At 44.0% G+C, this 279,265-nt stretch overlaps 6 protein-coding genes, 4 long non-coding RNA genes and 3 pseudogenes across 39 annotated transcripts; 5 read left to right on the forward strand and 8 right to left on the reverse strand.

Annotated features, from left to right (window-relative positions):
* The first annotated feature begins 7,204 nt into the window (after positions 1-7,204).
* On the forward strand, positions 7,205-49,689 carry C14H2orf42 (chromosome 14 C2orf42 homolog). Of its 6 annotated transcripts, none has more exons than XM_067704798.1 (11): positions 7,215-7,277; positions 19,904-20,199; positions 24,937-25,214; positions 26,007-26,841; positions 27,554-27,664; positions 29,625-29,729; positions 32,350-32,454; positions 35,398-35,505; positions 39,086-39,186; positions 40,520-40,682; positions 48,543-49,689. In XM_067704798.1, exons 4-11 carry the CDS (start codon positions 26,019-26,021, stop codon positions 48,749-48,751), a joined length of 1,725 nt encoding a protein of 574 aa, XP_067560899.1. In that variant the 5' UTR covers positions 7,215-7,277; positions 19,904-20,199; positions 24,937-25,214; positions 26,007-26,018; the 3' UTR covers positions 48,752-49,689. The 6 variants fall into 6 exon arrangements, with proteins under 6 accessions (XP_067560898.1, XP_067560903.1, XP_067560899.1 ...); XM_067704799.1 differs by having other exon boundaries at positions 7,232-7,277; positions 19,970-20,199; XM_067704797.1 differs by lacking the exon at positions 19,904-20,199 and having other exon boundaries at positions 7,205-7,277.
* LOC137206131 (small ubiquitin-related modifier 1-like) lies at positions 21,332-22,456 on the reverse strand (annotated as a pseudogene).
* A 25,770-nt stretch (positions 49,690-75,459) lies between the features above and the next one.
* Positions 75,460-191,847, forward strand: LOC137206133 (uncharacterized). 25 transcript variants are annotated; one of them, XR_010934470.1, is made up of 12 exons: positions 75,460-75,628; positions 82,175-82,342; positions 105,872-105,961; positions 111,225-111,356; positions 125,885-125,945; positions 129,305-129,486; positions 140,246-140,352; positions 144,153-144,231; positions 145,358-145,491; positions 161,825-161,946; positions 180,071-180,124; positions 181,420-183,366. It is a non-coding gene; the product is annotated as an uncharacterized lncRNA (long non-coding RNA). The 25 variants fall into 25 exon arrangements; XR_010934454.1 differs by having other exon boundaries at positions 111,243-111,356; XR_010934458.1 differs by having other exon boundaries at positions 75,466-75,588; positions 111,243-111,356.
* PCBP1 (poly(rC) binding protein 1) lies at positions 102,326-103,960 on the reverse strand. The gene has a single exon (XM_067704803.1). The coding sequence runs from the start codon at positions 103,737-103,739 to the stop codon at positions 102,669-102,671; it is 1,071 nt and encodes a 356-aa protein (XP_067560904.1). The 5' UTR covers positions 103,740-103,960; the 3' UTR covers positions 102,326-102,668.
* LOC137205748 (histone H3.3-like) lies at positions 122,907-124,034 on the reverse strand (annotated as a pseudogene).
* Positions 139,001-144,195, reverse strand: LOC137206134 (uncharacterized). Its single transcript, XR_010934477.1, has 3 exons — positions 143,826-144,195; positions 141,208-141,341; positions 139,001-139,273 (listed from the first exon to the last, which is right to left on the reverse strand). It is a non-coding gene; the product is annotated as an uncharacterized lncRNA (long non-coding RNA).
* On the forward strand, positions 162,004-169,520 carry LOC137206135 (uncharacterized). Its single transcript, XR_010934478.1, has 2 exons — positions 162,004-162,922; positions 167,385-169,520. It is a non-coding gene; the product is annotated as an uncharacterized lncRNA (long non-coding RNA).
* Positions 178,052-178,725, reverse strand: LOC137205749 (histone deacetylase complex subunit SAP25-like). The gene is given in 2 exon segments (XM_067703937.1): positions 178,052-178,485; positions 178,488-178,725. Coding segments are annotated over 2 exon segments (600 nt in total). The 5' UTR covers positions 178,654-178,725.
* Positions 191,848-213,372: 21,525 nt separating the features above from the next.
* On the forward strand, positions 213,373-214,807 carry ASPRV1 (aspartic peptidase retroviral like 1). The gene has a single exon (XM_067703902.1). It carries the CDS (start codon positions 213,478-213,480, stop codon positions 214,255-214,257), a length of 780 nt encoding a protein of 259 aa, XP_067560003.1. The 5' UTR covers positions 213,373-213,477; the 3' UTR covers positions 214,258-214,807.
* Positions 214,808-223,183: 8,376 nt separating this feature from the next.
* LOC137205633 (STARD3 N-terminal-like protein pseudogene) lies at positions 223,184-224,443 on the reverse strand (annotated as a pseudogene).
* Positions 224,444-230,411: 5,968 nt separating this feature from the next.
* On the reverse strand, positions 230,412-257,632 carry MXD1 (MAX dimerization protein 1). Its single transcript, XM_067704804.1, has 6 exons — positions 257,308-257,632; positions 256,461-256,560; positions 251,580-251,609; positions 237,726-237,840; positions 235,591-235,750; positions 230,412-235,352 (listed from the first exon to the last, which is right to left on the reverse strand). Exons 1-6 carry the CDS (start codon positions 257,378-257,380, stop codon positions 235,165-235,167), a joined length of 666 nt encoding a protein of 221 aa, XP_067560905.1. The 5' UTR covers positions 257,381-257,632; the 3' UTR covers positions 230,412-235,164.
* A 188-nt stretch (positions 257,633-257,820) lies between these two features.
* On the forward strand, positions 257,821-261,816 carry LOC137206138 (uncharacterized). Its single transcript, XR_010934479.1, has 2 exons — positions 257,821-259,268; positions 259,946-261,816. It is a non-coding gene; the product is annotated as an uncharacterized lncRNA (long non-coding RNA).
* Positions 261,817-267,440: 5,624 nt separating this feature from the next.
* Positions 267,441-275,719, reverse strand: SNRNP27 (small nuclear ribonucleoprotein U4/U6.U5 subunit 27). The gene is made up of 6 exons (XM_067704805.1): positions 275,569-275,719; positions 274,446-274,566; positions 273,161-273,273; positions 272,272-272,351; positions 268,811-268,875; positions 267,441-267,848 (listed from the first exon to the last, which is right to left on the reverse strand). Exons 1-6 carry the CDS (start codon positions 275,600-275,602, stop codon positions 267,794-267,796), a joined length of 468 nt encoding a protein of 155 aa, XP_067560906.1. The 5' UTR covers positions 275,603-275,719; the 3' UTR covers positions 267,441-267,793.
* Positions 275,720-279,265: the final 3,546 nt, after the last annotated feature.

The following is a 279,265-nucleotide window of genomic DNA, read 5'->3' on the forward strand; positions in this document are numbered from 1 at the left end:
GTCTGCCACTACCAGCCCCCTCCTCACTCCCTGTCCTTCCCCCATGGCACTCAGTTGGCCTCCCATCCAGTACCACACTTCCACTCAATGTGGAATGTATAAGTTTTCTTTGCATCCCTAGTTTCACTTAAGATAACTGTTTGTGGGAGTCAGTTGGTCATGTTTTCCTTGTCGCTCCCTGTGGTTTCCAGAAGTGGAAAGATCCAGAACCAGGCTGCTAACATTTCTACCAGAATCAGAAGACCAAAGGAATCTTTTAACAGATGTAAATCTGATCATGACACTCCCCTGCTTGAAAGTCTTTGTTTCAAATTGTATTTAGCAGTAATCTAACATCTTTAAGGTGGCCCGCAGAGCCTTCTACAAATGCAATCTGTGCTTACCCAACTTCACAGCAAGCCATTCTCCAGTCTCCCATAAGCCCTTCCACTCCACACTCATCTTTCAGTTTCCTGAATAAGTAAACACTTTGTATCAGTTAAGGTCCAGTCAAGGCGACAGAAGCCAACACTAAATTTTGAAAAGGGAAATTTTAATGTGAATAGTTGTTAAATAATAAAAAGTGGTTAACTACTAAAAGGGATCCAGAAATTGCAGGCGCAAAAAAAGCAGCTACTATTTATGGACAGAGGGGACAATGCAGAAACTAAGGGTTTAGGAGAGCACTGAGTTTCTCACCTCTTCAAAGTGGGCTTGATTATCATAGGAACGTGCCACCTGCTGAACAAACATGCCAGAGGGCGTGGGCCAGAGCTGGTCCTTAGAAGCTGCCTGCCATTGGCCAGAGGTGGGTGGGCTGGAGATAATCTTTAGAAATGGTCCACCATGTGGGGGAGCTATAGGGTTGCCAGAATTAGCAAGTGAAAGCACAATCGCAAGTATTGCAAGAAACATACTAAAAGTCATTTGTTGTTTAACTGGGTGTCCTGTATTTTATCTGTCAGTCCTCGAGAGTGGTGCAGCCAAAGCTGCCATGGAAGCAGCTGCAGGTAAGTAAAGTGTGGCCTGAGGGTGCAGCCGGGGCAGGTCCAGAGAACCACTGATGCGAGCGCCACTGGGTCTTCTGTACACTGATCCATTGGCTTGCACGCTGAAAAGAAAGAGAACCAGAACCCATAAGGAATGTGCCTTCCTGTCACCATCACCTTGCCATGTTCCCCCAGTGCCCTCTATTGACAAAGCCTAACATTGAGCCAACTGGCAAAGAAGAAATGTTTCACAAAGCAAGGCCAAGAAGAGTGGACTGGGGACCGAGACTCCCATTGCAGAGCCCTGCCATGTGAATGCCTTTTGTCTGCTCTTTGTCTTCAACTCTCCACTTAAATGTCCCTTCCTCTAAAATGCCTTCCTTTCTTTACCCACAATCTAAATCAGTAGCTCTCAAGCCATCTTATGTTTACTTTTCCTTTATAGCATTTGTCATCATTTTAAATTATGTATTTGTGCGATTATATCATTAAAACCTGTGTTGCCCACTAAAAGCTGGTGACTTTTCTTCAGTGCTGTATATACCCAGTAGGTAGTAAATCAATCAATTTATCTCAATCTTGTTTTAACCAAATGGATTTCTACCATGTGCTGATAGTACTACCAGCTAGAGTACTGGGTATGAGGTGATGAGAGCTAAAACTAAAGGACCAAACCAGGGCCAATTCTTTATGCCATGCCAAGTAATTTGAACTTTTTTTTAACTTAAAGGTCCTAGGGAGCCATTGATCTAATTTGTTTTTAGTCAAGATGTCTTCCAGGTTCCTGGCATGAGCAATTAGATGGATGGTTGGGACTAGTTACTGGGGTAGGAAAAGGAAGAAGCGCAGTTTGCGGGGGTGAGTAAGGATAGATGCTAGTTACAGGGCAGAAGATGAAAGCTAATGAGGTCTGCCTTTCAAAATGTGGTGCTTGGACATGTGTGACATTCAGGTAGAAATAGCCAGTAGGTAATGATATGGAATTTGGAAGGGAGGTCCAGGCTGAAATAGAGATGGGAGTCATCAGCATTTAGGTGGTAGTTCAACCCATGGAGTGGCAATCACCCAGAGAGACACTAGAGTGAGAAGAGGACTGAGGACAGAACTCTTAGGTCTATCAGTATTGAAGGGGACAAAGACAGAGAAGCTTGCAGAGGAGAATGATGAAGAGCTGCCAGACAGGTGGGAGAAATACTGCGGGTCCATGATGTTGCAGAAATCAAGGAGGAAAACATTCAAGTAGTGAAGAGTCAAATTTGGCAGAGGGGAAAAATACAAGTTGTGAAAAAAAGTCCACTAGATTTAGCAATGAGGAAGTAATTGGTGACTTTAAAAATGAGCATTTTGGGCTTCCCTGGTGGCGCAGTGGTTGAGAGTCCGCCTGCCAATGCAGCGGACACGGGTTCGTGTCCCGGTTTGGGAAGATCCCACATGCCGCGGAGCGGCTGGGCCCGTGAGCCATGGCCGCTGAGCCTGCGCGTCCGGAGCCTGTGCTCCGCAGCGGGAGAGGCCACAACAGTGAGACGCCTGCGTACCGCAAAAAAAAAAAAAAAAAATCATTTTCAGTGAAGAAGTAGGAGCAAAATGTGGACTGTAAAGGAGTGGGAGGTGGGGATAGTTAACTAGTGCAGCCTCTGCCTTCCCGATTAAGTGGGCTATAGACGGAAGGAGAGAGGAAAGAGGAGATGGGTTTTAAAAAGCAATAATTTTTTAAAATCTCAATACAATAAACTATGAATAAATCACAAAGATAAGTAAATGACCACCAAAAAAACAACCCCACTCTTCATTCGGAAATACACAACAAAAAACATTCACCTCCGTTTTACATAGAAAATCGGAACAACAGTTAAAGAATGCGTTTGTGTGCATGTGTGTACTGTTTTTCTAGGATACTCAATTGAATGATGGATTAAAGAATGTAAATTGCAAAAACTGTATGATATATATTGTCAAATTATATTGGTACTTTATAACGTTCAGCTCTTTATAATGGTACAGTTATAATGGTACAGCTCTTAAAAGCTGTACCATTTTACACTCCAACCAATAATGTCCGAAAGCACTCGTTTGCCCCCCTACTTTTACCAGTGCTGGTTGTTATTAAGCCTTTATTTTTGCCAATCTGATGCATGTAAAATGATCTCTTTTATTTCCCTAATTGTAAGTAAAGTTAGTGATTTGTTCCCATGATAGTTGGCTGTTTGTGTTTCTTTTCTGTGACCTGTCTGTATCCTTTGTCCATTTGACCTCCAAGGACTTTAAGACATTATAATAATCACATGTTGAATATGTGATAACTATATATCATATGTCTTTAGAAGTAAAAGATGCAGTAAAAATATGAGCAAGAAGTAACTATTGAATGATTAGGCAGAATTTTTAAAGAAACTAATAGATCCTGTAGAAATTAAAAACACAAAAGCTAAAATTAAAAATTCAATGGACTGGCAAAACCAAATTAGATACAGCTGAAGACATCTGTGAATTGGAACAGTACAACAGTGCAGAGACAAAGAGGTAGAAAATATGAAGAGAGCATGGAGAATAGAATGGGAAATCTAAAATATATTTAAACTGGAGTTCCATAAAGAGAGAAAACAATTTGGGATGGGAAGTATTCGAAGAGATAGGGCTGAGAATTTTCCCGAATTATTGAAGGGTAGGAATTCTCAGACAAGATCCACAATGAATCCCAAGGAAGATAAATAAAATGAAGTCCATGCTTACATATATAGTCAAATTGCAGATTATCAAAGACAGATTTTAAAAGCAGCAGAGAGGGGGAGAAAAAAGACTACTACAATGATATGACAATTAGATTGACATCAAATGTTTCAACAGCAAGACGATGGGCCAGAATTCAGAGGGGTATCTTCAATGTGCTGAAAGAAACAACCAACTTAAAGCAATCATACAAGAATGAGGATGAAATAGAAAAAGAAAAGCCAAGAGAATTTGCCAACAATAAATCCAATACTAAATGAACTTCTAAAGCGTATATTTCAGGGAGAAAAAAATCCCCAAACAAACGTCTGAGCTGCAAAAAGAAATGGTAAGCAAAGAAATTTATACATATGTAGTTTAATCTAAAGCAACAATAATAGTGCCTTCTTCTAAGGAAGAACTAAAATAAAATACTGGATAATAATAATATATATGACAGGAGGTGGTTAAAGTGTTCTAAGATCACTGTATTTTTTTTCAGGAGAATAGCAGAAAAATGTATTAGCTTTGGCCTTGAGTTAAAATGTAAAGGATCGTCACTAAAATAATAAAAATAGAGCATATAACTTCCCAAAAGAGGAGGTAACAAAAAAATCCAAAAGAAGGCAGAAGAAGAAAAGAAACAGAGAAAGCCAGACAAACCAATCTTAGATGGTAGAAATAATTCCAAATGGATTAACAAGCATAATACATGTACGAAGCTAATAAAAGAGATTGTCTAATTGGATTTTTAAAATCTAGATGCACTGCTTAGAAGCAACATCTAAAACAAAAGTATGCAGAAAGATATATACCAGGAAACCCTAAATGAAGCTGATGTAGCCAAATTAATAGCAAAGAAAATATATACACATCTGTTCTCAAGCACACATGGAATACTTAAGAAAATATTGGTTTTTAAAGGTCACAGGAGTTAGAAGGGTAAGGGAAGTTGAAGAATAATTATTGCCAATTGGCAAAAATCAAAGAACTGTGAATAATTGTTCTAATGTGCCAATACCACACAAATTCTTTTTATTGGAAATGCCTTTAAATACCAGAAGCTATTATTCATCTATTAACAAATAAATAAATAAAGCAGAGTTTCTATGAGATCAAAAAAAGTAGCCTATCATGTTTTCTGACCATAAAGAAGTTAGGTTAGAAATCAGTTATGAAAACGCATGTATAAATAACTTATGAGTCAAAGAAGACTCCATAGTGAAAATTTTAAATTATTTAAAATTTAAAGAAAATAAAAATATTGTCTATCAAAATTTGTGGAATGCAAATAAAATGGCCCTTTGAAAGTAATGTATACCCTTAAATGCTTATATTAGAAAAGAAAGGTTAGAAATTAATGGGCAGGGACTTCCCTGGTGGTCCAGTGGTTAAGAATCCGCCTTCCAATGCAGGGGATGTGGGTTTGATCCCTGGTTGGGGAACTAAGATCCCACATGCCACGGGGCAACTGAGCCCACGCACCACAAACTACAGAGCCTGCACACTCTGGAGCCTGTGTGCCACTAGAAAGCCTGCGTGCTGCAACTGAGACCCGACGCGGACAAAAGTAAACTTTAAAAAAATAGTCTATATATATTAAAAACAAAAAAAACAATGAGAGAATTAAGTAAAGTGACTGGGTAAAAAATATTAACATACTGAAAATTAACATACCATAATGAACCATAACTTGAGAATATTGTGCAATTCTGAGAATCCTATTTATGAGAAGAGGGCTCAGAAAGGACTTCGATGATGGCAATGTTTCTTCAAAGACCCTTCTTTGAAGGAGGAATGGAAGAACCCTGAGTGTCTGGCTTGGAAGAAAGAAACCTCTTTTAGAATGGGGTTGCTTGATAGCTTCCTTTCTGGCTGGAACAGATAATGTGTCTCAGCAGAAAACCCACAGATCTCTTAGGACACATTTGGGCAATTCCACTGAAAAAAATTTAAACACTCTTTACAACAGGGTCTCTCAATTGTGGCACTACTGACATTTTGGTCCAGATAATTCTTTGTTGTAAGGGCTGTCCTGTGCATTGCAGGATCTTCCATGGCATCTACTAGATGTGTAGCAGTGCTACCAGTTGAGAACAACTGCTTTAGATAATCACTTGGTACTTATACAATCATAAACACAACCAGGCATTGAAACCCCACAGTATTACTAGGTGATCATCTAGATGATACAGGATATACTGATGATCATTTAAAATCTTATAATTGAAATGGAAAGACAAAATTGGAAAAATTTTCTGGAAAAAAATGTGCCCGTCTCCCCCTACCTCCAGTTTAAGAAACAACATAGCAAACCTTAATCATGAAAGGGACCACTTCTCTTATTAACAGTTGAGAAGACTACGGTTCTACCAGCTAAAGAATGTCACTCACCTTCTGGCTCAACAAGGATTAAGTCATTAGCCACTGCAGTCACTGACCTTCAACACACCCTGAAAGGAGTTCAGGGTGGAGATCAGAAATGGGGCACTCCATGCTCTGGGAAAACTGGCAGAATAGGACTTCATATAGATATTTTCGGGGGATTTTATGAACCCAGTTTCTTGCATCTTCCCATACTTAGAAAAACACTGAAATCATTATCTGTGCCTTGTGACCAGCAGCAATCTTCTACCAAGCTGTGTGCTTGATTACACATACCCCTTCTCCAAAATCACAGATGTACTAACCTCTCCCCATACCTCTTCAGATCACTTCTTCAAAGCTATCTGAGAGGTTGTCTCCCTGACTATAGTCCTAAGTAAGTCCCTGAATAAAACTGAAACTCACAGCTCTCACATTTTTTTTATTTTAAATATTTTTATTATTTCCGTTGACAGTTCTCAGGCAACCGGCCCACAGTGCCACCACTAATAAGAATCAGGATGAAAGCTAAAGGTGCAGGAAATCTCATTCCAGAGTTTTCCAACACACACACACAGGCCTCACCCTTAACATATTTGTACTCAGGAGCACGAATTTATTTATTTGATTAGACTTATTTATTAGACTTATTCTGTGCGATTCCAAGGACCAAAACTAGGTCATACCAGAACCCAATTCCAACGCCTAATACGGGAAAACGTTCAAGTAATATGTCAGAGTATAATTAAGGGAGAAAAAGATAACTTGATGCAAACACACAAGTGATAGAAGCAGCAAATACTTTGGTGGACAAGATCCCCTTGACAAAACACTAAATCGCAGCCGGCATCTGCTAATAATGTAGAAAATCTAAGTTGATTTTTGCATCAATGACCAATGGAATTCTACTCAGAAATAGGACTCACTCAGGCCTGAAACAGTCATGACCAGCCCTAGAGTTGTCTGTGCCTTCCAGTACCAGCAGGGTTGGCCAGAAGCACTCTTTCCACAGCAAAGAACCTAAGTAGTACTACCGCCAGGTAGGGGCAGATTCCACCACGGGATTCCCCAATTGTCAGCCGCCTCCAGGAGGAGGAAACTACAACTCCCGTCAGACAACGCTAGCTGAGGTGGGCGGGCTCTCGCCGCGCGTGGGCGGCTCTGACCAATAACGACTGTCGTTACAGCGAACAGTTTGGCCGCGTTTGTAAAAGGCCGTGGCAGGCGAAGAGAGAGGAGGTGAGGGCGGTCATCAGCTGGGGGCCTGGGACGGCGGGGTGGGGGGCGCAGGGCAGGTAAGGGGGCTGTGTTGACAGAAGGCGGGGGCGGCAATGGGACAAGGGCGTAGAGCTGGGAATCCCGGCGGATAGCGTTTCCCAAGAGCAGGGTGCCAGGCAGGTGATGCTTCTGCTTGGGCCTACTTAGGACCGGAAGTGAGCGGTCGCGCGGGGAGGATGCCGGGAAGCAGGTCCCCGGGTGGGTGCGTCCGGGGGCTGGCCGCATCCCGGAAGCCAGGTGGGAGGTGCGGGTCCCGCAGGCCGGATGACAGGGGTCTTGTCTGCGTGGCCCTGGAGGCCTTTCTCCACTCTTCCGAGGCAGTGCGGGGCAATGGAAGCACCCTGGACCTGGAGTTGAGAGTCCTGGCTTCTAGTCCTGCCCCTTCCTCTCACTTGTGGTTTGACGGAATCCAGCAGATTCCAAACTCACGTTAGATTATCTAGAGGCCGGCTGAGGGACATTAATCAAATCACTACTTTCTCTGAGCCAGTTTCTTCATCTCTAAGATAAAATAATACCTACTTCACAGGATCGTGGTGAGCATACATGAGTAAATGCATGGGAAAAGCTTACTTGTACTCAGTAAACGTTAGCAAGTTTATGTTTTATTTATGGTGATCGTTCTCTTCACTTACTGTGCTTCACAAGCCTTAAACAGCATTCACCAAACTGTATATAGCTCTACAGCCGAATAGTACGGGGCTGAAAACCCAGCAGTACAGGGAGTGTTCGTGGGGTAGCTCTTCCAGCACCAGTCCGTTTACACCATCTGAGGAGGCTGTTGAGTAAACTTGCCAGGGAGAGGAGACGCTTTCCTAGGCAGGATTCAAAAATACAGGTTCTTTATGAAACTGCACTCCTTCTTGGGTGGGACCCAACCAAAACTCAGACCAGGACTCCAACCCCCCTGCACCTCACATTGGGAATTGAACCCACAATCCCTGACTTAGGAGGGGACTCGAACCCACTGTCTTTTAGTTGAAACTGCTCACCTGGTGTCAGGACTTACTGAAGCTCAGAGAATTCAGCGTGAGGCAAAGTGGCAGGTGAAGAGTGAGTTTATTAGCATAGGAGGCTTGTGAGAGATACGAGCTGGACAGCAGGGGAGCACAGCCCTGAGAACAAAGAGGGCTATATTTTTATAATCAAAGAAAAAGTGGGGAGAGGAGAACACCACCTTCTTCCTCAGTCTTGGGCAGACGTCAAGGCTTACATCATCGGTTCCTCCTTTGACCCTATCTGGTCTAACCCGGACTGCCTTGGCGCTATTTAAATCATATGTATATTAGCAAAAGGGTGGTAAATAATACTAAGATATGGTAATCCATCTCAAGTTTTTGTATAATGTCCCCTCTCACCTAGTTTCTTTCCCCTTTCATCTATATTCCTGTCTTGGCTACATGCAGAAATGCTACTCTTCAAGGATCATTAACTCCCTGACTTCATGTAACAAGATTCAGACCCCATATCTATTGTCTTGTGTTGTAACTACCAGGATTTGTGGCTTGAGTGTGTCTGGTGTTTGGATGCACCTGGTCTTCCTTCAAGATAGTGTGGACTGTTGCTAGGTTACTGGATTCTTTTCTTGAGTGGTCATTAGCTTACATCAGTCTCCCAAACTCCCTTAAAATTCCCTTTCTCTCTTTAATCCCCTAGTGGGATTTCTAAACTAACTAATCCTACTCTATCCCTGTCATTTACAAATTGTGTTACTTGTTTATGTATGCTTTCAATATAGAATCTGTAATAAGTGATACTAGTACAAGTTTAAAATTCAAATCGTATGGAACAGTGAAATGTATATCTCCTTCCCACTTTCTGTTTCTCAAGTCCCCAGTCCCTTCTTCTGAGGCAACATATTCTGTATGTGTGTATCTCCCCTGTCTTTTTTCTTTTTTAAACCAAGAGTATCACATTGTACACGAAGTATTATACCTTTTTTTACTCCACAGTATATCTTGATATTGGTTCCTTATCAATACATATAAATCTGATTCGTTTTAGGGGCTCTATAGTAGCATATTGTATGGTTACACCATGATTTATTTAGTTAGCTCTTAGGCTGCTTCTGTTCTTGTGCAGTTATGGACAGCCTTGCATGGAGTACCCCTGTACATATTTTGTGTTCATGTGAGACTAGAACTCATGAAATCTTAAAAGTGGAATTGCTAAGTCAAAGTGTGTTTTAAGTTTATTTACATCCTTTTAAAGACGATATTGCAGTTTACACGCCCACAATAGTGTACACTGCCTATTTCTCCACATCCTCATGTGATAACATTTATCTTTTGTGTCACTTTGCTGAAGTCTTGTTTTCATTTGCCTCTTGCTTATTGTAAGGTTGAATTTGGGACGTTTAAAATCATTTTTCGGGAATTCCCTGGGAGTCCAGTGGTTAGGACTCCGTTCTTCCATTGCTGGGGGGCCTGGGTTTGATCCCTGGTTGGGGAAATATCTCACAAGCCACATCGCCAAAAAAATCATTTTTTTTCTTTTTCATAAGCTGTCTTTTTATGCACTTTGCTCATTTTTTCTAGTGGGTTTGCTTTTTTCTTATTGTAAAAATTCTTATTTTAGGAAATTAACCCTTTGTTATTTGTGTTCCAAATATTTTCCCTTTATTTTTAATGACAGATTTATTGAAACATAAATCACATAACATAAAATTCACCCTTTTAAAATGTTACAATTCAGCGATTTTTAGTATATTCACAGAGTAGTGCAACCTTTCATTACCCCAGAAAGAAACATCACACTCAATGGCAGTCACTCCCAGTCCCGCCTTTCAACCCTAGCAACCACTCCTCTTTCTGTCTCTGTGCATTTGCTTATCCTAGATGTTTCATTTAAATGGAAGGTAAGGCTTTTTATGTCTGGCTTCTTTCACTTAGCCTAATATATCAAGGCTCATTCATCCATGCTGTAGCATGTGTCAGAACTTCATTCCCTTTTACGGCCAAATAATATTTCATTGTATGGATATATCATATTTTGTTTACCCATTCATCAGTTGTTGGACATTTGGATTGATTCTACTTTCTGACTTTTATGAATACTACTACAGTGAACACCAGTACAAATTTTTGTATGTTTTCAATTCCATTGGGCATATATAGATATAAATATAGATATAGATAGATATAGATAAAGATTCTCTTGGGAGTCATATGGTAACTCTGACATTTTGAAGAACGATCAGTTTTCCAAAGTGGCTGCACCATTTTGTAATACCATCAACAATGTATGAAGGTTCCAGTTTTTCTATACCCTTGTTATTGTCTATCTTTTCTTAGTCATCTTAGTGGCTGTGAAGTGGCATCTCACTGACATTTTGATTTGCATTTCCTTAGTGACGTGATATTGAATATCTTTTCGTGTGTTTATTGGCTATCTGTATATCTTCTTTGGAGACGTATCCATTCAGATCATTGGCCCATTTTTATTTTTTTGAATTTTATTTTATTTTTTTATACAGCAGGTTCTTGTTAGTTATCCATTTTATACATATTACTGTATACATGTAAATCCCAGTCGCCCAATTCATCACACCACCACCACCACCCCCGCCACTTTCCCCCCTTGGTGTCCATACGTTTGTTCTCTGCATCTGTGTCTCTATTTCTGTCCTGCAAACCGGTTCATCTGTACCATTTTTGTAGGTTCCACATATATGCATTAATATACGATATTTGCTTTTCTCTTTCTGACTTACTTCACTCTGTATGACAGTCTCTAGATCCATCCACGTCTCTACAAATGACCCAATTTCATTCCTTTCTATGGGTGAGTAATATTCCATTGTATATATGTACCACATCTTCTTTATCCATTCATCTGTCGTTGGGCATTTAGGTTGCTTCCATGACCTGGCTATTGTAAATAGTGCTGCAATGAACACTGGAGTGCATGTGTCTTTTTGAATTATGGTTTTCTCTGGGTATATGCCCAGTAGTGAGACTGCTGGGTCATATGGTAATTCTATTTTTAGTTTTTTAAGGAACCTCCATACTGTTCTCCATAGTGGCTGTATCAATTTACATTCCCACCAACAGTGCAAGAGGGTTCCCTTTTCTCCACACCCTCTCCAACATTTGTTGTTTGTAGATTTTCTGATGATGACCATTCTAACTGGTGTGAGGTGATACCTCATTGCAGTTTTGATTTACATTTCTCTAATAATTAGTGATGTTGAGCAACTTTTCATGTGCTTCTTGGCCATCTGTATGTCTTCTTTGGAGAAATGTCTATTTAGGTCTTCTGCCCATTTTTTGATTGGGTTGTTTGTTTTTTTAATATTGAGCTGCATGAGCTGTTTATATATTTTGGAGATTAATCCTTTGTTGATTCACTTGCAAATATTTTCTCCCATTCTGAGGGTTGTCTTTTCATCTTGTTTGTAGTCTCCTTTGCTTTGCAAAAGCTTTTAATTTTCATTAGGCCTCATTTGTTTATTTTTGTTTTTATTTCCATTACTCTAGGAGGTGGATGAAAAAAGATCTTGCTGTGATTTATGTCAAAGAGTGTTCTTCCTATGTTTTCCTCTTTTTTTTTTTTATAGTGTCCAGTTTTACATTTAGGTCTCTAATCTATTTTGAGTTTACTTTTGTGTATGGTGTTAGGGAGTGTTCTAATTTCATTCTTTAACATGTAGCTGTCCAGTTTTCCCAGCACCACTTATTGAAGAGGCTGTCTTTTCTCCATTGTATATCCTTGCCTCTTTTGTTATAGATTAGTTGACCGTAGGTGCGTGGTTTTATCTCTGGGCTTTTTATCCTGTTCCATTGATCGATATTTCTTTTTTTTGTGCCAGTACCATGTTGTCTTGTTTTAAAAAATTTATTCATTTGTTTATTTATTTTTGACTGTGTTGGATCTTCATTGCTGCGCACCAGCTTTCTCTAGTAGTGGCGAGCGGGGGCTACTCTTTCTCATTGCGGTGGCTTCTCGTTGTGGAGCACGGGCTCTAGAGCACAGGCTCAGTAGTTGTGGCTCACGGGCTTAGTTGCTCCGAGGCATCTGGGATCTTCCCGGACCAGGGCTCAAACCCGTGTCCCCTGCATTGGCAGGGGGATTCTTAACCACTGTGCCACCAGGGAAGTCCATATTGTCTTGATTAGTGTAGCTTTGTAGTATAGTCTAAAGTCAGGAAGTCTGATTCCTCCAGCTCCATTTTTTTCCCTCAAGACTGCTTTGACTATTCGGGGTCTTTTGTGTCTCCATATAAATTTTAAGATTTTTTTAAGACACAGACCTACTAGAGAATGGACTTGAGGATATGGGGGGAGGAACGGTAAGCTGGGACAAAGTGAGAGAATAGCATGGACATATATATATTACCAAACCTAAAATAAATAGCTAGTGGGAAGCAACCGCATAGCACAGGCAGATCAGCTCAGTGCTTTGTGATGACCTAGAGGGGTGGGATAGGGAGGGTGGGAGGGAGGGAGACGCAAGATGGAAGAGATATGAGGACATATATATATGTATAGCTGATTCACTTTGTTATAAAGCAGAAACTAACACACCACTGTAAAGCAATTATACTCCAATAAAGATGTTTAAAAAAAAGATATTTTGTTCTAGTTCTGTAAATAAAACACCATTGGTAATTTGATAGGGATTGCATTGAATCTGTTGATTGATTTGGGTAGTATAGTCATTTTCACAATATTGATTCTTCCAATCCAAGAACATGGTATATCTCTCCACCTGTTTGTATCATCTTTAATTTCTTTCATCAGTGTCTTATACTTTTCTGCATACAGGTCTTTTGTCTCCCTAGGTAGGTTTATTCCTAGGTATTTTATTCTTTTTGTTGCAATGGTAAATGGGAGTGTTTCCTTAATTTCTCTTTCAGATTTTTCATCATTAGTGTATAGGAATGCAAGAGATTTCTGTGCATTAATTTTGTATCCTGCAACTTCACCAAATTCATTGATTAGCTCTAGTAGTTTTCTGGTGGCATCTTTAGGATTCTCTATGTATAGTATCATGTCATCTGCAAACAGTGACAGTTTTACTTCTTCTTTTCCAATTTCTATTCCTTTTATTTCTTTTTCTTCTCTGATTGCTGTGGCTAGGACTTCCAAAACTGTGTTGAATAACAGTGGTAAGAGTGGACATCCTTGTCTTTTTCCTCATCTTAGAGGAAATGGTTTCAGTTTTTCACCATTGAGAATGATGTTTTCTGTGGTTTGTCATATCTGGCCTTTATAATGTTGAGGTAGGTTCCCTCTATGCCCACTTTCTGGAGAGATTTTATCAGAAATGGGTGTTGAATTTTGTCAAAAGCTTTTTCTGCATCTATTGAGATCATCATATGGTTTTTATTCTTCAATTTGTTAATATGGTGTATCACATTGATTGATTTGTGTATATTGAAGAATCCTTGAATCCCTGGGGTAAATCCCACTTGATCATGGTGTATGATCTTTTTAATGTGCTGTTGGATTCTCTTTGCTAGTATTTTGTTGAGGATTTTTACATCTATGTTCATCAGTGATATTGGTCTGTAATTTTCTTTTTTTGTAGTATCTTTGTCTGGTTTTGGTATCAGGGTGATGGTGGCCTCATAGAATGAGTCTGGGAGTGTGCCTTCCTCTGCAGTTTTTTGGAAGAGTTTGAGAAGGATGGGTGTTAGCTCTTCTCTAAATGTTTGTTAAAATTCACCTGCGAAGGCATCTTGTCCTGGACTTTTGTTTGTTGGAATATTTTTAATCACAGTTTTAATTTCATTACTTGTGATTGGTCTGTTCATATTTTCTATTTCTTCCTGGTTCAGTCTTGGAAGATTTTGCCTTTCTAAGAATTTGTCCATTTCTTCCAGGTTGTCCATTTTATTGGCATAGAGTTGCTTGTAGTAGTCTCTTAGGATGCTTTGTATTTCTGCAGTGTCTGTTGTAACTTTTCTTTTTTTCATTTCTAATTTTATTGATTTGAGCCCTCTCCCTCTTTTTCTTGATGAGTCTGGTTAATGGTTTATTAATTTTGTTTATCTTCTCAAAAAACCAACTTTTAGTTTTATTGATCCTTGCTATTGTTTTCTTTGTTTCTGTTTCATTTATTTCTGCTCTGATCATTATGATTTCTTTCCTTCCACTAACTTTGGGTTTTGTTTGTTCTTCTTTCTCTAGTTCCTTTAGCTGTAAGGTTAGATTGTTTATTTGAGATTTTTCTTGTTTCTTGAGGTAGGCTTGTATTGCTATAAACTTCACTCTTAGAACTGCTTTTGCTGCATCCCATAGGTTTTGGATCTTTGTGTTTTCGTTGTAATTTGTCTCTAGGTATTTTTTTATTTCCTCTTTGTTTTCTTCAGTGATCTCTTGGTTATTTAGAATGTACTGTTTAGACTACATGTATTTATGTTTTTTATGTTTTTCTCCCTGTAATTGATTTCTAATCTCATAGCGTTATGGTGAGAAAAGATGCTTGATATGATTTCAATTTTCTTAAATTTACTGAGGCTTGATTTGTGGCCCAAGATGTGATCTATCCTGGAGAATGTTCCGTGCACGCTTGAGAAGAAATTGTAATCTGCTGTTTTTGGATGGAATGTCCTATAGATATCAAATAAATCTATCTGGTCTATTGTGTCATTTAAAGATTGTGTTTCCTTATTAATTTTCTGTTTGGATGATCTGTCCATTTGTGTAAGTGAGCTGTTAAAGTTACCCACTATTATTATGTTACTGTCGATTTCCTCTTTTATAGCTGTTAGCTGTTGCCTTATGTATTGAGGTGCTCCTATGTTGGGTGCATATATATTTATAATTGTTATATCTTCTTCTTGGATTGATCCCTTGATCATTCATTATGTAGTGTCCTTCCTTGTCTTTTGTAACATTCTTTTTTGTTTTTTAAAGAAGATGTTGGGGGTAGGAGTTTATTAATTAATTAATTAATTTTTGCTGTGGGGTCTTCGTTTCTGTGCGAGGGCTTTCTCTAGTTGTGGCAAGCGGGGGTCACTCTTCATCGTGGTGCACAGGCCTCTCACTATTGCGGCCTCTCTTGTTGCGGAGCACAGGCTCCAGATGCACAGGCTGAGTAGTTGTGGCTCACGGGCCTAGTTGCTCCACGGCATGTGGGATCCTCCCAGACCAGGGCTCGAACCCATGTCCCCTGCATTAGCAGGCAGACTCTCAACCACTGTGCCACCAGGGAAGCCCATCTTGTAACATTCTTTATTTTAAAGTCTATTTTATCTGATATGAGTATTGCTACTCCAGCTTTTTTTTGATTTCCATTTGCATGGAATATCTTTTTCCATCTCCTCACTTTCAGTCTATATGTGTCCCTAGGTCTGAGGTGGGTCTCTTGTAGACAGCATATATATGGGTCTTGATTTTGTATCCATTCAGCGAGCCTGTGTCTTTTGGTTGGAGCATTTAATCCATTCACATTTAAGGTAATTATCGATATGTATGTTCCTATTACCATTTTCTTAATTGTTATGGGTTTGTTTTTGTAGGTCCTTTTCTTCTCTTGTGTTTCCCACTTAGAGAAGTTCCTTTAGCATTTGTTGTAGAGCTAGTTTGGTGGTGCTGAATTCTCTTAGCTTTTCCATCAAATCTGAATGAGATCTTTGCCAGGTAGAGTAATCTTGGTTGTAGGTTCTTCCCTTTCATCACTTTAAATGTATCATGCCACTCCCTTCTGGCTTGTAGAGTTTCTGCTGAGAGATAAGCTGTTAACATATGGGAGTTCCCTTGTATGTTATTTGTTGTTTTTCCCTTGTTGCTTTCAATCATTTTTCTTTGTCTTTAATTTTTGTCAATTTGATTACTCTGTGTCTCGGTGTGTTTCTCCTTGGATTTATCCTGCCTGGTACTCTCTGCACTTCCTGGACTTGGGTGGCTATTTCCTTTCCCATGTTAGGGAAGTTTTCGACTATAATCTCTTCAAATATTTTCTCGGGTCCTTTCTCTCTCTCTTCTCCTTCTGGGACCCCTATAATGCGAATGTTGTTGTGTTTAATGTTGTCCCAGAGATCTCTTAGGCTGTCTTCATTTCTTCTCGTTCTTTTTTCTTTATTCTGTTCCATGGCAGTGAATTCCACCATTCTGTCTTCCAGGTCACTTATCTGTTCTTCTGCCTCAGTTATTCTGCTATTGATTCCTTCTAGTGTATTTTTCATTTCAGTTATTGTATTTTTCATCTCTGTTCTTTAATTCTTCTGGTATCTGTTCTTTAATTCTTCTAGGTCTTTGTTAAACATTTCTTGCATCTTCTCGATCTTTGCGTCCATTCTTTTTCCGAGGTCCTGGATCATCTTCACTATCATTCTGAATTCTTTTTCTGGAAGATTGCCTATCTCCACTTCAATTAGTTGTTTTTCTGGGGTTTTATCTTGTTCCTTTATCTGGTACATAGCCCTCTGCCTTTTCATCTTGTCTATCTTTCTGTGAATGTGGGTTTTGTTCCACAGGCGGCAGGATTGTAGCTCTTCTTGCTTCTACTGTCTGCCCTATGTTGGATGGAGCTAAGAGGCTTGTGCAAGTTTCCTGATGGGAGGGACTGGTGGTGGTAGATCTGGGTGTTGCTCTGGTGGACAGAGCTCAGTAAAACTTTAATCTGCTTGTCTGCTAATAGGTGGGTCTGGGTTCCCTCCCAGTTGGTTGGTTTGGCCTGAGGTGACCCAACACTGGAGCCTACCCGGGCTCTTTGGTGGGGCTAATGGCGGACTCTGGGAGGGCTCATGCCAAGGAGTACTTCCCAGAACTTCTGCTGCCAGTGTCCTTGTCCTCACGGTGAGCCACAGCCACCTCCCGCCTCAGCAGGAGACCCTCCAACACTAGCAGGTAGGTCTGGTTCAGTCTCTTATGGGGTCACTGTTCCTTCCCCTGGGTCCTGAAGCTCACACTACTTTGTGTGTGCCCTCCAAGAGTGGAGTCTCTGTTTCCCCCAGTCCTGTCAAAGTCCTGCAATTGAATCCCATTAGCCTTCAAAGTCTGATCCTCTAGGAATTCTTCCTCCCATTGCCAGACCCCCTAGTTGGGACCCCTGACGTGGGGCTGAGAACCTTCACTCCAGTTGGTGGACTTCTGTGGTATAAGTGTTCTCTAGTTTGTAAGTCACCCCCCCAGCAGTTACAGGATTTGATTTTATTGTGATTGCGCCCCTCCTACCGTCTCACTGTGGCTTCTCCTTTGTCTTTGGATGTGGGGTATCTTTTATGGTGAGTTCCAGCGTCTTCCTTTCGATGATTGTTCAGCAGTTAGTTGTGAATCTGGTGCTCTCGTGAGGGGGAGTCTCATTGGCCCATTTTTAAATTGGGTTGTTTGTCTTTTTATTGTTAACTTATAAGTCCCTTATCATATATATGACTTGCAAATATTTTCTCCCATTCTGTAGGTTATCTTTTCAGTTTCTTTTCTTTTTTTTTAATTTTATTTATTTTTTGGTTGCATTAGGTCTTCATTACTGTGTGCGGGCTTTCTCTAGTTGTGGCGAGCGGGGGCTACTCTTCGTTGCAATGCACAGGATTCTCATTGCGGAGGCTTCTCTTGTTTCGGAGCATAGGCTCTAGGCACACAGGCTCCAGTAGTTGCAGCACGCGGGCTCAGTAGTTGTGGCATGTGGGCCCTAGAGTGTGCGGGCTTCAGTAGTTGTGGTGCTTGTGCTCAGTAGTTGCGGCTTACGGGATTAGTTGCTCCACGGCATGTGGGATCTTCCCAGACCAGGGATCAAACCCATGTCCCCTGCATTGGCAGGCAGATTCTTAACCACGGTGCCACCAGGGAAGTCCCTATCTTTTCACTTTCTTGATGTGTACTTTGAAACACAAATGTTTTTAATTTTGACGAAGACCAATTTTTCTATTTTTTTTCTTTTGCGACTTATGCTTTTGGTGTTATATCTAAGAAACCATTGCCTAATCCAAGGTCTCGAGGTTTATTTGTTTATTTATTTATTTAAAAAAATTTTTTTTTAATTTGTTTATACATTTTGGCTGCGCTGGGTGTCAGGTGCGGCATGCGGGATCCTTTAGTTGCGGCACTGTTTTTAGTTGTGGCATGTGAACTCCCAGTTGTGGCATGCGTGCAGGATCTAGTTCCCCAACCAGGGATTGAACTCGGGCCCCCCACATGGGGAGCGTGGAGTCCTCCCCACTGGATTACCAAGGAAGTCCCAGTCACGAAGATTTATGCCTGTGTTTCTCCCTAAGAGTTTTAGCTCTTACATTGATGTCTATGATCCACTTTGTTAATTTTTATATACAGTGTGAGGCAGGGGTCCAACTTCATTTTTTTGCAGGTGGCTATTCAGTTGTTCCAGCACCATTTGTTGACAGGACTGTTATTTTCCCATTAAATGATCTTGGTGTCCTTGTTGAACATCAATTGACCATAAATGTGAGGGTTCACTTTTGAACTCTCAGTTCTCTTTCACTGATTTGTATATCTGTATGTCTAAGTCACATTGTCTTTTTTTCCTCCAGCTTTTTTGAGATGTAATTGACATATAACATTGTGTAAAGTTTAAAGTGTGATATGCTTATATTGCAAAATGATTACCACCATAGCATTAACTAACGCTTCCATCACATCACATAATTACCATTTCTTGTTTGTGGTAAGAACATGTAAGATCTACTCTTAGCAACTTTCAAGTATAAATGCAGTATTGCTAACTATAATAACTATGCTGTATATTAGATCCCCAGAACTTATTCATCTTATAACTAGAAGAGTTTGTACCCTTTCACTAACATCTCCCCATTTCTCCAATCCCCTAGTCCCCTGGCAACTACCATTCTATTCTGCTTCTATGAGTTTGGCTTTTTTAGGTCCTACATATAAGTGATGTAATACAGTATTTGTCCTTCTCTGTCCACATTGTCTTAATTTGCTTTGTAGTAAATTTTGAAATCAGGAAGTGTAACTCCTTCTACTTTGTTCTTTCTCAAGATTGTTCTGGCTCTTCCAGGTCCCTTGCATTTCCCTATGAATTTTAGAATCATCTTGTCAATTTCTGCAAAAAAAGGTATCTGGGCTTTTGATAGGGATACATTACATTGTATCTGTAGATCAATTTGAGGAATAGTGCCTCTTAACAATATCAAGTCTTCTGGTTCATGAACATGAAAAGATGTTTTTCCATTTTTTAGGTCTTTAATTTCTTTCAATTATGGTTTGTAGTTTTCATCATACAAGTGTTGCACTGCTTTTGTTGCTTAGTTTCTTTTCATCTTCGGACTTAGTTTAAGGTACCTTTTTCCATGCAGAAAAATTTCATTTTTATGTAATCAAATATAATGAGTCATAATTTTTAAATGGGCCAAATATTTGAATAGTTATTTCCCCAAAGAGATAGACATATGGCTAAGTAAGCACGTGAAATTTTGCCAACATCATTATTCATTAGGGAAATGCAATAAAAACCAAGTGAGATACCACTTCACACCCACTATAGGCAAATGGCTATAACCAAGGAGACAGTAACACGTGTTGGCCAGGAAATGGAGAAAGGAACCCTCATGTGTTGGTGGTGTAAATGTATAATGGCACAATCACTTTGGAAAACAGTTTGGCGGTTTCTTAAAATCTTGTACGTAAACTTACCCTACCACCCAGTAATTCTAATTCTAGGTATCTACCCAAGAGAAATGAAGACATTTGTCTACACAAAGACTTGCATGTTAGTGTTCTCAACAGTGTTCGTGATAGCCCTGAAGTGGAAACAATCCAAGTATCTATAAGGTGGTAAATGGATAAACAAAGTGATATAACCATACAGTGGAATACTGTTCAGCAATATAAAGGAATGCAGTACTGATATATGCTACAATGTGGTCGCACCTTGAAAACATCATGTTGAATGAAAGAAGGCAGACATAAAAGGCCACATATCGTATGATTCCATCTATATGAAGTGTCCAGAAAAGGTAAATCTATAGCAACAGAAAGTAGATTAGTGATTGCCTAAGGGTGGGCATGGTGATTGACTCCAGAAGGCAAGAGGGATCTTTCTGGGGTGATGGAAGTGTTCTAAAACTTAATTGTGGGGATGGATACCTAACTCTATAAATTTTATAAATATTATTGAATTATACACTTAAAATGGGTGAATTTTATTGTATGTAAAATATACCTCAAAAAAGAAGTTTAAAATAAAACCACTGAAATAAATAGGAAAAAATTAATCATTTCTGGATTTAATATTTTCTGGATTCTGGGTTTTGTGTCATTTAGGCCATCCTCAATCTGATATCCTTAAAAAATATTTTAAGAAAAAAATTCTCTCCTTTTTTTTGTTCTACTGCTTTAGCAGTTCCATCTTTTGTAGTTGAATGTTTTATCTGCCTGGAATGTATTTGAGTATAGAAAGTGAGATAGGATGAAGAAGATATATTTAATGATGATACTATTTTTAGAAGTAGAACTTTTTTCTCCCAATAAAATCTTATTCTGTACCCAATAAATTAAGAAAACTAAAAACAATGTTCAGAATCTTTTCTACTGAAATATTTGCATCTATGTACTGAGGTCAATGTTTAGGATGTTCATTGCAGCATTGTCTAGAACTAAAAACCCACTGGTAGAGCTGGTTCAACTACGGTCTATTTACACTACAGATTACTGTTCAGCAGCTAAAGATGGTGTTAAAGCCATTTGTGCTGACATGGGAAGAAATCTATGGAAAAATGTTAAGAAGGCAAACTTCAGAACAATGAGTATAATATAATTCAATTTTTATAAAAACAAAAACCCACATCCATACATATATGTATTTATTTATTTATAAAGAAAATAATCTGATGGATATATGGCAGCCTGTATTACTGCCAAATAACTGTATTTACTCTTGAAAAGTGAGGATTTTGGGGGGCATGTAGGGATAGTGGTAGTGATAATAGTGGGGCATAAAAGGGTCTTTAGCTTTTTAGTTTGCTTTTGCACCGTTATTTTGTAAGATGACTTATCTTTTAACATTTTTTTCAATTTGCATTTTTGAAAAGATCATAGATTTACATGATTTTTTTTGTTGTTGTTTTTTTTACAAATACTTTATTTATTTTAATGAAGCTGGTACAATGTCCATTTAAAACCCATATCCCAGGCCAAAAAGTATAAATAAAGTCAAAAAGAGCAGCACTCTGCTGTATACACTTCTGCATGAATAACTTTAACTCCTAATGAAAATTAGAACTTTTCTGGGATCTTCTGACAAGATTTTTCTTTCATCTTAAAATGCTTTCTCTTCAGTGAAGCCATCTTTGGAGTTAGTCATTATTTTCACCACCTTGACTCCAACCTGCTATTCCTCTTCTTTTGGTCCAGACCCTCAGATTTTAAAAGTAGCTTCAAGTTAAGGAAAGGTCATTTTTCCACAGTTGAGTTCTCTGAAAAACTTCCATCTCCCACGGAAAGTCACAGTCCAGGAGTGAAGCGATCACATGCTAGAACTTCAGGGCCAATTGGAAAGTCATTATGAGCACTCGCATTAGTCAATCTTATTTATCACAAGCCTGTAAATGCACAGTTCTGGAAAAGGCGGGCTCTCTGTGCACACATGTAATTTTTAAAAAGGAGAGGGCGTTATGAACTGGGCTGAGGTTTGATCACCAAAAATCAGCACAATGAAAACAAACAATAACGAATAATGGGCACTAGAATTCAAATTATCAGATGTTCTAAAGAGATGGGGTGCCAGTTTTCAATTCTGTTTTGAACACCACATTACAAACGAACTATTTTTAAAAATAAAAAGGATTAAGGGAAAAGAAAAAAATAAAAATATCTAAATCGTTGAACGACCCCCTGCTTGTTCCTGATAAACTTCAATCACATCTTCTTCCTCCATTCCCAGTTCTTTTGGAGTGTTATTATCAGCAATTCAAAGAGAAACCTGAGTGAATTCATGGGAACTCCCTGTCTTTGACAGTATGATTCTTTGAGTTTCTTGAGATGTGTTGTCATTTTCACTTTGAAGTGAATCTCACAGCTATCCTGTCTGATGACTTTGAGTTTAATATATTCTCCTTCCTTCTTATCCCCCAAGTCCTCAGTTGAAGGTTTTGCCTCCTGGTCAGACATGGTGACTGTGGTTTCCCCTGGGGTCTCCGCACAGCAGCGGCCTCGGGTAGGCAGAACCTCGCTCTGTGGTCTACAAATCCGTCTCCCTTCCCCACAGCACAACACAGCGGCTCTACATGATTTATTTACAAAATAAACTATAACTGGCAAATAATTCCTCCCTTAATGAGCAAAGTTGTTCTGTTTTTACACTTTAATGATAATATGACATCATCATCATCAGTGTAATTTTAAAATCGAATTATATGGACTTCCCTCGTAGTCCAGTGGTAAAGAATCTGCCTTACAATGCAGGGGACGTGGCTTCAATCCCTGGTCGGTGAACTAAGATCCCACATGCCACAGGGCAACTAAGCCCACGCGCCACAACTACTGAACTCGTGTGCCTCAACTAGAGAGCCTGCTGTGCCGCAAACTACAGAGCCCGTGCACTCTGGAGCCCGCGCCACAACTTGAAAAGAGAAAACGCCATAACGAGAGAGAAGCCCGTGTGCCGCAACGAAAGATCCCACATGCCACAACGAAGATCCCATGTGCCACGACAAAGACCCGACTCGGCCAAAATAAAATAAATATTAAAAATAAAAAGGGTTTTAAAAAATTGATTTATATATAAAACAATATGAAGCTCAGAAGTTAAAAGACTTGGTCACAGAGATAATTGACTTTGGAACAGCATTTTCTTCTAAGAACTCATGTTTGGCTGAGTGACAGTACCTATCAAAGAAGTTTATTGACCTAAGAAGGAAATGCTGTGTAAACAGGCTAATGTCTCTAGGTCAGTGGTTTTTAACAGGTGATTTTGCCCCCAGGAGGACATTTAGCAATATTTGGAGACATTTTTGTTTTTTTACAACTTGGGGAAAGTGTGTTGACTGCTACTGGCATCTGGTGGTGGAGACCCGGGATGCTACTAAACATCCTGTGATGCATAGGATAGCCCCCTGCAACAAAGAGTTACCCAGCCCTACATGTCTGTAGTGCCACGGTGCAGAACCCTGCTGTAAATCGTATTTCACAAAGCTTTATTCACTCAGCAGATATTACAGTTGGGGGATTAGTTCATAGCCAATGAGAAGGTGGGCCTTCTTAGGCTTTTTTTATTTGTGCTTTCCAGTTTGTTAATCAGTGGACTATAGAAGACGTGAAGGGAGAGTCTTTTATCAAGACCATTCTTGGGACTTCCCTGGTGGCGCAGTGGTTAAGAATCTGCCTGCCAATGCAGGGGACAAGGGTTTTGTTGTGGTTTTTTTTGCGGTACGCGGCCTCAGTGTTTTGGCCTCTCCCGTTGCGGAGCACAGGCTCCGGACGCGCAGGCTCAGCGGCCATGGCTCACGGGCCCAGCCGCTCCGCGGCACGTGGGATCCTCACGGACCGGGGCACGAACCCATGTCCCCAGCAAGAGAAGCCACCACGATGAGAAACCTGCACGCCGCAACGGAGAGTAGCGCCCGCTCACCGCAACCAGAGAAAGCCCGTGCGCAGCAACGAAGACCCAACGCAGCCATAGGTAAATGAATAAATGAATGAATGAATGAATGAATGGAATCCGCCTGCCAATGCAAGTTCGAGCCCGGGTCCGGGAAGATCCCACATGCCGCGGAGCAACTAAGCCCGTGCACCACCGCTGCTGAGCCCGCGTGCTGCAACTACTGAAGCCCACACGCCTAGAGCCCATGCTCCGCAACGAGAGAAGCCACCGCCATGCGAAGCCCGCGCATCACAACGATGAGTAGCCCCCACTCTCCGCAACTAGAGAAAGCTCGCGTGCAGCAACGAAGACCCAACGCAGCGGAAAAAAAAAAAAAAGACCATTCTTTGGGGTCAGGGAGGAAAAGCAAAGCTTTTCCCTACTTCAAAATCACAAAGCAGATTTACCTTTCTAAAAAGCATTAAAACTATTAAACTTTAGTTAATAATATGCATGTCGATCTGATACCTGTAACTTACTTTGAAAGGCATTAAAATATGAAAGGGATTGATAGATGGAGAAAGGGTTGGATAGGTATGTAATAAAGCAAATATAGTAAAATGTTAATTGTAGAATCTAGTGGGTGGGTATATGAAGGTTGTATAATTCAATTTTTTTATATGTTTGAAAATTTTCGTAATATTGGGGGAAATCAAAAACAGATTCGCACTCTTTTTAGCAGACACTGGGTTAGTAGGAACCACATTGCTGATTTTGCTGGGTGGCCTCAGGCAAGTTACTTAACTTTTTGATTTTCATCTGAAGAGCAATTGTTTGGCTCAAATAAGATACTAATATGGCGAGATTCAAATGAAATAATGAATGTGAAATCACTTTGAAAAGCATAAAGTACTCTAAAAATGCAGTGCATTACTATTAGGAAGGATGAGTGTTCAACCAATTATATACCATGGCTCTAGGTGTTCTTGACAACTCCCTGTGTAATGACATTAACACTGTTTTACCTTCTTGCGATTCAAAGTATAAAGCAACTATAACAATTTCTATCAAATATTTCTCAAGTATTCTTGAAAGACTTAGATTCCTTTTCTGGGAGGAAAGAATCATCCTGTCTTTGTATAACTTTAATATTTTTTTCCTGTTTTACTTATAGACTGCCAAGGTCTCCACTTAGGGCAGTGAGAATCTTTGACTGTGGAACATTGGACATGAGCTTTGCCATTGGCTGGTTGAGAAGGAGAAGGCAGAATGTCTGCACTGTTACAACACAGAGCTCAAACTTCAGAAGACTTTGAGTTAAGCAGTGTCATTTACCATGCACATGATTATGTCTTCGTCTGTCCTATATGATCATCACAAACTAATGAAACACCTTTTAGGTCTTATGAATTCAGCTCACACTTTTTCCGGATGCTCGGGCAACTGATAGAGGTAGGATTGGGCCGGGTTTTGTGGGGAATGGTGGAAGGGAAAGAACTCATCTTTCCCATTCTCCAGTCTTTGCTCAAGTCAAACATCTGTGCATGTAAAGATTAGGTTAACTAGGGAATTCCCTGGTGGTCCAGTGGTTAGGACTCTGCGCTTTCACCGCTGAGGATCCCCGCAAGACACGTGGCGTGGCCAAAAAAAAAAAAAAAAAGATGTAGGTTAACTAATCTAGGTTGTTGTATAGAACAGGACTGAATCTAGAAAAATGCTTCAGTTATTACATTAGGACTTAAGAAATAGAGAGAGAGGGCTTCCCTGGTGGTCCAGTGGTTAAGACTCCGTGCTTCCACTGCAGGGGCAGCGCAAGTTCGATCCCTGGTCAGGAAAGTTCCACATGCCATGAGATGTGGCCCCCCCCCAAAAAATTATACATATATATATATATATATATATATGTAGAGAGAGAGAGAGAGTGATGTGAAATGTGAAAGGCAAAGTTTCCTCCACTTTTTTTTTTTTAAACAACTTTATTGGAGTATAATTGCTTTACAATGGTGTGTTAGTTTCTGCTTTTATAACAGAGTGTATCAGCTATACATATACATATATCCCCGTATCTCCTCCCATTTTTATTTTGCTTGAGGGTTTAAGTGGATGTTCTCTTTGAGGGTACAATTTGAGAATAGTGGATAGCTTCTTACATTTTACTTTGTATACTAAATATCATAAGTGATTTTAACTTCATGTGTGTGTGTGCATGTATACTCATGCTGATGGGCTTATTGCCTTTTCTAGGACCTGTGAAAAATGGAACCAAACTCTCTAAGGACAAAGGTCCCAGCTTTCTTATCTGACTTGGGGAAGGCCACATTGAGGGGAATCAGGAAGTGTCCCCGCTGTGGCACATACAATGGAACCCGGGGACTGAGCTGTAAGAACAAGACATGTGGAACCATATTCCGGTATGGCGCACGGAAGCAGCCTAGTGTTGAAGCTGTCAAAATCATAACAGGCTCTGATCTGCAAGTCTACTCGGTGCGGCAAAGAGACCGGGGCCCTGATTACCGATGCTTTGTGGAGCTAGGTGTTTCAGAGACGACCATCCAGACAGTGGATGGGACGCTGATCACTCAGCTGAGCTCTGGACGGTGTTACGTCCCCGCATGCTTGAAAGCTGCCACCCAGGGTGTTGTGGAAAACCAGTGCCAGCACATCAAGCTGGCTGTGAACTGCCAGGCAGAGGCCACCCCTCTGACGCTGAAGAGCTCGGTCCTGAATGCAGTGCAGGCCTCCCCAGAAACCAAGCAAACCATCTGGCAGTTGGCCACGGAACCCACAGGTCCCCTTGTACAGAGGATTACTAAAAACATTTTGGTGGTGAAATGCAAGGCAAGCCAGAAGCATAGTTTGGGGTATTTGCATACATCGTTTGTGCAGAAAATCAGTGCCAAAAGCTTGCCTGAGCGCCGTTTCTTCTGCTCCTGCCAGACTCTGAAATCACAGAAGTCGAATGCCTCCAAGGATGAGGCGGTCCAGAGATGCATTCATTTCTTTGCTTGCATCTGTGCCTTTGCCAGTGACGAGACATTGGCTCAGGAATTCTCAGACTTCCTAAATTTTGATTCCAGCGGTAGGTGGTGTCGTTGACACAGTTACTCTGTTTTTCTAAAATGGCAATGAAAGTGTCCCACTGGTGGCATTTGGAGATTGTCCTAGCAACCTTCAGAAGCAGTTGCTAGATAAATCAAATGAAAAGCATTCCTTCTTTTAATCCCAGTGAGCATACTTGCATAAAGTTTGGTTGGTTGGTTAGTTGAAATTAATGATCAAGAGACTACTTGTGCATTTTCATTGAAACAATGAATCTAGCAAAGTTAGCTTTGCTTTGATTTTTTTACTCCACAGATGCCCCATGTTAGTAAAAACAAAGAAAAAACAAACAAAATCCCTTTTATTTTGTCTTGCTTGCTTGTTTCTTATCTTTGAAGATGGGGAAAACTAGTACCTTGCTCAAAAGATCTTTAAATGTTTCTACATCATCTTATGTTTTTAACATTTTTATCTTGTAGATGCTTTTCGTTTTCATTTCTGAACGATCTTTAGTTGGCAGCAGCTCCCAACTTTTTAGTTTTACATTTCTCTGTAGAGCCTTTTATCGTATTAATGGTCTATGAACAAAAACATATGTTTGGGAGAGTTCTTTAAAGGAACTGATTTTAAAGCAGACAGTCACTCTAATTTGTTTTGGGGATTTGGATTTTTAGAAATTAATTTTCTCTAGATAGGGACCCATACTTACTCTTGGGTAGTATTAATAATTCAGATATTTTCTTATATTTTAGGTCTAAAGGAGGTTATTGTGCCCCAGCTAGGTTGCCACTCAGAACCAACAGTATCAGCTTGTGAGTCTTCTGCCTCTAAGCCAAAGAAGAGGAAGAAGGAGGAAGTATCTGGTGAGAAGCTGTTTGGTTTGTTTGTTTGGTGGTGTTACCTTTAGAGGTGGTTTTGCTGTGTTTTATGTGTTTCACTGAATCTCAGCAAGTATAAGAAATAATGTTGTTGTTTCCTGAAAAAAGTTTTACTCTCCCTTGATGATTCTTTCTCAAGTGAAGCTAAGAGTCGGTTCTACTGGCCAAGTATAAGATCTGACCAAACTCCACTTTTAGTTTGCTCATCCCTTAATCAATCAGACTAGTCTTACACCTTACTCTGCCTTAGGACAGTGTTATGAAATTTTCATCAATAGATATATTTTTTTAAATTTGTGACAATGGTTAATTATATTTTCCACGATAGTTTAGCAATATAGTTTGTTATCTGCATCTTCAGCAGGTCGCTCCATATATGTATCTTTTTTCTTTTTAAATTCAAATATATCAGTGTCAGTTAAAGACTCATATAAATCAGTATGAAAATGCTGACGTGTCCTAGTCGGTAAGTGTTAAAAGACCTAGGCTCTAGGGACTTCTCTGGTGGTCCAGTGGCTAAGCCTCCACGCTCTCAATGCAGGGGCCCTGAGTTCGATCCCTGGTCAGGGAACTAGATCCCACATGCCTCAACTAAGAATTAGCATGCCACAGCTAAAGATCCCACACGTGGCAACGAAGATCCCACATGCCACAACTAAGACCCAGCGCAACCAAATAAATAAATCTTTTAAAAAATAATTTTAAAAAACGACCTAGGCTGTAAACAAAAGGAAAACATTACCAGTCCGCACCTGAGGACCAAACTCCAAATATACTAGTGAAGAGAGAAATGCAAGCATTTTATAAATGCAGAGTTAAAACAAGATACTTTGGGATACCAAATCAGCAAAGATATTTAAGCGATGAGACCACAGGCAAAGGTAAAATCGGTGTTCTTCAGCATGGCTAGTGTAGTGTAAGTTGCTTTAATCATTTGTAGTATCTGTTAAGAACCTTACAAAATGTTCCTACCCATAGAGGGAGTATTGCTGCAGGTGGGTCAGATGGTCAGGCACAGGCGTTCAGGTGCTGGGAAGCTGGAGAAAGATGGAGAAACGAAGCGACGTGGTTATTTCTGTGTTTTTGAGGGGTAATTCTGGCAGCAATAAAGAGCAGAGATCATGGTTAAATGTTTGATTATGGGTCTTTCCCAGGAAAATTTGAAATTAAAAAAAAATTTTTTTTACCCTCTAACTCAGTAATCCCACTTCTAAATAATCTTTTTTTAAGGAAATAATCCTTTGTACAGGAAAAGCATTTTGTCCAGAGGTGCCTATTGTGTAGTTATTTATAATATTGAAAAATTAGAAACAACTAAGGGCCAGCCACTGGGGATAGTTAAATGACCCGTGATAAACCACTTGATAGAATACCAGGCAGCCATGAAAAAGGACTCTGAAGAGTTTGGAGAAATGTTAGCTCACTCGGGTAGCCAGATAGAGTACATAATGCCCAGTTCAATTTGAATTTCAGATAAACAGTGAATAATTTTTTGGTATCAGTACTTCCCATGCAATCTTTGCAACATATTTATACTAAAAAATTATTTGTTTGTTTCAAGTTCAAAAAAATTTTTTTTTGCTAAATCTGACAATCCCAGTATATTTAGAGCTACTTAAAGCACAAAACCAGCAAAATAAACTATTTACAAACAAGAAAATGGACAGTAGTTCACCAGAAAATTAATAGTGATTGTCTGAAAGGTGGGAACAAAGGGTGAAGTTTTTTCTTCCTTTCACTTCTAGTCCCCCCACCAACTTCCTGTAAAGAGTGTGAGACATTTAAAATGTTATGTATAAAGGCTAATGCTAATTCTTTCTAGAAACTGAAGCTAACTTAGAAATTAGCAAAGACTTTTTATATGTTTTAGACTTCAGAAATTAATATTGAATCGATTTATATTCTGCAGACATTTTATTAAACACTATAATGATTTGTGGTTTAGGTGCACAGACGAACAGTTCACTGCTGCCTCAAGATGCAGTGAGCAGTAATCTAAGGAAAAGTGGCCTGAAAAAGCCTGTGGTTGCTTCTTCATTAAAAAGGCAGGGTAAGTTTCTCTTCCCCAGGATAGGCTAAAGAGTTGGAAAATCATCCTGAAGAAGCCCAAAGAGGGGACTTCCCTGGTGGTCCAGTGGTTAAGACTCTGCGCTACCAATGCAAGGGACATGGGTTGGATCCCTGGTCAGATCCCACAGGCTGAGCAGAGTGGCAAAAAAAAAAAAAAAAAAATGATGCCCAAAGCAATATAATCAAAAGAAATGCTGCATATTGTCCCCCTAGATAAATACTAGCAGGCACTGAGGCCAAGATCTGTGCTGTCAGTCCCACTGGTCTCAAATCAGTCTCAAAACCAAATTGTCTTTTTTTTTTAAAGATTTACTTATTTTATTTATTTTTGGCTGCATCGGGCCTTAGCTGCGGCACCTGGGATCTTCGTTGAGGTGTGCGGATCTTTCGTGGCAGCGCGCGGGCTCTTCGTTGTGGTGTGCAGGCTTCTCTCTATCTGTGGCGCACAGGCTCCAGGGCGCGTGGGCTCTGTAGTTGTGGCATGTAGGTTCCAGAATGCATGGGCTCTGTAGTTTGCGGCGCACGGGCTCCCTAGTTGACGCTCGCGAAGTCAGTAGTTGTGGCACCTGGTCTTAGTTGCCCCGTGGCATGGGGTATCTTAGTTCCCCAACCAGGGACCAAACCTGCGTCTGCTCCATTGTAAGGTGATTTCTTTACCACTGGACCACCAGGGAAGTCCCCCAATTTTTTAATTTTTTAAAAAAATTTTTTTGGCTGTATTAGGTCTTCGTTGCTGCACACAGGCTTTCCCTAGTTGCGGCGAGCGGGGCTACTCTTCATTTTGGTGCGTGAGCTTCTCATTGCGGTGGCTTCTCTTGTTGCAGAGCACAGGCTCTAGGCGCACGGGCTTCAGGAGTTGTGGTGCACGGGCTTAGCTGCTCCGCGGCATGTGGGATCTTCCCGGACCCGGGCTGGAACCTGTGTCCCCTGCATTGGCAGGCGGGTTCTTAACCACTGCGCCACAAGGGAAGCCCCCCCCGCCCCAAATTGTCTTTAAATAACAAATGCAACAAAAATTACTGACATATTTTGGCAGCACGTATTTTGTAAAATATTTTCCTTTTGTTGCTGATTACGCATATGCAATTTGGTATAGGGGTTCCAAATTGAAGAAGAAACATATCTTACAATTATACTGATAAATATTTGTTGAGAAAGACAAATATAGTCTGTTCTCCAAAGTTAGTGAACTTTGAAAACACCTAAAAGCAGTAACATTTAAGAGACAGAATGACTTAATTTGAATATAACTTATAAATTTATATATGTCAATTTTCTACTCAGAATAGTTAAGCTTGTATGTTTGGGGGTCGACATTTTCTTAACTTTCATATAATATGGCTGGGTGATTAAAAATTAGACATTATCCCTGCCCTCATACTCTGGTTTTGAAGACAAGACCGATACATAAATAGCAAACAATACAAGACCAAATCTTAATTAATTAATTAAGAACTTACACAGTTCAAGAATAAATGTTTTTGGAAGGTCAGGAAGTAAACAAATCAAAAGTATCTGGTAGGGCTTCCGTGGTGGCGCAGTGGTTGAGAGTCTGCCTGCCGATGCAGAGGACGCGGGTTCGTGCCCCGGTTCGGGAGGATCCCACATGCCGCAGAGCAGCTGGGCCCGTGAGCCATGGCCGCTGAGCCCGTGCGTCCGGAGCCTGTGCTCCGCAGCGGGAGAGGCCACAACAGTGAGAGGCCCGCATACCGCAAAAAAAAAAAAAATATCTGGTAGAAGATTTTAAACAAATTTTTATCACTTTGGTGCAAAGAAAAAAGAAAATAGCTTTTAATCCAAATTAGCACTATATGCATTTATTTACAGACAGTTAGAATTGTAACTTAAATGAATAGTAGTTTTGGCATAATTAGCTCTTCGTAAAAAGGGATAGGGCTTCCCTGGTGGCACAGTAGTTAAGAATCCACCTGCCAATGCAGGGGACACGGGTTTGAGCCCTGGTCTGGGAAGATCCCACATGCCGCGGAGCAACTAAGCTTATATGCCACAACTACTGAGGCTGCGCTCTAGAGCCTGCGAGCCACAACTACTAAAGCCTGTGCGCCTAGCGCCTGTGCTCCGCAACAAGAGAGGCCCCTGCAATGAGAAGCCCACACACCACAACAAAGACCCAACGCAGCCAAAAATAAAATAAATAAATTTATTTTTAAAAAAATAATAATAAAAGCGGATATATACTTCAGTCATATGAAAACATTTCAGGAGAAGAAATAGAATAGAATGGTAGGTCATTGGGTATATAGACATATTCATCAGGAATAGGGCCAATTAATGGCTCTAAAACAGCCATTATACAAGGCCATTCTTCAATTTGCAGTTTGATGTGAAAGGCTGCAAATTTTTTGTGGTTAATAATCTTAAACCCATTAGTCTCTCAGAGCTTTCTATTCCTTTTTTTTTCTAGTTGGATTCTTTAAAAGAATCCTGCGATATTCCATTTCACTTATTGTATCTACTTTCTTTGAATTTCAGCTTGTTCCTCTTTTATGTATAAACTCCTTAGCTTTTTCAAACTTCAATTAACTGTTAAGTTCTGTAAGAAAAACGTTAATGAAGAGTTTTGTTTTGTTTTTCCCTAGGCTGTAGTCAGCTGTTAGATGAGGCACAAGTGACCTTATCCTTCCAAGACTGGCTGGCCAGTGTCACAGAACGCATCCATCAAACCATGCACTATCAGTTTGATGGTAAGTATTGGTCATCCAACTGGGCTATTGCTGAAAGTCGGAGAAATTAAAGTAATTGCGTTATAGTTCTACTCTGTTTTGATAGAAAAAGTAATTGGGCTTTAGTCTAGAGTGCACTGGGCCGCAAGAGAGTAGAAATCGAAATGAAATAAAGGAATAATCACATAATCAAAATGCAGGAACAGCAAAATGAATTTAGAGATGGAAGAGAAAAACCACAGCAAATAATAAGTAAAGGTAGAGAGCCTTGGTCTTGGGGTATGCATGGGTGTGTATTTGGTAAGGGAGATACCAAAGCCTTAGAAGATCATTCTAATCCTCAAACTTAAAGCAAGGGAGGAAATAGTTTAGAAAAAATCTAAGCCTGTGAGACTAAGACAGTCATATAAAATTACACAGACATGCTACGGAAGATTGGAGAACACAAGCTGGATTTGGGTTGATCGTGATAGCCTCATAGAACCTCAGCAGTTTCAGAGGTGGACCATCCACCCAAGCCTTGCCCATTGCCTTAAAAGCATCCCTGATGGGTGGTTTTCCAGGCTTTGTGCAGTGATGAGCAGCTCACTGCTTTTGGAGGCAGCTCATGACATTGTTAGACAGTGAGAACTGTGAGGAAGGTCTTCCTCATACTAAGTGGAAATGTTTGCTGATAATACTTCCTGTTGGTTCTAGTTCTGTGCTCCAGTCACACGGAATAAGTCTGTTCCTGTTTTCAAATAACAGTCCCTGCCCCTGCACACACCCTTTGCTCTGCCTGACAGGCCTTCTGTTTTCCAAGTGATACATCTCAGGTCTTCAAACACTCCTCGTGGCATATTTACTAACCTCACATCATTTTGATGTTCTTTGCTGAATATGTTGAAGTTTATGAATATCATTTTAAAAATAAAGCACCCCAAACTGAATAGTAGCCCAACAGCAGACACTCAGTAGGAGGACATGAGTTTTGAAGGATTAGATCAGTTGTGGCTTCATGGTGAAGAAAGGGACAAGCATGGAGGTGTTGAAATACATGCTTAGTTTTATTTATATTAATTCAGAATAAATAAAACTTCAGAAGTTACTTTTTAGAAAAACAAAATAAGCTAGGGAAGGTTAAAGAGAAAGTCTATGTTTTTCTTTTCTTTTCAAAATTTATTTATATATTGTTTTAAATAATATAATAAATACCTACTAACCCACCTCCCAGAACTTAAAATAGAACATTGACAATAATGTAAGCTATAAACTGTGGTCCTTTTTCATCCCATTCCTTGTAACACCCCCTCTCACCATCTCCATTACCACCACCTTTGTCAAAGTCACCATCAGCTCTCTCCTGGATTGTGATCCTGTGTCTTTTACAAGGGCTTTTCAAGATTAATTTACCTAAACCCTAGCATCCCATCAGCTGAGTTGTGGTAAGTTAGCAGTTTTAGAGTTGTAATGATCTCTGTAGATAGCCCATAATATAATTTCAAGATGAAAGATTTTAAAAACCTTTCTGTAGTGACTTCTCTAAACTGCCCCGATATTAATATTTTAGTGGCTTGGGACTTCCCTGGTAGTCCAGTGGTAAAGAATCTGCCTTCCAATGCAGGGGATGCTGGTTCGATCCCTGGTCGGGGAACTAAGAACCCACATGCCGTGAGGCAACTAAGGCCCGAGCCCCTCAACTAGAGAGCCCACACGCTCTGGATCCCAGGCGCCACAACTACAGATCCCACGCTCTCTGGAACCCATGAGCCACAACTAGAGAGAGAAAACCCACACGTCACCACTAGAGAGAAGCCTGCACACCACAATGAAGAGCCCGCGCGCCGCAACTAAGACCCGATGCAGTCAAAATTAAATAAATAAAAATTAAAAAAAAAAAATTTAGTGGCTCAAAAGCAGTGACAGTTTTGTCATTGGCATTCTGCATTCAATTAAGTAGGTAAAATCAATTGATAGAATGTAAAACCTTAATATGGAATTCTAGAAAGCCTTTCATTTTCATTTTTCTTGGCTTGATCTTTATTTCAGAAAGGCAGGTGAACTGTCTTTAAGAACTACACCTTCTACACGCACGTGGAAGTTACATGTTAAGCCATGTGGTTCTGGATGTTTTCCCTCTGTTGGAGCTTGCTTCTTGGGCAGAGTTTTTAAGGAAAACTGAACTCTTTCACCCTCTCCCCTGAACACTCTTTCTGTTGACCTAGTGTCTTGCAACTTTTTAAAAGAGATTTGTTACGTATTTTCAAACAGTTTGCCTGTCTTCACATCAGAGAGGAGACTGATGCTTATTGGATAAAGTGTCCTAACTTTGCAGTCTCTGGCATTGGCAGTCCTGACCATCTGAGAAAATGAATGCAAACAGCAGGTGCCTGGGATAGTGAGCAGCAGTGAATCAAGTTTACCTTCTCATCTCAGCCTCAATGTTCTCATCTCATTTCATGTCCTCTTTAAAGGGAGAAGTCTGTGCTGTGGCAGTGTTTACAAAATTAGGGATTTGAAAAGTTATCTTTGGTAGATGACAAGAGTGTGCTGTATTTGTTATAATTGCAAGGGATCAAGAGTAGGGCAGGCGACAGTGCTTGACTCATAAAGGTCAATCAAAGCCTTCTTTTTGCCTCTGTATAAAGAAATCTCAGGGCTTCCCTGGTGGCGCAGTGGTTGAGAGTCCGCCTGCCGATGCAGGGGATGCGGGTTCGTGCCCTGGTCCGGGAGGATCCCACATGCCGCAGAGCGGCTGGGCCCGTGAGCCATGGCCGCTGAGCCTGCGCGTCTGGAGCCTGTGCTGCGCAACGGGAGAGGCCACAACAGTGAGAGGCCCGCGTACCGCAAAAAAAAAAAAAAAAAAAGAAATCTCAGTGGTATCTTTAGTTATTACTACCCATCAATTCCATTTCTTCCACCTTCCCCTACACACCAGAAAGCCCACTGAGTTTCTTTAAATGAGCTTCTTCTTATTTCCTATAGGCAAACCAGAGCCACTGGTGTTCCACATTCCTCAGTCCTTTTTTGATGCCCTGCAACAGAGAATATCCATAGGAAGTGCAAAAAAACGGCTTCCCAACTCTACCACAGGTATGGGATTTTTCCTCCGGAATAGCAACAGATGTCTTGACCTTAGAGAATAATGTTTGGAAAAATTGTGTGGAATTTTCATGATTAGGACTTCTAGTTACAGGCTCAGAGCATGAAGCCTTAGCCCATCAGCTCTTAGAATAATGATCACACTCTTCAAAGGCCCCATGCTTATGCGAGTAAGAGTTGATGGAAAGATTCCGAAAGCACAATGTTGGTAAAAGAATCACTGATGAAGCACAATGAAGGTGCCCACCAAGAAGTTGGATATTTTCTAGATATGAACCAATTTCAACAAAAGCATTGCAGTCTCCAGTTGTTGTTTGGGCTGGCTTCTTGGAAGCATATTACAGTATGTGTCAAAAACTAAAACTTGTTTTTCATGATTCCCCATTTATGATGAAGGGAGATTTTATTTTTAGAGTGATTCTCAGGCTTGGAACATTTTATAATTACAGTATTCTGATACTTATTTCTTGGTTTTATATAATATCTTTCTACTAGAGATCTCAAGATACTTATTTGGTAGTATAAAGAAATAAGGGAGAGAAAAGGAGAAGGAAAAGATTGCTCAGGGACAAATAGCCCAAGAGTAACTACAGCTAGAAATCAGAGCTATTTCTTCAGTAAATTGTTATTTGATGATGTAATAGGGACTGAAGTGTTTCTGTTTGTTTGTTTTTTGGCTGAGCCATTCAGCATGCGGGATCTTAGTGTTTGACCAGGGATCGAAGCTGTGCCCCTGCAGTGGAAGCTCAGAGACCTAACCATGGAACCTCCAGGGAATTCCCAGGACTGATGTTTAATTGTGTCTTTTAATAGTATAAGCTGTGACTCTCTCTGTTTAGGGCCATAAAAATCTCTGTCTTTACACCTTATCTTATCTATCTGACTTTTGAGACAGAATTTTTTTTTAAATAAATTTATTTATTTATTTATTTTTTTTTTGGACTATGTTGGGTCTTCGTTGCTGCACACGGGCTTTCTCTAGTTGTGGCGAGCAGGGCCTGGTGGCTTCTCTTGTTGCCGAGCATGGGCCCTAGGCGCGTGGGCTTCATTAGTTGTGACACGTGGGCTCAATAGTTGTGGCTCACAGGGTCTAGAGCACAGGTTCAGTAGTTGTGGTGCACGGGCTTGGTTGCTCCGCAGCATGTGAGATCTTCCCGGACTAGGGTTCGAACCTGTATCCCCTGCGTTGGCAGGTGGATTCTTAACCACTGTGCCACCAGGGAAGTCCCTTGAGACAGTGTTGATGCTTCCAGGTTAAACTTTAGGCCTGGAGTTTCCTAGCAGTCCAGTGGTTAGGACTCCACACTTCCACTGAAGGGGCATGGGTTCGATCCCTGGTCGGGGAACTAAGATCCTGCATGCTGAGTAGTGCAGCCAAAACAAAAACAAAAACAAACCATTTTAGGCCTAATACATTAATTTTAACCTATCGCTTAGATCTTTTTGGGTCCTTCAGTGGAACCCCTTTATAATCTGGGAGGCAGGGCAATAGATTGGCAACCATGTGAGCAGGCTTAAACTCTATGTAGTTATTTTAAGGACTATGATTTGACCTCTGACTTATCTAAAGTTGGAAGAGGCTGTTTTATAATAGAGTCCTCTGTGTGTAGACTTACCAAACAAACAAGTTGCCAAGATGTCAAAAATCAGTAGTATCTCAAAAGAAGCATCAGAGACTTTTTATAGCAGAAATCCTTATCATTTGATTCATCACATTTCTGCCAAAACTCTATCATAGATTTGCTTTTAGAATTCCTTTTTTAGGGAATTCCCTGGCGGTCCATTGGTTAGGACTCAGCACTTTCACTGCCGGGGCTAGGTTCGATCCCTGGTGGGGTAACTAAGATCCCTCAGGCTGCGCGGCACGGCCAAAAAATATATATATTGGGTTGGCCAAAAAGTTCCTTCGTTTTTAAAATAAAAATAAAAGACACATTTTTCATTTTCACCAAGAACTTTATTGAACAACATATTCACCCTTTTGTTCCACTACCTTCTGCCATTTTTCAGGCAACGTCATAATCCCACATCTTCCCAAAACTTTTTATCTTTTTGAGCAAAGAACTGTTCTAGGTGTCTTTTACAGTCTTCCAGGGAATTGAAATTTTTTCCATTAAGAGAATTCTGTAAAGACCGAAATAAATGGAAATCCGAAGGTGCAATGTCTGGTGAATACGGCAGATGAGTCAGAACTTCCCAGCCAAGCTCTAACAGTTTTTGCCTGGTCATCAAAGAAACATGCGGTCTTGCGTTATCCTGATGGAAGATGAAGCGTTTTCTGTTGACTAATTCCAGACACTTTTCACTGAGTGCTGCTTTCAGTTGGTCTAATTGGGAGCAGTACTTGTTGGAATTAATTGTCTGGTTTTCCAGAAGGAGTTCATAATAGAGGACTCCCTTCCAATTCCATCACATACACAACGTCACCTTCTTTGGATGAAGACCGGCCTTTGGTGTCGTTGGTGGTGGTTCATTTCACTTGCCCCATGATCTCTTCCATTCCACATTATTGTACACTACCCACTTCTCATCACCCATCACAATTTGTTTTAAAAACAGAACATTTTCATTACGTTTCAGTAGAGAATTGCATGAGGAAATACAGTCAAGAAGGTTGTTTTCACTTAACTTATGTGGAACCCAAACATCAAAGCAATTAACATAACCAAGCTGCTGCAAATGATTTTCAACGCTTCATTTAGATATTTTGAGTATGTCGACTATCTCCCGCGTGGTATAATGTTGATTGTTCTCAATTAATGTCTCGATTTGATCGCTATCAACTTCAACTGGTCTACCCAACTGTGGAGCATCGTCCAGCAAGAGATCTCCAGCACAGAACTCCACAAATCACTCCTGACACATTCAATCAGTCACAGCACCTTCTCCATACACTGCACAAATCTTTTTTTGTGTTTCAGTTGCATGTTTACCTTTCTTGAAATAATAAAGCATAATATAAGGAAAATGTTGCTTTTTTTCTTCCATCTTCAATATTAAAATGGATACACAGAAATTCACCAATTTTGATAAGTTTTTTTTAAATGCAACTGATAGGACAGTTGTCACAATACAATCTAACAAGATTGTTTCAAATGAAGTTAAAGACCACTAAGCAGGGCTTCCCTGGTGGCGCAGTGGTTGAGAGTCCGCCTGCTAATGCAGGGGACGCGGGTTCATGCCCCAGTCCGGGAGGATCCCACGTGCCGCAAAGCGGCTGGGCCCGTGGGCCAGGGCTGCTGAGCCTGCGCGTCCGGAGCCTGTGCTCCGCAAAGGGAGAGGCTGCAGCAGTGAGAGGCCCGTGTACCGCAAAAAAAAGACCACTAAGCAATACTAGAGCCATCTTATGGAAAAAAACGAACAAACCTTTTGGCCAACCCAAAACCTGTGTGTGTGTGTGTGTGTGTGTGTGTGTGTGTGTGTGTGTGTATAAAATACCTTTTTTAGAGGACTGAGATTCTATAAGGCAGGAATATCACTTCACTGAACTCTCCAGAAACTGGATAACAAATTCAGTGAAAGAGCATGTTATTTTTCGATAGTCTAATTTTACCCCCTTTTTACCTTGAAGCTTTTGTTCGCAAAGATGCTTTGCCACTGGGAACCTTTTCCAAGTATACCTGGCATATCACGAATATCCTGCAAGTTAAACAAATCTTAGATACCCCAGAGGTAAGAGTTTATTTCTACAGTAGTGGGAGGGCAGAGAGGGGAAGAGAGGGAAGCAAGTGCAGGAAGTATGTTTGCACCATCTCCTTGAGTCATGGACACCAAAGAGAATTCCTTTTTTTCATACTAAGAGATTATTCAGAAATATTCATGGCTTTATTGTTCCAACTCTGATTTTAATAGGTATTCCCTGTAGCTTGAGGATGTATCTTAAATTGGAGTATCCTTTTTTCTTTGCCTTTGGGATCAGAAAACAGGGATGCTCTTTCTTGTAAATTAAATAATGATGCCCTACTAGCCATGGTGAGCCCTAGGTTAACTGGCAAGCAGCTAGAAAGTATATATATAATTTGAGATGATATACTGTTTGTGAAGTCCATGGGTCCAGCACAATTCAGTGTTCCTCTCCAAACTGCAATTTAGCTCTCACTAGAGAAATGATTCTTAAGTAGTTTGTGTCCTTTCTCACAGGGGCAATATTAGACATTTTTTTCAAGCAGATCCTAAAAATGTGAGGATTTTCCCTTCCTATGATAATGGAATAGTGTGGAAAACTCAGCATCATGTGATTTAATACATTAAGATTAGCTGAATTGCAAGGCACTGTTATGTTCAGAAAAATAAATTGTTTGGTAACTATAGAACTTACATGGGAACTTTAGGAAAGGCCTATGTTCGCACTAAAGACACCTGAGGAACTTCTTTAAATGGAGGATGTCGCAGAAACAGCTTCTAGCCTGAAAACGGCGGGGTTCAGGGAGGCACTGCAGCAGCCCCAGAGCAAAGTCAAGTCGTGGAGCTTCTGTGTTGCACGTTACTTACCTGTATCACCCCATTCAATCTCACAACCATGCACTGGTATTAACAGTATTTTGCAGACGAGAAACAGGCTATGAGAAGCTCAGCCTGCTGTTTAGTGGCAAAGGCAAAATTCAGTTCAAGCTCTGGCTTAGTCTCAAGGATGGTGGAAGCACACAGGATGTGAGGTCAGCTATAGGTGCTGTTGGTAGGGTTTTTAGGAGAAGATTGCTGCTAGCAGAGCAGTAGGGGAGGGAATAAAACTGATTTTAGAGCAGGTCTGTGCCAGTAGCAGTCAGGTAGCCATGAAGGTATTAGGCATTCAGTTCAGTATGGTTTGGTAAGGGTTCAAATGAAAGTTACAGAGAGAAAAGGAAAGGCAGAACTGTTGAAAAAATTTACTTGAAAATACAAGGGGAAATTTTAGTTAATTTGAGTGTACTTAGAAAAGAATGAATAAAATCTGTTGTCATCCAATGTTCGTCTACTTTGAAAGTTTTTCCTTTCTCACCTTTCTTGGTATTGTCTCCACATGCAGATGCCTTTGGAAATCACCCGGAGTTTTATCCAGAACCGGGATGGGACTTATGAGCTGTTTAAATGCCCTAAAGTAGAAGTAGAGAGCATAGCAGAAACCTATGGCCGTATAGAAAAGCAGCCAGTGCTGCGACCCTTGGAACTAAAAACTTTTCTCAAAGTTGGTAAGTAAATTGGTGGTTTCAACAGCACACCTTCCTTTGAGGGTCACCTGTGTGTATTACGCTGTCCTCAACTTTGGGGCTTGACCTTGAACAAAGAAGACACATTCACACATTTTGTAAAGGCAGTCATGGGATAAGTTGTTTTGTTTCATCTGAGCCAGTACTTTAAAAATAAAATTAGAGGGCTTCCCTGGTGGCACAGTGGTTAAGAATCTGCCTGCCAATGCAAGGGACATGGGTTCAAGCCCTGGCCTGGAAGATGCCACATGCCACAGAGCAGCTAAGCCCATGCGCCACAACTACTGAGCCTGAGCTCTAGAACCCGCAAACCACAACTATTGAGGCCATGTGCCACAACTACTGAAGCCTGCACACCTAGAGCCCGTGCTCCGCAACAAGAGAAGCCACCGCTATGAGAAGCCCATGCACCGCAACGAAGAGTAGCCCCAGCTCGCCGCAACTAGAGGAAGCCCACGCGCAGCAATGAAGAGTAGCCCCCACTCGCCACAACTAGAGGAAGCCCGTGCACAGCAACGAAGACCCAACACAGCCAAAAATAAATAAATTTATTTTTAAAAAAATAAAATTAGAGAAGTAATACCTGTTCATTATACAGAAATCATAGATTTCATTATAGAGCATAAAGGAGGAGAAAAATAAAAACCACCTGTAATCCCACCCACTATAGATGACATCATCATTAAGATTTTGGTGTATACCCTTTCAGACTTTTTTTTCTGTGCATGAAAAGGGTTTCTAGGGGCTTTCCTGGTGGCGCAGTGGTTAAGAATCTGCCTGCCAATGCAAGGGACACGGGATTGAGCCCTGGCCCGGGAAGATCCCACATGCCGCAGAGCAACTGAGCCCGTGCACCACAACTACTGAGCCTGCACTCTAGAGCCCGCAAGCCACAACTGCTGAGCCCACGTGCCACAACTGCTGAAGCCTGCGTGCCTAGAGCCCATGCTCTGCAACAAGAGAAGCTACTGCAATGAGAAGCCTGCGCACCGCAGCGAAGAGTAGCCCCCACTCACCGCAACTAGAGAAAGCCTATGCACAGCAACAAAGACCCAACACAGCCAAAACTGAAAACAAACAAATAAATAAATTTAAAAAAGAAAAGAAAAGAAAAAGAGTTTCTAAAACATGGGATCATATCTTAGCAGCTTTTTTCACTTAAAAATATATCATGAACAGCTTTCCATGTCTGTCTTCAACATTATTTTTTAAACTTTTTTTATTATTATAAAACATGTAGTATAAAACTTAACATTTTAACCATTTTTAAGCATAAGGTTTTCTGGCATTAAGTACTTTTGCATTGTTGTGCAACCATCACCACCATCCATCTCCAGAACGTTTTCATCTTTCTCAACTGAAACTACCCATCAAATACTAGCTCTGCATTCCTGCCTCCCCCCAGACCTTGGTGCCATTCTACTTTCTGTCTGTATGAATTTGACGACTCAAATTAGAATCATACAATCTTTGTCCTTTTGTGACTGGCTTATTTCACTTAGCATAATCTCTTCAAGGTTCATCCACGTTGTAGCATGTGACAAATTTTCTTTCCTTTCTAAGGCTGAACAATATTTCATTATATGTATCTACTACATTTTGTGTATCCATTCATCTGTTTGGATACTTGGATTGCTTCAACCTTTTGGCTATTGTGAATACAACATTTTTAAACAGCTTCATAAAATTCATTCATTAAGTTATCTCACTCTAGTCAATCCTGAATTTAAGTTGTTTCAAACTTTTTGCTATTATGAACAATGCTTCCTTTTATAATTAACTTCCTTTTAGACAAACCTTTTATAGGCTTAATTATTTCCTAATTTATTTAGGATATTCTTTCGGGTAAATTCTTAAAAGTTAAACTGGAGGGTCAAAGATTATGTACATTTTTAGGACTTTTGATTGTTTTTGTCACACTGCCCTCCAGAAAGATTGTATATTTCTGCAGTTTACTCCTGCTAGCCATGCATGAAAGAGTTTCTCTTTTTTATTTTTTACTTTTGTCTGTGTTGGGTCTTCATTGCTGCCCATGTGCTTTCTCTAGTTGTGGCAAGCAGGGGGCTATTCTTCATTGTAGGGGGCTACCCTTCATTGCGGTGCATGGGCTTATCATTGCGGTGACTTCTCTTGTTGTGGAGCATGGGCTCTAGGTGCGCGGGCTTCAGTAGTTGTGGCATGTGGGCTCAGTAGTTGTGGTGCACGGGCTTAGTTGCTCCGTGGCATGTGGGATCTTCCCGGACCAGGGATCGAACCCATGTCCCTTGCATTGGCAGGCGGATTCTTAACCACTGCATCACCAGGGAAATCCCCAAGAGTTTCTTTTTTTAATCTTTTTTGACTTGATAGCCAAAAAATGTTCTATCATTCTTTTAATTTGCATTACCCTCAAATGTTAATGAGAGTAAATTTTCATATTAGTCATTTGTATTTGATGAATTGCTTTTTCTTTGTCTATTTTTAACTTGGGTATAATAATTTAATAATAATAATGACAACTATAACAAGTAGCACTTAATGAGCACCTACTCTGTGCCAGCTGTTATTTTAAGTTCTTTACCTAGATTAATCCATTTAATGCTCATCAGCCCACTCAGAGGTAGATTCTGTGATCCCCATTTACAGATGAATAAACTGAGGTGAAGATAGGTGCAGTAACCTGTCCAGAGTTACACAGCTAGTAAAGTGGTGGAGCTGGGCCTCAATTCCAGGCAGTTTTGGACTCCAGAGCCTTCACTCCTAGCCATCCAACATTCACCTGTCTTTCCACTGACTAGGCTATAAGCACTGTCAGGGCAGTGAACTGTGTCACCAAGAAATTTAGAATTTATAATTATTTTGTCAAATTCTTGTGAAATATATTTTTGGCTGCTCTTGGGAATAAGGTATTTATCATGTGTTTAACTTGTTACTTGCCAGTGTATGGAAAGCTCTTGATTTTGATATAATTACTATCAAATTGCCCTCCTTAATGAGTTCCTAGTAGCGATGATAGTTGTTTACCTGTTGTTTCTGGGAAATCAATTATATCACTTGAAAAATAATGATAATTTTGTTTCCTATCAAATGTTTATATCTCATTGTTTTTTTCTTGTTAAATTAGCTACAACTTCAAGAGCAACAATGAATAATAGTAAAGCTAGCAGCTGAGATTTTCATTTTACTATAGTAAAACTATCATTTTTACTATAGTAAAAACTCCTCCAGCATAGCATTTTCCAACTCTGTCTTGAAGAAGAGATAGTGATAAGTATGCTGTGAAAAAAGTGTTCCATGATCTGATAAGTTTGAGAAATGCTACATACTGTATTTCTTTGATTCTAAGACCCTTGATTCTAAGACTCCCTGAACCTTGTTCAGTCAATTTTGTAATAACTTTTTTTCTGGGAAAAGAAACTTTGCCACATGAGAACTTCCCTGGTTGTATGATATACTCAGATTGCAGATAATGTTACAACTGGAGTAGGGAGGCAGTAGGGAGAAGTGTCTTAGAATATAATGTATCCCTCTTAGTAACTCATCCTATAAATTTGCATATTAAAAAGATCCTGAAATTAAAATACCGTTGAACTTCATTTAACTTAAGTTTTCCCCGGTTTATTTGACCGGTCAACACTTTTCAGGGGAATACCATTAGCATTTCATAGAATTTTTCTGGGAAAAGCTGCTCTGTGTTTCACTATTAAATAATGAACTATTGGTTATTGATTTCAGATAAAATTTTTTATTATAACAGCATATCATATTCTTGGTTTATTAAGTATTTTTATTAGGAAATAGAATTGATTTTTTTTAATGTAGTTGTTTTTTAAATTATTTTTATTTATTTATGTATTATTTTTTGGCCTCACCACATGGCTTACGGGAGTTCCCCAACCAGAGATCAGACCTGGGCCACAGCAGTGAAAGCACCGAATCCTAACCACTAGACCACCAGGGAACTCCCTAGAATTTAATTTTTTGAAATACCTTTTTTTTTTTTAATTTTTGGCCACACCCCGCAGCACGTGGGAACTTAGTTCCCCGACCAGGGATCAAACCTGTATCCCTGCATTGGAAGGGGGAGTCTTAACCACTGGACCACTGGGGAAGTCCCTTGAAATACCTTTTTACCATCTTTTGAGAAACCTCAAAAGATGAACTGTTTTGACCCAAGTGCAATGAAATTTATTTATTTTATTTAAGTATAATTGATTTACAATGTGAGTTTTATGAATAAATGTCTAATATTGAAGTAATCTTGCCTTTCTGGAATAAATCCTGTGTGGTCTTTTTTATTTTGATATGTATTATGTAGAGTCTATTTGCTAATACTTTATTTAGGATTTTTTATTATTGATTCATAAGTATTAACTGCCTACAGTTTCTTTTTTGGAGGCTATCTTTTTTGGGGTTTTGTAATAGTTATATAGAAAATGATTTTAGAAAGCTTTGGACCAAATTAAATATCTTGGGGGGAAGGGTAAATTGGGATTTGGGGATTGACATATACACACTACTATATATAAAATAGATAACGAATAAGAACCTACTGTATAGCACAGGGAACTCTACTCAATTCTCTGTAATGACCTATATGGGAAAAGAACCTAAAAAAGAGTGGATATGTGTATATGTATAACTGATTCACTTTGCTGTACAGCAGAAACTAACACAACATTGTAAATCAACTATACTCCAATAAAAATTAATTTAAAAAAATAGCTTAGGAAATATCTGTTCCTTGAATGTTTGAAAGAATTTATTCTCTTGGACCTAAACTTTACTTGCAGGCAGTTCTCTAAAAACTTGTTTAATTTCTTCTGATTTATATTTGTACTCACAGTCTCTACCTCTTCTTTAGTCAATTTTAATTGTTTTTTTCCCAAAAAATTCTCCTGTTTTCATCCAAAATTTAAATTGTGTACATTTTTATAATTTTTGGTATAGAGGATAATCACATAACTTTTAAAACCTAGGTCTATAGTTATATACTCCAAGAATTTTTTGTCTTTTTCAAGGAACTGGCTCTTGTATTTATCTGAATGTCTGTTTTGAACTATTTTATGCTTTTGTCTGTAAAAATTTCTCCCAACTCTTTAAAATTTTTTTCTAACACTTTTTTGGAATTTTTAAATTTTTATACCTTTTGAAATTATCAGTTAATTTTTAAAATTCATATTTGATAATAAGAACATTTAAGGTTCTTCTTATTATTAATATCTAAATAGTCTCTAATCGTAGTTTAGTTTCTCTGTGTCCCCAACACTTTGTATTTAAAATTTCCAGTTGGTTGAATTGGTTTGATTTTTATATTCTTAGCTATAAATTTCTACTTTTATTATTTTGAGAAGATGTGCCTTTCAATTTCTATTTATTTTAGGGATTTAAAAATATTTTCTCACTAACCTAATGTATGATATTAATTTGTGCTAGCAAAGATGTTATTATTTATCCAATGTAAAGTCTTATATAGCTTTAAGACTTATACAACTTAGCAGAGTTGTGAGACAGTTTCCTACTACAGTTATGTTTCTCTAAATGTCTTCTGATATTGCAAAAAGACTTTGAGTATTGTAATGCAGTGTTTTTGGTACATCAGAGTTATTGACAGATGTCAATGTAAATATATTGTCTAGTCCATTTGGGCTTCTATAACAGAATACCATAAACTGGGTGGCTTACAAACAACAGAAATTTATTTCTCACAGTTCTGCGGGGTGGGAAATCCAAGATAAAGGCACCAACAGATTCGATGTCTGGTGAGGGCCTGCTTCCCGGCTCAAAGACGGCCATCAGCAGTCTTCACTTTGTGTCCTCACATTACAGAAAGGGCAAGGATGTCTCTGGGGTCTAAAATAAGGGCACTCATCTCATTCATCTGCCCTCATGACCTAATCACCTCTCAAAGCCCCCACCTCCAAGTACTATCACATCAGGGATTAGGTTTTCAATTTATGAATCTTGGGAGGATACAAAATTTGGGAGAAATTTTGGGAGAATGTAGATTCAGTATATAGCAATACTTTATCAATGTAAAAATAACATTTGCCCTAAATTCATCTTTGTTCAATATTACAACAGTGACACCAGCTTTCTTTTGTTTTACATTTTTCTGATGTTTGCCATCCTTTTAACTTTTTTGTGACACTTTGTTCTTATTGACTCTCTTATCAATATTATATTGTTGGTTTTGATTTTTCTCCAATTTCAATAGTTTTTCCCCTTTATTATAATTGATAGAGTTGGTCTTCTGTCTCCTTGTTTTGCTCTTCTGTTTTTTGCTAAATGGACTATGTTTTCTATGCTTAATTGTCTCCATAGTTTTGAAGGTGATACCATATGCTTATTTTTAATTCTGCTAGTATTTTACATTTTTTCAAAAGCATTCTTTAACCTGAGTTTTTCACGTTTAAATCTTTGATCTTCTGGACTTTATCTTGATGTAAGTTATGAGGTAAGATTCTGCCTTTTATTTTCTTCCAGATAATTATGTAGTTGATGCACACCATTTGTTATAAGAAACACTCGTGGGTTTCCCTGGTGGCGCAGTGGTTGAGGGTCCGCCTGCCGATGCAGGGGACGCAGGTTCATGCCCCGGTCCGGGAGGATCCCACATGCCGCGGAGCGGCTGGGCCCGTTGAGCCATGGCTGCTGAGCTTGCGGGTCCGGAGCCTGTGCTCCGCGGCGAGAGAGGCCACGGCAGTGAGAGTCCCGCGTACCGCAAAACAAACAAACAAAAACACTTGTATTTCTTGTACTAATTGAAAATGCCATTTTTACCTTATTTTAAATTCCTGTTCTTTTTGTATCCATTTTGGATCTTTCTGTTTTGTTCTGTTAATCTGTGTAGACATATGCCAGTACCATACTTTTTTTTTTTTTTTTTTAGCGGTACGCGGGCCTCTCACTGTTGTGGCCTCTCCCGCTGCGGAGCACAGGCTCCGGACGCGCAGACTCAGCGGCCATGGCTCACGGGCCTAGCCGCTCCGCAGCATGTGGGATCTTCCCGGATCGGGGCACGAACCCGCATCCCCTGCATCGGCAGGCGGACTCTCAACCACTGCGCCACCAGGGAAGCCCCACACTCTTTTGTTACTATGGATTTGTAATATGTTTTAGAACCATGTAGATTTTAAGTCTGTTTCTTTCTAGTTTCCTTGAAACCTTGACCTTTTCTTGATAGTCTCCCTTTTTAACCTCATCCAGCTGTCTTTTCCTCTTAGTCTGGCTGGGCTCTCCTTGTGATTCTTTTGGCCCTATTTTCATAAAAGCTGGGTCTTATTTTATTTGAGGATGCCAGACAGTTCCCTGAAACTTTGTTTTGGATAGGTACAGCAGTGGTCACTTTTCCCTTCCCTTGATTCTTCTTGTTGGCCTCCCGCGCCTTTTTTTTCCTCATATAGTTTTTTTTTTTAACTTCTTTTTCATTTCCTTTTAAAATTTGTGAACAGGGCAAGATCTGTCCAGACTCAATTTTTTAAAAATTTTATTTATTTATTTTTGGCTGCATTGGGTCTTTGTTGCTACGCGCGGGCTTTCTGTAGTTGTGGCGAGCGGGGGCTACTCTTCATTGCAGTGCGCGGGCTTCTCGTTGTGGTAGCTTCTCTTGTGGCGGAACACGGGCTCTAGGCACACGGGCTTCAGTATTTGTGGCACGAGGGCTTAAGTAGTTGTGGCACACGGGCTTAGTTGCTCCACGGCATGTGGGACCTTCCCGGACCAGGGCTCGAACCCATGTCCCCTGCATTGGCAGGCAGATTCTTAACCATTGTGCCACCAGGGAAGTCCTGTCCAGACTCAAATTTATTTTGGAATTGTACTAATCAGTCTTTTTTCTTTTCTTTTCTTTTTTTTCTTCAGGCAACACTTCCCCAGATCAAAAGGAGCCAACACCTTTCATCATTGAGTGGATTCCAGATATTCTTCCCCAATCCAAGATTGGCGAGCTGCGGATCAAGTTTGAGTATGGTCACCACCGCAATGGGCATGTGGCGGAGTACCAAGAACAGCGGCCCCCCCTGGACCAGCCCTTGGAACTGGCCCCTCTGACCACCATCACTTTCCCTTGAGGCAAAACAAAAGAGTCTTTCGCTGCTAAATTTGCACATCCCCACCCTTTGACAACTTTAAATACTAGTTAGGCACTTAGATGGCTCTGTTCCTTAGTGAACTACTCTTAGCTAAGATACGGTTTCTCAACACATTCAAGTGGATTCTGTTGAAGAAAAACTCTTCTTGTACATATAGCCCTTTTGGTGCTGCTGTGTATAGTCTTCATTATAAATTGGGTGGTATTCCTGGCTAGTTTTTGAAGGAACAAAAAGAAAACCAGCCCACATACCTTCTCGAAGGACTCACCTTTAGAGTTTGTTTCAACCTTTTCCTAATTCTCTAAGAAGTTAGCAGCACTTGCCTTAACACCAACAGTGTTGGAAAGTTAATAGTACCCTGGTTAGGGCAGAATGTTGATGATCATCCTGGCAGAATTCCAGTCATGCCCTTTTATTCTCTTCTCAAAGCACAGTGTCACTAGTTTTTCCAAATTATATCTCATGTTGGCCTAATTATAAAATTATAAACCTTTTGGGAGATTCAGGTGATAGTAAAACAGGAAAAAGAGATCCAGGTGTCAAGGCAGTATTTGACATTTCAAACTAATGCTTGTAATTGCTTGCTTTCTTGATATTTCTTTCCTTCTTTACTCTCCAAAAAGTTTAACAGGTGGTAAAATTCAATTCCTATTTTTTTAATTCATTGATCACAGAATGGAGATACACTGAAAGACACAGAATGAAAGCCTAACTTTAAGGAGAAAAGAAGGGAATGAACATTTCCTGTTTGCCTACTACATCCCAGGCATTTTCATTTAGATTCTCATTTGATCATTTTTCTCATTTAGTCCTCATCATTCTTTGAGTTTAGCCATCACCCCTTCTTTTATGAATTTAAACAGTCTCTTTGAGATTAAGTATCTTGCTGGAAACAGCATTAAAAATGTTTCATTTTATTCCAAAGTGCATGTTCTTTCCACTGTGTCATGTTGCCTTATAATATAAATTCCTTATAATTCACTGTCCTTGGGAAGACAAGAAAAGTCCTTAGGTAGGCTTTTTGTTTGCACATAACAAAAACCCAACTCTAACCAGCTCAGGCAAAATGCGAACGAATGACTGGTTCATGGACATTAAAATAGGGCTGGACAACCATCCTGGGGTGGAGCTGGGGTGTGGCTAGGCCTCAGAACCCCTGCAGCCAGGGTCTATCTGACCCATCTCCACCTCTCCTGAGGCTTCACTCTCAGCACAGAGCATCTCCTTCTGGTAGGAATTCTGGCTCCTAATGCACCTGAAAGTATGGCTTTCACTTCCACACTATAGAGCAGGACTGACTGCTCTACTCTCCCTGATCCAACGTCCAAAATCCCCAAAAGAAAGGCTCTGCTGGGCCTAACTGGGGTGGGGGTGGGGGAGTCTGTGATCATTTTTGGTGAAAGGGGGAGCTGTGCCCCTACAAGAGGGGGATGGGTAGGCAAATTAAGGGTTGTCTATCTATGATTGAAGAGCTAGCTTGTGTGGAGAGCTCCCAAGTGCTTCTGACAATGGGGAAAATCCTTGAGGAGAGTCCGGAGGTCCATGGAGAATTAGACCTGTGCTGGGCTTTAAAGGAGAGGAAGGTGGGGATTCCCTGGCAGTCCAGTGGTTAGGACTCCACGCTTCCATTGCAGGGGGCATGGGTTTGATCCCTGGTCGGGGAACTAAGATCCCACAAACTGTGCCACACGGACAAAATAAAATAAAATAAAGGAGAGGAAGGGCTTGGATAGGTATAGAGAAGAGGAGAAATTAAAACTAGGTGCGGCAGAGTGTTTGCTTTAAAAGCAAAACACCCGAGGAAACACAGTGGTTGGCCTATTCTGAGAAGTCTTTCAACCTCAGTACTTTGAGGACATCAGTCACTTGATCAAGCCAAACCTGTGAGTGACAGGCAAATCCTGGCTGGGTCTAGCAGTACTTGACTCCAACCACAGGGGCCAGAAGAACCACAGGAGCCATAAGACACATGCCTGGGGCAAATAATTCACCAAAAGAGGCCCCCGCTCAAGCGCCAAGATCTTCCACCCAGGACCACCCCAGCCCACCAACACAGTTCATCAAAATCTGAAATGGGGTTCAGAGTTACATTGACCTTTTCTACATTGATACCCTCTCTACCAGGTCAAGCATGGTCCTAGGAGTACCAGTAGGGTCGCTACACCCACTCCCAGCATCCAGACACCTTTGGGACACCATCAGTATTGACCTCATTTCAGACTTGCCCCATGCCAGAAGAGTAGAGTGGTCCTAGCTACTCCCAACAGTCCAGTGTTCTTCAAACCCTGCACCCACCCATACATGCTCCCATCTGTACCATCCACTGCACACCTCCATTAGGCGTTGGAATCTCCCAGCTCTGAGGGCTGCCCACCTGCTGCTTTCCCACGCTGCAGCCACTATTTGTGTTCTGGAGTGAGCAGCGCAAGACCCTCCAGGTCCACACAGCCTCCTGTCTACTGCACAGACAGACGGACCGTCCTCAGACTGAGTGTATTGATGGGTCTGAGATGGATGGCATCTTAACTCCCCCTCCAGGCAATATGGCGGGGGGCCCTAACATGATGGGCATCATGAGAACAGCTTGCTATTCCTACACCCAGAACACTTTGGTTCACACCTGCCTCTACCAGAACTGCTATCATCTCAACAGCTTGCTACTTACTATTTAGAGGAGCGATAGGCCACTCAGAGGCCTCCAGAAAATCTGACTCCAAGAAGCACCCAAGTGGAGTTCTGTAGGCCTGCCACCTGGCTCTCTCAAGGTACCAGATGTCATCAGCTCTGTGACTCTCTGGGCCTAGCAATTTCCAGTCGCATATGTCCACCCCATCTTTCACTGATTCTTGTCATGTCTGATCTGCCAATCACTTCCCTTCCCTCCAGCCCACATGTGCATACACATGCACCCACACCAGCCCCCAGGCCTGGCCGCTTACAGAGTACAACCTGTATATGTCATCCAAGAAGCACTCTGCTGTCACTGCCTGGTGTCCCATGTCAGAAACAGGCCAAAATTTGCCCTCCACTAGAATTCAGAGAAATCCCACTCTATGTGCTGAAGGTGAGGGAATGGGCAGGGACTGCCCTCCTCCAGCCCTTCGAGTGAATGGACCCTCTCAGGCAAAAGTCACAGACAACATAGAAAAGTCAGTCACAGAGAACAGCCCTTGTGTCTATTTTTTTGGTGCATTTTCCCAAGATGGACCTGCTTCCCCCCTCAACATACTCTTTTTTGTTTTTTAATCTCCCAGATTCTGATTTCCTAGTTTTCTTCCTTCACATCTTGTGAGATTTGCTGATACTCCGTATTTGATCCTCTTTTTAGACCTCCTTACAGGGAGTTCCCTGGTGGCCTAGTGGTTAGGATTCCAGGTTTTCACTGCCGTGCCTTGGGTTCAATCCCTGGTCGGGGAACTGAGATCCCACAGGGCACGTGGCACAGCCAAAACAGAAAACCAAAACCTCCTCCCTATCCCAGCCCTCCCACCATCCAGCGCCACAAGCTCCCTTCACATCTTTCTACCATCCCACCTGTATCACCAAGGGAGCAGGGTGACATGATAACAACAGTTCTTTAGTGTGCATAGGAATCACCCAGGGATCTAGTTAGAAAGCATATTCTCATTCAGAAGTTCCAGGGTAGGGTCCAAGACTCCGCATTTGTAACATCAAGCTGAATAAAGTTGATGGACTGAAGAAACACTGCTGGACTGCAAGCCTCACTTTGAGTTGCAGGACCTAATACCTGAGCAGGTGCTGACCCCCACCTTTCATTGGCAGTGCTGGAGGTCGGTGACACTCTGCAACTAGTGGCCCTTGCATATAGCCAGGTGTTTCAAGGCAGCATATTAGTCTGGGCTGCTTTATGGCACGCTCCTGCAAACCTGATCCAACTGATGGAGGCAGTAGCCATGTTCCTAGGAACTAGTTCCCATCGACAGTTACAGAAGTACAAAGCCAGTCTGCTACCATATATGTTCCCTGCCGTTTTTCGCCCTTCTCCCTAGACCACCATCTTAAGGTTCAGATTTTAACCCCTGGGTTCAAACTCCCACTCTGCTACCCGCTTATTAACAGTGCAACCTTGGGCAAATTATTTAACTCTCTGAGCCCCAGTTTCCTCGTCTGGATGATGTACAGAGTAAATAAGATAGTCTGTTAAACGCTTATTGAATACTATTACCCTTTCGTCTCGCCTATTCTGCACTTCTCTCTTCTACCGTGTTTTCTTATTTATTTACTTTTGGCTGCGTTGGGTCTCCATTGCTGTGCGCAGGTTTTTTCTAGTTGTGGTGAGCGGGCGCTACTCTGTAGCCACGCGCGGGCTTCTCACTGCAGTAGCTTCTCTTGTTGCGGAGCACAGACTGTAGGTAAGGCAGGCTCAGTAGTTGTGGCTGGCAGGCTTAGTCGTGGCGCACAGGCTTAGTTGCTCCGCAGCATGTGGGATCTTCCCGGATCAGGGCTCGAACCCGTGTCCCCTGCATTGGCAGGTGGATTCTTAACCACTGCCCCAACCAGAGAAGTCTCTACCGTGTTTTTCTAACTTGGCTTTGCTGCTTTTTGTCCCTCCTTAAGAGCTTTTGTACTTACACTGACATACAGCAAGATTAAAGTAAAAGAAAGTCTGGGAGTAAATATGAAAAGGGGTACTGCTATTCCTTATCTTCATATCTTTTCCTTTATTTTTCCCCCACAACTTTTCTATAGCAATATAACTTACGTTGATAAGTTTGAGAAAAGGCGAGGTTTTAACCTTAAAAGAAGGGGCATAATAATCAAGCTTCCACACTGTACTAAAAAAAAAGAGGAAGAGAAAGGCTCCCGGCGCCGAGGGCGGGGGCTGGTCACGCGGCAGCCGCCCCCTCGGCTCCGCGAGCTGATGTCAGTCACGTTCTCCTCTCGCCCGCTCCGCCTTTTCCGGCGGGTTTGGTGCTTTTCTTCCACCAGGCGGCGCCGCAGGACGTTCTGTTGCGGACGTCTCTTGCGCAGCCGCATTAAACCCCAGGACACGTCACCACCTTCGCGTCTTTTCTGGAGAGCGCGGGAAGGCGAGAGCTGGAGGACGGTGACGTCACCGGGGTTCCCCGCGTGGCTCGCGGGGGCGGGGCCGGGGACGTGGCGCGCGCCGGGCGGCGGCGGGGGCGGGGGTTGGCGCCGAGCGCTGGCCCGGCCGGGACTGACCGGGCCGCACCCGGCGACGAAGCTCAGGCGCTGCCTCGTGACCCACTGTGGGGCTGGGGTGGGCCGGGCTGCGGGAAAGGTGCTGACGAGGCGAGCTGGGAGGGGAGGGGTGCCGGCGGTCCGGCGCGAGGCCTTCCCGAGGTCGTTAGGCGGCCGGGCCCCCAGGCGTGCCCCAGGTGCCTTCAGATCAGCTCTGAGGTCGGGCACCGACTTCCTGGCACCCTCGCGCGGGCGGGGCCGATCCTGGACTCCTGCCCACGGGTCCGCCAGGGCGGCGGGGCACGTGGGGCCGGGCCGCACCCTGAGCTGCAGACCGCGCGGCTCTGCGGGGAACGAGCAGCTGCGCCCGGGGACCCGGGCCCCTCCCGTTTTCCCGGTATTGGCCGAGCCTCACCCTGGCTGTCTTGCCAGGTGGGGAACGAGAGGGAGCGTGGGCCCTAGCCAGCCTGTTTGCCCTGAGCGAGTCGTTCATATCTCTGTCGGTTTTCTCCTTTGCAAAATATCCACTTCACAGACTCACTAGTCTGGTCTAGCACGTGGTAGTCGGTCAGTCAAAATATAAAAATTGCTTTTCCACTTTTTCTCACCGGATCCTTAGAGCCACTTTTCAGGGGCATTAATCCCAGGGTCGTCCTTAAAACAAAAGGCTTTGTGTGGTTCCCGGTACTGATTTTTAATGGACAGAAGCTTCCCTTTTCCTAGCATGAGCTCCACAGCCTGCCCAGTGCGTTTGGAGGAAAAGGCAGAGGGTTCATCCATGATCTGATGAGTTGAACCTGGGGTCTGGTCAGAATTTAGGGAAGGGTGGTTGGAGGGATCTTCTCTGGGCCCAAGTATCTGTGATACTGCTGAAGTGAGAAGCCGCAGGATTTCCTGCTGGGAGCCCTGTCTAGGGCACACTCTGCCTTGTGGCACCCTTCAGTTGTCTTTCTCCTCTAGCTGCCCCTTCCTGGAATTTTTCATCTCGTGTTACACTGCTATGGTCAAGACATCTTTCCTGGAATGGCCCGAGCCCTGGGGACAAGCTAGCCTCCAGTAGTTTATAGGAAGTTGGTCTGAGTAAACAGAATGCAAGACTATCTCCTGGAAAGAAGAAAACTAATGTATCCTGGAGTGCTTATTTAGCATGTATCGGAGACTGTATTTGCCTTTTCACACAAGTTATCTCATTAGATTCCCACAGCTGGTCGTGTGAGCTAGGTGGAATTATCCCTTTATATAGAGGAGGTTCAGCAGGGTAAATGGCATCACATCTTACAGCAAGAATGCATCACATCTTACAGCAAGAATATGGTAGACGAAGTGCTCTCAGAGGCCATACTAAAGTTCCACTGCAGGACTCCGGCAGGAAAGCGGCAGTACCTAGTCAGCCCTTTTCTGGGGTATGAGAAGCTCAGGACCATCTAGAAGGTATGAGTGAAGGCATATTACACTAAAGGCTTCCCCTCTATATCCCCTGTCTCTTGCCCACCCCTGCCATTTGTATCAAGGCAAAACCAGGTTAAGCGATGGAACACTTAAGGTACCCTTTGAGACTCTAGAAGCCCCAAAAGTCAGAGAAAGACCAACCCCACCCACACACTTTGCCTTGGTCATGGATGGGTTAATGGAAGGACTCTTGTGTATCAGACTTGGGCCTTTTTTTAGCACCATCTGGCAGGAGCCACCTCTCCTGCACCTGCTCTATCTACAAACCATTGCTCATTTGCCAGTCAATGGTGCGAAAGGCAGAAATGTGGTGCCTGTGTAAGTTAGATTCACTGTTACCTCCAGGGGGGTCTGTGTTCTCTGTGTTATGTCCTGAGAATGGCAGCCCATACTCACTGCTAAGTTGTATGTGGAACTGCAAGAGACAAAAGAAAGACAACAAACACGGAAGTCCCCTTTCCATTTTCTTTTCTTTTCTTTCTTTTTGTAAATTCTTGAACTTGGCTAGAGCAAAAGATAGAGAAATTCCCAAGATAAGGTAAACTAATAAGGGCCCAGGTATTTTGGAGTCATTCCTCAAAACCCAGCGCTTTGTAGGTAAATACTCTTTGGTTTTGAGCAAGGCAGATAGCTTTTGTGTTTTAGATCAAGAGAGCAGATGGGGGCTTCCCTGGTGGCGCAGTGGCTGAGAATCTGCCTGCCAATGCAGTGGACACGGGTTCGAGCCCTGGTCTGGGAAGATCCCACATGCTGCGGAGCAACTGGGCCCGTGAGCCACAATGACTGAGCCTGCGCGGCTGGAGCCTGTGCTCCGCAACAAGAGAGGCCGCGATAGTGAGAGGCCCGTGCACAGTGATGAAGGGTGGTCCCCGCTTGCCACAACTAGAGAAAGCCCTTGTACAGAAACGAAGACCCAACATAGCCATAAATTAATTAATTAATTAATTAATTTAAAAAAAAAAAGCAGATGCGCCTTGTTAGTTCACCCTGGGCCACTTTAAATGGAGGGTGTTTTTTTTCTTCCTTTTTGCTGCCAAAGCAGTCCTTTCTGTGCTGTCACAGGAACTTACTGAAATCTACAAGGCATGGGCCCTCAGGTGCTTATTTGGAGAAATGTCTTCTATTTTGTCAAGGTAGCTTGTATACCTAAGTGAAAGGAAATAAGTTTGCTTTCAGACCAGTAAAACCCACATGTAATGGATGATTAGCTCTCCATGAAAGTAAACCTAGAACGTGTCTAAATTTGTTGCCCAAATGTTGGAGGACACTCTGAACACTAATCAGGTGTCTGGGAGCAATCTCAGGAAAGAAGGGCTGGAAAGTGGTTGTAATTTAGGTTAAGTTATGAAGCAGTTTGGAGAACTGAGCAGAAGGGACTTGGCCATCCTCTGAAGTAAAGAAGTGGACCTGGTACTGCCTGAGGAAGGGCAGGTCTTGACTAAGGGGACTTGAGCGCTGTGATTGCCTTGGTCAGACTGCTCCTGTAGCAGGGAAGGGGGGCCCTGCCGTAAAGGAGAGAGGTGACTTTAGGTCGGTTACTTTTGTTCTGAGTCCCTGTTAACCAAGCATTCTTTAGCCCATGAGGAAAAGATCAGCTAGTCAGGCTAATTCAAGCATTCTAGTCCATAGAATGTCCACTGTTCCTTGGTATGCATCAGTACACTGGCATTTGGTTTATATGCCCTGCGACCTCTGTGTGAACTTGGTTAATAGGTGTTTGAGAGGTGGGTCCCTTCACATGGGCCAGCCTGAAAGTGTAAGGCCCAGATCTGGGTCCTTGTTCAATTCAGCAAGATAAGCACTGCTAAGTGGGGATCTGTGGGAAAGAGGGTAGAAGGAAGGGGAGCAGGGGCAGGAAGCCAGCTTTGCCAAGGAAATACTACCCTTGTCTTATTGTTGACCTTCCTGTTGCAGTCACATTCAGGAAAATTATATTATCAGCATAAGGCAGAAGGTGCTAAATTCTAGATGAGTGATGCAGGCATTGAGTGCTGTGGTTTCAGAGGTAGGGGAGATTACTGTAGGAGGTTAAAGGATGGTGCTACAGAAGAGTTCGGTAGGACTTGACAAATGGATACGATTTCAATAGGTGGAGATGTTGGAGGTGGAGAAGAAATACCCACTGCCGTTTCAGTGAAGTTCCCCTCTAGAGCTGATATAAAATACATGGTCATCTGATCTCTTAGCTGTTAGATAAAAAACACTGTTGTGGCAGAAGAGGGAGTGGTAGGCTCCAGAGAAAAGGAAGGAAAATCAACTGTTCATTCAACAGTTTGTTCGTTCAACATTCATCGAGTTTCTACTATGTGCCAGGCGCTGAGCTGTGTCCTAGGGATATAGAAATGAACAAAACAGACAAAAGCCCTACCTTCAAAAAGTTTACATTCTAGTGAGGAGAAAGAAAGACTATGAAGGAAGGAAGGAAAGAAGAGAAGGAAGGAGGGAGGGAAAGAAGGAGGGTTAGATGAAGGGCTATACAGTATGTCAGATGTGCTGTGGAGAAAATTAAAGCAAGGGGTGGGGAGGTTGGAGGATGTGCTGAGGTGTTTTTCTTCTAAATTTTTAATGAATTATGTGCAAGCTAATATAAAAGTAAAAGTACACATAGTCTTTGATCATTTTCTGTGAGTTGGGGGAGCTGACCAAGTTGTGACCGAGGAGATAAAATTTGTCTGTGAATATGACCCACCGCCTGCGGAAAAATAAGCCATGATCTGTGAATGGGACACTTCTTCTGAAAGCCAGAAAAACCAGGTGCAATGATAGAGGAAAACAGAATTGTACCCTAAACCCCTAAATATGGTTCTAAGAACATAGGTGTTGACCTCGTGAGATGTGATAGAGCTAAGCGGGGAAGAGGAAAGAGCTAAAGAAGCACCTTCTCTGCTCCTTTTCCTGCTCGGGGGTTGGGGGAAGGGAGGGGGGGAAGTCAGGTCTTGAGACAGGGTGGCTGTGGAATCTGCAGAGACCACATGTGTTTCCTCAGGAGGTTCCTTGTTCACAGATGGGGCTGTGAGGCTGGAGATACGAAGTCGAGGAGGGATCTCAGCCTGCCCACCTTGTGTGTCACAGCACTGTTTTCTGACCGAGGCTTTCAGAGCTATAAAGTTTATCATACTCCTTCTCGGTGCCACATGTGAAATTGGGACGAAAATATTGGCATTCTGAGAATGTTTTGATGAGCATGATAAGACAGAATAGTCAAGGAAGTAGAAGCTTGTGGTTGAGGAGGGAGAGCTCAAAGGTGGATAGTGTGACTACAAGTGTTAACAGACAGTACCCACTGGAACAAGGCTGAGGGATGCACGACAGGGCCTCAAAAGTCTGCACCGACCTGCAAGTGTCAAAGTCCGTAGTCATCTCTGTTCTCTTTGAAGCTGGGGAAGTGGGTGTGGCCCGTAACTGAACTTGGCTCAGCTTACGTTCCTGGCTTCACCTCTCCCCTCCTCTTCCCCCCTCTGTTAATGATAAGGTTGGGGGAAAGTTAAAGGACTTCCTCTGTTGGGGCGGGGGGGGGGGGGGGGGAATGGGGATGACACTTGTGTTCTTGGCTATCTCTGTTCCTCTCTAGCTCTGGCCTTGGGCAAGTCTCTCTCCCTCTTGGAGTTCTGGCTTCCTCTTCTGTGCGAGGACTTGAATTGATCCCTGTTGTTCCCTTAGACATTCTGTAAAGAGATGGAGGCCTCTTCATTTATAACCCAACCTCTTCATGTGGACAGAGGTTGGTCACTTAAAGATAATTAGGTGTCCTTCTTTTCTGAACAGTGTTTTCCCTTTTTGCTTCCTCTGCACAGAAGAGGCAGTGGGTATAAGCACAAGAGAAGTTCTGTGGGGACCTGAGAAGTGGCATCTCACCCAGACACAGTAATGGGCAGTGGACACCACCAGCTTTATAGTCTCAGTCTCTGGTTTTGAAGAATCTTCAGGTTGACCAATGATTTCTGCATGTGGTCTGGCAGTGCCCATGAGACATGATAAATATATCCATACTCTTTGATCTAAAACGGGCAGCCCCCTCTCTCCTGTATGATGTACCCATCCTGTGTCCACCCATTTCTTTCCACTCCCACTGGTATTACCTTAGTTCAGCCCATTTTCGTCTCTTACCTCAGTCACTGCAGGTGCGTCCATGGTCTTCCTGCCTCCACTCTAAGCCTCTTCAGGTCTTCCCCGGAGATGCCTGTCTCCTATGCAGACCTGGTCATGTTACTCCCCTGCTTAAAACCCATCAGCGGCCCCTCATTGTCTTCAGATATTTATTGGCAACTAATATGTATCTACCAGTGTCTCTGAGCCCCATGGGGGACAAAACAAACGTGAGACCCAGCCTCTGCCTAAGCATGACAGCAAGAGCCTTGGTCACCTGGTTCTAATTTCCTCATCCACCCTCGTCTCTTCCACCCCACCCTCTCTTCTCCTTGCACACAGCCATGCCTACTCTCTCTCTTCTACCTTTGCACATGTTGGTCTCACTGCCTGAACATTCTTTCCTTCCCTTGCTTCCCACGGCTGGCTCGTATTTACTCTTCAGGTTTTCAGCTCAAGCATCGCAGTCTCTGATCACTCTTTCCTAACTCTCTTTGTGCCACCACGTTTGGAACAGGGCAGGCACACTCTGTGCAAACATCCACATACTGCCTTACTGTTAAGTGTTGGTGTTCTTGGCTCTCCACCATTTAACCGTAAACTTCTCAAAGACAGGGATCTGGGTCTTATGCACCTTTGCATTCCCAGTACCTAGCATAGTGCTTGCAACCTCAGAGGAGTTCTATAAATGTTTGTTGAATGAGTAACTGAATAAATTAATTAATGTATGAGTGCCCTGTGTAATCCGGAGCTTGACAAACCTGGAGTACAGGGCCCTGGCCTACGCTCTCCTTTTAATGGATCCTTTTTTATCTTGCAGTTCTCCCAGGGAGATGGCTTATAGTGTTCAATATATAGCCTTATACTGTTATGCTGAACTGAACTGTTCAATGCGGGTAGCAAAGTCCATGGGGCAATGGGGAATTCACAGGTGATCTTCAGAATCACAAGCAAAATGGGGCCTACCACCTTGTGCTGTAATGCTTGTACCCTGAGTTTGTCAAATCTTTTTTATTTTTTAACAATTTCTTTTCTTTTTTTCTTTTTACCTTTTTGACTGCGTCCGGTCTTAGTTGCAGCACACAGGATCTTTGTTGAGGCGTGTGGGATCTTTTGTTGTGGTACATAGGCTTCTCTCTAGTTGTGGCATGTGGGCTTCAGGACGTGTGGGCTCAGTAGTTGTGGCGCTTGGGCTTGGTTTCCCCGCAGCATGTGGGATCTTAGTTCCCCAACCAAGGATCAAACCCACGTCCCCTGCATTGGAAGGCAGATTCTTTACCACTGGACCACCAGGGAAGTCCCTGAGTTTGTCAAATATTATTGTAAATTTGGTCCAAGGCTGTTTAAGTCAGGGCCCTGGGAATTCCCTGGTGGTTCAGTAGTTGGGACTCTCTGCTTCCACTGCAGGGGGCGCAGGTTCGATCCCTGGTCGGGGGAACTAAGATCCCAGAAGCCTTGAGGCACAGCCAAAAAAAAAAAAAACCGACAGGGCCCTGCTGCTCAGGATCCATACATGGAACCTTCCCCAAGCCATATTCCTTGAATCAATTCATACCCCCCATGTTCCCATGTTCTTCTTTACCTGGAAGAAAATCTACCTGTTATTAATGGAAATGGGTGATTTTCATACGTGCTTTTGAGCTGTCTTTTGCAAGCTGACAGATTTCTGAGATTCTCAAGGACACAATCTGGCAGTTTCCCATCTGTCGATTAGCTTATATTTTTCAGTGACAAACTGTGTTTCAAGCCAGGATGTCCTGACAGGAAACCTGAGAAACACAACACTCCTTCCTGCCAGTGTGTTTTGTATGTATCTGTGGAAGCCACAGTGGTGCAGTAGCTTCTGGCTGCTGCTTTCAGTCTGTGGCGTTCCTTATTCTCAATCTGGTTGGGGTTTTCCTCTGAGAATAAGCTAGCACAGAATGAATCTCATGGTAGCATTCGTGGTGATGCTGTACACCGTGTAATAGGGAGCGGTCCTGCAGTCTCCGTAGGGCCTTCTGCCCCGTGTTCCCAGCAAATTTAGCATCACTCGCTCGATGGCAGCGTTCTGGCCCAGCACCCTCAGGGGAGGTATATGGTATGGTTCTAGACACCTGACTCCCTGCCAAGCTCAGTGTCACTGAGAATGACTTGCTTTTAGACTCACATTTGATTTGAGCAGAACCTTTCATTGAATGCACCTGACATATGTCTCAAATTTCCTGCATATGAGCCAAGGAATTATAGCTAATGAAAGCTGAACGCTCTGACACTGTTACAACTAATTAACACCCTAAAAGGTTAGAGAATCTTGTGTGGAGTACATTACCGAGAGTTTGAACTCTGACTCTGATCTTTGTAATGTAAAAGCTATTTCCCCAAAATCTTAAAAAAGGGAGAGGCTGGAGAAAGCCATTCTTGTACATCATATTTCTGACACACAGCTAACCATGAAAATGTCCACAACTTAGTGGTATACTCGTTACCTTGCAAATGGATTTAAAGAACAAAACGAATGAGTCCAGACACATTAATGAACTGAAGGTGCCCTAACAGGGTTATTAGAGATTGAGGGCTGGAGCTGAGTGTCATGTTTGTTTTTGTCCCCAGCCCAGGGCCTCGGACAGCCATGGATACATATTAGGTGTCGATTGACAGTCACTGAATTACTAAATGGAAATTTACTGGGGCCCTCTGCTCTGCTAAACTCCACATACAAATAGACCTGCCCCGTGGGATTCTTAGCAAGAGCAGATATTTTATGAGAGCTGTCGCTCCGAGTTGATTGGATAGACAAAGTGGAACCAAGGGATTGTGTTTTTAAAACCAAATACATTTACTCTGCTAAATTTTACAACTGGGATGTTCTACTTTGGATGAAGTTGAACATAATGACCTCTAACTTGAGGTTTGTAGGTTCAGGAAAATATAGTTGGGTTTTTTTTTGGTTTTGTTTTTTTTTTTAAGACACTGAAATGAACCCAGCAGGCGAACTGGCAGGAAGTCAGACTGCAGCCCTTGCCTGAGAGGATGACACAGGCCAAAGGAGAGAAGGAAAACAACAAGGCAGCCAGAGCTAGTAAGTCCTTTTACAAAGTTTTGCAGAGCTTTCCAGGTTTTTCTGGAAAAAGGAAGAAAAGAAAGAGTAAAGGGCAGGAAGAGGATTGGTTAACAGCTGGCTACAGAAATGCTGATGAGAGGATTTGTGTATTGGTTTTGTTTTTCTAAGTCAGGGATAAGGAAAGAGGTTGTGCTTGGCTTGGCGCAGTTTGCTGGCCAGGCGGTCTTCCTGGTCTGTGTGCTGACGCTGTTGTTCTAGCCACCGGAGGAGTGCAGAGGCCTGCTGCCCTGCGTGTCTCATTGAAAAGCGGATGCAGACTGCCTTCCAAAGATGTCTAAGGCATGTGGAAGAGCAGAAAGGACAGGAGTTTTTTTAAATTTTATTCTGCTTTTAAAATGTTTATATGTATTTACTTTTTTGGATTGGTAATTCATATACATGGCTCAAAACTAAAATAGTATAAAAAGGTAAATAGTGAAAAGTCTCTCTCCTGTTCCTGTGCCCCATCTGTCCATTTCCCCCATCCCAAATAGATAACTCTGTTACTAGGTTTTTGTTGATCCCTCTAATGATGTTTTTATGCATATACAATCTAAAACAGGCATATACTCTTCTTTACTCCATTCTAACATAAATGGTGCCATGCTGTGCACACCTCCTGCACCTTGCTGGGTTTTCCCCTGACTTAACACTTATGTCTTGGAAACATTTCCTTATAAGTGTATAGAGAGCATTCGCATTTTTATTTTTATGGCTGCAGAGTTTTACATTGTATGAATGTACTGTAATTTAACTGGTTCACCTGATGGACAGTTAGGTTATTTCCAGTCTTTTGGTATTACAAATGACGGCATGGACCTTAAAAACAGACGTACCGGGCTTCCCTGGTGGCACAGTGGTTAAGAATCAGCCTGCCAATTCAGGGGAAACGGGTTTGAGCCCTAGTCCAGGAAGATCCCACATGCTGCGGAGCAACTAAGCCCGTGCACCACAACTACTGAGCCTGCGCTCTAGAGCCCACGAGACACAACTACTGAGCTCGCGTGCCACAACTACTGAAGCCTGCACACCTAGAGCCTGTGCTCCGCTACAAGAGAAGCCACCACAATAAGAAGCTGCGCACCGCAACGAAGAGTAGCCCCTGCTCTCCGCAACTAGAGAAAGCCCGTGAGCAGCAACGAAGACCCAACGCAGGCAAAAATTAATTAATTAATTTTTTAAAAGCAAAAAAACCAGATGTGCCTTCAAATCCTAGTCTGATGCTTGATTTTAGGCCTTCAATGCCTCATCCATAAAATGGGGATTATTTTATATTTTTATTACCTGTCCCATAACATTATTGTGAAAGATTAAATAATATACAAAGAACTTGAGAGATAGTAGGTGCTCAGTGAAAAAATATACCTTACAACTGGGCATATTAGAATTTAATCTTGAAAAAGAAGATACTTTGATTGTTCCTAATTAAATAATCACATAAATTTAAATACTGTTTTTCAGAACCAATGCACGTTTATTGTTTAAAAAAAATCCAGATGAGTAAAAAGAAGAAAATATAGATAGCCTATAATTGTACCACTGAAAAAAATTACTGCTAACTTTTGATCTGTCTTTCAAGTTATTTCTCTAACCAAATGTGCATATAATATACAATTCTGAATGGAATGGTACCGTACATGCTTTTTTGTTGCAATCATCTCTCCGTGTCATAAAATATTTTTCTCATTGTTTTAAATGACTGCCTAGTATGTCATCCTTTGGATTTACAATAATTTATTAAAAATTCTCTCTGGGTAGATATTTTTACACATAAATATTTAGTCTTTCTGGAATTAATGGTGATACATGGTATGAGGTAAGTAATCTAAATTATTATTTTTTTTTTACAAATGGGTAGTTAGCAAATTGCCCAGCGTCACATCCTTTACTGAACAAGCCACACTTACCCCACCAGTTTGAAATGCTGTCTTAATCATATTCTGAATCCTTATATATATATAGATGGATTTGACTTTAGACTTTATTCTGTTCTGCGGATTGGCTTCTCTATTCTCATGTAGTAATCACAATTTCATTAACGTACGCTTAAATATCTACTGGTATAAGTCCTTCTTCATTACAGTTCTTTTTTCAAGAATGTATTGGCCATTTTGATTTTCTTATTCTCTCAGAATGTTAGAATAATTTTTCCAGATTCCAGAAAAATGGAATTGGATGAAAAATTGAATTATATTTAATTTATACATCCATTTGAGGATGTATTTGTTTCCTATGGCTGCTATAACAAATTACCACAGACTTTATGGCTTAACAACAACGATGAGAAATTAATTCTCATCGTTCTGGAGGCCAGAAGTCTGAAATCAGTGTCACTGGGTAGAACTGAAGGTGTCAACAATACCACACTCCATCTGGAGGCTGTAGAGGAGAATCAGTCCATTCATTGCCTCTTGTTTCTGGTGGCTACTGGCCTTCCTTGACTTTGAAGATACTTTGATTGCTCCTAATTAAATAGAATAGTCACATAAATTTAAATACTTTTTTTTAGAACCAATGCATGTTTATTGTTTTTAAAAAAAATCCAGGTAAGTAAAAAGAAGAAAATATAGATAGCCCATACTCGTCCCACTGCAAAAAATTACTGCTAACTTTTGATCTGTCTTTCAAGTTATTTCTCTAACCAGATGTACATATAACATAAAATTCTGCATCACCCTGATCTCCGTGGTCACATCATCCCCTCCTCAGTGTGTGTCAAATCTCCCTCTGCCTCTATGTCATAAGGGCACCTGCGATGGCATTTGGGGCTCACTTGGATAATCCAGGACAGTCCCCTCATCTCAAAATCCTTAATTTAATCACATCTGCAAGGACTGTTTTTCCAAATAAGGTAACATTTACAAGTTCCAGAGATTAGGACGTGTATATCCTTTGAGGGCACCATTTCTCAGTTTACCACAGAGAAAAATTGACATCTTTGTAATTGGGTTATTGTGATTTATAATAAAAAAATATATTTGTCTTCATCCCATTTCTAAAATGCTTGGAATTTTTTTCTAAATGATAAGAGCAAAAAAGTGTCTTGTTATTCATAACAATCCCCTTTGAACCACACTGGAGTTTATGTGTATTTGTTTTTTTTTTTTAAGATTTTTTTGATGTAGACCATTTTTAAAGTCTTTATTGAGTTTGTTACAATATTGCTTCTGTTTTATGTTTCGGTTGGTTTGTTTGTTTTTTTTGGCTGTGAGGCATGCGGGATCTTAGCTCCCCGACAGGGGATCGAACCCACACCCCCTGCATTGGAAGGAGAAGTCTTAACCACTGGACTACTAGGGAAGTCCCCTGGAGTTTATGTTAATGAGGTGACTTTTGGAAAGCATCTAAGGATGAGGGCTGGTTGCCAGGGGAACCAACCAAGTTATTAGAAGGTTGGAACTTTCAGTCCCACCCACCGGGAAGGGGAGAGGGGCTGGAGGTTAAGTCAATCACCAATGGCCAATGATTTAATCAGTCATACCTATGTAATGAAACCTCCATAAAAAGTCCAAAAGGATGAGATTTAGAGAGCTTCCAATTTGCTTAATCAGAATGTATCTATTTGCCAGGAGGGTGGCATATGCCAAACTCCACGGGCACAGAAGTTTCTGTGTTCTGGACCCTTCCAAACCTTGCCCCATGCATCTCTTCATCTGACTGTTCATTCCTATCCTTTAATATCCTTTGTAATAAACTAGTAATCTAGTAAGTGAATTGTTTTCCTGCATTCTGTGACCCACTGTAGCAAACTAATTGAACCCAAGGAGGGGGTCATGAGAGCCTCCCAATTTATAGCTGGTCACTCAGAAGCACAGGTAGCAACCTGGACTTGCAATTGGTGTCTGAAGTGGGAGCAGTCTTGTGGGACTGAGCCCTTAACCTGAGGGATCTGATACCACCTCCAGGAAGATAGTGTCAGAATTGAGTTAAATTGTAGTCAGTGTCCACTAAGAATTAGAGAAGTATTTGGTGGTATTGGAAACACACACATTGGAATAATATTTAGTTTTTCCATGCAAATCAGAATGTTTCTCTAGTTATTCTTTTAAGTCTTTAGGTAATGTTTGATAGTTTTCTTCACATAGGCTCTGCATGTTTCTGAGGGTTTTGGGGTTTTTTTTACCATTATATTTTCTAACTATATTATTGGCATATAGAAAATCTATCACTTGTGTATGTTTATTTTGTAGATATTTTGTAATTGGGATATACATAATCAAGAATTTGCCTATTAATGCTAGTGGTTTTTCAGAAATTTTTCTAATATTTTCAGGTAAAGTAGCATATCATCTGAAAATATTGACACTTCTGTCTTCTTTCAAATATCTTATTTCTTTTTCTTACTGTAGTGGCTAGAATTTCTAGAACAGTGTTTTAAAATAGTGAGCATTCTTTCCTTGTTCTAGCCTTTAAAGGAATAACTCTAGAATTACTCCATTGAGTATCATCAAACTATTGGTTTGCAAACTTTTACAAGACAATTCTATGATCTTTCAGGCATAAAAAAAGAGGTCTTCTGTCAATACCTTTGCTTCTAGATTTGAAATTAATTAGACCAGTGCTAAACAAACAAAACCCAACTAATTCACTCTTTCCTGCTTTGTTACTGAATTGTAACAAATTGTTACTTTTAGAGCGTAGACTAAAGCAAGAAGTGCCTACTCTGTAACCTATACTTTAGAGGGCCCCGTGTATCACAAACACATAAAATAATAAATTATTTAAAGAACTCACAGGAATCTCTGTCACTCAGGATCCTGTATTCAGCTCCAGTCCAGTCCCTCTCATAACCCTAAACACCTACTCTTATGACTAACTGTATTCAGGCCTTTGGAAACACTCTTCTCCACCTGTTAACCTGTGTCCTCAACACAAAAGGGGATTGCGTCCAGATGCTCTGAAGGTTGTGGGCTGTGTGCCTCTGTGTTGGAAGATTGCTTTGGGGTTCAGGGAAGATATGAGGAACAGACCACTTTATTATGAGAAAAAACAAATTAATTGTTGGATCCTTCTCAGCTAGCAGGAGTATTAGTTTCCTATTGCGGCTGTAACAAATTACTGCAAATTTAATGGCTTAAAACAACACAAGTTTATTATCCTACAGTTCTGGAGATCAGAAGTCCTAAAACTGAGGTGTCAGCTGGTCTCGGTTCCTTCTGGAAGCTCTAGAGGAGAATCTGGTTCCTTGCCTTTTCTAGCTTCTAAAGGCCACTTGTATTTCTTGGCTTATGGCCCCATCCTCCATATTCAAAGCCAGTGTTGTAGAATCTTCCAATCTATCTTTCTCTCTCTGACCTTCCTGCCTTCTCCTCATAAGGACCCTTGTGATTACATTGGGCCCACAAAGATGATCCCCCCACTCAGGATCCTTACCTTAGCCACACTTGTAAAGTTTCTCTTGCCATAAAAGACAACATATTCACAAATTCTGGGGATTAGGATAAGGCCTTCTCTACCATCAACATACCATAGCAGAGATACAACAGATTCTTGCAAAATAAAGTACGGTTTCCCAGTAGTGCAGATTATCAATTTTCTTTCTTTGTGTTCTAGTTCATGGTTACAGACATAGTCATGACTTACCAAATATTCACAGCATTGCATATGACACCTTAGGAAATGAACTTTTGCAATATTAAAAGACTCATATTACTCTTAAATTTACATAAATGTATTTGTAACATGCATAATTCTTTGTAAGTCAATATATATATATTCCTAGAATTATAAATAGTTCTGGTTTTATAGAAATATGTCATTATGTTTAAACTTTTAAAAAATTAAATAAAATTTTGAATTCATTTAAATAATTTTGACTTCAGTGTTTGATATTCATTAATTATAATTTATATTTTTCCTTTTAATTTTAATATTTTTCAATATCTTAGAAGAAATATTTGTAAAAACATGAAAAATAATTTTTAATATTTTACATTAGTTTAAAATTTTATGAATTATTCAAATTTTATACACTTCAAATACATTTTAATTTCTAATCCTTAGGTCAGCACTATGCAACAGAAATATAACACAAGCTAAAAACATAACTTTAAATTTTCTGTAGCACATCTTAAAAAGTAAAAGATATAGGTGAAATTAATTTTAATAATATATTTTATTTAACCCAGTGTATCCAAAATATTATCATTTCGATATGTAAACAATACAAAAATTATCAATGCGATATTTTGCTTTTTTTTTTTGTAAATGAGTCTTCAAAATCCATGTGTATATTTTACACTTATAACACATCTTTAGAGGTTTTGCCAAAATGAGTACAAGAAAAATAATTTTATGGAACGTATGATAATTTAAGAATTAAGTTTCTGTTTATTACTTTATATTACCAGTCTATCAAAGTATACTCCAATATATGTAAAAGTAATTAAATTCAGTCGACTTTGGTGAGACTTTCAATTGTATAAAACCATAGTTTCACTCATATTTTGCAACTTTGTTGTCATGAAGGTATGTGGCATATGCTATATGGGCCTCCATTTACATGCTTGTCCCAAGCCCCACACATGCTAGGAGTGGGCCTGATGACTTTGTCTCCACCGTGTGACCAGGTGCAATCGGAGGGGAGAATCTTTAGGCAACTTAGTAGAAGCCCTCTATGATAATGCTTACCACTGTGCTTTCTTATTCCTGAATTATCTTCCCATGTTCCCTTAACCTTTTCCCTTTCAATGAAATAAATATTGATATTATTGACTAAATAAATTCATGTAGGTTATTTTTGCTATCTAGAAAGCCTTTCACATATATATCTACTTGATGTACAGTAAACCCCATGAGGTAGGAAATAGCAGATAAGGAAACAGGCTGAGAAAGATTAGGTGACGTGACCTAAGTTTAACAGTTAGTAACCAGGCCTTCTCATTCTAAGCTCTTGCTCTTTCGACTTCATTTTTTTTGCTACTCTATATAAGGCTCTGTGCTAGGCCCTGGAAGATGCAGCCATGGGAAATCAACTCTTCTTGCCTCAAGATTCTGCTTCATTAGGAGAGGTAAGACAAAACAAGATGAGTGGCTCAGGTACACATTTAGGGCTGTGATTCTTTAGAGAAGAAAAAACAATTCAACTATTTGGGAGAAAAGAAAGTCTTCATGGAATAGGAAGGATCTGAGTTGGGCTTTGATTTAGACTGGGAGAAATAGGAGTTAGGAAAGCATGTTAAGTGGAACAAACAGTATGAGCCAAAAAAGAGAAAATAGTGGTTCATTTTGGCTGAAGCTCAGGGCCTGTGTTGAGGAAAAGTAGGATATGTGGGAAAGGACAGGGCTGTTTTGATGAGGCCTTGGATGTCAGGTTTGGGATTCTGCATTTTATTCTGGTGATAGTGGTGAACCCCTGAAGACTTTGCAGATAAGAAAAAGGCATGCTGGGAGCTCTGCATTAAAAAGAGGAAACGCCAGAAGCATGGAAACCAGATAGAAGGCCTTTTAGCAGTCCAGGAGAGACTCAGCCAGGGTGGAGGTGGGAATGAAAATAAAGAGACATCTGTGGGACACAGCCTGGCTGTAGAATCTATAGAAACTGACCACTGATTGGCTATGGAAAGGCAGGGCCATGAGTCAAACAAACCATACTTTTTATCCTGGGAAAGAGTGTTTATGCTCACATAAGCATTCAAGTCAGGAGGATAACGTGGTCAGGAGGCATGAGGCAGGATGGGGTGGGAGTGATGGAAAGTTAGAGAATTGTTTTCTTGGACCATATTAATTGAGTTACTGTAGGACATCCAGGATAACTGGTCAGTTGTTGGAAAATCAATTATGTAAGCCAGGAGAGAGTTTTAAACTGGGGGTAGTATTTCAGAGACTTTTGCACTGTGGTGGCATTGGACTTATGGGAGTGAAGGAAGGCACGCAGGAGAAAAGAAGAGGACCAAAGGAAAAAGCCTCAGGAGATGTCATCTTTAAGCACTGAGAGGAGGAAGAGGAGGAAGTGGGGAGGTGGAAAAGTAGCCAGGGAAAGGGGAGATCCTTTGTGAGTGATGAACCTGAAGACAGACACCAGGAGTCTTACCTTTTGTCCCCATATCCATTACTATGCCTGGCATACAACAGGCACGATTGAGTGAATAAACAAATGAATGAACCAGAATACAGATAATATATCCTCACCCCCTGAAAAAGAGGAAAAAGGCTTTTCAGAAGATGGTTAATAATATAAATGCTGCCAACAGGAAAAGAGTGATGTTGACTAATAAGCAGCCCTCAACTTTCTCACTCTTTTTCTCAAAGCTCAAGTGGTCACAGGAACATGGTCCAGGTGGGGCAGAGGGTCACCATAACGACCAGACAGGAGGGAGCTCTTCCAGGGAAGAGTTGAACCCTAAGGACACTGCAGGGGTCGGGGGAGTTGTCAGAAAGGACACCAAATGAGGTCAGCTTCGTGCTTTCCCGCCCCCCCCCCCCCCCCCGCCAGCTTCCTCTTTGGTTCATGTAGTTGCCAGTGTTGGGGTGTTAGGCCCATCCCTCTGAGTCAGGAAAGAATCATTTCTTATCCTTTGGCTGACTAACGTGAGAGACCTGCATTGGTTTCTTTTAATGCCGGACTTCCAGGGAGTGGGGGAGGCAGGGAACACGCATGTGTATAAACTGGCTTTACAGGAAGTGGGACCAACGTGTCCCACTGAACTGTAACTGAAGGCATCCTCCGCCCTGGCTTCCTACATAACTATCTTTTACTGAATGTACAGAAGGCTTTTCCCTCCAAAGTACGGGCCTGGAAGTGCCTGAAGAGAGGTCTCTTGTGATGCAATAAAACAGGATTTTAGCTAACCGTCCTCTCTCCTATTTGAGCCCCTGAACAGTCTAGGAACTTCCTAGAAGTGTGTGAAGGGAGGCAGAATGGGGTCACCACTGTAAAGACTGGCCGGCCATCCACAGAGATTCCCCGTGGTGTCAACTCACCTCAGAGCTTAGTCTGACTGGCCCTCAGCCTTGCCTGGCTCAAGACCTGATTTATTAACACGCGAAGAGTAGATCAGCTCTCCGGGGGCTGACTCATTAACCCAACTCTCAGACACTGATGGACGCGCAGGGATAATATTTTGACCTCCTAACCGACATATTTTTTTCTCTGTTTCCTGTTACCCTGTAACCCTCCCTCCCTTTGAGATGACTGCACCATGAGGCACCTTTCACCTCAATGTACGGCTGTAGAGCAGAATGCAGAGAGCAGAAGACCGACTTAGATCAGTCTGAGTTCGTTTCTTCCCCTACCAGAAGATCAAGTTTTCCCAGACTGAGAATGCAGGGCCCCAGGCACCTGTGAGGGTCTGCATTTGCCCCCTGAGTATTCCCATGCCTGAGAGTGCCACAAAAAAAGAGCAAATAAAAAACACAAAATAGCAAAATAAAAACCTGTTATGACAGGTTGAGAGAGAGACTGCAGAAGAAAGGGAAAAGCATTTTTTCCTTCTTTTATGAAGAAGGGGTCCCACGTTTTCATTTCACACGGGGCCCCGCAAATATGTAGCTGAACCTGCTGGCAGATAAAGCATTCCTGAAGGAGTTAGCCGAAGCCTAAGAATATTCTGGGGGTTTTGTGGCTTAAGTAGGAATGTCAGTTAGCCCTGCCCAAATGTGGAATAATGTTGGGGCTATTTCAAGCCACGTGAAATGTCAACAACAGTGGTAAAGGACTATTAGCGAAGCAAATATGAAGTGTGCACATGTGATAAAGAAACATAAATCAAGCTTGCTTGTGTTTGCGGCTGTTCAGTTTCACCTGGAAGAGGGAAAATGTGGGTAGAAAAGGGTGTCTGGCTAGCGCCCCCTTGAAGCCAGAACTCAGCTTGTTTACCCTGGCAATCTAGGATCAGATCTGAGGATGGAAACTTCAGAAAATCTTGATTTGAATAGAGAGTTGATCTCCTCACACCGTCTTCAATGTTAGGTGCCACCAGATTCTGGTTGTTGCCATTTGTTACTGAACAATGGTATTATGTGTTTATTTTCATCCAGTCCCTAGGATAGTTGAACTTAACTTCAAATGTGTCTTCCTTTAAAAAACAAAAACAAAAAAACTTCAGATGTTTGTGTCCTTTTTTGTTTTTGTGTGTGTGTATGTTTTGTTTTGTTTGCGGTACACGGGCGTCTCACTGTTGGGGCCTCTCCCGCTGCGGAGCACAGGCTCCGGACGCGCAAGCTCAGCGGCCATGGCTCACGGGCCCAAGCCGCTCTGCGGCATTTGGGATCTTCCCGGACCGGGACACGCACCCGTGTCCCCTGCATCAGCAGGCGGACTCTCAACCACTGCACCACCAGGGAAGCCCTGTGTCCTTTTTTTGAATTCCCCGGTCATATTCCTCATTTTATTTGCAAGCACTTCCTACATATCGAAAATAACATATTGCTTATCATATATGTTGCAAATAAGTTTTCCCAGTTTGTCCATTTCTTTTAACTTTGTCCCTCTGGACTGTCTCCAAAGCACAGCATCTGATGGGAATGAATGAGGTCACGCTAACAGTAATACCAAAATCTCATTAATTCAAATTAATAATCACCTAATTTCCCACTAATAATAATCAACATTTACTGAGCACATACTAAGTGCTTCATGTGCCATTAATCCTCATAATTACCCTATAGGGTGGGTACTGTTGTTAGTTCCATTTTATAGATGAAGAAACAGCTAAGAGAAAACAAGTAATTTGTGATTACACAACCTTAGTAAGGGGTGGAATATGGGTCTTGATATCTGTCTGACACCCATCCCAGGTTCCAGCCGTGCCCGGTCCAGTACAGTAGCCATATGTGGCTACTGAACACCTGAAATGTGGCCAGCCTAATTTTGAAGCTCAAGTATGAAAGAATGGGAGAGATCTCATGATTAATTTTTAAATCGATTATATGCTGAAATAATAATTTTTAATACATTGGGCTAAGTAAAATGTTTTACTGCTTAAAAAAATTTTTTGATGTGGCTACTAGAAAATTTTATTTTATTTTATATTTATTTTTTTTGGCCACGCCACATGGCTTGCAGGATCTTAGTTCCCTGACCAGGGATCGAACCCGTGCCCTCGGCAGCGATAGCACAGAGTCCTAACCACTGGACTTCCAGGGAATTCCCTATTTTATTTTATTGTTTTCCTCTTTTTTTTATTTTTAGAAAATTTTAAATATGAATCACTTTATATTTTTATTGACAGGACAGTTCTAACCATTTTCCTCCACTGCCATCCTTCACTTGGGTGAAGAGTCTTTGTGGTCCCTTGAGTTTTTTCCAGTCACATCACATTGTTGGCTTTTTTTTTTTTTGATGATGTAAACAACAAACTTTTATTTCTCAGTTTTGGAGACTGAGAAATCCAAGATTAAGGTGCTAGCAGATTTACTGTCTAGTGACAACCCTCTTCCTGGCTTGCAGATGGCGAACCATCTTCTTGCTATGTCCTCAGGTGAAGGAAAGGGAGCCTGTTGTTGGCTTTTAAAAAATTTGTTGTTAACGTAAAACCTCCAGGGTTTTGAGGGTTTTTTTAAATGTCTGCCGTCCTTTTATTTATTTATTTTTAAAACATGAATTAAAATCATCCTAGGACCTCACTTTCTTGAATATTCTTAGTTTTCTCTACTCTTTCTTATATATGCTTTCTCCTATGACCAGGTTTTTCATCCTCGTTATCCACATCTGGATATTCTCCAGTGTATGGCTTTGTCCCCCTCAAACCCCCAAAGAGGGAACACGGGCAATTGCAGATACCCCACAAAGGTGATGGATGCCCTAAATTCACAGAGACTAATTAGAATGGTGGTTGCCAGGGGTTGGAGGACTTACTGTTTAATGGGTACATAGTTTCAGTTTGGGATGATGGAAGAGTACTGGAGATGGACAGTGGCGACAGTTGCGCATCCATGTGAATGTACTTAGTGTCACTGAACCGTACACTTAAATTTGGTTAAAATGGTAAATTTCAGGTCCTGTACATTCTACTGCAAAAAATAAAATAAAATAAAAGGAATGAGGGGCTTCCCTGGTGGCGCAGTGGTTAAGACCGCCTGCCAATGCAGGGGATACGGGTTCGAGCCCTGGTCTGGGAAGATCCCACATGCCACGGAGCAACTAAGCCCGCGTGCCACAACTACTGAGCCTGCACGCCGCAACTATTTAAGACTGTGCGCCTAGAGTGCGTGCTCCACGAGAGAAGCCACCGCAATGAAAAACCCGCGCACCATATGGAAGAGTAGTCCCTGCTCGCTGCAACTAGAGAAAGCCCTGGCACAGCAACGAAGACCCAACACAGCCAAAAATAAATAAATTAAATAAATAAATTTTAAAAAATAAAAATAAAAAATAAAAGGAATGAAATCCTCATATACGTTACAATATGAGTGAATCTTGAAAACATTATGCTAAGCAAAATAAATCTGACGCAAAAGGCGAAATATTGTGCGATTCCTTACAGGAGATACCTAGAACGGGCAAATTTGTAAAGATGGAGAGAGTAGATAAGAGGTTACCGGGAGCTGAGGGGCGGAAGGGAGAGATTAAAAAAAGAAAAGGGGGGGAGAGATTTAAAAAAAAGGGGTGCGGAGCAAAGGGCCGGTCGGAGGGAAGCGGGGCGGCGGGCGGCGGGCGGCGGCAGGAAGAGGGGGACAGAGGGCCGGCGGGGGTGCATGCGGGGCCCCGGGGCTCCGCGCCCGGCGCAGGCATCTTTGTCTGAGCAGGAGGCGGCAGCTGCCCGGCGGCGGCGGGGCGCGGGGCGGCCCAGGCAGGGAAGCGCCGCCCGCGGGGAAACGCTAAACCGGGCACAGGGCCCGGCCGACGGACAGCGGGGCGAGGCCCGGCAGGGTCCCGGACTCCGCCCGCGCACCCTCCCCTGCCCTTCCCCGGGCGCAGGCGGCGCGGCACGCCCTCCCCTCTTCACGTCCTCCTTAACAAAGAGCAGGGAGGAAGCCGGCACAGCCGCCCACGAATTGGAAACGACGCTGCCGGGCGCTTCCACTGCTCTGGTGCTCCTCTGACTGCGCCCCGACCCTTGGCCTCAGGGTCTTTATCGCCGATCTCGGGTCCTCGGTAGTTTCTGCTTTTGTTTTGCACTTGCTTCTTTTACTGTGTAAGTTGGAAGGATTTTCCCCCTCTCCCTTCCTCATCTTCCACTATCCCAATTTTAACCTATATACTTACGTGATTTTTCCCCATGACCACGTAAAATCAGACGCGCGCGCGCGCGCACACACACACACACACACACACACTCTACTTCCTTTTGTTTTCCAAAATGGCTTCATATAATCTACACTACTCTGCGTCTTGCTTTTCTAGTACCTCATGGAAACCCCAAATCCCAGTTGGGATTCACTCTAATAATGGCTGAATATTAATCCACGGTATGAAAGCACCTCGGTTTGCTTAATAATTCTGTTGTTTATGCTCTTCCCTTTGTTTCCTGTGTTTTACCACCATAAACGGTGCTGTCTTGAATATCCAGCCCCCAGAGCCGGAGCAATTCCCGTTTTCACCAGTGAGGTCTGAGAGGTCGTTCTCCCCAGGCCCATGAACGTTTTGCCGGCCCGCCGGGTGTCAGTGTCACCTCATCACGCCTGCTTTCTGAGATGGAATCCGCCGGCAACGTTCCTTCCATTTCCCTCCGTTCCACCCTGCTCCTCCTGAAGGTCTTTTCTCCTCCCTGGCAAGACTGACTTCCTCCTGGGCCTCGGAGCTCTCTCCCCCCACTCCACTCCCGGGCCCTTGTTCACCTCCCCCTCCCCCTCCCATTTTCAATTTCATCTTCCAAAGGTGCTCGAGTCTCCCTTTCCTTCGGAAAAAAGAAGCTGTTACTCCTTTGTGTTATCGTCCTACTTCTTTCCTTCCATTTTCTACACAACTTGAAAACCTTTTTCTAATTTATTTTGCTGTTAGATATTACATGCCCATGGCTCATTGTCCAACGGTATAATCTAAAAGGGACAGACTACAGACCCCTGTCTGTTAACCACCCATTTTTGTCCCAAGGCCCCGAGTGATCCCACTTCCTTGCGTATTTTTCCAGAAGAATTATAGCAACATATCTATCTTTCACAAACAGTAGCCAGAGGCACAGACTGCTCGACAATGCTGCAGGATTTCTTGGCAGTCTACCTCTTCTCTCTGGCTTCTCACCTGACTTCTCACCCCCTCTCCGCTTCTGGTCTCCTCACACCACCGAAGCTTCCTTCTCTGAGGGGCTGGAAACTCAGGTCTAGTCCCTTGCTCTGGATTGCCTCCCTTATCAGATTAGGTGCTGGGTCCTGGCAGCGTGACCTTTGCAATATTTATTTCTCTGATCCCTCCTCTTTGTTCCTCTAACTCCTCCTTCTTCAGGCCTCATCTGTCACCCTGCCAGGCCACTGCAGTAGCCTCCTGGCCGTCTCCTCCCGAGCTCTGGTGCTGTGTTCCCTCATCCTGCTGCGGGCCGTTGATCCATTGTAAAGCCTATGCCATGGAAACGACCCCTTAGTTTCTGGAGATTGATAAACGTCTCTTGCATGGAAGGAGCACTGGCCTGGGTGACCAGAGACCAGGGTAGAAGCGAGACCCTGCCCTTTCCTTGCCTGTTACTGCCTTCAGCAAATTCCTCCCCATCTCACCAGATTTGCTCACCAGATGAGCTCCAAGGCCTTTCTGGCTCTAGCCTCTGTGAGGCTACAATTACCATTCCATTCCTCCATCCCCACCCCATCTTCCACTCCCTGTGCTGGTCCTTTCCGCAATCAGCCACACTTTCCTTTCCCTCTCACTGTGCCCCTAGAAAGCCCCCTTCTTATTCTAAATATCCAGATCCTAATCATCCTTGAAGACCTGACTTTTAGTCGTTTTTCTCTAAAAGCCTCTATAATGTCCCCCAGTGAGAGGAACGGCTTTGTCCTTGCAAGGCCGCAGTTGGTAGCACTTTATCTGTATCTCATCAATGGCACTGACCACTCTGCTTTGTACAGTTGTGCCATACCTGTCCTTCTTCTACTGCTGTCTACCTCTCCCCCACGACCCCCAGCATAATACTTTGTATATCGTAGAGGCTATGGTTTTAGGAGTCCCAAGACCTGGACCCAAGTCTCAGCTCTGACACTCAATAATTGTTATCTTCAACAGGTCACATAGCGTTTCCGAGCGTCAGTTTCTCCAAATGTAAAGTGGGAATAACAACCTGTTTCATAGTGTTGGTGCGTCAATTAGATGACGTGTGAAAAAGTGCTTTGTGAACCGTAAAGCTATATACAGATCTAAATAATAATAGTAAAGATGATATTACTCGGATGCTGGCAAGAGTGATTGCCTTTCTAAAGCAGAAAAAAAAAAGTGGGGAAATCTTTGGAAAATGAAAGAGCTTCGTTGCAGTCTGCTCTTGGTTGCAGTCTCAAAATTTGGGGACGGCATTCTAATTCTTCCTTTTAGATCAAATATATGGTATTAAATATTGTAGTAAAAGCTAGAAATAATCTAAATTTTATTTCTTTTTATTTATTTCTTTTTCATTTCTTTTTTATTTCCCCCCCTCCCAGAATAATCTAAATTTTAAACAATAGGGGAATGACTAAAGGATGGTTAGGTAGTGGGAATAATATGTAGTCATCAAAATTATATTTCTGAAGAATGTTTAATGACATGGGAAACTAGTCATAATTTGACATGAAAGTTTAAAAAGCAGGATACTAAATAGTGCATGTGGAGAAGAGGTGTAAGAGGGTAAGAGGCTTTCCCTACCTCTTTTCTAGGCCTCCAAATTGGGCGCCTGGTGCCGGAGAACTTGGGATACATTCCAGGGCCAGAGTCTTACACAAATAGCTCACTCCCTGCCTCCCCAGAGTTAGGGATTCAGGACAGATGAACCTGGAGCCAAGTGCCTCAGGGGAGGCCACAGCCTGTCCCAGATCCAGGGCCGGCCTTCAGCCTGCCTGTGTCCCCCTGCTGATATTCCAGGTCATCTCTCCACCACTTCTTCCAGTTGGATGGTGGCCTTCAGACAAATAGAACCCCTCAGGGCCTGCTTTCACAGCTTCCAGACTGGGTTTACAAGACCACTCCCTCTAGCCAAAACGCAGACTCCCGCGCACAAACACTAGTGAACTAAGCTCCAAGAGGAAGGGCCACGGGCCACAGGAATGGGCAAAATTAGCCGTCACAGGGGATTGGGGAAGCTCAAGGGACTCCAGAGAGAAGGTAGCATTTATGTTGGTCGTGGAAGGGTGGTAGCAATTTGGCAAATGGAGATATCATTAAAATAAAGCCCTATGGTTGTTATTTTACCCACATTTTATATCCCAGAGTGGGGGAAGAGAGATGTTTTGTTTAAAATCTCTTACCCCCTTATTACAACTTTTATTGTAGAAAATAAAGATTAAAAAAGAACAAAAGTCTCCTATTACCTATACCAACTTAGAGCAGTGGTTTTCAACCCTGGTTAGAATCTCCTGGGGAACTTTCAGGAAATATCATGAACTATCTGCATGCAGACGATCTGATTCACTTGAGATGAGGGGCGGTCCCAATGTAGACACACACACGCACACACAGACACACATAAGCCCACATGTCTCACCTCATCCATTAGCAAATCCTGCCAGTCTACCTTCAAAATATATCTAGGATATGAATACTTCTTACCACCTCCTCTGCCGTCACCCTGGTCCAAGCCACTGCCTTCTGCCTGGGTTATTGCTGTAGCCTCCTAACTAGTTTTCAGCTTCTATCTTTAGCCCTCACACCTGACCCCTAAGTCTATTATCTACATTGCATTCTCTAGAGCGATCCTTTAAAAGCGTAAGTCAGGTCATGACCCTTCTCTACCCAAAATCCCACCGTAGCTCCCCAACTCACTCAGAGTAAAAGGCAAATCCTTAGAATAGCTACAATGTCCTACTCTCTCACTCTCCCCTTGGCTCACTGCACTCCAGCCATACTGCCTCTTTGCTGGTCCTCAAATACAGCAAGTGTGTTGCTGCCTCAGGGACTTTGCACTTGCTGTTCCCTCTGCCTAGACTCCTTTGGTAGTTCTCACCTTTCCTTCAGGTCTCTGACAAATGTCAATCCATTAGAGGGGTCTTCCCTGACCACCCTAAATAAACCTGCAAAGTCCCGCATCGCCCATACTCCCTATGCTCTCTTATCTGCTTTACTTTTTTCCAGAAGAGTTTTCACCACCACACCTATGATATCTTTTTCGTTCATCCCAGGCAACAGTTTAAAGTCTCACAAAGTCCCTCATGAAAACAGCTTTTCTGCTTCTGTCTCAAATCTCTCTTTCCATTGATATTCAACAGTCCCATTGTCTGCCTTTCCTGGCCCCCAATCCTGTGTTCCCCAAACTCCTCCTTCCTCCTGCCTTCACCTGTCAGCTCAGGAAAATGAACTCCCAGAGGAGTTACCAGCCTTCCAGCCCCACAAATGGCCCAAACTCTAAGCCCAGGCTGGGCTTAGCTAGGAGTCTCTGCTATGTGTGTATTTATTTATTTATTTATTCAAGTTTTACACAAGGGAGATCATAACATTCCTATTATTGGATAGTTAGGGTGTTTTCCCAGTTTTTACTATTGTCGGTAACCTTGAACACACCCATGATTGTTTCCTTGAGATAAATTATTTGAAGAGGAATTATTGAGTCAAAGGGTACACGATTTTGAAGGCTTCTGGTGTGGATTGCCAATTTTTCCTCCAGTTTATCTAATTATAGTCCCACCAGCTGTATGTGATGCCTTTTATATTCTTACATCTTTGACAAAACTGGCTATTTAAAAAACACTGGGAGGTGAAAAAATGATATTTTGTTTTAATTAACATTATTGGTGAAGTTGTACATATTTTCATTTATTTCCCTTTTTTAAATGGTTTGCCTCTGCCCTTTTTCCTTCTATTGGGTATTTAGAATTTTTTTTTATTTATAATCATTTTTAAACATTTATTTTATTGAAGTATAGTTGATTTGCAATGTTGTGTTAGTATAGTCATTTTTATATTAAGAACGTTTACTCTGAAATTTGTGTGCAAGTATTTTTTTTTCAGTTTGTTTTTTACCTTTCAATTCTGTTTTACACCTTTTAACGTAGAAAATTTAGAAATATTTTCAAAACCAAGTTTCTAAATCTTTTCTTTGCAGCTTTTGGTTTTGGTTTCATGCTTCTAGGTGGCAGATTTGAAATAGCCCCCATGATGTTCCCTGACAGCTGAGACCTAGTATTAAGTGGAGAGGATTATAAACCTAGGCATTCCAGCTCAGTCCGCCTAGCCAGTGGCTTTCAAACTTTTTTTTTTAACCGTGACTCGTAAAAAATAAATTCTACATTGCAAGCCACTACCCACAAAAATGTTTATTTTAAAAAATTATTTTAGTGAATTCCCTGACAGTCCAGTGGTTAGGACTTGGTGCTTTCATTGCTGGGGCCCAGGTTGGATCCCTGGTCGGGGAACTAAGATCCCACAAGCCGCAAGCCACAGCCAAAAAAAAAAAAATTTAATTAATCTAAAAAAAAATTGGTTTTTAAAAAAAGTATATATTTTAAAATGTTTCATGAAACATTACTTACCCTGACTACATGTGATATAGTCTATTTCCTGTTTGACTAATTCTATTCTATTTCATTTAAAAAAGGTGTCAGTCTTGACTCAGTAAATTGACTTAACCCATCAGTGGAGCCTGACCTAGAGTTTGCAAAACACAGATCAGAACCATGAAGAGGCTGATTTTCACTCTCCCCAAATCTTACCGACTTCCATGCCACTTTCACTCATCTCCCACACCCAGGGGTGATGGAGAGGCCAGACAATCATCAATCCATAGAGAACACTGAAGACCTTGTGTTTAAGCACTGAAGCTGAACTAAGCTTTGATTGACATCTAACAGGCGAAAGCAAAAACTGGTTTTGGATTTCAATCCTGAGGTTTAGAATAAAGTTCTTTCTAGTTCCATGGTCCTGAAATCCTCACCCTAACGATACTCACTTTAGTCCTAGAAAACTCCTCTTGTCTGCAGTGTAATCCGGGATTTGGTAACAAATGGTCAACAGGATCTGCTCCAGCTCAGCTGTTCTTGCAATTAGAGCCCAGGAAAAGGGTGACACTATTTTCTTGGGCAGAGAAGCTAATCCAATGCATTCTTTAAAGGTACCCTGGCATGGAGAAGCCAGTCCCTCTGTGTAAAGGTGAAGTATCATTAGGTAACATACTCTGGTGTTAGAAGACCTGAATTCAAGTCCTCAGTCTATCTGGGCTTCCGCAATATGCTGTTCTAGGGCCAAGTCAAAACTCCTCTGTGCCTCCTCATTTTTCTCATCCATAAATAGTTGTAATAATAGCTTTCTCAGGATCGCAGAGGCATGAAATTGAACTAGCAGTAAGGTGCTGTGCAATGGTAGTTGCTGCTGCTGTGTATTCACATACAGGCCTTCCTGACTTTGAGAGGCTGGCTGAACTACTGGCCATTTAATGTGGTTGCTGGTTTGTGCCTATAAGCTGAACTTGAGTTAGAGCTAATGGTTTTAATAGCCTTAAATGAGTTTTAGAATTTAGGCCAGGCTTGGTTATTGCTTGATGAGACTGTCTGTGTGGGGCAGGTTTCTATGCAATGAGCCCAAACACACAGTTAAATGGAGTCAAAAGCATGACATACATATTAATTGTCTTTTTTAGAGAGCCCTCAGGGGGTCCTGGAGAGTGAGCACAGCCTGCCACCCAGACAGCTCTGAGCTTTCTGGATTGTAGGCCTTCATTTCTTCCTGCCGTGAACAGCTCTCTGACCCACTAAACCCCCTACGGTTACTTTGGAAGGCAAGCTGCAGAACAGCCACCTTGGCACAGGTAAGATGAATGTTAACACTTTAAATCCGCTGAGGTCAAAATTGCAGATATGCTGCCAAAGTCTGTAACTCCGGATAATGATGAAACTGTGAATGGAATGATATGCAAAGCTTAGGCTAAATTTATAGCTCAGAGCATTTCCACAGGGGCCTCTCGGGGTGCCAGGGTACTCCTGTTGCCTTCTTACCTCCCCCAGGAAATTTCCTTCTGAAGACACACCTCGGGGTCTGCCTGGCCCACAGGGACTCCCCCCGTTCTCTGAGAAGAGCCAACACCCAGGATGAGCCCCAGTGGCCAAGACCGGTGTCCAGTCCTCCACTTCCCTGGGCAGAGCTGATTAATAGGGCTGTAGACACCTAACCCAGGCAGGCAAACCGATTCTCCCTCCTGGGAATTTGAAACCTGAACAGAGAGTCTCTGAGCCCGGCAAGCTCAGGTGTGTGTCACATGAACTGCCACATTCTAGAGAGAAGGTCCCCCAGCTGCCCGGTTCCTGCCAGTCTGGCCCCGTTTGCTAAGTGTTCCTTCAGTTCTCTGAGCCCACAGTCTCCTTCCAATAAAGTCCCATTTGGAGTGGGTAGTCAAAGTTATTTTGGGAGGACTCAAAACAAAAACAAAAATAAAAACCACACAAACTCCTATGTATAAAATAAATAAGCTACAAGGATATATTGTACAGGGAATGTAGCCAATATTTTATAATAACTTTATTTATTTATTTTATTTTTGGCTGCGTTGGGTCTTCGTTGCTGCACGCGGGCTTTCTCTAGTTACCGCGAACGGGGGTAACTCTTTGTTGCGGTGCGTGGCCTTCTCATTTCCGTGGCTTCTCTTCTTCCCGGACCAGGGATCGAACCCATGAATTGGCAAGTGGATGCTTAACCACTGTGCCACCAGGGAAGTCCTTATGATAAGTTTAAATGGAATGTAATCTGTAAACATTTTGAATCACTATGTTGTACACGTGAAACTAATATAATATTGTAAATCAACTATATCTCAATAAAAATGACACAAAACAAAACAAAAACCAAACCAAGTGAAACAAGAAAGACATTATAAATATTATAGCATCCAAGAAGTAGAAGCATGGTGAAGTAGAAAGAGCATGAACTTGGGGTTTTTTTCTTTTTAAAATCTTTCCACGTCCAGAGTAGTCTTGAATCTTGGTTCTTCAACTGGCCAGCTGTATAAATGTAGGCAAGTTATCCTTTCTAAGCCCCAATTTCCTTGATCATGGAGTGGAGATGATCACCTACCTCATAAAATCGGTTCTTTAATTAGTCTAGTGACGTTTACTGTGGCCACTCAGAGGCTATTTTTGCTTATTTCTTAGTCCTGGCCTCCGTGATAGATAGTTGAAGCTTCTGGAAATGTGTGATATTAGGGTACTTTGAGTATCACTGTATTTGAACATTTTATTAAACCAGGAATCCTCTCTTTCTCCATTTTCTTTAAGAATAAAGGTTTTAATACCTTTCCTACTCAAAGGGGTTTTTGTTTGATCACCTTGAAATCTCACTAGACAGAAGGGCTAGGGGCATTGTGGTAGAAACTGAACATTCAGAGAGGTCCTTTTTCAAAGTGGTGGTGAAAAACACATAACATAAAGTTTACTGTCTTAACCATTTTTAAGTGTACAGTTCAGTGGCATTAAGTACTTTCACGTTGTTAGGCAACCATAGGACTTACTAAAAATTTTTATGATTTACTAAAAATAAACAAAAACTTTTAAACCCTTTGTCAGACCACTTGTCTCTATTTTTCTGGATTGGAAACTGCAGTGACCGTTATTGAGCTCGGCCCTGAGGAACAGTTCTCAGAAGCTAGTGCCAGAAGAGAATTTAGGAATTGTCCAGTACAAGGGCCTTCATTTACATGGTTGCTCATTTAGTTGGTCATTCAGGCATCAAACCTTAACTGAGCCCGTGTCCCAGGAACTGGGATGGGTGCTGGAGGATGGACATGGCCAGAGGGGCCCAGCCACTGCCCTTCCTGGTGGAGCTCATGGCTGTACAGAGGCGGATATGACACACAGGATGGTAGGGCAACAGGTTCAGTGGTCTGGAGAGCAGGAGAAAGGGCGCAGATCTGCAGATGAGATAAAAAATGCATCCTGGGACCAGATTTTGAAGGGCTTCAAAGGACATAGAGAAGAGTTTAGATTTTTTTTTCCTGCTGGTCATGGAGGCCGCAGGGTAGGAGTCGAGCTGGAGACTGATCCTAAACTAGGGAGGAACATGGTCAGATGTGCATTTCAGAGCAAGCACTGGCAGCCGTGCAGACAGATGGTGGGCTGGAGGGACTCAGGGGCTCAGTGAGAGGCCTGTTGCAGTTAGTAGCTTGGAAACTTGAAATGTCTTTTTTTAATGATACAGTGAGAGAGCCAAGTCCATAGCCCAGTCCCAGGTTCTTTCTGAGTGACTGATGTAAAGGATTTTTCAAATCTTTGCATATCAGAACTCACTGATGTTTCCTTTCAAAGAAGACTCCCTCCTACCCTGTCCTTGTTCTTCCGTACATTCCATCACCAGTTTCCCCAGGGCCTTGCTCAAGCAGGAAGGTCCCTTCTCTGAGAATACAGTAGCAGTGAAACTTGCTAGAAGAATGTGAAGCATTCCGAACCATGCCACCTCCACACTAGCATCAGGCTTTGCAATGCTATCTTTGTGCCTTCAGATAAAGAGATCAAAGTTTCTCCAAGATCTGATTCCCCAGGCTGATTTACATGAGGAGGGTGGGAGTGGGGAGGGTGGGGATAAGCAAGATAAGATGCAGAAGAAAATTTCTTTTTCAAAAGTGAAATCTCGGGGCTTCCCTGGTGGCGCAGTGGTTGAGAGTCCGCCTGCCGACGCAGGGGACGCGGGTTCGTGCCCCGGTCCGGGAAGATCCCACATGCCACGGAGCAGCTGGGCCCGTGAGCCATGGCCGCTGAGCCTGCACATCCGGAGCCTGTGCTCCGCAACGGGAGAGGCCACAACAGTGAGAGGCCTACCAGAAAATAATAATAATAATAATAATAAAAAACAAAATAAAATATGCTCAGCCTTTAAGAAGCTCTATGATCTTGCCCCCTTCCTTGTACTGAGCTCTGTTCACCCCAGCAGCCCCTCGTAATGAGTTCGGGACATGAGCACACCTTCAGCTGGTCAGGTGGGCAGAATGAATCAGAAGAGAGCAAATGAGGGAGTCTGGGGTTGGGGGATCCAATCTCCATATGGACCAGTTAACGTTTTACTCCAATGATTCTCATCCATGACTGCACATTAGAACCACCCCCTCCCTGGTTTAAAAATCCCCAAACCCAGGCCCCAAACCAGACTAATTACATCAGAATCTCTAAGGATGGGGCCCAGACATCAGCATTTCCCCAAGCTCCCCAGCTGATTACACTGGGTAGCCGAGGTGGAGAACCACTGTTCTCTCCCCAGGTCACATCCTGAACCTCAGAGAAACTGAGCAGCATGTCAAAAAAGTTTGGCAATCTTTGTAAAAAAAATTGGGAAAGAGAATGCAGATAGATGGCTGTGTGTTTCAATCATGTTAAAAAAACATTTAAAGTGTATGTGTTCCTGAGGGTTGGTTTTTAACTTGGGTGTTCTCGGCTTCACACAGCCCTTCTATTATGTTGGGGCAGGCATCTGTGATGCACCCCAACTATACCCCAAGGTCTTTGCCACCAGGAAGGCAGTTTGGCCAATTGGTTAATAATGGGGATTTGGGAAGCCAGTGTACTTTCTTAACTAGGGCAAGTTACTAAATCAGTGCAAAGTGCCTGGCAAGTAGTCAGCCTGATAAAAGCTGGAGCCATTATTAATATTATATGGCTTCCTTGGGCAAAGTGGGTGTCCAATAAAAGTTCACTGGGTGAAGGGCATATGCCAACACTGTCCAACAGAAACATCATGGAAGCCACAGATGTGATTTCAACTTTTCCAATAGCAACAATTTAAAAAGTAAAATGAAACAGATGAAATTAATTTTAATAAAAGAGGTTATTTCATACGTTCAAGTATTATAATTTCAATGTGTAGTCAGTATAAAAAAAAGTATCAATAAGTTATTAATGAGCTATTTTACACTTTTTTCTCCCCCTGTATTATATCTTTGAAATCTGTTGTGCTTTGTACACCTAATTCAGACCAGTCACATTTCACGTGCTCAACAGCCACACGTGGCAAGGGGCTCTGTGTTGAGCAGTTTCCTTCATGTCCCAAAACCTGCACATTGAAAATGTCCATTAAATGTGCTCCTCTAGGGACTTCCCTGGTGGCGCAGTGGTTAAGAATCCGCCTGTCAATGCAGGGGACACGGGTTTGATCCATGGACTGGGAAGATCCCACATGCCGCGGAGCAACTAAGCCCGTGTGCCACAACTACTGAGCCTGAGCTCTAGAGCCCATGAGCCATAGCTACGGAGCCCACGTGCCACAACTACTGAAGCCTGCGCACCTCGAGCCTGTGCTCCGCAACAAGAGAAGCCACTGCAATGAGAAGCCCGCGCACGGCAATGAAGAGTAGCCTCTACTCACCGCAACTAGAGAAAGCCCGCGCACAGCAATGAAGACCCAACGCAGCCAAAAATAAATAAATAAACAAAGTAATTTTTTTTAAAAAAAGGACTCCTCTGGGCCAGTTCTACCTCCTGACCCCTCCTCACAGGGGCATCCATGCCCTGCAGCCCTTCTCTTGTTCCAACCTGAGCCTGTTTTGAAAAGGTCACAGTTTTCGGCCTAATATTGTAAACCCGACCCTTGTGCGAACATCCCAGGGCTTTGCAAGATCACTGGCCTCATCCTTGCTTCAGCTTGTCTGCTTGCACCAGAAATTTGTGGCCATAAGCAGAAAGTTACATTTTCTGTCTTAGTTTTTACAAAAATATTTGCTTGACCCAAAAGGCAGCCTGCCCAGGGGCAGGGTGGAAAGTTCACAGGAACTGCTGTACCTGCTGCTCTTCCCACCCAGGCCCCACCCCCTGGGAGTGGCAGCCTCCTGGTCTTTGCAGCCAAGCAGCATGACTCATCCTGGTCACTTGTTCAACCTCCCCTCCAGTCTCAGAGCCGCTTTTGTATTTCAGTTGAATAGGACGCCTGAAACACACACACACATACAGGCACACACACTAGCAGTGAGCCTGGCCGAGGGCTTGGTTCTTAAGTGGGAAAGCGTATTGTTCGCCATAATTACCGTCATATTCCTCAACCTGGCCCTCCACTGCCATTCCAGGGCTCCCTGGGTCTCTCTGTCAGGGAAACTTTCTGTGGTTTAACTTCAGGCAAGAGGTTGGAGAGGAATTCAGATCCTGACCAAAGGGCAGAACAAGTCAGGAATCTGTCCTCTTGTGACTGGGGGGATGCCCGCAGCCCCACAGGACATTGAGGCTTCAGCCAGGGTAGCTGAGCCTCTCCTTGTCCTCCCCGCTAGGTTTGGAGTCTCTATATGCACAAAGGTACATTTTTGGGTTTTTTTGCCATGCTGCGTGGCTTGCAGGATCTTAGTTCCCAGACTAGGCATTGAACCCTTGCCCCCTGCAATGGAAGTGCAGACTCCTAACCACTGGACTGACAGGGAATTCCCACAAATGGACTTTTTGACCCCAGCATTTCTCAACCATGGTTGCATGTTAAAATCACTGGAGCAGCTTTTCATTTTTAAGTTATTATTTTTCTTTTATTTATAAATTTTTAATTTTTATTCTATTGAAGTATAGTTGATTTACAATGTGCTAATTTCTGCTGTTCGGCAAAGTGACTCAATTATATATATATATATAATTTAAATTTTTTTTTAAATTTATTTTTGGCTGCATTGGGTCTTCGTTGCTGCGCACGGGCTTTCTCTAGTTGCAGCAAGCAGGGACTACTCTTTGCTGTGGTGTGCAGGCTTCTCATTGCGGTGGCTTCTCTTGTTGCAGAGTACAGGCTCTAGGCACGCAGGCTTCAGTAGTTGTGGTGCTCGGGCTCAGTAGTTATGGCTCGCGGGCTCTAGAGCACAGGCTTAGTAGCTGTGGTGCACGGGCTTAGTTGTCCCGTGGCATGTGGGATCTTTCTGGGCCAGGGATCGAACCCATGTCCCCTGAATTGGCAGGCAGATTCTTAACCACTGCGCCACCAGGGAAGTCTCTATACTTTCTTTTTTATATTGTTTTCCATTATGGTTTATCTCAGGATATTGAATATAGCTCCCTGTGCTGTACAGTAGGACCTTGTTGTTTAACCGGGGCAGCTTTTAAAATTCCGATGCCCAGGCCCAAAACCAGACCAATTAAACTGGAATTTCTTGAAGCTTTTACTCTGTGACCAGGTGGGTTTATGATTTCCAGTTTGAGCTGGAACCCTAAGTTCTGCCCAGCAGCCCCTCAGGCCTCCCTAGTCAGCAGGCCCAGGCTATGATTCCACACCTCCACTGCCCTCTGGACTCCCATTCTCCTTCCTCTGCCAGTCTAAGTGGGAAAGGACAGAGGTGGGAAGTTACTTTCTCGGGAGGCACCAATCCTCACCCATCTTATGTACTTCCCACTTCAGAGAAAGCAGAGACCGGGGCTAACAGGGTCCCCACCACGGGAGTCCATCCCTTCCACACCCTCTGTGTTTTGCTCACCTTTATTTTTCCTCTGTCTCTTTCTCAGACTTTTAGTCTGCTTCACTGTCTTTTCATTTTCAGCTTATAAACATCCTCGTGTCACTACCACCTGAAAAATTGGAATCCCTTCCTCAATTCTGTCTCTCTTTCAATTTAGTACTCTATCTCTTTGTTCCTCTTCCTCGCTAAGCTTCTTGAAGGAGTCCTCTTCCTCATGGTGGTCTGCACTTTCTCACTTCTCCCCAACCCCCCACAGGTGAGCTCAGCTCCATCACAATGCTGACACTCGCTAAGGTCACAGGTGACCTCCTAGACACTAAATCCTTGGCCTATTTTCCATCTTCCCCTTCTCACTCTTTGGCTGTGTTGATCACCTCCTCTCCCTTGAAATTCACCTTTGGTCTCCTGTGACTGCTTTACTGATTTCCTCTCATCTCTTTGATGGTTTCTTGTTCCTCTACCCAGCCTTGAGATTGGTGTTCCCCAGTTCTATCCTTGACCTTCTCTCTATGTGACTTTATCTATCCCAAGGCTTCAGCTCCTACCTATATGATGTTAACTCCCAAATCTTTGTCTCTAGCCCAGATTTCTTTCTTTTTCTAAAAAACAAAAACCTCTTCATTTATTTTTTGGCCGTGCCGCACAGCATGTGGGATCTTAGTTCCCTGACCAGGGATCGAACCCGTGCCCCCTGCATTGGAAGGGCAGAGTCTTAACCACTGGATAGCCAGGGAAGTCCTTCTAACCCAGATTTCTTTCTTTTTTTTTTTTTTAAATATTTTTGGCTGCGTTGGATCTTTGTTGCTGCATGCGGGCTTTCTCTAGTTGCGGTGAGCTGGGGCTACTCTTCGTTGTGGTACATGGGCTTCTCATTGCGGTGGCTTCTCTCGTTGCAGAGCATGGGCCCTAGAACGTGCGGACTTCCACAGTTGTGGCACGTGGGCTCAGTATTTGTGGTGCGCGGGCTGTAAGGCATGTGGGCTTCAGTAGTTGTGGCACACGGGTTTAGCTGCTCGGCAGCATGTGGGATATTCCCAGATCAGGGACCGAACCTGTGTCCCCTGCATTGGCAGACAGATTCTTAACCACTGCACCACTAGGGAAGTCCCTAGCCCAGATTTCTTTTCTTTCTTTTTTTTTTTTTTCTTTTGCGGTGCACGGGCCTCTCACTGTTGTGGCCTCTCCCGTTGCGGAGCACAGGCTCCGGAGGCGCAGGCTCAGCAGCCGTGGCTCACGGGCCCAGCAGCTCCACGGCATGTGGGATCTTCCCGGACCGGGGCACGAACCTGCATCCCCTGCATTGGCAGGAGGACTCTCAACCACTGCGCCACCAGGGAAGCCCCCAGATTTCTTATATGTCCAGCTGTCTACTGGGCATCTCCACACTAATACACCTCTGAACACGTCCAGAATGGGACTCATTATATTCTTTCCATCAAATTTGCTTTTACTCTAGTAGTCATACTTAACAGTGAAATACTAGAAGTATTACCATAAAAGTTAGGAACACGAAAAAGGTGCCCACCGCCATCACTATTATTTAGGATTGTTCTGAAAGAACAATAGAAACCTGAATAGAAAGATCTGTTCAGTTCAATAAGTCTTAGAAGAAAAGTCAATAAGAACTATACAGATTGGAAAGAAAACAATTATCAATATTTGCAAATGTGGAAAATTCCAGAGAATCACTTGGAAAACAAAGCTAATCAATAATTCAGCAAAGTTCCTGTTACAAATTAATGACACACTAAGACAATAGCATTGCTTTATGTTCACTTACTTAGAAACGTACAGAGCCTACAATGTGGAGCCACTGTTTCTTACGCTGTAGCGCTACAGTTATGAATGAAAGATATGTAGTCTCTGCTCCCATGAAGTTTTCATTCAGGTAATGAGAAGTTAGATATTGTATTAGAAAAAAGGTCTCACCACAAATATAAAATATCTAGGAATAAACTTAATCAGTAATGTGTAGGACTTAGAATAAAACTATTCAGAAACATAAAGGGAGTCTTTAAAAATGGAAAGAAATACTATGTATCTAGATTGGAAAATCTAACATGAATTTAAGTTTAATTTATTTTGGAGGTACTTTGATTCAATAAACTTACAAGTTTAAAGGAGAGAAAATATTCAAGAATGTGTTGCAAAGGGTGTAAGCCTTGTGCTACCAGTTATTACCGTTTAGTGCATAGAAGTAATAAGCAAAGAGGGTGGAGAAGGCACAGGAAAAGACAGGCATATAGATAAGGCAGAAAGGAAAGTCTAGAATAAAAAAGAATGTATTTTCTAATAAAGGCCTCTCACGTCAATGGGGAAGAGGAAGGATTAGTCTAGAGAATGATAGAGTTTCATCTTGATACCAAATGTCACAGGTAGGAGTAGGAGGTGGCTGCCTGAAGTTCTAGGAGGGCTGTGAGGCCTAGTCTAGGCTTAGCCAGGAGTTCTGCGTTTGATTAGAAATGTCTTCCAGGGGCCCAGGAACAGAAGACTACACTCAGGCCACATATTTGTCATTCCTGGATTATTCAAGAAATATCATTGGGACAACTAGCCAGCAATTTTGGGGAAAAAAATCATTAGCTTTTCCTACCATATATACCAAAATAAATTTCAGATGGATTAGATTTAAATGTCAAAAATGAAAACATAAAACACTAGAAGAAAAAAGAGGACTTTTTTTTTTTATAATTGTGGTGCGGAAAGGACTTCTGAAGCGTGACGCTAAAGACAGAAACCATAAAGTTAAAGATTGATAGATTTAGCTTCTTAGTCATTAGAAACTTCTGCAGAGCAGAAGCTGAAAGGAAACTGACAAACTGAGGGGGAAAATGCAGTATATATGATGAAGTGTTAATATTTTACCATATAATGAGCTCCTCAGTCAATAAGAAAAATACAAACACCCCAACAGAAAAAGGTGAAAAATGTGTTTAATAGGTAATTCACCAAAGGAGAAATGCAAACAGCTGAGAAATGTATAATTTTTTTTTTTTTTTTACTCACCAGTAATCTAAGGAATGAAAATTAACACAATGGCATGACATTTGTTTTCACCTGCCAGATTGGCAAAGAAAAATCTCTAGTGTGCTTAAGAACATGGGAAACAATCCTGGGAAAATCCCTGCTCACTGGGCTTAGTCATCTTGGATGCAAAAATCCACTTTGTAATGGTTTCTGATTACTTTTTTCAGAGAGCAGTCAAGCTCTAGAAGGTAGCATTTACTGGAGAGATTTGCAAAAAGTTGCGAAAGGAGATCTCTGTAGCTAAGCTATAATTCTGTAAATTTGTGGTTAGCTAGAATATCCTGTCAGACTGTTAAGTTCTAGTTTCCTTTTCTTATTTTCAAATGGCTCTTCCTAAGAAATGGGTCATGAGTCCTTTGGCTATTGTCCCCTAATAAAGCTTTAACTTCTGGAGACCCGAATCCCTTGCTAAATTTTTGGGTATAAATTGACCCCATCTCGGGTACGTTGAGACAGCCCCCTGCTGGGCACCACAGCGTTGGCATGAGGCCAGGAGCCCACCCGGATGGGCCACCTCCTCCCCTGGGAGAAACAGGAGACTCACAAGTCTCCAGACTTCTGAGCAGGTGAGACCCACCTTATCAGACACGCAAGCAATAAAACTTATTTCTGTCACCTTGTTCTGGGTGAGCAGGAATTTTCTCCCCAAGGACACTTTGTTGGGAGATGTCCTGGCATGATGACATCAAAGCTCATCTTCGTTCTGGCTCAAATGTGATTTCACGTTCATTGTGTAATACCCACATAATCAATAGAATAAAAATAAGAAGATGCTATTAATACTATAAAAGTGCTAATCTGGTACTTCCTGATGCCTTCCTAGGCCAAACAGGCACATTCACACTGCTGGTGGGAAATTAAATTAGAGGATAATTTATTTGATTTTAGGTAGGGCAAAAGGAGAGGACAAAACCATGAAAAATACTGGTAAGTTTGCCTATATAAAACAAAACAAAACAAAACTCAGGCACATCAAAAACACTTCCAACTTTCATGACAAGGGGCTAATATCCTAAATATAGAGAATGCTCTTACAATCATTAAGACAGAAGATGTTCATCTCAGGAAGAAAACGTGCAAAGGATATGAAAAGGCAATCTATAAAAGAAAAATATAAATTATAAAAATCATGAAAAGAGTTTCAACATTATGAGAAATTACAGAGTGCAAATGCAAATCATAAAGACAGCCTGCTTTTTGCTTAACAAATTAGCAAATGTTAAAAAAAATGTGTAAAACAATTATACTCCAATAAAGATATTTTAAAAAATGATGTAAAATAGATAACTAACAAGGACCTACTGTATAGCACAAGGAACTCTACTCAATATTCTGTAATACCCTAAATGGGAAAAGGATTTGAAAAAGAATAGATACATGTGTGTGCATAACTGCATCACTCTGCTGTACACCTGAAACTAACACAAAAAATAAAAATTAAAAAAAAATAAATAAAAATTTTGAAAAAAAGTGATGATGCCCACTGTTGGTGGAGGTGCAGGGAAAAAGGTACAGTCATAAGAATATACTTGGTAAAACCTTTCCACAGAGCAGCATTTCTCAAAGAGTGGTCAGGGACACCTAGCACTCCTTGAGACTCTTTAGGGATCTAAGAGGTCAAAACTATTTTTATGATATTACTGAGATATTATTTGCCCTTTTCATTATCATTCTCTCATTAGTGTGGAGTGCAGTTTTCCAGAGGCTAGATGATGTGTGATATCTCAGCCAGCCTGATATAGAAACAGATAATGAGACTCCAGCATATTCTATTAAAACAGATACTAAAAGTGTCTGCACAAATGTCAAACAGCCGCTTTTGTCACTAAATGTTTTTTGTTGTGGAAAATGCTATTTTTAATAAAAAAAGTATCATGTATGTTAGCACTTAATGGGTTCATGTAGTTATTTTGCAATGAATATATAAATGTTTAAATCTGTTTAATGTTTTAATTTCTAAGACAGTTAATATGAATAGAATAACCCACACAAACAAAAGCCTGTTGGGAAACGCAATAATTTTTGAGTGTAAAGGGATCCCCAGACCAAAAAGTTTGAGAACTGCTGCTCTAAAGTAAGGTGATGGTATGCATCTAAAGCCTTGAAAATAAAGCTGCCCTTTAATCCTTTCCTCTTTTGAATAGTTTATCCTAAGAAAATAATCAGAGATGTATCTCAAGATACTTTTCTAAGTATATTCACCACTTTATTTAAGACAGTAAAATGTAAAAACAATTTAAATGTTTGTAAATAGGAGATTAGTTAAATAAATTACATGAGTGTAATGGAGCACATATGGCTAATAAAAAATGCTACTACAAAATAGTATTTATTGATTTATCACAGTGGAAAATATTCACAGTTTATTAAGTTAAAAAATAGGATATAATGAGAAAGTTTTTCAACCAGTGGTGCTGGGACAACTGGATATCCACACACAAAAGAATGAATCTGGATCCCTACTCAGACCATAAATAAGAATTAGTTCAAAATGGATCAAAGGCTTAAATCTAAGGTCATAAAGATTTATACTTATGTTTTAAGAGTTTTATAGTGTAAGACGTAGAACTATAAAACTCTTAGAAGAAAACATTAGTATAATTCTTTATGACCTTAGATTAAGCAATGGTTTCTTAGATATGACACCCAAAAGCACAACAAAGAAAAAAATAAACTGGACTTCATCAAAATTAAAAACATTTTGGGAATTCCCTGGAGGTCCAGTGGTTAGGACTCGGAGCTTTCACTGCCAGGGCCTGGGTTCGAGCCCTGGAACTAAGATCCCACAAGCCATGTGAGGTGCGGCCTAAAAAAAAAAAATTAAACAAAATTAAAAACTTTTATGCTTCAAAGGACACTATCAAGAAAGTTAAGAGACAACCCACAGAATGGGAGAAAATATTTGTGGTCATCTATGAGATAAGAACCTAGTATATAAAATATATAAAGAACTCTTACCGGACTTCCCTGGTGGCGCAGTGGTTAAGAATCTGCCTGCCAATGCAGGGGGCACGGGTTTGTGCCCCGGTCCGGGAAGATCCCACATGCTGTGGAGCAACTAAGCCCGAACACTGCAACTACTGAGCCTGTGCTTTAGAGCCCGCGAGCCACAACTACGGAAGCCCGTGTGCCACAACTACTGAAGCCTGCACGCCTAGAGCCCGTGCTCAGCAACAAGAGAAGCCACCGTAGTGAGAAGCCCGTGCACCACAATGAAGAGTAGCCCCCGCTCACCGCAACTAGCGAAAAAGCCCGCACACAGCAACAAAGACCCAACACAGCCCAAAAAAAAAAGAAATCTTACAACTCAACAAGAAGATAACCTAACTTTTTAAATGCACAAAGTATTTGAATAAACATTTCTCCAAAGAAGATATTCAAATGACTGATAAGCACAAGAAAAAATTCTCAGTGAAGGAAATGCAAATCATTAAGGAAATACAAACCAAAATCACAATGAGGTATCACTTCATGTCCACTAGGATGACTCAAAAAAAAAAAAAAAAGAAACTAACAAGCATTAGCAAGAAGGTAGAAAAACTGGAACCCTCATACACTGCTGGCAGGAACGTAAAATGGTGCAGCCCCCATGGAAAACTATTTGGCAGTGCCTCAAAAAGTTAAACAGATTTACCACATAACCCACCAGTTCTACTCCTAGGTATATACTCAAGAGGAATGAAAACCTATGTCCACACAAAAACTTATACAGGAATGTTCATGACAGCATTATTAATAATAGCCAAAAAGTGGAAACAACTCAAATGCCTATCAACTGATGAATGGATAAACAACTTGTGCTATAGCCATACAGTGGAATATATTCAGTCATAAAAAGGAACAAAGTTTTTTTTTTTTTTTTTTCCGGTACGCGGGCCTCTCACTGCTGTGGCCTCTCCTGCTGCGGAGCACAGGCTCCGGACGCGCAGGCTCAGCGGCCACGGCTCATGGGCCCAGCCGCTCCGCAGCACATGGGATCCTCCCGGAACCGGGGCACGAACACGTGTCCTCTGCATAGGCAGGCGGACTCTCCACCACTGCGCCACCAGGGAAGCCCAGGAACAAAGTATTGATATGTGTGACAACATGGACGAAGCTTGAAATCATCATGCTAAGTGAAAGAAGCTAGACACAAAAGGTCACATATTATATAATTCTATGTATATGAAATGTCCAGAATAAGCAAATCCATAGAGTCAGAAAGTAGATTACTGGTTGCCAGGGAATGGGGTAGATGGGGTGTGTGAGGAATGAGGAGTGTCTGGTAACAGGTATGGGTTTCTTTTTGAGGTGGTGAGACGTCTGGCATGAGATAGTGGTGATGAATGCACAGCCTTGTGAACATACTAAAACCCACGAAACCGTACACTTTAAAATGGTGAATTTTATGGTATACGAATGATATCTCAATTTAATAAAAAGGAAAATAGCATACAAGTTAGTGTGTAGAGTATATCCATTTTTAAAAGGGTAGTATATATATGCTACTTTATTTTTTTTATTTTTTAAATAAATTTATTTTATTTATTTTTTGGCTGCGTTGGGTCGTCACTGCTGTGCACGGGCTTTCTCTGATTGCGGTGTGCGGGCTTATTGCGGTGGCTTCTCTTGTTGCGGAGCACGGGCTCTAGGCGCACGGGCTTCAGTAGCTGTGGTGCACAGGCTCTAGAGCACAGGCTCAGTAGTTGTGGCGCACGGGCTTAGTTGCTCTACGGCATGTGGGATCTTCCTGGACTGGGGCTTGAACCCGTGTCCCCTGCATTGGCAGGCGGATTCTTAACCACTGAGCCACCAGGGAAACCCTATATTTGCTACTTTAAAAGAGTAGTATGTAAAACAAAAGACTAGAGGATGTTAACTTCTAGTTAGCAATATGTAACAATATGGATTTTCATATGTAGTATCTATTTATGTATGTTCTACAAAAATATGTATTGCTGTGTTAACTGAAAGATTGGGCAATAAAAGTTATTAAAGACAAAATGAAACAATTAGGTTCTCCCAGGGCAGTTTTTCTGGCCTCGTGGGACAGTCCAGAATGGTGGTTAGAAAGCAGCTTGGGAGCTACATTACTCATGCTCAAATACTGTCTCTGCCTCCCACTGGCTCTGTAAGCTCGGACAAGTCACCTCACTGCAGTGTGCCTCAGTTTTCTCACCTGTAAAGTGGCATCAGAATAACCGTACCTCATAGGGCCCTGTGGATTCAAGGAGTTAATTCATTTAAAGTGCTTAGAACAGTGCTTTGCACATAGCAAGCTCTTGATAAATGTTAGCCAGTCCTGGAGATGTTGCTCGAGTGGCTCAGGTTGCAGGCTGTGGAATGACCACATCTGACCTCACTGACGTCCTGTCAGGAGCCAGTGGGAGAAGGTTCTCTTAAGGGCTCACTGAGCAAGCCCTGAAAATGTTTTCTGAAATAGAGGTAAACTAACAAATGAAGGCACGGGTTTTCATCTACATGGAGGCAGGTTTAAGAAAGTTCATCTGTCTCCTTGCTATGGTCGAATGGCTCAGGGAGTAAGCAATTTGGGGTCTTCCACCACCTGAGTGACTAATTGGGGAATGTGTTTGCTGTCACTGAAGCAGAGTTAGTTGCCTCAACTCCCCACCAGGGTGGACTCAGCGTCATGGCAGATGTCTGGAGTCTTAATTGGCTGCTGGGAGGAGAAGGGGGCAGCTATAGTTACCCTCTCCCTACTTTAGTGGACATGGGTCCAGGGGGCACTCAGGGGAGCCAGAGCCATCTCACAGAGCCCTCACTGTTAGGGCCTAAGAGCAGGGGAAGGAGGGGGACGGGGCCTGGGTCTGCTTGGAGGCCTAGCTCCGCCTGCCCGCATGTAACCTTCTCTGGCATGCCCCCTTCGCCTTTTCCTCTACTGCCCTCTCCTCTTCCCCAGAAAGTCTAAAGCGGACAGCGCCTTCAGGGATATTCATAGCAAATCTCTCTGGTAGTTCCTTTCTGCTTCCTCCTCAATCAAGCCCTGGTTGAATAGTTACCCAAAATGCCAAGTGGGGCTTGCTGCGCCAGTTTTTTGTTAACTTCCGTTTTTCTCTCTTAGAGTGTTTACAGAGGGCCTGTGTGTCAAAAGTCAGCCCTGTCGCAGAAGGCAGAAGCAGGGTTGGGTGCCCACGAAGGCAGTATTTCCCAAGCAGCCATGGATATTATCTTACCCAGTTAGCTCCGAGGGAGGACTGTGACCCGGGAAGGGGGAGCAATTTGTCCCCGGTCACTTAGAGCCAGGACTAGAACTCAGGTCTCTGAACAAAGAACCCAGCAGAGTATAATTTTCCTTGCAGAATTTTGATGCTCAAGAGGAGGAACCCCAGAACCCCAGGCAGGTAATGAAGAAGAGGACAGCCAGGGTCAGAATTACGAAGAAACAATGATTTCCCAAATGCAAGGATGCCCAAACAGAATGACTTTGGGGAACTGCAAGAGACTAGCAGTCTTTGCACTGGTGAGGCTGGTGGGAACAGATCCTGAAGGGTCTGGAAACTCTGCTGAGAAGTTTGGATTTTCTTTTGTAGACCACGGGTAGAGGTGAGACTTGATGGCCTTTACGCAGGGGAGTGACGTGGTCAGATTGGAATCCTCAGGTGGCCAGGCCAAGCAAGGTGGCCAGAGGACTCGGCAGTGGACAGCTTCTCCGGTGGTGACTACCTATGTATATGTTTGGCTGGGTGCTGCCTTTTCGCAGATGACAGGCCCAGCGATGCTGGACCGTATGTGGCTCACTACTTGGGGTAGCCAAGAGAAAGGGGAGGAGTCTTGAAGTGCAAGTCCCCATAAGAGAGGGGACAAAGTGAATTTAACTCTAGTAGTCAAACTGGCCTGGCAACTGATAGTCACTGCTCCAATGCCCTCTTCTATTTACAGTCTTCTTAAACCTGTAGCTTTTATTTTTAGCTTTCTATTGCTTCCTTATTACTCTGCCTTTAGTGAGATTCCTTTCAAAAACAACAAAACAACAAAAAACCTTTCCCCCAGTTCTCCCCCAAGTCACTGTCCTGTCTTTCTCTCCTTTGTACCACGTATTTGAGCCATCTATACTCCTGTCTCCATTCCTCAGCCCCCAGGCCCTCCCCTCCTGCTGCAGTCCGGCTTCTCCCCATATTTCTGAAATTCTGCTCCCTAAGGATACTCAGGACGTTGAAATTGTCTTCTCCGGTATCCCCTTTAATCTCTAAAATGAATGGGGGGAAAGGGAGTAAAAAAAAAACTATTAGAAATTAGATTTCAGTTTGTTTTTATCTTAACTGTTAACATTTAAGTTTTTTATGTTTTCTAATATACATAATATTTAGAATTATGCTTTATATTATGTATATAGTTTATAAAAAGCATGACTATAGACATATGCGTAATTTATAAATAAATGAGCATGTAATAAGGGTATATGCTAAAGACTTTTTACAGAAGGGGTACACTTTAAGAAAATGTTTGGAGATGACTGGTTTTCAAGATAAAGCTTAAACCCTTATTTTGGCATTCAAAGCTGTTTATAATTTAGCCTCAAATGATTCTGCGGCTTCCTCCCCCTCCCCTTCCCTCCCTTTACCAAGTAACATGCTCTAACTACAATGGACTATTACACATCTCCCAACTGTACCAAAACTTCAAGTTTTAGTTCAAATCTATGTTTGCACATAGATGTTCAATCAAACCTGTTAAATCTCACAATTGCTGCATTATTGTCATTCCACTGGCCTTGAAACTTTCCTCCTTGACTACTCTCAAGGGTGCTATCCTGGTTTTTCTTCTGCTGCTTTGACTATTCCTTCTTCATTGGCTGCTTCCTCTATATTTATTCCACAAATACTTATTGAGCCCCTGCTGTATGCCAGGTATGGTGACAGGCACTACAGATACAGTGAACAATTTGACTAGGTCCCTTTACCCCCAGCTTATACCCCAAAGCTCAATCTCTAGCCCTCTCCTCTTGTTACCTGTCTCCCTGTAGCTCTGATTTCTCTTCAGAGTTTGTCTCCTATTTCAAGCTACTTGTTGAATATTTCTGCCTGCAAATACTCCAGTCACCATGTCTGAATTCACTGCTCCCCTTCCTTACAGCTCTTTCTCTGGCCTCCTCATGCAGTTTCAATCTCTCTTGCATTGGTCCCTTTCTATATGCATTTCTATTGATACCGCTTCCCAACCAATATTAGAACCTACTTACCTGAGGTAGTTTTCTAACTGCTGTTCCTGCCTTTATTCTCTCCAAGTTGCCATTCTTCCCATCCTATCCTATCCATCCTTGCTGCCTAAATCATTATTTTACATACTATTGCCGGCTTTGCCTTTTAAGGGGTGGGGATGGGGTTTGAGGAAAATTTGAGGCCTACTTTTTTTTTTGCGGTACGCAGGCCTCTCACTGTTGTGGCCTCTCCTGTTGCAGAGCACAGGATCCGGACGCGCAGGCCCAGCCGCTCCACGGCATGTGGGATCTTCCCAGACCAGGGCACGAACCCGTGTCCCCTGCATCGGCAGGCAGACTCTCAACCACTGCTCCACCAGGGAAGCCCTGAGGCCTACTTTTTATAGGGTATTGGAACCACTTCCCCCAGCAAGTTTCAAGGATATCTCACAAACCATTCAACGTGGTGTTTCAGGGTCCAACCTAATTATCCCCTTCTGCTCTACTCTACACAAACTTATTTGTGCTCATTATTTCCAGAAGACATCAAACCCATTGCTGGGTCTTCACTAGTGTCTCCCTTACCTATCCTGGCTCCTCAAGACAACTGTCTTCTCTCAGCTTATCATTTAGTACACATTGCTTTCTTTCAATATTTCTCTGCCCGAAGACATTGGGGGCAGAAATGGGCCTTTGGCTTTTTGCAATCTAAAGTATATTGAAGTTTACTGTGTTATAAGCACTGTTCTGTTTTACACATGCTTTTTTTTTTCTTTCACAAGCCCAGATGCCTACTTCAACACCTCCATTTTATACAGAACTTAATTTGCCCAAGGCCAAGTGGCAGGATTCAAATTTAAATTCAGGTTTAACTTCAGGACTTGGGCTCCCTTCAGGGACTAACTGCCTGACTCTGCAGTGGGTATAAAGCACATGGTAAGCACCAATCTTACCTCCAGGGACCCTCGGAACTAGGTCTGTACCTCCAAAAAAAGAGCAGATGCCCTGTGGAGAAGAAACCTCAACAAATATTTATGGTGGCTAATACTCCCCTCCCACAGGAATTTCTGCTGTTGGTGATCTCCCACAGTGCCTGGTTTGAACAACACACTCTGGCACCTAATCGTCTATTGTCCTAATCTGCTGTTTCTAGTGTTTTTGCCTAATGGTGGAAAAATTTTCTTCTCTCATCAGTTTCAGCCTAGACCCACTGGCTGACATGAGGCTGCTAGGCCTTTACAGCAAGATCTTCCTACTCCACTGGTGAAGAGAATCAGTGGCACTCACATCTAAGGACCTTTTGGAGTTTTGCTGAAAATGCAGTCTTCTGATTAGATTTGGGGTGAGACCCAGGAATCTGCATTTTTTAACACTGAGGTCATTCTTAGGCGGTTGTCAATGATCAGCCTACATTCCTGCCTGTGTGGACTGCCCCGTTTAGGCAGAATTATTTCCTGGCACAATGATTTCTCTAAACATTGCACACAGCAGGAGAATTAGAAGCTGGCCTCCTTTGTTTCTGGGTAGCCACTTGGCAGGTGTAATAACATCCTCTTGACAGGCCGCTTGCCACAGGTGCATGCGCGACACATGCGCCCCGCTGCTACCATCCCCCATTCAGTCTTGCTGCCCAACCAAGCCCCCTATCCCTACCACCACCCTGTAGCAGCTACCCTCTCCCAAGCCCTTAGACCCACCCAGCCCCTTTCCCTTCCCCTTCCCCCACCTCAGCCCCTCCCTTCCCCCCCAGCCCAGCCCTTCCCTCCCCCACCTCTTCTCTGGGTCCCCCAGGCTCCTCCCACCTCAGAACGTTTTTTGTTCCTGGCTAAGAGTTTTGCACGTGAGATTGAGGGCGGGGCGGGTGGGACTAGAGGACACACTGCCATTCATCAGAGGTCCTACCGAGTGGGCATACTTTTCCCATCTGAGAAACCCCTTATGTTTTCTACCAGAGAAATGGGCAGAGGCCTCTCTCTGGAACCTGGCTGGAGGGATGTCACTCTCCAAGAGACCCCCACTGTCTCTGCAAACGTCCCAAAGCAGGCCCAGCCTGCCGTGTTCCTTTGTTGGGATGGAAAGGGAATGGAATCTTACCAGTAAGGTGAAAAGGGCTGGAGAAAATACCAGGGACGGGCCCACCCTTCTCCCTACAAAAGCCTAACACTAGAAGGGAAGAAAAGAAATGCACCAACAAAGAGTTTAAGATAGTAGTTCCCAGCTTTTTCAAATATGAAGCATTTTTTAACCAATCCACTTTTTAATTTTTAAATTCTTGACATTACAGAACTAAACTGAAATTTATTAACATTCCACTCTTACATTTCTTATCGACAAACAGAAATAAAATTCATGACCCAAAAACCCAAAACTAAAAACAGGGAAAAGCTTATAAAACTAAATATGGATCCCAGCATTAACAGCTGAACAGAGAATGTGATTTTTAAATTCTTAGCGGATGATAAAGTTGTGTAGAAACCGAACACTTACAAATTATTTAAAACCTGGAATCACTGACCAGAAATTACACAGTTGGATCATGGGAAAACAGCAGAAAGGGGTTATGAGGGAACCTACACTGTTCTAGCTGCACCCCATGCCCTTCTCAGAGGAAAGCCTGGCATTGATTAGATATTGGGCCAGACTAATACTGGCAGCAGAACCAGTGATAGTAACCTGCCTACCAGAAGAGCCTTCCACTGGGTTAGCAATTTTGATCTGGGCCCCGGACATCTGGCGGATCTCATTAATGTTGGCGCCTTGGCGCCCGATTATGCAGCCAATTAAGTTATTTGGAATGGTGAGTTCATGGGTAGTTTGAGTAGATGCATCCAAACTTGCCCAATAGCCTTTCACCTCTGGAGAGCTGGAGTCAATTCCGGCGAATCCGGTCCCGCCGTGCATCATGGCAAAGTGAGACTGTTGTCTTGCCACCTGGTTCAGCTTGGCCAGATCGAGCGGAGAAATGGTGTGTTGTCCTTGAATCGAGTAGGCATCTAGAGGTGGTCCCTCCAGGTCATGGGTGGCGTGAGGGTAGCCAGCAGCGTCGCTGCACCGATCTTGACCGCCCGCGCAGATCACTGGAGAGCTGGCCGGCATGGGCTGGTACGGAATGGTCATGACTCTCCCTTGCGGAGACTGGGAGAGCGTCTCCAGCATGACCAGGCAGATCTGCTTGACACACTCGGTGACAGACTGCGGCACGCCAGCAATGGTGATGGCCCGCTCGGTGGAGTTGGGCAGCATATCCCCCGCCACCTGGACCTGGGCCCCGGTACTCTCGCGGATCTCTTTGATCTTACACCCGCCTTTCCCAATCAGGGAGCCGCACTGGGTGGCCGGCACCACCAGCCTCAGGGTGACCGGGGGCCTGCTGGCCGCCGTGCTGTTGGTCATGGAGCTGTTGATATCTTCTTCCAGCTTGTCGATAATCATAGCGAAGGCCTTAAAGATGGCATTGGTGGGGCCGGTCAGAGTGATGATTCTCTCCGGGCAATTCCCCTCCGAGATGTTGATCCGCGCGCCACTCTCCTCGCGGATCCTCTTAACCGACTCCCCTTTCTTCCCAATGATGCTTCCTACTTCCTTTCCGTGCATAAGCAGCCGAATGGTGAGAGTCACATTTAGTCCACTTTCAGTCACACCGGCATCCATGGCGAGCGGCGGGCGGCGTTCGGGGGAGTTGGGCTCGTTACGTGGTCAAGTCTTTGGTGGCTGGCTGGGGGAGGGGAGGTGTAGGCCCAAAACTGCCGGCGCGAGGCGAGCGAGGGCCGCGGGAGCGAGCGGGCGAGGGCGGGAGGCCGCGGCGTCGTCGCAGGGGCGGGCGGCGGCGGCGGAGGGGGCGAGCGGGGCCGGGAGCGGCGGGCGGGCGGGTGGGCGAGGGCGCGGCGGTGGCGACTCCGGCGGCAGCCTCGGCGGTCTGGGCGGGGCGGGAAGCCCGCTTTCAACCCCGCGTACCCTCTGACCCCGGAAGTGCTTGCTGCGCAGGACCCCTTGAAAAAAAATGAGGACCCATCCTTTTTAGGTCACAAGATTGCGCCAACCCCCATAGAGTAGTTTTTAAAATACACTTTTAACAGCCTAGCATTGAAAAGAAAGCCCCGGTAGGCAGAAGCTGTGAGTCCGGCAAAGTTTTAAAACGAACATGTATTTTATTAACCCCAGAGGCGCCGGCAGATGTTTGGAAACGGTAGTGTTCTGCGCGGAGGCGACACATTATTTTCCCGCCCTACAAAAGCGGTTTAAGCGCGGAGCGACACGGGCAGCCCCGGCGATAACTGCAGGCGGATGCTAGGACGCCGCGGATTTAAAACATGCGCTCGAGGCGGCCAGAGCGCGTGCGTGAGGGTGTGGGGAGGACGGGAGGGGCTGCCGCGGTCTTCCGGGGGGGAGGGGCGGCGAGGCGAGGCTTGCGGGGCGGGCGCCCGCCCGGGCGGGCACGTGGGGCCCCTTCATGTTCGGCGTCGGGGCGCCCCACGCCAGCCCCCACCCCCGCCTCGGCCCCGTGGCGGTGGTCGGTTGGGAGAAAGACCAAAACCCACCACGCGCCGCTGTCAAAGTCACGGCTCTGCTCATGGTTTCTGGGAAGTGCTAGAAACATGGCTATAAAGAGAATGGCGTCCATTTACATAATGCTTTGTCTGCATTTTGCAACTCTTTCGTTAAACCTGCAGAACCCCCACCTCCTGCGCGGTGTCGTTTTAGTCGCTGCCGCCTCGTCAGACATCTAACACAATGGCGTGCATTTTGGGGGACCGCATTTACCCCTGCTCTGGGGAGCTCCTGCGGTTTTCCCTGCGCGAGTTACTCTCCCGCTGCTGCTTTTCGGCCCTTTCCCCGCTCGGTGCAGCCACGGCGCCCACGCTCTCCGGGGGCGGCCCCCAACAGGGCCCGCCATCTTGGAGGGCCTTTCTTGCCGTGTGTGGAGCCGCGCGTTCCTCCCGGTAAAGAAAGGTCTCTGGGGCTCTTGGGGCGCCAGTTGTGATTTCTGCCCCTTTTCCTTTTCTTCGGCTGAGCCAGACAGAAAAGGCCGAGTGCACGGGGTGCTTTAGGATCCTTCAGGGAAAGCGGCTAACGTGGCGGTCCTTCCCTCCCCCCCCTTTCTTCCCCGTGGGGGTGGCCGCCATGTTTCCTGAACACAAAATGGCGACATGTGGCCTATATTCGTCGCCAACGAGTCGGGCCGAAAGCTCTAGAACGCGGCCGCCCCCCCATTCCCCCCTCCCGTCCGTGAGCCGGGGCCTTCCCCGCGCAGCGAGTGCGCTGACCAGATTGGGATGAAACCCCGCAGGCTGGTCGCAGCCTCAGCGGGGGAATTTTAATACATTTCTCTCGTTAATTTGAAACGGGAACGCAAATAACTGTAAAATGTAGTCATCATACCGAGTCTCTCGCTCATTTCGTTTAATAATGGATGGAGGGGGGCAGTACCAATGCATAATTTGGGCACTCAGTACCAAAACATTTAGGAATCACTACTTGTAAAGAATGAGATGGGAAATTATTTCTTTCCTAGACTTCTAGAATAGGCTATTGTGCTAAAGAGGTAAAGAAATGGTATTATAAAGCTTCTTTTAAAAGAAGGCAATTTCCATGAAGCGACTGGGATGCCTATGAGCTGGCCAGTGAACCTCAGTTTGCCGTAGTTGTTGACTTGGAGGCTAGAAGGGGCAGACATTTACTGTGCATTTACCAGTGCCAGATCCTGTGTTAGCCATTTTACTGCATAATGTCTTTAATTTTTACAATGACCCTGTGAGGTACGTCTTATCTCTCTTTTTTTTTAGCAGATGAAATCACTTAGGCCAGAGAGATGCAGTGACTAATTCAAGGTCACACAGTGTTGAGGATGGAATCCAGACCTGATACAGTTATTGGTGAGCACATTTCCGAATTTTTCTCTAAGTCAGGGTTTTGAATTTAAATGCTATTTGGACGTTTAGGTGGGCTTGTTATTTCAAGGAATCCCTCAGGTAACTTTTTGTTGCATAGTCACCCCCTGTTTGTATCTTTTTGGGGATTCCCAGTTTTTCCTGGTGTGAGCTATGCCTGTGAGGAGCTCAGAGGCTATTTTTTTTTTTTTTATGAGTTGCCTGGGTGAGGATAGAGAGAAGTGATTCAGCCCTGCATAAAGGCACAGGTATCTGTCAGTCCAGCCTGGTCTGTGGCGCATTTGAGTCTACCTGGCTCTGTGGGAGTAGGCAATTTCTCTGACTCACTTGCGTCCTTCAGCTACCCATGGGCATGACTTTTGCCTTCCCCATCCCAGCCTCCACCCAGGTAAAAATAAATAAATTTACTCTGGCACCATGCCTCTATTTCTCTGCAGATATTGACAGAGCATGACAGAGTGGTAGATAAGTCATGGTCTGTGGACTTTTCAGTTCAATGTAACAAATAACTTGTGGACCAAGCAACAAATATGTGCCGAAACAGGGCTATGCTTGTATGGGTATTAAGAGGTGGAGAGAAGGGCTTTTTGCTTCCTTTAACTTACACTAATATTGTATATTAGACTTTCCAAAGTGCTTTCATATTACCTTAGGTAATCCTACAAACAACTTTAACAGGTAGGTACTTAACAGCAACAACGACAGTCATAGCACTAAGTGCTTACTGTGAGCCAGGCACTGTTTGAACTTTTATTTTGTGTGTTAATTCAGTGGTTCTCACATTTTTAAAAGCAAACCACCATGAGAAGTATATTTTATGTAATTGAAACATATATGCACACATATAGATAAAGGAAACAAAATTTTTGCAAAACAGTACTTATTCATACTACATGCAATGTACTCTGGTAAATTCTGTTGTCTTCTTTACATTAAAAAAAAAAGAGGCACACATCACACTAAAGGATGAAAAACCCATTATTAGGTTGTGACCAGTATGATTAATCTACACATTTAAACCTCACAAATCCTCCTGAGTTGGGGGTGATGTTATTTCCATTTAAACAGAGGTACAAAGAGAAGGATTTATCTAAGGTCACACAGCTGTTACGTGGTAAAACGAAGATTTGGATCGAGGCAATTTGAGCCCAGAGCCTATATACTTAACCACTAAGGTAGACCGTCTGTGGTCTCTTGAGAGGGCCTTATCTTGTAGAGAGACAGTTGATCTTAGTAAATGTTAAAAACTTAGGAGACAACAAAAGGACTAAATTGCATATAATCAAGAATTATCCTGATTCAAAGCATTCTGGTCCTCTAAATCTGTCACCTGTTTCTTTTCCCTAAAGAAAATTTTACCCACTGGGTCTGTCTTCCCAAGACTGCAATTTTAAGCCTTTTTGGCAGGCATATTTTTTTTTTTAACATCTTTATTGGAGTATAATTGCTTTGCAATGGTGTGTTAGTTTCTGCTTTATAACAAAGCGTATCAGCCATACATATATCCCCATATCTCCTCCCTCTTGCGTCTCCCTCCCACCCTCCCTATCCCACCAACTCTAGGTGGTCACAAAGCACGGAGCTGATCTCCCTGTGCTATGCGGCTTCTTCCCACTAGCTATTGGTATTACATTTGGTAGTGTATATATGTCCATGTCACTCTCTCTCACTTTGTCCCAGCTTACCCTTCCCCCTCCCCGTGTCCTCAAGTCCCTTCTCTAGTAGGTCTGTGTCTTTATTCCCATCCTGCCTCTAGGTTCTTCATGACCTTTTTTTTTTTTTTTTTTAGATTCCATATATATGTTAGCATACGGTATTTGTTTTTCTCTTTCTGACTTACTTCACTCTGTATGACAGTCTTTAGGTCCATGCACCTCACTACAAATAACTTAGTTTCGTTTCTTTTTATGGGTGAGTAATATTCCATTGTATATATGTGTCACATCGTCTTTATCCATTCATCTGTTGATGGACACATAGGTTGCTTCCATGTCCTGGCTGTTGTAAATAGAGCTGCAGTGAACATTGTGGTACATGACTGTTTTTGAATTATGGTTTTCTCAGGGTATATGCCCAGTAGTGGGATTGCTGGGTAATATGGTAGTTCTATTTTTAGTTCTTTGAGGAACCTCCATACTGTTCTCCATAGTGACTGTATCAATTTGCATTCCCACCAACAGTGCAAGAGGGTTCCCTTTTCTCCACACCCTCTCCAGCATTTATTGTTTGTAGATTGTTTTTTAATTTTTATTTATTTATTTATTTTATTTTTGGCTGTGTTGGGTCTTCGTTGCTGTGCGCTGGCCTTCTCTAGTTGCAGCGAGTGAGGGCTACTCTTGGTTGCGATGCACGGGCTTCTCATTGCGGTGGCTTCTCTTGTTGCGGAGCACGGGCTCTAGGCTTATGGGCTTCAGTAGTTGAGGCACACGGGATCAGTAGTTGTGGATCACAGGCTCTAGAGCGCAGGCCCAGTAGTTGTGGCACACGGGCATAATTGCTCCGCGGCATGTGGGATCTTCCTGGACCAAGGCCCAAACCTGTGTCCCCTGCATTGGCAGATGGATTCTTAACCACTGCGCCACCAGGGAAGTCTCTAGATTTTTTTGATGATGGCCATTCTGACTGGTGTGAGGTGGTACCTCACTGTAGTTTTGATTTGCATTTCTCTAATGATTAGTGATGTTGAGCATCCTTTCATGTGTTTGTTGGCAATCTGCGTATCTTCTTTGGAGAAATGTCTTTTTAGGTCTTCTGCCCATTTTTGGATTGGGTTGCTTGCTTCTTTAATATTGAGCTGCATGAGCTGCTTGTATATTTTGGAGATTAATCCTTTGTCAGTTGCTTCGTTTGCAAATATTTTCTCCCATTCGGAGGATTGTCTTTTCGTGTTGTTTATGGTTTCCTTTGCTGTGCAAAAGCTTTGAAGTTTCATTAGGTCCCATTTGTTTATTTTTGTTTTTATTTCCATTTCTCTAGGAGGTGGGTCAAAAAGGATCTTGCTGTGATTTATGTCACAGAGTGTTCTGCCTATGTTTTCCTCTAAGAGTTTTATAGTGTCTGGCCTTACATTTAGGTCTTTAATCCATTTTGAGTTTATTTTTGTATGGTGTTAGGGAGTGTTCTAATTTCATTCTTTTACGTGGAGCTGTTCAGTTTTCCCAGCACCACTTATTGAAGAGGCTGTCTTTTCTCGTTTGTACATTCTTGCCTCCTTTATCAAAGATGAGGTGACCATATGTGCGTGGGTTTATCTCTGGGCTTTCTATCCTGTTCCATTGATCTATATTTATATTTTTTTGCCAATACCATTCTGTCTTCTTTACTGTACCTTTGTAGTATAGTCTGAAGTCCGGGAGCCTGATTCCTCCAGCTCCGTTTTTCTTTCTCAAGATTGCTTTGGTTATTTGGGGTCGTTTTGTGTTTACATACAAATTGTGAAATTTTTTTGTTCTAGTTCTGTGAAAAATGCCATTGGTAGTTTGATCGGGATTGCATTGAATCTGTAGATTGCTTTGGGTAGTATAGTCATTTTCACAATCTTGATTCTTCCAATCCAAGAACATGGTATATCTCTCTGTCTGTTTGTATCATCTTTATAATTTCTTTCATCAGTGCCTTATAGTTTTCTGCATACAGGTCTTTTGTCTCCTTAGGTAGGTTTATTCCTAGGTATTTTATTCTTTTTGTTGCAATGGTAAATGGGAGTTTTTCCTTAATTTCTATTTCATATTTTTCATCATTAGTGTATAGGAAGGCAAGAGATTTCTGTGCATTACTTTTGTATCCTGCTACTTTACCGCATTCATTGATTACCTCTAGTAGTTTTCTGGTAGCATCTTTAGGATTCTCTATGTATAGTATCATGTCATCTGCAAACAGTGACAGTTTTACCTCTTCTTTTCCAACTTGTATTCCTTTTATTTCTTTTTTGTCTCTGATTGCTGTGGCTAAAACTTCCAAAACTATGGTGAATAATAGTGATGAGAGTGGACAACCTTTTCTTGTTCCTGATCTTGGTGGAAATGGTTTCAGTTTTTCACCATTGAGAATGATGTTTGCTGTGGGTTTGTCATATATGGCCTTTATTATGTTGAGGTAGGTTCCCTCTATGCCCACTTTCTGGAGAGTTTTTATCAGAAATGGGTGTTGAATTTTGTTGAAAGCTTTCTCTGCATCTATTGAGATGATCATATGGTTTTTCTCCTTCAGTCTGTTAATATGGTGTATCACATTGATTGATTTGTGTATATTGAAGAATTCTTGATTCCCTGGGAAACCCCCCTTGATCATGGTATGATCCGTTTAATGTGCTGTTGGATTCTGTTTGCTAGTATTTTGTTGATGATTTTTGCATTTATGTTCATCAGTGATATTGGCCTCTAGTTTTCTTTCTTTGTGGCATCTTTATCTGGTTTTGGTGTCAGGGTGATGGTGGCCTTGTAGAATGAGTTTGGGAGTGTTCCTCCCTCTGCTATATTTTGGAAGAGTTTGAGAAGGATAGGCGTTAGCTCTTCTCTAAATGTTTGATAGAATTCGCCTGTGAAGCCATCTGGTCCTTGGCTTTTGTTTGTTGGAAGATTTTTAGTCACAGTTTCAATTTCAGTGCTTGTGATTGGTCTGTTTATATTTTCTATTTCTTCCTGGTTCAGTCTCGGAAGGGTGTGCTTTTCTAAGAATTTGTCCATTTCTTCCAGGTTGTCCATTTTATTGGCATATAGTTGCTTGTAGCAATCTCTCATGATCCTTTGTAATTCTTCAGCGGACATATTTCTTTAATCTCTCTGTGTCTGAGTATCTCCAGGACTCTTCTCACTTTCCCAATGAAGTCTTCTCTTTCCCAGCTCTCAGCACTGCCTGCATCAGTCTTACAGCCCCTCCCTTGGGTAGCCCACATTTAGGCTGTTGATGAAATTGTAATGTGTCTTGGTGTTGATAATGTGTTGTAAGGGCCTCAGGTGCTTTGGGTGACCCTGAGATCTGGCAAAGAGGGTACTGGACTTGAGAATTGGTGGCTCTGGCCCCTAGCTCCAGCTCTGCCACTAACTAGCTTTGAGAGTTCTACAATTCAGTTCATTTATCTGGGCCTCAGTTTTCCCATCTGTAAAACAAGATTAAATGCTCTCTAAGGCCGTTTCTAATTCTGTCCAGGGAGTGATGATATTTGATGATCTTGGTTATTTATCCCTGGTAGGGAGGGTTGGGTAAATGTTTTGCTCACTTATGGTAAATTCTCCACTCCCTTCCTCAGACCTGCCTTATCTTGCAGATATGTGAGTGAATTCCACACCACCCATTTTACAGATGAAGCCACTGAGATACAGAGCAACTGACTAAATAGTCACCACCCCACTCCTGGATCCTCACATGACACTTCTCCCAGGTTGGTTAAAGGGTTTAACAAGGTTGGGAAGGTGAGTCAGGCTTACACTTTAGAAGTTGAACCACAGTATTTTTGCTTCCTCTTACCACATTGGCATGTTATATAAAACTTTTCAAAGTGTTATTTAATCATCACAGTCAACTTTGCCAGGGAGATATTATTATGCCCATTTTATGAAAGAACCGTCTTTGGATCAGAGTAGTAGAATGACTTGCCCAAGGTTACACAGCTTGTTAGGACCTGAGCTAGGCCTCTTGACTCCTAGTTGTGGATTGTTCCTTTCCTTGGCTTCTGATGTTTGTGGCACTGACTTTAACACATGGAATAACTTTATCTTAAATTCAAAGCGCTTTCTATCCAGTATTTATTTTTCTGTCCCTGAACATCCAATTCACTTATGTTAGGTTACTGACTCTTTTGGTTCAAGAGACTCTCCTCTCTCTGGTTCTTTAATGTTTACATTTATGGGTTTGGGAAGTGGTAGGAATGAGACTAGGTTCCCTGGGGGCAGGAACCACCTTTTTTCCCCCTCCTCAACCCTACCTGGCCCAGCAATTATCCTGTAGCTTTTGAAATTTGTCCCATCAGCATGCAGCATTTTTCCCCCAAACATGGTTTCTTTTCCTCTTTGCCCTTCATATTTAGCTTCCCATTTCTCTTTTATTTAAAATTATTGTAAATTAAGAGGACCTTTACCCTATTTCCAGGATACTAGAGAGTGAAGTTTAGAAACATGTCTTACCCACTGTGGATAGTAACAATTTGACCTCATATGCTGATAACCCTGTGCTGCTGTTAGGGGGTCGCTACTTGGTTTCCTCAGAAACAGCAGAAATATGTTGGTGTGCTTTACAGAAGTGACCAGGATATACAGCAACATCCTTGGCCTAAGTTCTCCCAGTTGGGCAAAGCATTGCTCATGTATTCCTCAGGGTCATTTTAACTAAAATAAGGCCTGGAGAACAGAGTGCAAAGAAAAGTTAAAAGGAAAATGAGAACAGAATGCAAATGCAAAGTATAAAATGAGAAGAAGTGGGAAAAGGTAAGTAAAGCAAAGAGAGAAAAGGATAGGGCAGAGGGGACTTCCCTGGTGGTCCATTGGTTAAGAATCCATCTTCCAATGCAGGGGACCAGAGCTCGATCCCTGGTCAGGGAACTAAGAGCCTATATACCGCAGGCCAAATAAGCCCATGTACCATAACTGGAGAGCCTGTGTGCTGCAACTACAGAACCCACACGTTCTGGAACCTGCGTGCCACAATTAGAAGCCTGTGGGCCACAACGAAGTATCCCATGTGCCACAACAAAGACCCGAAGCAGCCAAAAGTAAATAAATAGATATTAAAACAAAACAAACAAAAGAAGAATAGGGCAAAGATGAGAATACAGAATCAGTGGAAGGGAGGTGAAGAGAGCAATCCAGAGGTCCATTAGCTTCTCGTATGGTGTAGGACAAATCAAGGAAGAGCAGCTAGTGTGATAACTCCTCCTGATCTGATTTTGACCAGCACATATCTTTTCTTATCCTCTATTTCCAGTGTCAGGTAGGGGAAATTTCTGTTTCTGCTATCAATTGGGGATGTGAAGAGATGCCAGTAATTTTATTTTATTTTCTTTCTTTTTTTTTTTTTGTATTTTGGCCATGCTGAATGGCATTGCGGGATGGTTCCCTGGCCAGGGATCAAACCCAGGCCTCTGCAGTGAAAGCACTGAATCCTAACCCCTAGGCCGCCAGGGCACTCCCTGTTTTATTTTTATTGACGTATAGTTGATTTACAATGTTGTGTTAGTAAGAAACTGGTATAAATATGTATACATTCTTTTTTATATTCTTTTTCGTTATGGTTTATCACAGGTTATTGAATATAGTTCCCTGTGCTATACAGTAGGACCTTGTAGTTTACCCATTCTATATGTAATAGTTGGCATCTGCTAACCCCAAACTCCCAATCCATCCCTCCCCCACCCCCACCCCCGCTTGGCAACCACAAGCCTGTTTTCTGTGTCTGTGAGTCTGTTCCTGTTTTGTAAATAGGTTCATTTGTGTCATATTTTAGATTCCACATATAAGTGATATCATATGGTATTTTTCTTTCTCTTTCTGGCTTACTTCACTTAGTATGATAATCTCTGAGTCCATCCATGTTGCTGCAAATGGCATTATTTCATTCTTTTTTATTGCTGTGTAGTATTCCATTGTGTATATGTACCACGTCTTCTTTATCCATTCAACTGTCGATGGATAGTGACGTTGTTTCCACGTCTTGGCTATTGTGAGTAGTGCTGTTGTGAACATAGGGGTGCATGTATCGTTTCGAATTACAGTTTTGTGTGTGGATATATGCTCAGGAGTGTGATTGCTGGATCATATAGACGCCAGTAATTTTAATATTAGCTTCAGTTCACCTGATTTATCAAGGAAAATATGCTACAAAAATCACGTAAGGTATTCTGGGTCAAGTTTCATGTTATTCTTTCATTCAGCAGACACTTGATTGTTTGATATGTTTCAGACACTGAGGCTATAAAAATTAATGAGATATTGTCCTTGCCCTCAAGATGTCTATGGTCTGGAGAGGTAGACAGAGAAGTAAACAGATTCACAGTATAATGTGTTAAAGTATTGGGATATGAGTAAGCTGTGGTGCTTACCAACCTGTGGTGTTACGGGTTCAGAGGAGGGCCCTTGATTCAGCCTTGGAAGGGATCTGGGAAGGCCGCCTAGAGAAGTTGTCATTCAGGCTGAGTCCCAAGTTGGCAAATTGCACGGTGGAGGGCAGGGAAGGGTATTCCTCCCAAAGGCAGAGAGCTCAGACCTTTCAGAAGTTGTAGCCATTTCATGAAGACATGAAGGATGTTTGCATGATCCAGTTTTTGGTGATTATTGTTCTGCTTCAGAAGTGTAGATTATTGAGACATGACTCTGTTCGCTAGAGCACTGGTCCCCAACCTTTTTGGCACCAGGGACTGGTCTCGTGGAAGACAGTTTTTCTACGGATGGGGTGGGGGGGAATGGTTTCGGGATGATTCAAAAGCATTACATTTATCATGCACTTTATCTCTATTATTATTATATTGAAATATGTAATGAAATAATTATACAACTCACAATAATGCTGACAGGAGGCAGAGCTCAGGCGGTAATGCGAGCGATAGGGAACAGCTGTAGATACATGTGAAGCTTCGCTCTCTTGCCCGCCACTCACCTCCTGCTGTGCTGCCTGGTTCCTAACCAGTACTGGTCTGTGGCCCGGGGGTTGGGGACCCCTGCGCTAGAGCACGGAAGGTTAAAGTACTTATTTTGTAGCAATAATTCTCTTTTAAGGTGAAGACACTAGAAATCGCACTTCCTATCTAGAGATTTTAAGGACAAAATGTAAACAAAGTACAGCCTATGAATTAGCAAATAATTACTAACCCTTTGTACGGTAAAAGCAGCTACGATAGGCAGCATATCCCTTTCTCATCCAACTTTTGGATTTTATTGTGTTCTGCTTTGTTTATAAGGGGGTGTGTGTGGAAATTTAGGGTCTTTGTTTAGCTGCTTAGGATGTTTGAGTTAGGAAGGAGGAAAATGAGTTGAAGAATAATTGCTACTTTATGGCAGAACAAAAGAAATACATTTAAATAGCTCATTTCTCTGATCCCACCTACTGAACACAAGTAAGACTTGGTCGGGGACATTGTTTCAGAGAGACAGTTACTTCAACCAGATAAAGCATTTACTCAACATTATTCACTGTGTAAAGTCTGCTGTGTCCATATTAAGAGCATTGATTTTGTTTTTTGAGATGCAGATATAGCTGCATTAAACAGAAACCTTATGTGTATTCGTTGGACAATACTGGGATTTTACCTAGATTAAAAGAAAAAGTGTTATGTGTGGATTAGGGAGGAATGCTTAGAAAATAGTACATAGATTCAGTGGTCATTTCTTAGTCATCTTCTTGATCTCTCAGTAGTATTTGACACTTCCTCCTCACACACTAGTTTCACTTGGCTTCCGGGATGCCACTCCCTTGGTTCTCCTTCTACCTCCGGAGCCCCTTCTTCTCAAACTCCCACGTACCGCCCTGCCCTGTTGGCTGTTTTCTTATCTCCTCAGCCTCCAATGATGGAGTACTCAAATCAGTCCTTGGATCACTTCTCTGTCTACACTCATTTACTAAGTGCTCTCTTTTAAGAATTTAAATATCATTTATATCCTGAGAATTCTCAAGTATATATTACCAGCTTGAATGTCTTCCTGTGAACTCAGGACTCTTCTATTCAGCTGCCTACGGGATATCTCCACTTGTGTCTGTAATAGCTTCTTTTTTTAAATTAATTAATTTATTTTTGGCTGTGTTGGGTCTTCGTTGCTACATGCGGGCTTTCTCTAGTTGTGGTGAACAGGGGCTCCTCTTCGTTGCAGTGCACGGGCTTCTTATTGCGGTGGCTTCTCTTGTTGAAGAGCATGGGCTCTAGGCACACGGGCTTCAGTAGTTGTGGCTCGCGAGCTCTAGAGCGCAGGCTTGGTAGTTGTGGCACAAGGGCTTAGTTGCTCTGCGGCCTGGGGGATCTTCCTGGACCAGGGCTCAAACTCGTGTCCCCTGCATTGGCAGGTGGATTCTTAACCACTGCGCCATCAGGGAAGTCCTGTAATAGCTTCTTGAACTTAAAATATTCAAAACATTAATCCTGGAACTTCTCCTCTCAAACCTGTACCTCTGGCAGTTTCTCCCCGTCTCAGTTTCAGTTATATGGAGGACTCTCCCTTGACTCTGTTTTTTCTCTTTCTCTCATCATCCAATCCACCAGCCAGTCCTGTGAGCTCTACCTTAAAATGTACCCAGGGTTTGAACACTTCTTACCCCCTTCCCTGCTACTATTGGAATAGCCTTCTAAATGTTCTTCCTCCTTTTGCTCTTGGTCTCCCCCAGTCTAATCTTTTTTTTTTTTAACATCTTTATTGGACTATAATTGCTTTACAATGGTGTGTTAATTTCTGCTTTATAACAAAGTGTATCAGCTATACATATACATATATCCCCATATCTCTTCCTTCTTGCGTCTCCCTCCCTCCTACCCTCCCTATCCCACCCCTCTAGGTGGTCACAAAGCACGGAGCTGATCTCCCTGTGCTATGCGGCTTCTTCCCACTAGCTATTGGTATTACATTTGGTAGTGTATATATGTCCATGTCACTCTCTCTCACTTTGTCCCAGCTTACCCTTCCCCCTCCCCGTGTCCTCAAGTCCCTTCTCTAGTAGGTCTGTGTCTTTATTCCCATCCTGCCTCTAGGTTCTTCATGACCTTTTTTTTTTTTTTTTTTTTTAGATTCCATATATATGTGTTAGCATACGGTATTTGTTTTTCTCTTTCTGACTTACTTCACTCTGTATGACAGTCTTTAGGTCCATGCACCTCACTACAAATAACTTAGTTTCGTTTCTTTTTATGGGTGAGTAATATTCCATTGTATATATGTGCCACATCTTCTTTATCCATTCATCTGTCGTTGGACACTTAAGTTGCTTCCATGTCCTGGCTATTGTAAATAGAGCTGCAGTGAACATTGTGGTACATGACTCTTTTTGAATTATGGTTTTCTTAGGGCCCCCAGTCTAATCTTAACAGTGACCAGTATAATCTTGTTACGTGTATATCACATCATACCACTCTGCTGAAAACTATCCACAGGGTCCCAACCAGATTAAAAACTAAAGTCCTTCAAGTGATCTACAAGGCTGCATGGGATCTTCAACATCACCCTCACCCAGCTGCTCTGACCTCATCATCTATCACCTTCCCTTTGTGCTCTGGCCACACTGGTCTCCTTGCAATTGCTCCAACATGCCAAGCCTTGGGACTTTTGTAGTTGTTTTTTCTGGAACACTTATTCCAGATGTCAATGTGGCCTCTTCTGTTACCTCCTTCAGGTTTCTGCCCAACTGTCACCTAATCTAAGCATTCCTTAGCCATACTATTTAAAGTAAAAGCCATCTCCTGCTCTCTGCCTTCCTTGTTTCCCTTCCCTGCTTTATTTTTCTCCACAGAACTTATTACTATTTGACATACTATTCATTCATTCATTCATTCATTCATTATTTAGATATTTTGAGTGCTGCCTACTGTGTGCCAGGCACTGTTCTAGGAACTCTCTACTATAGTTTATTATTTGTCACCCATGACTAGAATGTAAATTTCATCCACTTTGTTTTGCTCATTGCTATATCCCCACCTCCTAGAACAATACCTAGCACATAGGAGTTGAATGAATAAATTTATTCTTTTTTTTTAATTTATTTATTTTTTGGCTGTGTTGGGTCTTAGTGGCAGCATGTGGGATCTTTCTTTGTGGCGAGTGGACTCTTCATTGTGGCGCACAGGCTTTTCCCTAGTTGTGGCACATGGGCTCCAGAGCGCGTGGGCTCAGTAGTTGCAGCATGCGGGCTTAGTTGCCCTGTGGCTGTGGGATCTTAGTTCCCCTACCAGAGATTGAACCCACGTCCCCTGCATTGGAAGGCGGATTCTTAACCAGTGGACCACCAGGGAAGTCCCAAATTTATTCATTTTTAAACAAAAATGTATTGAATAAATAGAAGGTTGTGTACCAGTTAATGAGGGAAAGATCTGTATGAACAAGACATTGTTCCTGCCCTCAAGTTGCTCACTCTAAAAAACACTTACTTTGAACTGTGCTTTCTAGCAGGATAAAGTGATACATCATTTTGGAATTGGGGAGGTAAGAACTGGTGTGCAGGGGTATGGTATGGATATCTTCAGAGATGAAGTCCTGCTTTGTTAGGCTTATCAATAATTTGCACTGTTTCTGGGAGGGCAGGATTGATGATAGCTCACTGCATTACTGGCTTTTTGGGTTACAACATCTCTTCTTACCTTGTTAGAGCAAGAGTTTCTTAAAAATCCCATTATCAGTCTTGGTTCTTTTTAACCTTCAAGGAACCATCTGTCATAACCACTTCCTCTCAGGCTTAGAGAAGGAGTTTACTATCTTTACCTTCCTCCATATCTGAAAGTTCTTTTCCAGAGACCCTGGACATCCACTTACCAGCTGTACGGTCGTGAACCTCTCTGAACCTCAGTTTCTGTGCTTGTCAAATGGAGATAATGATGAATGATACCAATCTTACTTCTTGTGAGGATTAAGTGACTAAATAATCTACTGGTTTTGAGAACAGCAGAGTGGAAAGGGGAAGGAGGTAGAGAACAATTTTTTAAAAATAGTATATATCTGTGCTTTATTTATTTTTAAAAATATTTATTTTTCTTTTTGGCTACGTCAGGTCTTAGTTGCAGCATGCGGGATCTTTGTTGCAGCGTGTGAGCTCTTTAGCTGTGGGGTGTGGGCTCTGTAGTTGTGGCACGTGGGTTCCAGAGCATGTGGGCTCTGTAGTTGGGGCACGTGGGCTCTCTAGTTGTGGCGCGTGGGCTTAGTTGCCCTGCGCCATGTGGGATCTTAGTTCCCCAACCAGGGATCTAACCTGTGTCTCCTGCATTGGAAGGCGGATTCTTTTTTTTTTTTTTTTTGGAAGGCAGGACCACCAGGGAAGTCCGATCTGTGCTTTATTTTGAAAAATACAATAAGCGTGTGTTTCTTTTCTAATGAGAGTAGTGAAGATTCTATTTTTTAAAAACAGACTTTAATATATATTTTTTTATAGAATAGCAGGTTTATAGAAAATATTTCCTTGCCTCTCCACCCAGATACTTACTGCTGTATTACATGAGGGAAATGAAATACTAGAACCTCACTGCAGGCTGCCCAGTGAGCTGGTTGGTATCTAGGTAGGAAAGCAACCATTTCCCTTTAGGTGAAATTAGAACTCAGGAGGTAGTAGTATTTGAGAGTCTCAAAGGGATTGATGATGATGATAATGACAACAACAGTAATAATGGTAATGGGGAACCTTGATGAACAAGGCCCTGCGCTAAGCACCGTATATGGATTGGCTTATTTTTAACAACGTAACCATGTGAAGCTGGTACTATGGAGAAGTAGAGCAGCGTGGGAGGAGGGAGCATAGACTCTGAGGTCAGACCTCCTGTATTGACATCTCAGCTTTGCCAGTAACTAGCCATGTGGCCTTGAATAAGAAGACTGTGCCTCATTTTCCTCATCTGTAAAATGGGGGTACTAAGGTACCAGCCTCATAAGGTGTTTGTGATGATTAAGTAACGTAAGCCATGTAAAGTGCTTAATGTTGCGCTTGGCACATAGAAAGTGCTCACCAGATGTCAGCTGTTATCATAATCAAAATACCTGTTATTCTCATTTAACAGATGGAGAAATAAAGGCTTAGAGAGAGGTAAGGTAATTTGCTTAAGTGATACAGCAAATAAATGATGGAACAGGAATTTGCATTTCAGGCCGTCAAACTCCAGAGCTCTTGTTCTTAACCTTTACACTATACAACCCGTCATGGGTTAAGAGGAGGAGACTGGACCCACAAGAATTGCATTTTGGGTTTGGACCTCCCTAGCCTTTATTTGTGATCTTAAATATCTTATCACTATAGCATGTACTTGGTTATTCTCTGAGTTGACTCTTTCCTAGATCCAAAGAAATGAGTGAGTGATGGGTTAGTTGTAGTCTTCCCCTGCTAGGGATTGGGTGTTCCTGGCCAGGACAAGGAAATGGAGCTAAACAAATACGCTTGTTCTTCCCAGCGCTCTTTGGACCAGAAGTAGGGGCTTGTCTGGTCTCATTTGTTATTATGATTGTTTCTTCTCAATGCAGCTGGTAATGATGAGAAACAGAGGAAGCAGTATACACATCGAGCACTTTCTGTGTGCCATGCATTTTACATGGATTATCTCATCATATCCTTAAAATAACTATAAAGTAGCAACTCTTATCCCTATTTTATAGAAACAGAGAGGTTAGGAAACTTGCTTAAAGTCACGGTAAGTGGTAGAGCTGGGATTTGAATAAGCAGTCTGGCTCCAGAGTCCATGCTCTTAACCTCTGCACTCTACTGCTTCTATTTCTCTTTCACCTGTGTAAAGTACGTAGTGTGGGTCAGTAGCATGGGACTTAGGAGGGCCAGTCCTACTGAAAAATCGGAAAACTTTACTGGGCTAGGAATGAGGAGGCCTGCGATCTTGTCTTGACCCTGCCACCAACTTGCCACATCTAGGACTTCACTTTTCTCAGCCTGTTGTCCTCATTTATTAAACAAAGGGGTCGCTCTACATGGTCTCTGAGATGGTCCTTCTGACCCTGATATTCTGTAATTGATCATATGAAGTGACGAGGATAATACCTGCTCAGCTCCTTGATCTGGAGCATTGGTATTTGTGAGGTTTTAGGGAGCCTGCTTTGTGCAAAGGAAGATGATAGATTTCAGGGCAGAGAATGAGCTGCCTTCCTGAAGAAGGTAGAACTGGGCTTTTTTTTGAGGCTGGTTGCCAAGGGAACCTAGCCTCTGGCCAGCAGCAGCCAGGAATGCTTTGGTTGAGGGTTGGGAACAGATAACTAAAACAAGCAGCACATTTAGGTTTCACTTTCCACCCCCACTCCCACTCACCACAGCTACCTGCTAGTTGTGTACACTTTCTTTGTTAGGCACTGTTTTAAGTACTTTATAAAGTATCATATTATTTAATCTTCATAGTAATCTTATGAGATGGGTACTATTATTGTTCTAAATTTACAGACAATAAGAGTGAGGCAAATAGAGTTAACTAATTTGTCCACATTTACTTAAGTGGAAAGTGGTATCAAACCCACTAAGTTGTACTAGCTTCTTGGTCGGAGCTTGAAAAAAAATGCAGAGGGAAAACTCTTTAGTTATTTATTAGTGGTTTTTGTTTTGTTTATTTGTTTGCGTTTTATTTAATAGAATGACAGACACTTGGAATTGGAAAGGGCCTTTGAGGTAATACAATCAATCTCCTTGTCTCCAGACTTCCGTTCAGTTACAGAATTGCTTTATATAGTCCCCTGACAGATGATCATTTAAATCAGGGGTCCCCAACCCCCAGGCTGCGGACTGGTACCAGTCCTCGACCTGTTAGGAACCGGGCTGCACAGCAGGAGGTGAGCAGCGGGCAAGCAAGCGAGCGAACCTTCATCTGCTGCTCACCATCGCTTGCATTACTGCCTGAACTATCCCTCTGCCACCTTCCTTTCGTGGAAAAATTGTCTTCCATGAAACTGGTCCCTGGTGCCAAAAAGGTTGGGGACAGCTGATTTAAGTTATTTTTGAATACTTCCATTGCTGGGAAGCTCATCATTTCTTGAGGAATCCCATTATAGTTGTTTTTCTTTTTCTTTTCCATATGGTTTATTACAGGATACTGAGTATAGTTCCGTGTGCTATACAGTAGGACCGTGTTGTTTATCTGTTTGTTTTTTTGTTTTGTTTTGTTTTGTTTTTTGCAGTACGTGGGCCTCTCACTGTTGTGGCCTCTCCCGTTGCGGAGCACAGGCTCCGGACGCGCAGGCTCAGTGGCCATGACTCATGGGCCCAGCCATTCCGTGGCATGTGGGATCTTCCCGGACCAGGGCACGAACTCGTGTCCCCTGCATCGGCAGGCGGACTCTCAACCACTGCGCCACCAGGGAAGCCCTGTTTGTTTGTTTTTAAATTTGGCTGCGTCAGGTTTAAGTTGTGGCACGCAGGAGCTTTCGTTGCGGTGAGTGGGCTTTTCATTGTGGCATGCGAGCTTCTCTCTAGTTGTGGCGCGTGGGCTCCAGAGTGCGCGGGCTCAGTAGTTGCACCACACGGCACAGTAGTTTAACCCGCGGCCTCTGGGATATTATTAGTTCCCCAACCAGGGATCGAACCCGTGTCCCCTGCGTTGGAAGGTAGATTCTCAACCACTGGACCACCAGGGAAGTACCCTGTGTATCTGTTTTATATATAGTAGTTTGTATCTGCTAATCCCAAACTCCTTATTTATCCCCCTCCACCACCTTTCCCTTTTGGTAACCATGAATTTGTTTTCTATATCTGTGAGTCTTTTTCTGTTTTGTAAATAAGTTCATTGGTATCATATTTTAGATTCCATGTGTAAGTGATATCATGTGGTATTTGTCTTTCTCTTTTTGACTTCACTTAGTATGATAATCTCTAGGTCCATCCATGTTGCCAAAAATGGCATTATTTCTTTTCTTTTTTTTTACAGCTGAGTAATATTCCATTGTGTGTATATGGACCACATCTTCTTTATCTATTCATCTGTGGATGGACATTTAGGTTGCTCCCATGTCTTCGCTACTGTAAATAATGCTGCTGTGAACTTTGGGGTGCCTGTATTTTTTTTTCATTGTCCAGAAAAATTTAACAGGTTTATATATAATTGTTATAAAATTGAACTGCTGAAACTTGTTTACTGAAACAGTTTGACTTGCATTAATGCTTTATGTCCCCGCATTTATATTAAAAATTCACACACAAATGAAAATGGAAAAATTGCCAATACCTGATTTCTGCCCCCTATTTTTCCACTTGCAATCATATACTTAGGTACCTTTTGACCCCATGGGGAAAAAAAATCTAATGTTCAGAACTACCAATAACAGGAAGAAGAGAAATTCTTTTTTTAAAGAAAGAAGTATTTCCCATCAGAGTGAATTCTTAAGGGTGTTTTCCACGTATGCGGCGTGCTAGCTGGATGTCGCTTGGCATAATTGTTACACGTTTGGCATGGATAGCACACAGGTTGATGTCTTCAAAAAGCCCAGCCAGATAGATCTCACTTTCCTCCTGCAAAGCACCAGTAGCTGCACTCTGGAAGCTCAGATCTGTTTTGAAGTCTTGAGCAATTTTCCGTGCCAGATGCTGGAAGGGAAGTTTGTGAATCAGAAGTTCAGTAGACTTCTGACAACGTCTGATTTCGCTGAGTGCCACGGTACCAGGCCTGTAACGCTGAGGTTTCTTCAGCCTTCCAGTAGAGGGCACACTCTTGCAAGCGGCTTTTGTAGCCAGTTTCTTTCTTCCTTGGTGCTTTACCACGGGTCGATTTGTAGGCAGCCCGCTTTGTACAGACCTCCTTACTTACCCCACTTCTCCTTCAGCTGGAGCTTGGCTGCCTGTATCTTTTCAAATTAGAGTTTTCTCCGGATATATGCCCAGGAGTGAGATTGCTGAATCATACGGCAACTCTATTTTTAGTTTTTTAAGGAACCTCCATACTGACTTCCATAGTGGCTGCACCAATTTACATTCCCACCAACAATGTAGGAGGGTTCCCATTTCTTCATACCCTCTCCAGCATTTGTTATTTGTAGACCTTATTAGTGATGGCCATTCTGGCTGGTGTGAGGTGATACTTCATCGCAGCTTTGATTTGCGTTTCTCTAAATAATTAGCGACGTTGAGCATCTTTTCATGTGCCTGTTGGCCATCTGTATGTCATCTTTGGAGAAATGTATGTTTAGGTCTTCTGCCCATTTTTTGATTGGGTTGTTTGTTTTTCTGTTATCGAATTGTATGAGCTGTTTGTGTATTTTGGCAATTAAGCCCTTGTTGATTGTATTGTTTGCAAATATTTTCTCCCATTCTGTAGATTGTCTTTTCATTTTGTTTATGGTTTCTCCCATTATACTGTTGAGTAGCTCTCACTAATAGAAAATTATTTCTTGTTTTGAATTGAAATCTAATTGAGGTATCTTCTCATCAGTTATAGGCCTGTCTCCTGGAACCATACAGGGTAAATGTAATCCATGTTCCACATCCAATCTTGTGAATGTTTGGAGATGTTCTTCCTGTTTATAAGGAGTATTTGCAGTTTTCTCATAGCATCTAAACTTGGCTTTCAGTTCAGATTGGTCTGCACAAAAGCATTCTCTGTCTCTCACTATTTGTAAGTGCAGCCTTGCAACAAATTATGCTTCACTTCTTGTGATTAGTTAGCACAAAGTGTGGACCCTTCCCACATCCTTGGAGAATGGATGGTTAGTGAGCTGAATCTATACAGTTCTATATGAGCCTGGTGGGTTTGCAGTTCCCTACTCAGAATCTCTAAGACATCAGGCTGCTGCCCCGTACACACTGTCAGAGATCACAAAATGGCTGGAAGTTTATCCGGGCACTTGATGAAACTGCATTTACTTCATCAGGCCACTAGGTGATGTACAACTCGCAAACCCAGACTGCCAGGGACGGTTGTGTATAGGACAGTTTCTGTTTGTACGTGGAAATGCCATCAGAAGTCACTTGGTACAATTTCACGAAAAGGTTTTCTTAGGGGGAGGGGAAACATGTCTTGCGTATACTTTGTCTTTCTCAGCTTTGTTCCAGTTTTAAATATTAATTTGACTAGGATACTTTGAGTGATTTTCTTAGACAAAGGGACATGGATGGTCCATTTATTTATTTACTTATTTATTTGTGTGTGTGTGTGTTTGTGTATATCTTCATGTATGAATGATATCTTGGCTGGGTTTAGGATTTTTTCTTTTTTTTCCTTTTTGGCTGTGCCACACGGCTTGTGGGATCTTAGTTCCCCAGCCAGGGCTGGAAGCTGGGCCCTCGGCAGTGAAAGCACAGAGTCCTAACCACTGCACCGCCAGGGAATTCCCAAGGATTCTTGAATAGTAGTCCTAGTCTCTACAAAGTATGCAGCCTTGTACTGTCCAGTTTCTAGTAATACAGATGAAAAATCCACTGCCAATAGGTTTCTCTTTCCTCTGTAAGTAATAACCATTTCTCTTTGAAAGTTTGTAAATTTTTTCTTCATGCTTAGTGTTTCATCATGATAGGCTTAGGTTTGATTTTAAAAAAAACAAAACTCTGCTTGTCACTTGATAAACCTTTTAGACTTAAAAACTTAAGTCTTTTCTCAGTTCAGGGAAGTTTTATTGCTTTCCTTCTGTTTCCAACCTCCTTACTTTATAGATGAGGAAACTGAGCCCAGAAAGATTAAGTGACTTACCTAAGGGTCACTCAGGTAGTTAAAATGAACCTCAAGCAAATAACCTGACTCCTTTAATGAGGTACACTTTCATTGTATTGAATATTGCTCTAGTGAGAGAGCCATTATGAACTAATTAGAAATTTTTTAGTGAGACAGGAATTTTTCCAAGGGGTCATGAAGAAATGAAGAAGGAAGAGGAGATGATAGAATTCGTTAGGATTAAAATATGGCCCATATGAAGGACTGCAAAATTCAGAAGTTCACCCCCACCCCCAGTATCCCAGTTATTGGAGATACCCCAAAGCTCTAAAACTTAATAAAGCCAGGAAGTTGATTGAACATTTGGAGAATTAGATATTTAGTTGTCAGAAGTTGGATAAGTGTGGTCATGCCCTGTTGTAAATATTGGAAAATATGTGAATGGCATCTGAAGGCTTGGAGACAGATACCATAAACTGTCTTATCAGTGGTCTGGTTTCTGTTCTGAGTTCCAGCTTGGGACCCTTTTCTGCTGGGAACCACCTGTTCCTGGCTCTGTTGATCTTTGGATTTCCCTAGCCCTTCAGTCCCTTTCAGTTTTGAAATGAAACCTACCCCAGAGGGTGAGGTCAGGTACCGAGAGGACTTTGACAGCTCACACCAGATTGTTTTCTTTCCAGAGCCGCCCAGTATGTGACTGTGTGAGGCATGAGGCGCAGCAGGCTGTGATACAGACTGATGGTGAGTCAGCTGTTGGGTAAGACCTCAGCTAGGCAGTGTCATCTCTTTGGGTAACCAGGAAAACACGTAGACCAAATATGTTGTCTTTCAGGCTCAGAAAGTTGAAAGTTAAGAGCACGGTCACCAGAGATCTACCATGATCTCTCTGCCTTTGGTTTACTGAAGAAGGAAAGGCTTTATTTCAGTGTCTTTTCTCCTCTTTTATAGAACCTTCTTTTCAGGAAGAAGCCAGTTTCTAAACTTTTATACTGTGCCTCCTGGAATTGCTGCTTTGATGTGGAGTGATTCCTCTAGATAATCCCTAGACAACCCCCCACCATGCCCCCAACCCCTTCACAGAATGCAGCTTCCCCTCTTCCTTTTGTTGTAAATGTGGTTTCCACCATATTATGGCACTTCACTTGGAATCTTTATAAGTGGAACTGGCTGTTTCTTCAACTTGCCCGTACCACTTCGCCCAGTTTTGCCTGACTGCCCCCCAGCCTTATCCTCCAGCACTGCAGAGCTGCTTCCAGATCTTTAAATACTTTTTCCCCTTTGAGACTGCTGCTGGCCTGTAAGGCCACCTGATCCCTGTCCTTGAAGCTGGCATCTGTACTTATTCTCCCATATTTGTTTAGGACTTTGGTATTTGACCCCCCTTCCTGGGGTTCTGGCCCAGTCTAGGGGATCTGTGGCCAAACTTGGCCTGGGGCCAAGGATTCAGGATGGAGCTTGGAATTAGGGGGCTTGGTGTTAACTTCTCAGACATGGGCAGATGGCAAGCCAGAAGATCTAAACATCAGGCCAGTCGGGGATGGAAGGAACAGAGAAAATTTACTATCTGAAGTAAAGGATGTCCTTTGTAGCCTCCCTCTTTTCCCACTTTTCAAAATTGAGTTATTTTTTAGAACAGTTTTAGGTTCACAGCAAAACTGAGTAGAAGGTACAGAAATTCCCATTATTTTTTGAAAAATTCATCTTTAATTTTACAGAGAATATAGTAATCTAAAAAAATCAAAACACTGTAGTTTTTTTTTTAAAGTTCTTGAATGTATTTTACTTCAGATTGAAAAATGAACAGCTTCCACACTGTTCGTTGCAAGATACACAGTATCTTTTACAATGCTGGCCATTTGAGGAAATGTACACACCTCAGTTTCTCCTTCATGCTTCTCTTTTAGAAAGTACTGTTTACCAAAAAGAAACTTCAGCAGTACAGGAAAAACTATTTTCCCAATGTATGAGAAAACCTAAGATTCCCAACGGAATCAAGATTATCTTCCTGCTACCACTACCTTAATATAATCACATGTTTTTTGGAACACTAATATCTGCACCCTAAGAGTCCATTTACTTTCAGCAGTGAGGGTGATTCTTTTTTTTAAAATAAACTTATTTATTTATTTATTTTTGGCTGCATTGGATTTTCGTTGCTGCGTGCGGGCTTTCTCTAGTTGTGGCAAGCGGGGGTTACTCTTCGTTGCAGGTGCGGGCTTCCCATTGCGATGGCTTCTTTTGTTGTGCAGCACAGGCTCTAGGCACGCGGGCTTCAGTAATTGTGGCGCAGGGGCTCAGTAGTTGTGGCTCATAGGCTCTAGAGTCAGTAGCTGTGGCTCACGGGCTTAGTTGCTCCACGGCATGTGGGATCTTCCCGGACCAGGGCTCGACCCGTGTCCCCTGCATTGGCAGGTGGAGCCTTTTTTTTTTTTTTTTTTTGCAGTACGCGGGCCTCTCACTGTTGTGGCCTCTCCCGTTGCGGAGCACAGGCTCTGGACGCGCAGGCTCAGCGGCCATGGCTCACGGGCCCAGCCGCTCTGCGGCATGTGGAATCTTCCCGGACCGGGGCACGAACCCATTTCCCCTGCATCTGCAGGCAGACTCTCAACCACTGCGCCACCAGGGAAGCCCAGCAGGTGGAGTCTTAACCACTGCGCCACCAGGGAAGTCCTGAAGTTTTTTTTTTTTTAAAAGACTCACCCTTGGGACTTCCCTGGTGGTACAGTGGTTAAGAATCCACCTGCCAATACAGGGGACACAGGTTTGATCCCTGGTCCGGGAAGATCCCACACGCCGTGGAGTAACTAAGCCCGTGTGCCACAGCTACGGAACTTTTGCTCTAGAGCCCGCGAGTCACAACTACTGAGCCCGTGTGCCACAACTACTGAAGCCTGTGCACCTAGAGCCCGTGCTCCGCAGCAAGAGAAGCCACCGCAATGAGAAGCCCACGCACCACAACGAAGAGTAGCCCCCACTTGCCACAACTAGAGAAAGCCCGTGCGCAGCAATCAAGACCCAACACAGCCAAATAAATTTAAAAAAAAAGCAAACAACCAAAAACTTCAGTATAGTAAGTGTAACATGGGTCTCTGCAAGTATTAAGTGTCTGAAATAGGCAGCTAATACTGGATTTAATATTATTTTATAAATAATTGTTCCCATAGCAATAAACATAAGTCTACACATTCACAATAGTCCCAGAAAATAAATACTATGATTATGCACAGTATGTATGACAAACTAGTTTCAAACAAACCAGTTTTAGCATCTTCATAAAAATTCAGATCAGAATAAAATGTGACTCTAAAATTGAAAACATTGTCAAAATAACATCACATTTAATCTTCCACGGTTTACACAAGTATTATGAATTTTCAGTTTTGGAACACATTTTTCTGTTGTGAATTAAAATACGAACATACTGACAACTGTTAATTTCAGAACATTGTAGATACTTTGAATACTCCTGCTCCCCGCTCCCCTGTTTCAATTATTTCTGTATTTCCAGAGGCAACCTGTTAGTGGTTTAGAGTGTACCTCCCACACTCTGTGTGTGTTTGCATACATACGTATGAACCCAGAAATTTTTTTTTTTTTTATTTTGGCCACACCATACGGCATGTGGAACTTCCCCGACCAGGGGTTGAACCTGTGTCCCCTGCAGTGAAAGCGTGGAGTCTTACCACTGGACCACCAGGGAAGTCCCAGAAAATATTTAAAATGCTATTGCCGTGTTTTATTTATTTACACAAATGGGGTCACATTTTATGTATCATTTTTATATTTCTTTCTTTGATTCAGTAATGTGCCTTGACAGTATTCCATGTTGGTACATAAAGATACTTCTCATTCTTTTTGGCTACTGTATAATATTTCATAGACTAGATATACTGTATTTTATTTATCTGTTTTCCTATTGAGGGACATTAAGGTATTTCCAGTTTTTTGTTGTTGTTAATGATTCTTTTTGTGTTAAAAATTTTTTTAAATTTTCCTTATGTATTTAAAAAATTTATTTGTTTATTCAACTTCTTGTGTTTTAAATATCAGCAGTCTGTTCCTAGGCTTTTTTTTCTTTCTTTTCTTCCTGCTCCCTGTAGGTGATCTCAACTTCTGTGACAGCTTCAGTTACCATCTATACGTGGATGATGACCAAATCTCTCTCCAGACCAGAATATCCAACTGTTCACATGGACAGCTCCACTGGGATGTTTTGAAGACTCAGCAAAATGCAGCCTTCTGCTCTTCCCCTCTTGCTCTTCCTCCAGTGTCCTGTCACGTGGTAAATAGCACCACCACCCATGCAGTTGCTGGGCCCAAGGCCTAGTAGTCATTCTAAGTCCTACCCCTTCCCTTCCCAGAGCCGACAACCAGCCTATCGTAGGATTTGTCCTCCCCAATATTTTTTGGATCCAGTTGCTTTTTTCTTCTTCTTCTTCTTTTTATTAATTTATTAATTTATTTTTGGCTGTGTTGGGTCTTCCTCTAGTTGTGACAACTGGGGGCTACTCTTTCTTGCAGTGTGCGGGCTTCTCTTGTTGCGGAGCGCAGGCTTCAGTAGTTGTGGCACGTGGGCTCAGTAGTTATGGCTCTCGGGTTCTAGAGCACAGGCTCAGTAGTTGTGGTGCATGGGCTTAGTTGCCCCGCAGCATGTGGGATCTTCCCGGACTAGGGCTCGAACCATGTCCCCTGCATTGGCAGGTGGATTCCGTGCCACCAGGGAAGTCCCCAGTTGCTTTCTTCTTCATTGCCACTATCCTCTACCTTAGTTTCCTAATTTATAAGATACAGTATTTGTGAGGTTTAAATGAATTAATATATAAAAAATGCTTAGAACAATGGCTCGGCAGCTAGTATGTGCTATGTGAGTATTATCTATTATCATCATCCTTGTTACTGTCCCCTTCTTCCTCTTCTTCACGTTAGTCTACATAATCCACTCTCATCTCTGTCTCCAGTCTTAATCTTATTCTCCCCTACCTCCATTCTGTTCTCTACATTGTAGCCAGAGTGATCTTTATAAAATGCAAGAACGATCATGATCTAACTCCTCTGCTTAAAAAAGCTTCAGTGATCTTACCATTGGGCTTTTGTATGTGTGTATTGTTAACCCTGCTTAGAATGCTTTTTCCCTTGGTCTTTGAATGGCTGGTTCCTTTTTATTTAGATACCTACTTTTAAATGTCATCTCCTCAGAGAGGCTTTCCCCTGACCACCTAATGATTATAAAGTAACCACCCATATACATATTTTCTAGCATATCACCTATTTTAGTTCTTTGCATAGCACTTATCAATAAGTGATATTTTTCTAGTTTAGTCACATACTTGTTTATAGTCTCCTCCAATTAGAACGGGAATTCTCTGAGAACAGGGATATTGTCTATTTCATTTACTGTTATAAAAACATAGGACAATGCCTGGCATATTGTAGGCACTCAGTGAATACTTGTTAAGTGAATGATAAAACAGCTTCATATCTTATGAGACCCTTCTTGGTCTCTCCAGCATCATCTGTGCTGGTATTCTCTCTACCTTGACCTCCCCAGCTCATCTCATCTCTTCAGATATGCTTTCTTGCTGCAGGGCCTTTACATACGCTGTTTCTTCTGCCTAGAACATGCTTCCTTAAATGCTCTGCCACTGCTTGGGTATCTCCTGTTGATCGTTCAAGTTTCATCTTAGGTGTAACTTCGCCTGACTGGCCTTCTTAATCTTACAGCTCCGCATGCATTGCCTTTAACTATCATACATGTTGGGATTATTTAATTGTCTTTCTCCTTCATTAAACTGTAAGTTCTATCAGACAAAGGCCTATGTGTTGCTCACCGTGTATTCTTAGTCCTAGCTGCTGTGGGATAGAAGGATCCCTTGAGGTGGAGGTGGTGGGCAGGAGGGATGGAATACTAGGGATATCACCTGAGGGCTGAGAAGGTGTGCCTTAGAATGTCAGGGGGAGGTCTAGACATTTGACCTGGCTCATTGTCATTCTCCTTATTCCACCTTTGGTGATTCCAGTGTTTGCCTGGATGAACCAACTAACATACTTGGGATGAACCATCTAACATGGCTTGTCTCTCTCTGGGACATCTTCATAAAGTAAGGGTAAGCCTGGCAGGGGACTTGGCTATGAAGGGGGCATGAGTGCCTAGGATCAAGGTTGAGGATCTGGATAGGCAGATTATTTGTTCCGAGTGGCTGATGGCAGAATAACTGAGTGGAGTGCAGTCCTAAGCAAGGAAGGAAGCAAAAGACCTTAGGGATAAGGTGAGGGAAAGATGAAACAGGAAGCTAAATCATTAGGTCAAAAACCTAGAGAACCAGGATAGTGGGTGGAGTATAAGAAGGGACAGACAAGCAGTTCAGGATTTTAAGGCCATAAATAATCTTTGGGATTACTAAAATCATCTGCCTGCAGTCTTATTTCTTTAGTGTGGAACCAGCTTTTGGATTATAGGAACAATCAGGTAGTTGACATGTAAGGGTTTGAGCTAAATTTTGTATTGCTTTGTATTTTATGTGCTATTTAAAGTCAAATCCCCAGAAATCCTACCTTACCTCCCCCAATAACCCAATTTAATTTCTGCTCTGAAGAGCCTCCCTTCCCTCCTTTTAAATATACTGGGTTCAACTTGCTCATATTTTTAAAAAGTCTCCCGTACAGATGCCTGTAGCAGTCTTGGTGCTCCCTTCAGGTAGGCGGAGGATATTCCCTTCAGGTAGGGTAGACACTCCTTCAGGTTACCTCCTCCCACCAAACTAGGCATGGGAGCTAGGCTCAGAAGTCCAGGACTCCCTGCCTAACCTGAACTTGTGGAATTTCTCTCTGAATTTTGGAGAGGGACATGGGAGTGTAGAATATAGGTCGGGACTCTCTTGGTGAGGCATAGTAAGGAGTAGTAGAAGACTGGCTGGGTATGCATGATGGTAGGATCTGAAGTTTCTGACCTGGAGTTGTCCTAGAGTTTATGGCAGCATTAGGGGTCTCTGATGTGCCAAGCAGAGAATCTTGGTGAGTAGGGCCGGTCATTACCCCTTAGAGGTGTTCTGTATGTTTTTCTACTTAGCCTGGCGCTCTTCTACAGACTGACCAGTAGCTGGCATCATGGTGGATGCTGAAGGGGAATCATTGGGATAGAAACAGTACTCACTGAGGAGGAGTGTCATTCTCTTTTTGATGGTTGGATGGAGTGATTGTGTGCACATACTGGGCAGTCAAAGGCCCGGTAACCTGGCCTGTGTGAGGTGAAGCATCTGCACTCCCTTCCTAGTGCTCCACTGGGGAAACCAACCTAAGGCAGCCGGAGATCATGGCCATTGTTAGTGATTTCCCCAGGAGTGCTCCCTGTCTTTGATTCCTCTGCTCTCTAATCCCCATGCTCTGATGTCCTGCCTTCTATTTTCTGCTTTGGAGGCCTTCAAATTTCATAATCCCTTCGGACTCCTTTTTCTAGTTTATTTCATGCCCAGCTTGACTCTTGGTTCTATGTAGTCCCCTAATTTCGACGTTGCCATTCACCCTTAAGTGAGGGCCTTCCTCTATTAGCCCTATTCCTGGAGCTATGGTTTTGAAGCTTTAATACATCAGAATTACCCATGGGGGCAAGTATTGAGGGGCTCGCTACTTATTTAAAATTCAGATTCCTGGTCTTTACTCCTGCTCTCCTGACTGAGTAGGTATGGGTGGTAACCAGGAATCTGCATTTTGATTGGCCTCCAGGTGACTCTCACACCAGTCATCATCTGCAGACCATATTTGAAGAAACTCTGACTTAGAGGACTGTGTTGACCCCCTGCTCCCCTAGAGGGAAGGAAAGGGTTTTTTTTAAAAAAAATTATTTATTTATTTTTGGCTGCGTTGGGTCTTTGTTGATGTGCACGGCCTTTCTCTAGTTGTGGTGAGTGGGGGCTACTCTTCATTGCAGCGTGCATGCTTATTGTGGTGGCTTCTCTTGTTGCGGAGCACGGGCTCTAGGCTCACGGGCTTCAGTAGTTGTGGCACGCGGGCTCAGTGGTCGTGGCACAGGGGCTTAGTTGCTCCGCGGCATGTGGGATCTTCCTGGACCAGGGCTCGAACCCGTGTCTCCTGCATTGGCAGGTAGATTCTTTTTTTTTTTTTTTTTTTTTTTGCGGTACACGGGCCTGTCACTGTTGTGGCCTCTCCCGTTGCAGAGCACAGGCTCTGGACGCGCAGGCTCAGCGGCTATGGCTCATGGGCCCAGCCGCTCCGTGGCATGTAGGATCTTCCCGGACCGGGGCACGAACCCATGTCCCCTGCATCGGCAGGTGGACTCTCAACCACTGCGCCACCAGGGAAGCCCAGGAGGCAGATTCTTAACCACTGCACCACCAGGGAAGCCCCAAGGAAAGGGTTTTGAACCCTTTACTTGGATCCTAAGGTCGCAGGAACCTTAATCTGTCACCTGTCTTCCATTGAGGACAGTGGATAACTGTCCCTATGTACTGACACCTCATCTTCTCATTGCCATAGAAGGCAAAGATCCCAGATGAGGTAGAGGGCCTTAATGATTCCCCCTGGCAGGTCAGTACTTCTGGAGTATACTGCGGACTTTGATTTTGGACTCAGAAAGCAGGCTAGAACACAGTCTTTGAAGGCTGCCAATTGCACTTCAGATTTGCCTCTGGGATGCCTCTTTTTCTGTACACAGTGACCCTGCCCTAAAGTAGGCTGTTTTTTGGTCTCCAAGCTGTCGTCACTCCCTATTGCAGCTGTCCTCTAAACAACTTCCACTATCCTTCTATAAAACAACCCAGCCTTGTCTCTCTCCTTTTCACATCCTCTCTTGTATTCCTGTTACCTGTACAATCAAGTCCAAATGTCTCAGGTTGGAATAAACAGTCTTGCACAATTTGACCCAAATTGTGGCCTACAAGGCCTAGCAAGATCTGGCCCCTGCCTGTATTTTAAGTCTCATTTCAAGCCCCTTTCCTCCTTATCTCCTGCATGCACCCTCACCTGCTTGCAGTTCTTTCAGTTCTCTGGCTTCATGGACTTGGCCTAGAATACTCTCTACCCTGCTCTTCACTTCATTAATTATCACTTGCCTTTAAGTTTCAGTTGAGCATTATCTTGTTTTGGAGGTATTTTCTGGCCTCTCCATACAAAGCAACACCATGTTATTATCTTAGCATCTGTTTGTTTCCGTTAGACCACTTAATGCTTTTTACTGGTTTATCTTTCCCTCTTACTGGATTATAAGCTCCATGAGGGCAAGGACCTTCTTGCTCATAGTTTTGTCTTCAGTGCCTAGTGAGTACATAGAGGTACTCGATAAGGATTTGTTGACTAAATTGCCTTTCACCTTCTTGTCAGTAAGTGTGTTGGTGCTTTGTGGCTCTGCAGAACTCTCACCCTCTGTGCATGTGTTACCTCTGCCAGAGCACCCTTTCTCTCATTGACTGGTCCGATTCCTTCTTGTCCTTTACCACTTCTCTAAGCAGTTCTTTGACTTCCCCAGGCAGTGCTAGTTCAATAGAGATAGCACTTTGGTCCTCTTGAATGGACTTTTCACCCTGTGTGGCGATCTTCCCTATGCAAGAGATAGATGGTATTGCCCTTGGTTTACAGATGACAAGACACTGGCTCTGGGAGATGGACTAACTTGGAAATGGCAGAAACGGGATTCAAACCCTGATTCAGGTGGTCTGTACAGCCCTCACTCATTCTATTTCACTGTGCTTTCTCTAAAAGGAACCAAATAGCAGACCCAGACACATTGGGTGAAAGAGGTGTTTTTTATTTTTTTATTATTATTTTTTTGCGGTACGTGGGCCTCTCACTGCTGTGGCCTCTCCCGTTGCGGAGCACAGGCTCCGGACGCGCAGGCTCAGCGGCCATGGCTCACGGGCCCAGCCGCTCCGCGGTCTTCCCGGACTGGGGCACGAACCCGTGTCCCCTGCATCAGCAGGCGGGCTCTCAACCACTGCACCACCAGGGAAGCCTGAAAGAGGTGTTTTTTTAAAAAAATTTCTTAAATAATGAAAGTATGTGTGTGTGTGTATATATTTTTAATTTTCTCAGAGTTAAACACAGTAAAGGGTAGACAGTAGTTCCTCCTTATCTGAGGTTTTGCTTTCCACAGTTTCAATACTTGAGGTCTGAAAATATTAAATGGAAAATTCCAGGAATAAACAATTCATAAGTTTTAAATTGCACACTGTTCTGAGCAGTGTGATGAAATCTTGTGCCATCCTGCTCCTTCCCATCCAGGACGTGAATCATCCTTTGTTCAGCATACCCATGCTGTGTATGCTATAGGAAAAAACAGTATATATAGGTTTCAGTACTATCCATGGTTCCAGGATTTGGAACGTATCCCACGTGGATAAAGGAGGACGGCTGTACTATTGACAAACCATTTATAAGGATGATGGAGTAAAGGGTGACCATAATATTCAGAGGATGGTGTGTATTTCATGTGCTCCCTTGATCATACTGTTGGTGACTCCTTGTGACAATGACAAATCAACATACAACCTAGTAGAAATGAGCCAAGGCGAAACACTATTAAATTCAAACTAAAGCAAATGTCAGTCATCATTTATAGTTGCTTGGAGGTATTATGAAGAGTGAAATCTAAACATTTTTGTTGAGGGGGAAAAATGTGCAAAATCAGTGTGCAAAGCCTTTAACACATTTTGCTTAAAAATACATCTTACTATATTGATAAGGGACTAGTTGAGTAAATTATGGTGGATAGCACCGTATTAATTCAGCAGTTAAAAAGAATGAGACAGGTACACCCACCCTCACACACACACACTCACACAGTGATATGGAACAATCTCTAAGATCTATTGTTAAGAGAAAACTAAAGCAAGCAAAATAGAGTTTGTGGCATGCTAGTATTAGTATTTGATTGAAAAAAGGGGAGGACTCTATATACTTGTTATACCCAGACTACCCCTGGAGGTTTGTTTTTTTTTTTTTTTTTTGATATCTTTTTGTGTTGCTGAAATTTTTTTTAACCCATGTGTGCATTGCCTTTTTAAAAAATTGTGATTAAAAAACACATAAAATTTACTGTCTTAACCATTTTTAAGTTCACAGTCCAGTAGTGTTAAGTATATTCATATTGTTGTCCAACAGATCACCAGAACTTTTTCATCTTGGACAGCTGAAACTCTTATACTCATTAAACAGCAATTCCTCATTTTTCCTTCCCCTTTGCCCCTGAACCACTCTTCTACTTTCTGTTTCTAGGAATTTGACTGTTTTAGATACCTCATATAAGTAGAATCATATACTATTTGTCTTCTTGTGTCTAGCTTATTTCACTTAGCAGAAAGTCCTTGAGGTTCTTGTATGTTGTACCATGTGATAGGACTTCCTCCTCTTTTAGGCTAAATAATATTTCATTTTTTGTTTGTACCACATTTTGTTTATATCTGTTCATTTCTCAATATATTGCCTTTTATAATCTATTTTAAAAAGTACTTTGCTTTACCCTGTGAACCTGAAAAGTTGAATGTAAACGTTGTGTGTATATGGGGCAACAGGAACATGGGTTGGGGGCAGGTTAAATGGTATCTCCCTAAACTTGACAGCAAAGAGATTGGTTTTTTCTAGTGAATGATTGCCAACTTTATGTATTGAATTTTTGCATTTGAGAGTTTTCTTGAAGTGAAACATATTTCTACTAAGAATAGAACAAAAAAAGAGGAGATTGTGTTGAAATTGAAGATACCTATGTGTACCGTGTGTCGAACATCATTTATCCCTCCATTTGTGTTACTAGCACCACTCTTGCACTAGAAATCTTAGAGCCCCTCCACCTTTATTGAAGTATAGTTGATTTACAATATTATATTAGTTTCAGTGTATAGCAAAGTGATTCAGTGATTTTTGCAGATTATACTCCGTTGTAAGATAGCCATTGTAAGATAATGGCTATAATTCTCTGTGCTATGCAATATATCTTTGTTGCTTATCTATTTTATACATGGTAGTTTGTATCTGTAATCCCTAATTTGTCCCTCTCCTCTTTGGTAATCACTAGTTTGTCTTCTGTATCTGTGAGTCTGTTTCAATTTTACATATACATTGGAGTCCCCCTTTTCAATAACATGTTTCCTGTGCGTTGATTTTGTCTTCCTAAACAGAGTAAATTCTTGAGGGCAGGAGGCATGTCTTATGATTATATCCTATAGTGATAAGCATAATAGAAGTTGCTCAATAACTACATATTCAAGAAAGACAAGAGAGAAATGGATAAAGAGAGAAAGAGACTTCTCTGCCGAAGAGATGATTGCTTTGGTTTTTCTCTGATTCACCTTGTACTCTTCCCTACTGAAGAATTTCTTCCACTTGCAGACTAAGGGCATTGGAGGATTTGTGTGTGTGTGTGTGTGTGTGTGTGTGTCTGTTTGTGTGTGTTTGTGTGTGATGTTCCCTGCTGAAAGCCCAGGAGAGAAAGCAGAAGCTGGAATGGGGCCTTGAGGCTGTGGCCTGATAGTATGCAGTGAGACTTCTGTGTCGTAGCCTCAAGGGAAGTCTTAGATTTCTACCCTCTACCTAATTTCAAGCTTGGGTATTCAGCTGTCAGCAGGGCAGCTGGACCTGTACGTGCCTTAGGTGTCTTAAATTCAGTAGCACATAATAGGAATGTTTGATAAAAGTAATTTGTCTATTTTGGTGTAAGTATATGAAAGCACTTAACACGAGGCCTGGCATATAGTAGGTATCCAAGAGGTGACAGAGAGTGTTTGAGAAATATTTTGACATAGTCAAATCTTTCCCTAGGTCCCCTACCTCTATTTGTGTGCCTCCACTGCTCCCTCAGGCTAAAGAAACAGGGAATAGCAACATGGATTCTACCTTTATGAAGTTGCCAGTTTCTTGTGTGTGGCTTTATGCTCAAGCAAGAAGTGTGTTCTGCTCCCACATATTTGAGAGCAAATATATCTGGATCTAGGGATCTACTTGAAACTGCGTCGCAGCTGAAAATGTTTCAGTGTACACTAGCATGGCTGGTCACTTTGGGCAACTTTCTTGGTAGGGACCTAGCCTGAGAATCTTAGTGGGGAAATCTGAATCTCTAGGGTAGTCATGGTATAGCCAAGGACAGCTTGTTGGGTGCAGGCATGGAGAAAGGGATAAGGTAAGGGGCAAAAAGGGCTCATCTCTGTGTCATTTTCTGCTCAAAGGAAGATGTAGGCACTCATGTACCAGGGGTAGTGTTCTGGCCTGCTGTAGCTTGTCACCTCCCTGTGAATGAGTCAGTCTTGCTCCTGGCTGCCCCGTAAGGCATTTGGGGTTTAGTAGGAGATATAATAGGGAATCTAAATCAGATAGCCTTGCTTCAAATCTTACAGATCTGCATGGAGGAAGTATGCCTCCCAGGATGTTTCCCATGTGCTGCAATAAGAGGAATCCCATCCAGATCTGTGGGGGTGTCCCTCCATCCGTCTTATGTCCACTCAGCTTATCACGATCTTAAGCTTTTATCCCTTTCATCCTGTCACTGTCCTGCCTTCTGGGAAGAGCAGGGAAAAGGGTGAGGGAGGATGGGAAGAGTTAAAGAACTTGCGGTGTATGTAGATTTGCTGTCGTTAAATCCTTTCTGGAACAAAGTGTAGATGTGGAGAGGGGGATGAGTGAGCAGGTAGGAGAACAAACACATGCTGCCTGTACCACTTACCTGGCACTCAGCCTGGACCCTTGCTTGGTATTATCAGTCTCTTTCTGTGTTGTTTCTCTTTCCCATGTAAAGCATAAGCATGTATACACATGTAATTTCAAATCAATGGACCCATAACTTAATACTGTTTTTTTAAAAATAAATTTATTTATTTTATTTTTATTTATTTTTGGCTGCGTTGGGTCTTTGTTGCTGCGTGCAGGCTTTCTCTAGTTGTGGCGAGCAGGGGCTGCTGTTTGTTGTGGTGCGTGGGCTTCTCATTGCGGTGGCTCCTCTTGTTGCAGAGCACGGGCTCTAGGAGTGCAGGCTTCAGTAGTTATGGTGTACAGGCTCAGTAGTTGTGGTGCAGGGGCTTAGTTGCTCCGCAGCATGTGGGATCTTCCTGGACCAAGGCTCGAACCTGTGTCCCCTGCATTGGCAGGCAGATTCTTAACTGCTGCGCCACCAGGGAAGCCCTGGTTTTTTTCTTTAATACTGTTTTGTAATCTTTTTTCACCTTTTTTCCCAGCTTCATTGAGATATAATTGATGTGAACATTGTGTAAGTTTAAGGTGTACAGTGTGATGATTTGATACATATATGTATTGTTAACTGATTACCACAATGTGGTTAACACATCCATTACCTCACATAGTTACCTATTTTTTGTGTGTAGTGAGAATCCTTTTTCATTGGATTATGTGTTATAGACATCTTTTCAGTAAATACAGAATTAATGGCTGAATTATACTTCCATGTGTGGATATACCATAATGCATTTTATTCTCTTAGTGTATAATCTGTTTATCTCATCTCTAATCAATGATGCCTTCCCCGACCCTCTTACTTAAAGTTGTGACAACCTTCCTTTCCTATCTTCCTTCTCTCCTTTACTTTTCTTTATAGCATTTAGCCCCACATGCCATACTACATATTTTTCTTATTTGTTTATTGCCTAACACGCTTCATTAGAATGTAGGCTCCATGAAAATAGGGATTTTTTTTTTTTTTTTTTTTTTACTCTGCTTCTCTGTAACTAGAGCTTAGTACCAGTTCCTGGTACCTAGGTGGTGCTCAATAAATATTTGTTGAATGAATGAATTTGTTGGATTTTTGGTGTGCCTGTTGGGATTTTTATTTGTAACATATTTGTTATTATGTATATTCTATAGTAAATACCTTGGTAAATAATCTTTATACACTTGTCTATGTATCTCCTTAGGATAAGTTTCAAGAAACGGAATGGCTGAGATAAAGGATATATGCACAGTTAGAATGTTGATTCATGAAGCCAAACTACCCTTAAGAATGTTAACTTATACTAACAGTGCATGAGATTGCCTGTTTCTCCATATCATCAGTAACACTGGCTTGTGTGTTTTTTGTGTTCCTCATCTGACAGGTGAAACATTGTCTTGTCACTGTATAACATGGTAGTTGAGAATGTGACTCTGGAGCTAGCCTGATGGGACCTGAATTCTGACTCAGCCACTTACTATGTGACCTTGGGTATGTCATTTAACTTCTCTGTACCTCAGTTTCATCTTTGGTAAAGTAGGGATAATGATAGCACCTATTTCATGAGAAATAAATCAGTTAATCCAAGTAAAATGCTTTGAATAGTAACTGAGACATAGCAATTATGATTTAATTTACATCATATTTAGTCATTAAATATGATTTAATTTACATTTCTTTGAATATTAAAGATTAAACATCTTTTCAAATGTATTTTGGACAGATGTATATATTTTTTGAATCACTTATTCATGTTATGTCCTTTGCACATTTTCCCAGTAATATTTTCTTAATAATTTGTAAGAGCTAAAGTGTTGATGGTTGTATATAGTGCAGAATTGTTCCCAGTTTGTCATTTGTTTTTCACCTTTGTTTATACAATTTTTTATCTGTCTGCAAGTTTGACATTTTTAAGTAGTCAAGATAATCTTTTCCGTTATAGTTTTTGCTACTAGTTCAATGTTTAGAAAAGGCATGCTTCCCTACCTCAAAATTATAAAAATAGTTACCCATTCTTGTTGAGTACTTTGCGTGGGTGTGTATTTTTCAATCTTTAAATTTAAATCTTTGATTCATCTGGAATTTATTTCGATATGAAGATAGCAGTTGAGATCTGGTTCTGTTTCTTTTTAGTATGTCCCAAACCCCTTTATTGAAGGAGCAAGAGCAGGAGCCTTGAATCTATTCTCCCCTCCCCCAATTTGAAAGTAAGCTATCCTAGCTATAGCAAGTAGCAAATCTCCATTTTAGAGAATGAACTTAATATTTGGACTCAGTCAGTAGTCATTCATTTGTTAAACTATGGGATGAATATGCTGTGTAAAGCAGTTTGGGATCAGAACTCACAGTTGATTCTAAATGATGAGGCTGCTGGGCTCACTGGTGCAGCTTCTCTCCTGGCTCTGGAAGCTCCTCCTAAGTGGGTCCTAATTTGAGGACTTCTTTGATGGGGCCATTGTTAGTTTGGAGTGATAAGTTCTCTGTTGTTCAAAAAACAAATGATGTGACTGTAGCAGATATTTCCTCACTCCAGCCTAGGTGTATTGATAGGGTATTGGTAGAGGGAGTGTTGAATGGTAATAAACCCATTGTGTTCTAGCTCTGTCCTCATCTTCTCTTTTTGGAACTCTAGTCCCACCCAGTTTTTTGCCTCTGACTCAAGATGGAGGGAGGATGATTCTTATACAACAGAGCATCCACATATTTCATGGCAGCTACTATCTGCCAGAGATAATGAAGAAAGGTAGCTAACTCATACATGGCATATATTATCTACCAGGAACTGTTCTAAGCATCTTATATATATCAACTCTTTATGTGGTAGGTGCTCTATACTGGGTTGCATAGTGTCCCCCTAAAAATTCATATCCACCTAGAATCTATGAATGTGATCGTATTTGGAAATAAGGTCTTTGTAAGGTATAATCAAGTTATGATGAAGTCATAACTTGATTGGGCCCTAATCCAATGCCTGGTGTTCTTATAAGAAGGGGGAGACACTCACAGAGGAAAGATGACCATGTAGAGATGGAGGCAGAGATAGGAGATACGCTGCCATATACAAAGAATGGCAGGGATTACTGGCGACCACCAGAAGCTGGAAGAGGCAAGGAAGGGTTCTTTCCTAGAACTTTCAGAGGGAGCATAGCCCTGCTGACACCTTTATTTTTGAATTCTAGCTTCCAGAATTGTGAGAGAGTAAATTTCTGTTGTTTAAAGCCACCTAGTTTGTAGTATTTGCTACAGCAACCCTAGGAAACCAGTGCACGCTATTATTATCATCTCTGTTTTCAGATAAGGAAACTGAGGCCCAGAGAGGTCAAATACTTGGAAAGCTCTTTAGGCCACTGCTCTGCTGGCTCGGCACTCACTCTGAAGCTCTTGCTATTATTCTTATCAGCTCTTCACCTTTACCACAGCCTTCCCACTTCTGGTAGTGCTGAGGCTGAGCTGCTCAAATAGCTCCTTTCTCTAACACAGCAGGCTGCAGCATTTCCCCGTCCTTGCCCACTTTACACCCTAAAGCAGAAATGCCTCTCAGGAGGCTTCTGGTTGTAGCCCGATCATTTCAGCAGGTCTCTTCCTGACCCCACCCCTCCAGGTGAAATCAGGCGTTTTTTTTCATTCCCTTGTAATGTCAGAAGTGTCAGTGACAATTCAGGGGAGGGTCACCAAGTTTCTTCTGGCGACTGTTTTTATGCTTCCCATTTCTGGCCCACTATATTTCCTAGAATTCCTGTCAGTAGACAGCTCAAGTCTTGTTTTCCTTTGGAGATTTCAGGATCTCACACATAGCTCACATGGCACATGTCACAGTTCATGGCTGTGAGCAGAGAAGGAACAGCTTCATGGTAGCATTGGCTGCGAGGGCCCTGGTCACTTGTTCTCGATTAACTCAACCCACAGCAGTGGCTCTCTCCCCTGCCAAAAAGAATGGGAGGATAAGGGTATTATTTGACCCAGCTCATCTCCCTGAACAGCACCTTGTCAGCCGTGGTCTCTTCTGCTGGCATCCCAGAAGAGGTTTCCTCCCTCTGCATCCCATTGCTGGCTACAGAATCTTGCCTGTTTTCTAATATAGACCTTTTGCTTTGGATCCTGATCTTATTCTCAACTCCTCTCACTAAACTGTAGCTCCGGGAACTCAGGAACCATATCTGTTTTGTTTGCTGCTGTATCCCAGGACTGAGTAAAGACTTGGCACTTATTGGCCCCTGAAGAAATGTTTATTGAATGGAAAAATGAATATTGACCATGAAGCTTTGGAATCCTGGTTTTTCTTGCTTCGTGCTGAAGTCAAGAACCAGATTAAGACCTTTAGAGGCCTCGGGGCTTCCCTGGTGGCACAGTGGTTAAGAGTCCACCCGCCAATGCGGGGGACACAGGTTCGTGCCCTGATCCGGGAAGATCAGTTGCCGCGGAGCAACTAAGCCCGTGCGCCACAACTACTGAACCTGCGCTCTAGAGCCCGCGAGCCACGGCTACTGAGCCCATGTGCCACAACTACTGAAGCCTGCGCGCCTAGAGCCTATGCTCCACAACAAGAGAAGCCACCGGAACGAGAAGCCCACACACCACAACCAAGAGTATCCCCTGCTCACCACAACTAGAGAAAGCCTGCGCACAGCAACGAAGACCCAACGCAGCCAAAAATAAATAATAAATAAATAAATTTATAAAAAAAAACAGAAAAGAACTTTAGAGGCCTAAGCAATAGGAAGATTATGATGTTCCTCGTAATTTTAGCCCTCAGTATATATTTCAAAAACAATATTAAACACAAAATAAGTGTAAGGAAATCTAGCAAAGTATAAGGAAAACCCAGCAAAATTTTGATATTTACCATGGTGACTACCTGGATAAATATAAAATAATTTAAAACATTTGTTATTATTGTTTCTGCTTTGCCAGTTCCCTGAGCATGTGCTGTCAGATAATCCTGCCTGGACCAGCCCCTTCCTTACCTTGGACTTCACCTTCATTTCCTCTTAACTCCATCTGCTGAAGCTGCCAGCCAGCCCCTTTCACCCCGCAGTGGTGTCCAGACCACTGAGAGCCCAGCCTGGGCTATGCTCCGGGCTCCCTGGGGCCTTGCCAAGAAGGTCAAGTAGAACATGCGCACTGCTAAAGAGTCCCTCACAATGAGAACTCCCATGCTGAGTTGTGATTTATAGTCAGCATAGCATTTTGTGCCACGTGATTACACTTCAGCCATTTTTAGTTGTAGTAATCTGCTTCAGTGATCCTGGATGTGGAAAGTCCAGAAATTTTCCTGTGTTCCTCCTTCCTAGATCACTGAGAGAGAAGTCAAGATGCAGGCCCACTTTGCTTCCTGTATTAACATGGGCCTTGTTGAGACCATTCAGTGAGGTAAGGTATGATTCTGGAAGTGAGCCCAGGCCTCAAATAGGCTGTTCCAAGGCTGTGACCCATAATTAAATCCTATTACTGCTTGTTTCTATAGAGTTTAAAATAGTGTTGGAAACCTCCTAGGGAAAAAAGCACCACCGTAACTTCTTGGCTAAGGAAGTAGTGTGTGCTGGCCAGAGCAGAAGAGGTAGCCAAGGCTCCCAGGTTCTATTCTGGACCTGTTGATTTGAGGTGTGACATTCAGCAATCTGAGATGGTGTCCTGTATCTCTGATGGTTTCTCATCTTTACCACAGAGACTGTGCTTGCAGGGAGAGAGGCCAACACACGGATCCCCTGTCCTGTAGGAGAGTTTCATCATTAGAAGTCTTTTCTTTCATTTGAATTTCCACACACACCCCTTTCCCCCCCCTTTTTTTAAAATGAAGAAATATCTCCCACAGAGTTAATATAGGAACCTAGCAATATCGTCCACGTTTTACTTGACTTCATTTTATCAGAATTGCTTTCCTTTTAGCAGTGTGATTAGATTAGCTTTTGTAAGGGATGGGAACTTTGATAGGGTTTAGGAAAAGGAAGGGAAAGTTTGTGTGTGGCACACGCCTTGGACAACCAGAGCGTAACATGAGGGGACCAGGTACACGATAAACTAGATTGGGAAGAACAAACTTACATCCCTGGAGAGCCAGGCATATATTAGATGTCTTTGCATATTTTCTTATTTAATATCATAATACAAATCAATAAGTTATCATTTCCATTTTTGCACATGGGCAAGCTGAAAAAGAAATTATGTAACTTGCCCAAGGTCAGACAGCTAATACAAGGCTGAGCTATGATTTATTTCTCCTCAGGTCTGTCCAATTCCAAAGCCCATGCGGTTTTTATAGAGCTCTTCTGTCTCTGACAAGATGTAAGAAAGGAGGGTGGGGAAAGAAGAGAAGATGGGGAGATACCATCTTTCTTTATCTCACAGTTTTGCTTGTTTAGACGTGTTTAGCCAGAGCATCCTGTTTATAGACTAGTACTAGGTTCTATATGTAGATATGGTGCAACAACATATGTGGGAAAGATAACCAATTGACTGTAGGGGAGGATTAAAAAAAGTCTTTGTTCTTTACCTCTAGGTCTTCATTGCAGTGTAACTCACACTATCAAAACACCACTGGTAACTCAGGTGTACTGTTTAAGAGGCCCTGTCATATCATCCAAATAAAACCTGTTGATGTGTTCCAAGGAATAAGCCATGATGGCGGCAGAGGTGAGGGTGTGGTGTGGCCTTACTGCGTGAACTGGGAGGTGGTGGCACCTGTTATGTGGCTATTACAGTGAATTATTACTGAGTAAACAAGAGATGTCTCCCTTTTGCTTTTTCAAGGGAGACCAGATGGCGGTGGGTGTTGGCCCAGATCCAGGGGAGCCTGGCCTCTGGCTGGCAGAGGAGACAGCTTAAGGGTGTCAGGTGATGGAATAAGAAGAGACAGGGCTGGTCTGTTAAGTGGTATAATTTCAGGGGGCACCAAGAATACGTCTTGACCCTCAAAGACTTGCCTCAGCTATTTGCTGTTGCTTGGAATTCCACAAGTGAAATTTCTTTCCCTTAAGTCTTTTGAGACCCTATTAAAAATGAAGAAACTCCAGGAAAGGGTTTGATTATGAAGCGTCTTGGTCATGTAAGTAGAAGTATGAATGAGTTTATGAGATTGATTTCTGAGAACTAGACTAAGGCAGGGACAGAGAGGAGAAAGCATTGTGCCCCCAGTCATAGTGACGGGAAGGAGACACCACTGAGATTGAGATAATGGCCCTGAGAAGAGAAGTTGGGTTCCTAAAGAAACACCTTGTTTTTTTTTTGTTTTTTTGTTTTTATTTATTTATTTATTTATTTTTGCGGTACGCAGGCCTCTCAGTGTTGTGGCCTCTCCCGTTGTGGAGCACAGGCTCCGGACGCGCATGCTCAACGGCCATGGCTCACAGGCCCAGCCGCTCCACGGCATGTGGGATCTTCCCGGACCGGGGCACAAACCCGTGTCCCCTGCATCGGCAGGCGGACTCTCAACCACTGCGCCACCAGGGAAGCCCCAGAAACACCTTGTTTTCTTCACAGTTTTGCCTGAGGAAAGATAAGGAGCTGAGAGTGGGGGGAATGGAGGCTCTTGAACTCCAGAGGGGATGCTGGGTAGAGAGATTTCCCCACCAGTGTGCTGGATATGCAGTCATGGTGTTATCTGGAGAACAGCTGACAGGCAGAATGTAATAAGGAGTGTAGAACCTTTGAGTCTGTGGTTTGCTCTGATGTCCTCAGACAAGACCATCACAGATCTTAGGAAGCAGGAGGCAGCTTCCCATAAATGATGTAAAATGGTGGCGCAAAAGAGGCCACCGATGACAACATGGGCAGGGTACTTCCTCAGTGGCCGCTGGTCACAGACAGCTTTTGGTCTTGATTTCCCAATGAGCTGTGCTGCGATAGGGCTTTACCAGAAAGTAAATAAGCCTTGTCCAAAGCAGTGACAAAGCACTTAGGGTATCCATGCAAAGTGCAGTTCCCTCTTGTTCTCTAACTTTGTGGAGCCAAAATAACTAAGCCAGAGGTGCCAGCATAGCACCTGGGATTCAATCTTCAACTTTTGTGGATTGAATTCGCTACTGGTTGACTGTTCATCTTTCATTTAGCAGTGCTCCCAAACTGCCTTTGTGATCTGAATTCTCACATCTTTCCTCCCTCAGGGAGTCTGACAGAGACAGCTCAAATCTCAGTGCCTTTCCCAGCTCCTCACAGTTGGGTTCATGGATGCCCTTTACCCTCAGGCTTCAACTTCTACTTTGTCCACATTTCTACCCTAAGTCTGGAGCATTTTCTTTGGATCAGACTTTCGGCTTCATTCAGGCCTCTAAGGTTCTCACTTCTTTCAGCACATTTTCCTAGAGAACTACCTGAAGAATGGTCTCTACCCCTCACCTCCTAAAGTTTGACATAATGTGAACCTCCTTCCTTACTGGAATCAGCGCAGTTCTTTGGAAATTTCTGGATATACCACACCCCTACCTCTCTTCCCAACCACCTTAGCCTCATACACAAGATCTAGTGATGTAGCTGGATCTGCTGATCACCAGGATTTTGGAGCCAGTGCCCCCAGCAGGGAGGAACTCCTGGGCATGTGCCCTGAGTGACAGTTCTGTCCACCAGTCTCTGCCTCTCCTCCATCTCACCTTTTTTTTGGCTTTTCCCTGAGAAGGACCCCCTAGCCCTGTCCAGGACTGTAACCCTGCTGTCAGCCCCTTATCAGGGGCTATGACCTTTGCTTTCCAATCTCTTCTGGGCCAGGTCCCTTCTCCGATACTAGAGACTTTTCCTACAGCTACGCTTTGGTAAGTAGAGTTCTGCCCATGCACTGATATCCCAGTGTTGACCACCTTGAACTCTGTCTACTGCTCTCTTTGGGCTGATTGGCTGTCTTGCTGGTCTGTACAGCTATGCTTCTGGAACAAGGCTCTTAGGCTTAGTTGAGCCCCTGTCCTGAATTTCATGTTAGCTCTCCAACTGCCTCTGCCTCAAAAAGAGCTTTTAATATGCATTTATAAAGCTCCAAAAGGGAGATAGAGAATATAACATTTCCTAGACTTATTTAACTAGAAAACCTTTTTTTTTTCTGGCTGAAGAAAATTGTTAAAATCTGACAGAGTATGGTGCTTGGTGGAGCACAGTTTTGGGAAGTACAAGGCTTTATCCTAAAGGAATGGACATCAAATGGAGGAATTCCAGGTAAAGGTAATGTGACAGTCAGTGAAAAAAATTCTTTGGGGATAGGAAATGTCTCCTGGGACTCCTCATTCAACAAGTGCCCACTGAGCGCCTGCTGTTTATGTCTCTGCTGGAATCACACCATGTGTGTGACTACTTAACTGTGTGTCTGCAGAAGGCCGGCTCTGATCTGGAGTGGAGCCCAAGGTGGAGAGGGAGGTAGGGTTGCTACATTCTTTCTCCCATGTTTAGGTCCTCTTCCCCTTTCCTCCAGTGGAAACAGGAAATGGTGAATGGGGTGATGCCATCATGGCCACAGATACATCAGCTTTTGGATCCAAGGAAGGAGGGCTTCTCTGAGGCTTCTTTCCCTAGGTTTGACCTCTTCCAGGATTTCTCTAGTACTTTTGGGCACCCCATCTCTCCCACTCTGGGACTGTTCATCTCCACGTTAGTCCCAGTTCTCACTGCTGGTTCAAGATTTTGATTTTACATATGGGCATCAGTGCCAAGTGGTATGGAGGTCATTTTTATGGAATGGGTGTGACATTATAAATTTTCTACTTTGCCTATGAAATCCCTCTTCTTTTATAGCTCATGGGCAGTCCAGACTATAATAATTTTTTTCAGTCCTTCAGTGAAGATAAACCCATGTCTGGGAAGGGCAGTCTTGCAGCCATTTAAATCTGTCAGGGTGGGTGACTAAGTGCCAAGGGCATAGCGGGTAACCAAAGTGGAAGCCATCACTTCCTCTGAATGTCATTCTCAACCAGGACAGGAACAGATCCCTTGAAGCAGATAGAAGTCACTAAGGCTCTTGACTAAGGCCTTTTGAGACCCTGGTATATGGATCTTTCCTGTCATGAGTGAGATCTTTGTTTGGCTGATCTTAACTCAGTTGGCTTGAGCTAATCATAGAACAAACTAGATGGAAAGGCTCAGCGTTGAACTTTCCCTTAGGTATGGTGTTCTCTGAACATCAGCAAATAGCATCCTCCCACCTTAGGGGCCTTGGCCTGTGACAATTGTCCATTTCTGCCACTTCCTCTGAAAGACCATGGTTTTAACTGTGAAGATCAGTGAGTGAGTTCACTTGCAGGAAGGTGGAAAGAGGGCTTGAAATGGGCATTTAGAGATCTTAAATAGAGCCAGCCAGTTACTTGTTCATTCTATAGGTGTTTATAATTATTAGTTTGTCTATAACTGCAGAAGGCTTACTTTCCCCAACTAGTCTTTCCTAACAGGCTCCCTACATGAAGACATTTCCTAAGATTCTTTCCTTAGACCTGTTCTCTCCTCCCTCTATAAACTGTCCCTGGGTGATGTCATCTGTGCTTATCAAAAACTCTCAGATCTCTATCTCCAACCTAAATCTCTCTTCTAGTTCCTGACTCATGATGACCATACACTATTGATATTATAACCTGGGTGTCTTAAGCCAGATTACGTTCTTCATCAGCCCATCCTCTTCTCCCTATTCCTGCATTCCTTCCTGTTTTTATTCCTCTCACTTTGTTCCTTGATTCAGGAGCATCACCATCTAGGTTGATTAGTAAACTTGCTTCTGCATCAGTGTCTTGCACTGTTCCACCACCAAGAATGTAATAGGCTCTGAGTGTAATATAAGATGTTTAGGATGTGTGTAGGTGGCTTGTTTCTTTTCTTTTCTTTTTCTTTTCCTTTTCTTTCATGTAATTCTCATCTGCATGGCATGTACAGTTGAATTCCACAGAGAAATTAACAGATAGAAAAAATAAAGGTTAATCTGAGGTTTAGATTTTAAGTAAACTGGAAATTCTGGAAAGGAAACATCTGAGGGCTAAAACCTTGGGAGAAAGCTTCGTGGAAGAGGTGAGAGTCGACTGAGGACACCTTAGGTGGGGTAGGGACTGCAAGACCCCTTTGGGAGCATGTGCAATGGTGAAGCGACAATCCTCAGCTTGTTTCTTGTGCAAGCAGAGTGATCAGCACCTCCTCTACCAGCTACTTCTGTTCATCACTGTTGTACCTCATGCAGTTTGATTCTGTTTAAGAGGTTCTGAGAATTGAATATCATAGTGTAACACATTAGTTAGCTGGAACCATCTTTTCCCTTAAACTTTTGGCTCAAGGTGTCATTCTGCAACTTGTGGAAACTCTGATTCCTTCACCCGGAATTCACCAGTTTCTTGGGAGCTCATGTATTTATAGTCACTGATTTTGATCTCTTGCTCCCATTAAATTAGTTCAGATTATAGACAGTCTTATTGTCTCAAGAATGCTGTTCCTGTTTCCATCCACATCGAACCAGATGGTAGAACTCAGATATCTCACAGCTTAAAGCCTTTTGTGTGTAGCGGACTTTATTAAAGTTTGGGTAATGGAGAGTATTTTACATTGCAGCAAAGTAAGCAACTTGAATTCTCATACTGGCTATCCCTTTCCCTTAAAGTAATTTGCCCACCTTTCCATTAGGGATTCATTAATATCACCCATATATGTGGCCTTGGTGTCTCTTACAATCTTATCTTTCTTTCCTTTGCAAACCTTCCTCACTCTATTGCCACTAAGCCTCCAAATACTTCTTACTTTATTATGCAAAGCAATTGAACTCTAACTTCGCCTCCCAGGTTCACCTCTGTATATCCAAGGTCCACTGAAGGGCTCTGCTGAATAAAAAGCTCATCTACTTAGCCACACAAAGGATTTGTAGAACCTCTTATGTGTTCTTCTATATTATCTTCTCTCTTTTGGAAGTATTTCTTGTTTTATTTTATTTTATTTTATTTTTTTATTTTTTGCAGTACACGGGCCTCTCACTGTTGTGGCCTCTTCCATTGCGGAGCACAGGCTCCAGACGCGCAGGCTCAGCGGCCATGGCTCACGGGCCCAGCCGCTCTGTGGCATGTGGGATCTTCCCGGACTGGGGCACGAACCCATGTCCCCTGCAACGGCAGGTGGACTCTCAACCACTGTGCCACCAGGGAAGCCCTGGAAGTATTTCTTGTTTTAAATAGCATTTACTACTTCTTACCCCAGAAATGGTTTTGCTTTGAAGGATCTCTGGAGGGAAGGTAAGAGACAATGTAAATATAAACAGCAACCTACATAAAACCTATTGTGGGCAATGAAAAAACTCATCTAACTGGGAAGAAGAATTCTTGTTGGGGAGTAGAGCTCAGATTTGAATGACCCAAAACAGACTTAGGTTTCAGTGGCAGATGATACTGTTTAGGACAAATGGCTAACCATTTAAAAGAAAATCTGTCACCTTCTAGTAAAATAAATTTTAGATAAATATTTTTATTTTTAAAATTATTATTATTTTCATTTTATTTTACTTTTTAAAATTATTTTTTATTAGAGTATAGTTGATTTACAATGTTGTGTTAAAGATTTTTACATAAAAACTAAAGTGATAAGTGTACTAGAAAATAGTTTTTTTAGTGTGGTACCAAAGGCAGAAACCATAAAGGAAAAAGTGTGGTGGATTAGCTTAAAAAAAATCACAACAAGTACCATAAACAAAATAAAAAGTAGGTGTCAACTGGTTAAAAAAAGTTTTCAACATATCTCTAATGTGTACAAAGCTCTTACAAATCAATAGGAAAAAAACACAAAAAGAAAAAGGGAAAAGTCATGGAAAACTAAATATGGCCAATAAAGCATATAGAAAAAAGCTGTTATTTATAATCCAGAAAACAAACAGAAATGAAATATCATTTTTCAACTGTTAGATTGACAAATATTAAAAAGAAGAAAATATTTATTACTGTCGAGGACTGGAGGAAACAGGATCTCATACTCTGTTGCTGGGAATAAATATTAATCCATTCTCTCTGAAGTTCAGTTTTGGCAATATGTAACAGATTTAAAGTACACATGCTCTTAAACCAGCAATTCAACTTCTAGGTATTTATCCTAAGGGCAAGTGTACAGAGATGTATGTGTGATGATATTTATTACAGAGTTTATAAAGCAATCAAAATAGCCATTGATAGGGGATTGGTCAAATAAATAGTGGTATGTCCATACAGCGGTACATGAAGTAAATGTATAATTATTATCACAGAAAGATGGCTACAGTATATACATGAAAAAATATATAGCATATGAACCTATTTCAGTTGAGATAAATATAGCCATAGCTGTGTGTATATATTTTAAAAATCATACAACACATTGTTAACAGAAATTATCTTTTCTAATTCAGAAAAAGAAAAGCCACTTTAAAAAAATAGGGGACTTCTCTGGTGGTGCAGTGGTTAAGAATCCACCTTCCAATGTAGGGCACAAGGGTTCGAGCCCTCGTTCGGGAAGATCCCACATGCCTCAGAACGACTAAGCCTGTGCGCCCCAACTACTGAGCCTGTGCTCTAGAGCCTGCGAGCCACAACTACTGAGCCTACGTGCCACAACTACTGAAGACCGTGCACCTAGAGCCCGTGCTCCGCCAACAAGAGAAGCCACCTCAATGAGAAGCCTGTGCACCACAATGAAGAATAGTCCCCGCTCACCACAACTAGAGAAAGCCCGTGCGCAGCAAATAAGACCTAATGCAGCCTAAATAAATAAATAAACTTATTTATTTAAGAAAAATAGGAAATAGATTCTGACTTGAGGGTGGTAGGTGGACTGAAACCAGACAATTTTCTTTTAAACCTTGATGGGCTAGGTAATGAATAGTGGTGATAAAAGTAGGAAGGTTTTATGGTATGAATGCATGAAATGAATGAAATGAAAAATGAGGTTAGGGAAACCAGTTAGGAATCTATAGTGGCAGTTCAGGCCTGTAATATGAAAATAAGGTGTCAGCTGGGGTAGGCAATGGGATTATAAGGAAAAGAACCAATCTGAAGGACATTTCATAGAAGAAACCACTAGTCTGGTAGTCTGTCAGGCAGGAAGAGGATAAAGAAGAAAGAATAACAAGTCACTGATAATGCCAAAGTGTTTGCCCTGTGAAGTTGGAAAATTACTCGTCATGACAAGTATGGGGTAACTGGAAAGGAGAACCACTGTTCTAGAAGGGGAGACAAATTTGTTTCTTGGAGTTGAATTTGAAGGGCTAGAGGTATATCTGAAAAGAAATGTTCTTTAGGGTGGGGATTCCCATTTAGAGAAAAAGTTACCTGTAAAAATAGTGGTAATAGGTAGGAGTGGGAACTCTCTAGATTTGACACCCTTGAGATTCTTGAAGGAGGGGTGGGTCATATCTTGGTTCTCCCTTTCCTGTTGGCAGTCTTGGCAGACTCTGGAGAGGAGTGTGACATTGGTCTCAGTTGGAACCTGAGAGTAGAGCTTGAGGAGAGGTAGGATTGGGCAGTAATCATAATAAAACAACAGCCACAGCATTATTTTAAAATCAATCTGCCGTTTACAAAGGCCATTATATACAGCAGCTTATTTAACACAATCCTGTATACGATGCTTTATTACTTTACTCCTTACTAGAACTGAAGTTCAGTTAGAGAATTAGGACTCAAACTAAGGTATTCAGGACTCAAATTCCATTTCTCACTTCTCTACTCTCCATGTCTTAGAGATGAATTTTCCAAGGAGGGAAAGACTAGAGCAAAAGCTGTAGCCTGGAGCTAGCAGTACCCACAGTTAAGAGGTGGGAGGAAGAAGAGAGCCAGGGAAGACAAGTCACTCACAGTCACCGCCCTGTCCCCTGTCCCTTGTAGGCCCTGACATTCCTCTAACCAGAGAATGTTGGATGTTCCATAGAATTCAAAAGGAAAAAAAAAGTCCTAATCTATTCATAAATAGCTTGAGGTGTTTTAAGTAAGGTTGTCTAGTTTGGTTACAGCAGAGTTAGGGTTGTAACTTAGTGGTTTATTGAATTCTGGCTTCATTCTTTTGAGAGCAATACAATAAAAACATATTGACTTAGACCTATGAAGGAAGGGTTTGTCTGAATTAATTATATGAAAAAAAGATTTTTTTTGTGAAGTCATTAGGTTTGTTTACTTTTGGAATCACATGGTTAACTCACTTGTGTATGCATTAGCTTGTAGAGATCCTAAGACCTGTTTTTTGTTTTTTTATTTTTTTTATTTTTTTTTTTACATCTTTATTGGAGTATAATTGCTCTACAATGGTGTGTTAGTTTCTGCTTTATAACAAAGTGAATCAGTTATACATATACATATGTTCCCATATCTCTTCCCTCTTGCGTCTCCCTCCCTCCCACCCTCCCTATCCCACCCCTCCAGGCAGTCATAAAGCACCGAGCTGATCTCCCTGTGCTATGCGGCTGCTTCCCACTAGCTATCTACCTTAAGTTTGGTAGTGTATATATGTCCATGCCTCTCTCTCGCTTTGTCACAGCTTACCCTTCCCCCTCCCCATATCCTCAAGTCCATTCTCTGGTAGGTCTGTGTCTTATTCCTGTCTTACCCCTAGGTTCTTCATGACATTTTTTTTTTCTTAAATTCCATATATGTGTGTTAGCATACAGTATTTGTCTTTCTCTTTCTGACTTACTTCACTCTGTATGACAGACTCTAGGTCTATTCACCTCATTACAAATAGCTGAATTTCGTTTCTTTTTATGGCTGAGTAATATTCTATTGTATATATGTGCCACATCTTCTTTATGCATTCATCCGATGATGGGCACTTAGGTTGTTTCTATCTCCGGGCTATTGTAAATAGAGCTGCAATGAACATTTTGGTACATGACTCCTTTTGAATTATGGTTTTCTCAGGGTATATGCCCAGTAGTGGGATTGCTGGGTCATATGGTATTTCTATTTGTAGTTTTTTAAGGAACCTCCATACTGTTCTCCATAGTGGCTGTACCAATTCACATTCCCACCAGCAGTGCAAGAGTGTTCCCTTTTCTCCACACCCTCTCCAGCATTTATTGTTTCTAGATTTTTTGATGATGGCCATTCTGACCGGTGTGAGATGATATCTCATTGTAGTTTTGATTTGCATTTCTCTAATGATTAGTGATGTTGAGCATTCTTTCATGTGTTTGTTGGCAGTCTGTATATCTTCTTTGGAGAAATGTCTATTTAGGTCTTCTGCCCATTTTTGGATTGGGTTGTTTGTTTTTTTGTTATTGAGCTGCATGAGCTGCTTATAAATTTTGGAGATTAATCCTTTGTCAGTTGCTTCATTTGCAAATATTTTCTCCCATTCTGAGGGTTGTCTTTTGGTCTTGTTTATGGTTTCCTTTGCTGTGCAAAAGCTTTGAAGTTTCATTAGGTCCCATTTGTTTATTTTTGTTTTTATTTCCATTTCTCTAAGAGGTGGGTCAAAAAGGATCTTGCTGTGCTTTATGAGAAGACCTGCTTTAATGGGTAGAAAACCAGAAGTCTCATAAGTCACTGCAGTTTTCCAACTGACAGTCATATTTATGGGATTAAATTATTTACCTAACCCATCCTGATAGCATAGACACAAAAAGCAGTTATTTCCTGTCAGAAGTTCGAATCAACAGGGTCCACTTTAAAGAGGTTCTTAGGCAATTGCCAGACTGGTGTCCGCTAAGAATCTTGCAAGGCATCCTTGCAGCCGAGTGCTTGGAGCACAGTGGGCAGTAATAGTGCTTGGAAACTGGGTGAATGAATGAGCGCGTGAACAAGTGAAGGACTGAAGGAATCTTTCTCCCCAGGCGTGTTGAACTGTATGAAGCATTCTTTCCACAGCCTCACACTATAGCTTGGCTGGGTGGTTTGGGGACAAGTCTTAGATTCTGTATTGGCAGGGGGAGGAAGTGGGGGCACACCATGGGAAGTTTCTGCTCTGTGAGCTGGTGACTCCATAGAGAAGGGACATTTCCAAAACCAGTATGCTGGTGTCACTTGAGTCCCAGTCTCATGATCTTTCCTCCTAAAAAGGTCAGGCTGCTGAGGAAGTCTCTGGAGCAAGTAAGGAGGCCCATGGAGGTAGGAGATTTCCTGTTGGCAACCTGGATTTACTCAGAGAAGGCAGCTACTTTATAAGACCTCTGTAGAGGCTGTCCACTGCCTTTGCTCCTCACTGCTTGGATTCTTTTTTTTTTTTTTTTTTTAACATCTTTATTGGGGTATAATTGCTTTACAATGGTGTGTTAGTTTCTGCTTTATAACAAAGTGAATCAGTTATACATATACATATGTCCCCATATCTCTTCCCTCTTGCATCTCCCTCCCTCCCACCCTCCCTATCCCACCCCTCCAGGCTGTCACAAAGCACCGAGCCAATATCCCTGTGCCATGCGGCTGCTTCCCACTAACTATCTACCTTACTACGTTTGTTAGTGTGTATATGTCCATGACTCTCTCTCGTCCCGTCACAGCTCACCCTTCCCCCTCCCCATAACCTCAAGTCCGTTCTCTAGGAGGTCTGCGTCTTTATTCCTGCCTTACCCCTAGGTTCTTCATGACATTTTTTTTTTTCTTAAATTCCATATATATGTGTTAGCATACGGTATTTGTCTTTTTCTTTCTGACTTACTTCACTGTGTATGACAGACTCTAGGTCTATCCACCTCATTACAAATAGCTCAATTTCATTTCTTTTTATGGCTGAGTACTATTCCATTGTATATATGTGCCACATCTTCTTTATCCATTCATCCGATGATGGGCACTTAGGTTGTTTCCATCTCCGGGCTATTGTAAATAGAGCTGCAATGAACATTTTGGTACATGACTCTTTTTGAATTTCGGTTTTCTCAGGGTATATGCCCAGTAGTGGGATTGCTGGGTCATATGGTAGTTCTATTTGTAGTTTTTTAAGGAACCTCCATACTGTTCTCCATAGTGGCTGAACCAATTCACATTCCCACCAGCAGTGCAAGAGGGTTCCCTTTTCTCCACACCCTCTCCAGCATTTATTGTTTCTAGATTTTTTGATGATGGCCATTCTGACTGGTGTGAGATGATATCTCATTGTAGTTTTGATTTGCATTTTTCTAATGATTAATGATGTTGAGCATTCTTTCATGTGTTTGTTGGCAGTCTGTATATCTTCTTTGGAGAAATGTCTATTTAGGTCTTCTGCCCATACTGCTTGGATTCTAAATCAGGAGTCTCTCAGGCGCATCCCTGGCTTTTGCTTACCCAGCCTGGCCCTGCCCTTTGGCTGTGTGCCATTGGTGATTTTATTTTAGCACTGCTGGAAATTACACCCTCTACAAGGGTAAAGCAAATTGGGAGGTTCTGGTACTGGCTCTAGAGGGACTGGGGCCTGTCACCTGGCCCTGCCCTGTGTTTCCTGGCATGCTTTCCTGGCCGGCTTTTTACCCTTACACAGTCCTCCAAGCCCGTATTTCTGCCTGGGTGAGGATTAAAGACTGGCTTCTTCAGCAGGACTGTGGGGGCAGGAATCAGTGCTTTGGAAGAAGCTTCTGACACCAATCTCCATGTTCTGCTTTAGGAGAATTATTGATTTCATACAGATGATCTAACAGTTACATTGAGGGTGGTTGGGGGACGAGGACATGGAGATTCTTCATATCCACAAAAGGATTTACCACTGGGTTTCTTTAAGCACTGAACCTGCTTTTCAAAATCAAATTTGATTTTCATGCTTTAAATAATGTGCAGTTATTTGTATCAGAGAAAAGCTTTTGAGATTTTCTAGGCAGACTTCCTTGTTTCAGAAATGAACACACTTCGGGAGGTCCGGGAATGGCAAAGCCGTGCCTGTGCCAGGGAACTGAACACTCAGATCTTGTGAAGGGGCTGAGGCAGAAGGGGCAGACGGTGTGAGAGGGCGTCTCCTTCCCTCCTGGAGGAGCGTCTCTTGGGCTGTTTTTCAGGTGAGGCAGGGAAGATGCACTCCTTCCCCCAGAATGCCCTGCTCACATCCCTCAGATTGGGTAATTCCTGCCTCATTGACTTCTACCTTAGTCTTTTCAGACTGAACACCAAATGACATGGTAATGCCTTAGTATTTGATATTTTTAAGGTACATTTAAATAAGTGAAAACCTAAATTACAGGATGTGAATGACTGAAATGTAACTTTGTGAAATTCAATGTGTAAAAAAAGCCTAATACTAAGCAAAATGTCAGTGGAGGATCTTCACGGGGCCTGATTTAATTGGTTGAGTAGATCTATTATTAGAATTATCCAATCTATAATAATAAGCATTCATTTATTAATTATTTATTAACTGCAGAGAGTTTTATGATAATTTGATATAAACTGATAGGATATGACAGGTATAAGACTAATGCTGTGGGAACTCAGAGAGGAGAGATGATTTTTACCTTTGGATCTAGAGAATCAGAATTTTGTGAAAACACGTTTCTTTGTCTTAACACTTTAAATGATCTTGCTTATACCTTAGTCAGAAGTAGTGTTGATACAAAGGAAAATCTGTTCTTTTCATTTATATTATTAAAGTTCTGAATTAATCGCAACACAGTGTATTTCTTTTCACCGTGTTTCTTTGCTAATCTCTAGAGCAGTTTTCCGAAGAGCAGACCGTTGGTAAATAAGAGCAGTCCACTCTCTTTTATTAGATAGTATCTCTGCAGCTAGCAGATGGAGGCAAGGGTGTGGACCCCATCAGGGAGGCCACTCTTTCAAGAAGCTTGTCTGTGAAGAGAGGAGAGTTGGTGAAGGGGGAACGCAGGATCTAGGGAGGGTTATTTGTTTTTTGAGACCCAAGCATGACCTTGTGCAGTGGGGAAAGAGCTAGAAGAGAGGGAGAAGTTGAAGACAGAAAAGAGAAATAAAAATTGTTGAGCAAGGCTCCAGGGGAGAAGGGTCTACTGTATCCTAAGAATCGGTAGAGAGATTAAACTTGAACTGAACAAAGGACAAAGCCATCGCTGATTTTAACTGCATCACCACCACATCACCATTTATTGCTTTCCTACCTTTTGCTAGTACTCTCTTGAGCACTTTACAGGCTCCAGACACGCAGGCTCAGCAGACATGGCTCATGGGCCCAGCCGCTCCGCGGCATGTGGGATCTTCCCAGACTGGGACACGAACCCGTGTCCCCTGCATCGGCAGGCGGACTCTCAACAACTGCGCCACCAGGGAAGCCCTCTTGAGCACTTTTAACTCTCATTTGATAGGGGTGAGGGATGTGATGGGGCAGAGGGATTTGGTATTTTGAGGAGACAGTTTCTTTCTGTTGGGCTTTGTTTTCTCTGGGCAGAAGAAATTGAAGTCATCTGCTGGGAGCAGGTGGGATAGTGGGGACAGTGGCATGTTTTTTAAAATCTGTTGTGCCAGTGGCTGTAATCTGCAGACACGGAGGAGGACAGCTGAGCCGTGCTAAAGACCCAGCTAATATTGGAGACAGTGACTTTCTAGAGGAAGTAGCCCTCATGATAAATGATTGCTTTAGCAGTGCTCAGCAACTTGGGGGTTAAAGCAGAGGACATTCATATTCAAACAGGAGCTGTGTTTTGTGGGGTAAGTGGAAGACCTGGAGTAAGGGGAGTCTCGGATATTGGTAGTAGAGTGGTTGTCTACTTGACTAGAGAAAGAAGTGAATCTAGGAGAGGACTGATAGGCAGCAAAGCGATGAGGGGGGTGGGTATCGAGAGGCTGGAAATCTCAATGAAGTTGAAGAAGAAACTGTAGAAGACAAGACAAGGAGAGGTAGAAATATAGGAGGATATAGGAGACCATGAGCAGGCAAAGGTGTGACTTGGAGTGGAAAGGCAGACTCTGATCAAGGGGCCAAGTCCTTGATGACCAGGAGGTCAACAGCTTACAGAAGTGAGGAGGAGCGTTGTTGCTTGGTATAGGCCTCAGCAAAGGAAGGATTTTTTTTAAGGTTATAGGCGTAATGGTGTTAAAGCAGCATTGAGACAGACCATCTGTTTCTCCTTTTGGTACCACTGGATACTGAAGGATGATTTTATGGCAGAACCTTCATTGTTTAGAAACCAAGTTCCTTAAGGACTGTCAGGTTTCAGCTAGGGGAAAGGAGGCCAGAACCATCTTTTAGGCCTGTCTTCTGCACAGCTGGCCTAAATACTGTGGAGTTTCAGTAGTGGGGCGGCAGGTAGTTCTGGCCAAGTGGGATGGCCTCCACAAAGTATTGGACCTGTAGGCACAGTTTGCAGCAACAGGGACTAAGTACTCTTGCAGGCAAAATCCGATTTGGCCACCAGGGTTTTTTGAACTGTTCAGGATCAGATTGGGGCCAGTGCTAATCATCTGTGAGAGGCTGAAGGGAAACTCTAAAGGTTTCTTGCTTGAAACTTTAGGAGTCATTTGACTCTTGAGCCTTTCTGTTCCTGTGGGGTCTGGAATGTATTTTTCCCTCCACAGTGACAGCAAATAGTGCCCTAAAGCCCACATTTGAAAGGGTCTGGAAATACTCAGATTATTGTTTATAAAGATGTTTTTGGATTTTCAGTGGCTCAGGATTTCTTTGACATTGTTAGTACGTGACTCCAAACATTTAAGAAAGAAGCCTCCAAATAGATGAAAACGAGCAAGCAAGTAAAATCTTCACAATTCTTTTGCTCCTTCTTAACTTGATTAATTTACACCGCCACCTTGGCTGTAAAACCAGACGTGAACAGCTCAGAAAATGATTGCCTAACCAGCCATTTCACCACAGGAACCTACTAAGCACAGCTATGTGGCCCCTAGCAGAAGAGGCTGTGTGGCTCAGAGCTTGGAATGCATTGCTCCCATGGCAGTACTTTCCAAATTGTTTGTAATTGGTTTTGTCACATAAAAATGAGAAACTTCTGTATGGCAAAGTCATCATAAACAAAGTTAGAAGAGAACCAACAGGCTGAGAGAAAATTTTTGCAATGTATGTGATAAACAATGGATTAAGGGACTTCCCTGGTGGTACAGTGGTTAAGAATCTGCCTGCCAATGCAGGGGATGTGGATTCGAGCCCTGGTCCGGGAGGATCCTACATGCTGTGGAGCAACTAAGCCTGTGCGCCACAACTACTGAAGCCCGTGCACTCTAGGGCCCATGTTCCACAACTACTGAAGCCCGCACGCCACGACTACTGAGCCTGTGTGCTGCAACTACTGAAGCCCATGCACCTAGAGCCCGTGCTCCGCAACAAGAGAAGCCATTGCAATGAGAAGCCCGTGCACCACAACGAAGAGCAGCCCCCACTCGCCATAACTAGAGAAAGCCTGCGCGCAGCAACAAAGACCTAATGTAGCCTAAAAAAAAAAAAACCAATGGATTAGTATTTATAATCTATAAAAGGTTTCTAAAAATCAGTAAGGAAAAGACAACAAGTCCTATAGAAAATGGGCAAAAAATACAAATAGGCAAGTCACAGCAGGGCAAACTAGAATTTTTTTTTTTTTTTTTTTTTTTGCGGTACGCGGTCCTCTCACTGTTGTGGCCTCTCCCGCTGTGGAGCACAGGCTCCAGACGCGCAGGCCCAGCGGCCATGACTCACAGGCCCAGCCACTCCGCGGCATGTGGGATCCTCCCGGACTGGGGCACGAACCCGTGTCCCCTGCATTGGCAGGCGGACTCCCAACCACTGTGCCACCAGGGAAGCCCCCAAACTAGAATTTTGTCTAAAGAAGTGCGTATCCTTGAGCACAGAGTTCTCTGGACAAGCATGTTTATTGCATTGGTAAATATCCACGAGTAGGGACTGTGAAATGCTATGTGGCCATGAAAACATTGAAGTAGGTTCTGTATCAATGAAAAGAGCAAGTATACCCTACAGGACTGCTATAAAGAGCCTCGTGAGACTAAGGGTCCTGAGTTTTCTGGGGACAATTCCAGCTTTATTTTCAGTCAGTACATTTTGTTAAATATGCCACAAAATGTAACCTTTTTATGCCTTCATAAGGCCTTAATGTAAATAAATTCACATCCACCCCCTCCCAAAAAAAAAAGAAGCAAGTACAGAGCAATATGAATAGAATGTTCCTATTAATTTTTCTTTTTTTTTTTTTTTTTAGGTAAGAAGTGGATTTATTTAGAGAGAAACACACTCCACAGACAGAGTGTGGGTCATCTCAGAAGGCAAGACTGGCCTTGGGAGAAACACACTCCACAGGCAGAGTATGGGCCATCTTAGAAGGTGAGAAAGGCACCAGGGTATGGGGTTGTCAGTATAAAGCAGGTATACAGTAGGTAATTTCCTAGGCTAATGAGTGGGAGGAGTGTTCCAGCTGTTTTAGTAAGGGGCGGGGATTTCTAGGAACTGGGCCACCGCCCACTTTTTGATGCTTATTGTTGGTCTTGGAACTGTCATGGCGCCTGTGGGTGTGTTGTTTAGCTTGCTGACGTGAGCATATACTGAGGCTCAAGGTCTAGTGGAAGTTGACTTGTCTGCCATCTTGGACCCATGTGGTTTTAATAAGTTTAAGTCATGTCCTCGGGCTATGTCATTCTCTCAAAGGTTGTGCCCTGCCTCCTTCCCTCATGTTTCATTCTCCCCTTCAGAGATTTTATTCCCATATTCTTATGGGAATCAGAAGGGCGATGGTCTGTCTTATGTAACTGCTTCAAGGCTGAGTAGGGGCATCAACCCTGCCTGTCAGGGAGTAAAAATCTTTGGATGCCTGATCTAGGGGCCCCAGGGGCAGGACAGCTCCTTGTTTAAGTCAGTATGGGCTGGAATCCTCGCATAGCCATCATCTTGGTGTGGAACAGTTGTAATTGTTTCCATAGCTTTTCTATGAATCTCCTTGATGGTGAAGCACTTGTTGTAACAGCATCAGAGTAAAAAATATGATTTTAGATGCTATCCCTTCCAAGGTAGTCTCCCAACCAGGTGCTAGTGCCCAAAAAGTCACAAAGAAACGGCACAGAAGACGTCCCCAGTGGTGTTGATGATGAGCGGGAGTTGGTCTAGCTGGTCTCAGGACTTAATGAAGCTCAGATTCTTGATGTCTCATCACAGAAAGAATTCAGTGAGAGACAAAGTGATAGGTGAGAAGTGGATTTATTTAGAGAGAAACACACTTCACAGACAGAATGTGGGCCACCTCAGAAGGCAAGAGCGGCCTTGGGAGAAACACACTCCACAGACAGAGTGTGGACCATCTCAGAAGGTGAGAAAGGCCCCTATTAATTTTTTTTTTAATATTCCTATTTATTTGATTTGGAGTGTGTTCATCCAGTTTTAAATTTTATTAGAGGGTTCCTTTAGGTTAAACAATATTTAAGGCTGTATTATTATAATTATGACATTAACAAATGAAACATCAAGTTTTGTCTTCTCTTCATGTAAGATAGAAGATTTATTTCCCATCCTCACCTCTTCCTCTCTTTGTTGAATCTGGTATTATAAATTTTAGCCTCTGTGAAGAATTTAGGGACCTCTCACTACCCCTCCCTTCCTGGAACGAAAAGGATTCCTGAGGAAGGCTACTGGGCCATGGTGCCTACAGTTGCAGTTTCTGGTGTGACGAACAAAGGAATTCAAAGCTCAGAATTCTTCTTGCCTAGGATTTTCTCCTTTTTGTTATATATAGCCTTGCAGAGCCTCTCAGCCTCCTGCCTCAGATGCAATGGAAGGGACAGGGGCCTCCTTAGGGAGGCCTTTCTTGCTTCTTCTCCTTAGAAAGGGAAAATTACCTGAGTGGCCTAGGAAGGCGAGGGTTATTAGAGCTGCCCTAGGTCTTGGGAGGAAACCTGCTCCTTGCATTTGTCCTTACTTCTCCTTTGGAGAAGCCTCTCAGCTGGTTTTAGGCACCCACCAACCGAGGTGAAAGGAATCCTTGAAACTGACACCTTAGTTTTGCCTAGTTCCCTGGCGGTTGAAGCTCCAGAACTCCAGCCTGGAAACAGTAGGAATTCTATTGCAGGGTGGCACAAGGACTTACATATAACCCCTTTGTCCTTCTTTGGGTCAGAAGCACTGTGTTCCTTAATCACATTCTCAGTGTCAGTAGACCCCAATATGGGTGTATGGGAATTGGTTTAGACTTGTAATGTAGGCTTTTCTCTGAGCTGGAGAGTTCACATAGAGCGATGTAATAGAAACTTATTTAAAACCAAAACTGACTACAGCCAGTTCTGTTCTAAAAAGGGTAGTACAATTCATATTCTTAGGGGAAAAAAGCATTCCACCACAGAATGGTAGTGGTGAGAGAGTGAAAGTTCAAAACTTAAACTTCTTTATGTTCCATAGTGCTGGTCAGAGTGGAACCTGGAGTAGGTGGTTCATAGTGGGCTGACTCTAGCTATGGGTTGTTGGGTGTCAGAGGTAGGGGGATGGAGAGCTAAGTTGCTCTGAATAATATGAGGGGAATTTAGTTTCCTGAGGGAAGGGGAGACCCCTCCCAAATGAGAGAAGTGTCTGGAGAGGGTGAAGGAGCCAAGCAACATGGTAATATAAAACCCATCTGTCTTTTCATAACTTTAGGAAAGGCTGATGAACACATAGTGTTTTGATGGAGTTGGTATATGTGTATATTTTTCTTTTTGGTAAAGCATGGAGAAAGGGAAACAAGTCCCATATCTGGGATAACTCAGCAGAGGGAAGAGACCAGCTTCAGGAGGTGAGATGTGAGTGAGATTAAAAGTCCAGCAGGAGCTGGAGCCAGAGCCAGAAGGGACTGCTAAGAGTATTAGCTGCTGGGAATTTGCAGAAATTGCAAAAGGCTATTGGATAGGGGGATCCAGGCACTTCTGTAACATGCCCAAGGTGCAGGTGGTTGCAGCTAACATATGATTGCTGTAGTGCTGTGTAACTCACAGACTGTTTAACAGTGATCCACCCCCACCCCCGCCCCAAGCTCTTTCTGATGGAGGTCTGTTTGTTGGATGCTCCAGGAACTGTCCTGATACTCCCCTTTCCGCCCAAGGAAAGCCATTTTCAGTTTAGACTCCAAAAGGGAAACAAAACTTGCCAACAAAGGGCTTGTCTTTCACTTCCTTTCCTGTAATTTACACAGACCCTGAGGATGCTTGTTACAGCCGGAGAGCTGTGGCCTCCCCAGACACGCCAGCCCTGTGTAGGGAGTGAAGGGAGGTAGGAAAAGTTTTGCACGAGGTATTGGGACTTGAAGACTGCTCTGAGCAAGTACCTAAACAAATATTAAGGCTCCAGTGAGGGCCCTAAAGACGCCAAGTCTCCGTGTAGCTGGATTGGGAACAGGGCAAATCTACCCAGTGCCACACTAAATAAGCACTCTTTTTTTTTTGCAGTACGCGGGCCTCTCACTGTTGTGGCCTCTCCCGTTGCGGAGCACAGGCTCCGGACGTGCAGGCTCAGCAGCCATGGCTCACGGGCCTAGCTGCTCCGCAACATGTGGGATCTTCCCGGACCGGGGCATGAACCCGTGTCCCCTGCATTGGCAGGCGGACTCTCAACCACTGCGTCACCAGGGAAGCCCTAAATAAGCACTCTTGCTCATTCCTTAAGGAGGAAGACTCAGTTGATGGAAGAACCTATTGTTTAGTCTTAACATCCACTGTAATTCCAAACTTTGAAGACAGTAGAGATGAGTGGGCTTTCACTGCCCAGCATCATTCTCCCGTCTTAGGTAAGAGCACCTTGATTCACTCTGAGGGACCACCTCCTTCCTACTCTCAGATCAGGTTCTGGTGTAGTAAAGTCCATCCTTTGGTTCTAGATGGAGGACACATGACTGTGCCAGTCAGAGAATGGCAGTTAGCATGGGCATGGTCTGAAATTCAGGCCAGTCAGGACTCTGGACTTTCACTGGAACTGTTAAGTAGTGAATTCTCATTTCTTTTCCAACTGGATTGCCAATCCTGTAGAATGTACGTAATCCTGAGGCTGCTGGTGACCAGGGGGAGTTCTGAAGCCAACACAGATGAAAACTGAGCTGCAAGATCGAAAGAGATGGAGACTAAATGACATCCTTTGAGCACCAGGATCTAACCATACCTTAAGCTAGTCTAACTCTGGATGTCTCTTTTACATGGGTCTAGGCTTTCCCTTTTTTTTTTCCTTTTGAAAGTGTGATTTGGATTTTTGTCATCTGCAGCCGGTTGAGTGCTAATTCAGGTCATCATGAATTATATATAGTTCTCACTGTAAAGTGTGGTTTGGCTTTTCTTAACAGACAGTTTTGTCCTAAAGCACTAAATTGTAAGTTTGCTCTATGAAGCAGATGAGACCATAAAGAACCTAGTATCATCCTCTCTACATAGAAAAAAAGTAATTTTTTTTGAAGTAAATATTAACTACAGGAAGTAAGGAGGGAGGGAGGAAGGGGAACGGGAAGGAAGATAGGGCACTGAATTAAAAGAACCCTGAAGTCCGTAGGTATCTAGGAACCCTCAGACCCTATCAGGTCTTCCTGTTCTAAATGCCCCTAGTGCCCTATAGTTTTACCTAACCCTTCATCATAGTTAGTAATGATATGTTTATGTAATATTTTGATTAATGTCTGTCTTCCTCACTGACCTGGCAATTCCACTAGGGCAGTGATTTTACTCAATGCTATATCCCCACAACTAGTTCAGCGTGTGGCATTCAGCAAACATTTATTGAATGAATTGTCACATATAGTTACCCAGATTGGACTGACCCTCCTTGATTATTGGGGTTAAGATTGTGGCAGAATTGGCAAAATCAGGGAAAGCTGTCCCTGTCACCTTTGTATCTCCTATACTACCCACACCCCCAAAACATATACAGAGAATTTTTGTCTTAATGAGTTAGTTAAATCAAACCTCTAGTGCTATATTGTTATAAGGTCATTTTATTGAGGAATTAAATAGTGTGGTTGTTGACTTAATATGTGGAAAGCCTTGCAGAGGAGTGGGTCAGATCTGTGTGATTAACAAGCAGTCTTCCTTGCTCCTTTGTCTTTATAAAATGGTCTATTTAACTGAGATAGTCCACCCTCACTCAGGCTTGCCCAGAAATGTGTTGGAGGCTGTAGGAAAGCCCAGGAAGTCGATGAGGGAGAGGTTGGGGATGCTGGAGACTTGACTCTCTAGCAAGAAACAGACGCAGTAAAAAGTGGCCCCTGGGAAGAGAGGGGGCGGATATCCTGAAGCTCACTCCTTCCTCCCTCCTGCTCTGGGCTGGGCCCAGCAGGAGCTCCAGTACACCATCCCACCCCCTGACTCGCCACACAAAGCATCCTCCTCCCAGATGAAGCTGTGGTTCATCCCTTCCCCCAGCCTGCTTTCCCTGAGATGGGGAGAGTGTTTCCCAAGGCCCACGTGACTTCCACTGGCAAGTGACGACTACAGACGGTTTACCAGTCAGTAAAACTGCCAAAGCCTTTTGTGCTGTAATAATCCTTTTCCTGTTTAAAACTCTGGGGATTTTCTACTGTTGCCAGTAGTTTTTCAAGTCAGCAATTACAGCGTAGATTATGTAATGGCTAGGTATTAAAAATAGAAAAGACCAGAGTTTGCATCTATTTTAACCAAATCAAGAGCAAAGGGAGGGGAAAGGAGGAGAGGGAGAGACCAGAGGAGGAGGGAAAAAGAAATTACGTGACAAGAAGCAGTGAGATCTCATCATGTGACTGGACAATCAGCCCACAATTTATTCTGCCCTTTTCCTGCCTTTCTTGGCCCCAGCTCCTGCACTTCCATCCAAGGCCTCCACAAGGGAGGGGACCCTGCTGAGAATTCTGAGGACTCAAGACCCTCTTGGATATTCCTCAGCTCAGCCTTGGGGTGTTTGCCTGCCCCTGACAAGCAGAGTGACTAAGACGGGAAGGAATTGAATTTGGTATTCTCCCCCAACCCCCCAAGTCCAGGACTCTTGTGTCTTGGTTTCTAAGGTCTTAGCGCTCTGATTGTTTCTCTTGTTGCAGTGTTACCGTCAAGGGGTGGTTTACGGGGGAGTCTTTAGCATCCCAGATCTCTATCAATCCCTTGCCAAAGCCGCCCCAAATAAATATTCAGTGTAATTAAAAACCCTGTATTCACTATGAAAAATGGCTTTAGATACTGTCAACCCTCCCACTTCCCCACCCCCACTCCTCTTCCCACTGGATTGCTACCCCTAAGCCTTTAATCTAGGAATTCAAGGCCTACCACTGGTTTGTTCTTTTTTGACTTCTCACTAATCCCCCACCCCTACCCTGAATCAAGAGGTCTTTTTGTTTTCCTAGAGACCTATTGAGTTACTTTAAGGACCTCTAATGGTGAAATTTTAGGTGCCAGGTGTGTCTGGAGCAGGGAGGATATTTTTGTTTTTTTACAACTTATTTTATTTTATTTATTTGGCTGCGTTGGGTCTTCATTGCTGTGCGCGAGCTTTCTCTAATTGCAGCGTACGGGAGCTACTCTTCATTGCGGTGTGCAGGCTTCTCGTTGCGGTGGCTTCTCTTGTTGCGGAGCACGGGCTGTAGGCGCATGGGCTTCAGTAGTTGTGGCACGTGAGCTCAGTAGTTGTGACGCACGGGCTTAGTTGCTCGGCGGCATGTGGAATCATCCCAGGCCAGCGCTCAAACCCGTATCCCCTGCATTGGCAGGTGGATTCTTAACCACTGTGCCACCAGGGAAATTCTTCATACCTGCTTCTGTATTCAGTCTGTTGTGATATCTTGCTTTGGTTGGAGTAGATCAATAAAATTCGGCTTCATACAGATTTGTAGTTGGAAAAAGTAGGAGTATTTTATTTTATTTTATTTTAAATTTATTTTATTTTATTATTTATTTGGTTGCACCAGGTCTTAGTTGCGACAGGCGGGCTCCTTAGTTGTGGCTCACCAACTCCTTAGTTGCAGCACGTGGGCTCCTTAGTTGCAGCTCCAGGGCTCCTTTGTTCCGGCTCCAGGGCTCCTTTAGTTGTGGCTTGCCAGCTCAGTAGGAGTACTTTAATAGCCTTTTCAGATAATTGTGGATATCTTCTTTGATATGTCACCAAAACTGGACAGATGGCAGTTTCTGAAAGGTTAGTTGCAATGTGAGATCTGAAACCATATCAATGAATTTCTCATAGTCAGCTGTGTTAAATTCCATTGGTTTTGGGCTTCCCTGGTGGCGCAGTGGTTGAGAGTCCGCCTGCCGATGCAGGGGACACGGGTTCATGCCCTGGTCTGGGAAGATCCCACATGCCGCAGAGCGGCTGGGCCCATGAGCCATGGCCGCTGAGCCTGCGCGTCCAAAGCCTGTGCTCCACAACAGGAGAGGCCACAACAGTGAGAGGCCCGCGTACAGCAAAAAAAAAAAAAAAAAAAATCCATTGGTTTGTCTTGCACTTTGAATAGGCCTTTTATTCATGACTGATTTTGTAACATCATGCATTGGTCATTGGAAAATAATGGCTCAGTGATTTATGCAGATCTTCCAAATGTAGACACAGTTCAGTTCATAATACCACATTTGTTAATATTATCACTGATTTCATCACCAAGTCTAGGTATTGGGAAGCTGTCAGGCTCATCCTGATTTTCACTTGACAGCTCAAATTTTATGGTTGGTAAAAAAATACTATCAGTTTTTCTTGATTTGACGAGTTCACTTCATTCATTTTCAAGAACATGTCTGCTAAATACCCAAGTCTGAATTATCATAGTTTGTCAATTGTTCTTTCTAATAAAAATGGTGTTCCACAAAAAAAAGCAGGTAGTTTAGCTCTCAATGCAAACAATAACGTAAATGTATCCAGTACTTTAGTATGCAGCAGAAGTGCTTTGTGCAAGGCTAATAACAAGATATGCACTCAAGTGTCATGTTTTAATAAAATTAATGATTATTGCTCCATTATAGACATTCTTATGTGAAGTTGGCCTTTTTGTTAAAATATAAGTGCTTGGGGGTGAAGAATATGGCTTCGTAGACTTGCGTTAAGGCCCCAGCAGTTTTATCTACTGTTGCTTTTGTACTAGTGCAAATGTTAACAAAGTGAATACTCTAGAAAGTCTTGGTATTATTATAAAAATAGTCTTTACTTCTCTGACCACCCTGGAAGGGTCTTCGGGACCCCCCAGGAGTCCAGAGATCATAATTGATCTATGTGATCATGGGCAATGATAGCTTGTGGGCTCGAACACCTCAGTCAGCCTACCTGTGCCTCAGTTTTCTCAACTGTAAGGAGGGGCCTGGGTGGGTTTTCAGTTTCTCCACATTGTTGGACCCTGTTCGCTAGTTCTTGAAGCCCCTTCTCCCCCAGCAGCTGTGCTACTGCTCTCTTTTCTCTCTTCCTCTCTCATGTCTCCTTTTCTCTCTAAGGCTCCTCCTCAGCCCACTTCCTATAGGTGGGTGTCCTCCTTGTTTCACCTGCTCCTTCGCTCCTTGGGTGATCTTATCCCCTCCCTGGTCTTTAACCATCACCCGCAGGCTGAAAGCTTCCAAATCTCTATCTTTAGTCCAGATATCTGTCCTGGGCTCCGGTTCTGTGATTTAAGCTGCCCCTGGTACCTCTCCACCTGTATGCCCTATAGGCATGTCACAGTCAACATGTCTAAACTGATTGCGTCATCTTCCTCCACACATAGCCAGTCCTGGTTCATCGTTCATCCACCTAACTAGTTAAGTCAGAAGCCCAGGAACTCCCCTTATCTGGCCCCCTTACTTCCATCATCTAATTACCCAGACCTATCAGTTCTGCCCCCTAAATATTTTCCCAAGCACTCCCTGCTCTCCAGTTCCGCCACCACTGCCTAGGACCGGGCCCTCATCATTTCTCACTCAAACTATTGCAAGAACCCTCTCCCTGATCCCCTGTCCTCCCTTTCCAACCTATACTTTACAGCTCAGGCTGGAAATCTCAAGATACCTTCTCACAGGTTTTTGGGGTTTTTTTCATTAAATAAATACATATTGTGTTCTTACTATGCCAGGCACTGTGCAGGCTGCTGGGGATACAACACAGAACACAACAGACAACAGTCCCTGGCCTCCAGCACTCACAGTGTATGAGAGAAAAAAAATACAGGACACAGGGAATCATGACACAGCGTGATAGAGAGAAACGGGGGGGGGGGGTGCTTGGGAACCCCTAGAAGCCTTAACTGAGGGTTAGCTAAGTCCAAGGGGTGGCCAGGGAACACTTCCTGAAGGAAGCAACACTCAGACTGCACAACTGGGTGGGAGTTAGCTAGAAGTGGCGGGAGTGTGGTGGTGAGAAAGCTTTCCTGGTAATTTGATCATCTCATTTCCCTGTTTAAAACGCCCTTTTGAGCTTCACCACTGCCTGTAGTATAAAGTCCAAATTCCTTACCATGAAACACAACCTTTGTGGCTCCATCTGCTCTTCCCCTGTATTCAGCCCAAGTTGCTTTCAGTTCCCCCAAATCCCGGCTCACTCTCTCACAGTTCCTGGCCTTTGCATACACACTTCCTCATGTCTTCCACCCTTCCCATCCTTTCTGAGTTACCAGTGTCAGCCGACTCAGGAGACCTTCTCTGACCTCTCGCACATAGGCTTTGTGGCTCCGTCTCCTGTGCTGCCCACCTGTGCACACAGCTGGGCTTGTGTGCATTTACCACATCATTAGAGCCCATCCAAGTATGTCTCTGACTCTTGCTCCTACCTGCCAGTGCAGGATCCCAGGTCCTGCCTAGTTCCCACTCGCTCACCCCATGAGCATTTTGGGCATCCCCGGGGTGTGTGTATCCCATGTGCTGGTGGATAAGGTTAGGCAGTTTAACCCCCTACCTCCTACCCCCACCCCTAGGTATCTTTTCCCCTCCTCCAGCTCTGCAACCTTTGCCCCTGACACACCCCATGGAGCTATCAGTTCTGCTGGACATTACCACACCCATCAGGCACCCCGCCCCTGCTAGGAGTCACTGACATTTTGGCATGAGGTCAGCCAGCTCCACTATCAGAGCAGGGCTGTGGGGTTTCTGGTGCCCCCATTGCCTTATAGAGCCATTGGCTTTGGCTCCACAGGTATGTCTAAATCACAGTTACCACCTTGGCTCAGAATTACCTCCCCCTTTCCACAGAGCAAAGCTTTTGTCTCTGGGTCAGCTCATTGTACCTATTTCCTTCTTCCTTTAGAAAGAGTTATTTCCCAACAGGCCTCCCAACCACTCATGAAGATAGCTTCCCAAGGTTCTGCCCACCAGCGGGCCAGACAAGTGTGACCTTCATCACCTTCCGTCTCCAGCCTGGAGGCAAAAAATGTATGGGTATTTATCTATTTAAAATAATAGATTATATAAGTAATACTGAATATAGCTTCATCATTAAAAAATCCAAGCAGTTCAGAAATACATAGAATAAAAAGGTAAAGCTCCTCTTCCACCCCTTCCCCTGTCTTAAAGCTTACACTACTGGTAGGTGCTGGTTGGTTAACTATTTGGTGGAAATGTTCAGACTTCTTGCTCTGCTTTTACACATGTGTATGGCTTGCATAATATTTGAAAAATTATCTCTTTTTTTCCTCCCTGGATTTTCCCCTTTTCTACTCTCACATTCATGGAGCTTATTTCATCTTGAACCTGCTCTCCAGATTAGAAAATGGAATCCACCTTCAGGTGTCTCTGGCTTTTGTGTATCAAAAGCTTCCACACGTAGGGAAACTTCAGGATTTGCAGAATAGCTCATCGAAGGAAAAGGATCCTCTTGCACAGTCTGAATACTTTGACTAGAAACAAGATGGAAGAAGGATTTCACCCGAAGTGGCAAGACCCCCAACTCTTTGCAGCCTTCCCATCCCCCAGACTGGTTGGGGGCAGGAGACACGGGAGAAAGATCTGTGGTATCTGGAGTCCCACCCTGCCTTCAAGCAGCTCACCTGGGCAGGCAGGAGTAGGATCCCAGAGAGCGGTGGCCACATGGTGGGACCAAGCTGTAGGGATGCAGGTAGCCTGGTCCTAGATTCCTCGCTGCCCACAGTGGCACAGAGCAGCAGAGGCTGCTAGACCTGGCCTCAGCCACCTTCACAGCCCCTTCCTGTGTCCCATGTCTGGCACTTCTCAGGGTTCAGACACACCTAGAATTAAGTTGCCTGTTGGCAGGATGGAAACTTACCATAAACATTGAGTTGAGTTATAGAAACTAAAGTTTGGTTTCTTGCTCACCTGAATTTTTGAACTGAGATTTCTTCCTGTTGCTTGTACCATTCATATTTTGTCACTTGTGAAAAAGATTTCACAATGTATCTTAAAAATGTTTCCATAGAAGTAAATACAGATTTATTCTTTTTAAAAAACAATATTATTTTTTTAAAAATAAAGGCTCATAGTAGGAAATTCTAAAAATACTGAAGGAGAAAGCAGAAGTTCTCCAGTCATCCATTCCCATTCCCTAGGCATAATTACTGCTAACACCTTCTTGAGTGTTCTAGAAATTTCCTATGCAGATAAAGACATGTATTTATTTCTGTGTAGCTCTTTTTATATACAAATAATCTCAAACTACAGATACTTATCTGCAACTCTTTTGATTCTTTATTTAACAATTTGACCTTTATTGTTAAATAAATTCTATTATTTAAGTAGATATAATTTGACTTTATTTCTTTCAGTGATGCCCAGTATTCCATAGAATGGATGTACCACATGTGTTTAACCAGTTGATTGGCCTAAATTTCCAGATTTTTAGCTATTACCAATTAAGGGCACAGTGAACATAATAATAGCTAGCATTTACTGATCACAGACATAGTTCTTAGTATATGGTAAGTCACATAACCCTTGTAACAGCCCAATGAGATATAGGCCCTGTTATTGCCCCTGCTTCACAAATAAAGGGACTAAGCCACAAAGAGGTCAGTAACTTTCCCGTGGTCACATATGTGGTAGTACCAGGTCTGGAATTTGAATCAGGCATCAGGTCCCAAGCCTAAACTTTAAATTAGTACACCACAGTCCCTGTGTATATGCTGTGTACCTGTGCTGAGATATCCATAGAATACATTTGTAGCAGTGCAGCTGCTGGGTCAAAATAAATGCATGTTAAACTTCAGTAGTGCTAAATGGTTAGGAGTTTATTTTATGAAGAGAGCAGCGTGCTTCTTTTCATAATCAAGTACAGAGCCCACTTGTTTCCTGAGAAGAGAAGGGCCCCACCTCTTGTGCCCAGAGACCTCACTAGGTAAGGGTGTTTTCTTTGCGGTGGCCAGGGCTTTAGCTCTGAATCCTATCTAGCCTTCTCCTCTCTGGGTTGGACTGCGCTCCCAGGAGTCTTGGTAACCATGCTTATGCCCTATTACTAAGGCCACAGCCACAAGCTGCCAGAGAATTCAGCCCCTGGACTCCTTTTCTTTCTGTACCCTGTTGGTCTCTCAAGGGCGAGGGTACTTAACAACTAGGAGACTGCCCAGATTCCAGTTTCCTATTCTATCTGCAAGAAGAGAAAATGGCAGCCACCTAGAGAAACAGTTGGCTACTCTTTACTTCCCCACCTGAAGCTCCTACATCTAACTGCAAGGGACATCAATGTGGGGCTTCTAGGCCTGGATCCACCCCGGACCTGCACAGAAGTGGGAGGTCAGAGTATGTGGCATGGCTTCTGCATGGCAGTGGAGACAATGGAATCAACCTGATCTAATAATTCTACTTAAAGACTATAACCTAAGGATAAAAATAAGGATGTGCACACAGTCAGAATTATATATTGGCCAGCACTGTCGGTAACCTAAAGAGGCAATAACAAGGGATTAGTTAAATGATGGTAGGTACACAGTGAAATACAAGAGATCCATTAGTTTACAGACAAAACTGTCTGCAACTTACCGCTATGTCAGTGGTTCTCAAACAGGGGTGATTTTGCCCCCATCTGCACCAGCATGGGATATTTAGCAACGTTTGGGGATGTTTTTGGTCATCGCAACTTGGTGAGGGGGTTCGGTGGGCTGTGCTGCTGGCATCTAGTGGATAGGGAGAGGCCAAGGATGCTGCTAAACATCCTACAATGAATGCACAGGACAGCTGCTCACAACGAAGAGTCATCCAGCCCAAAATGTCAGTAGTGTTGAGGTGAGAAATCCTGGGCCACAGGAGGGCAGACAGTGCCCAGCATGTGGCTGTCACCATGACACTCTCCGTTTTTGTTAACAGGGGCAAACACTTACGACTTATTCACCTGTAGCTTGCCACGTTTTAAGTGGTTTACACCCATTAACTCATTTAGTCCTCACAACAAGTCTGTGAGGCAAGTTCCACTGTGATCATCCCATTTACAGATGAGGAACTGAGGCATAGGGCTGTAAAGTACTAGTTCAAGGTTCCCATGGTAGCAGTCTAAACTTGGCCTCTCACAAGTGCTCATGGCAAGTGCTCCAGGACTTCTCTCCTCTCTCTGCTTCTTCCAGAACCTTGGGAGCACCAGGGGTTGTTTATATCTATACAAAGAGGAAAAAAAAAAAGCAGTCAACTGGTCCTTCTCTTTGATTCTGACATTTCCAGTGGCTTTTGTATTTTTTTCTTCAGAGGGTTTAACTGAAATGAGTACTGAGGGCAGAGATTATGGACAACCATGAAAATTTACTTGTTGAGTTTACACGAAAAAATCCTCCTGTCACTCCTGCAGTGGTCTCTTAGGACTCTTTCAGCCTCTGGGCCTGCAGTCTGGGCAGCTTGGATAGTAGATTTGCTTAGACATGAGAGCAAACTTTATCATCCAGGAGGACAAGAAGGAGCTGGTGAGTCCGTTTTGGGACACCAGGGACACAGGGCTGTTCTGACTAGGCCCATAGTTTGGATGAAGTGGGTACTTCTCCATAGGAGGCCTCCAACAGATGGGAAGTTGTAAATGGGGTGAGGATGGCAGAAGAAGTGGGGAGGGATCTGTTGGATCAAAGCCAACTTTTCACCAGAGGAAATACTTATTAATTATAGGATGCCATAGGATTGACTTTGCCTCTGAGTGTGGGGGTAGTAAGCTGTGCTTTAAACAAACAGCCCCATCCCTCAGCAGTAATTAGCAGCAACAATAGGCATCTTCACAGGACCAGATTGACAGGTGGCTCACAACACACAGCCTCAAGCCTGGCCTGGAACCAGGCTTGGATGCTACACCTGTGGAGCCCGTCAGTCCATGCTTGGGCAGCCTAAGAGGCACCGGCACAGAAGTGACATACCCATTCTTGGGCCATTTGCTGGAAACTTGCTATGTACTAGGCACTGAGAGGAACACAAAAGAAATGTAAGACACAGACCATACCCACAGTCAAGAGAATCGAGGAGACAAGATTAAGTTTGAAAAGTTATAGTAGCACAGAAATATACATAACTGTCCCCCCATATCTGGGGATTGGTTCCAGAATCTTTCCCCCCCTTCACCCCGGAGATACCAAAATTCATGGATGTTCAAGTCTCCCGTATAGAATGGTGTAGTATTTGCATATAAGTTATGCACATCCTCCCATATACCGGTTTTTTTTTTTTGGCCACGCTACGAGGCTTGCAGGATCTTAGTTCTCCAACCAGGGACTGAACCCGGGCCATGGCAGTGAAAGTTCCGAGTCCTAACCACTGGACCACCAGGGAATTCCAGTATACTTTAAATCATCTCTAGAGTACTTATAATAGCTAATACAATGTAAAGGCTATTTAAATAGCTGTAAATACAGTGTAAATGCTATGTAAATAGTGGCTAGTGAGGGGGCAATTTCAAGTTTTGCTTTTTGGAACTTTATGGAATTTTTTTTTCTTGAATATTTTCAGTCCTTGGCTTGTTTAATTCACAGATAAGGAGGGCCAACTGTATATTACATATAAGGGATGTGGACCCTCAGAGCCAAATGGGAATTCTGGACCAGGTGACGGAAGGGAGAGAGGTCTGTATCACACTGGCATGTTTCTTGTAAAAGAAGTAGGAAACACAAAGAAGAATAAAGAAGAAAATGAATCATATTAACACTTGTCAGAGATATACGTTGTTACTATTTTGGTTACATCCTTTAAGATCTTTTTTCTGTGCACATATATGGGTATAAACACACACATTTCATTACATAAATGGGTTCATATGCTCATGTGGTACATACTGCTCTTTGTCTTGCTTTTTATACTTAGCGATAAGTTGTGGACAGTTTTCCTTGTCAGTAAACTAAAGGTCTCTTGTATTTCACTGTGTACCTACCATGATTTAACTAATCCCTTGTTATTGCCCCTTTAGGTTACTGACAGTGGTGGCCGATATATAATACCGACACTGTGCACATCCTATTTTTATGCTTAGGTTATAGTCTTTAAGTAGAATCAAAGAATATGCGCACTTTCGGCAGTTTTGGTACATATTGCCCAATTGCTTTTCAGAAAGGATATATCAACTTAGGCTCTCCAGTCCTATGAGAGTGTCTCTTTCACTACATCCTTCCCAATACTAGGTATTATTATTATTTTTAACTGCAAATTTGATAAGCAAAATAGTGTTTCGTTGTTACTGCTTTATTTTTCTTTATTATTATTATTTTATCACTTGGACTTTTATTTTTTTATAGGCCAATTAGTCATTGGTAATTCTCTTGACAAATTGTTTGATTATGTACTTAGTTTTCAATTGGAATAGTCTTTTTTCGTTTTATTTGTGCAGTATTTTATTATTATTATTTAGTGTAGTTTATTCTTTTTGTCTTACTGATTGATAAGGGTACTTGATGAATATTCATTCTATTAACTCTTTGTCTTTTTTATATTACAAATATTTTATCCTAGATTGTCATTTGCCATTTAGTTTTGTTCACTATTTAAGCATTTGTAAAAGTGAAATGTCCATGCAATCGAGGTAGTCTGTCTAGGCTTTCCGAACGACTGGGCTGGAGTGGCCATGACTGGGAGCAGGGAGGCCCATTGGTGGCCCCTGCACTGGTACCAAGGTGGCAAGACGAGGCCCACAGTCAGGGCCAGGCTGGAGAGGATGGAGCTGTGCAGTTCAAGACAGAGTAGAGGTGATCAAGATGTGGTGATCTTGAGTGGGGGAGTGAAGAAGGAGGGAGAGGAGTCTGGGGTGACTCACAGGGTGCTGAGCTGTATGGCAGAGTGAGCAGGTGGAGGAAGAACCAGAATCGGGAATACAGGAAGAAAGGGGCTAGGGGTCCGGCGCAGAGACTGTTGTAATTCCTCTAGGGATTGTTGTTGGAGCCTCCTGGTAGAGAGCCCTCTTTGGTGTTTGAATCTGTAGGCCTGGCCTTGCTTCTGTCTCTGTGTCAAGCTCGGAGAGGCTTTCTCTGCTACAGAATTATAGATTTAAATAAATTCTCTTTTAATACTTTGTTTCATCTGTTTTTTTAGGATTTTTTTTTTTTTTTTTTTTTTTTTTTTTGCAAACCAACACTGTTTTATTGTCAACAGAACCTGCCTGGGGAAGTAGGGGGCCCACTCTGCCCCCAGAGGGGCTATGGACCTTGGTTGTCTGGGGCCCATGGGAGAGATGGGTCTGTGCAGTGAGAACAGCTCTGGCCACCACTGGCACCTGGGTGGTCAGAGACAGGGTCTGGGGGGCCAGCAGGGGGCATGGGAGCCCCCGGGGAGCTGGATCTTGGCTCCCCCTGGCTCATCTGCAGGAGGCCAGTGAGGGCTATCAGCTCAGGCCCACTGAGCCAGGCGGTGGAGCAGCCAGAGGATGGGATGGGGAGGACCCAGGGGGACATTACTGGGGGTGGGAGCAGCAGTTTCAGAGAGCCCATCACCTGCTGAGGGGCCTGAGACAGGTGCAGGGGAGCATGCTGCCCACAGGGCAGCAGAGGGTCAGAAAGAAAGACGTCTTCACAGCGTGTCACTGGGAACCCTGCATCCCTGGGTGCCTGCTCTCCACTCTGATGTCCTGCTAGATGGGCCTGAGGCCTCTGCCTGATGCTGCCTTGTACAGAGGCCAGAATGAGGGATGGCATGAGGTCCAGCCTGAGAAGGAGGTGCCTGACCCACAGCTGGGTCCCCACACCAGCCGAGGTCCCGCTTGCGCCTCATAGTTGGGGTCCCAGGATGCCAGCAGGGTCATCTTTGACGGGGCCACCTCCCAGGTCGTCTGTGGGGAGTGGGGAACTGGGGCTCCCGGGGACCACTCGGCAGCCAGGCCTGGGGGCGGCCAAGGCAGCAGCTGCTCTTTCCGGTCCAGGAAGGCCTTCGGGACCAGGGCTGAAGGCTGTCCTGTGGGGTGTTCTTGGTTCCCCCAGGGCTTCCTCTCCAGAGTCCCAGGCCTGGCACCTGGTCTTCACTGGCACCCCACCGCCGAGAGGTCCAGGGCAACATGCCACATCCAGGGGGAAGGCAGGGCAGGGCCCTGCGCCGCCCGGCCCGCCTGCCAGGCCCCTCCCGGCTCCCACTCGGGCCCAGCTTCCCTCAGCGGCCCGTGCTGGCCTGTGCGCCCCTGCGAGCCCAGGTTGCGGCCTACCTCACAGGCTTTACATTTAAATGTGGATGGAATTTGTCATATTTTGGTGATTGTGAGTTAAAGATTTAACTTTTTTTCCCCTAAGTGACTAATGATTAAAACATCTATCCTTGCTCTTGTGATCTGAAATAACACCTGTGTCTTACAATATATTTCCATGTATATACCTGAGTCTGCTCTAGAATTCTCTGGTGTGTTTCACTGAATTGTCTGCTCCTGCACCAGCGCCGTTCTGATCACATTTTCTTTAAATATATCTAATAGGTGCTAGGGTAAGGTGTACTTCACACTTTTTTTCCTCAGAATTTCCTTTGTTCTTTTAGGATGGACTGCAAAATCATTGTAAGCCCTGCTCCCTTGGACTGCACAGTGGGAGCTGGAAACACGGGTGACCCCATTGGGACCCTTTGTATTCATAAGCACCAAATATACCAGGAACTGGGTTTGGTGAGCCTGGACTTTCTTCTTGATACAGAAATCACATGGGGCCTCTTTAGGAAGAAGCCCCTCACTGCCATTGACTTGGGGCATCGCCCAGTCTCTGGCCCAAAGACAGTCCTGTGGACCCTCAGAGCCCCTATGTCCTTGCTGCTGTGGCTGTTACAGCACCCAGCCATATGCTCCCCACTGTAACCAAGCCAGCCTATACTGCGGTTTTATTCTCCATCTTGCAGGCAATCCTGTCTCTAGCCTGTGCCCTCAGTGTGCTCTCCAAGCCTGGTGTCCTCTAATGATTTTCCGTAGGTTAGCTCTGAGGATCTTTTCTTTTCTTTTTTTTTTTTTTCCAATATTTATTTATTTGGCTGCCCAGGGTCTTAGTTGTGGCACACAACTTCATTGTGGCGTGCAGGATCTTTAGTTGCAGCCTGCAACTAAAGTTGCAGCATGCATGCGGGATCTAGTTCCCTGACCAGGGATCGAACCCGGGCCCCCTGCATCGGGAGCGTGGAGTCTTAACTGCTGGAACACCAGGGAAGTCCCTGGGGATCTTTTCTTAATCTGTTCTTAAATGTGTTTCTTCTAGAGAATTCATAATTGGCAGCATTGTGAAGGCTTCTTCCTAGTTTCTTCTGTGCATGTAAGTTTTTTCCTATTTCTCATTTGCTAGGCTTTTTCTTATTTAAGTGACTTTTTCAGGGTCTTTTTTATTGAGGAGTCATGAACATACCATAAAGTCACAAATCCTAAGCATACATCTCAGTGAGTTTTTATATATGTGTACACTGTGGATCCACCACCCTGATCAAGATAGGTGTTTTAGAGTTAAGAAGCTGTTGGTGGGAGGTTGGGTAGAGAGGGAAGTCATGAGTGTGTCCCCAAGTTGCCATCTTTTTCTAGAACTGCCTTTAAAGAGTGTTAAGGAGGGAGCCACATATCAAGTCTATACGGTATGTGGAGAGCAGAATGGTTAGGAGTGATGGGTCATGTTTTGGTCCTCCCCCTTCCTAGCCATGGGACTTTTGTGCCTCAGTTTCAACAGTTGTAAAATGGGAGTAGATGATAGCTCTTACCTCACAAGGTTGTCATGAAGATTACACAAGGAAGTACATGTAAGTGCACAAAAAATGTTAATTGTTGTTTTTGTTGTTATTAATAATGAGGAGGAGGAGGCAGTAGTTCTTAATGAAGGGCACACATCAGAATCACCTGGGGCACTTTTGCAAAATATACATTCTCAACCTGGCCAGATGTACTGAGTCAGAATCTAGATTTTAAACACCTCCCCAAGTCATCGTGTTGCTTATCTTGGTTAAGAACCACTGGGCTGGAGGTGGCCATGACAGGCTGCAGGAAGATCAGTGGGTGGCCCCTGCGCTAGTGAGGGCTGGAGGATTGAGCTGTGCAGATTCAAGGCAGAGTGGAGAGGTGGCCAAGATGATGACCTTGGGTGGGGAGCAAGGAGGGAGGGGGAGGAGTCTGGGGTGACTCACGGGGTGCTGACCTGAATGGCGGCTTGAGTAGGTGGAGGATGAGCCAGAATTGAGACTATCGGAAGGGGGGGTGGGCAGTGGGCCAGAGATTGTTATAATTGTCCTTGGGGCTATTGAGTGGAGGCTTCTGGTGGAAGCACCAAGTTAGTATTTGGATCTGTAGGCCTGAGCCTTTGGTGATTTTCAGGGAGTCATCACTGTGAAGGAGGTAGGTAAAGCCATGGGTCTAGTCGTAGAGTGAGTGTAGAAGGCAGGAGAGGGCCAAGTTCACAAGCATCCACCTCTGGGAAGGCCTGCGTCCACTACTTCCTCCCTCCTTAGAGACAGAGAAGCACTTATTTCTCATTATTAATAGCCCCCTTGCTGAGGACTGTTGGGGAATAAAATCAGTCTTCTCACTTGAAGATGAATAATAACTACGGGTCACTTCCTTTCCTCACAGGTCTCAAGGGTTTCCACATCTGCAGACGGAAGAGCTTAATCCTCCATCAGTATCCTCCGACAGCACATTCAGTTGGGGGCAGTGTCTTATCTTCCGACGTCCGTTCACCCTCATGCTTCACACATACTCTGCCACTGATGGTTTCTTAGACTCTGGCTTTCTTCAGGCCCTTGATATCAACCAGTTACCCTTTGGTAAGAGATTAAGCCATTCCACTACTCTCCCAGAGGCATTTGCATTTAGAACTACCGGTATAATAGAAATAATGGAAGATGTTGCATTCCTGAGGGAAGGCGATCCTGGAATGAATTATTCATTTGCTCATTCTAGAACGTCCCATCCTTCTGCCCTGCCACCCCCTCTCTCTATTCCTGCTCGTGCCTTGGTAAACCCTACTTCCTCCAAGAAGACTTCCCCGACTCCTGTCCCTTCCAGGTGAGGCCAGTTTTAGGGCTCTGAACAGATTCCATTTGGCTTCCCAGTTGAGGGTGGAGGTGGCAGGGATGGATCTCAGGAAGATGTAGCTGCAGGATGGATGTGCATTAGGTCTCTGCATTTCAAACTTCCAGTGAAAAATATATCTTATGTCCCAACTACCGCACACACCTACATAGATATATAAAACTGAAACAAAAATTTTGTAAAAATAACACTCACTACGTGTGATGCATTTGGATATTTTCTGTTCTATTTATTTTTTAAAGGAAAATGCTGGTTATAACCCATTGAACTGATTTCACAGCCCAATAATGGGTCACAACCCACAGGGTGAAAAATGCAGAGTGAGATCATTACTGCTCAGAACAACTCTGAACACAGCCAAGGGGCCCTGTGCCGATGTTGCCCTTTGGGTGCCTCGAAGAGCTTGCAGATGATGGCACTGGCAGCGGTGTGGTCCACCTGGTGGTGCTCTGCTTTCTCCGTGGAGTCTCCTTTCAGGGCCCCAGTTGGTTGTGCCATGAAGTGGCCACAGATGCTTTCTCCTTGCTGTGGAAGGAGGTTGAAGTCTATAAAGCACTCCATACACCCCTCAGAAAGATGCTGGCTCAGTGTGAAGTGTCACAAGGCTGTATACCTCATCCCATTTGATGAGGCTCCTCATGGAGACAAAGCTTCCAGGCCCCGTGGGGCTCACTGGTGCTGCTCACCTGGGAGGGCTAATGGATAACAAATAGAATAAAAGCAAAACAGGGAGCTCTTGCCTGCAGCGTAACAGTGACAGAAACATCTTCCTGGTTAGAGGATGGATGATAAATATACGTAAGGAACATTCCAGGGGGCAGTGAGTCTTGAGCCCCATCTCCCTTTGGAACTGGAAGTTACTGAAAACCGAACCCACAGAAATAGCTACCTCAAAACCCCTGCATTTATCCCTCTGAGATCCTCAAAGCCTGTTGACATTTACTTAGTACACTTTTCTAAGAAAAGTGGCTATCTGATGTCTCAACCCACTGCAGAAGAAAATTGCCTGGAAGGGTGGTAGTAGGTCTTTTCCAGAGAGAGACATGTAGATAACAGGAAAGTAAAAGCCATGGGGAAGGATAGAGAAACAGTAAGAAGGGGACACAATCATGTTATTATCTAGTTCCTTAGGGAATGTTCCTAATGACCACTTATGTGGGGAAAGGACATTTTTTAAAGCATTAGAGAGCAGTGGACCACATTTTAGCAAGATTTCACTTTAAAGTGGTTGGGCATTGAAGTTTCACTTTTCAGGAAAAGTGTTCATGAGAACCTCAGTGATTCTGCATAAATTAGGTGCTGTTGAACTGCCCCTGATTAGGACTAGTCATGGGCTTGAGGCATGCTGTAATCTCAGGTTCACGGGCAAGTCCTCCCCACCCAGCCCTAGTCAGCCTCATAGCCTGAAACCCCTCCATTACTGTTACTGTTGGGTTCCGTTGTTCACCTGTGTGAATTTGTGAATAAATTCTTTCCAATCTGAAAGCTTCTTGATAGTGGCTTCCGGATATTCTGAAGGTAGATGTAGAGAGAGAACTCTGATCTGGACCCCACCTGAGGATGGGGTGGCCTAAATGACCAGAGAGCAGGACAAAACCACTGGGATTTGGACTGTGGTGAGCTTTTAGGGAGGAGTGGGGGGCAGGCTTGGAAGCCAAGTTCCACCCTTTTCACTGCTTTCACTACTTGAGGACAGCCCACTCACTGAGACAGAGCCAGGCCTCTGTTTCTTCCATAGCCTGTCCCCTCGCGGCTCACTGGCCACCTGATCCCCAGATCTGCTTCTGTGAGTTACCCTGAGTGACTGCAGGGGTGCTCCAATAAGTAAGGGGACCTCAAAGAAAAGCCAGCTGTTTCTGAGACAAAGATCATTTATTCCATATCGTCTGAGAAAGCAACCTTTAAGTAGAAGGCAGTGGGGTTGGTGGTGTGCCACACCACCAGGAGGTTTCTGTCTTAACAGTAGATTGCTACATAGTGTGCGTGCATAATACATTACAATTCTAGTACTGATATTTCCAAATGCCCTGTGACTACAAAACGATGAAATTTCTCCCCGGGGGAGAATGACAACAATAAACTAAAGTAACAATACCAAAAGTCTCTGAAAAGATCTCAGGGGTTTGCGGGACTCCGGTGGTGGCGCAGTGGTTAAGAATCCGCCTGCCAGTGCAGGAGACATGGTTTGGGCCCTGGTCTGGGAAGATCCCACATTCCACGGAGCAAGTAGGCTCGTGTGCCACAACTACTGAGCCTGTGCTCTATAGCCCATGAGCCACAACTACTGAGCCTGTGCGCCTAGAGCCCGTGCTCCTCAAGAAGAGAAGCCACCGCAATGAGAAGCCAGTGCACCGCAACGAAGAGTAGCCCCCGCTTGCCACAGCTAGAGAAAACCCGTGCGCAGCAACGAAGACCCGATGCATCCAAAAATAAAAATAAGTTAATTAAAAAAAAAAGATTTCAGGGGCTTTGGCCAGAAATGAATTGGGGCTTGGTGTGGTGGTTCTGAGAAGCTGCCTAATGGAATTCTTTTTTTTTTTGGTAGGAATATAATGTGAAGGGTAGAGAAAAACCACTCGAGCTTAAGCACTCTAACTAGTGGAAATTAGATTCTGATGATGAAATCAGAAATGATTTTAACAGGGAGAAGAAAGGGCATCAGCAAAAGAAGACCAACGAGCTTAGATTTTCAATGAACCTACTGTTTTCTCACATGTACACGGGCTACCTGGTGTGTGATACACCCATGTCAGAACGTCCAGAAGGAGCAAAGTCCAGAATTAGAAAAGATTGTAAAGGAATCCCAACCAGCACAAAGGTTGCTTGTCTGCTTCCTTATTGAAGTCAAGAGGAGGAACAAGGCAGACAGGCCTTCTGCTGGGGGGAAGCACAGACTATTCATGTCAGAGAGAAAAAAAGGGGGCCCAATTCCCATTTGCTTCCAACTCTGCCTCCCTTGAGAATAGCCCCCAAACTGAGGAGAAAAAGTAACATCATATGGAATGAAATGAGGCTCCCGACAGTAGAGGAGATGTTAGTGGAACCCTCTTCCCGGGGGCAAAGACCGCTGTCACATTTCCCATCTAGGCTGACTCACGTCCCTGAATCAGTGCTTCCAGGGAGAGGCGGCCTAACTAGAGACAGATCCATTTATTAGTCCTAGATTTCAACATAGATAAGGAAACTGAAACCTGTCCTTTTCAGCAATTTTTAACATTTAAATCAATAAAGACCCACTAGGTAGGCTTCTCTAAGCTAAAGATGACGTAGCTCTGGGAGGGACAAGTAAATGGCTTTGGGGTGACAAAGTCAGGATTTGAAAGTCTTATCAGGGTGGAAAAAGAGGAAATTTTATAAGGGAAAATTTAATATATTTGGGTTCAACAAATTTAATCATCCAAGTGCGTAATGGGGGTGCCTGAGATGGGCTTGTGGAGGGGCCTGAGGGGCTGGTTTTCCACAGGCTCCTTGTGGACCAGGAGTGTGGGGCTCAAGAGAGCCCAGGCACACACCGGAGGTGCCAACCCAGAACAAAGGAGGGGGTGCAGCCCATTTCCACTCCCTGCTCCTTAGGACACGTGGATGTCCAGTGTGGAGTGCAGGCTTCTGGAGACTAACAAAGAAGGAAACATTCAGGGCAGGCCATCAGGTTGGAGAGGGTCTGGGGACAGAGCAGTGGGTGATGTGGCAAGGAACATCAGCTTTGGGAAGAGAGGTGAGTCCAAATACCCGAAGAGTCTCCCGAGAGTGAAAGGGGAAAATTCTGTATGTCCAGAGGGCGGCCCAAGTTAGAGGGAAGTAGGCCTAGGTTCTGCTTGAGGAAGACGCACTGTGTCTTCCCTGTCAATGGAGGGTTTGTATGGCCTTTGGATGGCCTCCCTGCCAGGGACATCTCAGAGGGGATGCCTAGCGAGGTGGCATGAGGATTCTAAAGTTCCTTCCCAAGATGCTCCCTCTGCCATGGACGAGGAGTCCGCAGAGAGCACCTTTGCCCAGGCACTTTGGAGTAAGTAGCTGTACAAGGGCAAACTGAGGCTCCGGGTCCAAGTCCTGCTTTGGTCGCTTTGTGTGTTACCTTTGACTAGTTATTCTCTGCATCTTGGTCCCTTCATTAAAAATATGGATCATGGCAATAGTACACTCCTACCAGGACTTCTGTGAAGTTTAATTGAGTTAAAGAGAGGCATTTAGAACTATTCCACAGCCTTGGTAAGGGCTGTGTACCAGATAGCTTCAGTGATGGTCATCCACTCATTGTCACCACCACCGCCACCTCCGCTGATTCATCACACAGTGCTGGAGGAGTAGAGATGAGCAGGTTGGCTCCCTGCCTTCAACAAGTCAAAGGCCAGTGTGGAAGGTGGAGGAGTGTCGCATGTGGGGATGGGGTTTGGGGGAGCCCAGGGCACGGCCACTGGCGGAAGGCTTGTGGGGCGGGGTGGCAGTCCAGGGCCTCCTTCCTCTGAGACCAGCTCCTGAAACCATGGCTTGGCTCCACAGCATTTCCAGGCATCCCAGGGCTGCTGTCTCGTCAGTCCAGTGCTCTCCCTGGCTGTTTGCTCTGGGGGTGGCTATGCACGAGGTGCCCCTTCTGCACCCCACCAAGTGCTAGGACTGGCCAGGCTGGCTTGGCAGGTCCAAGGGTATAGGAGTGCCACAGGGCCCCCCGGCACAGCTGGGGCCCGCAGACCCTATTCCTGAGCTGTAGGGCCCCAAACGCTAAAGCTCTCTGAGTGCCTCCTCTGTGCCTGGCACTGTGCTGGGTGTCCTCCTGCAGAGTCATGGCACGTCGTATGCCGGGAGACAGGTGGTATCAGTCATCCCCATTTTACAGCTAAGTAAACAGGCTGCGACATTAAGTGTCTTGTAAAGGGCAGGGCCAGGACTTGGACCGAAGATTTCCAAGGCCAAAATTGGGTGCCATTTCCATACCCCACCAGAGGTGACTCAGCCGAGAGCCCAGCCCTCGGGAGGAGTTGGAGCCAGAGGTCTGATAGCTGACTGCTCCAGCCCCGGGGAAGGGCCAGAAGGGCTCTGAGAGCCCTACCCTTCCAGGCCTGTCTCCTGCTCCCCGAATCCCTGCCTCCTCATGAGATCCCCCTCACGAAGCCAGCGCCCGCCTGGGAAGTGCTCAGGGGACCCCGTCTTGCAAAGTGGTCCCTGCCTGCTCACTCTTCATGGAAACATCTCTCAACCAGTGGTCATTTTGAAAAAGGAAGGCAGTGGTTTAGGGAAAAAACATGTTTTTAAGTAGTGGTGGCCTTTTTTTTCCCCTAAAGACTTTTTTTTTGAAGAACAGTTTCAGGTTCACAACAAAATTAAGAGGAAGGGTTCCCACGTATCCCCCGCCTCCACACACACACAGCCTCCCCCAGCTTCAGCACCCCCCGCTGGGTCCATGTGTTTGTTACAACTGATGAATCTATGTGGTGGCCTTTTCCCAGAGTTTTATCTGAACTTGCTTGAAATTGAAAACACATATTCTGTGTGAAGAGAATGTGTGGGAACCTGTGCCCGCCCTCCTGCCTCTTGACCCCCTTCTACCACCCCACCCAGATTCTGCAGAACCCGGATGTAGTTTACTCTGCAGAACCCGGATGTAGTTTTACTCTGAGTTTACTCCCCTGCTCTGAGGTGGGGAGAGTTAGTGCTACTCTTTGTTAAGGAGCTCTTCCCCAGATTGTGCCTCTAGAACCTAAGTTCCATGTGGCAGGTTTTTAAAAAAATTATGCAAAAGATACACAACACAAAATTGACCATTTTAACCATTTTTGAGTGTACAATTCAGTGGCATTAAGTACATTCATATTGTTCTGCAACCATCACCACCATCCGTTTCCAGAACTTTTGTTGTTGTTGTTTTTTTAACATCTTTATTGGAGTATAATTGCTTTACAATGGTGTGCCAGTTTCTGCTTTATAACAAAGTGAATCAGCTATACATATACATATGTTCCCATATCTCTTCCCTCTTGCATCTCCCTCCCTCCCACCCTCCCTATCCCACCCCTCTAGGTGGACACAAAACACCGAGCTGATCTCCCTGTGCTATGTGGCTGCTTCCCACTAGCTATCTATTTTACGTTCGGTAGTGTATATATGTCCATGCCACTCTCTCACTTCATCCCAGCTTACCCTTCCCCCTCCCCGTGTCCTCAAGTCCATTCTCTACGTCTGCATCTTTATTCCTGTCCTGCCCCTAGGTTCTTCAGAACCATTTTTTTCCAGAAATTTTTTATTATCCCAAACTGAATCTCTCTACCCATTAAACAATAACTCCCTCTCTTCTCTTCCCCCAGATTCTGGTAACCACCATCCTACTCTGTCTCTATGAATTTGTCTATTCTAGGTAGACCTATTCTGGGTCTGTTCTCATAAGTGGAATCATACAATATTTGTCTTTTTGTGTCTGGCTTATTTCACTTAGCATACTGTCTTCAAGGTTCATCCATGTGGTAGCATGTGTCAGAATTTCCTTCCTTTTTAAGGTTGAGTGATATTCCATTGTAGGTATATGCCATGTAATTCTATGTTTAATTTTTTGAGGAACCGTCATACCATTTTCCACAAAGGATGCACGATCTTATATTCCCACCAGCAATGTACAAGGGTTCCAGTTTCCCTATGTTCTTGCCATCGTGGCAGGGGGTTTTTGTTTGTTTTGTTTGTTTGTTTTGTTTTTTCTGGCTGCACCGCCCGGGATGTGGGATCTTAGTTCCCCAAACAAGGATTGAACCCGTGCCCCCTGCATTCGGAGTGCAGAGTCTTAACCACTGGACTGCCAGGGAAGTTCCAGGGCTTTTTAATCTCTTGTTCATGGGACAGACACTAGAACAGTGCCCAGCACATAGTAGGTACTCAATAAATATTTGTTGGGTCAGATGAATCGGCGGCTTTGGTCTCTAGGCAGCTGTACCAGGGAGCCCTTGTACCTGTCAGCAGAACCTTCCCCTTCTAGTCCCTGCTCGGCTCTAAGAGAATCACCCTTTTGATGGGGTAAGTCATCTACAGGTGCTCACTGGTGTCAAGAGAAATGGTAGTACTGTGGAGGTCAGGGAATCGAACATGCTGGCTAGCATAGGAGTGTTTTTAAACTGTGGGTCTCGACCCATTTGTGGCTCGTGAAACCAGTTTTTAGTGGTTAAAAGCATTTATTAAAAATGAAATCGAATAAAAATATTAGGGCATACTACATGGAAGAAAGAGTAAGTATCATTTACCTGTATCATCTGTGAAACTTGTTTTTTTGCCTAATGTTTGTGTGCATGTGTAATAGATCACCAAAAGTTTGAAAAACACTTCTGTTTAGGGTCTGCAGCCTCTGCCTGAAGAATTCTCATAGCAGGCAGCTTACTACCTCACAAGGAAGCCCACACCATTTGGGGGTCTGCTGTAATATTGGAACATTCCTCAATGATCAGAAACCTTTGCTTTGGAGCCCTGCTCTGTGCTGGGACCTGTAATGGGCACTGTTAGCTAAACTGCCCCCACTACTACCTATCCCGTGTGGGAAGCAGCCCAGCTCTGAGGTCCTGCCTGCAGGGCAGAGCCTTCTGCACTGTGTCTTTTGATTGGGATTCATATTAGACACACTGTTTTTCTCCAGTGAAGGCATCTGCATATGGGGACATCTGTGTCCCATTTGACAGGCAGGCAGGCCTCCCTTGGTTCCTAGACAGATCTAGTCTAGGATGACTGCTTCCTTGTCTGAGGTGTCCTCTGGGCTCCCCACATCTAATTTACTGCATGCCCCATAGTCCACATTTTAAGTCTGGCCATCCCACACTTCCCCTCCAAGTCTGATGAAAAATCCACCCACCATTATTGTGCAATGCTGAGGCAGATAAGGAGAAACAAATGTACTTATAGATTTATATTTCTTATTTCTTCATCACTTCTGGGGTTATGTTACGAGCCACACCATGCCCAGGCCTGGGTTCCGTGTTCACCTCTCCTGCATCTCTCCTACTTGTGACACAAGTCTTGTTGCTTAATTTTCTTCTCCTACTAGTGGAGGAGGCTCTTATCTCTCAGAGGGCAGTAACTGTTGCATTCATCTTTCTGTCCTTGGAACTCGCACATGAAGTTTGTGCTCCATATGTATTTGTTGACTAGATGGATGTATGAACTTTAAAATCCTTGAGAGTAGAGACTCAGTCATTCCCTTTCTTACTAATTCCACATCTCAGTCCAGCCCAGGCCTGAGCCCATAATAAGGCTGATAGTTTGGCCAATTGATGGGAGTGCTGGAGAGTCAACAGGAAAAGTTTCCCAGGTCCAACTGGATTTTGATTCTCAAGGAAATAAAGAAACCCAGAGGCTAGATTCTCCCAAATACCTGGAGTGCCTGTCAGTGAGAGGCCAGACCCTATCACTTGCGAACCATGATCCTGGGCAGTGAGAAAGTGGTATGGTGAGGTGGGAAGAACTTGGATAATGAAACAAGAGAGGGACTTTATGTGGACCAATGGTGATCAAGTGCCAGGAACTGAGGAGTTTGGTTAACTCAGCTCTCTGCCCCAAGGTCCAAGTCTAAAAGAGACAGAGAGGGAAGGAAGGAAGAAAGGAGAGCGAGAGAACAAGAGACTGTGCCTAGACTCGGAAGCTAGATCAAACTGGACCTGAATCCCCTTTCCATCTCCTTTAATTATGGAACTGTAGACATGGTATTAATCCGCTGAGTCCTGGTTTCTGCTTCTATGGAAAGAGAGTTAGATAATACATGTGACAGGCCCCCTCACTGTTCCTGGCACATGGTAGGTAATCAGTAAATAATGGGAATTTTTAGTACCATTGCATCATGTTTGGCATACCTTATCAGTGTAGGTCCAGCTGATACAAGCCAAAAGAGGTCATTTATTAGCAGAATCCTAGCTCACCACCTTGAAGAAAGGGTTGACCTTGAGGCCTCAGGAAGTCCAGGAAAATTGGACCTAGACTCTCAGGAACAGGAAGGCTGCCTTTGGACAGAAGTAGTGCCAGCCTCCTTGTGTGATCTCCAGACAGAGTCTCATGGGCAGGTTTGGATACTGTGCTGACAGTCCCACTGGGAATTGAGGGAGATGGAGGTCTCCCTCAGAAAAGTGAGACGCTGTATCCAGAAGAAGGGAGGGGGAGATGGCTAGACGGGCAGAACTGTTGACCCTGACACATGAGTTTCCCCTCCACTCCCACCTTCTACCTGAAACCTGGTGATCGGGTAGCCCACTGGGTAAATTTTCAAGTATACTTTTTCGAAACTGAATCTTCTTTTTACTTTATACTTGGCCCCGTCCCGTGTTCTTAGGAAGGCTACCAGAGACCTTGGGTTTCCAGCAGAACAAGAGGCTCAACTGACACGGACTGAGGACACAAGTACTGACATTGCCGAGCGTCCTTAAGTGCCGAGTCCTCCACAGGGCTGTGGGGGGAAGGGTTTGGGGGAGGGACCCATCGCGAGCTTTGCCAGCCCTTTCTGTTCCTCTTCTCTCCCCTTTTCTGCTCCCGCTCTTCCAGGCAGCAACATCATCCGCTCAGGACATCTAAAAGGCCTCCAAGCCTGAGAGTTCACAGTAAGGGGCCTCAGGCCCGAGTAGGCTGAGAAGCGGACCTACCTCCTCAGGACCGGGAAGTCAGTGTATTTGCCTTGATGCCCTTGTCCTCCCTCCCTCCTCCAAGGTTCCTAGCGCCAGTGCCCTGGCACCCCACCAACACTTGTCCATCCCAGGAGGCACAGCTTGCTGGGAACCTTCCCCTTCCCTTTGCCCTTGGCAAGTTTCCTGTGTGGCCTTCCCTTTCAGCCAGTGGTATGTCTGGAGGCTCAGATCAGTTAATTCCCACACAGGTGTTACATTTAAAATCCCAGAAAACTTGTGTTTTCTATGGGAGATTTAAGAGAGAGTGTCAATTGCAAAGGGTAACTCTAAGGATGAGCTCCTCATTGTGGGGTCCCCTGGGCAGTGTAGCTCTAGTGCCTGGGGGAAGGAGGAAGGGAGGGAGGGAGGGAGGGAAAGAAGGTGAAGAGGACTAACCGGTGGCAAGGAAGGAACCGATGAGGAGCGATTTCAGGTCACAGTCACCTTCCATCCACCCCATAAACAGATGGCCGCCTCCCCTGCCTACAAAGGTCTGGCTTTGTGGTGGCAGCTGGACTCTACCAGCCTAGCATCTTTTAAAATGAAAGAAAATAGGGCTTCCCTGGTGGCGCAGTGGTTGAGAGTCCGCCTGCCGATGCAGGGGACATGGGTTCGTGCCCCGGTCTGGGAAGATCCCACGTGCCGCGGAGTGGCTGGGCCGGTGAGCCATGGCCGCTGAGCCTGTGCGTCCAGAGCCTGTGCTCCGCAACGGGAGAGGCCACAACAGTGAGAGGCCTGTGTACTGCAAAATAAATAAATAAATAAAAGAAATAGAAGTAAAGAAAATAAATTTTTAAAGGGAAATGATGAGAAGCAGTGAAATGTGGCATTTGGGTAGGGGAATTTTTTTCTTTCTCTCTCTCTCTTTTTTTTTTTTTAGATAATCCACAAACCACAAACTTTACCCTTTAAAGTGTATAATTCAGTGGTTTTTAGTATATTCATAAGGTAGCAGAACCATCATCACTATTTAATTCCAAAACGTTTTCATCACCCCAACCCGTTAGCAGTCACTCCCTACGCCCTACTGGCAACCACTGATCTACTTTCTGTCGCTATGGATTTACTTATTCTGGACATTTCATGTGAATAGAATCATACAATCAGTGTCATTTTGTGTCTGGTGCCTTTCACTTAACATAATGTTTTCAAGGTTCATCCATGTTATAGCACGTGTCAGTACCTCATTCCTGATTATCGCTGAAAAATATTCCATTGGGTGGATATACCACATTGCATTTGTCCTGGTGGATATGTGGATTGCTTTCTTTTTTTGGCTATTATAAATAATATTGCTGTGAACATTCACGTACAAGTTTTTTTTGTGTGTGGACATGTTTTCAATTCTCTTGAGTATACACCTCACAGAGTTGCTGGGTCATATGGTAATTCTGTGTTTAAATTTTTGAGGAACTGCCATGGGTTGGGGATTTTTGATAGCTTCTTTCCTGATTCTAAACATCATATACGTTCATTGTAGAAAATTTATAATATGCATAAATGTATTAAGAAGAAACTTAGATTCACTCTAATTATATGACCCATTAATAACTACCTTCAATGTATTGGTGTATTTGCTTATGTACATCATTTAAAGAATTATATTGTGCTTAAAATATATACAGTTTTGTATCCTAATTCTTTCACTTTACCTTTATTGTAAGCATTTTCAGTGCCAATAAATATTATTATAGTGTGATTCTTTCTGACCACATTCTATCATCATTGGATGCACCATAACTTATAACAACTTATATATATATATATGTTATATGTATATGTAAGTTATATATATGTTATATATATCTTATTATAACTTCTAACAACATGCTATTCTTGGACATACTCATTTCCACATTTCTATGATTATCACAAGTGGGGCAATATCCTTGTATGTAAGTGTCCATCGTATCTCTGATAAGTTTGAGATAAAACCTTAGAAGTGAAATTCTGGGTAAAAGAATGTGAGCATTTAAAAAAATAAAGCTTTCATTCTGAAATAATTTTAAATTTGCAGAAAAGTTGCAAAGATAGTACAGCGAGTTCCCATATACCTTTCACCCAGCTTCCTCTAATATCAATATCTTACCCAGCCAGATTATATTTGTCAAAGCTCATCGAGTAACATTGGTGTGCTACTATTCACTAAACTCCAGATTTTATTTGGTTTCACCAGTTTTCTTCCTAATGTTTTTTTTCCATTCCGTGGAAAATTCAAGATACCATGTTGTATTTAGGAAGTGAATACTTTTAAGACTTTTGAGTGTGTGTGTGTGTGTGTGTGTGTGTGTGTGTGTGTAAAAAAGTTGCATCAATTTATATTCTCATCAATAGTATAGGAGGAAAAAAACGTTGCCAACCTAATAGACATAACAGCAAAAACAGTAATGTGAATTTAACAGGCTTTGTTTTTTTTTTTGGCCACACCGCACGGTTTGGGATCTTAGTTCCCCCACCAGGGACTGAACCCAGGCCCTCGGCAATGAAAGCGCGGAGTCCTAACCACTGGACCACCAGGGAATTCCCCTAATAGGCATTTCTTAATTGCTACTGGGTGTACAGATATTTTCATATTTGGTGGCCAGCTGTACTTTTGTTTTTGGTTTCCCAATCATCTATAGGGGTTTTTGTCCATGTCTAGGCCTTTAGCTTCCATCCAAGCTGACATACTACCAGTGTCAGGTGAGTTTCTAGAAAGCCATCACTGCATCCTGCAAAGTCACCAGGGTAGGGGCCCCGGGGAAGGGTTGGCCTGCCCAGATGCTCCCTGCAGGATTTGTTTCTCCTACAGAGGCCTGCCCCAGGTCGTGGAACCCAGGTGACAGTGAGGTGTGTTCTCTGAGAGTGGGCTCAGCTGGCGGCCAGGAAGCCAGCTGTGTACAAAGAGCAGTACAGGGTGGGCAGTGACGTGTTGTCAAGAGCACTGTCTTGGAGTCGGAAGAATTGTGCTTTCGTCCTACTTCTCTTACTACTCTTACTACTCTTACTTCTTTCGTCTTACTTCTCTTACTACTTATGTGAATTTGAGCAAATCCCTTCCATTTACTGAGCTCTAGTTTTTTCACCTGGTTAATGGGAGAAATCTCAGGGACCGAATGAAGGCACTTTGTCAAGCGCTGTACAAATGGGTGATATGGTCAGAGGGAACCATGTTGTGAAGGGGACTGAGAAGTGCCTTGTGTAGACAGTATGACTCTCAGTCCACCACCCTCCTGAGATCAACTTAGTTCCGACCCTGAGCTCCCATCTGGTCTGACAGGGAGGAAATTCCATCTTGGTCACTATAGGCCCCTTCCCGGTAAGGGTCACCCTGGAATCCAGGAGGCTCATGGTGTTGCCTGGGAACGGGGCCTTCTATGGGCTGTCCACTCGCATGGGCCCTGGTGCCCTGTGAGGCTCTGACTCTGCTCCAGACCACAGTCAGGCTTCTGTGCCCAGGGTCAGATTCCGTCTGGTCCTGAAGCTCAAAGAGGACAGATCTAAGACCTTGGAATGGGAAGGGAGAAGAAGAATGCAACCATCTAAACACAAGTTAATATCTGAGAAAGTAACCTGGCCACGCCTAGAAGACATTGGAAGATATGTCCTCTTTTCCAAATACTGTCACAAACTCGCAGTGTGGCCTCTGGCACGTTACCCATTTTCTCTGAGATGGTTTCCTTAGCTGTGCAATGAGGGGTGGGTTTCATAACCTCTAGAGCAGCCATGGGTGCTCTCCATCCTAGAGTCTGCCAGTCCTGGGGTGGGGGGGGACGAGGTTTTCTTTCATTTTGATGTGCCTGGCCTTTCCCAGTCACAATCACATGACCTGGCCAGGAGCCCTTTAGAAGCGTGGCCGACAGAATGTTACCGAGGCCTGCTGCTTGTCTGACCTGTGAGGGGTCTGTAGCTGTGTGTAATCTTCACGGTAAGTATGAGCTAGCTCTGGGTTGCCAGTGCTCTCAGTACATTAGCTCATTTAATTTGCATTAATGCTTGTCGGGTTGGTCCTATTTTTCATTTTATACGAGAGGAAACAGAGACCAGGTAGCTTTCCTGTAGCCAAATGGTGGGGGAGGGGCAGAACTGGCCTGGCCCTGACGCTGAGCTTTCTAGCCCACTGGGTTGTGTCCCCTCTGGGCCAGAGGGAACCTGAAGGCAAATGTCCTGGGATGCGTGTGTGACCATTCTGAGAACCAGTCTGGGAAAACCCTCCCCGAGGAGACTCCCAGGTTCTCATGTCCCCCAGAGTCCTGAGCAGCTGGGGAGAGGGTATTGGGAAATGCATAGGAACTCCTGGGGACGAGGGTTCTCTGGGGGCAACAGTAAGCATCTCTCAGAGTTCTGGGGTCTCTGCCTGGACAGTAGGCCCAGGACCCTGCCTGCACACCCATCCTGCAGAGGGCTGTCCTCCTTTCTCCACTCATGTTCCTGCACAGGTGGTCCAGGGTACCTCACCCGCTTCCTCCTTGGGCCGGGCTCGGGGTGACATCTGGGTTTGCATCCAGGCAATGGGTAGGCACATGCCATTATCACCATGCACCCCCCAAAGGCAGGGACCCACATCTGGGCCTTCCCACCTAGAGACAGGTACGAGCCAGCCTGCAACGGTGCAGTGACACAAGCAAGCCTCCCCTTAGTGATTCAGTCACATAGGTCCCTCCACTGCCCCCACAGACTTACTCCTACCAATTTCAACCTCTCTCCCCTTCACGCCATGGGCTGAAAAATGGGTTGTTGAAAAAGAGAGAATCTCTAAGACCTTATGATCCTCCAAAGATGCATTCTATCCAACTTTCCTGATGAACTTGTTGGGAAATGGTACTTTATTTACCCAAATCTTAAGTCAGGTTTGGGATCATGGATACAAAAATCATGTTGGGCCATTTCTTTCCAGTTATACTGACTAAGCTCTTCCTAGGCGGTACTGGGCCAGGCACTGTGAGTACAAGAAAAGTTCTAAAGGCCAGCCTTCATTTAACAGATGGAAAGAGGACAGCTCAGAGATACTAAGGAGCTCGGCCAACGTTATACAGCTACTTAGGGGCCGTCGTGGTTTTGGAACTCAAGTTTCCTGCCTTTTGGCCCTGTGCTCTTTCGACAGCATCTTAGGCAACTTACACTATGGTTGGAGGAGCAGGAATGGCGCCTCTGGAACAATTACAGAACTCTTAGAGGGGAGCAGAGTTCCCCTTGTTGGTGATTTCCCACCCACAGTGGGCTTGTTGCCAGTGTCTTTATGTGTTTACTTATATATGCTTGTCTGGGGGGTTGTAATTTTCTTTTGAGACACTGGGAAATCCCGTAATTAAAAACAAAAATCAGTGAAATTGAATTCCTATATTTTTGCCCAGTTTGTGCTTCTTCAGTGTGTGTGTGTGTGTGTGTGTGTGTGTGTGTGTGTGTGTGTGTTTCATATTCTAGCACTTTCTATCCTCAGACAATTTCATATAGGTTAGTCTGGGGGAGGGCTCTCTGTCTAGGTGTGTTACCTGGGGCACAGTGACAGACAGAGCAGGGTGGGAGTGAGGTGTGGGGAAGAGGCAACGGTCGCCCATGAGGAAAGGAGGCATCATGCCGTCTTACTCTCTGGGAGCCTCTGAACCTGGAGGAGAAGGGGGTCTGCAACGGTCGTGCACTGGTGGGGTGAGATGGTGTCTCTGGGAAAAAGGAAAGAGGCTGGTAAAGGGTTTTCTTAACCCAGAAATGTATAGGTTTTGAAGGTTCCTGACAGTGTCAATGTCATTCATTCATTCACTCAAATAACCCTGGAAAGAATGCAACAAATAATGATCTAAAATCACCTCTGGGGGCTTACCTGGTGGTGCAGTGGTTAAGAATCCGCCTGCCAATGCAGGGGACACGGGTTCAAGCCCTGGTCCGGGAAGATCCCACATGCCGTGGAGCAACTAAGCCTGTGACTACTGAGCCCACGTGCCTAGAGCCCGTGCTCTGCAACAAGAGAAGCCACCGCAGTGAGAAGTCTGTGCACCACAATGAAGAGTAGCCCCCGCTCGCCATAACTAGAGAAAGCCCGCGCACAGCAACAAAGACCCAACGCAGCCAAAAAAAAAGAATAAATAAAATCACCTCTGGGCAAAGGCCCTGTGTCAGGTTCCAGAAAAGATGTGTTTTACATCTAAGGATGTGTCTTGGTTCTGGAGAATCAGCCTCCTCTGGTCCAACGGCCTGCCTGAGGGCTTCCACTCAGCCTCCAGGGCCCCGGAGAGACTCCTGGCCGGGCTGGGCCTCCTGGGGCTGGGGTGTGGGAGAAGGCTGCCAGCCACACCGCTGCCTCACCAAGATCAGATGGGAGGGAGCGAGGTGCTGGGGAGCTGGGCCTGGCTTCCAAGGAAAAATGCCACTGCACCTCCTCTGAGAAGCCAGTGGGCCGAGACCAGGGCTTGGAGGATTGTGGGTTTCCAACCCTCCCTGACTTAACACCCAACTTTTTGTCAGAGAAGATGAAAACAACCGGACCCACTATCAAGAAATGAAACCAGGTTTGGATCTCATGAGAGATCAGAAAAGAGTATAAAAATGGAAACCAGGGGGACCCTGGCACAGGCTGGGGCGCTGGCCTCAGGGGTCGCCGTCCTGGGTCGGGCCTCCCCGGCGCCACATAGTGGGGAGAGACGGGGCTGGGTGGGGCAGAGCCGAGGGTGGGTCACATTTCTCACTCCTTTCTCTTTGGAGCTGTGAGTCAGATTTTATCTTACTTGTTTTGACCTTCCATGAGGCAACAGCTGGAGGTGGGGCAGAGAGACAGAGCAACAAGTGTGCTGGTTCTTCTTTTGGCCCATTTAGCAACTTCCTGTAATTTTTGAGCAAGGACAGGTATAACCCCTTGTGCCCTGAGATGCGTAATCTCCAACATATGCTCTGACCTCAAGGTTGTCTGGCTCAGCCCAGTCAAAGGCAAATTCATTGACTGCAGGGCAATTGTGGACGTTAAATAGGCCCCGTTGGCTGGGCCTGACTGGTCGGTTATTCAGCAAATAAATTTGGGCACCTACTCTGTGCCTCGCACAGTGAGGGGCCTCCAGGCTCACGTCTCCTTCGTGCTCCACTCCTTTCCCCTTTATCACTCAGCAAGACCCACATTTTACCAATGACGACATGGCACCACAGAGAGAAAACCACAGACTTGGCCTCTGTCTGTGAGTGAAGTGTATGGCAAATTCAAATGTATCTGCTACAGAGTCTTCCTCAAGTAATTCCGGGTGCTTTCCAAACTTAGCAATTCCCTAAAGAATGGGGGAGGAGGCAGGGGAGCTTTCCAGGGAGAGGAGCAGCATGTGCAAAGGCCCTGTGGTGAAAGGCCACAGGGACCTTCCAAAACCTGAGGGAAGGCAGTGTGACAGGGAAGGAAAGGTTGGGCTCCTGCTGGGCAAGTGGAGCCTCTCTGTGAACCCCCTTTTGATCTCCCCACTTCACCTAGGACACCTCCTTTTTTCCTCAGATCCAAAATCTGGAAAGCCTTCCCTGAGTACCTGGAGGCAGTCAGGTCCTCTGTTAAATGCCCTCTTATACTTACCCTCTGCACCCTAGTGTCTCCTCAAAGGGAGCTCTGCCCTTCACCGACTGAGGCTGTTCAGCCTTCTGTGGCCTCTGGCTGGGGTGGACCCTCTTCCTCCCGCCTGAGGGTCAAGCCTTAGCCTGGAAGTGTCCCAGAGGGGCATGGCCGGAGCTGCCAGGCGTGTGACCAGGGGTGCCCGAGGGTTAGCCCTGCCCCAGGAGCTCTGGGGGCTGTCAGGCGCAGGGTTGCAGGGCAACTGGCTGACAGGAGATGTGACAGGACTTTGCAGTCCTGTCCATGCCATCAGCCCATGACCCCATATCCTGGGAACAGCCTGGCCTCATGGCTCTGTGCCGTCCTCTGCCACCCAACATTGTCATTACCTAGAACTGTTCCACCTCTGCTCTAAAACAATTCTAGAATTCCCACTTTCTGATCGCAGCCTTCTCCCTTACAGAGTTTTCAGCCGCAACTCCCATCACTCCCATCCTCAACCTCACAGAGTTCCCCAGCACCTGCCCCAGCCCATCCTTACCTCCCGCTCCGGAAGGCTCAGACCCTTTCCATCATGTCAGACCCCTTTTCCCCAAACCCGCCACGCCCTGCTCGTCGGTCCTTCCGCTGCCCATGCTGGGCTAGACATCCTGGCTCTGGGTCAGACCAGCCTCCTGCTGCCCTCATCTCCGCCATGGGGTGACTGGGGCCACTACAAACTGGAGGCCTCCAGCGTTAGTCTTCCTCTCCCCAGGATGGTGCCAAGCCTCCCCCGCAGCCCTCCACCCATCACCTCTCCACCCCACTCCTGGCGAACAGCCCCAATCCCACGTCTCGGAGAAATCTGAGGTCACCGGGTGGGGAGCCCCTGCTGTCGTGGAGGCATGCTGCTCAGTCCTCGGAGGGAAGCCGTGGGGGCGGGGGGCGGTTGGGGGCAGCGGCCCCAGCCGCAGACAGTGCTGAGTGTCGCAGGGCTGTGCGGGCCTCGCCACCGCTGCCCCGAGCGAGCGTGAGGTTCTGCGGGCGCATCGCCCCGCCCGCTCTCGGCCTTCTCCCCGGCCCGCTCCTGTTCCCGTTCTCTCACAGTCATTGCTCCCCACTGAATCCCTTCGCTCCTAATGCCATTTTGCACCTGCTTCCCAGGGAATCTGGACGGACACACCACCTGCCTGGCTCGCCGTCTGCGTGTTTCCCTGTCATGGCTCCGCCCTGCACACGTCCTGAGCGGCAGCTCCTCGCCCGCCCAAGGCTAACCCTTCCAGCGGGACGGTGGGCCCCCTCCCTCCTTTGTCCCTCTCAGGCCCCACGTTCCTGGGAGCCAGCATCCCCTCTTCCCCACCTTCTCCTTCCCTCCACTGCCCTGCACTTGTCCTCTCCAGCTGGCCTTCCTTCCCTCAAAGCCACCAGGGCCACCAAGTTGCTAAAATCCTCAGCTATATCTCCATCTTTCCCACCCTTGGCCTGTGCTAAGCCCTCTCTCCTCCCTCAGCACCCCTGGCTCTTGTCTCCCGGGACCCCACTCTGCTCTCGGCCTTCTGCCTCTCTCACCTCGTCTCCTGGCCTGCGGCTGAACCTTCAATGCCTGTGACCCCAGGCCTGGGGTGGGACCCTCTTCTCTTCTCAGTCAGCTCCCTCCCTCCATGGGGAGATGGCTCCCAAATGCTGATTTGCTGACCACTCCCACATTCCATCTTTCAATCAGGACTTCTTCCTGAAGTCCAGATTCCACTATCGAACTGACAAGGGGATTTTTCCACTTGGTTGTACCATGTGTACCTCAAACCCAGCACGTCGCAGGATGAATTCATAGTCACCCCATAAAGCCATTCCTCTGGGATCTCCAGAGAATGCCACCACCATCCTCCAAGTCACCCAGGCCAGGCATCGGGGCAGCCCCGTCAGTCATCCCTTCCAGGTAGTCAGCAGGTACTCCCGGTTCTACTCCTACACTCCCTCCCAGCCTGGCCTCTCTTCTCCTCAGCACTGCCACCGAACGCGGCCTTCACCATTTCTAACTGCACTGCCATTTCCATCACTTAACCCTGTACTCTGTATCTCTCCATTAATTTCTCGAAATGATCCTTCTGAAAGGCCTGTAGTTCTGGACGGGGAAGACTTCCATGGCTCCCCATTGCCTTCACCACCATTTATCAGCATCACCATTTATCAAACTTTCTCCATGTGCCAACTAAAATCTCTCTGGATCTGGTCTGGCCTTCCTCTGTGGGCTTCTCTTGACCCTCGAGGGTAGCCAAACTGAATCACTTACAGCTCCCAACACATCCTGCATTCTCATGCCTCAGGGCCTTTGTACCTGCCCCCTTTTTTCTGGAGCGCTTTCCCCCGTTCCTCACCTGGCTAACTCCTACCCATCTGTCAAAGCTCAGATCAAGGGCTATAATCCCCGGGAGGCTTAGCAATGGCATTCCTCTTCTGCTTTTCCCCAACACCCTCTGTAGAGCTCTGTCTGCCAGCGAGCTGATTGCCGTAGTCCTGTTTCCCCTATAAGACTGAGTGCTTTCGGAGAGTCTGGCTCCCAGCACCTAGCACAGAACTGGCACATAGCACTAAAGAAACATTAGTAATGAAGGAACGTGTGAGTGAACAAATGAATGAATTCTGCTTGGAGTAGGGGGTGCTCATTACGGAGAAAATATTTGAGGTGTGTCCAAAAGAAGGAATAAGATTTTGTCCAACAGGAATCTGATTGGAGGAAGGCATTCCAGGGACAGGGAACGCATGTGAGAGGCATGGAGGTTTTGGGAGGGTGGGATGCCTTAGGGGAACTGCAGCTAGTACTGCAGCTGGATGCAGCTGGAGCAGAGGTTGAGTGTGCAGGACATGCCAGAGATGGATCTGGAGAGACAGGATGAGAGACAATGACTACTGTGCTCTGGGAAGCCTGACTTTGCCCAGTACAGAACAGGGCAGGACATAATGACTGGTTTGATGCCGTGAGGAAGGTGGGCAGTGCCAGGCCACTGGGGGGTCCGGGGAGGAGGTGATGGGAGTGTGATCCCGAGCAAGCCAGAGAACAGAGAGCAGGGCCAGGCTTGAGGGGGGTTTACATGGCAGTGACCTGGTGCCAGAGGAGGTGTGAGGGTTGTGGGATCGTGATGAGGCGGGTTCCTGGGTGGATGGAGAAGCCCTTCACCAAGATGGTAGCCCTGGAGGGGAGCAGGTTTGAGAGCAGGAAAATGGGCTCAGCTTTGCTTATAAGATAGTACCTGAAATGTACACATCGGAAGGGGCCATCAGGCTGGGAGAACTTTTTGAAGGTCCCATTCAAGGCAGAGCTGGGGGGGAGGGGGTCAGATCCAGGTGTGTTCAGATCAGACCAGCTCCTAAGAGCTGATGGTTAAATTTTCAGGAATTATGTGAGACAGAAAACCTAGCTACTATTAAACCTAGCTATTATTTAAAAATTAAACCTAGCTATTATTTAAAAATTAGACTATACTAAAATTACAATTAAATAAATTATATTAAAAACAAAGATAAATACTCAAAATTCATCACTTCCTAAGAATTTTACAATGTTTTACTATTTATGCTTTTAAGATTCTTTACATCTCTTACGCCTGTGGAAATACTATATAATGTTGTGTTACTGTGCTTTTCTTCCCAGCTCTGCACACAGTGACATCACATTGGTAGCTTGAAATCGGCCATGGTGGGAATATTTACACCATGGAAACTGGCAAACATCACAAATCAGGGCTTGATTTATTGTTTTGTTGACTATCTAGACTTAAGAAATTTATAGAGGAAATGTTAACAAGGCACGTTACATTAAATCTAAATGTATGTTGTACCAGTGGCCAGTACATTGTGAATGGCACAGAAAAATCGAGCAAATGTTCTTCCAGTATTCAAAAACCATTATCTGATTCAGTAAGGAAGTTGCTTACGCCATGGACAAATGAGTGAAATTCCAACATATATCTTTATTGTTTCACTTTTTCCTTGCTAGTTGGCACAAAAATATCAACCACCATTCATGTTGGAACTACATTCATTTTTCAATTATAATTATAGGTTGGTTATGGAATCAGTGGGTTGGTAAAAATCAATGAAAGCATTCTGTAAGGCTCGATTTGCTATATGCAATTGACAATAAAGAGTACTGTATATATGTTTTTAAATTAATTAATCTATTTATTTTTGGCTGTGTTGGGTCTTCGCTGCTGTGCACAGGCTTTCTCTAGTTGCAGCGCATGGCCTTCTTATTACTGTGGCTTCTCTTGTTGCAGAGCACGGGCTCTAGGCGTGTGGGCTTCAATAGTTGCGGTGCAGGACCTTCAGTGGTTGTGGCTCGCGGGCTCTAGAGCGCAGGCTCAGTAGTTGTGGCGCACGGGCTTAGTTGCTCCGCGACACGTGGGATCTTCCCAGACCAGGGCTTGAACCTGTGTCCCCTGCATTGGCAGGCGGATTCTTAACCACTGTGCCACCAGGGGAGTCCCAAGAGTACTGTATAGTTTATTATTATTTGTAAATTGCTAAACATCCTTTATGTCAATAACGTTTATAATAAACTCACATATATGTATGTATGCATACATTTTTTTCTCCAGCAGGTCTGTTATTTAACATTTGCACACCACAGGGCTGATTTCCTTAGGCTGAGGAGTGACCAGAGGCTTGACTCTTTGAAAGGATTCCCAGAAGAGGGAGGGAATTATCTGTGGAAAGAAGCTCCCATCAATGCAGAGAGGAGGGGTGGGTAAGTGAGACTCAGGTGGAGGGATTAGCCTGGATGGGTGAAGAGTCCCCGAGAAAGGAGAGGAAGTGGACAGAACCTGGGGCTCACTATTTTCTCTGCCGTGTAGGATGCGACCCATCTTCTGAGAGCGTGAAGCAGAGACGAAGGGAGGAGCTGGGGCGGTTTGATCACGCTGGTCGCTGAGGGGCAGAGAAGGGACCTGTGAGGATGAGGCTGATTCAGAAAGAAAGGAGACCAGGACAGCAAAATCCTAACCATGAGCGCCAGAAGGGGGTGTGTCAACCAAGTTCCCCTCCTGGGCCCCACCCTGCAGGATGGATTGTTTTATTTACTTTTTATTATTATTATTAGTTTATTTTTGCTGTACGCGGGCTTCTCACTCCTGTGGCCTCTCCCGTTGCGGAGCACAGGCTCCGGACGCGCAGGCTCAGCGGCCATGGCTCATGGGCCCAGCCTCCCCGCGGCATGTGGGATCCTCCCCGACCGGGGCACGAACCTGCTTGAACCTGTGTCCCCTGCATCAGCAGGCGGACTCTCAACCACTGCGCCACCAGGGAAGCCCGGATGGATTGTTTTATTAATCTCCCAGGATGATCCTAAGAGGAAACGGAAGCTGGGAGAGGTTAAGTCCTTTGTCCACGGCACACAGCTGCTTACTGGCTGAGTCAGGATTCGAACACAGGCAGGGCAGCTCCATCAATAAGGAGCCTGCCCAGCACCGCCTTTCTCCTTAGCAAAGCACCTCAGACTGTACAAACCGGAACTCCTCCAGGACAGAGGTTGGCAGTGCAGGTGTCGCACGTGTCAAGGGCTTGAAGGCTTCAAAAGGCCTGGCAAAGCCGCCTCACGCCTCTGGCCCCGGTCTGGCGTCCATCTCCCAGCGTGCTCGTGACGCCACTCCACAGTGTCTACGGAGGCTCGTAATAACAAATACGGGCTTGCATTATTTTTTATATCTTTGTTATTTTCTTTTCTAATAATTCATCTTTATTGTATTTTAAAAATAAAGCACATGACAGATTGGAAATGTACAAAACTTCAAACATTTGAGAAGCACTGTCTTAACCCACACTTCTTCTTCTTCTTCTTCTTCTTTTTTAAAATATTTATTTATTTAGGCTGTGTCTGGTTTTAGCTGTGGCACGTGGGATCTTCGTTGGGGCATGCAGGATCTTGTAGTTGCAGCGTGCAGACTCTTAGCTGCTGCATGCAAACTCTTAGTTGCGGCATGCATGTGGGATCTAGTTCCCTGACCAGGGATTGAAACCGGGCCCCTTGCATTGGGAGCGCTGGACCACCAAGGAAGTCTCCTAACCCACCTTCCTAATCACATTGCTCCCCTGCTGGAAACCCTTAGGGATCCCCACTGGCTACAGCAGAGGTTTCAAATGGCGGGTGGGGACCAATTCATGGGTTGGGAGCTTAACGCTGTGTCATTACCAGCGTTAAAGAAAGAGAAAAAAGTGGAGTAAAATAGAAAATATGAGTGTGTCACATGTGGTAAATGCACTTTGCTTTATACACACACACACACACACATGCGTATATACATGTATACAGTATACACACATATGTGTATATATAATTCATATAATGCATATGTGTGCTGGAGTATGATGAAAAACGTCTTTCTTCCTATGATCACCGTAAAAAAAAGTTTGAATACAGTGGTCTACCAGATGAAGACAGCACTGCCAGCCTGACGTGCAAAGCCACAGAGGAGAGGCAATTGCTGAGGGAGAGCAGGCAGTGCTTCCTGGGAAAAGGGTGAAGGTGAGCAGGGTTTAGAGGATAGATGAGCAGAGGGAATGACATGAACAAAGACCCCAAAAGACCACGACCTTCATGCCTAGGTTGTGCTGGTGCTCCAACTAGGAATGGGTCTGGTCCTGGCCTCCAGGACCTTGCAGGTGGCATGAGGACTGCAGTCCCTGTGATGGGAGCTTGGAGGAGAGAACCCTTAAGTCTGTCAGGGAAATCAAGGAAGACCTCCTGGAGGTGGCAATACCTTAGCTGACTTCTGAGGAAAGAGCTGGAGTTCACCAGGGGAACAGGGGTGTGGGCAAGGCTTGCCTGGCCAAGTGAGTGACTTGTGAAAAGGCATGAAAAGCTCCTCATGCTTGGGGATACAAGTCATCTGATGTAGGTGGAGCGTGAGCTAGGGAGGGGCCTCACGTACCATGTTGAGAGTCAGGATTTTGTTTTGGCCTGAGGAGCCATGGAGGAATTTTGCGCAGAAGAATGCAATGAGTATACTTCCATCTCAGGACTCTGGCAGCCCTAGGAGAGTGGATTACCAGGGAGGGGACAGCAGGGAGGGGACTACTGCAGCAGTTGGGCCTGAGGTAGGGCAGTCGGGGTGCAGAGGGTGGGCAGGATGGGGGGACTCAGGAGGAGCCAGCAGAACAAGGCCACCCATCAGCTGACTGAATGGGCAGCGAGACGAGGGGGGAGGCGAGGATGACTCCAGCGTGGCTGACTTGGGAAACTGGCTGGATGGTGGTGCCTTTTGCTCAGATAACACATGAGGCAGAGCAGGTCTAGGCAGGAGACAATGCATTTAGTGTGGAAAGTGGCACTTGTAGGTGGGTGTGGCATGTAGCAAGGGGGCTAGGTTAGGCCAGGGGTACAGGCGGGGGAGAGTGAGAGAGAAAGGGCCGTAGAGGGAGCCTCGGAGAAAGGCGCCATGAAAGACTGAGGAGAATGGTCTTTGAGGCACAAGGTCAAAAAACTTGGGTCCCAGGAGCCAATGGGGCAGAAAAGACCTAGGAAGAAAAGCAGCAAGGCAAACGCTTAGGAAAATCGGATATCCCCAGGGGCTCCTGCGATGCGGCCATTGGGAAGCCACTGACACCCTTGGCAAGGGCATAGCTCAGGGTGGAGGGGCAGAAGGCAGCGGCCTGGGGAGTGAGTGGAGCGGACACGGAGAGACAGAGGGAAGCGGGCTGCTCTAGACCACATGGCACCTTTGTGCGAGTTGGAGGGGCCCCTCCTTCCTCCAGACAGATCTGGAGCACACTGGCTTGGGGTGGGGAGGGACGTGGGTGGCCTTCAGCCCCATGCGCCCCGCAGTGGGGCATCTGCATGCCATGGCCCTGCGAGTGTGGACCAGCCCTGCTAGAAACTGACTGGGCAGGAAGGAGGAAGATAGTCATTGACCAAGGGGAATGCTGGATCACGTGAGGGAGTATTTTTTAGGATGTGAGAGCCTAGCGCACGCTGGCTCGGATGAGGGAGGGGAGCCCATGAAGAAACAGAGTACAGGACCGGGGCCTGCAACAGGAAGCTAGGTGGGAGCCTGGGCAGGAGGAAGCAAGCCTGGTATCCCTGCCGGGGGTCTGGGGAGCCGGTCGCTGAAGGGGAGCAGGGCTGTGCGCCTGGGGCGCGGTGTGCCGGCGGGTGCTGCAGGCAGCACTGAGCTGAGAACCTCGGCTCTGGGGCTTGGGAGAGGACGCCCAGCAGGGACACTGCACTTACCTGTCCTGAGTGACCAGCGGCTCCGGTGACCGAGACCGGGCGACGTGCAGACTGCCGGACAGCGGGCCTAGAACCGGCCAGGCTGCGGAGGGTCTTGGCACAGAGCTTTTGTGTACTTAGTATTTTACTTTCTATGATAGAACATTTTTGAACCCACCCGAAAGTTGTGGAAAACTCAGATGAACCCTCTTACACCTACCATTTAGTTTCAACAGTTATTACTATTGTCAGTGTTATTTTATTACCACTCCTTTAAGTGCCTTTTTAAAAATTTAAAAAAAAATTATTAGACTTTATTTTTTAGAGCAGTTTTAGGTTCACAGCCAAATTGATCTGAAGGTACAGCGATTTCCCATCTACCCCCGCTTAAAATCTTTTTTTACTTGAAAATAATTTTAAACTTACAGAACTTGCAAGAAGCTTCTTTATTTTTAAATAGTGTTTTTTTTATTAGAGGATATATTCTCAGAATGGATACAGAAGAAAACTGAGATCTTCATGAGCCTACCACCCAGAAAAAAGTACTGTCATTGTTTTGTTGTCTTTCCTTCCAGTCTTTTTTCTATGCTTACATTTGTATTTTCTGTCGGACTGTTGTATCCAGAGACTAACTGGCTTCCTGGTCTGGTGTGTCCACATGAGCCGGCTCAGTCCCAGGGCCTTCCCCCTCAAATCCCTCCAGAGAGCCTGCCGAGAGCAACAACAAATCAATCTGAGTTTGTGATTTGTGGCTGCCCTCATTCCCCGGGCTCCTCTCTGGCGCTCCTTTAATTTTGGTTTTTCTTGGGTAATATTGGTTGGTTTCTGGTGGGATGAGGTGCTCATCTCTCTGGAATTGGGACGTCTGCGTCTGAGTCTTTCTCCCCCGCTCACCTGAGAACTCTGTGAGTGGAGGGCTCAGATCTGATTCAGCGCTCAATGTGAAGCAGAAATAAGTCTAGAATTGAATCAACCTGCTTCTTTGGCATTGCCCAAAGAACTGCAGACTCAGAGTGATTTACACTAATTTACAGCCACCAGCACGGTGTCTGGCACAGAGTAGGCGCTCGATAAATGTGTTACTGCTGCTACCGATAACCTAGAGATTTCCATCCTGGTCAGGGTTCTGCTGGGTTTTCCTCCTTCCCTTTCCCACCCTCCCCCTCCTTCCTCCGGATGGTAAAGAGACCATTCTGACATGCCAGAGGGAAGGTGCCCCCCTTTGTCCCCCCATCGTCTGTAAGTTAGGAGCAAAGCTGAGTTGACAATGGATCCAAAAGAAACAGCTCCTGTGCTGAGGCTATGTTATATGCTTGCACGGCTCAAGATACCAGTTATCATTAGCAGCAATTAAAACTGTTTCAGGATCAGTTCAGAGCTGCCTTGGAGGTATTTTAAGTTGGACAAAAGTCCTCCACGTGTCTAGCTTTGAGCCAAGTTTCCTGGTGTCGTTAGAAGCCCCCTTGTATTTGGAGACTGCAGTCTATATATTTTGAATGCCTGAATATTTCATAAATTTTAAGGGTGTTTGTCCAAAGTGGGTCAATATCTCCAAAGCGGTTTGGATTACATGATGAGTCCCACTCCCAGCCTCAGTTAAGTGGAGGGGAGCGTGGAGATGGGAGAGGAGGGGAATCTGCCTGGGGTCTTTCCTTAGAGCCAGTCCCTCTGGCCAGGCAGAACCCCTGGGCTTCTGTGGCCCAGAGGGAGGGTGGCAGAAGGGATGAGGGCATGACCTTCTAGGGTTGGGGCATCAGGAAATGGGAAGAAGGCGGGAACCCAGTTTGGAGGGCTGGGATGTGAGGAGGGGTGTGGGGAGGCCTTCCGAACACCTTAAGAAGTCTTCGTATTTGACTGAAAGCTAAGAACAGGGTAAGAACCGGTTTTGGCGTGTTGAACTTCTAGGGAGTTAGTCAGCAACTTGTTTTGACCGACTGTTGGTTGGCCCTGGTCTTGACCCTTGGCCTGGAGCACTGCAGGTGGCACTGGGGCCTCAGATCACTGTTCTCTAAACATCTCGGGGACCCTCCAGGGTGACGATGGGCACCAGGCATCTTGCTGCCTGCTGACAGAGTGGATTCAGCCGGTGGGCTGAGTGGAGCGGCTTCTGGGTGGAAGGCTTTTAAACCAGGTGGTAAAGGAGTTGCAGGGCGACCCAAATGGGAGGAAGAGGTTCTGGAACAGCGGAGAACGGGAGCAGGGAAGGCCGGGCAGGAATTCCTTGTCCCTGAGCTGTGCCCAGGACCCAGGAGGGGGACCAGGCAAGGAAAAGCTGTCCTGCCCCATAGCCTCTGGCTACAGTTGGTGTGAGTGCTGGGCACTTCCCACTCAGCAACAGCGGGGCTGGGAGTTGAGGGTTTGTGGTTTGGAAATAAGGAACCCGCTGGTGCCTTGGGTTTCCCCACAGGCTTTGCTTTGGTCAGAGCCCACCCAGACTCCCTTGGGCTCTACTCTGAATCCCTAACTGGATTTTTATGCAGAATTCACCTCTTTGCCCCTCTTTGCTGCTTGAGGACCTGATGCCACGACCCACTGAAGGGAAACCCTGGAAGCAGCTGGGACCCCGCTCCCGGGAGCTGTGCCATCACCCCTCCCCAGCCCCGCACTCACGCCAACCCCGGGATGGGGCCTCGGGAGGGACGAGCCGGGGCGGGAGCTACTTGGAGTGGGGCAGGCCGAGGGGAGCTTGCTCGTGGTGGCAGAGCCCAGAGGTAGGAAGGATGGAGGGAGTCGTGTCCTCGGCTCCGCACAGTGGAGGAAGGGCAGAAGGCGGGAGGACCCACTCTCAAAGTGGCGTGGCCGTGACTGGGTCTGCTCCAGGGGGTCAGCCTGCATATACACGTCGGCCTTAAACTCTTCGAAACTGGGCTGTTAAACATCTGCATCCTGGTTTCATCAGCTTGTAAGCCGTGGTAACGGGACCTGCCTAGTTTTCTGGGCCAGTAAGCGTGCCCAGAGGCTCATAAACATCAGGTAAAATACGATATTAGCACTCGGTGTAAATGTGCATGCAAAGAAATCTGTGAAACGAAAGGTGGGGGCTGAATTCGGTATGCATGTTACGCAGTTTCTTTTTTGTTTGTTTGTTTTATTTTGCGGTACGCGGGCCTCTCACTGTTGTGGCCTCTCCCGTTGCGGAGCACAGGCTCCGGACGCGCAGGCTCAGCGGCCATGGCTCACGGGCCCAGCCGCTCCGCGGTATGTGGGATCTTCCCGGACCGGGGCACGAACCCGTGTCCCCTGCATCGGCAGGCGGACTCTCAACCACTGCGCCACCAGGGAAGCCTATGCAATTGCTTAGTGGTTTTGAACCGAGAATGGTAGTGTGACTGCGTGCTGGGGGTGGGTTTTACATGTGCAGGATGTGTGCACAGTGTGTGGGGAGTGCATTTCTGTGGACATGTATGTGTGAGGCGGGGTAAGGAGGGTGTTTGTCTCGTGTGTGTGTGTGTGTGTGTGTGTGTGTGTGTGTGTGTGTGTGGAGAGAAGTCCCAGCAGATTGGATGGAGACAAAACCAGCTACATAATTTACAGGGCCTGGTGCAAAATGAGTGTTCGGCCTCTTGTTCCAAACTATTGGGAATTTCAAGACAGCAACAGCAGAGCCTCCGAACAAGCTCGGGCCCCGCTGAGTGCAGAGCACCCGTGACTCCCCAGATCGAATGCCCATGAAGCGGTCCCAGTTAAAGCACCTTCTGTGTCCCCTCAGCCTTCTTTTCCTGCCTTGAATAATCCTTAAATCCCCGCCTGCTCACTCCCCATCCAGCTCCCAGGGTGACCTTGATCTTGGGAGTGTGAGGCACCCACCAGAGCCCGCGTGCCCAGCAAGGGCTGGTGGTGCCCTTCTTTCCCTCCTGGTGTTGCAGTCTGGGCCTCACGGGGGGCCCCAGACTCCATAAAGTGTCTCCAGGCTCTTTGCTCAAAATGATCTCCTGAGAACGTGCGGTTGCCCTCCCAGGCCCCCCTTGCACCCCCTGCACCCTGGGGCCCTGCCCACCACCCTGGGGACTTGAGGGCTCAGGCTCCTCCTCGGGCCCCCAGTGTGGCCCCAGCAGTTGTCAGGAAGCAGACACAGGGACGAGAAGGAGGCACGCAGTTTTGGGGGTGCCCCAGTGCCCACCAAGCGCGTCAGCTGGCAAGCCACCTTGCCTCTTACTTCCCTCGGTCACATGCCAGCCTCTTCACTCCTTCCCACTTCCAGGGGACCAGGTGTTCGGGGTGACGAATACCGGGGAGCCACAGAGCCACTAGGTCCGTTCCCTGGGCCACAGAACAACACCCATTCCAGGGACTGGGAGTCTGTTGACAAACGTCCACTTGCAGAAGGGGCTTCCTGGTCTTGTGGGTGCAGGGCCATTCCTCTGGGTACAGGTTTTGCGTTATGCAATCTTCTCGGAGACCCACCTGCCCTTGACACCTTCCCACTGACTCCACTTCCCCCTCCTCTGGGCTCCTGGAATGGCATGATGGCCCCACCTCAGCCAGGCAGCTGTGACGAGAGGTGTTGACCCAGCTGCCTCTGTGCTGGTTCACTGTGTCAGGTGGAAGAGACTGACACAGCCGCAGGGACTAAGGGTCTTTCGGCATGGTCCGGGACCCTGGGACCGTCCATAGGCAGGACTGGAGCCCGGGGCCTCTGGAATTCAGCCAGGCACTGGGTGATCGGTGGTACAGGCGGCTGGTGAGAAACAGGCTCTGGGCAAGGAAAAACAGCCCAGAGCCACAGGTGTGCCACTGCTTCTCGCTCCTCTCCTGTGTTCATCTCTCCTGTTTGGTGATGGTACTCAGCCAGGCCTGGAGCCCAGCAGAGAGCACCTGCTGGCCCCAGAGTAAGTTTCTACGGGGCCTGGAGACAGACGTGCACGTGCATGAGACGGATTTGTGAACGGACCAGCACAGCCAACGCATGGCTCAACGGGGAGCAGGTACACCAGAGAGGGCCGGAGTAGAGGGCTCCATGGAGGGGCGACATCTGAACGGGGTCATACATGTGGGCCCCCCAACAGCTCCGGTCACCCTGCGCAGGCCCGAGTCAGGCTCCAGCCCTAGGACTCCCAGATCTGCCTTCTGGGCATCCATGGGGTGGCCCGGGGTGGCCCTCCACCCTCCCGCACCCTCCCCCTGCAAGAGGTCCCACAGCCAACCTCCTCCATCCAAAGCCTTCCAGACTCTCACCACTGGCTTTGCCAACATGGTGGACGTTTCCCCCTCTTGGAACACAAAGGAGTGGAATTCCCTGGCTGCTCTTTCCACGAATGACTGGGTGAGGGAATGGACTACAGCACCTGGGGAAGGGGCTCTTGGAAGGTTCCCGGAAGGTGAGAGAGGAGGAGCCCATGGTGGGGCCCACCCAGAGCTAGAGCAGGAGCCCGACTCCGGATTCTGGACCCCACTCCCATAAGTGCAAGATACGCACCAGCCCACTGCAAGGCCCTAATGTGGGTGTGCGGGCCAAGGCTTAGCCCGCAAACACGCTGACTCTGAATTAGGTGTGATCAACGAGGGAAAGTTACTCTAACAATTGCGTTCATGGAAAATGTGTGTGTCCCCTCATTTGAGAATCGATTTATTTCTGGACATTCTTGATTCTGGGACTCTCTTCCACCTCCCTCTCCAGTGAATCTTACGGGATTCTCTACTTGGTTCAGAACGCACGAGAAACACCTAGCCCTCGCCACACGGAGCAGAAGCGCGATAAATGTAAGCTCCTTTCCCTTAACCACTCAGAGGGGTCACTCGAGGTTGATGCAAAGGGGCTTCTCCAGTCTAGAAGCTGATGGGCCTCTGGTCCCTGCCACCCCCTTCCTTCTCCAGCTGATGACAAACACCTGGATATCGTAACATCCCCTGTTGTCCTCATCTGTTATTCTGGGACATAGGCTGGGGAGGGTACCTGAGTAGGGCCCCTCTGACCCAGGCTGGCCTTCCTTGCAATGTGGCTGGCAGGTACCCGTCCCGATGACGAATGCAGGAGGGTGAGGTACTGATCCTGCTAGATGGACAGGATGCTGGCAGGAGGGTAGGAGGAGCAGGGCGGAGCTTCCAGAACAAAGGCAAATGGGGAGCCCTGGGGGCTCAGGCTAGGCATCAAAAAGGCTCTGCAGAGTGAGCAGGCTACAGCAGCTCTCCGTCTCTGCACCCAGCAGTCGGTCAGACAGTCCTCACCTGTTCCCTTCTGCCTGCCCATGGCGAATACCAAGCAACACTTTGCTTAGAGAGGCCTCGTGTCCAGCGTGATTGCACCGACGCTGCTCTGTGGCTTTCTCTGCCTGGTGTGGGTTGCTGCTGCAGTTCCAGAGGAAAGCAGAGGGATGGCCGGGAGTGCAGCCAGGAGCTGGGAGGGCCACCGGGAGCATGCCTTTGTCCTGGAGCCTTTTGATGGAGCCAATGTGGCCCCGCACCTCTGGCTGAACCGCTTTGAGGTCATCAGTGACCTCAGCCATTGGGACCACGCCACCAAGCTGAGGTTCCTGAAAGAGTCCCTCAGGGGAGACGCCCTGGAGGCCTACAGTGGACTCAGTCCTGAGGACCAGGGGGAATACGGGGCTGTGAAAGAGGCCCTCCTGAAGACCACTGGGGGACCCGGGGCGGCCCACAGCTACCAGCCCAAGGAGATCCTCTTTGCCAACAGCATGGGTAAGGGCTACTACCTCAAGGGGAAAATTGGCGACGTGCCCGTGAGTTTCCTGGTGGACTCTGGGGCCCAGGTCTCCGTGGTCCACCCGCGCTTGTGGAAGGAAGTCACCGGTGGCGACCTGGATACCCTGCGACCCTTTGAGAATGTGGTGAAAGTGGCCAACGGGGCTGAAATGAAGATCCTGGGTGTCTGGGATACAGTGATATCCCTGGGCAAGCTGAAGTTGAAGGCGGCTTTCCTAGTGGCCAACGCAAGTGCCGAAGACGCCATCATTGGGACCGACCTGCTCCAGGACCACAACGCCGTCCTGGACTTCGAGCATCGCACGTGCACACTGCAAGGGAAGAAGTTCCGCCTTCTGCCTGTAGGAGGGTCCCTGGAAGACGAGTTCGACCTGGAGTTCATAGAGGAGGAGCTCTACTCAGAGGAGGGGCGGCAGCAGCTCCCCTATTGAGAAGCCCCCTTTGCCTCACCCCCCAGATACTGGCGGGAGGACCCACCACGGTGGAGGGGATGGGCACATATCCTCAGGGGTCACTCGGCTTGGCCAGCCCTCTTACACCCACCCTTGCCTTCCTGCTCCTCCTTTGCAGGGCCCTTAATCTGCCCCTGATGGGGGAGGCTTCCATGGGAAAAGGAACAGGTGAGGGAGAGCAGGCTGGCTTTCTTGGGGGCGGTGGCGGGTCCTCGTGGCTGTCAAGCTGCTGCTGGTGGCAAAGACTTGGAGGCTAGAAGAAGGTTCCAAGAAGGCTAGAAATGATTATCTTTGGGGGAGGACTGGGGGACGCCTTCAGGTTCCCTGAGATGTGGCTCAGTCACCTTTGGGCCCAGGTAGCCTGTCTCGGCTGGGCTGGGTCCTGGCTGCAGGGTCCTTACAAGCAAGACCCAGCCCTCATGGTGTGGGTCACAGCTGCCCTGGCGTTCTTCACTGTTGGGTCTTCCCACCTGCACAATGTGTGTTTCTTTCTGTGATTTGCTTCGAAACCCATTGATCCTTGTGCCAATAATTCATTACTTCAAAAACCAATAAAGGTTGACTCATGGGAAAACCATGTAATGTGCTTATTGGGGATGAGTGGAATGGATGTGAGAGGGTGGGGAAAATACGCAGTGAACGGAGAACAGAAGGAAGGTTCAAGTATTTACGGAGGGTCTCACTTGGAGATAGAAGAGAATACATATACAGTGACGATATATCTTGGATTTTCCAAGACAGCCTCAATTTCAAATATCTTGACTTATTCCCTCCATAATTCTTGTCATTTCTAATCTAATCGTGATTCCTCTAATCATTACAAACTACAATATTTTAGTATCCAAACTGACTCTTATAGCCAAGAGTGACCCTAAAGTTGTGGTCTTGATTGGGGGTTGGAAAATTATGGTTATTGTAAACAACTGAGAAAGTATCTGCCTGCGAAATAGGTTCTTACAGCCGCCTGGGATCCAGGACTTGGAGGCAGAAAGCAAGGCTGGGGGCCAGGTGTTAACCTGCATGGGGCGCCCAAGGGCATCTGGAGGGTAGAGGGGGCCGGGCGGTGGGAGGACATTCTAGATCCAGAAAATGGGGTCATCCCTCTTAAGGGCCTACCTCGTATTTGCTTCCAAGTTCCTGGCCCTCTCTCTAGAACTCAGCAAGGCTGGGAATCTGAAGGATCCCTGGTCCAAAGGCAGACGAAGTGTGCAAAGCTTCAAGACCTTTTGATGGGAGGCAGGAAGGGCATCTTCCCTTCATGAGGATGGAATGAGCTTCTCCTGGGAGTTTCCACCTGGACATCCCTGAGGGAGAGAGAAACAGCCTGAGTGGGAACCAGAGGTGGGGACGAGCCTTCTAAGAAGCCTCTGGGGACTTGACCTTGAACCTATCTGAGCCGAGAGTGGCTGCTTGTCCCTCAGATTCCAGCTATGATTCTCCTGGGAACTGAGGCAACTGCTCAGCCCCTAACGCCTTTGATTACTGAAGCCCCTTCCCTGGGCAGCCCAACATCTTACCTGGAATTAGCTCCATCAGTCCCAGGGCACGTGGGGCCACAGGCAGTCCTGGATCTGGAAAGTCTTTCCCCAGGAACGCGAGGACTGGAGAAGGGGCAGCCCAGCTAGAGGTCTTGGCTTGCAGGGGAGAAGGAGAAATAGAGAAGGGGGTGGTCTCGTGGCATCCAGGTCCCCCATCCCCCTTCTCAAATTTGGTTTTCAACCCCCTAACAAATGCAGCTTCTCTCCTAGGCCAAACCCTCCCCCCAGGGGACAACGTAGGTGGCATCTCCCTGTGATCTGGCTAGGTCCTTCAGATCCTAGCCTCCTGCTGGGCTGAAGGAGGGAGGGGAAAGAGTGGGTGGGAGGTGGACAGGGGAATGGGGAATTGGGTGCCAGGCCAGAGTTTCATGGCAACACCCAAGTGGTCCCCTCCCTGCAATTCCTCACGCAGACAGGGTGCCGAGCCCTGTCCTGGGTGAACAGGAACAGGGTGACCTGTGTCCCAGCTGCAGAGACCCTCCCTGCCCTGCTATGAGTGAGGAGAGCGCCTGATCACCGGGCTCTCAGCCAGCTCTCTCTCCTGGAGGAAAGTGAGCGCCTGGGGTGAGCCCAGCCAGACTGACACATCATGGCACGGGCCCCCGGGGAAGAAGGTACTAAGTGGTGGTTCTTACCTGGAGACCTGCTGCGTGTGTGTGTCGGGGGCCGGTTCCCAACGCAATTGTGTGCAGGGAACCTGAGGTGCAGGATGGGGACACTGCTCTCCTGAGAGCAGGGTGTCAAGGGGGAGGGGGAGGCTGGCAAGCAGCCAGGTAAAGTGGGTTTTGGCCACAAGTCACAGAGGGCTTGACCCCTGGGTGGGGAGTTCGCACCTGACTTGCACACAAGTGTCTGAACAGGGGAGGAGCATAGGAAGATTCACCTGGCTTCTGGGTAGAGGACAGAGTAAGGCAGCAGCAAAGAAGGCAGCTTGGAAGCCAGGGCAGTGTTCAGACTGAGGGTCTGAACTTGAGATGACAGATAGGAGGAGACAGATGCTGGCAAGGTCATCAAGGTCTAATCCTGCTGCCCATTAGAATCATCTGGGAAGACCAATTAGATGCCTCTTCTGGTGGTCCTGAAGTGCAGCCAGGCTCCAGAACACCTGGTCTTAATCCCAGCTGTATCCACCCCCTTGTGACCCAAAGTGTGATCCCCGGACCAGCAGAAAGGCAGCGACAGCATCACCTGGGAGCTTGTCAGAAATGCAGGATCTCACCCCCACCCAGACACACAGCAGGGCCTGTACTGAGCAAAATCTCCAGGTGATTCTTAGGCACACAAATGTTTGAAAATCCCTGGCCTAGAACATTCTGATACCTCTAGTTAAGGGGCAACTCACGGCCCCTACCAGACACACTCTAGTAATGACCACCTTACACTGAATGCCTACTAATTCCACCAACTGTGCTAGGTAATTCTTCATGCTTTTATCCAGCAAACATTTATTTTATTTTTGAGCTTTTGTTTTGCTATAACTCCAGACTTACTGAAAAGCTGCAAAAGTAGTACAAAGAATTTCCATATATGGTTTACCTGCTTTCTCCAAATATTAACATTTTACCAATTAACTTTATCATTCGCTCTCACATTCTCCATATCTAGATGTGTATGAACGGTTTGAAAATTGCAAATAGGATATACATGTACCTCTAAATACTTTAGTGTTTATTTCCTAATAAACAAGGAATTCTCTTATATAACCACAACACAAGGATCAAAATCAGGAAATTAACATTGACATGATATTACTATTATCTAATCTACAGACCTTATTACGTTTTCCCAATTGTATCAATAATGACCTTTATAGTGAAAGAAGACAATTGTTTTCTGATCCAGGATCCCATTCAGTCACGTAGCATTGAGTGGTCATGTCTCTTTAGCAACCTCTAATCTGAACAAGTCCTCAGTCTGTCTGTGTCTTTCATAACCTTGACATTTATGAAGAGGCCTGGTCAGTTATTTTGTAGAATGAGAATCTACATTTGGATGACTCTGATATCTTCTCAGGATTAGATTCAGGTTAAGCGTTTCGGGCAGGAATACCTAAAAGTGATATTGTGTCCTTCTCAGTGGATCATATCAGGAGGCATGGGATACCTATTTGTTCCATTACTGGTGATATTAACTTTAATTAGTTGGTCAAAGTGGTGTCTGCCAGGTTTCCCCCTGTAAACTGCATGTATTTTCCCTGTATAATTTTTTTATTAATTAATTAATTTATTTATTTTTGGCTGTGTTGGGTCTTCGTTGCCAAGCACTGGCTTTCTCTAGCTGTGGCGAGCAGGGGCTGCTCTTTCCTGCGGTACACGGGCTTCTCACTGCGGTGGCTTCTCTTGTTGTGGAGCTCAGGATCTAGGCGCGTGGGTGTCAGTAGTTGTGGTGCGCAGGCTTCAGTAGTTGTGGCGCACGGGCTTCAGTATTTGTGGCATGTGGGCTCAGTAGTTGTGGTTTGCGGGCTCTAGAGCGCAGGCTCGGTAGTTGTGGCGTACAGGCTTAGTTGCTCCACGGCATGTGAGACCTTCCTGGACCAGGGCTCGAACCCACGTCCCCTGCATTGGCAGGCGCATTCTTAACCAGTGCGCCACCAGGGAAGTCCCCTTCCCTGTGTAATTAATGAGTGTCTTCTGGGTTGATGCTCTGAGACTATATAAGTAGCCTTTCTCATCAGTCACCCGCTAGATCTGTTGATGATCCTTGCCTGCCCATGGTGATTTTCTAATTCTACCCTTCTACATTTGTTAGCTGGCACTCAACTCTAAAGAAGAGTTTTCCCTTCCTGTTTGTTTGTTATTTATTTATATAATTGTAGGCTCACAGACGCTTGTTTTATTCAGTGAGTTATACTCTGTTACTACCACTATTTATTTTGATGCTCAAGTTGTTTTAAATTTGGCCTCGGGGAACTCTTCAAACTGGTTTCTGTCTTCTTGGCACATGTCCCCACCATCATCTGAACGCTTCTTTATTCTCTGTCACAAGATGTTCTAGGTTCATCTTGTACCTTCCCTGTACCACCCCTGAAATCGGCTGTTTCTCCAAGGAGCCCTGGTTCCTTTTGGTGGAGTCTGGTATTTAGAAACCAGGATCTGGGGGTTGGGTGTGCTTATTACTACTAGGGTGTCACTGCTCCTAGATCCTCTCAGTGGTCAGAAAAAATATAGTACATCTACGTATGTTTCTGTGTCTATCTCTCTGTATATATACTCTCTCTCTATATTTAAAATATGAGTTCATACTGAACCTCCAATTCCAATGCAGCATCACAGCGTTTATTCTAATCTTCCCCCTTTCCATATTTGCAACTTCTTTCTCCAAGGAGAAACCTGACTCCAGGTTACTTATTTGCTCTACCCTAAATACCCATAAAGTAGTTTCAGCATTGCTAACCCGTAGCCTATGAAAAACAAACCCAGAAGTAACCAGTTATTAATCACCTACTCAGTGCCAGGTGTGGCTGGGCCTTGGCAGCAAATAAACTTCATAAACGATGAAATCAGACTGCAGTTATCATAAGGAGAGCTAAGGCTCCCAGGTATGCTTAGGTGCCAGTCTATGGCTATTACTTTACCTTGAGGACACAGTGTGTCCATCAGGAGGGCAGCTGAGGGAGTGGCCAGCCTCAACATCCCCAGACAGGTGACCTGGCCTGCCCACCTGGTCCTCAGCCCCCCGAGGAGACGCTGAGGCAGCTGTCAGGGCTGATGCCGCCACATGTTCCAGTCCCGTCGGTCACTGTCCTGGCCAGAGTCCACTGTTGCCAAGCAACCCTGCATAATGAATGTGGCTTCCATGGCTGGGCCACAGAGGGGGAACCCTGGTCCGGCCACTCTAGCCACCCACTCTGCCCAGCTGTTGTTTCTCACTGTGGGCTCATAAATCGGTTCTCAAGTTCTGACTGCTCAGATTCTGTGGGCCAGCCCCCCCCCCCCAAGCCTGGATGGGGGTGAATTCTCCACCTGTCGCCTGTGGGACTCGCCTGGGGCTGGCCTTGCCCTGCCCCTTCTCTCTGAGCTCCCGTTAGAGCGTCTTCCAGTCCTGGGAAGTGTGTGAAGTGAGCCCTGCCCTCTAGGGATTTACAGTCTGAAGAGGGAGACCGCCAGGCAAAGGAACCCCGGATCTTAGAGTGGCCCGGTGTCGCGTCCCCTCCTCACTCCCATCTGTGCAGGGGCAGAGGGAGGGTCACGTGGTGGGGCTGAGGGCCAGGAAGCGTTCCACAGAGGAGGTCTTTAAGCTGAGTCTCAAAAGACAAGTGGTTGCTTTCCAAGACGATGCAGGGCAGAGGGAGAAATGTGAGGGGCGAGAGGGAGGCAAGCCGGGCTGGTGCCGGCTAACGGGGTGACTGGGGCAGCGGAGACAGAGGGCCAGGTGGGAGGGGCCTGCACGGCCTTTGAGGAAACTCCAGAAGGCCAGGGATAGCCAACGCCGGATTTCTTCACCTCTAAGAGGCAATCAGTTCAAAAGTGCATTATAAATTTAATACGTTTTGGAGAAAGAAAAAAATCAACCCTGTTAGCATTAATGTATGCACCCACGGTATATCCTGATTTAAAAAGCAGTAAAATGTGTTTGTGGCGGATGGGAGGGGGGTGGCTGTGGGTCCTTAAGTAGAGAAAACACGTGACTTCATCTCAAGCACCAACTCAGACCCATGCAGCTGTCTGATGGGAGGTGCTGCACAGTATCCTGGGACTGTGTTCAGACACGGCCAGAAAGGTGCCGTGATCGATTAGTGCTGTCTGTCCCGGGAGCTAGTGTGGAGAATAAGTCCCTGCCTCCTCTGCTGTGTGCAATCAGGGGCTCTTCAACCTTAGGTAATGGGAAGGCAGGGAAGTGACACGGTGACATCTGTATTTGTAACACACCTGAGCCTCTCCACAAACTCAGAGATGTGTGAGAAATGTCATTAAAAAAATTTTTTTTTCCAAAATTAAAGCTAATTATGTCTAACTCTGAGCCCCCATTCAGCCAGGCTCTTAAGACAGTCACTCTCAGTCATTTTGGGGGCATTTCCTGCTCTGGATTGGGGAAAGGTCCCAGGATCTTATGTGGCACTGAAGCATGGAGGGGAGGGAGGCTGCAAGTCATAGATACCCATGTCTCCGTCCACAGGATCCCTCTAGGCCACGTGACTGTGCTGCTGTCTGTGCCATGCACAGTCGTACAAGGGGTCTGGGGTCCCGCCTTCCTAGGGACACCAGGCAGCCCCTCCCTGTGATGTCTTATCACTTCTCGGGATGAGGCTGCTGAGTGGTGTGTGGGTGTCACTTCTCTCCAGGACTGACTACTGTCTGTCCCCTGTCCAGTTAGATCTGTCCTCTTCATCTCCCCTCACTCACCCTGAGGCCACCCCACATCTCCCGTCCTGGGCACTCCAACGAACATATCATCATCGTGGGTTTGGGCAGGTACAGAATACAGGAGGGGAAAGTATCTTCCGTCTTACAGGCAGCACTGACTCTTGGCCCAGTGATGTAAGAGAGCCCTGAAAGCCCTGGCTACTTGACTGAGATGGAAGGATCAGGAGCAAACTACACATTGGTATTTTCCTGTTCCACAGCCCACAGATAGGGCTCAGGGGATACGACAGGGTCAAGGGAGGTCGTCTGGTGGGGATTTTGTGCTGCTCGGGTGCTGGCTGATGAGGCTACGCAGGCTCAGTAGGGAAGGGGGCCGATTCCCAAGGTAACAAGGAGGAGGAACCAACAGGACTTGGGGACCTCAGTTATGGGGTGTGAGAGAGGGACAAGTCTAAGGCAGCAGTTCTCAGCTGGAGGCAGTTTTGCCCCCAGGGCACATTTGGCAATGTCTGAAGACCAGTTTGGCTGTTACAGCTTTGGGGGGTGTTGGGGGGGTGGGGAGGTTGCTAATGGCATCCTCCAGGGATTCTGCAAAGCGTCCTGCAGTGCACATGACACCCCCCACCCCACTCCCAACACAGAATTCCTCAGCCCCAGATGTCAGCAGTGCCGAGACTGAGAGAGTGGGCCTGACGTGACTCATAGGTACTGATGTGACCACTTCTTTCTAAATTTCAGGAAACCCCTGCAGTGTAGGTTTTATCCCCATTTAACCGATGGGGAAGTTGAAATTGGGAAAAGTTAGTCTGCCCAGCGTTGCTGTAATGGTAAGTGATTGAATGGTAAGTGATTATAGCGTTGCTGTAATGGTAAGTCAGGCAGGTTGAAGCCTGCCTGACTTTAGAATGTTCAATTCAGTCCACCGGAGCGGTTTGGACAAACAAAGATTTGGCTAAAATGAATTTAGGTTGTTTGCATTTATTATAAATAGAGCAAGGCAAGACAAAGTGGGTGAAAATGAATTTGAACAGCTGAAATGACCAACAAAGAGGTTAACTAAACAAGTGTGTAAGGTATTTGCAAAACTCATGAACATGTTAACTGTGGTTGGAAACATTTATTGTTTTTATCACATTTTTTTATGAAAAAAATTCACAAAAATCATCAAACAAGTAGAGGAGAAATATTGGCTGAAAATAAATTAGGAGGGGAAAAAAACCCCTAAATACCTTACCAAAGTTCCACGACCATTTTTTGATTGTTCCTTATTATTGCTTGATGATTTTTTCATTGTTTAAATTCCTTTTAGTGTTTTTTTCTTCTTTCTTTTACAAAAGCAGTAGTGCTCATTATAGGAAAACCAGAAAATTAGGTCAATCCAAAAAAATATAAAGAAACATCATGAAGAACCCTGCACCCACTCACCCTCCCTAGGTCAAATGTGGCATATGTTTCTAGATCTTTCTCTATAGACATTCATATGGATGTATTTTCCTTCATTCTTTCTCTTTCACTCTCTTTTCCTTTTCAAAAAGGAAATCCTCGTTTTTCCTTTTCAGCAAAAATAGAATTATGCGGTAATTTCTGTTTTGTAAATTCCCATACTTTATGTGGTCAATTCCCTATTTTTGCAGATTCAGATTATTTCCAACATTTTGCTATTACAAACTGCACAATAGAGTAATGAAAAGGAACATACTGCAACCACACGACACACAAGCCTCGCAGCCATACTGTTGAGTGAAAGAAGCCAGACACAGACATGTACGCTGTGATTCCATTTATAAAATGTTCTAAAACCAACAGGTAAAACTAAACTACAGTGGGTACAGATGTCTCCTCAGGAGGCAAAATTATAAAGACAAGAAAGAATGTGATTAGGGCAGAAGCAGGGTTGACCTGTCCCTTTGGGTTATGAGAGTTCTGTGTCAGGAAGGGCATTTAGGGGCGCCTGGGGGCTGGCAGCGTCCTGGTTCTTGCCTGGGTGGTGTTTATAATAATATACTATGCAGCACATTTATGTTTTATGTACTTTTATCTGTATGAGTGACATTTCATAATAAATTTTTTTTTCATTTTGATATGTTGGATTTTATTACCTTTTAAAATTGTACAAATAGTGCATGTGCGTGAGTTAAAAAAACACAAGGGAAATGTAGGGAGTTAAAAAAGAAAGACAAAAGAAATCCGAGACATGGAACAAAAAAATTCCATTCTGCAAGTCAAAATAAAAAGATATTTTGCATACTAAAAAAGTGTTATTCCAATATATTAAGAAGTCCTTTGATCAGGAACACAGCACAAGACTTTCTGCAACTACTCAATGACAGATCAGACTCAGTCTCACTGAATACAGGATGGATCATGACATTATCTTACCAGCCACAGGCAGGTGACTAAATGTATGTGGAGATGGTACCATGTCTGTGAGGTATTACAATCAATAAATTTTTTATTAGCCGATCAGTAATGTCAGCAGTGGATGTCACCATTTCAGCCTTCAATAGGGAGACCCCCAGTTCCAGTCCTTTTTTCCCTCTGGTGACTTTCAGTGAAGGTTTTTCACATTTAACCAAAGTCTTACTCATAGTTCTAAAAGTGGTTTTCCACTGTCCTGCTTTTCTTCAGTTTCATTTTCAGATCCTGCTTCGGATCCAGGAGGAGAATAAAACTGACCATCAGAAAGACCACCAGGTATCAGTGCTGCCCTCTCCGAGGCATCCTGAGCTATCAGGAGTGTTTTCTTCTGCCTCTTGAGGTAACACCTTGAAATCCAGGAACCACGTCTCGATCCAGGCAAAGATGAAGGAAATGATGGGCAGCACGTAGCCGAAAGCCCCTTGACAGAAAAGCTTTGAGAGGATCACTTTTGCTTTTGCTAGTGAAAGGGCACTGGTCACTGCTGTCGTCAACGCTATGGCCCACCAATGGTGCAGTCTGCACGCAGCATATGCAAGTGTTAACACTTTAAATTGAAAAACTGCCAAAAGAAATATATCGAAATAAGAAGAGAAGTAGTCCTACTGCACCACCTCTTTCTCTAACGTGTTCTCAATACCTCCATTCACATTTAACTCTATTATCCACAGTAACGTTACAAATAAGAGGTCAAAGGTGACAAACAAACAGAAAGTCCTCCTGACGTCAGATATGCCTTTCTTTTCCCTTCCTTCATAGGACTCAATCCTGGCCATGAGTTGCGTGGGGTTGATGGAATGGACGTCGCGCAGGGAAGCGTGCGAGCTCTGACTCCCCATGAAAGCGTTCTCCATGTCTTCTGGCAGGGGGTTCATCCTGCAGGAGGGTTAAAGGAGCCTCTCTCCAGCTCCACCATTCCTAGAGAGAAGAGATCTCACCAGGTGGTTCCGGGCTGGCTGCCCGAGGCTGCACAACAAATTTTTTTAAATGAACAGAATGAAAAGAAATAGCTAAAATATTAACTAGAAATTTAAAGCAGAGAGTAAAACTCTTCTGAAATTTAAGCAAAATACTTGAAAAGGCACAAAAGAATGCACTCCACTTGCTGCTACATCAAAATTCCAATGTTTGAAACGTAAGGTGGAGTATATTTTTTTAGACCAAATCGTCCTTCGGGCTGAATTGTTTTCCTCTCACCTTGTTCTCAACCAAATTGTTTTCTTTCAGATTTCTCTTGTTTTTGACCAAGTCATCTGGATTATTCTAAAGCTCAGGCATTTTCCGGGACCCTCATTATGCTGCCTTCATACAACTCCGATGGTGATGAAGCCCTTCCTGTGTAGTAGAAACTTCACTCCCTGTGTCCCACCATCTGTCCTTGGGGCACATGACACTGGAGACAATGGTCTGCCTCAGCTCTGAGCCAGAAGTTTGTCTCTTATTCATTTACTCACTCACCCATCCGTCCATCCATCCGTGCTTCTATCCATCCAACCATAAATGTGGGTCACTGAGCGCCCACTGCGTGCCAGACACTGGCCTCGGTGCTGGGGTAGAGCTGCAGTGGAGAGTTCAGCCTCTGCTCTGACACAGCTGCATTTGAATACCAAACAGACAAAAAGATGATTTGTCCTGTGGTGATGAAGAGAAATGAAGCAGGGTGAGGGGGATAGTGGATTGAAGTGATGGGGGATGTGCAATTTTAGGCTGAGGGGGTCAGGGAGGCCTCGTGGATAAGGTGAGGTTTGCGCAGAGACCTGAGTGAAGGGAGGTGGCCAGGATGGCATTCCAGCCAGGAGTAGCGAGTGCAGAGGCCCAGCCCACAGGCCAGGGCGGGCGGAGCAGAGTGAGTGAGGGGGAGGGTGCTAGGACCTGAGCTCGGGCAGGGTGGCCAGGGCCAGATCAGGTGGGGACCCACCACTGACGAGACATAGACGCGCTGCTGAGCTTGGTGGAGATCCACAGGAGGGTTTGGGCCAGCGAGGAATGCTGAGACCTGATGTCTGTTTTAAAGGGGTCATGGATGGGGGTTTGGGGAGAGCCTGGGGTGGGGTGAGGGCAGCAGAGCCAGGGAGGAAGCTTTGCTGGGCCCAGTGCTGTCTGGGGCCCTGAGCCCCCATCCCGGGGCCCCTCCTTGCTCTGCTTTGCCCTACGGGCCTCTTCATATAACCTAGGGCCTTTGCTCTGTGGTGGCCCCTTCACTCTGGAGACTTGGCGTCGAACCTGCCTGCCGACAGCCCCTCTGTGACAGGTGCATTCATGGCCGAGTACTGGAGTCTGTCCTCTCTCTTAAAATGCGTCTGTCCAAGATGCCCCTCACTTCAGTCTGTCAAGAACATTTGGATCCTGATTCTGTCAGGTGGTCTGGGTGTCATCCCAGATGTGGAGAACATGCCAGCCACACCTGACTCCAAGTTCCCGGGGTCCTGGTGAATGGGTCAGGGCTGAGGACAGTGTTCCATTCACACCGCCTGTTGCTGTCTTGCTGGTCGACCCATGTCCACTCATTTAACCTTGGCGTGGCCACGAGTGATTTGTTAATAAAATACTGAAATTTGCAGGTGATTTACTTTTTAAAAATATGCACTAGAGCAGATTCCACGCTAGTCCTGTAAGAACGTTATTCTCATTTACTTTCAATCCAAGGAACTTTCTTGAGTTGGGAAGAAAGGGCGGTGTTCCTTCTGCTTCTGACAGGTGACTCAGACCCACGTCGACTCTGCCGCTGCCTCTGTGGAAACCCCCAGAGGAGCCCCAGTTCCTCTAGACAAGGTGCGGGTTACCTTCTGCCCTGAGGCAGCTCCCTTCTATACTTTGGCAAGTTTATTTCCGCTACTTAGAGGAAAACACACTCACCTTCCCTCTCCTCACTCTTGACCCTCATAACCTCACCCTTGCTTAGTCAACCTCACTTCTCCCTGCTTGCAAAAGAAAAGACTGGAACGTTTTTCATTATACACAGGCAGTGCTCTTTTTTTTTTTTTGCGGTACACGGGCCTCTCACTGTTGCGGCCTCTCCTGTTGCAGAGCACAGGCTCCGGATGCGCAGGCTCAGCAGCCATGGCTCACGGGCCCAGGCGCTCCGCGGCATGTGGGATCCTCCTGGACCGGGGAACGAACCCGTGACCCCTGCGTCGGCAGGCGGACTCTCAACCACTGCGCCACCAGGGAAGCCCATCCTGTACTCTTTTGATGAGTTCCTTGAAGATGCAGGCATTTTAGCAAGGCCCTCTCTCAGAGCCACCCCTGCACTGCCTGCTTTCTCTTTGAGAGCTACCCTGCAGGGCTGAGGGGCTTAGGGCTAGCTTTGCCCTTCTGAGTAGCAGCAAGGCGAGGGACCACCTGGAAAACGGCCCCTCCTCCACCCTGTCACCTTCAGTCCCTGAGTCATCCTTTCTCTGCTCCTCCTTTCAGTTTAACCACTTCCTGCCCACAATGTGTTGTCTAAATAGCACAGTCAGAATGACATACTTGAACACTTCCCTACCCTCTCATGTAATTTTCCCTTCCAGGCTGATTTCTTCATGAAGTCAGAATTTTGTTTCCTAAAAGTCTAAGTTACGTTCCCAGCACTCCTCCAGCTTCTCTCCTTGCTAGTGAAATAACCATAATTGCTCATAGGCATTAAATGCTTCCTGACCCTCAGGCACTGGGCTTTCCATACTTCATCTCCTTTAATTCTCCCAAAGAGACCCAGGAAGTAAATACAGCCCACGACACTTGCCCCAGGTCACCCAGAGAGGAAAGGCTGGAGTTGGCTTTGGCCTGCGGATCCATCCCACCAGAGTGTGTGTGCTTGACTTTCACCCTAGGGACATAGTGCTCCCCCTAAGGATCTCTCCTTCCTCCACTTGGCCAGCCCACTCGTCTTTGTTGATCAGAATTAGCTCCAGCGCTTCATGAAAACATCATCTCCTACCTTCCGTGCGATGTGAATATCAGCAAGGCCGGGCAGGAGTCGGTCAGATGCTCTGCCTGTAACTAAATGAACTTTCCAGCAGATGGATGTTGGGTCTCTTATCCCACTGGTCCCTGTGCAGGGCTGGGGACTGCTTCCAGGTGTGACCCAGCCTGGCATCTGGGTGGCCAACAGAGTTGGCTGGGCCGGTGTGTTTCTCGCTTTTCTCTGTCCCCTCGGCCCTCCAGGTGTCTTCTCTCCCGGGTCACGGTTTCCCTGAAGGTAGACAGATCCCCGACACAGAGCTCCCTACCTTGACTGTCCTCGTTCATCTCTGCCCCCGGGTGAGGCCAAGGGCATCCTATAAAAGGCGCCCCCTCCTCCCCCAGAGCCTCAGTGAACCTCTCCAGCCCCCGAGACCCTCGGCTGCCAGCTCTGTCGTGACTCTGGGGCCATACCCTTTGCTCCTGTGCTGGCTCTTGCCTCAGCTGCCCACTAAATCCAGAGCCTGTCTTCACCAGAGACACTGCCTTCACTCACAAGGAGGGAGGCTCCCAGAAGCTCCAGCCAGGCGGAGCCCGCCCTCCTGTCTGCCTGAAAGGGGCTCCCCCTCTCTCTCCCAACCTGCAGCTTCCTTTGCCTCTGGGCAACCTATTCACTCCTAATCAGCAGCCCCATCCACCTTATCTGGGTTCCACATGGATGCCCCAGGAGTCCCACATGGGACAGAGGGGGAGCAGAGCTGATTTGACACCCGGCCAGTGCCAAGCCCTGCTTCCCATGGGGCCCTTGACCCCTGGAAGCTGAGTGTCCCAAACTGATGGGAAGGAAGACCTAGTGGGCAATGGGAACAGGGGCTGCTATTCCAGAGTCTCTGGGCAGGGAGCCTCGGTGTGTCCCTCCTTGTCTAGGTCACAGTGACACCTCAGCGGTGGACAAAGGGGCACTCGATGACAGGGACTTGGAGGCTAAGTAGGAGCTGTATTTAATAAATACTTGTTGAATCAATAGAGTGATGTCACGGGGTCTTCAGCCCAAAAAACGTGGTAGTGGAAGATCGCCTTCAACTCCTCTACAGGTCGTGCTCCCCCAGGAGCAGCCTGGGTTGCTGCCACAGGGGTGCGTCAGGGTCAGGAATGGCTGGGTCAGGGCAGACTCAGAGGGGAGTGGGCATCCGGCGGTGGGTGGGAGGTGGGAGGGAAATGACTTAGCAATGACAGTCCACAATTGTCTTGTGCCTTCCGCGTTTCTGCCCCACTAACAGGAACCGAGGACCCCTCCGTGGAAAATAGGTAGCTGCATTTGAAGCCTTAAAAAAAAAAAGGTGCTCTGCGTGGAAAATAGATTAGAATCGGACACAGTTGCAATTTGCAAAAATGGAGGCAAGGGAGTGTTGGGCTCTGGAGTCAGAGCTCACCGGCTCCGTGGACTTGAGGCAAGATGCCTCAGCTCTCTCTCTGCTTCCTCCCCTGTGACATGGGCACGACGAGGGCCTCAACCCCAGAGCCGTGAGAGTTCCCCAGGGCACGGAGCAGAGCGAGTTGACCGTGATTAAGACATGGGTCCAAACAGCATTACAAAGGGCACTTTGCATCAGGCTACCGTGAACCAACAAAGTCAGGAAACCTTGGAAATAAGATTTGTCATCTTGCAGGGGAGGCTATCTTTACGTGAGCGCTGTCTTCGTAGTTACCTGTGGTTCAGAGTCTCCTCTCCTCGGCCACAGTAAATGGGGATCCTGAGGCTGGGGCAGAACGTGGCTTTCTTCCATGTTGCTGGCAATGTAGTCTTTGGTGGGTTCAAATTGGAGCCTGACCACAGAGATGGGTTCTAGAATCACATGTCCTAGGAGGGTCCAGATGTGTCCCTCCGTTTTGGAGAAAGCAGAAGAGCTGGGCTACTTACCCCAAGCAGAAATACCAGAAGGATCCTTTTTTTCATAAGACCCCCAGGCCATCACAGTTTACGTCTAGGGCATCATGAAAACCCTTCAAAAATTTTTGGTGGTATTTACGATAAGAAGTCACCGGTCAAGAAAGAGAAAGACACCTCTTTCCTTCCCCTTAACTCGGAACGAGCGCTCGGCTGAGGGAACGTGCTTCAGGATGATGTTCTTGGCTCAGAAAATTTGCCTGGCCGAGGACTTGAACGCCAGTCGGTTGCACTGGAGGGCAGGGTTTTGTGTGTTTTGTTCATTGGTTTGTCTTCAGCGCTAAGATAGAGAGACTAGGCACTCAATCCCTGTTTGTCAAATGAATGACTAAATGTGAATTAACCAAGGGGTTAATATGTAAAAAAACGAATCTCCGAAATCAGGTGACTTTTCTCCTCTCAGTAACTTGTGCAACACAGGAGGTCCTTCCCTGTGTGGTGTCTCCACACCGCCCATCACACACCACGGGCTCCCAGCCACGTCCCAGTCCCAGGAGCTCTCCCTTCCCCATCACCTGCCTCGTTGCACTGGCTGTTCTCTTTCCCTGCAAGGCTTCTTTCCATCCAACACCCACACTTTCTCCAGGGCCCAACTCGAATGCCACCACCTCTGTGATTTCTCACAGCCCGTCCCTGTACGACTTTATGCCACCACCGACTATATTGCATCAAACTGTGAATGCATCTCCCTCTTTCCCACCAGACCACAGGCTGCCGGAAAGACGGGGCAGTCTCGTTTGCTGTGCGGCCCCGAACGCAGCCTGCACGGTCAGACGGGTCGCAGGGAAGCCTATGGAAAGCTAGGTTATCTGGGATGTTAACAGAGCGAGCGCATGAGCAGGAGAAACGGGAGGAGAGCAGCTGGGAAGCGCTTCAACCAGAGCCACACAATCAAAGCTCCCATCACAGAATCCAAGGGCTGAAAACTTTTGGCCAGCAAATTTTCCATGAAATCAAAAGGAAAAAGAAACCTGATGAACTCAGCTCTGTAAGTAAAAACCATGGAAGGCTAAACTGGGATACAAAACATCCAGAAGACCAAAATATCTTTAATAATGAAATAATTTATTATTTGTTAACAGTTGAACAATACAGAAGTTTACATATACACAGCAAAGATTCTCTGAAACATGAGTAGTTCTCAAAATGCACGTACTAACTGTAGTAAAAAGCACCATTCTCTATGTCTTGACACAGGATTTACATTGGCATCGTATTTACATAAAGAAATAAACATCTGGAAACAGAATTTCACACTCTCATCTGCTGCTCCCTGTTTAGGCTGTGTTCACCGTTAGGAAGATGGCCCCCAACGCTGACGGTTCACAGCAACATTCCCAGAGCACCAATTCTAAGGACAAGGGGTCAAGGCAAGCTTGGTTCTCTGGTAAAAGCTAAAATGAAGAAAGCCCTCTCAATCCTCCACACCCCCCAGACAGAATAAGAAATCAAAATTTAAAATCTGGGTAAATCTTTGAATCTAGTGCTTTACTAATTCTCATTTTACGATTTTGCGAGAAGACAAAGATACTCAACTTCTTCAGCCATTCAACAGCTGGCTCTAACGGTGCCAGGCAGTTATTTCTTCTTTCAGAAGAACACAGGGTAAGAAAATCATCCATGTAATAAATATTAATGAAAAAATCAGGATAAATCACATATCGTACCCCCCCAGCCCCGGCCTCATCCCCAGGTATTTTTGAAAACAAAACATCCCACAGTCTACAGAGACCTGATAGTGTAGAACGAGAAAATCCACCTCACCTAAAGGGGTCTTTGGGTCATCTTCTGCCAGGAAGGATTTTTAAAATCAGGAGTAGCCAGCAACCTAAACATACTGCATCCAAGAGTTAAACATAGAAAAATAATAGATTGACTTGTAGGAAATCGCCTTGCAGCCTTTGACTTTCTGGTGTTCAACACACAGGTCCGATAAAGGGGAAAGACAAAGAAACTTGGGGAAACAAGAAGAAAGAAAGGAGTGAGATTCGGGGGAATAAAGCACAATGAAAGTGGTATCTTTGCCAATACAGTATGATATAAAAACCTGAATCATGTGTATGTGTATACTTTTCAAAAATAAGTTTTTTCTTTAACGGATGGGGGAGAGGCAAGAAGCAAGCCCACAAAATCCATTATCAAGCCCCAAGATATTGTTAGTTATTTTGAGCATCACAATCTTACCTAGTTTACACACCCCAGGATTTGCTTTTGGCCACTTCAGGGACTGAGAAGAGAGGCTCCTAGGAAACCCAGGTAAGGGCCCTTTGTTTCTTTTGAAAAAAGTAGAGGTTAAAGGAGAATGCCCACCTTCAAAAATAAACCACTCAAGCGGCCGATTGCAGGGTCAGGGCCTTCTTAGTACTCAATTCTGAATCGACACTAAAATTATTTTCGTTTTGGGTTGACAGGAAGAAAAATGTAGGTCCTGCTCAAAAAGGTGACACTGAATCACTAGCATTAGATCTGTGACTAGAGAAAGGAGCCACGGTCGCTATCAGCACCTTGAATCCCAGATCTCTGCTTAGTGAAAGAAAACAAATATACCCTGGGTGCCTGCCCGCCATTCTAAGCCAACAGGTGTGGAAAGCTAGGTTTTCTGGGATGTTAACAGAAGCACACATATATTTTCTCACTGCATGAAATTAAACTGCACTACATACTCTTTACTTTCCCATTTGCATTGCAATGGTATCAATAAGAGTGTAGACTTGATTTTAGTTTCTTAAAACCAGTTTTCACATAAAAATATGCATGTGCCTATATATACACACATCTGTATTTACGTACAATAGTCAAAGTCTTAAAGGCTGGGGCTTATATCTTTGCCCGTCCCCTCCCCCCAACAACCCTAATAGAAAGGTTTTTCGTTTTGCTTAAAAAAACAAAACAAAACAACAACAACAACAACAAAACAGAACCAAAAAGGCTGTATAGCTCTTAACAGTTATGCTGGTGGATCAGTGAATGACACGACAGATTGGCGCATCAGGGCGGCTGGTCAGCCACGTAGGGAAGGGGATTAGCTGCCTGGGGCTGAGTTTGCTGGTCCTGAAGGTTACAGTTTTGGTTAGAGAGAGGCCTGTCTAGCATTCGGTCTACCTCAAGATTTGAAAGTCGTGTCTAACCCTGGTGTCAGTTTATCACAAGCGCATTAAAAATATAGAGATCTATTAAGTTCCACATTTATATGCTATCAAATTGAAAAGGACCAGACAAACAGTGCAAAGGTCAAATAATTACTATTTTATATTGGGACAGTACATTTCATATTTCAACCAAAAGACAAAAATGCAGTTTAACTCAAAGGCACAACAATTAAAACACAGAAAATAATGGCATCTCTCAGATGCCTTATTTCTAAATTAAACAAACAAATACACAAGTTTTGTTCCCTTCCCTCCCCCAATGCAAGCCCACAAGCTTTTGCCAAAGTCTTGAGTTTTCGATGCCGTACAGGATCTAGCATCGTGGACTTGTGAGGCGCTTGAATGTAGCAATTAAAATGCTTGCGAGGTCTAGCGAATGGCATTCGAAAGGGACCTCAAAGTGCAGGTATATCTTTTTCAAACATGTTACAGGCTGAGCTGGCTCTTTGAACACTATCACTCTGCTTAAATTCAGGAAGCAGGCTTTAAAAATGCAAAAGGCATACAAGTTGTATTTCAGTGCAAATCTTCAGCTGGTAATTGGAAAAGATTCCAACAATAATAAAAAAAAATCCTTTGTGTCACCTGCCCCTCCCCCCACCCAAACCTGAAATGGAGAGAAAAACAGAACAAAACAAAAACAGAAGAATTACAGATGACTTTGGAATCATTTAGGAATCACTACTTCCAATTAAAAAATTTTAATACATTAAGAAATCAATAAAAAGAAAAAATAAACACAAAAGTAATCTTTGTTTCGACTGTTCTTCACGTCCAGAATGAGCTTCCGTGAGGAGTGCGTTTGAGCTTTTAGTCGTGGGCAAGGAAGAGGCGCTGAGGAGGTGAGTCTGGGGCCGGGGAGACCACAGGCCAGCGGGGGGCACAGGCGCCGCCGCTACTGGTTCAGCCAGGGAGCCCTTAAGTTGCAGTGCGGCTGTGGATTTAGGAATGTTCTCATCACTTTGTGACACACGCTCTGTTTCAGCGTCACAGGTTTTACAACTGGTTTGAATTCAATGAAAAAGATTCACCAGAGGCTGAAAGCATCGAGACCTCAAAACTATGAATGCAAAAGTATTAAGGGGAAATGAACCAATTCTGTAGATACCTACATACAAAGTTTCTAGAACATCTATAAAAGCACAGTCATAAGAATTTATTTTCCATTACATTAGTTTATATAAAATGAATAAATAGTATTTATAGATTTAATGTGTCTTATGTACATATACATGTGCTCTGTTTTAGCTTAAATAAAAATGCTACAAAGTGGGAGGCCACTTAAGGGAGAAATCATAACCAAAAAGAAAAATCAGCCTTTTAAACTATTAACCCAAAAGCCTCCATAAAGAAGTTTCTGGGTGTGTCCAAAAATAATCAATAAGGAGAGGAATTGTAGTAACACTGTACCATCCCCTCCCGTTCACCTGCAACAGAGAGTAGAAATGTAGACTTCTCCTTGCACTGATGATGGACACTAGCTCAGCTAGTGCCAAAGCTCAGTTATTGCTGCAAGTTAAACAGCAAAATAGATTAGAATTGGACCAAATGTCACTTATTTGGGGAAAAAAACCAAAAACAAAACAAAAGAGGCATAATCAGTTTGTGTTAAGTGGGAAATGGAGATCTCATTTATCTCTGAGGTAGGAAAAAAAAATGTTCCAGAGACAAGGACCATAACCGACTTGGAGGGGAAATGTGCCTTGGGAGAGCAGGACACAGCATGGTCCCAAGGACAGCGCACAAAAATAGACTGTACCGTTCTGTTCGTGAGAACAAACGATGCTGGAACTTTTATAAGCTGTGCTACCCCAAAGACGTGCTCGCAAGGGGTCCGTTTGAGAGTGAGAAATACTGCGGCCATCCACACGCGGGTCGGGGGCGTTGGCGCGGGACGTGTGTGAAGGGTGTGTTTTCTGGAGGTATTCCTGCCTGCTCACAGGCGGTGAGGGCCATGGTTAAGCGCTCTTAAATCCCACTTTCAAAGCTTACTTTGGAGTTCTGAGATCAGGATCTCAACTTTAAAAGTTTTGTTTCCTTCAGTTTCCTAAGCACAAGACACATTCGGACATTTCCGCTAGGCAAGTCACAGAGGAAGCCAGAAAACTTCAGGGAAGGTCTGGTAGACTACACGGGGACAGTAAATAAGGGGGAAATTGCCGAGATGTGAGTAAGTGCTTATCCCGTCTAAGAATTCTTGGGTGCTTCAAAGTGATTGGAATGTACAGTCTGTCAGAGACGAATTTTTATGGAGAGAAAGAGAGAAGCTAGAGGATGCAGTCAGAAACCCACAATCCTGGGGACGAGTGGCATTCGGCCACCCCAGACTGAGCAGTAACGGGTCGGTGACGCCCTCAGGTGTCCAGGCTGCACTGACTGGCTCAGCGTGTGCCTACCCTACGCCAGCAGGCGCGGGGGCCCGCTCAACCCCATTCAAGATGGGGATCGTGGATAAAAGAAAAAGAAAGAAAAAAAAAAAGAAACCCACACTCCTAAGCACTTCCTTGACAACTTTTGCACAGCTGCTTTTGGTGACGGTGGAACACGGAAGCTGACGTGCGAGGGAATTGTGGGCAGGTCCGATACGCTACCTAATCGAAGCCGACGGGCGGGACCATCCGGGCGGCAGCCGAAGCGACCACGCTCTCCTAGAGCCCAAGACGCGTCTTGTGGCCGTCCTGGAGCTTTCTCCTCTTGATGCTGGAGCTGGAGTAGCCCTCATCACTGCCCAGGCTCTGCATGCTTCCCCGCTCGTCCAAGTCGCTCACGCTGCTGCTGCTCCAGTCCAGGTCGCCCGTGAGATCGTCTGTGCTTTCGACGTCCACGTCGATCTCTTCTGTGGGAAGGACGAGACAGAGCGTGGTGAAGGCCTGCTTCGGAAGGGCCAAGCGACTCGGCAGGGCCCCTCCTTGGCCGCGGTGCCTAACCGCTGCAGGAGAGGACGCCTGTCCCCGCAGGCCACGCCCCTCGACTTCTCCAAGTCACGGGGGTTCTCGGCTTCCCCTCGGCTCCGCCTCTGGCAGGCGGCAGGGGGCTGGGGAGGGGCCTGAGGATGCGGGCTCGGGGGGGCTCACCCCTGTCAGAGTCGGAGCGCTCCGAGGAGACCGTGGAGCCGGTGCTGTCCGTCCGTATCCTCTCGATGCCCAGCTGCTCCAGCTGCCTCTTCAGGTGTCGCTGCTCTCGCTGAAGCTGGTCTATTTGGTGAATGGCTTTTCTGTCACAGTCTTCAAGTTTCTGCAGGTCAAAAGGGGTAGTTGTTGAAGGGCACAGGCAGATTTCAAAATTGGTAATGACCCTGCACCTCCCTGCCTTGTGGGGAAATACGGCAGTTTTCCTCAGAAGCCATTTGCTGTGTCCCTTGTCAAGCTTCTCGCAGGGACAGGAAGCTGCCTGGCCGGTGACTCCTGTCTACATCTAACTTTTTCAGCATCGACAACACTTTGGAACCTGCACTGTCGCATGGCTTCCGGGGTGAGCTAACACTCTAGCGTCCAGCACCCCTCAACTGTGATAGTGGAAAGACTGTGGCAGGATCACCCAACCTGTTCTCCCTTGTCTGTTGTGACGCCCCAAACACCTACTCCCTGAGCTAGAGCACTGCGTGTGACGGGCGCTTAAGAAACAGACTTTCCTTTAGAAGTATGTTTATTCAAGTACGTGTCCCAATTACATAGGCGCTTTTTTTTTTGCGTCACGCCAAACCTCATTTAACTTCTGTCTGTTGGCAGGAATAATATTGCCTTTTGAAGTCCTGATTCTAAATTGTCCAAATAAGAGCTTAGAAAACACATTTCCATAGATCATTTTGATTTTACAAATCTGTTCTCTAGCTTCTCAGATAATTCTTCAGATAATTCTGAAGATTGTGTAACTGTGGTTGTTTTGCTCTAAACAGAGGTTCTTTTCCCTCCTACAACTGCTATGTACGCAAGGCTATCAACCATAATTCAAGTAACACGTGTCCAGCTATGACTCTGACTATAAGAACATGCTAAACAGTGATTTTGGCTGTGGCTCTCAGGAGTTACCCTTTGCTATTCCAGCCATATACTGAGTGCTGACTCTGTTTCAGACCCTCCGGGAGGTGCTAGAAATACAAGGTGAACACAAAGATCTGGTCCCCTCCCTTGTCCATACTCTAACAGCATGGACAGAGACAACCAAACAGCCACACAAGCCATGGTCAGGTGTCAACTGTGATAAGTGCTAAGAGAGAGAGATCCAGTAATAATAAGGACCATCTGTCACAGGAAGGAGGTGACCTAGTCAGGGAAGGTTTCCCTGCACGGTGATACCTGTGCTGAGGTCTGAAGGATGACAAGAAGTTAACTAGGTGAAAAAGGGAGGGGAAAGAGTACCAAGCAGAGGGAATAGCATGTACAAAGGCCCTATGGTGAGAGAGCCTGACAAGTGCAAGGGACTGAAAGAAGGGCTGAGGCAGAGAGGGGAGCCTCTGGCACAAGCTGCTGCTGCAAAGGCAGGGGACGGCCGGGTCGGGCAGGCCTGGTCATACAGTGTGTCCTGAGCCATGGAAGACTTTTTTTTTTTTTTTTTTTTGCAGTACATGGTCTCTCACTGTTGTGGCCTCTCCTGTTGCAGAGCACAGGCTCCGGACGCACAGGCTCAGCGGCCATGGCTCATGGGCCCAGCCGCTCCACAGCATGTGGGATCTTCCCGGACCGGGGCACGAACCCGTGTCCCCTGCATCGGCAGGCGGACTCTCAACCACTGCGCCACCAGGGAAGCCCCACGGAAGACTTTTAAATGTGGTGACATGTTGATTTGAGCTCCGGCAGGATTGCTCTTGGGAAGCCTGGAGATTAGCTTGGAAGAGGCCTCTGAGGAGTTTACTACAGTACATGATGGACTTTGTGGAAATACAGCAGGCTGTGACATATGTAAGTCTTGGAGACACGTGGCTAAGGAGCAAGATGATCATCAGCAGCAAGGATGACCCTGACTTTCTGGCCTGTACATGAGATGGACAGTTGGATAGACAATTTAACTTCTGGCGCACAGGGGTGAGAACTACTCAGCTGGGTTCTGGACATGTTGAGTCTGTGAGTCATCCAAGACATTGACTTGGTTGGAGTTCGAGGAGTTCAGAGGAGAGAACTGTCCTGGAGACAGACATCTGCTGTCCCTCATAACAACAAACAAACCCTCCCTGGGCAGGTAAAGACAAAAAGGCATCCCAGGATGCACTTACCTTTATGTGCAATTTGGCTTTTGTTAATAAACTCAGTGTAGTGTGTCGATTTGATTCTGGACCAAGTGGCACCAGCCCCTTCAACTTTTCCAGGCATAAGCGAAGGTGGGCCCGTCTACAAAAACAAGATCATAGTAGCATTGGAGACTTTCAAAGCCAGCCGGATGTCACCCGGGAGAACAAGCTCAAACAGAGTATGAAGTCGCCCAGTCCAGTGATGGCAAATGCCACCAGTGACTTCCAGCCAAGTGGACATCTTTTGAAATTATACAACTCTGGTAAAAACCAAGGAAAAGCAAAATCCATGGTTTTCTAAAGTTAAGTCTATAATATGTATGAAGGGGTAGAGACTCATATCTACTATTTTTTAAGCACATGAATCAGGTTATCTCCAGGTTTCTGGGTTATGATGTGACCTACAGAACATCCAAGTTCAGAAAGTAATGACATGCCAGTGAGAGAATCCTTTGAACCCATACTGTTCTTTCCCCTTCCAGGACCACTAAATCACTACAACTATATCTTGCTGTATATAATATTTACCCATGTGAATGACAAATGTATATGGTTATTCATTACAACTTTATTTGTAATAGCAAAGATTAAAACAACCCAACTCATCATCAATAGGGAACTGATCAAATAAAGTATGGTATATCCATACAGTGGAGTACTATGCAGCTATGAAAGAGAATGAAAATGTACTCTATGTACTATGAGGAAAGAACGTTCAGATATACTGTTAAGTAAAGAAAAGCCAGATACCAAACTGTGCATATAACATGCTACATCTTTGGGTAAAAGTGGAGGAAAAATAATTATCTAAAGGCATGTTTTCTTGTATAACATAAAGAAAGCTTGGAATGATACATAAGAAACTAGTAACAGTGGCTGGGCAGAAAGGAGTCAGGGGCTAGTCGAACAGGGACAAGGAAAGGGGGGGAGTTTTTACTGAATAATTTGTTACACTTTTTCGTCCTTCAACCATTCAAAAAGTTAGATGCATTTTTTAGAAACAAGGAAAATGCCCATCAGTGGTATTGCTATACTAACAAGCATGCTGACAGCTGGAGAGAACCACCAACAGGTCTTGCAGTGTGGCAGAATGTGGCAGAAGCACAAGAGTCCCTAAAATTTTGGAAATTAATACTTCACTGAAACCTTGGTTTAGGCTTTATCCTAGAGGCTAGCAGATTCTGTGAATGTGAGAAACAGCCAAGATTCAGAGTTTTTGCTTCAGCCCACCACCTCCTTCAAGTCTTCACAGGCCATTCCAGTCCACAGTGCTTCCTCCATTTTCTGAGTACGTACTAGTTTATCCTATTCATTGGGGAATTCACTGTTCTGCCTGCCTTTTTTGGTATTTGTGACTTAACCTTTCATTGCCAACTCCTTAGAAAGATGGGGCCGCAACTTAACCATTGCTGGGTTGCCTTGGTGCCTTCCCCTCCCATCGGCTTAATGCACGCTTGCCGCGTGGTTGGTGTCGTCTATTCCACTAGACTTCAAGCTTCTCGGGGCAGAGTCCATCTCTGCTATGTCTCTGCACCTTCAGTAGTGCTCAGGGTCCTGGGTTTTAGGTACATGTCCACTGCCCGTCCCCACGGCAACCTGGAGAAGAGGTCCTGGGAGCCTGAGAGGCTATCCTCCAGCTGAACTGGAAGACAACTGGAAAGCTCAGTTTGCCCCTTTTTCCCTCTTAAAAATTTCACCGTATTAACAAAGGTTGGGATCGAAAGAAGAAAACTGCTTCAGAAAGCTCAAATACAGGCCAGTATACCTGATATTGACCAAGGCAGTCAATTCACACCCTTCACATCAAGACTTCAGGAGGTTCCCCCAAGGCAGATCCAACAAGTGGTTCTGAGCTCTCACCTCACCTGCTTCTGAGCCTCCTTCCTCTTCTGGCTCTTGAGGTTGTCCTAGACTCTCCAAGGTCCCCTAAGCCCTGGCAAGCTAGAGAAGTCCAGCATTCACTCCTGAGCTAGAAAGAGGTAGCGGTACAAGAGGCTTACTACTTTACAAGACTTCCGCTTGCTCTGAAAACCTGCCCACATGGAATGGCCACCAGCAAAGAGCCACATTAGAGGTTTGCTCCTCCAACTACTACATGAGGAGAAAAAAACAAAAACAGAATTTGTGTATAAAAGGTACTTGTTCACCTTGGATAATATTCTTCACAAAGAGCCATGAAAATAGATCATGTTATTAGAAACACCATGAGAATGTATGATTAGTCACATATAGTTATTCTCACTACAAAGTTTACAGACTGTCAAGTTTTAAAACAAGTTCAAAAATAAAATTAGATTTAGACATTTTTCAGCCTGCTCATCGCAAAGACTACATGATTCAGAACAGTGTCATATTAGTCCTTTTATGATGTGGGTTTATCTACAGATATGAGTATGTAAATTTTTAAGGAAGTTTGTCTACTGATAAAAATAATAAAGTCATCTTTCCATGCGTCGTCATTCCTAGTTACTCAGGGAGTCTAGCCCAGAAAGTACAATATTCACTACCCAAATGTGGGTTTCCAAAGAACACTCCCAGTTGTGAAACTTGAAATAAGCCATTTGACTACTTCAAGTTTAGGCTAAAACATGTTCATTCAGTGTTTTCTGACCTAGTTTTATGGAAATAGGAGCACAGTGCTTTCTGGATTCTCGTAGAGAGTCAAAGCCAACTTGTATCTTTCGCAGTGCCTGCCTCACCGCTCCAGCCTGATGCCTGCCCTGCCCACCTGCCGCCTACCTGCAGCACATCCCCGGGCTGGTGCCTGGGCCACCCCCAGGGGAGGGATGAGGTATGTGAAGCAGGCTCAGTTCCATGATATGATAGTGAAATTCAATTCCTGAACCAGACAAAAAAGCAAACAGACCCCTCTGTAGCAGCTCCCACTGAGGGGCCTCAAGCCTGAGACACACCCTGCCCCCCTCTACCCCACGCCGGGATCCGGAATCCTTCAGCCAGCCGTGAGCACCCATGGAGTGCCCAGGTCCCAAACAAGTAGAACAAGCTCCTGTCTCAGCTCTCTGTCCTCAGTCCCGACCACGCCCGTGCCCAGGGCTCTGGCCTTCTAGAAGGAGCCTGCTGTCCCACTGTGAACCAGGCCTAACCCCTCTTTCAGGAACTAGCAGGGGGTTTTGCTACATTTCCTCAACAGGAAGCCACCTGGTACCCACATCTGACCCCTACTTGGAGCCCCTCTCATCACATATTCAGACAGAGCTCCCCCTGTTGTCAAGAGCTGCCTCCCAGCTCCTCACTGGCAGCAGAGAAGGGTAGTCAAGTCCTGGCTCCCTCCTGCCCCAACTGCCTCGCCTCTTCACACTGATCCAATGGACTTTGACAAACCTCACCTGCTGATTCTTCAGAACTATCACTCTCCTTACTCTGCATGCGCTGATATACCTTTGGTCTCCGGTAGCACACAGAAACCAATCTTTGAGCTACAGTGAGTGACGCTCAGAATCAAGTGCGGCCTATGATAATTAAACTAGATACAAACTAGAGCTTCTCTTCAGTAAGCTTTTTATTGTTTTTTCTTTTTAGTATCTCAAATTTTATTTATTTTTGTTTTTAATTATTTTTATATTCTGAATCTGTCAGCCACTATACAACCAAATATTAGTGTAGTGATTAAGGGTAAAGGTTTGGGGTCCTGGCCTTGCCACTTATTTCCTGTGTAGCCTTGAGCAAATTACTTAACTCCATGTAGCATCCGTTTCCTTGGCAGTAGAGGGACGATGACAATGCCTCCTGCCAGGGCTGTCATTGAGCATTAACTGAGATAGGGTATGGAAGCCCCTGACCAGGGTCTGACATGAAGTGCTCTGTATGTGGCAGCAGTCATTCTTTCAACTCTAGCTTCCTTTGAGGAAGGATAATTGCTGGGAGCAAACACAGATAATTATAACCCTATCATATTCCTTTCGAAATCAATAGGGAACTCAAGAGTATCTCACAGGGTAAATAGAGGCTATCTGGTAAAATCCAAATTCACTAAACTCTCCCTTAAAGAAAACTGACATCTTTTGTCATTAAAAGATTTAATGGAAAATCTAACCCATTTTCTATGGAAATAAAGATCTTGCTTATGCTAAAGGTATTATTTTTTTACGTTTAAAAATCAGCAAGGACTTTATAATGCTAACCCAGGCTAAAGGAAAGACTCCTTTGGAGCCACCCCCATCATGTAGAGGCAGGGCTAGAAGGGACTCCAAGGTTGAGGGGGAAGCATCTGAAGCACACTGAGATCTCTGCCTACATCTCTCTACTGTGATGGCCAAAAGAAAATAAAAATTGGGGCAAATATGTATTGACCTTGGAAATCCAAGCACATCTCTGGATGTATTATCCATACCCAGAGAACCTAAAGTATCTCACGTACAATAGCAAGAAGAAAGGAGAGCACGTCTAAGAACAAACTTAAAAGAGTTTGGGGGGCTTCCCTGGTGGCGCAGTGGTTGAGACTCCGCCTGCCGATGCAGGGGACACGGGTTTGTGCCCCGGTCCGGGAGGATCCCACGTGCCGCGGAGCAGCTGGGCCCATGAGCCATGGCCGCTGAGCCTGCGCGTCCGGAGCCTGTGCTCCGCAACGGGAGAGGCCACAACAGTGAGAGGCCTGCGTACCGCAAAAAAAAAAAAAAAAAAAAAAGAGTTTGGGAAGGATCTCTGGGAAGAAAACTATAAAACTTTGCAGAGAGACATAAGAAAATCTGAATAAATGGAAAAAACCAGCACTTTCCTAGATATGAACCCTCAAAGTAAAAATGTCAATGCTACCCAAGTTTGTCTACAAATTTAACATAATACCAAGAGAAAAAAATCCCAACCGTAATCTTTTTAATGCTGGGAAATTAGTCTAAACCTCACCTAGAAGCATAACTGTGTGAGAGACCTCCAAAATTTTTGAAAAAGAAGAATGAAGAGGATTGTTTGGTACCAGTTATTAAATTGTATTATAAAGCTGCAGTAATTAAAACCAGAATATACTAATACAGGAAAAGATGGACAAGTCACAGGAAGAGAAGAAAAAATTCCCAGGAACAGACTTTAGGAATAGATATGAATTTAGCATATAACGGAGTTAACACTGCAAATCCTTGGAGATAGCCCAGATTATTCAGAAAATGGCAGGGGAGTGGGGAGATTAACATCAAAATAAATTCCAAATATATTAAAGATTTAAAGTATATTTGGATACCTCAGAGTTCTGTTGTTAGTTTTCCTTCACTCTTGTCAGCCATGAAGTACGGAAAATTAATATGCAAGTGAAGGAGGTCATCAGTGAAGTGGGCTCTGGGCTGTTGGAGGCGCCACCCCAACCCGAGCTTTGGCACTGATGGACGGCACCGGGGCTCACCAGTGCACTCTCAGACAATTCTGAAGGCTGCTCTTTATACCTCTGCCTCCAGACTCAAGATTTTTTTTTTTTTTTTGCCACGCCACGTGGCATGCGGGATCTTAGTTCTCTGACCAGGGATCAAACCCGCACCCCCTGCAGTGGAAGCACTAAGTCTTAACCACTAGACCGCCAGGGAAGTCCCCAGACTCAAGCTTCTTTGATTTTATTCATAACTCTCTCTCTCTCAGGCCAGCAGATTTGTAAATTGGGAGAGAGATGCAACAAAAAAAGTAAGATTACAGGTAGAGACTATGCTACCTGCAGACAGTGCTCCTGAATTTACTCTGTCGTCCCTAAAGTTCTTCCTGACTTGGATGCAGTCAAGACCAGGAATGGTATGAAATCAGGTGTGTGTCTGTCTGTCTTTGTCTGTATTGTGAGGGAGACACTGTTATCAGATATTGCTCTTCTTTATTGAAGATGTAACTGAACTCTCTCCCTCAGACTTTCACAGTGAAGTGTATGACAAAAAAGAATCAGGTTGGGGCACAGTAAACAGTATGGCAGCCAGTTAAGAGGGTAGATAAGTAATTAGGTTCGCAGGTGGAAATCTTGAAATATATGCTTGGCTCTTTCATTCATTTATTCCTCTAGCATTTCTCAAAGGATTACTACATACTGCCACTTTCCTAGGTGCTGGGGATACGATGTTGAGTAAGACCAAGTCCCTGCCTTGAAGGTAAAAGTTTAAAGGTTAAAGTTTAGCTGGAGTGATTAAACACGGAAACAAATTATTGCAGAATTATTTATATGAGCTACCTTCAGACCATGACAAATATCCGTTCCTACTGAAAGTTCTAGAATGGGCTCCCCTTTGCCCTCTACCAAACATATTCTTTCTTTTCCCTCATCCACATCTTGTTTGACTTAACTTCTCCATAAAGGTTTTCAAGCTTTCATAGCCTATCAGAAGCTTTTTTTCCTTTCCAAATAGATCACATTCATTCATTCGTTTATTTCCGTGCTGCAGACCTGCTATGTATTTAAATGTTCTGCTTCTTTCATTACCAAATAATGGAAATGACCAAGTCTTCTATTTCGTGTTAACCCACTGGAGCCTAGAAATAATAATGCACCTGCAGATGCTGACCTAAGAGGAGAATCTGATCTCTTTGGTAATTCATGTCCCTTCTCTTTGAGGAAAGCCCTACTTAACGAACATGATACACTGGACCTCACTGAGTACTAGTTTTCATTAAAATTGGGCCCAAGATTATTTCCAAAGAAGAAAAAAAGAGTTGCATAAACAATACCTATTTCCTCTCCTACCTTTGTGTGGACACAGATTTAGCCCATTAAATAGCTTTGTAAATCCTATAGGGTAACTGGAAGTTGAATAAAAATAACTTCAGATATGGGTATGTATGAGCTGTGTAGTGATTTTAAAAAAAAGGATATTTAGTATAGACTAAGAAGAAACAAATCTTAATGGGTCAAAAAATTACTCCCTAAAAGTGATTACAGGTCACAGAGATCATAACGTTCTCCAGATTTTGGGCTGAGAACAAAGCCTTACTGGGTTAAACAAAAAATCCAGGGGAAGACTACAAGTCACTCTCTGAGGAAGAAAAGTACTCTCCTTTTTCTAAAATGGACCCTTTAGAAATAATTGCCAAATGCATCATTATTACCGACTTAGGCGGAACCTTGGAAGGTTTGAAGATTTCTCGTAACTGTGATCGTAATCTTTGTAAAATATACAGAGATAGTCATATGCTCACTGTATGGGAACACGGCACTCAGTAAGCAATGTGGAAACAGCAATTCATGGTGGCTACATTTTAAAGTAATAAAGTCACTTCTCTATTAAAGTATTAAATACATAAGTATATATTTAATATTTCCTTTCTAGAGCCCAATTAAAAAATACAAAATATAGATTATAATTAGTACTTGCTAGCTCTTTCTCACCCTTTGACTATTAGTGTCTATGACAAAAAGTCAGGGAGTGCCTCCAATGTTCCCTGTAGGGGACTGGAAATTGGCTGAATAACCAGCATGTCTCTTCTTCATGTTCTTCCAAGAGGTACCGTCCAGGAAAGATGGATTCTAGTAGTAAAAATCAGTGTGCGCCTCCATACCGCCACCATAGACCACACTAATACCTATATTCTTCCTTCGTAATAACCAGGCCATGCCCTTAGCCCCATGTGGCAACAAAGCAATGTGGATTTATTACAACATCCTAGAGTGAAATCTGAATGTGGTCAAGGGCGTTCAGAAGCGGTAAGAATGGTGCAATGCACACCACAACTCAGGACCCTACCCCTTCCGATATAAGGAGTTTGGCCATTTGAAAAACAAGACCCAAGAGAAACCACTCTAGGGAACTGCAATCAATTAGAATGTCTTGCCAGAAGAGACCTGACTGGAATGGTTTCTCATGACAGACCAGATGCCACTGAAATACTGTTTGACCAGATGAAAACAACAGCTTAGATCAGGCTGCTGAATCCTCCTCACAGAGCACACAAAAAAATCTTTTGTCATAGAGTCATAAGACTCTGGCAGAGGTAATCTCTCTAGACCAGCTGCCTAATTCCAGAAAGGCCTGCATATGTACCATTCCAGAAAAACGAGTGTCTATAATTAAAGGAGATACTAGAACCTTCTTTTGAAAAGGAGCCCATTCAAGCACCTGACTCCTGACCCACTGGCTGCAGCGTATATGTGTTCACTCAGCCTCCATTTGCTGAGTGGCTTATTGAAAGGCATTCAAACAAGAGGAGTTCCCAGCTAAGGAAAGGAAAGAGCAGAATTATCATCAATAAAGGGCATATAACAACAACCAAAGACTAAAAGGTTTCCCACATCCCAACAATAATTAATCAGTAATTACAATGGGAAACCAATAGCAATTTTAAAATATATACAAATAAACCCAGGAATACCTTTTACAAGAAATGTGCAAGATCTATATGGGAACATCAAAAAACTTTACTTAGAGACAGAAAAGAGATCTGAATAAATGAACACACACATCAAATCCTGGATGGAGAGCTCTAAGATGTCAACATGAACTTTTAAAGGTTAATTTATACTGGCATTATTTAATTTGGATTTTGAAAATCCCCAAAAGAATTTGGGGTACGGAGAATTGAAGGACTGACTACAAAATTCATTAGGAAAAATAAACTGGTGAAAAGAGCTAAGAACATAGTAAAATAAAAAAAAGGAGGAGGGGGCTTCCCTGGTGGCGCAGTGGTTGAGAGTCCGCCTGCTGATGCAGGGGACACGGGTTCGTGCCCCGGTCCAGGAAGATCCCACATGCCGCGGAGCGGCTGGGCCCATGAGCCATGGCCGCTGAGCCTGCGCGTCGGAGCCTGTGCTCCGCAGCGGGACAGGCCACATCGGTGAGAGGCCTGCGTACCGCAAAAAAAAAAAAAAGGAGGAGGAGGGAAGAATAGAGATTTGCTTTACCAGATCCTGAAGTGCATAAAACCACAATGATGAAAACAGTGTACGCTGCCACAGGAAGAGCAGGTGGGTCAGTGGAACAGAAGAACAAGTCTAGAACCAGACTTAGCCATAAGCAAGAACTCAGTATACAACAGAGGCGGCAATTTCAGATAGTGAGAGAAGACTGATTCCGTAAAGGTAAATGACAAACTGGACAATTATATGATACATGAAGAGGCAATCTCTTTCATATATATCCTTCATACAGTAGAATCTTTTAAAAATAAAGAAAAATATAAACTCCTCAGTAGAAAATTGGGCAAAGGTTATTTAACAGGCAATTCACACATACACAAACTGTCAAAGATATGAAAATTATTAAACTGTGCTAGTAATACAAGAAATGCAAATTAAAACAAGTTTGTGTGTTTCTGTTTGCTTTTTACTTATTAAATTCATAAAAGTCTTAAGGTAAAATATAAACTTGTAAAGGTAGAAGGAAAATATGACCTATAACCCGCCTGGTGGGCAATCCAGCAGTCAACGTCAAAAACCGTAACAATGTGGATACCATGAATTCCACAACTATACATTTACCCTAAGGAAAGAATTATGATGTTGGACAGAGAATTACCCATAAGGTAGTTTAAGCAAGCATCACTTATATTAGGAAAATACTGGGAAAGGGCTTCCCTGGTGGCGCAGTCGTTGACAGTCCGCCTGCCAATGCAGGGGACACAGGTTTGAGCCCTAGTCCGGGAAGATCCCACATGCCGCGGAGCAACTAAGCCCGTGCACCACAACTACTGAGCCTGCGCTCTAGAGCTGCAAGCCACAACTGCTGAGCCCGCGTGCTGCAACTTCTGAAACCCACGCGCCTAGAGCTGGTGCTCTGCAACAAGAGAGGCCACCGCAGTGATAAGCCCGCACGCCGCAAGGAAGGGTAGCCGCCGCTCGCCACAACTACAGAAAAGCCCACGCGCAGCAACAGACCCAACACAGCCAAAAATAAATATAAATAAAATAAATAAATTAAAAAAAAATACTGGGAAGAACCTAAAATAGGGGATTGGTTATATGAGTTATGGCACATCCATGTGATGTAATACTGGGCATTCACTAAAAGTAATGTAAGAAAAGGAGATTTAACGGTATTGGAAAATGTTCATAACGTAGCTTGAAAAGAAGCAAATTATTTACTATATAATCCCATATTGATTTTTAAAAAGTATGCACAAAAGTCTAGGTGGATATAGAACTCAGCGGTTGCTACTGCTGCAAGGTCTATTACATGTAATGTTTATTTTCTTTGTGCTTTTCTGAACTTTCCAATTTTCTACACTAAACTATTTTTAAAGTTACTTTCCAAAAAACAATTGGAAAGATACATTTCAAAGTTCCATTGGTTTCCTTGGGCTGCTAGAATTAGGGATGATTTAATTTTTAGTATGATTTTCTATATTTCTCAAAATTTTCTACAAGATTAGTTTTAAAAAAAAAAAGAAAGAATGACCACACACTCACCAAGGGTGTTTCCTTAGGAGGATAGACCCACAAAATTACTTACAATGCAGAGAAGCACAGGCCAAGTGACAGACATATCTACAGTGAGACTAAATGGAGCCCTCCACCCTGGGGGCTTGGCCTCTGTGGGCTCAGGATCCCCAGCACCTAGCACCCAGCATCTTTGGTGCTCCACGAATGCCTAGTCTATTGAATGAAAAATACTGCTGCTGCCACCAATACCACCTCCCACCTCCACCTTTCTAGAAGTCTTTTCTTCTATCTTCCCACCAATGCCAAGATTATTAAATGGGTGGTGTTGAATACAGTATTCTCATAGTGGAGTCCTGATGCACACCAACTCTCCAGAATCTCTAACGTGCTCAGAAAAGGTTTCTGCATGAAAAAACTAACACAGGTATAATTAACTTCGCAATATTAAAGAGAAAAAAAATCCAATTACTGAAAGTTCTTTTCCTCAGTTGCTTTTTTGTTTTTTTGAGAGCCATGCCCATCTTTTTAAAAAATGTGATGTTAAGGTAAAAAATGGCAAGGGTGTATTAGCCTTTAGCAAAGTGGTACTGTTTTATAGGATTCAGCTACTGAAACCAAGGGGACTACAAATGCAGCTGTTCAGCGGACCACCAAACCCTAAAATCTTAAGCAGCTACACTATACGGGAGAAGAGCCCAACAATTTTAACCCTCCCTCCCCCCACCCCGGATTGCAGCAACCAGTGCTTGGTTAAATTAAGTAAATTTGAGTCCTGACTTCCTTCTCTTCTGCTCACATGCTCTAGACTAGAGAAAAAATGCTCAAGACCTTAGAAGATCAAATTCCAAAAAAAAAGGACAATAAGGAAACTAGATAACTAACTTTTCAATAAGCAAAAGTAGACTGGTCACATGCAAGCAATCTGAATTATAAGCAGCTTGCTCAGTGATGACTTCAAATCCAATTTTCTAGAAACTTTGCCTCCACAGTCTCCTGTGCAGACTGTTTCTGTGTCTTTCTCGTTAGACAAACTACATTTCTCTAGGATGGAGACCATGCTGATTTAATACCCCAGTATGAACTTACTTAGTACCCAGTACTGAGCACAAGCTCTTAAGACACTATAGGCAGAAAATAAACATTCTTCAACTGCTAAAATAAACGATAGGGACTAAGGGTCCGCATGCTGCAACTAAGACCCGGCGCAGCCAAAATACATACATACATACATATTTTAAAAAAATGATAAAATCGACATCCTGTGGTATTCCTGCAGAGGTAAAAGGCACAAAGCTGTAGTAAGTAAGCCTAAGAGCCCTTACCTGAAGGGATGAAATTTTAATAATAAAAATAAATGCCTAAAAAAAAAATGCCTAGGGGGAGGAGAACTAGAAGACTTTTCAGCAGAAATAGTCCCAGTTTACCCAGTTCACCCCAGAGGCAGGAAGATGGGAGAGAATCTAAAGATGAGAAAGAGAAGCCACATCTGAAGACAGAAAGACTACCTTTCTGTCTTCAGAAGAGATACTTTGGAGTTTCCAGCTCATGATACATAAATCCCTAATGCATAAAGACGCTCTGATTTCAAACATGGTCAGTCACGATCACAAAGAAACTGAAAGGGGAGAAGAAGGATGGGGAGAAGCACATGTGCGAGGCACACTCACCTTGCATCCATCTCTCTCACACATGCTTGCGTGCACGCACGCACACACACATACACAGTGGAGTAATGCTAGATCTTTGCCCTGTTCCAAGATTTTCCTTCCTAGTCAGGGCCTGGTCTGCCCTTTCACTGACGAAACATGTCATTCACATCCTGACTATCAGAGTCAGGCTCCCTCTTCAAAGAGGGTTTGCATGAAATAACCACATATATTTACAGAACCATCATTACATATCATCTTCTTCATGCAGGCCACCAAGAAAGTCACTCAATCTGGATGGGTAGCCTGTACTTCAAACTGATGGGAGCTCAGAGACCAGAATGAGGCTTGTTAAATGGTTTGGAACCCTGGCTGCATATGAGAATCACCTGGGGAGTCTTTATAAAAAAATACTAGTGCAGACTCTCAACCCAAGCCAATTAAATCAGAATTGCTAGGGATGAGGTCTGAGCATTGGTGTTTTGGGGGGTTTTTTTGCCCTAAAGCTTCACAAAGAATTATTAATTTTTTTTCAGCATGGTAAAAGCAAGTGGTTATGTCTTTTTTTTTTTTTAATCTTTACTAGAGATAGAAGAAAATGTGCTTTAAAACACTCCACAGAAAGGGGTGGTTTTGACTATACAAGATTGGAAAAATATTGATAATTGTGGAAGCTGGGTGATGGATACACAGGAATTGATTACATTATTCACTTTACTTTTGTATATTTGAAAAGTTCTATAACAAAAAGTTATTTTATAAAATCAGCAGAGGGACTTCCCTGGTGGCGCAGTAGTTAAGAATCCGCCTGCCAATTCAGGGTACGCGGGTTCGATCCCTGGTCTGGGAAGATTCCACATGCCGCGGAGCAACTAAGCCCATGTGCCACAACTACTGAGCCTGTGCTCTAGAGCCTGCAAGCCACAACTACTGAGCCCACATGCCACAACTACTGAAGCCCGCACACCTAGAGCTCGTGCTCTGCAATAAGAGAAGCCACCACAATGAGAAGCCCGTGCACCACAACGAAGAGTAACCCCCGCTCGCTGTACTAGAGAAAGCCTGAGCGCAGCAGTGAAGACCCAACGCAGCCAAAAAAAAAAAAAAAGGCATCCGTAAGAAACAAAAAATAAATACATAAAATAAATCAGTAGAAATAAAAATTTGTTCTCTTACCCCCAAGTATATGAGTGTATGTGTATAATGTATTTCGTATAAAAATATTTAAAAACATTAAAATAAAAGCTTTGCAAGTGATTCTAATGTGCAACCAGAGTTGAGAGTGACTAGGCTATGTCATTTGAAAAATAAAGATTTAAATAAGCAGCAAGAGGGGATCTAGGTGAGAGACAAACTCCAGCTTGTGGCAAGATGGAGCCCGGTGCGGGTGGCCGGCCTCGTCTGAGTGCCTCACCATCTCCAATTTCTGCTATGCATACATTTGCCTGACTTTTGAGAATCTTTATTCACAAGTGAACTGTAAATACACATATACACATATGTATGTGTATGTGTATCTATATCTATATAGATTTATATCTATATCTATATATCTGTGTGTGCATGATTTAAGACAGCGCTACCAATTATATTCAGTAGCATGTAATTTTTAAAAAACACTATTTGTAGAAACACTGCCTCTGACCTAAAATGCTTTGGCCTTAGAATAGTCACACAGAAACACATTGCTCGGGAAGAGCAGGCTGCGGGGGCTGAGGACTGGGGGTGTTGTCTTTGGGTCTATCTAAGTGATGTACGGGCAGTGCTGATTAGAGGACCCTGAGTAAACTCTTGTATCAGGTGCTAAGTGTGGGAAGTTAAGAGCCACAACTAAGTCTCAACTTAATGAAAAAAGAATACATCAAAACTCCCCCCATCCCACCCCCAGAACCTGCAACTCACCTATTCTTCTCCATTTCATTGTGAGTCGATCTGAAAGAGGGAACAATAAAAGTAAGATTATTCTTGTCTTAAAGGACTACTCCAACACCAACACAATTATTTTAACTGCTTTCTCTCCCAAGTTGGTAGGAGAGAAGACAGAGAAAGGGCTCTACTAAAGAAATTAGTCCCTTTGGGGAATTAGATAAATGTAAAGATCTAAAACAGAGTTCAAGGAGAAGTGACAAACTAAGAGGCATGCATTCCCTAGTGGAAAAGTAGTCCATTTTAAGAAAGGAAATAAGAGGGTTCTATTTACACAAAGAGGAGAACAGCCGCACACTGCTATGTGAATTTGGGCCGTATAACACCGCAAAGCTCTCTTCAGGCCGAGCGTGCAGCAGTGGAGATGGGGCACCCCACCCCTGCCCTGCAGCCTCAAGGTGTGCCATACACCAAAATTGTATGCTAAGTTGTTTGACTATAGGATACAGTTTAAAATGGATAAAAATAACCCTTCTTCGCTCAATCTTTCTATTTCCTGAAGTTATTTTATCATGTACAACCTCCTGAAAGATGCTACTGTTGAAGAGCTACCAAATTATTTCAGGAAGAGGCTTCCAAGACTCAGCTCAACAGAAAGACGATAGGCTAGTTAAGGCAGCACTTCGGGTGGAATCTCAAGTCCAGCTTTGCCACCGACTGGTACTGTGAAAGAAATAAAATTCCTTACCATCCTGTCCTCGGTTAACCCCTCTGTAAAATGGAAATAAAAAGGACTGCCAGTTGTCTACTGAACAAGCGTGGATCAATGAGGTAGCAACTGTAAAAGTGATTAGAGAGTCTTGGATGAAAGTGGAGGTGTATGTGAAATCATACTCTTAGTGTGTTTATAGCTGACCCTGGTCTAAGGATTTATGGACAGGTTTCCACAGAAGTCATAAGAAATCAGTCAATGTGGCTATTGTCCTTCTCATACAACTCGTGCCTAACTAGTTATAAATAAACTTGAGGAACGTCCCAGCATTATAAAGGAGCTGAATCTTGACTTTACTTATGGAAATTCTCTGGACCCTAATCAGTTCAGGAGAGATGACACCCTGGCTCAGGTCGAGAATTCTGTGGGGCCATAACTGGAACCTTACTGGGCCTAGGAGATAAATTCTCACAGTAATCATGGAGGAACACTACCTCTGTGAACGCTCAGCCACTCATTTACATCAAGAGGCACCACCACCAAGTTCATTCACACCAGAGACTGGGGGTGGGGTGTGTGCGGGGTAGTCTTGAATGGGAAATTTCCAACCCAGCACTAAACTTCTCTTCCACAAGGCTTCTGGGGTGCCAATTTTTATTCATGAGGAAAAACAAATAATAAGATAATGACAGTAGTTTCAATTTTAGAATATTTGTTTTCTAGATAAAGGACATGGGAACCTTAAAACTGGTTGACTTAAAAGCTTTAAATTGATTCACTTGGTTATCCTTCAGTGTTCTTCAGTTATATTTTTCTGATGGTATACTTCCTGCAATGGCCATCAGGATATCACAGTTAACAAGAGTCTGGCCTGCAACTGCAAACGTTTGGCTTTAAAGCACGTGGCATTCTGGTTTTAACAGGGAATAACAAGTTCAAAGCCTGACAGAGTTTTTAAATGGATGAAAGTGTATGATGAAAGCTGGTCAAGATTTCCCTGTTTAACTGTAGACAAGGACCATTCTGGGAAGGTGGTGGAGGAGAGAAGGGTGGATATTTGAAAAGAGCATGGTCTCTGATTATAGAAAAATCGTAGCACACAGGGCACCCTTACCCAAAATTTCTGGATTCTTTGAAGATACATATAAAAAAATTCAGAATCCCCAAGATAATCTTTTAAACAAATTCCATAAGCAGCATAACTCCTTCCGAACTTTGAACAGAGCTTTGGAAACTATAGATCTTATCTGATTACTTAAGAGTGCTGAACATATGGTGATTTCTACAAGCGGACTTATACCTAATGGCTAGGGCATTACTGAAGTACATTTGGTTTAGTGAGACTGAATTTTTCTTTAATAAAAAGCAGGCCGTTCGAAAAATGACCAGTTAAGAGACTGCCCGCCAACTCTGTTGATGGGAAAACATTTATATTTTAAATTAAAGCATTATAAGAATATACAGATACTTTGTGTCAAAATCATCTTCCTTGTGTCAAAATCATTTTCCATGTAATTACTGAAAAGATTTGATAACTCTGAAATCACTGATAAAGGTCAAATGTCACCATTTAAAAATATATTCTAACAAAAAGATAACTAAGCCAAACCAGTCCTTGGTTTAAAAAAGACTCACCCTGTCAAGTCAGCTATACGGCCACTGTCTCATAAAAGAACTGGGAGGCAAGTGCTGAACTTCCTCTTTCACGTTACTGCCAATGCCTGCTTTACCAATTTAACAAAACGTACTTTTAAAACCTCTGGATTTCAATTCTAAATATTTAGTAACTGATCTCAAAAATCAGTAGGAAAGAAAAAAAAAAAAAGATTCCATCTCCCTGCAGTTCTCTGGATGATTCCAAGACAATCAATATTCACAATTTCATTTGTTTTTGTTCTTTAAACAAGCAACTAGAGAAACTTAAGATCTGCATTTTCATTTCCCAAGAAGTTTGATATGTAGCTAAATCTTATTTTTTATTGTCCAAGGAAAAGTACACCCCCCAAACACTACAAGCAAAGAGCCCAGCATTTCAACCTGAATTAACAAGAATAAACTGTTACCAATGGTTATGTAAACCAGCAGTAATCTTTCTATCGCCCTTACCTCAGTTCAAAATCCTGACCATATATGGCCTTGGATATAAGTCTAATTCAAATCAAGGGGTCAAACTGCATTCTCTGGGGAGATGTCTCACTGCTCAGGTAAGGGTCATTCTGAACAGGTCATAAAGGAAGTGAGTACATTTAAACAAAACAACCTGCTCTTGCTTCATATGTTTGCTTGGTGCCATCTTCAGGTTTAATCATGGTCTCTCAGAAATCCTTGCACCACTTAAGTTATTGCACAAATTCATTACTAGTCAAGAGTATGGACAACGGTGATAGCCTCCGGTCTCTAACCATGGAAAGCAAACCAAACCCATTGACAGAAATAACAGAGTTTTTCCCCAAATCCAGAGTTGCAGCCATTTCCCCAGAAATAAAGCTGGATATTAAAGAGAAGAGAAAGAAGCTATTTCCTGAATTGAAATTCTCAACTATCATTATTTTTCTTTCCTAATCAACTTTGGGGCCAAGCTACTTCTCTTCAACAACATCCCCTTCTTTTCCTCACCACTGAACATCCCCTCAACAACTTTCCCGTGAAACTTAGAAAAAAACGAAACTCAGAAAAAAACAGAGTGCTAAGGATTAAGCTTAGAAAAAAACAGAGTGAAAACTTTGAAAAAAATAGAGTGAAACTTAGAAAAAAATAGAATGCTAAGGATTAAGCCTTGACTATTAATGTGAGCAATTCCTCTCAAATCATGAGTGGACAAGGATAAAAGTAACAAATGAGCTACACTTATCCAGAAAAATAAACCCAAAGGCTTCAACGTTCTTCCAAAAAAGTTTTTAAAAATACTGTAACAAAAAGCAACACATAAATTGTTGTATACCATTGCATAATACAAGTCAGCATTAACCTTCTTCTTAAAGGCTGTCAGTACTCATGCACAGTTTTACTTGTTACCACCTTCAGATAATGTTAAAGGTGGGAGGGAAATTTACAAATTTCAAGAACTACCAGGTAACTAATTAACAGATCCATCCTTCATGTGCCTTCCTATTCAAGAGCTCGGCACATACGTGCTGTTCACTCATATCCTGTGGTTCTTCCAGTGCTAAGGACAATGGGGTGAATCAAGGACAGAAGAGGCAGCAAGGACAAGGGAGTTTAAGGTTTAAGTGCGAAACCTCTGGCTTTTAGTTGTCTGTATTATGCCACAGAGGTTAACCAAATACAGTTACTCGCAGGCAATTTTCATGAGAATGGGAGACAGATAAGGATTCTAAATCAGTGTTGAAAATGTCAATGTTTTTAATTTACTGGAATAAAAGGTATAATTGAATGAGTCTAATAAAAGCAGATTTCCTAGCTAACATATATTAAGGGCAAAGAGGGGGAAAAAAGGGTGCAATAGCATTAGTGGAGTACTCAACATGTACCAAGAAGTACATTCAGGGTTTTAGTATGTGATTTCATTGACCATTAACCAGTATTTACTTCCCAGTGAAATTTACAAATTTCAAGAACTACAAGGCTAACATAAAAGGGTTGTGGCATATTAATATTTTAATATTATATGTTCCTGCATCACCAAAAAGGCAGGTTTTAGCCTCAGTCGTTCCTCTTTGCCGTTATAAATAGAGTGACAAATTAGATTATCAGACACATAACTGTATTTAATTTACATGTCAAATATGAAATCCTATCACCTATGCCAAGTCAAATACTTTAACACGTCTATAAAATCTTTACTATGAAAAGTAAAAAGTGGATAATGTCCAGTATTTTCAATTATAGAAAACTTGCCCTGAATCTGCAACTTCTGAAGGCAAAATATTGTCACTGTTGCTAATCTCACTTGAAGTTTCCACAGATTTTTGCTCCAAAAGGGAAGAAAAGCAAAATTAAGTTTTAAAAAAAGTTCATAAAGAAATAGAAAACATTTCCATTTCTCTCTTCTTTTCAGTCCCCTCAACCCAAATAGAAGGGCTTCCTCCAACGCCTTAAGACCATGTGTACATTACTGAATCATGATCGCCACTTCATTTACATGATTATAACCCTGTTGTAATCACAACAGGCAACGTCCATTCTGCAGTTTGTATCATCTACAGTATAACCTAAAAGAGAAAGGGAAATATTTACCAAATTACCTGCTACTGCTGTTATTCTTCTTGGATTTGCTCCTCCGTTTTAAGGCATCTCTGTCCTTGTTATTGTATGGTAACATGGAGGCATAACCATGTTCAGCTTCTAGAAAACCGGAGGATCCAGTTAATGAATGAGCCCCGAACATTCAACACTCTCTCCCCTCCACAGTATTTCCCTTTTAAGATTGATTTATTTTTCATTAAAAGAATATTGTGGAAATAATTAAACGGAGCAAGGTGGAATTCTTAGAACAATGATTGGTTTTTTTTTTAATTGAGTGAATATCCTCAGTGAGGAGCAGGTGTAAGGAGCATTCCAGCTGCTCATTGTTGAGAAAGACAGCAAGTCTCCTGGAGCCTGGGTTTCCCACTGGCAACGTCCAGCAGGTTGGTGTGTATTAAGTGGGACCAGCCTCAGGCGAAGGTGCGGGGCAAACACCGGGAGCCAGAGCCCGGGAGGGACGGTGTGGGGCAGGGGAGGCGCTGCTCCTCCGTCTGCGAGACCCGGCGCCAGGCCCACTTGGGGGCCGGCCGGGACGAGCCCCAGTGAGGTAAACCAAGGGCCTGGCTGAGGGGGCCCCGGGCCCCCCACTCGCGACGGGGTGCGGAGCGGGCGGCGCTCCGGACCCCGGGGCAGCGGTCCCTTTTCCACCCCCATTCATTGCCTTTGGGGCAGCGACGGCCTCCCTTCGGACCGCGCGTGGGGAGAGCTGGAGGGGTTGGGAGCGCTCGAGGTCGCGCTCTCAGCTCCTCCAACTACCCCCGGAGCAGCTGGGCACCCGGACCTGCGGCTGGGCCCCTCAGAGCCCCCAGTCCCCGCTCGGGCCGGACTCCTCCCGTCCCCGTGCACCTCTCTCTCGCCGCTCCAGGTAGTCGGCCGCCTCCAGCAGCATCTGGATGTTCATCCGAACCGCCGCCGCCATTCTGCACCGGGGTCCGGAGCCACTGGACCAACCCCCACTGCCCACGGACTCGCCGCCGCTGCCGCCGGACACCCACGCCCCGCTGTGGACCCCGCAGAGCAGGGCTGAGAGAAGCTCTCTGGCGACCACGCTCGCCGGAAGGGGGAGGGGACCGGTGAGCCGAGCACCACCGACACCGTGACAGAACCCAAAGAAGAGCAGCAGCCGCCACCGCCGCGGAGTGTTTATCTCCGACTCACCGTCCCCCCGCCCCCAGCCCCTTCTCTTGACAGGCCCGCTTCGGCTGCGTTCCTCATTGGGCACCCCAAAGAATGTCCCGCCTCTGGCGCTGTCCGATTGGGGGAAGGCATTACAGCCCCGCCCCTCAGTGTCCGCTCCTCTCGCTGGTTGGTCACGCTTGATAAGGCCCGGGCTCCACCCTCTCTTTCCAATTGGTGATAGGATTCGCAACTCCGCCTCGTGCTCCTTCCCTGTTTTCCATTGGTTCTATACCGACAACCGGGCCCCCTTTTGCTTTGTTAGTATTGGCCAAGAGCTACAGAAAGCAAGCCACTCTGCCTGTATCCCATTGGTGGAACCTTCCTACACCGCCCAGCTACGATGACGTCACCTTTCCCCAAGCCAGCGAGCCCTGAATGGCTGGTGGTCAGCGGCTCGGCTACTCCTCGCGGGATCTGGCATGGGCCGTCAGGGCAGACCCGGGCGCAGACCGGCGCTGATTCACCGGCTGCCGCCGGGCTCGGCTCCACCCGACCCCACCTCGGACCTGTTGCCGGGACCTGTCTCTGGGGAAAAGTTCCGGGGACCTGCTGGGCGTCCCTCGAGTGGAAGCTGGCACCGCGCGTCACCTGGGCGCTCTGCCCCGCTCGGGTTCGGGGCTGGATCCCTGGGCCTGCCGGCCGAGACCCGGAGGTTACAGGCTTCCCGAGGTCGAGGGCCCAGCCGCGAATCTCTCCGAAGGGAGAGCGGCAGACAGCCCGACGGTAGGGCGGTGGGCCTGGGGCTCCGCCGAGCGCCACGTGGCTGAGGGGCTCGGGGGAAAAGCCTGTCTCCTGTCCAGTGTTCGCCGCCCAGCGTTTTTTTCTCTCCTCAGAAAGCGCTGGAGTAGGGAGGCTGTATACAGAGCTGAGCTCTCCAAAGGCACTAGGCACTACCCCCGCCCCAAGTGCTGGCGAATTACTCCCTCACGCGACTGGGTTTTAAAAGCTCAGAAACTTCCTGTACCTACAGATTGGCGTTGAATTCTGAGATTCTTTGACATAAATCTCTTTCGGGGTCTTTCCTTCCCTTTTAATTCTAGAGGAGAACACTCAAAAAGAATCCTTTCTTTTCAAGACGGCTATGAATGGTGTTTGTGTGGTACCAATATAAATGTACATAGACAGAACTAGAAACTTTATTTAGGAATTGTTCCCTAAGCTATCTCAAGACCCAAGTTACTCTGTTAATATACTGACATCTTCATTTTAAGAAACGGAAATAAAACTCTTCGTAAATTGAGAGTCCTGAATATAGAAATGAGTAAAGCATGAACATATTTAACAAAGCTTTTTAGAAAAGTTTATTGTTGCCAATATGTGAAAACAATAGCCTGTCAGGTAACTTACCTACATTATTGCTAATCCTCAATATAACCCCATTAGATAGGTTAATTATCTACATTTTGCACATGAGGAAACTGATGCCCAAGAAGCTAAATGACTTTCCTAGACATCCATTCAGCCAGAAATGGAAACTGAACCTAGATCTGTTTCACTCAGAGCCCATGGTGTCAATGCTCCAGCTGGTAGCTGTTCTAAAAACAAGACAACTAAGAGACGGATTTCTATATGAGTCACAAACAATGACACTCAAACACTGGGGAAAAACAAAGAAACACATTATGATGGTAAGTTTTTAAATGTGTCCTTTTTAATGGTTGACAAATCCATTAAAATTAAATAAACTCAACAGAATTAATACGCAGTAAACCAGGCCTGACATACAGAACACATATTTTCTGGTTTTAATGGTTAATTGGACCTAAAAGGTGATTCTTTATGAAAACTAATAAATATTCACCTTTACCACTGAAGATAAAGGTTTTTAAGAAAGCACAAAAAAGCTAGAAGAATGGGGATATAAGTTTTAAAGAGTATGTTTTAACTGCAAGTTATCTGTAAAACAAATTTGAAAATCATAGTGAAATGAATACAATTCTAAAGAGCCCAAACTGACAGTAAAAACACTTTGATTTCATTACCTTAATTTTGGATTTTGTATACTTCTATATTTTCTCTTTGATTTTATTATGAACACTCAGACTCTCTTTACTCTTTCCCTTACCCTCAACTCTTTTTTTTAAACCCAGTCTTATTTCAAAGTCATGATTCTTCCCCTAGAATTGCCCTGACTGAAAATCACACTTATACAAAATTAAAAAAGGAAAAAAGTTTGAAATCTGAGATATGGCAAGGAACCATTTAAACACCAACAGGTCTATCTTAAACTCCAAACAAAAATACTAAGTTATATAACAATCAGAGAATTAGACTAAAGAATAGACCCCTTTCTGTTCCTTGGCAGTGGTGGAAGACAAGATCAGTAAGCCAGCAATACCAACCAGGAATTAGTATCATGAAGAACTCCAAAGGGCATTTGGTGCCATCTACTGGACATCAAGCAGTAAGTATAAAACAAAGGGTTTTTTCTTGTTTTTCTGGAAATTATTTTACACAAATACATTACAATGACCAGTTAAATAAGATAATCTGAAAGTACACATTTTGAAAAAAGAAATGAAATCCTAAAACAAAGTAGAAGTGGTGACTCCCAGCATCTAGCACTTCAAAGGCATTACATAAGCACTGACAGATAGGCACAACCCCCAAAATAAGAATTCGAAATTCCAGAATGTTTGAACCTGAATTTTATGACCAGAATTTTAAATAAAAAGCTATCTGTAATAAGATAAACGTAGGCTGACAATGGTTTATATCTTTGATCAGGCATCAAGCTAAACTAATAGAACTGGGGAGTAAAAGAAAATATTGAAAATGGGAACCACAAAAGATTATACTTGTCAGATAATCTTTACTACATATTTTAGAAAGCCCCCGTTTCCTTCCTCTGAGGGGTTTATACTCCAGGTGGGTATAGGACAGTATGTAAATGCCGGTGCTGAGGGGAAGGTCCATTAAATGCAACAGGAGCTCTGCCAGAGAGGTGCTTTTCAGTGAGTACCTCAGAGTGGCAGGGAAGACAACTGTTGATATTATATAACTGTCTAAAAAGTTCCCAAACTGCTGAATTAAAAAACACTATTTATAACTGAGTTTGACATAGTTAACCACTATGACATTAAAATGAATTCTGTTTTATAAGTTTTTGAGGAATTGATTTTATTCTTCTAAGTGTAAAAATCAGAACTGTAATTTTCTGCTTTAATATCAGTCCCTTTCTTTGTGGCTACTTTGGACACTCAAATATCATGATACCCATTATCAGAAAATTAAAATTTAAAAACCTTTAAAAACACTGCTTTGCAAAAGTTAGTTATTCCACAAATATTTGCTACTTTAAAAATAGAGCAATGGCTAGACAAGGGTACATACATTACACTGAACACTATGTAGCAGTTAAAAAAAAAAGGTAGAGGTACATACGTTGGCATGGAAACATCCCCAAGGCAGTGCTGAGTAAATAAGTTGTAAAATGATCCCTAAAGCATATTATTTGTGTTAAAAAAAAAAAAAAGAAGGCCAAACTGTGTATTTTCCTCATTTCCAACACTAACTCTGTTACATACATACATGCATAAGATCTGGAAGTAAACACCACAAAGGATTCACAGTGAACCAGGGCTGTGCAAAACAGATTTAGCTGTCATAATGTTTTAAAATTTTTATAGGAAAAATGTATTCATTTATGAGTTGGGGAACTAAAGGTTAACTCAGAAACCAAGGAAAGTGGAGTGAAGTAAGTCAGACAGAGAAAGACAAATATCATATGGTATCGCTTATATGTGGAATCTAATGAACCTATTTATAAAACAGAAATAGAGTCACAGATGTAGAAAACACACTTACGGTTACCAAGGGGGAAAGGGGGGAAGGATAAACTGGGAGATTGGGATTGACGTATACATACTACTATATATAAAACAGATAACTAATAAGAACCTACTGTATAGCCCAGGGAACTCTACTCAGTACTCTGTAATGACCTATAAGGGAACAGAATCTAAAAGAGTGGATATTTGTATATGTATAATTGATTCACTTTGCTGTATCAGTACAGCAGAAACTAACACAACATTGTAAATCAACTATACTCCAATAAAAATTAATTTAAAAAAAACACCAAGGGAAGTGGTTAAGTGAAAAAAGTTTACTGAACTATATTCATGAATTCAACAGATATTTATTGAGTGCTTTGCTGTGTGCCAGGCACTGTGTGGTGCCGGGGCTACAGCAGCAAACAAGACAGAAGCGCTACTCCTGAAAGTTCAAAGTCTAGTGGAAGAACCAGACAGTAACAGGTGAATATAGAGTGTGTCAGGCCGTGATAAGCTATAAGGAAAAGGAAACTTTGCAGAGCATGTGGAGAAACTGGAACCCTCATACATTGCTGGTGGGAATGTAAAATAATGCCGTTGCTTTGGAAAACAGTTTTGACAGTGCCTCAAAAAGTTAAACATAGAGTTACTGTATGACCCAGTAGTGCCTCTCCTAGTTATATACCCAAGGGCGTTGAAAACATATGTTCATACAAAAACTTGTATATGAATGTTCATAGTGGCACTATTCGTAATAGCCAAGAAGTGGAACAACCCAAATGCCCATCAACTGATGACTTATAAATAAAAATGTGGGGACTTCCCTGTGGCGCAGTGGTTAAGAATCCGCCTGCCAATGTAGGGGTCACGGGTTCGAGCCCTGGTCCGGGAAGATCCCACACGCCGCGGAGCAACTAAGCCCATGCGCCACAACTACTGAGCCTGCGCTCTAGAGCGCGTGTACCACAACTACGGAGCCGGTGCACCTAGAGCCCGTGCTCTGCAACAAGAGAAGCCACCGCAATGAGAAGCCGGTGTACCACAACAAAGAGTAGCACCCGCTCTCCACAACTAGAGAAAGCCTGCACGCAGCAATGAAGACCCAACGCAGCCAAAATAAATAAAATAATTTTTTAAAAAATACGGTATATCCCCAGAACAGAATATTATAAGCCATAAAAAGGGATGAAGTACTGATATATGCTACAACATAAATGAACCTTGAAAACATTATGCTATGTAAAAGCAGCACAAGAGGTGCCAGACACAAAAGGTCACGTATTTTGTGATTCCATCCATTTGAAATATCCATTTAAATGAAAACGTCCAGAATAGGCACACCTTTAGAGACAGAAAGTACATTTCGTGGTTTCTGGGGTGGAGGGTAGAGGTGGATAGGGAGGGATGAGGAGTGACTTTAATGAGTATGGGGTTTCTTTTTAGGATGATAAAAATATTTTAGAATTAGATAGTGGTAATAAATACTTAACTCTGTAAATATACTAAAACCACTGAAATGGTGTACTTTATTTATTTACTTATTTTTGGCTGTGCCACACACCGCTTGCAGGATCTTAGTTCCTTGACCAGGGATTGAACCCATGCCCCCTGCAGTGGAAGCACGGAGTCCTAATCACTGGACCGCCAGGGAATTCCCTGAAATGATATACTTTTAAAGGGTGAATTTTATCTCAATTTTTAAAACGCTAAATAAAAAGAGTAAAACAGGGTAAAGGGATAGAGAGGGAAGGGGAAGCTACTATTTGGACAAGGTGGACACTTGGACAAGGTGGTTAGGAATGAACTTATTTTGAGCAGTGACCTGAACAACATGACCACGTAAATCTACTAACCATGTAAATCTGAGAGGTGGGGGAGGGGAAGGAGGAACATTCCGGGAAGAAAAGCAAGTTGGAAGACTCTTCAGGTAGATGCATACCTGTTCTCAAGGAACAGCAAGGAGGCTAGCAGCGTGGCTGAGTGCAATAGCAAGGGTGAGGCTGCAGGAAGCCAGGTTCCAAACTATACAGATATGTAGAGCACAGTAAGGATTGGTCTTCACTCTAAATGATAGAAAACCACCAGAGCCAGAAGCAATGTGACCAGATGTACATTTTAAAAGGTTCACTCTGCTGCTAGGTGGAGAATAAACTGAGGCTGAAGAGGGAAGGAAACCTATTAGGGGGTTACTGTAGTAGTCCAGGCAAGAGAGATGGCTTCTGTTAGTACAGATGGTGAATAGTAGTCAGATTCAGTGTACATCAAATCACAACATACACTTTCAACATCTTAAAATTGTGTGTCAATTATATCACAGTAAATCTGGGGAAAACAGTGGTTGGATTCAAAATACACTCTGATGTTAGAGCCAAAAGGATTTCTAATGAATCAGATGCGGGGCACAGGAGAAAGAGCGGAGTCAAGGATGACCCCCTAAGGATTTTGCTCTGAGCAAAGGTGTAAATGGAGAGGCCACTTGCTGAGATGGGGAAGCCTCAGAGAAGAAGACTGGGCAGGGAAATGAGAATTCAATTCATCTTAAATTTGAGCTGCCTAATAATCCAAGTGCATATACAAGCCTGGAATTCAGTAAAATGGTCAGGCTAGAAATATAAATTTGAGAGCCATGGCAGAAGACGTTTGAAGCTATGTGGATGGACGACTCACCAGAGGGAGATTGGAGAGTCCATGGATTGGGCCCTAGAACACTCTTAGCATTTAGATACTTAGAAGATTTGGCAAAACTTATGTCTTCTGAGAGGCAGTAGCCTGTTAGAGGAAGACAAGGATGCTCCATTTTTCTTATTCTTACAGAATCAGATGATCTGATGGATAAAAGTTCCTTCAAACCAAGACTTCTATTAAGATCAGAGGTGTCTCATCTCTGGATCTTTAAAGATTTCCTCCTGTTCCATTTCTTTGGTGTTAGCTTACGGAGAGTGAACCTATTGACCTACCGGGTATTCTCAGATTATTTCTTTACAAAGTATGCTGCCTTGAGGATCTCAAGTCAAATCTCTACTAAAACCACACTAACATGACAACCCAAAAACCTATCATCTGATTTTGGGCATATTATTTCATCCCAGAAGTTTTAGCTTCCCAATAAGACAACAATTGGGTCTCATTTCTTTAGATGTGCAAAAATGTGGTCAGAAAGTCCTTGTCATAGATAATTTACAGATAGACAGTATTTTGGAGGGTGGGCGTATGAGAATCTATTTAGCTTACCTGGCAAAAAGTCTAAGCAGAATAATCCACCTGCTCAGGGTAGTGACACTTGTGCAATGGGTACTACAAGTTGTGCAGCTGATGCAGCACATTTAAATATTTAAGTACTGAAGCCAGTAGGTAGTGTAAACATTAATCATTTCTGCCTCTAGGTCTGAATAGCCTCAGGTTTCTCATCTGGGAATGGAGATAATAGTACCTGCTCTATCTGATAAGGATTAAATGAACCAAGGTGCTCTGTACACTGTATTATGCAATGCAGTCATACTACTATTATTTTCTTTACAGGGAACTCATTTGCCAGGAAAGCTTTTAGAGACCTACAATAGGTGGTCAAATTTCAGATGCAGTATGGATTTAAAATCCAGCTAGACACTTGTAAAATCATGGACATATAAGAATAGTAATTACATCATTAAAAAAAATAAATTTATTTATTCGTTTATTTTTGTCTGCATAGGGTCTTTGTTGCGGTGCGCGGGCTTCTCATTGTGGTGGCTTCTCTTGGCGTGGAGCACAGGCTCTATGCACACAGGTTTCAGTAGTTGTGGCATGCGGGCTCAGTAGTTGTGGCTCATGGGCTCTAGAGCGCAGGCACAGTAGTTGTGGTGCACGGGCTTAGTTGCTCTGCGGCATGTGGGATCCTCCAGGACCAGGGCTCAAACCCGTGTCCCTTGCACTAGCAGGCAGATTCTTAACCACTGTGCCACCAGGGAAGTCCCCACATTATTTTTTTTTTTAATACCAAAAGATAAGAAACAACTTGAATGTCCAATTATAGTCCATCCTACAACGAACTATAATTGCTGCCCTTAAAAAATAAGGGGCAATATAAGAAACAATCTTAAGATGTAGTAGTAAATGAAAAAACAACAGGTGCAAAATAGTGTGTAGAGTTTGCTCAAATTTGAGTAATAATATACATATATATTATATGCTTGTGTATACATGGAATATCTCCGAAAGGATACACAATTACCTCATCACTATATACCCTTTGTGCTGTCTAAATTGTGTTCCATGTGTTTATATTACTTACTCAAAAAAATACAACACAAAATTTAAAATCTAGCCACAAAGCCTCAAATATCAGTGAGATAGAAACAGAATAGGTAATAGTCATTATCTTCAATATAAAAAGAGCTTCCTTCAAACAAGAAAAAGAAAAGCTTGTCAAAAGACAAATGGACCCAAGGTCTGGAATTAGTATTAAACAAAAGAAATATACATGGCTAACACATTCTTAAAATGTTCACCTTCCTCAGAAATTAAACAAAACCAAATGCCATTATTTTAACCTTCAGAGTGGAAACTTAAGAAAAAACTGCACTCAATACTGGTACATGTATATGAAATGGAAATGCTCATACTTCACTGGTGAGGGCCGCGGGGCAACTAAGCCTGCATGCCACAACTACAGAGCCCACATGCTCTGGAGCCGGTGAGCCACAACTAGAGAGAAGCCCACGCGCCACAACTAGAGAGAAGCCCACGCATCACAACTAGAGACCAGCCTGTGCACTGCAACGAAAGATCCTGCGTGCCACAACTAAGACCAGATGCAGCCAAAAAATAAAAATAAATATTAAAAAAAAGCCTTAAAACATGCACACAAAGGGTAAAACATGCACCCTTTATCTCACCCAGCAATGCCACCTCCAAGAATGAAACATGAGGAAATAAGGCAACAAGTACAAAAAGATACGTGTAACAGGGATACTACTCACAGGTGTTGTGTTTTGTTTTGTTTTGGGTTTTTTTTGGCCACACTGCATGGCATGGGCATGCGGGATCTTAGTTCCCCGACTAGGGATGCAACCTGCGCCTCCTGCATTAGAAGGCAGGGTCTTAACCACTGGACTGCTGGGGATGTCCTGGTGTTGTATTTTGGTTTTTTTTTTAACCCCTAAATAATCTACTCACAGCTTTAATTCTAATAGCAAATCATGGGAGGGAAGGCAATGTTCACCAATAAAGGATTAATAAATTATGGTACCACTATAACCAACTAGCTATTAAAAGGTAAGTTTTCAAAGAATTTATAAGAGCATTTAAAAAAATGTTCACAGTATGGGCTTCCCTGGTGGCGCAGTGGTTAAGAACCCGCCTGCCAATGCAGAGGACACGGGTTTGAGCCCTGGTCTGGGAAGATCCCACATGCCGCGGAGCAGCTAAGCCCGTGCACCACAACTACTGAGCCTGCGCTCTAGAGCCTGCAAGCCACGACTACTGAAGCCTGCGCGCCTAGAGCCCATGCTCTGCAACAAGAGAAGCCACCACGATAAGAAGCCCGCGCACTGCAACAGAGAGTAGCCCCAGCTCGCCGCAACTGGAGATAGCCCAAGTGCAGCAACAAAAACCCAATGCAGCCAAAAAAAAAAGTTCACAGTACACGGGAGTATAAGGATTAGTAAAAGAGAGCGGCATAAACATTCTGATCTCTTTGGGTAGGGGCAAGAAATACATACCCATAGGAGCCTGGAAACACATATACCAAAATATTAATATTCTGGTGGTAGATTATTGGCTGATTTTTGGCTTTTTCCCCCTACTTTCTGATTTCTTCCAAGTTTTTTTTTTTTTAATTTTTAAAATAATAAGCATGTATTACTTTTCTATTGGGGAAAAAATGGTATTTGGGGGGAAAAAAACACAGAAGATACAAAAATCCAGTTATACTTTTTCATTCTTCTAATTTTTAAACTATAAAGAATCATGATATCTAAATCTATGTATGAAAAAAGAAAACGTGTAGGGAGATTCTTTTACCTAGTAATAAAAGTATCAAATACAAAAGGGTAAAAATATTGCTTTATTTGAGAAACTTACTTCCAAATTACTCTTATGTGTTTTAAAAAGTCATAGAGAGCATCCAAGAAGAAGACATATACAGTTTCCATAGGAATAAGGAAAAAAAATGGGGTTGATGATTGCCCCAAATGAAATTTCCTAAAGGAAAAAAATGTAATATTTAACCTTTTTTTGAGGCAGGGTAAGTGAACTACACACATCATAAATAAACTTTTCTTACTTTACAAGGAGGAGGGACTGTGATCCTGTTTTTGATGCATATTAAATACAAAATACAAAATCCACTGTTCTCATCAAGATGAGGGGAAAAAAATCATTCTTCAATATTTCAATTCTCATGCAATGAAATCCAAAGGTCTGTTGAATCCACCTTTTCGATTCATGTACTGCCTATGATGAGAAAATTTATTGTCATTAAAAAAATTCTGGATTCGTCTTATAAAAGAACTAATCACTTGCTTCAGAAATTAAACCTATAAACCATTTTTAAAATGGCAGAGTCTAGGGCAAGAAGTATTCAAAGTTAAAATCCAAATAGAGGTACGGAAATATACTTTCAATATTATTTGGGAAGATTCTACAGACTTTAAAAAAATCAACTGAAAATCCATATTTATTTTAGGTAACACTAAACACCTAGCTAGTTTAAGGAAATAGAGAAGAGTTTCAAAATACATACTCATCAAGCAAATCTGATTTCACACTGTACTAGTTCTCCCCATAAGACCTTAATTGAAGGTAATTTTACAATGGACTGTTGATGATTCTGGTACTTTAACTCACAGCAGTCTCAAATCACACTATTCATATTCTAAATTAATTGGAATATTAGTCTTTTATCAGTGATAAATGTAGACAGAAAGGCAATGTTTTAAGATGTCTTGACTTTTCCATTCATTGAGATTTCAAGTATGGATTGGTTTGTTCTGTGGTATTAATAAAATATACCTATATTTAACAGAAGGATATTTACAGTTGAAATCCTTATACAATCAAGTTAGGTAAATAATTCAAGAGGAATCTATTTTAAAACCTATAATTATAATGAAATTAAAGCCTAAAGACTTAAGACTATGTTATTTTGAAGAAAGAACTACTTAGAGCCCTAAAATATTTAAGCCAACTACCCTTCTTTATAATAGTTACTAGTTCACATGTAAATGGGAAACTATTTTAACATACAAGAATATAAACAAGGAAGGTTAAAGCAAGGGACAATATGGAAACTATTAAAGTAAGGAACTGTTTGGAAAACTGCTACATTTCCTACAAACATCATTATCCCATAAAAAATTCTTTCCCAAGCATATAATTTATATTAGTTCAAACATAATAATGGCAGCTATGCATACCTATACTTCCTCTTCTGAGACACATTTATGGCATAGGCATTTACAGAGCCATCCACCTTTTTCCCCTGGAGAAAAGCAAGAAACAAAAAACAAAACACACACACAAACGAGCAAACAACACACCAGAGAAAGAACATATTATATGCCTTGATCAAAGAGCTGCATCCCACAGACCCTCTTAAATGGCAAGATTCATTTAAGCATGAGGTAGTCCAATGAGTGAAAGAATTTTCAGATCCTGATATCCCATGATCTCCCAAGCGTTATAACTCTCTGTTCACATTTTTTATAGTCACACATAAGCAAATAAACCAATATTCAAACCAACAAACACTCATGGTATATGTATTATATGCAAGACATACAGGGAAATTGGGTAGCAGAGCCTCACCTTTTCTGGTCAAAGAATTCTTCAAAACCAAATACAAGTTATGGATATTTTCTCTAGAAAAATCCATTCACAAAAATTTAACTTACGACCTTAACTGATGGCATTCTCAAATCAGTCACCATTCCTATCTAAATCCCATTTCTTACATAGGCCTTGAAGTTTTGATTTTTAAATCAAGAATCAGAATAACAGATGCTAATGTTGTATCACTTGTATCTCAGACTTTTTTTTTCCAGTAATTCCTTTATGGGTCTTTTGATTCAACCTGTTCCCCTTTCTGTTCCTCATGGCTGAATTGTCTTCCTGACCCCCATCCAATCTTCAACCATCTGGTTCTTATGCATCCTTCAAGGCCCAATTCAAATGATCCAGCTGCCAGGAAGCACCCTCTTCTCTAACTCCCATAGAATGTTAACTGTGCTTTCCTCACAATACTGTGCATTTTCTACTCTGCATGATCATGATGTATAACATCATATACATGATGTTATTTCCCATCAGACTGCAAGCTCATATGGAGCTTGATGGAGGGATATGGCTGTGAGTGACCTTTGCAACTGTCACATCCTAGGCTACTGCACTTGCAGGTACTCAGAAAATGACTGTTAAATGTATGAACACTGCCAGTTAATGCCACCATGAGTGCATGTGCAGGAACACACACATAACCTCCCTCCCCTATTATTACACATGGGCGTGTACCCTGTTTAGCATACTTATTAGATATCTGTGTTAGGCCAAAAAAAAGGATTCCTATCCACTGGCATGCACAGGTGAGGTATATATTTGAAGTTGAGCTAAAACAAGTATATTTGGTCTTCCTTTTCTATTCCTGTTTTCACTGCATTTTGGGGGCCGGGGGACTGAGTAAATTACTTAAGGTGTATTATTTTAACCTCCCAAGAATAGGAGGTAGGCATGACTTGGAAAAAAAAGTAAATGATGTTAACCTTTTTACTAAGTTCAATTACTAAAGGCTTTCTGATTTTTGAAAACTATTTGCAGAGTTGTATATTATTAGCTCTCCTCTCATTTACATGCTGGAATAGAAAATTATCCATTAATAAGCATAGCCAAACTTTGAAACTTTCTAGAATGCTAAAATGGAAGAGAAAATAAGTGACTACGTTGGCATATGAAGAGGTTCCACCATAGATTAATGATGAAATATCACAAGATACACATTACTGAAAAATACAAATGAGCTGAGAGACTTTGTAACTGATAGTCATGAAGCCAACTGCATATGAATTAAATTAACATCCTTGTAGATGTCATTAAAAAAACAACTGACATCATTTGTTCTTGTGGTACTCCATAATTTTTATGGAATCTATAAATTCTCACTTAATTTCTCCTTTATACACAAACATTTAAAAGACTACATTTAAAAGTAGTGGCTCCATCTTTACATCTGATTCTCAGGAATTTCAAACATAATATCCGGCAACAGTAAAACCAAAAGAGAAAAGAATTCTAATAGTGAAGGTCCTTCACTATTCTAAAAACAATAAAATTTAGTTGTCTCATTTTGGAGATATTTTTATCCATATATTTACCCAATATATGTATTAATAAACCAGTTCACTCATAAAATGTTCTTTTGAATAACAAGTAAGGATTTGGTATATTCAGGAAAAAAACCTGAGACATAAACTGCATTAAATTCTAAAATGGGGTTCACATAACCATTTGTGAGAACAAGAGCGCATTCTTAATTTTCTCACCTCATAACAGTCATACCTCTGGTACTCCTCTTAGGTCATACACTGTCATTTAAAAAAAATACATGGGAGCCCCACATAATCACATCAGTTAGAAAGAAACTCTTATAGCACCTGAGATTACCCCACTCCGTTCACAACTCAATGGAACACAAGATTAGGGGAAGTGGATTATTTTTGACAATTCTCCTCAAAAATTCCAACTTCATTTTGCAAAATTAAAAGGACTTAAAATTCTATAAAAGAAAGTTTTTAAAATATATTTTCTCTCTCTCCACACACACTCTCCCTGCCTATGCTCACTAGCTTCCTCTCTCTATCCTCCCTTCTCTCTTCATTCAATTTCCTCTCTCCCTCCATCTCCCCTTTGCCGTACTTCCCTATCTCCCTATCTCTCTCCCCCCTCCCTCTCTTCATCTCCCACTCCACAATCCCTCCCGCTTTTGCCTCCCCTACTTCCTTATTCTCTCCAGGATTATGGTCAGGGCTAGAGAGCATTCAAACTCCTGTCAACCCCTCTTCTGAGCTATGAGATATGCATGCAACTACGCAATGCCATCTTTATCTGGCAGTTGCGCTTCGTTCTGTTTCACAGCATTTCCCCTTCCTATAATCCTTTCTTTGGTTAACCCTATCAGCCTGACACTTCAGAGTCATCACTGACTACTCACCTCCATCCCACCACCACTAACTCTGGTTCCTGAATGGTTCTCCATATTCCAGACCCTCTTCTCAGTTCAGGCCTTCATCATCTTTCACTGCACGACGGCAGTTCTCTCAGCCTCCCATCTGTCCTCCATGAAGCCCCAGATCATCATTCTAAAACACACGTATGTTACTCCCTTGCTTAAAAACCACTGCTTCCTCTCATCACCTAAAGAATCAACTCTAAGTTCCTCAGCATGGCTAAGGATATCACAAGCCTTCTGCGATTTGCCTCCCACCTCTATTTCTAGCCTCATTCATAGCCACCAGCCCACCAACATGCTTTCACTAGTCACTGAATTTGAAATTCCCACAATACTCTATGCTCTTTAATGCCTACATGGCATTGTCATGAGCTCTTCCCCCTGCTTCAAATCATCGTCCTCCTCTTCTTTGTCTGATCACCTCTACTGGCCCTTTAAGATCTAACTCAAATATCCCAGGCAAACACTCCCTGAATTCCAATGGCAGCTCACCACTTCCTTCTCTTTGCTTTCAAATCCCTTCACACAGATAGTTACTGTCTTCTAACAAAAAACCTGTATCAATGAAAGAAATTACAAGTGATAGTAAAAGAATATGGAAAAATGGGACAGATCAGTTCAAATAAGAATACTTAACTGGTTACATGTTTTACTTACTTTTGTGGAGTCAAAGGAGGCAAATCCCATTAACTTCATCATTTCTATTTCTTCCTCTGTTTTGCCCTCCAAGTCTTCCTCTACAAAAATAAGTGACAAAATTTTAAACTCTATCATTCTATACATATAAAAAGAGAGGTGGCTTACCAGCAGAGAATACACTAAACAATTAGCTAAAGACTTGAGTTTAATGATAGAAATTCCTCAATTTGGATAGCATATAACTTAAGGGGCAAGGAAGGATTGCGCTCTCCTTCCTCCATCGTAAGAGACTGCTTAAAAGGACATGCTTGGGGGCTTCCCTGGTGGCACAGGGGATAGGAATCTGCCTGCCAATGCAGGGGACACAGGTTCGATCCCTGGTCCGGGAGGATCCCACATGCCGCGGAGCAACTAAGCCCGTGCACCACAATTGCTGAGCCGGCACTCTAGAGCCCACGAGCCACAACTACTGAAGCCCACGTGCCTGGAGCCCGTGCTCCGCAACAAGAGAGGCCACCATAATAAGAAGCCCACGCACTGTAATGAAGGGTGGCCCCCACTCGGCAACGAAGACCCAACGCAGCAAAAAATAAATAAATAAGTGTTTTTAAAATGACATGCTTGGAGCCTTTAGGAAGGACCATCTTTAATATCAGACAGAACACTAGTTTTGACGATACTTCCAAAATATAATATTCTCATGTTTTTAACTGTCCTTGTATCTAGAGCACCAGATAACCAGCAACTAAGGTACAACTAAAACAACATCTCAAAACTACATGCAATGAACACTATTAAAAACTTAATAGTTAAATGTTCAAAAATTATACTTTTATAATTTTATCATAACTATAGTTATCTAAACATGGCTGTACTTTTCCTACAGTTATTTATCTAATAACATTACCAGTTATCTGACGTTCTTTGCTCTTTGTTTCTTTTGTTTCTTTCTTCTCCTCATCTCTTCTTTCTTTTAGTCGAGAAGGGGAAGGAGATGTGGATCTATGTCGTCTTGGGGATCTAAAATTTAATAAGTAAAAATGTCAGAAACAGAGACATACCGGCCACTTGTGCTGATGAGCACAGATATACATGAGTGCCTGCAAGGTAAAGGCTGAACAAAAGCCAGGCTCTAGAGCACCAGGAATTTGTTCCCCAAAGCAGAATGAGGGAGAAGGTTCTGCCTAGGCCCTGACTGTTAGCAAAAAATTATTTATTGTTTAATCATCAGTTACACTCAGTATAGCTAGGGCAAAAAAATTTTCTGTAAGGCAGAAAAAAGCAATGAAACAAACAAATGTGTCTGATGCTTATTAAGAATCAGAGTCCAAGGACTTCCCTGGCGGCGCATTGGTTAAGAATCCGCCTGCCAATGCAGGGGACACGGGATCGATCCCTGGGCCAGGAAGATCCCACGTGCCATGGAGCAACTAAGCCCGTGCGCCACAACTACTGAGCCTGCGCTCTAGAGTCCGTGAGCCACAACTACTGACACCTGCGTGCCTAGAGCCGGTGCTCCGCAACAAGAGAAGCCATCACAATAAGAAGCCTGCATGCAGCAACAAAGACCAAACGCGGCCAAAAATAAATATATAAATTTATTAAAAAAAAAAAAGAATCAGAGTCCACTTCTAAGATTCTTCCAAGATCTCACATTCTGTTTTTTTTTTTTTTTGCGGTACGCGGGCCTCTCACTGTTGTGGCCTCTCCCGTTGCGGAGCACAGGCTCCGGACGCGCAGGCTCAGCGGCCATGGCCCACGGGCCCAGCCGCTGTGCGGCATGTGGGATCTTCCCGGACCGGGGCACGAACCTGTGTCCCCTGCATCGGCAGGCGGACGGACTCTCAACTACTGCGCCACCAGGGAAGCCCTCACATTCTTGATTATATACTTGAATAAATTATTATCACCAAAAGTAAATAAAAAAAGCAAGACAAAAATACAAAACACTTATTTCTTACTCTTGCTAAGTGCTTTTCATGTATTATTTCTCATTTACTCCTCACGGCAACTCTACTATGTGGAATGTTATCAACCCCATTTTATCAATGGGAATGTTAGGTTTAGAAAAAAGTGGGATAAAGTTCCCCTCATTTCATGAAATCATAAGTGCCTTTGTAAGTGATAACAACAGAGTCAAGCGCAGCGACTACAAAGCTGTGGTAAAACTTCTGGTTATTTTCTGCACTTACCTGGAACGTCTTCTGTGCGGGGATCGAGAGCGGCTTCTTCTCCGGTCTCGCTCTCGGGACCGGGACCTTTCTCGGCGCCTGCGTTCTCTCTCTCGGGAGGTGGACCGGGACCGCCTACGCTCTAATATAAATACAAAATTGTAGAGCCGAAAATTACCTCCAACATCTACTGGATGCTGCGCCGACCAATAGTAATATAATGCGCGCCATTTCTAGATGTCACATTAAAAAAGTAAAAAAGACGTATGAAATTAATTTTAAAAGTATAGATTTAACCCAATATATCCAAACTATTAGCATTTCAACATGTGCTCATTATAAAAAAATGGACACTTTATTCTTTCTTTTTTCCGCATTAAATCAAAGAAATCCGGTGTGTATTCGACTTCAACAGCAGCTCTCAATTCCGATTGAGAACATGTTAAGTGCTCAATAGCCCTTTGTGGCTCGAGGGCTCATTTAACTTTTAAGATCTACCCTGATTAGCTGAAGGTGATAAAAACTAACGAGGGGGCAGAATCGAGGGACTACCTGACATCTCCCGATCCAAGTCCTGGCTTCTCTACCTCTCACTGCCCACTTCATGGGCCAGAAGACATTACGAGGTGAGCTTACGAGGTGAGCTCCCTGCACGCAAACTCCTAACCATCGATTTCCCTACTATAAACTAGGAAGGAAACCCTGAGCATTTAAGAACCTGGCGGTATCACATGCTGAATGTTACGCAGTGTGGCATCAATTCTCACTTCAGTTTTTAAAGGTAAGCAATATTACCCCCAATGTCTAATTACGGGAACTCGGACGCAGGAAGGCTGAATGACTTGCAATCGGTCACCCAGAAATGAAGGGAACCGTGGCCTGACTCTACATTCCCCAGCCACAAGTACAACAAAAGTTACTGTATGAGGGTGACAAAGGGTCGGCGAAACCCCAACTTCGGAAAAAAACTGCCTTCAAATCCGACGGCTGAAACGTGTAGGGCCCAGGTCTTCGTTCCCCATCCACCCCCTCTCTTCTCCTCCTGAGAAAAGGTCCCCCCTCTCCGCGGCCCTTGGACTGGGAACAAAATGGGGGACGGGTCTTCGACCGAGCCCCAGACCCTCAGAACTGCTTCTGGACTCACCCCTTCGCGGGGACCGGCTGCGGCTGCGACCCATTCGGAGTCCTCCCCAACCTCACGCCGCCCCGGAAACGACTGTGCAACAACTTCCGGGAGGGCGGAGAACTGAGCTTTCCCTGCAGCCTGGGAAGCGTCGAAACGAGTCGCCAGGGTTCCGGCTTCTAAGGAAGGCGGGCGGTGGTGCGCTTGCGCAGAATCACGCGGCCCAGGCCCGATGCCCCCCTCTTCCGAGCCCGGAGTTTTCGCCGAGAGCAGAGTTATCCTGTCTGCTCTTTCAACCCCCGTTTCGAGGTGGCTTCCCCATCTTCTTTGTCCACGGTGGGCGTTAAAATGTGTTGCCTGATGTTATTATAGAAATGTCTGGAAAAAGCCATATATAAACCACCCTAATACAGTTCTTATTCCTCCCCACCCCCCATTTTTCTTTCCGACTGTCTTGTCCACATGCATAAAATATTTCATACCAAACCAATTGTAAACACAGCATACGCAAATAGTTTTAAGTCCACCCGGGTAAGAACTAGGGTGGGTCAGGAGGCAGAGGGGGAAAGGGGAAATAAAGTATGGTTGAGAGCTTTTATTGAGTTTTGTGGGAGGGAATAGCAGAGGCTGGGAAGCAGGCTAAGTAGGTTTAAGACTGACTAGTTTGAATAATTACAGCGGGCCTTGGGATTTAGGGGCTGTCCAGAGCTGTTGTTACCTGGCCCTGGGGTCATTATAGCAGAGGAAAAATGCCTTGGCTTGTGAGCTCGATAAAGGAGGTGGTTGGAGAGTACGGGCTTTCCCCTGGCTGGTTTGCATATGAAAGGCACACTCAGAAGGGGAGTCTTTTGCTATCTCTAGAAATTAGCTAGCCCTGGGAAGGGCAGTCTCAGCAAGGCCCCAGATGTCAAAACCGCAGAAAATGAAAGAAATAAAGGCATGATTAATACAATTATTCACACAAATGTTTATTGCACACCTATGTGCCAGAGGATTTAATCAATGAAAAAAACAACTCTGCTCTTGAGTAGCTTGCAGTCCAGTGAGGGATACAGTGTCAAGATGCATTGAGAGGGGCAGAACAAGATATTATGAGTGCACATAAAGTGGGTACCTAACTGGTTTGAGGGGAAAGCTTCTCAAGAAAAGTTTCCAGGAGGAAATGATGTCCAAACGAGACCTTAGGGATGAGTAGAAATTAGTCAGGTCAAATGGGGTGATTTCTGTGGTGTGGACAGGTGGAAGAGATTGTCTGGGCAAAGGAGACTGCATATGCCAGGGCAAGAGGCAAGGGAGCAGACAGGCTAAAAGTAGAGAACTAAAGAAGTATGGCAGCCACCTAGGCAGCAAGGAGTGAAATGTACAGACAAGACTAGAAACCTTGTAAGCTATGGTAGAGTTATCCTGAGGCAAAAGCAATAGCCTTTGAAGGGCTTTGAGGACCGGAGGGAATCACATTTGCGTTTATTCAGAGAACACTTTGGGTAACTGGAGACTTGACTACAGGGGGAGAACACCTAGGGAGGATGGTACAATAATCTAGATTGGAAACTCCAGTGGCCTGTACTAGAGTGTTACCAGTAGGTAAGGTGAAAAGTGGCTGAATTTGAGAAGTAATTGATAAAACTGGAAAAACTTGAGTTTTGGAGGCAGAGAATGATAGAATTTTAGATTCAACAATGACATCCAGGTTTCTGGTTTGTGCAACTGGGTAGATGGTAGCATCATTTGCTAAGGTACATAATGTAAGTTTTGGGTAAAGACCATATGTTCAGATCTTGGACATACTAATCTGAGGTGCCATTCTGAACATCCAAAAGGAGATGCCAACTAGATGTGTTATCTGGAGCTTGGAAGAGAGATCTAGGCTGATTTTTTGATTCCAAAAAAAGGAATCGTCAGAACATAGATGTTCATTTGAAGCCATGAGAGTGCATGAAACCACCCCGGGGAGGCTGAGAGAAAAGGGCCTGGAGACAGCTAGAGGAAGAACCCCAAAATGAGACTAAGGGGGAGCCAGAGAAAGAGAAGGAAAACCCATTGAGTGTGAGGTCAGAGAAGTTTTAAGAGAAGGCTGCTGTTTTTAAGGAGAACAAAGCAGTTAATTTTAAATGTTAAAAGGAATGGGAAAAAAAACCCACATCTAACCTAAAGGATTTAGCAACAAAGTCTTTGCTGACTCAGTTTTAGTGGAGTTGGGTTGTGAATGGCTTTTGCAGTGGAGAGAGAACTTGTATAACCTTTTGTGGTTTTTTTTGGCTGCACCACACGACTTGTGGGACCTTAGCTCTGCCACCAGGGATCGAACCCAGGTCCATGGCAGTGAAAGGCAGTGAAAGCAGAGTCTTAACCACTGGACCACCAGGGAATTCCCTGCATAAAACCCTCTTGAGAAGTTTGGCTTATGCAGGGCAAAATATGGCAGTGGGTGGAGGTAAATGTAGAAGGTTTTTCAAAGATGGGAGAAACTTAAGCATGTTTAAAATATTGGTGTGAGTATAGAGGGAAAAAAAGCAAAGTACAGAAGAGAAAGAAAAAAACCAAAGGAGTAAGTTTCCTAAAGGGACAGCCCTGAGATTAACCATAGGCAGGAAAAGAAGTGGTATGTCTCTAAGTGGCTCCTCCCCCTTTAAGATGTGGGATAGAAACTGTATTCTGCTAGGGCTTCCTTATTTACTGATCAAGTTGCCCGCTCGCAGAATGCAGATTATCCAGCACTGTATCTGGAAGAAAAATCCTGTTTTCAATACCTGAGTTTCTCTCATTCTAATGGCCATTTTAATAGGTTTTGAGTGGAGTAGGGCTGGGGTACTGTCAACACTTGTAATCACACTGGCTTATAACTTCCCTCCCCAACCAGACAGCAATTTTTCAGTAAAGGCAAGCTGTAAAGTATGTATGTACTCTACATAAGAATCAACATTAACCACCTGTGATTCCGGCAAATGTACTATTTTTAGCCTTGGTTAAACTTTGTTTTACCTCTTCTAGTCCTATTTTATGTAAAATCACCAGCTTTTACAAAAGTATCCTACTTGATCATTACAAATGGATGCACGTTGTTGTCAGTAATTTCCCCCCTAATTTAGATGCAGTCTGACCACTAGTTAACAGTGATTGATGATGTTTGAGGTTTTTTTGCTTTTGTATCCCTGTACCGTGGACTTTGGGAAGAACTGCAAACTCTGTGGTTGGGATGAAACTGTACAATGACTTTTGTTTTTGAATGTAGTCAAGTGATTTAGGTACACATTGCTTGAAATTATGATTCAACACATCGTTCTAGGTGATTGACAAGTTATCTACCATTTGCACCCCTGGCTCTATTATCCTTTCTATTCTTTACATGGGTTCATCTTTAAGTGAATGTAACTCCTGACATAGTTTCAGCGTTAACAGTCCAATATTCTAGATCACCTCTGTTGGACAGAACTTTCTGCAATGATGGAAATATTCTATATCTGCACTGTCCAATACAGTAGACACTAGTTACATGTGGTTAACTAAGCACTTACAATGGGTCTAGTGTGATTGAGGAAGTAAATTTTAATAAGTTTTATTTAATTTTAATTAACTTAAATTTAGAAAGCCAAATTGACTCTTGGTAACCCTAATTTTGCATTTGATGTTGAAATCTGCTCATTAATGATGGCAATGAATCCTATTTAAAGACTTGAAATGCGATAAAATGTTGGCTGCTAAACACTTGGTTAAAAAG

This window comes from Pseudorca crassidens, chromosome 14 (genome assembly GCF_039906515.1).
Source record: "Pseudorca crassidens isolate mPseCra1 chromosome 14, mPseCra1.hap1, whole genome shotgun sequence".
Taxonomy (NCBI): domain Eukaryota; kingdom Metazoa; phylum Chordata; class Mammalia; order Artiodactyla; family Delphinidae; genus Pseudorca; species Pseudorca crassidens.

Bases quoted from the DNA above. Each gene is read 5' to 3' on its own strand.
- SNRNP27 (XM_067704805.1), bottom strand. From the start codon at position 275,602: ATGGGTCGCAGCCGCAGCCGGTCCCCGCGAAGGG. The intron at 273,274-274,445 runs GTAAGTGCAGAA...ATTAAATTTTAG, and splicing joins CCGCACAGAAGACGTTCCAG to ATCCCCAAGACGACATAGAT. The intron at 268,876-272,271 runs GTAAGTAAAACA...GCTTTTCTCCAG, and splicing joins CCTCCTTTGACTCCACAAAA to GGGAAAAAGGTGGATGGCTC.
- ASPRV1 (XM_067703902.1), top strand. From the start codon at position 213,478: ATGGCCGGGAGTGCAGCCAGGAGCTGGGAGGGCCACCGGGAGCATGCC.
- C14H2orf42 (XM_067704797.1), top strand. From the start codon at position 26,019: ATGGAACCAAACTCTCTAAGGACAAAGGTCCCAGCTTTCTTATCTGAC. The intron at 26,842-27,553 runs GTAGGTGGTGTC...CTTATATTTTAG, and splicing joins CCTAAATTTTGATTCCAGCG to GTCTAAAGGAGGTTATTGTG. The intron at 32,455-35,397 runs GTAAGTATTGGT...TATTTCCTATAG, and splicing joins CATGCACTATCAGTTTGATG to GCAAACCAGAGCCACTGGTG.
- PCBP1 (XM_067704803.1), bottom strand. From the start codon at position 103,739: ATGGATGCCGGTGTGACTGAAAGTGGACTAAATGTGACTCTCACCATT.
- MXD1 (XM_067704804.1), bottom strand. From the start codon at position 257,380: ATGGCGGCGGCGGTTCGGATGAACATCCAGATGCTGCTGGAGGCGGCC. The intron at 235,751-237,725 runs GTAAGTGCATCC...TTTGACCTGCAG, and splicing joins AAGCCAAATTGCACATAAAG to AAACTTGAAGACTGTGACAG. The intron at 235,353-235,590 runs GTGAGCCCCCCC...TCCTTCCCACAG, and splicing joins GCGCTCCGACTCTGACAGGG to AAGAGATCGACGTGGACGTC.